Source organism: Haliotis cracherodii, unplaced genomic scaffold (assembly GCF_022045235.1).
Source record: "Haliotis cracherodii isolate W230 unplaced genomic scaffold, xgHalCrac1.p SCAF_22, whole genome shotgun sequence".
NCBI classification, from domain to species: Eukaryota; Metazoa; Mollusca; class Gastropoda; order Lepetellida; family Haliotidae; genus Haliotis; species Haliotis cracherodii.
The window spans coordinates 13,209,549-13,497,906 of NW_027266278.1; the positions used below are offsets into that span (position 1 = coordinate 13,209,549).

The 288,358-nt window shown below is 41.9% G+C and overlaps 7 protein-coding genes across 9 annotated transcripts; 5 read left to right on the plus strand and 2 right to left on the minus strand.

The window, feature by feature from the left end:
• The first annotated feature begins 21,838 nt into the window (after positions 1–21,838).
• Positions 21,839–43,934, plus strand: LOC139471382 (sialin-like). The gene is made up of 11 exons (XM_071253727.1): positions 21,839–21,890; positions 23,915–24,162; positions 24,748–24,981; positions 26,685–26,772; positions 32,304–32,399; positions 33,781–33,914; positions 35,928–36,071; positions 36,476–36,608; positions 40,820–40,970; positions 42,600–42,690; positions 43,494–43,934. Exons 1-11 carry the CDS (start codon positions 21,839–21,841, stop codon positions 43,932–43,934), a joined length of 1,812 nt encoding a protein of 603 aa, XP_071109828.1.
• A 1,532-nt stretch (positions 43,935–45,466) lies between these two features.
• Positions 45,467–65,420, plus strand: LOC139471258 (protein DDI1 homolog 2-like). Its single transcript, XM_071253555.1, has 8 exons — positions 45,467–45,811; positions 48,158–48,364; positions 49,507–49,633; positions 51,318–51,445; positions 54,213–54,341; positions 56,009–56,112; positions 58,234–58,411; positions 59,552–65,420. The coding sequence occupies exons 1-8, from the start codon at positions 45,532–45,534 to the stop codon at positions 59,779–59,781; spliced, it is 1,383 nt and encodes a 460-aa protein (XP_071109656.1). The 5' UTR covers positions 45,467–45,531; the 3' UTR covers positions 59,782–65,420.
• A 9,172-nt stretch (positions 65,421–74,592) lies between these two features.
• On the minus strand, positions 74,593–80,627 carry LOC139471211 (transmembrane protein 107-like). The gene is made up of 4 exons (XM_071253497.1): positions 80,139–80,627; positions 79,342–79,409; positions 76,942–77,042; positions 74,593–76,009 (listed from the first exon to the last, which is right to left on the minus strand). Exons 1-4 carry the CDS (start codon positions 80,220–80,222, stop codon positions 75,846–75,848), a joined length of 417 nt encoding a protein of 138 aa, XP_071109598.1. The 5' UTR covers positions 80,223–80,627; the 3' UTR covers positions 74,593–75,845.
• A 48-nt stretch (positions 80,628–80,675) lies between these two features.
• On the plus strand, positions 80,676–112,094 carry LOC139471165 (coatomer subunit beta'-like). 2 transcript variants are annotated; one of them, XM_071253441.1, is made up of 22 exons: positions 80,676–80,750; positions 82,259–82,396; positions 82,927–83,013; positions 84,231–84,357; positions 85,344–85,492; positions 87,623–87,769; positions 88,006–88,105; positions 88,392–88,534; positions 89,347–89,546; positions 96,649–96,848; positions 97,516–97,622; positions 98,642–98,785; positions 98,988–99,118; positions 100,128–100,335; positions 101,426–101,536; positions 102,006–102,220; positions 103,785–103,877; positions 104,521–104,701; positions 105,457–105,600; positions 106,264–106,407; positions 107,206–107,256; positions 111,064–112,094. In XM_071253441.1, exons 1-22 carry the CDS (start codon positions 80,748–80,750, stop codon positions 111,103–111,105), a joined length of 2,865 nt encoding a protein of 954 aa, XP_071109542.1. In that variant the 5' UTR covers positions 80,676–80,747; the 3' UTR covers positions 111,106–112,094. The 2 variants fall into 2 exon arrangements, with proteins under 2 accessions (XP_071109542.1, XP_071109543.1); XM_071253442.1 differs by lacking the exon at positions 107,206–107,256.
• Positions 112,095–117,659: 5,565 nt separating this feature from the next.
• Positions 117,660–181,442, plus strand: LOC139471273 (melatonin receptor type 1B-A-like). Of its 2 annotated transcripts, none has more exons than XM_071253571.1 (3): positions 117,660–117,731; positions 173,399–173,884; positions 179,139–181,442. In XM_071253571.1, exons 2-3 carry the CDS (start codon positions 173,449–173,451, stop codon positions 179,891–179,893), a joined length of 1,191 nt encoding a protein of 396 aa, XP_071109672.1. In that variant the 5' UTR covers positions 117,660–117,731; positions 173,399–173,448; the 3' UTR covers positions 179,894–181,442. The 2 variants fall into 2 exon arrangements, with proteins under 2 accessions (XP_071109672.1, XP_071109673.1); XM_071253572.1 differs by lacking the exon at positions 117,660–117,731 and adding an exon at positions 166,648–166,694.
• On the plus strand, positions 125,014–126,342 carry LOC139471374 (solute carrier family 22 member 18-like). Its single transcript, XM_071253705.1, has one exon. It carries the CDS (start codon positions 125,014–125,016, stop codon positions 126,340–126,342), a length of 1,329 nt encoding a protein of 442 aa, XP_071109806.1.
• A 10,371-nt stretch (positions 181,443–191,813) lies between the features above and the next one.
• On the minus strand, positions 191,814–231,475 carry LOC139471332 (chordin-like). Its single transcript, XM_071253651.1, has 19 exons — positions 231,043–231,475; positions 229,912–230,012; positions 213,882–214,014; positions 210,953–211,048; positions 210,366–210,486; positions 209,586–209,679; positions 208,543–208,684; positions 206,595–206,723; positions 203,428–203,507; positions 202,607–202,748; positions 201,563–201,804; positions 200,405–200,791; positions 198,801–198,908; positions 198,010–198,195; positions 196,992–197,219; positions 195,994–196,099; positions 194,936–195,190; positions 193,805–194,038; positions 191,814–193,030 (listed from the first exon to the last, which is right to left on the minus strand). The coding sequence occupies exons 1-19, from the start codon at positions 231,182–231,184 to the stop codon at positions 192,972–192,974; spliced, it is 2,985 nt and encodes a 994-aa protein (XP_071109752.1). The 5' UTR covers positions 231,185–231,475; the 3' UTR covers positions 191,814–192,971.
• Positions 231,476–288,358: the final 56,883 nt, after the last annotated feature.

The following is a 288,358-nucleotide window of genomic DNA, read 5'->3' on the forward strand; positions in this document are numbered from 1 at the left end:
CTTGATGTTTAGATAGATTTATATACGGCTAAAAGCGGCCTTACACCCTCAGATGTATATTTTTCTGTGCAGTGCCTCCACCTCAACTTGGTGATTGTATATCACCCTGTTAGTACAAACCTGATTGACAGCAATGTTTAAGAAAACACGACTGTTTAAATATGTGTATACGTTGTCTTTTTTCGTACTTATTGGAGATTTTTAATAACATTTTAAAATGTACTTTATTGTGTTATGTTGTCAACGTAACAAGGAAAATTGAGAATACTGGTGGTTTGAGGCACCGCAATTGGCTGATGCATCCATTAGCCGTGTCAGGATGTGATCGTGGGTTCGAATCCCAGATTCCAAACGATCTATGGTTTGTCGACACCATTCTATTATATCACTGTAAGGATATAATGCGATACAATGATCGACACTAGTCATGTTAACACGGTCCTTAGCCATATTTACAACAATCAATCAAGCAAGTAAATCATTACATAGGCCCTTTCTCCAAATGATGTCAAAAGTTCTCAACCTAGAAGCAAAATATTTGTTTATTCTTTCATTCTAAAAGGTTCAACGAGAGTAAAGTAAAACCAGAATACCTCGGGTACAGATTACCTTTAGTCTGTGGTAAAGAGATTGAGCTGTGAAAGTCTGCTGAACCAGCTACATGTATACAACACATACTACTCCACTTGGAGACATTGAGGCTTTGCTATAAATAGAGTTCTCAGAAGAAATAACGTAGTGCTGAATGTATTGTGGCCTACCGAAGGTGCAATGGACATGTTTCTTAGTTAAGGTTAGCTCTGCTTTAATCAAGGTTGCAGGTTTACGACAGCATCTTTGCTTAATTTGAACAATGACAGGTACGAGGCATTTAAGGCTCAGGCACCGATTGTGCTCAACTACTGGTTGATCTGATTCTTTATGCACACGACTCAGGATTTCTGCTCTGATAAGCAAAAGCAAAACCATAGAAAGAGGTTTAATTTAAGCACAGTTATATCGAAGGTATATAAATTACCCACCTGAGCTAGAAATAAAAGATACAAGTGAAATCGCCTCATCTGATTCATTTATAGATCAATGCATAAGCAGTGTAACAATACAATATCCACAAGGCTGAATAGCAAGAAGGATTCCTTCATGTCAAGGATTCCGCGCTGCAAAAAAGAAAAGAAAAGACAATCACCTGGAAACAAACACTGCACAATAGACAATAATCCCTCTTCATAACAAGGACCGCCTCTGTGGTCTAGTGGTAGAGCGTCCGCCCGGAGAGCGGAAGGTCCGGTGTTTGATCCCCGACCGCGTCATACCAAAAGACGTTAAAATATGGTACTTGTTGTTACCCTGTCTGGCGCTCGGCTAAAACAAGGAGTTAGTATACTGTGTCTGAGTGGGGTATTCATCGTATCTCAGTGGCCTAGCACTATAAATCGGCATCAGTCCGGACCAATACAAGCAGCGACACACACGTCGTCAGGGTATGATGATACAGTTCAGCCAGGTTATACGTTTGAATTGATCCTCCGTGGTTCTTATTTCTAGGTTGTGGTATATGTTTTCTTTTTAGGTTTTCATTTTCAAAATATTCCAAAATGAACAATATCATATATATCTATTCTGATCTATTTGTAGATCTAATCTAGTCCAAAAATAATGAACTTTCAAGGCAAGTCTTTTATTCGTATGGAGGCCACTGGCCCATATACAGATAAAGTGCAATGGTATATTACAATGGTATATGAAATCATAGGAAACTAACATCAGAGTATTCTAGTGTATGCAAAACTTTGTATCATTTCATAACTTGGACATATATGTTTACATACGTTTCTCAATAACCTAACTCCGTTCGAAGATAGAAGCGTTCTAAATTTATACATATTATGGCAGTGCATTTTAGGCAGAAAGAGGTGTCTCATGTTCTTATAGTATCTAGCATCTAGTATCTAAGAATTGACTTTCACTTTGTGTGAGTTCATTGAAGTATTAACCTTCATAGAGTGAGGGCCAAACTGTATGAACGTCGGAGCTTACTCAAATGAACTCACACAAAGTGAAAGTCAATTCTTATATTTATTTATTTGACTATTTTTTACCTCGAAGGACATAGGCCAAAGGCCTAGATCTATAAACATGTTTTACACTCTTTGGCACGTGTGACTTCATGTTTACACTGACAGCCATACAGCAACGATCTGTGTCGCGGAATAAAATAGTTCCTAAAAAAGAGAGGTGACGTGAGAGTATGTCTGTTAAGAACGACCACAGTAAGTCACAATGACAGCGCGTAGTAATACATGTACATCAAGTACAAGATGTACAAATGGCCGACACGATAAACGTGACGGGAGAGATTTCCGATCATTGAAAGGTGATTATAAAGATGTGTGAAATAGACACTAAGGTGAATGCATAAATTGCTGTAGACTGTAACTGTCATTCTAGACACGGATGGGTCGCTCGGATGGGTCGTAGCCGATCATGCAGTCAAACGTTCTGACGTTTCTTAATGTATGCTACAACGCAGAGTTCAAGATAAAAGTGTCTAAATGATCAGAAAGAACGTTTGTGTGTGTATTTGTGCTTGGGAATTACCAGGATGTTCCTCAGGAATGTGGAAGTAGTCTGCCAGTGTTTACGTCATTTCAAGAATACAGTCTCGTGGAAACTTTTTACATCAAATTATGTCGTTCATTCACCTATGAAGGTCAAATACACGGTCAGGTGACCTACCTCTCGTCCAATGAAAAAGCCCTATATCGTATAATTACAAATTACAAAATTATATTAACGTAAAGAGATATTCATCTTCTATCTCTAGATTACAGAGAGGACATAAACGTACACTACAATCAGTCCCCATCCATCTCCCTTCATTAACTTTCATCCTTAACGACCCCGTTCTCAGTCTCATAAACACGTTGGGTTTTGTATCTGTTAAAAGGGTGAGGTTCTCTCAGGTTCGATTAGACTTTTAAACTCTTTATAAATGTTATATCTTGAACTATGTTCAATAATACTATTGATGACACATATAAATTGCAACCTTTTTATTCAGATTCATTTTATTCAGTTTATTCAGAATTCCATGCCATGTGACCCATAGTACATTACATACATCTAACATTAACAGGTGCATCATTACAAATCCTTTGATACAAAGAACTTTGTACAACAAAATTCACAAGTTAAGCATTTTCTGTGAATTTAAAGACCTACATAAGTTTTCTTCAGCCAATTTGTAGATATAGACTTATCTGTGTATTCTTGCAAGTACAAATTATGTTCTACTGCATAACATGGTTAATAAAAGTATACATGACTTTCATCTTCTATTACAAACCAGGTTTTACATAAGACTTCAGGATGATTTATCTTCCAAAACTGGCTCCCACAGGAGATATCGCTTAGGTTAGATCATTGTAGATATCGCTGCAATGAAATTGCATCACAATGCTTTGCAGAACATTGGGACATCATTGGTTACCATAACGTCACAATCAAATTACATCACTAATGGCTCTGCTACTGAAGCTGTTAGCAGTACTTTTTACACTTAAGACACTGCTTATTACTGTCTACAAAGTGAAAAAATTGGAAGAATGTCTGAAGGCACTCGATTTATTGAAAGTAGTTTCTAATTCTAAGTGGGGAGGGCATCAAACAACCCTCTTACACTTGAACAGTTCGCGCATTCGTTCAAAACTCGATTACGTCTTCATCATTTATGGTGGAGCCTGCAACAATAATTACCAAAAACTAGATACTATCCATCATCAGGGCCTGAGGCTTTGCCTTGGAGCCTTTAGAATTTCTCCCATTCAAAGTCTGTATGTATAAGCGGATGAGCCTTCTCTTAAACAACGCCGTCTGAAATTATCTTTACAATACACCACTAAACTATCTTCCAATCAGTCAAACCCAGCTTTTAATTGCGTCTTTAATCCTCTTTACCAAGATATTTACAACAAAAGATCATCTCTTGTTCCACCACTCGGAATCACTCGTCTGCCATGTCTGCATCTTATATTAAACACCAAGTGAGCTCCCTCTAAACTATTTTCATTGCCTCCTTTGCAAATGGTCAAGCCAGAGGTAGACCTTACATTAGCAAAACTAAAGAAATCAGATCCAATTAATTTACCAACTAGAATTCATTTAATTTAGAAACACCTATGACACTTATAAATCTATATTTACAGATGGATCCAAGGATGGTGGCGCAGTAGCTAGTGCCACTGTCATTGGATCCAGAACAATATCTTCACGTTTGCCAGATAACAGTTCAATATTCACAGCAGAAGCAAACGCTATTTTAACAGCACTAAACTATATCAGTAACCGATCTAAACATAAACGATTCATTTTTTTTCAGATTCTCTTTCATGCCCTCGGGCGATTAAAATATGTCATTTAAACATTCATTCTTCATCCAAATTCTTGAATTATTTTAATGATCTTGCTACTGGCCAATACGACATTGTTTTTTGTTGGTTACCAAGCCATGTTGGTATCACTGGTTACACAATGGCCGATGCTGCTGCAAAAGCAGCCCTCAACAAATCTGTGATACCACTTCTTATCCCATACAGTGATTATTAACCTGTTATTAGATGTTACATCCGAGATCTAATGCAAAAAAGGGGGACACCCAAGTAGGTATAAATAAATTACATGAAATTAAACCAAATTACATCTACTTCGGCTGTCAGGCCAGATGTGAAGAGGTCATTGTGCGACGATGTCGTATTGGCCACAGCAGATATACACACGAGTATTTGTTGAAAGGGGAAGATCCTCCGTTTTGCATCCCTTGTGATGAAGGAATCCCAGTGAAGCATGTCCTGCTTGACTGTATTGATTTTGCCATCACCAGGGATAACTATTTCCAAGTTCCATGTTGTTATATGGCGGTGCAATATATTTTTAGACAATGTTGTAATTACATTTCATTGTTTCTGTTAAGATTAAGTGGAACTTCATAACATTGTGTTTTAACAATAATTAGTTGTCAGGGATGTAGTGCTAGCTAATGTAAGCAGTTGTGTGGAAGTTTGTTTGTTTTGTTTTTTTAATATTTTTTTATTTATTTCAGTATATGACATTACAGAGTTATAGATGGAGTAGCACGTCTTGTAGCATACTTGTTAGGTATAGGTTACCTATACAGCAGACAGTAGGTCAGCAAGTTTAAGTTCGCTATCAGTTCAAAGTTCAAAGTTTACAAATGGTGAAAACGGGCAAATATTTGCCATATTTATTAACTAAGTGTGAAGCTAAAACCTTACAAATTGGTTGTGTAATTTTTTTGATTTTTTTTAAAAATAAAAAAAAAAATAGAAAAAAAATAGATAAAAACATTTTTTTTAACAAATAGAGACATATTAACTAGACAGTTCATTTGCCAAATCTTTCCATTTTCTGTCAAACTGTCTTATTGTATTGTTTTTGTGTGCAATTGATTTCTCTATCCGAAATATATCACTTAAAGTCTTCAGAAACGTTTCAAGTGACAATTTGTTTTTCTTAATACTTGATACATGTATATATTTTTGGCATACCAGTATAATGTGATTTAACAGAATGTTAGAGTTGTACCCAAGTAAAACAGAGTTTTGTGGAAGTTACTATATTTAGATGCTTTTATACATTCGTCACCACTCGTCCCTTTCCGTAACCTGCAAGAAGACGCTATTTGGCCTGTCCCGGAATAACACGAGTTGGTCACGAATGGCTTTTGGAGTCGAGTGTAACCTGGAATCTTCTATAGACGAATCCAGCATAGTATGGAACTTTCTAGAAGGGATTCAGATGGTGGGCAAGGGCTCGCCTCTCCCATCTATCATTACATCAAGACCAACGTTTGTGTGAAGATAATCTTTTCACCCTGGATATCCAGCCAGGCCTACTTCGGTTGGTTTGTTTGGTTGGTTTGTTGTTTAACGCCGCACTCAGCAATATTCCAGCTATATGACAGCGGTCTATAAATAATCGAGTCTGGACCAGACAATCCAGTGATTAATATCATGAGCATCGATCCACGCAAATGGGATCGATGACATGCATCATCAAGTCAGCAAACCTGACCACCCGATCCCGTTAGACGCCTTTTACGACAAGCGTAGTCGCCTTTTACGGCAAGCATGGGTTGCTGAAGACCTATTCTACCCCGGAATCTTCACGGTGAAGGAAACTTGACCACTGTTGCTGCTAAGTGAATATTATTATTTCTGACTTTATTCTTATTGCCGTTGTCGTAAGAGGCGACTAACGGGATTGGGTGGTCAGGCTTGCTGACTTGGCTGATGCATGTCATCGATGCTCATGATGTCAATTACTGGATTGTCTGGTCCAGACTCGATTATTTAAAGACCGTCATATAGCTGGAACATTGCTGAGTGCGGCGTCAATCAATCAATCAATCAATCAATCAGTCACCAGATGCCCGCTAAAGCAGCCGCCACTCACTCACTCACTCCAGAAATCCAGAAAGTCCGTTGATCGATTCCAGCTTTATCAGAAGCACATGCCTGCATATAAACTGTTGGAAACGTTCACAGAAATCGTGAAAGCGTTGTCATGGTATCATCGTATCGAATGAACTGTTTAATGATCAAAGAAGGGCGACCTCCATACTTGTGATACTACTTTGTGTAGTTACTTTAATATTACCTGAAGGCCTCCATACTTGTGATACTACTTTGTGTAGTTACTTTAATATTACCTGAAGGCCTCCATACTTGTGATACTACTTTGTGTAGTTACTTTAATATTACCTGAAGGCCTCCATACTTGTGATACTAATTTGTGTAGTTACTTTAATATTACCTGAAGGCATTCAGTCTGGTAACCAACACGTAACAATGGAGAGGAAAACAATGTGGTGTCGTTCTGAGTCAATTTTATTCAAGACAAAGTCGAAATAAATTCAAAATGACACATGAAATCCAATATAAACGGAAATGAACACAAAAATGCCGGGAATAACCTCCGCACAAGAAACGCCGCTCGCAATACAATGCTGACCTGTGGATTCTTATATATATATGAATTGTTCATGTGTGGGTTTCAACGATCCGTCCCTAATAAAGCGACAAAACCCTTTCCATATCCTAAAGAATTATCTGCCCAAAACAGTCAATCGTACGATTCCGACTATATCAGGTGATGTGAAATGGGGTTTAACGTCGCGTCCAAGATTATTGCACTTATATAGCGACGTACATGCACGTGTGTGTGTGTGTGTGTGTGTGTGTGCGTGTCTGCTTGTACTAGTCCGGACTGATGCTGATTTAAAGTGCTAGGCCACTGTGATACCATGCCGCAGTTGAACATGAATACCCCACTCGGACACAGCATACTGACTCCGAGTCGATCAGTCCTTGTTTTAGCCCCTTAACGCCGAGCGCCAGACAGGGTAACAACAAGTACCATCTTTTAACGTCTTTTGGTATAACGCGGCCGGTGATCGACACCCGGACCTTCCGCTCTCCGGGCGGACGCTCTACCACTAGACCACGGAGGCGGTCCCATTACAAGTAAAAACTAATAACACATGTGCAAATCGGTTGATATGAGACTGTATGGACTCCTATATAGAGGCCATGGGGGCGGTCCCGGCTATATCATGAGTGAGTTTATCTATCAAATAGTAAAGATACCAGGTGTTCGCGTAATTGGTGCAAGACGAACTAGACGATTGCATCATACATCCTTTGTGTCACTGATGCGACAATTTTGGAAATGTCCTCCACATGTCTCCCATAAAGCATTTTGAAACGTTCAGAGAGGTCTTAAAGGTATCACCATTGTATCATCGTTTCGGAGGAAATTAGGACCGCCACCGTGGTCTAGTTGTAGAGCGTCCGCCCGGAGAGCGGAAGGTCCAGGGTTCGATCCCGGGCCGCGTCATACAAAAAGACGTTAAAAGATTGTACTTGTTGTTACCCTGTCTGGCGCTCGGCATTAAGGGGCTAAAACAAGGACTGGTCGGCTCGGAGTCAGTATACTGAGTCTGAGTGGGGTATTCATGTTAAACTGCGGCATGGTATCTCAGTGGGCTAGCACTATAAATCGGCATCAGTCCGGACTAGTACAAGCAGCCACACACACACATACACGTGCATGCACGTCGCTATATAAGTGCAATAATCTTGGACGCGACGTTAAACCCAATTTCACCTCACCTCACCTCGGAGGAAATTAAAGAAGGAAAGATCTAAGAAAGGTGATCTTCCGTACCTGTGATACTATTTTGTGTAGTTACTTTAATATTACCTTAAGCATTCTGTCTGGTAAACAACATGTAACAATCAAAAAGAAAACATTATATCGTTCAAGGTAGACTTCAAAGAAGACACAGTCGAAATAAATTCAAAATCACAAATGAAATTTAATATAACTGAGAAAACCCTGGAAATACCTTCCACCCAACAGACGCTGCTCCCAGTAAAGTATAACAGTACTGAACTCTGGATTCTTATATATACATGATTTAATCATGTTAGGCGCTTCAATGATCCATCCCTATCTTAACGAATCCAGTGTGCAAAGAAAGACCCCTTGACCTTCACCTTATCAATAATAATACTTTTTACCTGTTTTTCAAAGGAGTGCACAGAAATCCATTCCGTTGAGTAGTACAAAATGAACATGGTTTTATTCCAGACTCGGCATTCAAATCCTGTTGCACCTAGTTTAAAAAAAGTAAAAATATTCGAATATCCTGTTTTGTTGATATAGTGAATGTCGAAGGGTGTACGTTTCCAGATAAACATTCCAGATTCACCAAGGCATGTGCCATCTGTTGGATTAGTATATCGTCCTGGGCCAAACATTTTTTTGGTGTTTGTCATCACAAAGTCATCATAAACAGCCGAATGTATGTTATATAATCTCGAACGCTTTTCAATCCAATAAAAGACCTTAGTTTTTGTATCGAACTGCAGACCACCTCGCTCGGCTTTGATCATGTTCCTATATATGATATTTGTTTGACCTGTTGCTAACTCACATTTTCGTACCAGGCATAAACTTTTAAATATACAAGTAATCGCAAACATATTTTGTAATGTCCCATCAAATGTGAAATCATATACTTTGTCTTTTAAGTTAAAAGTACCTCCAATTCGACCATTAAAGTACTTTCGAATGACCAGTTCAACTTTTGGACAGAAGATAGAACAATGTGATAGGAAGATCTTGCACAGATGAAGTGAACCAGACATATTTAACCCAGTGTAAGTTTGTGTTGGTTTACTGTTGTCACTTTCCATTACATAAACATTGTAGGGATCGGTTTTCTTGCTTCCTGGTTCTTTTCTGAAGAGCATAATGTTCTGCTTACTTGTGACAGTCATCTTGTTCGGAAAGTGACATTCAGACAGTTTGGTAGGAGGGACAGAAGGAAGAGAAGTTTCTCTTGGAGAAGAAGTTCCTCTTGGAGAAGACGCGTCACTCTGCGTTGAAGTCATGAAGTCCAATATCTCTGCAACTGTAGAAGGTGACCTACTCGTGGCTGTGTGTCTCATCAACTGGCAGGAATAACTAACATTATTGAAAGTCATAACAACATTCATCTTGATGCCTTTACCTTGATGAAGAGAACTCAGTCTTCGGACGTTCCAATTCCTTGAGAAGTATGCACAACGTGTATCAGCAAGTTCCATCCTATCCCCTTTATTGAATGCTGTCTCTTTCCGGCTCCGATAGGCTTGTAAATCGGTATGTCCTTGTTTCACGGTAAACGATGAACATTCAAAACTTCGTGAACAGAGGAGGGCACACCTTAGCTGGGGGTATGCCTTGTCTTGAGGTGGGAGCTGGGAAAGCATCTTTTTGTGAGGAGATACATTTTCCACTTCAAAGTTAAGGTCTATATTTTGAACACTCTGATCTACCCCTGAAGATGCAATGGTGCTACTTCCTTTCCACAAAAGGAAGGACAGCAACAACAGGACCATCTTCTGTACTTTCCTCATCAGCAACCTTGACTGGTGAAAGCAAACAGAGAGATGTTGAAGATGAAGATAACACAATAGACGTCACGTCCCTGCTCCCCAGTGCTCATATGACTGTGTGTGTCCTGAAATATAACACTTTCATTTTATTGGCTTCTTTTGATTGGATGACGCCTGTCTACGTCGTGGATATACATATATTATCTTTAAAATCAATATTAGCATATACATGTAGCCTAGGTCGGGTAACTTGATGGATATGCCTGCATCCACTTGTGTAGTCACGTTTCAGATTGACTCCTGTCTACATACTTGTAATTACAATATCGTGGCTCGTATAACCTGCATCTGAATGGCACTCGGCAATATTCCAGCTATATGACGGCAGTCTGTAAATAATCGAGTCTGGACCAGACAATCCAGTGATTAATATCATGAGCATCGATCCACGCAATTGGCATCGATGACATGCATCAACCAAGTCAGCGAGCCTGACGACCCGATCCCGTTAGTCGCCTCTTACGACAAGCATAGTCGCCTTTTACGGCAAGCATGGGTTGCTGAAGACCTATTCTACCCCAGAATCTTCACGGGCCGTATGCATGGATAAATCAGCAGCTATTTCTGCACTTGTATCCAGAAGAGTTTAGTCTTGTCTATTCGCTTAGCCTACAACTCCTCATAAAACGTATGACATGAATATTCGTAGTATGAGACTTCGTCATATCCGTAGTTACTTGTGTACACACAAAGCCACCAGTACGCCAAGGAGATGTCATGAGACACGGGGTATTTCAGGTGGAGTCGGCTCAGCGTCTAAAATGATTGCTCCGATGGATGGATATGCAGAAACCCAATGAGCTCATGCAGTGACATCAATGTACATGTTTTTGGCGCACGGGTGGCATCCCTCGGTCACACCAGGATCCTTTGGTCGAGTTCAAATCCTGGATTTGCCACGATAATGACCTTTTGATTGACAGCAACCCAATAACCCTGGGTTTAATCTGCCGTGACTAACTCTGCAGTAAGCAAACTGCAATGTTTTCTGTATAAAATAAAAACACCAAAAACATTTCCATAGCCTTAAACTTGCTGAGTGTAAGATTCCGACAATATCATGAAAATGTGATACCCGACACAAACACATGCACAGGCCAGTCAAGTGTTCCCACGGTACACTTAGGCATTCATTCTATGCCTGACTTGCTGTCATCAGACTGTCTGGGGTATATGGATAGTACGTGGCTTCCACAGATACTGTGAGACAGTTATGGATCGCTAGAATGAGTTAGTGAGTTGGGTTTATCGCCGCTTTTAACAGTATTACAGTTATATGCGTCTCCAAATTAATACGACTGCTGACCCCTTGCCTAAAATGCGACTTGAGATCAATGCGACTTGAGATCAACCACTTCGGTGAAACCCACGAGCACGGGTATGGTGATGACAAACCTAGAAACATAATCGAGGTGAACCTTGACCTTGAGTAAACCTGACCTCACTGTGGTTATACAGTAAAACCCCAAGACTGTTAGGCTTAAGGTGTGTGTCTGAGCTAAACAGGTATGGGTTAATGGGGTTCCACTATGTTATAGCATGCTAACGGTTAGTTAGGTCATTGCTTTATACACTGAACCACAAAAGAAACGTCATTCCGTTGCAAGAATTTGGAGTCTATATTTCAAAAGATGAGGAACACAAACTGACGAGTAGGAATTTGAAACGTTACAGATCACCCCATGTCAAAGAAGGACGTCAAACGTTCTCAATAACAGAATCACCACAACAGATGAGTGAGTGAGTGAGTTGGGTTTTAACGCCGCTTTTAACAGTATTCCAGTTTTATCACGGCGTGTCAGCTTAATGTGGGAGGAAGGCCCGAAGTGATGCAGATCTCAGACGTTTACAACTTCGGTGAACGGGTATGGTGCTGACAAACCTGGACAAACCTGGACAAACCTGGAAACATAATCCCGGGCGAACCGGGATTCGAATCCATCATAGGTTTCTGGTGTGCCCAAGGGACGCAACTCTGCACAGCGAATCGCGGCGCCACCCGTGTCCCCAAGAACAGATGAGAACATGAGTGGTCAAAGTTAATGTGCGACCACTGCGGGCGTTAATTTCAGCCATGCATCTTCTGTACATGGAGTGAATTTGTCAGTTGATGAAGGCCGTTGACGCTGGGGCCCATACTCTGAGAAACACCGCGGTTGTCTTCTTTGAACCTCGTCCCAGATGTGGTCTATGGGGTGTGAGTGTGGGCTGAATACAGGCCGCTACATAGACGGGGTGTCATGTAAGGGTGAAACGATACACCGATATTCCGATGCATCGCGATACCTGACCCATACGATATGATACGATATACGATAAACGTGGGCCCATTTATCGACGCATATCTCAAGTACATGTACAGCGTTCCCTCGCTCTTGTGCCTTTCAATAAACCGCTAAGTTGGTTATAGCGCGCGGTAACGCATGGCTCACAAAAACGTACTTACATTTTTAATAAGCTCAGGTTTTACACTGACAGGTGTTTTTCCCCATCTCAATAAACATTATCAGCTGATCACCGCAAGCACATAACACCGGAAATACCAGTCAGCAAAACCGAACTGAAGTACGCAATTCAATACCATCATTATACTATCTTGTTATTAAAACGTGTTCATTGTATATCTGGACATGTGTTTCTAATATATTTTATTAATTTTATTCAAAATTTCATTTAATATTGTTTTCATTAAGTAAGGTGAAATCGTGCGTGAAGAGATACAGCAACCACGGTCAGATTACCGCTTTTGGCGCATTGAAACAACTTTAGTTGCTAAAGAATGAATATATATATTAAAATGCCATACTTTGACGCGTTAAAAGTCATATTTGTGGCAATTTGGCTATTATATGTCAACATTACATTGTAATAAAGAAGTTGCTCATCCATAACAATTTTGTTTAGTTACCATTCCAACTTCTAAATGCCACTCAAAGAGCCCAATTGTAATAAAGAAGTTGCTCATCCATAACAATTTTGTTAAGTTAACTTACTTGGTGAGAATTTGATGTGGATTAAAATATGTTGTTTGATAGGCATTTCTTAGAAGGTGACGGTAGTCCATTTATGGATAACAACTTCTTTATTTTACGAGGTGGAGGATTAACAGTAACAACTATTGCATACATGAGAGAGATTAAAATGACTCGGTTAAGTAATAACAACATGATGGACAGGGACAACATGATGAGAAAGCCAATTAAACAGGATACATACATACATACATACATACATACATACATACATACATACATACATACATACACACACACTTCATTGAACCCATCCAAACTGAGGTTCAATTCTTATATTTTCATACTTTGTAGTTTACTGGTCTCGCTGAATAATATCGTGACAATGTTTGCTTAAATTTGAAGTCCTCTGTTTTCGCCAAAGAACATTGCAACGTTTTGGATTTGGATTTGGACGTTGTTGGAGAGGGTTGGAGAGGATTTGGACGTTGTTGGAGAGGGTTGGAGGGGATTTAGACGTTGTTGGAGAGGTTTGGAGAGTATTTGGACGTTGTTGGAGAGGGTTGGAGAGTATTTGGACGTGGTTGGAGAGGGTTGGAGAGGATTTGGACGTTGTTGGAGAGGGTTGGAGAGGATTTGGACGTTGTTGGAGAGGGTTGGAGGGGATTTAGACGTTGTTGGAGAGGGTTGGGGAGGATTTGGACGTTGTTGGAAAAGGTTGGAGAGGATTTGGACGTTGTTGGAGAGGGTTGGATGGGATTTGGACGTTGTTGGAGAGGGTTGGAGAGGATTTGGACGTTGTTGGAGAGGATTTAGACGTTGTTGGAGAGGATTGGAGGGGATTTGGACGTTGTTGGAGAGGGTTGGAGAGGATTTGGACGTTGTTGGAGAGGATTTGGATGTTGTTGGAGAGGGTTGGAGAGGATTTGGACGTTGTTGGAGAGGGTTGGACAGGATTTGGACGTTGTTGGAGGGGATTTGGATGTTGTTGGAGAGGGTTAGAGGGTATTTGGACGTTGTTGGAGAGGGTTGGAGAGGATTTGGACGTTGCTGAAGAGGGTTGGAGAGGATTTGGACGTTGTTGGAGGGGATTGGAGAGGGTTAGAGGGTTGGAGAGGATTGGAGAGGATTTGGACGTTGTTGGAGAGGGTTGGAGAGGATTTGGACCTTGTTGGAGAGGGTTTGAGAGGATTTGGACTTTGTTGGAGGGGATTTGGACGTTTTCCCAGTTGATGTGATTTGGGCAGTTGCTGATAGGGTCCGAGATGGCAGATTACTGTCTGGCTTGATGGTTGAAGTTTTGTGCTCTTTGATTCTGGTGTTAATGGGCGGGATGTTGCACATGTACCGAAACGTGGCAATTACAGTAGAAAAAAAAGAAGCTGTCATCGGAAAAGTGTGTCTGCTTTGATTAAAATATATTTTCGTTTTTGATCACAAGAAACCAAACTAATCTAACAGAAATATCGATATTGAAACCGTATTCAAGTGTTATTGTTTTGTTTGTTTGTTGTTAAACGTCGCACTCGGCAATATGTTCCAGCTATATGATGGCGGTCTGTAAATAATCAAGTCTGAACCAGACAATCCAGTGGTAGACACCATAAGCATCGATCCACGCTGCTTCCTCTGTGGTCTACACTACGACGACCTTCTAACACACGCCCTGTGTCATTGCAATACGATAAGCATGTATCGAGACATACTGTGGTGTGACATCATAAACATTGGTCCTGTGGAACTCAGTGTCCATCTCCAAGATAGACCCGACACTGATCTTGTCTGCAGTCTCCTGTCCTGTCAGCCTCCTGTTTCCCTGTCGAATGAGGATCAAGAACTGTTCCAAATATCTGTGATAACAAGACTATATGATATGTGCAACTTCTAAAGTGACTCTTAATCCATGTAAAATCTCTCCTTTTCCCTGTTAACTTATAACATGTTTTTTACTCTCCTATGGGGGAATAAAAGCATATATATATAGTGAAATTGAAGGCCCTATCTAGCATGTAATTTAGTCCTTAGATTCCCGCATTCACGTGATTGTGTAAGTGTAATATGACTCACCATTATTATCGGACCACCTCCGTGGTCTTAAGGTAGAGCATCCGCCCGGAGAGCGGAAGGTCCGGGATTCGATCCCCAGCCGCGTCATACCAAAAGACGTTAAAAGATGGTACTTGTTGTTACCCTGTCTGGCGCTCGGCATTAAGGGGCTAAAACAAGGACTGGTCGGCTCGGAGTCAGTATACTGTGTCTGAGTGGGGTATTCATGTTAAACTGCGGCATGGTATCTCAGTGAGCTAGCACTATAAATCGGCAACAGTCCGGACTAGTACAAGCAGCCACACACACACATACACACGTGTATGCACGTCGCTATATAAGTGCAATAATCTTAGAGGCGACGTTAAACCCCATTTCACCTCAATGAGTGAGTGAGTATGGTTTTACGCCGCTTTTAGCAATATTCCAGCAATATCAAGGCGGAGGACACCAGAAATGGGCTTCACACATTGTACCCATGTCGGGAATCGAACCCGGGTCTTCGGCGTGACGAGCTAACGCTTTAACCACAAGGCTACCCGACCGCTCCGCACCATGATTAATGGACGTTTAGCCTTATAGTATAATGAAAAGTAGTAGCAGATTTTTATTACACAATTACATAGCCAGTATGATGTACAATACACTACAGAGACCGAGAAAAAAGTGTGAAAACTTAAACATAGCGCTGTTATTTTGAGGCCTGTGTTTGTAACAACCCCAACCAATCTTAAAAGCGCTAATGAGGAGGCATGGTTTAATTAGTACGACCGTCTAGGTTTGCAATCTTATTGGGTATTACCACCAGTCGGGTACAGAATATACGCGATCGTTACATTAGTTGACAGGAGAACTATGTTGATTATATAGTGCCATGGATTCCGTGAATGTCAAGACGGTGTCTGAAATACACATAATGACGGGAAGCGCACGTAAAATCTCAAAATACTTACAGACTTTTTGTGTGTGAAGGGTATGGCAAGCGGGAACGTGTAAAGTAAAGTCACACACACGCACGCACGCACGCACGCACGCACGCACGCAAGGCACGCACACACACACACACACACACACACACCTCAATCCGTGTCGTTATAAAGATGGACTTCGATTGATCTTTGTGGCCAATATAAGTGATGATAAACTAGAACGTTATTTGTCTCACCTACTGTCACATGAAATAATGAAGTGATCCACAAAAATGTGACCCATCAAGTGAGTCATTTGAAACTTTGGAAGGCTGTTGATCTTTATGCTAAATAAAGTGACAGATAGAATACTGCCCTGTGGGATACCCTGATCCTGATTATAATCAGTCAGACTGGGTTGGACCCACGCGAACTTGAAACTGTCGGATACAAACTGAGGCAAACGATCTAAACAAATGTCTTAATGTGTCTCAAGACATACATATATATGACTGAGGTAATTGCTTTAGGAGATAATAGTGTATATTGGCATCTACTGTCGCAGTATCATGAGCTTGGCCAAGGGCAGTATGTAGCTCATGGAATTGAAACACTTCATTATAATCTTCACAATTATCTGAAGTAAAATTAATATTTTTCTTATTCTCTTGTTTCTGATATTTCTGAAACTTTCGAGCATAATTTGTTGATGAAGAATGTTGAGCAAGTGTTTCGCCCAACTTATTTGCGATATCAGTTTTATTTGTTAGTTTACGATCACAATCATTGAGATGGTGAACGCTAGATTTGGGACCTTTTCCTTTAATCTTCTGTTGAATCTTTATGTTCTACATCTTGGACATAGGTGTTCAGGAATTGATCCTTGGGACATAATTCATCCATGACACACGTTTATTCCGTTTAAAGTACGTCGTGTTTTAGCATTTGTAATTTTAACAGTATTCAAATTATGAACAGTAAGGTTTCGGCGGAAATATTTTTCAGCCTTTTCCCTATTCCTTCTAGCTTGTTTGCATGTATTATCGAACCATAGTTTTGCAATGTGTGGGTTTGTAGATGACTTTGGTATCGTTTCGTCAGCAGTTTCATTCCGTTGCTCCGAAAACAACTTAATAGGGTCAGGAGCATTCCGGAAAATATCACGTTTTAACTTGTCAGTATAGAGGGTTGGAAATAAGCACCAGTTGACTTTATTATGATTCCACTTTAATGAGGGCGGAACGTCACATGGATTATTCATTCTCAGAATGGTAGGGAAATGGTCGCCTCCACACAAATCATCATGGACCGACCATGTAAATTCATTTAACAAGTTAGAATGTGATAGCGACAGACCTAACGCAGAACATGTTCCAGTAGCAGGAATACATATGTTATTATCAGATATAAAATCCCCAAATAGCTTCCCTTCAGATTGACACTTCCCCATAAGGGATTTGGACCATTCAGATCACCCATTATGATACAGGGTTTAGAAGGCTGATCCTGTAGAGATTATAGTTCAGAACGTTTAAGATTAGAGGAGGGAGGAATATATAGAGAGCATAGAGTAAATGCAATGTGCAAAGTGAGTCTTACTGCAATAGCTTGGAGATTGGTATTAAGGGACACAGGACTGTGAATCACATCCAATCGCACCAGGATGGAAGATCCTCCAGTGGTACAGTTCATATCTTTCATTTTCTCCTCTGTGACTTCTGTGAGTACAGTTCATATCTTTCATTTTCTCCTCTGTGTGTTAAACACAGAGGAGAAAATGAAAGATATGAACTGTACTGATAGAAGTCAAATGTATGTGTTTGCTTGAGATATGCCTCTTGAAGACAAATTGCTGATGGCTTAAAATCCTGTACCATTAATTGAATTTAATTAAAATTCGTCTTTAGTCCTCTGCAATTCCACTGAATGAGGGAATTATTTTGAATCAAGTTATAGGAGGCGGAAGTACTGGGGATCTACTTTTTCCAGCCCGGGGCGAGTGGCTTCTGTTCTGTTGCACGCGACATCCATGTCTTCATGTATCTTCATGTATTGAAGAGTTTCACAGGGTCACGCAAACCCTTGGGTATTCGATCAGATTGTTTGTAGTAGCCTATTTTCTGAAAAGCATTTTTCACAATAGGAGTTGGTGCTCTTAGTGAATCGATCTGAGATCCTGATGAGGCAAGGTTCTGGTCAACAGTTGAAGATGGTGTTATGATAGTATATGTGTCTGTTTTTGTCCAGGTGATATCAGTTTGACATGCAACAGACTGAACAGATTTAGTAAGAGGGCGAGAAACTACTGCAGAGAAGGACATGCCTGCTGTTTGAGGGGAAGTTGGATTTAGTAAAAGTTTTGCATCATGGTATGGAATATTTTTTCTGAACTTTGATTTTGACTATCTCATACTCAGGCTTCCAGCTTGGACATGATTTTGATGAAGATATATGGTTTCCATAGCAACTGATACATTTAGGGTGTTTAGGCTGTGAAAACGAAAGTAAGTATGTGTGTTTGTACAGTTTCAACATTTCTCTTGACAGTCGTTACAGACCTTGTAATTCTGCTTCAATTCCTGTCTCACTCATATCAGAGAGCCAACGGCCCCTGTCTCTAGTGATGCCTTTACTTCTGTTCAGAGACTCGTACGGTGAAACGGAAACTTCAGTATTCACGAGATGTTTGGTGGTTAGAAGAGCAGCAGATTGTTTCGCCGTTTTACACTCAATCAGAAGAAAGCCAGATCGAATCTTTTTAACAGCTTGCACGTCACCATCTATGCCATAAATTGATTTTGATGTTGCAAATGGAATTTATTTGTGAGGTTCCCCATCAGTAGAAGATAAACCAAAATATTCTCCAGTTATCAGGTCTGTTTGAGGTACTATCCTCATCAGAGGACAAACACTCATCCAATGCTCGTTTGTGTTTTTTGGGTTGAGCCATGGTTAATGATAGAGGTTTCACCATCCGAGCAGCCAACCCACCATGGAGTATCATAAAGACAATGCTATATACCAGTGGGTCTCCAGCTGGCACCACCAAGGATACTGAGATGGTTTACTCAAGTAGACTAATTACAAAATTAATCAATCCACTAGATTGGCCCATGAGCCACCGCCTTCTGGGCATAAGACTCTGGGCAATGTAAATAATACGCATCGTTCAAAATCAAATGGTGTTTATACAAAGTTGGCCAAATCCTGAAGTGAAAAGACAATTAAGAAATACAATTTGTGCAAATACAATTCATGCACAGGGCTTGGCATGACCAGCCAATTGATAGGACCGGGCCCATCCTACCACCCGTTTGGGTGAAGTAAGCATCGAAGTGGTGTGTTGGGCAAAAGGAACACCAGTTCCTGGCTCCAGTGCCCTCAACCACCAGAAACCCGTCCTCCACCGACACAGGGGCGCAACACGGCAAGCAGGCTGCTCACTTCGGCCGCCTTTTACGACCAGCAATGTGTGAGTGAGTGAGTGAATATGGTTTTACGCCGCTTGTAGCAATATTCCAGCAATATCAGTGCGGGGGAACTCAGAAATGGGCTTCACACATTGTACCCATGTTGGGAATCGAACCTGGGTCTTCGGCGTGACGAGCGAACGCTTTAACCACTAGGCTACCCGACCGCCCCCCGACGACCAGCAATGGGGTACTGAGGACACATTCTTGTCTACCCCGGGTCCCCGACATAGTTGTGGTCAGGATACCCAAAAAGTTGGTTGGTTTGTTGTGTAACGCCGAACTCAGCAATATTCCAGATATATGACGGCGGTCTGTAAATAATCGAGTCTGGACCAGACAATAAAGTGATTGACTTCATGAGCATCGATCTACGCAATTGGGATCGATGACGTGCATCAACCAAGTCAGCGAGCCTGACCACCCGATCCCGTTAGTCGCCTCTTACGACAAGCATAGTCGCCTTATACCGCAAGCATTGGTTGCTGAAGACCTATTCTACCCCGGATCTTCACGGGCCTCATACCCAAAAAGGAACGAGTAACTACGATTGATGATTCTTCATGTTATAAACAGATAAGCGAATATTTTAAACACAGAAAATTCTTACAACAGAATAAATGAAAATACCGAAACACGAAGAAATAGTATGTTTTGCACATTGATTTCTCACCGAATAGTGAAGACAATTTGTGATGTAAATGGCCTTTGTCACATTTCCGTTGTTGAAAGAAAGAGGAGTACATTTTAATCATTTAATCCCTCTCATACGATTGTGAGGGAGGATGTCTAAGGGTTAAAGGGGCGGTCGGGTAGCCTGGTGGTCAAAGCGTTCGCTCGTCATGCCGAAGACCTGGGTTCGATTCCCGACATGGGTACAATGTGTAAAGCCCATTTCTGGTGTCCCCCGCCGTGATATTACTGTAATATTGCTAAAAGCGGCGTAAAACCATACTCACTCACTCTAAGGGTTAAAAGGGTGAAGAATAGATTTGCTTTCCTGAGAACGTGTCAACATAAATTTACGTTTCATCATTTAAAGGTAGGAAATATAGCACATGACACATTTGACTATTTCTTTTGTAAACAAGGTTCAAACAGACATTACACGACACGATATTTGTTATGCGGTAAGAAAACAGCGTTCAAGCCAAAATTATTATCAAAAGTATGTTGTGGCCTATGATATCATATTGGCCAGAAATACATATCTAACGCGATTTATTGCATGAAAAGTATTTACATCATAACCAAATTCCACATCATGTTTAAACTGTAAGCTGCAAGATAGAATGAATGTGGGTACTTATTCACACGACATTAACATCAAAGAATAACAAATATGGACAAGAATGGTGACGTATGCCATTACGACACTAAAACACATTTAAGACATTTTTAGATCTATACACCCTTCAACATGATTAGAATATAAACACGTTTAAACATGTTCAGAATTTAAACACGTGTATTCTACAAATCAAGAGGATGCACGCTCGAATCTCGACGAGGTTGAATTTTATTACACAAACTCCATGGTTTTGCGCTTACTGATTGAAACTCTGACAATGTCTGTTAAATTTATCAAATCATTGTAATGTATCTATTCTTAATTCCTTTATATTTGCAATGATACTTTTCCAATGCATATTCTAAATAATGTGAGCCAAAGTATGGCACGAAAAGAAGAAAGAATATGTCCAAAAAATAGAGTGAGTGAGTAGTGTTGTACGCCGCTTTTAGAAATAGAAATTCTCTCATCGGGGTCAGATAACAGTCAGATTATTTGTTCTTTCGAATTTGTGATGACTCTTGTTTAATGTGAAGTTCACACGATAAAGGGTTTTTCCATAGGAAAGGCCGGTCACATGACCGCAAAACAGCAAATTGTAGTGCCTTGACGTTCAATCGATTTTCACGAGACAGGATTCTTGAAATGATGTAACCACTGACATAACCCTCAACATTCCTGGGGAAACCCATGGGAATTCCGTGTAAACGTCGTTAAAACGGTGGGTTAAATGGGTTTGACGTCGTTTTGAATAGTATCACAGTCATATCACGAAGTTAACTCAGTGGGGGACGAAAACCAGAATTGACACAGTCCCACACATTCCTAACTTTAGTGAAACCCGGGAGGAAGGGCGTGGTCCTGACAAACCAAGATTCACAATCATGATGACTCGGGGCCTTGAACTCGATTCAGGCACGCATAAGGGACACGGCGAATTGAGTCGCCTGGGACGACAGGCGTCCCGTGTGTGTCCCCTAGTTAGAACAGAGAGGGTTAACATGAATGCATACATCAAAGGAACTTCACGTTGGTGTTCGTCATGCACAGACATGTGAAGATCATCCCCTAGCATGCCAGAGGACCACAACGTGTGGTGAGCACCGACTGAGCACACTTCCCGGAAAGCATGGAGCCGGACATGCAGATACTGGACACCGGTCACTCACGACCGTCTAACGGTAAAGGGGAATACAGTCTCATATCAACCGATTTGCACATGTGTTATTAGTTTTTACTTGTAATGGGACCGCCTCCGTGGTCTAGTGGTAGAGCGTCCGCCCGGAAAGCGGAAGGTCCGGGTGTCGATCCCCGACCTCGTCATACCAAAAAAACGTTTAAAGATGGTACTTGTTGTTACCCTGTCTGGCGCTCGGCATTAAGGGGCTAAAACAAGGACTGGTCGGCTCGGAGTCAGTATACTGTGTCTGAGTGGGGTATTCATGTTAAACTGCGGCATGGTATCTCAGTGGGCTAGCACTATAAATCGGCATCAGTCCAAACTAGTACAAGCAGTCACACACGTGCATGCACGTCGCTATAAGTGCAATAATCTTGGACGCGACGTTGAACCCCATTTCACCTCACCTCATTACACTTGTAATGAGTGAGTGAGTGAGCATCGCTTTCAGCAATATTCCAGCAATATCACGGGAAGGGTACTATCTAACATGAAAAGGACAATCTAAGTTTAGATGCATATAGAGTGAGTGAGTGTTATCATCATGAGGGAGGAATGGGACCTTAAGAAGTTGAAAATGAGACAAGTGAATGCATGAATGTTTAATGTCTCTCTTCCTATTGCATCGAAGTTATCAAGTTAGAATCTACATTCCAACATGGCTACAAATGTAATTAAGACGTTGATGATCCACGGCACCTTTGAAACATCTTTGTCCTGAATGCAGTTAAAATGTTTCAGAAAGATTTAAAACGCATCGATAATTATTCGCTGTGTGTAGACATTTTTCATTATTTAGACAGCTTATCTTAATTTCTAAACGTATTTTACCTTCACTAAATCTGTAGGTCATGATACAGACATGACAGAGCGAAAACTGAAACACTCATCTGAATGCTGATTTGTAATTAAACGCCGTGGTTGAGGGTGCGTCACGCTACTATCTGGTGTAGCCCTGCTGCATGTCAAAACTTATGTGTCTGTCACTTCTCACTATTTTCGCTTGTCACATTCTGAACCAGCAGGGGCGGTCGGGTAGCCTAGTGGTTAAAGCGTTCGCTCCTCACGACCCGGGTTCGATTCCCGACATGGGTACAATGTGTGAAGCCCATTTCTGGTGTCCCCCGCCGTGATATTGCTGGACTATTGCTAAAAGCGGCGTAAAGCCAAACTCACTCACTCACTCACTCTGAACGAGCAATGTGGCTGTGTGGAGCCCTGCTCTATAAGATTCATACAATTTACTTTATTTTTTAAATTTCAAATTAATATAATGTATACAATTTACATAAATATGTCTGCATTATAACGGTACTTTTAATTAAATATAATACGCTGGAGAATAACCAGCGGTTAAAATATATTGTAAATGAATATCACTGAAAATCGATGATGACACCAGATGCTCGAGAAAAGGGTAAGCATAACCTGCCCTGCCGGTATCATTTGCCACTCACACAAATTGCTTTGTTGCCTGACGCCGCAGAACAGTATTCCTGCCATGAGACAGTACATTTATTATTTATTTATTTAATAACGTCCTTTCGGGACCAGCTATTGGATATTTGATATTCAAAAATATATCTTGCAACAATGTATATTTCGTGGCGGACAATTTTCTTTGTTCTCATCTCTGAGAAGCACACACACACAGACACGCATACGCACGCACGCACGCACACACAGAGACAGAGACACACACTGACGCACAGAGAGAGAGACACACACACACGCATACAGAGACACACCACACACGCACGCACACACACAGACAGAGACACACACTCACGCACACAGAGAGAGAGACACACACACGCATACAGACACACGCACGCACGCACACACACAGATACACACGCACACACACACAGACGCACGCACGCACGCACTCACACTAATAGATGCATTGTTAAGCATTATTAACTCATTATTTTTTTGTTATTGAATTTTTTGTGTTGGGATAAGAGGGGGGCTTTTAATCATGGTTGGTATCGTCGTGGTATTTATCATCGAGTTTGATTTCAGACAAAGTTAACAATGACGACAACATATCCAAGATGGCCGCCAAGCCACTGCGTGAAGGATGCCTGTCCAAGTTTACTTCCTGTCGATGGCAGACTGGTTACCTGACGTTATTCTGCTCATTGCTGCTGTTTGCGTTCAGGCACTCGTTCAGCTTTGCTGTAGTGTGCATGGAAACAGGCAACGTTGGCGGCAGCAACATCACAGGGACATACAATACAACTGATAGCAGTGCCGGTGCCAGTGTCAACGTTGGTTAACACTATATGCGATTTATTCCATTTGAACTTTATACCAATTGTTTCTAATTGCAACGTTATTTGCAGAGACTGGACGCCTGTATTAGTTGATTTGTTTCACCCAAATTGAAATTTCAATACTTGATGCCTCTATGCTTAGATTTTACTAATAAACATTAAGCTGTAATGATATTATATATGAAAATATAAAACGTGTTTTGGCGTGTATTCAAACTCATTATTTTTTACAAATACGTAATGGGATTGATAAGTTTTTTATGATGAATAAAATCGATTCAATAAATAAGTTCATTTGGGTTGAACGCAGCTGTGAACAGTATTTCAACGATATTGGTGAATATTATACGAATGGATCACTGATGGCACCAGGTCTTCGCGAAAAATAACGTGAATATTTATGTCTTCATTTAAAGTAAAATAGTGTCTTCTGTTTAATCCTTACTGCTCCCAAAACAAAGATCACATATGTGTCATCCCTATCAGCATGTGCTCTTAAAGGATTAAATCTGTTCTCTGACAATGTCACGATCAGACAATGACTATTATTACGTAGATTTTCATTCTTCCCCCTTCCAGATTGTCAACCCGTATATCCCGGCTGACCTCCGAGGTTTGGTGCTTTCCTGCTACTTCTACGGGTATCTATGGACGCCTCTGATTGGTGGATATCTCGCTGCTAGATTTGGGCCGAAGCTTATGATTGGTCTATCGATGGCGGTGTCTGTGGTTGTCATGGTGCTCCTGCCAATCAGCATCCGGACTAATGTGTACATTACCGTAGCCCTGCGTGTTGCCATGGGGTTTGCCTCGGTAGGGAACTCATGAGAGAGAGAGAGAGAGAGAGAGAGAGAGAGAGAGAGAGAGAGAGAGAGAGAGAGAGAGAGAGAGAGAGAGAGAGAGAGAGAGAGAGAGAGAGTATATATGTATGTATGTGTGTGTGTGTATGTAATGGAGAACACGTTAAATCATGTGTTGTTTGGAAAGGTATTAACTAACCTCGTGTAGTTCACAAGAGCCGATTATTGCGATTTGTTACAGTATGTGATTGTTTGTTTGTTGTTTAACGCCGCACTCAGCAATATTTCATCTATATGACAGCCGTCTGTAGATAATCGAGTCTGGACCAGACAATCCAGTGATTGACATCATGAGCATCGATTCACGCAATTGGGATAGGATGACATGCATCAACCAAGTCAGCGAGCCTGACCACCCGATCCCGTTAGTCGCCTCTTACGACAAGCATATATAGTCGCCTTTTACGACAAGCATGGGTTGCTGAAGACCTATTCTACCCCGGATCAGGAGATGCATGTCATCGCATCCCAAATGTAACAGAATGTGACCTGGGCTCAGTTCTGCAAAGCAGCCACGAGAGTGATAGAATAACCGAAAGTCGTTCTTAAAGTAATGGAGTAACGATCGTTTTCATGCTGAGATCGCTTCGTGGAACGGGGCCAAGGCTGACATTGTGTCATCGGTCCCGACGGCGTCAGTCTTTGTTCATGCTGTCAACCACAGGATGGCGTTGATCAGACGTGATTAATTACACAGCCAGGGGGCAGGAGGAGCAGTTGCCCCCCAAAAAACAACAACAACAACAACAAAACGAACAACAACAAAACAAAAAACAAAAACAAAAAACCCACACACAACCCCCCAAAAAACAAAAAAAAAAAACAAAAAAAAAAACAAACAACAACCCAGTTTTATTTGAATCATGAAAATACAAGTTGGGGACAAGTGGTACTTGTACAAATATCATTTGCCCCCACCTCCCCCCTGTCAAAAAGAGTTAACTACGGCCTTGAGAATGTTGCTGGATTGTTGCTGTATTGCTGCTGGATCGTTGCTGGAATGTTGCTGACTATAGCCTAAAACAACATTCACTCACACAGCTGTGTGCATAAAACGTGATCTAACTTTCCGAAAAGCATTTCTGATTGTCCAATGTGAATGAGAATCATGAAGTCCTCTAGTACCCAACCTTTTCTTCCCTTGGGGGTTCCGGGTTAGAATAGGCCCCCTGCAATCTATGATTGTACAAGGCGACTACATAGACCCGTGAAGATTCCGGGGTAGAATAGGTCTTCAGCAACCAATGCTTGCCGTAAAAGGCGACTATGCTTGTCGTAAAAGGCGACTAACGGGATCGGGTGGTCAGGCTCGCTGTCTTGGTTGATGCATGTCATCGTATCCCAATTGCGTGGATCGATGCTCATGATATCAATCACTGGATTGTCTGGTCAAGACTCGATTATTTACAGACCGCCGTCATATAGCTGGAATATTGCTGAGTGCGGCGTTAAACAACCCCCCCCCCCCCCCCCCCCCCAACCAACTAACCAACCAACCAACATGGATCGGTTGGTCAGACTTAGCGGCCGACAGCATGTCACCATACTCCGGCGGCTTGAGTCGTTGCTAATTCTTCTCAAGCCGCAGTTTTATATTCAAGTATGCAGGTAAACTGCAAACGAAAACAAATTTGTACTTACAATTATTTATTTCAGGGAGTTATACTGCCATCACAGCAAGTATTATGGTCAAACTGGGCCCCCATTTCGGAAAAGGCTCAACTTGCTGCGACATCAAATTCAGGTAATGATATCATACCATTCGTGACCAACCCGTGTTATTCCGGGACAAGCCGCCACTCCGTCGCAGTGGTGACTCAGCATACCACCACTGCCACAGGCTAATTTGCATATCACGTGACCGGACTTTTCTCTTGTTTGTAAACAAACGCACTTTTTCAGAAATCAGTATAGAACGGACTAATGCAAGCAGTTGGGGGCGCTTTACATATTGTATTGCATAACTATATAGATATGCTACTACAACTGCGACAGTGAGTTGCATGACAATATATATTTATGCATCAAAGTGACCGTGTCGCTAGCTCTCCGTTGGGCTTCGGTGACAGCACGTGGAGCCGTACAACCAATGTAAACAAAGGATAACTACGCAAAAACAAGTAGATTTTTACGTATTTGCATACTTTCTGAATGAAAGTTAACCATTCTTTGACATTTGTTTATGAAAATGTGTAGACTTGTCAAACATGAAACGGATGAAAAGCATATGCAATATCTTGAATGGACTGTGAAAGATGTGACGAATCGTCACATGGTGCTGGCCTGTGGCAGAGGTACTATGCTAGCTGGCTGCCGGCCGCATGGAACTCTGGGTAGGAGAGTGCCCCTATAGCGACTCGTGCCCCTCTCGTGGCCATTTTTACAACCGGGTTCCGTCTTTGCGCAAACGGGCATACGTAAAACAATTGTCAACTCGTTGTGTAATGGTTCACATATATTTCCCCGTATATTATATATTTCAGATACGATTTAAAGCAGATCAGTACATGCGGACATATACAGTATGTTTCATCACATTGAACTGTGTCTTGGGTATATTTTTAGATGCAAGACACATGTAAAATCAAATATTATTTCTGAGGGATTCTTTGACAAAGAACTTGAAATCATACGCGCATTCTGATTGGTTTGTCGTATTTTCGCACATAACATTCATCGATAGGGGGACGAGTCTTCTTGCAGGTTACGGAAAGAGGCGAGTGGTGACGAATGGATATCATACGTGAAGCTCCTTAAATGGGGCCGTGTGCAGCAGCTGTGGCGTGCATGAAGACAGGGCTGTATGGAATCTCAGAAGGGACATAGTCGCGTTGTCTCTTTGTCGTTCTTGGTAAAATTGAAAAATATTATTCAAAGCGCGACAATGCGATAAATTAGACCAAATGTTTCGTCGTATTGTCGGGCTTGGTTAATTTTGACACTTATTTGCTTTGTTGTTGCAAGGGCGACAGCGCGACAATGTCCCTTCTAGGATGCCATAGGAATGACTTCTCGAATCCCGCTCGTCACCACTCGCCCCTTTCCGTAACCTGCAAGAAGACTCGCTTGTCCCGAATAGCGAGTACACACGAATGCTAGAATTCTCCTCCTTCATTCTCCCTGTGGGGGGTTTCGGTGCCGGTGTTGGTGTCTGTATCAGGCCAGGTCCATGGACTTTAAGAACGACTCATGAAATCATAAGGGACTCTGACTACAGCGCAATCTCATTAAAATCAGATCTTAGTTTAGCGGTAGCGAGAACTAAGATCTGATTTTAATGAGATTGGACTACAGCGTAGATATTAACCTTTTTCACACTTCGCTACTTCCGGTTTGAAAGCGAGGCTTGGAGAGCAGAAGGTGAAGGCTGGATAGCACATGAAACACATGAAGATGTCAACAAGGCACGCAATCGGGACAAACTGTGACAATTTAACCACCCCGGTACATTTATCGTAAGTATTGAACATTATTCTTATTCTTATCATTGACAAACTATTCAACTGTTATCTGGTCTACTTACCAATATAAATTTGAGTCTGGCCGTTCTGTTGTGATTTCAATTTAAAATATCCACGACCACCTGGTAACTCCCAGTGCAGTTTATGGTAGCTGAACAGACTTAATACAAATGCTACTGAGATCTTGTAAAGAATAATTCATTGTTTACACACCATCAAGCCAAACTATTTATTGTGAGTTTGAATAACTTTGCGGGTTGTATTTGAAGTCGAAATATTGACCTTTTGACCATATCTAGATATATGTCAGAAACTAACTAAATTGATATGTTGATATAATGTATCAAATTGTAACCTTCTGAGAATTTACGATCGGTTGCGTATTTGATGTAAATTGTAATGGACTCAAATGCATTCCAATAAAATATTAGACCTCTAGATCTACTCGTGCTGTCCATATTGTGAAAGTTGTTATTTTGATTCTCAATGCTGACAGATTAGATACCATGAGGTGTAATATTTCAACTGAATTGTTACATAAAAGGTGTTTAAATATACAGTTTGATCTGCAATTTTGTAAACAATATTTCTACCAAAATGATATTTACTTTAATGTACTAAATTAATTATGTCATGAAATGAACAAAAACCCAACTAATTAATGGCCAGTAAATGTTCAATCTACATGTGATCTTTATATAATTTACACAAACAGATAACTCTTTAACAGTTTGTATTCAAATATTTCAAATGCATAAATTGATATTGACATTACTATAAACTTAAAGTATAAACAGAATTATTTTTAATTCCAATGCGTATTGCAATCATAACTCATTTATTCTCTTTGTTTAATTGTGAAACCCATCTGGCTGTATGTCCCCAAACATGTTTTGAAACTTTAAAAACAAAATGATTTCTTTTGTGTAAGCAATTGCCATGTATTATTGATTATTAATCATATCAATTTATATGTAAGAATATAGTTGTGCTTACTGTCATTTTGCAATAATTATATTGTTATGATGTAATATTTTACTATTGTTAACAATCTTTAGAACTTTAGTTTATTTCAATCAAGTCAAGTGGTGTGATAATTTTGATAATTTTTATAATTCAATCAAAACGAGAAATATAAAAAAATATAAATACATGGAAGAAATTTGTTTTCCTTGTCAAATAACGATGATAGCATGAATTTATCTCATCTTGTGATGTGACAAAGTTAATATTTTCAAGTCAAGATATCAACTTTAGTAAACAACAAGAAGAGATAAACATTATATTTGACAAAATAAATTATATTTTCTTTGTGATCTTCATGACCTTACCATCGTGTCAATGAGGCAGACTGACTGTAGGGATGACAAAACGTGATATTTCACCTGATTTTAATAAAAATCTGATTTATTTCACTCTAGCGAAAGTATGTTTTGAGCATGGTCAGACTAAACAAAGTATGTCATGATTAAATACATACCGGTAATACAAATATCAAAACGTGTTTTATTAAAACAAGAGTTAATTTCTGTGTGACATTGATATAAAGAGCTGTAGTACACTGTCATTAAATTGATGCATCTGTTGAGTTTACTGTTTACACAGAATATACTGTTTGAGTTTAGACATATCAGATGAATTGCTACCTTCAAGATTGTTCTAAAGTTGCATTTAAGGTTACACACTGTGATTAATTTTCCTTAAATTTCTCTATTTGAGATGAATGTTGTTTTCTAAAGCACTATTTTGAGAGAAGGTGAATATGCATTGTTTATAAAAATTTTTTTATTGAAGTAGAAATATTGTTACAATATTATTGAATTATTCATTTCAGGCCAGCGAGTCAACACAATGAAGTACTAGTATCCGGTGATGGATGTCTGGTGGAGCTTTCTGCTGACAGTAACACTGGTTACAATGTGCGTCCTGTCAAAGGACGAGGAAGTAAAAAGCCATATTCATTCAATCAACAAATGTGTTTCCTGTCACATTTCACTTAAATAGGACGAGGAAGTGAAAAACCTTATTCACTCACAAAACAACATGGCCAATATTTATCAGACACTAAAAAAGCACATTGTACCATTTGTTTACAAGCAAGAAAATTATTTTCTCCTGGAATTTAATTAGGTGCTTTTGACTGACAAAGACATCCGGTCCATGTTAAGTTTTGAAAACTTATATTGTGAGAAATAAAGACATGACAATTTCGGTTTGTTTTTCTTTGTTAAATATAAGAAATCCAGATTGTTCCATCAACATAATTGTACCGATACATATATTTTATCTTGGCTTGATTACCAATTGAAGTTGATTCTTTTTTATCTTTTGTTATTCTAACTGTACTCATATCTGATCAAGACATTTTCAAACTATTCAGGATAAATGTATTCGTAGCTTCCTTTTGATATACAATTACCTATCATCATACAGGATTAGGTGAGGGTGTTCAAGAAGTTGGTGGTTGTATCAATTCTTATATTTTTTCAATTTCATGCATTTTTTACATTTATCAATTTTTAGTTTCCTTTTAACTTATTTTAAACAGTTTACACATTATTACTTTTGTCGTGCACGGTGCAATCTCAATCGGCAATAATCAGTTAAGTAAGTGATGTTTGAAGAACAAATAAAGTGTCATATGTCATTGTACACACTGAATAGAGTTATCGCCCCTTCTGAATATTTATTTTGACACACGAATTATTTTGTGAACTAATTTCATTTACATCGTAATATGTTAAGGTGAAACTCATAGCAGAAAAAGTGTCTTTTGTTAACTGGACTCAAGGCAAAACGGCAGTGTGTTGTGCAGCAAACACCACTATGAAACGTGAAATAAACATGATCGACGATCTCCAGTTCGCCAAGCCACACACTGACTGAGCAAATTTGCAAAAGTACACTGACGTGTTTCATGTTATGCGGTTCATTTGCAATACAAAACTTCTGTCATTGAATGTACTGTCACATTGTACCTATATGCCGACAAGGTTATGATAAAACAATCTATTTCTGAAATACGTGTCTCGAAATGCACCTTTCGATTCACATCCGGGATCCTGACAGCAAAATGCTAATTCCAGTGTATTACAGGCATATTTTAGTTGGACCTCATGATTAAATGTGAAATATTTTCTGTACTAAATACAGAGGATACCATTTTTTGTTTTTTTGAAATGTCCATCAGTGAAATGCACAACATGCTGTCTGTTCCCTATCAGCTGATGAGACTCACATTGCATGGAGCTATGCTCTCCAAGCCTCGTTTTCGATCCAAGATGGCGAAAGTGTGAAAAGGGTCAATGGGACGATCTTTGAAACCCTCCTTCGCAGCACGGGTGGCCCAGTCGTCTAAGGCGCCGCGATTCGCTGTGCAGAGTTGCGTCCCTTGGACACACCAGAAACCTATGATTGTGGGTTCGAATCCCGGTTCGCCCCGATTATGTTTCTAGGTTTGTCAGCACCATACCCGTGCTGGTGGGTTTCACCGAAGTGGTAAACGTCTGAGACCTGCATCACTTCGGGCTTTCCTCCCACATTAAGCTGACACGCCGCGATATGACTGGAATACTGTTAAAACCGGCTTTAAACCCAACTCACTCACTCGCTGAAACCCTCTTTCGTTAAAGCGCGCCCCTGAAAGTGACATCAGCGTTTTAAACATTGACATAGTTCGGGGTGTTTACTTTTGCGATGCCTGTGTTCTCTGTATATGGTTATAGTCATTGGTCTTTGTTATATTTGCGTTTCTACAACAACCTCTGTCGCTTCATTTTTGTATTTACCCAAGAAAAGCTGTGATATACTGCAGGTGTGAACCTTGGCAGCATCGTGGCGACTGCCATCTCCGGGTTCATTTGTCAGATACCAGTGGATGAAGGATGGCCTCTCACTTTCTACACATATGGTAAGTTAAATACAGGGGCGAAACTACCATTGTAGCAGAAAAACAATTGCTTACGCCTAAAAAAAACACTTTATTTTTTTACCCATAAATCAACACAATTTCTTTATAAATAAACCTCAATTTACCATCTATGCAGTATATTATTAATTCAAAATCTACACGGTTGACCCTGATATTTATTCTCAACTTGAAAACGGAATCTTTACGCACTTTAGAATTTTAGTGGTAGATGGTTTGTGACGTAAACAAACCGCGCTCTCACAATTATTTTTATCATAATACTACAAATACTACACATACTACAAATGAACATGTAAAAACACATAAAAATACTGTTATCGATTAGTTTTAATGTTTAAATTTCATTTGTTAGCATAGATGTTTCTTGAATGAAAGTCGTAAATGTGATGGTGAAACACACACATATATATATACTACTTATACAAAATTATAATAAATAAATTATTAATACTTGTTACAAATAAAATCTAATATAAACGGTCCCAAAATGCAGTAGATAGCGTTTAAGATGCCCCCCAAAACCCGCCATTTCGCTAGAATTGTTAGGATTCTGTATTTGATGTCATTTTCTTTTCACAATTACCATATTTCTTTATGACATTTTTAAACATTTTGTGACGAATAAAAGTAATTCAATGAACGAGTGAGTTTGGTATAACGCCGTTGTGGACATTAGTTCACTCACTTCACGGCGTGCCAGCTTGGTGTGGTAGATGATCCACCTCATAGACGTTTACCACCGTGCTGTTCCCTGAAGACCCGGTTTAGAATTGGCCTTGAGAAACTTATTCACGTCGCAAGATGTGACTAACGGGATTGGGTGGTCAGGTTCGCTGACTTGGTTGATGTATGTCATCGTATCCCAGTTGCGTAGATCGAAGCTCATGACGTCGATCACTGGATTGTCTGGTCCAGATTCGATTATTTACATACCGCCATCTTATATCTTGAATATTGCTAAATGCGGCGTAAAACAACAAACAAAAAACAATTTGTTTTGCTAAAAACACGGGCCTGACACATCTCTGGCACAGACACACCAAAAGTTATAAGCAGGACGAGCTAGTGGACCCTGGGACGGAAACCAATTAAATCAGAATAATTAAGTTAATGAAATTTAACAATAATAAATATAAAAGTAATAAATAATAATAAAAATAAATTGTCAATTTAAGAGAATAACCAGTCTAGGTTATCTGCTGTAACAGATTCCATTTGGCGTAAAGGGCAAAATAGCTGTCAAAATTATATGAATGGACCACCGAAAATCAATGATGAACCCCGGTGTTCGTGAAAAGGGTAAGCATGTCCTGCCGCACCGGTAGACATCCCACACGCAGGATTTTCCTTTTTGTGTCAGCTGGAGCGGGTGTGATGTGGCTGGTATTGTGGCTGCTGTTCGTGCACGATGCTCCAGAGCGTCATCCCAGATGCTCCGAGGACGAAAAGCAGCGCATCTACTATGGCAAGACCTCAATCAAGTCCTCATCTAAGGTCAATATACATGTAGACTTTACATAAATGATTTGAACAACAGAAAAAGTTCATACTCGTACACTGAATCTCTCACTCAATGGAGACAGCCTCCGTGGTCTAGTGGTGGAGCGTCCGCCCGGAGAGCAGAAGGTCCGGGGTTCGATCCCCGGCCGCGTCATATCAAAAGACGTTAAAAGATGGTACTTGTTGTTACCCTGTCTGGCTTTCGGCATTAAGGGGCTAAAACAAGGACTGGTCGTCTCGGAGTCAGTATACTGTGTCTGAGTGGGGTATTCATGTTAAACTGCGACATGGTATCTCAATGGGCTAGCACTATAAATCGGCATCAGTCCGAACTAGTACAAGCGGCCCCATACACACACGTGCATGTACGTCGCTATATAAGTGCAATAATCTTGGACGCGACGTTAAACCCCATTTCACTTCACCTCACTCAGTGTAATCCCAGAACAACGCCACTTTGCCATCTTACGACAATGCGGTCGTAGCCCCTACACTTAACACACTCGAACGCAGAGAAAGCCGATGCGTTCAAGCCACAGCGTGACAGTGTATGCACGTATTTCGGAGGCTCTACGCGTACAGTTGACATTCAAAGATCTCGGTATGAAGTTAACATTTCAAACAAGGCTTGATTATTACAGTTTGTGTTAGTCAGTATTTTCTCATTTATCATACGCCCTTGTTCTAGCTTTCTCGTCAATATTGAAATGCTCTAGCAACATAATTAATGTTCAATGCTCTTGGTCTTAGCTATCTATTGAATATGCAGGGATCAGGCTATCAAGTCAAAGGTTTCGCACTAGGTAATAAATACTGAAAGCTCTAGTTATCCGGTCAGCGTTCAATGTTCTAGCTATCTAGTCAGTGTTCAAGATTCTGGCGATCTAGTTAGTGTTCAAAATTCTAGCTATCTAGTCAGTGTTCAAGGCTCCAACTATCTAGTCAGTGTTCAAGGCTCCAGCTATCTAGTGAATATTCTACGCTCTAGCAATCTAGTCAATATTCACGGCTCAAGTTATCTAGTATTCAATGCTCTATGTACCTACTCAATATCCAAGGCTCTTTGTATCTAGTCAATATTCAAGGATCTAACTATCTTGTCAACATTTAAGGCTCACGTTTTCTAGTATTCAAGGCTCTATGTACCTAGTCAATATCCAAGGCTCTGTGTATCTAGTCAATGGTCAAGGCTCTAGGTATCTAGGCAATATTCAAGGATCTAACTATCTTTTGTAGTGATTTTTTAAGGGTCTAGCTATCTAGTAATTAATTAAGGCTCTAGCTATTTCGTCAATATCCAAGGCTCTGGGTGTCTAGTCAATATTCAGGCTCTAACTATCTCTCACTATTCAAGGCTCTAGCGATCTTGCCACATTCAAGGGTCTAACTATCTGATCAATATTCAAGGATCTAGCTATCTAGTCAATATCCAAGGCTCTGGCTTTCTAGTCAATATTCAAGGCTCTAACTATCTAGTCAAAATTCAAGGCTCTAACTATCTGGTCAATATTCAAGGGTCTAGCTAAGTATCTAGTTAGTCAATATCCAAGGCTCTAACTATCTAGTCAATACCCAAGGCTCTAGCAATCTGTATATTTTTCAAGGGTGTAGCTATCTTGTCAATATTCAATGATCAATTTATCTAGTATTCAAGGATCCAGCTATCTAGTCAATATTCAAGGTTCTGGCTATCAAGTCAAAATTTAAGACTATAGATGTCTAGTCAATACTCAAGAATCAAGGTAATGATTAAATATTCAACGCGGCCGACCATTTCATATTATGTTTGAGGCCTGGGATTCTTTAAATTGGAAAAAAAGGAAGTTTTTAAGCGCCGACTGAAAGAATGTATTGCCTCAAACTAAAGTCCCAACTTGTCTTTCCGGTGCATGGCTTATACCCTGGGCTTACATCCCCCATTCGCCTGATACATCTTGATTTAACCAATAATTAATACCGATTCGAGCGGAGTTGAACCAAACTGACTCACTCACCCTGTCCCGACAGCCTCTGCCGTGGAGGAAGACGTTCCGCTCCTTGCCGTTCTGGGCCCTGGTCGTCAACCACGTGTCGCACTCCTGGATCATGTCTTCAATACAGACCTTCCTGCCCATGTACATGAACGATGTCCTAAAGTTCGAAATAAGCGCGGTAAATAACACACAAAAGACTGTGTCAAACTGTTATTTCAGAATACTTGTCTATCTCGAGTTCCTAGATTTTTTAATTATCTATTTATTAATTAATTTATTTATTTATTTCATATGTATTTTTCTTTTTTTTTGTAATTTATTATTTCATCTTTATTTTATCATTATTGTCGTCAAGCTGCGAATAGCTGCCAGATTGCCTATGCGGCGTTCAGCAATCTTCACTCACCCACTCATTATTGTCGTAATTATTATTGTTTTAAAAAAATGTCTTATAGGTCATTATTATTATTGTTATTATTAATATTGGTATTGTTTTTGGTAATGTTATCTGATTTTTATTTTATCATTCTAAAATTATACTTGGATTCCTGGTACGTGATGCAACGATTTCTGACCCAACAGAACGGCATCCTGTCATCACTCCCGTACATTGGTCGTTTCTTCGGTGGCCTCTGTTTTGCGTACCTCGCCGACCTCGTGCTACAGAAGACGGCCCTCAGCGTCACAGTCAACAGGAAGATATTCCAGACACTAGGTATACTACTACTGCTACTACTACTACTACTACTACTACTACTACTACTACTACTACTACTACTAATAATAATGGAGGCTCTTCCTGGTAGAATTGTACTGTGCACTTTTGCACACATTTATTTGTCTGATGATCCTCTTGTGAAGCATGTCAAGACTCATGATGAAAACAAGGCATTCCAAAGTTTTCTTTAACGAGCCAAGGATGTGAGACATAATCTCAATGTCAATGTTGATTTTGTTGATGGTTCTGTACTGCTGGACGGTACAAAAATGAGTGTCAACCAAGCGAAGTGCCATATCAAATCGGCCCAGAAAGTGTTTCAAGGAGAGGCTATATGAACGACCACTGCATCGAGTTTATGTTCAGCGTGTTGAGAAGAGCCAGCAACCCTGCCGAGTCCTTCGCTTGTATGAAGCCAGCTGTCCCGAAAAGTGAAACAGAAGGCTTCCTGTTTGCTGCTCAGGATCAGTCACTTCCCACTCGAAACCGTCAAAATGTAAATATCAAATGCAGATTATGCAATGAATTTAATGAGACTGTCCAACACATTGCACTGAATGAGTCGAGTCAGTGTTCTGTTGGTTACGAACAAAAAGGGTGCACCTCTTGAGTAATTTCGAGGTAGGCATTGATTCGAGACACCACAGTTCGAGAAGAAGAGGTGGGTCGTGTGCGTTTTCAGCATGTCCCTGTGTAATTATTATAAATAATGAATTAAATTAAAAAATTTAAAAATGCAGCAAAGGGCCGGGGGGTTGGGTGATCCTGGGGGTGTCAGGCTGGTTAGGCTCATCATCAGCTCACGGTCTTTGCCCCTCTACAAGCAGCCCAGACAGCGAATGGGACCTCTCCCAGGAAGCGCTGCCTTGTCAAACCCACCCAGAACTTTACCGAGAATGTGAAGGCTCCCCAACACTGCAGCATTGTGCATTACCCTGATTGTTAGAAGGGCTGTATTCCTGGCAACACAATCCGAATGTCAGTCAACAGATTGGAAGGTACCAAACCTAAGGCACCGAGAACAATTGGGAGTTGGACAACTTGGTACTTGAGATGTAGACCCGTGAAGATCGGGGGTAGAATAGGTCTTCCACAACCCATGATTGTCGTAAAAGGCGACTGTGCTAACGGGATCTGGTGGTGAGGCTCGCTAACTTGGTTGATGCATGTCATCGGATCCCAATTGCGTGGATCGAAGCACATGATATCAATCACTGGATTGTCATGGTCTAGACTTGATTATTTACAGACCGCCGTCATATAGCTGGAATATTGCTTAGTGCGACGTTAAACAACAAATAAACAAACAAACAAGCAAATCAAAACCTTCTGACATCTGATCCAAAACCCACCAGGAATAACATGTCTCTTGAGAATCTAGCTCTGTTTGAAGCTGATCCAGAACGATTTGTAACTATGGATGAAACCAGGGTTCACAGCTTGAGTCCAGACAACAATCAAACAAGTGGAAGCTTTTGACATGACCACCACGAAAGAAGGCACAGACTGTCCCATCAGCTGGAAAGGTCATGACCTTCGTGTCGTGGGATGCCGAGGGTCTCGTTATGTTCCATCATCGTCATATTACGCTGCATTTTGGGGTCACATACGGGATCAAGTTAAGACTGGGGCGGTCGGGTAGCCTAGTGGTTAAAGCGTTCGCTCGTCACGCCGAAGACCCGGGTTAGATTCCCGACATGGGTACAATGTGTGAAGCCCATTTCTGGTGTCCCCCGCCGTGATATTGCTGGAATATTGCTAAAAGCGGCGTAAAATCAAACTCACTCACTCACTCAAATTAAGACGAATTAAGAGACAGGGGAAGGTGAGAAAAGATGTGCTCATGCATCAGGACCATGCACCAGCGTACAAATCAGGCCATGGTTACAGTCCACAAGAGCGGTTCTGAACTCATTCAGCACCCACCTTATTCTCCTGATCTGGATCCGTCAGACTTCCATCTATTCCCAAACATGAAGAAAGCTATAGGCGGAACCCATTTCGACTCGAATGATGACGTCATACCAGCTGTTGAGAACTTTTTGAATTGCCAAGAGAAGGACTTCTACGACACTGGGGTAGAATCCCTCCCATTTCGTTGAAAAAGTGTGTCAATGTGGAAGGGGATTATGTTGAAAAATAAATAATTTTAATGTCTTTCGGTCAAGTCTTTCTATTTGAGGCTTACAATTTATCAATCAACCCTTGAAGGTATGCTGACAATGTGTTGTACAATGTATGTATACATTGACAATGTGTTGTACAATGTATGTATACATTGACAATGTGCTACACAAGAGGTATGCGAAGGCAGGTCAAAAACTTATAAGCCTAACAAACAAAACCAACAATTTAAAAAGTGTTTTTAATTTTGTTTTTCAACATAATCTCCCTGCTTTTCAAAACAATTCTCATATCGATAGTGAAGCTTTTCAATTCCAGTCAGGAAAACGTTTTCTGAAACCATCCTGAAAAATCCATTCACGGCGCCTTGAGATCATCGTTGTCGTCATAGCCCTTTCCATGAAGGTGTTCTTTCAGTTAAGGAAACAGATGGAAATCACTTAGTACCAGGTCTGGCGAGTATGGAGAGTGAGGAAGCACTTCGAATCCACATTGTCGCACGGCAGCCTTTGCAGGTCGAGAGGTGTGTGAAAAGGCATTGTCATGAAGTAGTAGGACTCCAGCAGTCAGCATTCATCGCCGTTTTTCTTTGATATGATCTCTCAGGCGATAACGCAAATCAGCATAGCAGACACCAGTTATCGTCTTTGGACTTTCCAAGTAATCAATAAGGAATCAACCCTTTGCATCCCAGAATACAGTGGCCATAACTTTCTTCACTGATCTTGAAGACCTGAATTTCTGTAGTGCTGGAGGAGATGAATGGTGCCATTCCATGGATTGACGTTTTGACTCATACTGGTAGACCAATGTTTCATCACCCTTTACTAATTTCTTTTTGAATATGACGAAATCCAGCTCAATTAGCTCTAAATTTTCTCTGGCAATGTCAGTTATGTTTTTCCTTAAGATCAGAATTTAGAAATTATGGCACCCAACAAGCAGATATATTATTCATCTGTAAATGTTCGTGAACATAGCAGACCAACGTCTAACAGTGGAATAGCTAGGGCACTTATCCCTATACACTTGTCACATGTGGTCATGAAGTTCTTTGAAGTAAAAAACTTGATGACTACTCGGTACTCGTTCTATTCCATTTCTGTGTCCAAATGGGCCCCTATCACGTTCAACTGACTGTCACTAATATAATATAATATGCAAACGGCCTCAACAGACCAAATACACTTGCACTGAACTACTCACACAATGTGCTACATTGACTCGTTCACTTTGTTATGTCCCATAGTGAAAAGTTAGTCAGGATTAGAACTTTTTTTACCAGCTCTCGTATACGGACATTGTGCCACACTATATTAATATAACAATGTCACACTACATGTATATTGACAATGTGTCGCCCAATAGGAATATCGATTTAATTTTTGACAAGGATAAATCAGGTCTGAGTCCTAGTAAGAGTTAAAAAGTTTAAAAGACGCAAGCTCCGAGATTTTCTTCCGAGGATAAGCGTTTTAAACCGAGTGTTTTATCGAAAACGAAAAAACACACTTTTTCGCTTTAATATATAGAATACCTATGCACATATTTTTATAAACGTAAACGGTAGCCGAGAATAATTAGCGATGTCATGGGTTCGATTGCTAGCAGCGGGAATTCTTTTAAGTATAGTTAACGAGGAGATAAAGTTCTCACGGCGTTATATATACTCAATCATTATTTCAGGGACACATCTATAGGTATGTTGGGTGTAAAACATGTACATAGGAAGAGAAGTGTCACTAGGTCTGGGTATGTTGACAATGTGATAACAAGTGGAAGTACATGTTGTTTAGGCCTATGTCACACTCATTGGGTTTTGGTTTTATGAAACTGGAAAAATGTCCGACTGTTAAAAGCAATGAAAAGTGCAAGGTTGAAGGTGATGGAAAGAGCTGCCCCAAACCCAGGGCTGAAAACAACCATGGCGTCTTTAGCCCATGCACGTGCAATATTTGTCAAGTCACATTCAATGTGGGTATACAATGGTTCATTCCAGAAGCTATAGAACTCTTGGAAGTTAATATTGACGTCACAGGAAGTTTATAAAGACGTTACAGCTTATAAGTTTATGAAATGTACAGGTACATTTGTGCCGGGAGGGTTACTGATTGGCCTCAGCTTCCTGACCTCTGACCAGAGAATATTGGCAGTAGGGCTGATGGTGATCACCATGACAACACAGGCCTTCACCATGGCTTCCTTCAGGGTCAACCACCTCGATATAGCGCCGAGGTGAGCTAAACAAGCACACATAAGAACATTGACATACTGGTATGTTTCAGGTATGATGGTGAGGTATGTTTCAGGTATATGGTGTGGTATGTTTCAGGTATAATGGTGTGGTATGTTTCAGGTATAATGGAGTGGTATGTTTCTGGTATATGGTGTGATATGTTTCAGGTATATGGTGTGGTATGTTTCAGGTATATGGTGTGGTATGTTTCAGGTATAATGGTGTGGTATGTTTCAGGTATAGGGTGTGGTATGTTTCAGGTATAATGGTGTGGTATGTTTCTGGTATATGGTGTGGTATGTTTCAGGTATAATAGTGTGGTATGTTTCAGGTATATGGTGTGGTATGCTTCAGGATGGTGTGGTATGTTTCAGGTATAATAGTGTGGTATGTTTCGTGTATAATGGTGTGGTATGTATCAGGTATATGGTGAGGTATGTTTCAGGTATATGGTGTGGTATGTTTCAGGTATAATTTTGAGGCATGTTTCAGGTGTATGTTTCAGGTATAATGGTGTGGTATGTCTCAGGTATATGGTGAGGTATGTTTCAGGTATATTGGTATGATATGTTTCAGGTATAATGGTGTGGTATGTTTCAGGTATAATGGTGTGGTATGTTTCAGGTACAATGGTGTGATATGTTTCAGGTATAATGGTGTGGTATGTTTCAGGTATAATGGTGTGATATGTTTCAGGTATAATGGTGTGATATGTTTCAGGTATAATGGTGTGGTATGTTTCAGGTATAATGGTGTGGTATGTTTCAGGTATAATGGTGTGATATGTTTCAGGTATAATGGTGTGATATGTTTCAGGTATAATGGTGTGGTATGTTTCAGGTATAATGGTGTGATATGTTTCAGGTATAATGGTGTGGTATGTTTCAGGTATAATGGTGTGATATGTTTCAGGTATAATGGTGTGGTATGTTTCAGGTATAATGGTGTGGTATGTTTCAGGTATAATGGTGTGATATGTTTTAGGTATAATGGTGTGGTATGTTTCAGGTATTTGGTGTGGTAAGTTTCAGGTATAATGGTGTGATATGTTTCAGGTATAATGGTGTGATATGTTTTAGGTATAATGGTGTGGTATGTTTCAGGTATTTGGTGTGGTATGTTTCAGGTATAATGGTGTGATATGTTTCAGGTATAATGGTGTGGTATGTTTCAGGTACAATGGTGTGGTATGTTTCAGGTATTTGGTGTGGTATGTTTCAGGTACAATGGTGTGATATGTTTCAGGTATTTGGTGTGATATGTTTCAGGTATAATGGTGTGGTATGTTTCAGGTATAATGGTGTGGTATGTTTCAGGTATAATGGTGTGATATGTTTCAGGTATAATGGTGTGGTATGTTTCAGGTATAATGGTGTGATATGTTTCAGGTATAATGGTGTGGTATGTTTCAGGTATAATGGTGTGGTATGTTTCAGGTATAATGGTGTGATATGTTTCAGGTATAATGGTGTGGTATGTTTCAGGTATAATGGTGTGATATGTTTCAGGTATAATGGTGTGGTATGTTTCAGGTATAATGGTGTGGTATGTTTCAGGTATAATGTTGTGCTTTGTTTCAGGTATAATGGTGTGGTAGGTTTCAGGTATAATGGTGTGGTATGTTTCAGGTATGCCGGCCAGGTGATGGGCTTCACCCTGACGTGTGGGTGCTGTGCCGCCATCATATCCCCCCTCGTCATCTCCGCCATGACAATAGATGTAAGAGGCCCGTAGAAATTAATATTCTGTAAACATAAATCTGGATTCTGAAAAATCAAGTTTGTAAAACAATTCACATGATAAACAAGCACTTTCTCGTTTAATCAGGAGCATACGAAACGCTTCAATGTTCATAGTCAATGTAAAGCGTTTAACAAAGGACACTTTGTTGATCTTACAGTACCCATGCATTCAAAACAATAACAGATAATTACATATACACCTATTTTTAGATCGGGGAGTACATGGATGGCCATGTGGCCTTGGGAGGTGCTACTCGCTGTTCAGAGTTGCGTCCCTTGGACATACTAGGATCTAGTGATAGTGGGTTCGAATTCTAGCTTTGCCCCGCTTATGACACTGGTGTGCCATCACCATAAGGTACTGGTGGGTATCACCAGAGGGGAACGCGATCGAGCGGCATCACTTCGGGCTTTCCTACCACATCAAACTAACTCGCCACGAGGATCTCGTGGTTATCACGTGATCTGTCTGATCGGCATTGTGCCCCGACGGCGTGGGTGGTTGCTCTTCCGGTTTGCTGGCCTAGGCTCGACTATGTGAGTGAGTATGGTTTTCCGCCGCTTTAAGCAATATTACAGCCATATCAAGGCGGCTGACACCAGAAATGGGCTCCCACATAGTACCCATGTGCGGAACGATCCCAGACCTTCGGCGTGATTAGCGAACGCTTTAACCACTAGGCTACCCTACCGCTCCTCGAGAAGTTGAAGGTCACCGTCATATAGCTTGAATATTGCTGACGCCACGTAAAACAACGTTGATTTATTCAAATGTTCCAGAGAACACGGGAACAGTGGCAGCGGGTGTTCTTCCTGACAGCGGGTATCGTCATGGCCGCTGACGTTGTCTTCCTCGTCTTTGGCAGCGGAAAGGAACAGGACTGGGCCAAGGAAGTCCGTACCGACGTCATCCCCTCCGTCACTTCCGGTTTCGACGTCTCATCGACTAGTACCACAGGTGCCCAGAACAGGAACAAAGGAACTGAAACACCAGAAGACGACACTGCACGCCGTCAACGTTCATTTGAAACGTCGGATCCGAACACGTCGATAAATGGAGTAATCAACGCCGGGTTTGACCTCTCGGGTGATTTGGGCGACAAAACAAGCCACAGCGCGGAGGCCATTGTTTCCGATTCACGTGAATCAAGGAGTGAGTCATGCGATGACGGAGCGGTCAGTAACCATGGTAACAACTCTGAACAAGTAACTCGGCTTTAATTCCCGAGATTCAATAGATTTGATATGCAGTGCGGATGAGTGATGATATCTCCTCGTGGTTACCGTACCGCCGTTATTGGTGCCATAATTCCTCTGTGTAGAACCTTGATTAAATGTTACAAATAAAGATAAAACTGTCTCATTTTGTTTGGTTTTCTTTCCTTTACGCTCCTAACATTTGGAAAGGTTACCTGGTTGATATAAAATGGTATTCCTTTATTGATTTGCTGTTTGAATTGTATGGGTTCAAACCATTCATCTGACGTCACATCGAAAAGAGGGACGGTCGGGTAGCCTAGTGGTTAAAGCGTTCGCTCGTCACGCCGAAGACCCAGGTTCGATTCCCGACATGGGTACAATGTGTGAAGCCAATTTCTGGTGTCCCCCGCTATGATATTGCTGGAATATTGCTAAAAGCGGCGTAAAACCATACTCACTCACTCACTCACACCGAAAAGACAAGGTCAACGGTCGCGTGATTCTTGCCGGAAAGACCAAATGTACAGCTGTCTCCTCTAGTGTTTCGTCATATTCGATGCTCACACTATCGACCACTGGTTTTGATGCTCAACGAGTTCTTAAATCTTACAGGAAACTGGATGAGAAGATACGTGGTTCGCTACAACATGAGGGACCAACTTGACTTCTTTAAATCACAAATAGTTTGTAACAGTGTCTGAAAAGTGGACCCAAACATCTGAAAAAATCCGTAATTTAATGAAATGTGTGTCCCAGCTAAGTATCCCGTCTTCAAGACAAACAGCAACGACACACATGCTGAAGTACTTTGCAGCCACAAAATTAACCCTAAAATACCCCGGATAATTAAAATTTGAGGCGCACCTAAAATCTCTTAATGCGACCTCGTATATTACAATGAAAAACAATTTGAAATAACAACACCCACGACACAAATATTTTTACTATGCTTTTTGACCGATGTATTTGTTTTTAAACTGCAAGAATCTGAAAAATGGAAAATCGGAAACAACAATTGAGCATTTTACCACACAATGAAACACAGCACATTGTTACATCTGCTCTTCTGTGCCAGGGGCCTTTTTTCAGTTCTATATCATTTTAGACATTGGATTTTGATCCTGTTTAGTATCATACATATGGTTAGTTTTTTGGGGGGAACAGCATGGGCGGATACAGACCCCCCTTTTTTATTTCGTAAAAAAACTTTATTACTGTATAAATTACCACCAAAGACAATAAATAGATCTTAATTGTGCACACCCCCCCCCCCCCCCCCCCCCCACACACACACACACACACACACCCACACCCACACACCCACACACACCACACACACACACACACACACCCCACCCACACCCCACACACCTTTTTAAAAAAAAGCTGTATCCGCCCATGAACAGATAGCCGTTTGTCCCAGCTGCAAACACAATCTACAACCCTAAAATAAACATCTGGTAAAACCCAATCAGGGCCTTTTTAGTTACCCGGCATGCTCAGGCTGAGGTGGACATGCGCGAAACAGAAAGTAAACACCGGAAGTGCATTGTGATCACAGGCACGGTGTCGTTAACGTTGGTGGGGATTTCAGTGTATTTCTGGTTCTTCACAAACAATGCAACTGACAATAACCACATTATCTGACGACATTTTCACCCTCGATGTCAGTGAGGATTTGGAACTCGAAAACTTCAAAGCTTTGTGTGAATTCGAGACCGGCATATCATCGAACGAAATTGCTGTTCTTTGGAATGGACGTCCGCTTCAAGATGAAAAACAAACGTTAAAACAATACGGAATTAAGAATGGAGATGTCCTGTTGTTACAGCAGATGCGCAGCGGACAGAGAGCTGCCGGTCAGGCCGCGTCTGGTCAGTCGTCGGCAGGGGCTGGAGGTACTCACTGTTTTTCATTGAATCATTTCCAAGACCCATAACCATTTGTCAAGTCGATCAAAAGTTTCCAAATGGCAACAGTAGCAGACGATAGTTTGGTGAGGAGAGTAATATTTATGATATCAGTTAACATAGTCTTCTGCACAGTGAAGCAATTCATATTATTAATTTGCTAACTTATGTCATGTTTATTTATAGATACGGGTATTTCCATCGTGATGTGGCCTTCCAGCACATTCTGAAACAAGTCTATTTCCGACATAGTTATCTGCATATGATACAAAAAGATTTATATGTTAATAGGGTTTACACCCCAGAATCCAATGATCATGGATTTGAACACCAGATTTGTCTTATGTTTCTTGGCTTATCAGCACCATACCCATGCTGGGTATTTCCATCGTGATGTGGCCTTCAAGCACATCCTGAAACAAGTCTATTTCTGACATAGTTATCTGCATATGATACAAAAAGATTTATATGTTAATAGGGTTTACACCCCAGAATCCAATGATCCTGGATTTGAATACCAGAATTGCCTTATGTTTCTTGGCTTATCAACCATATACCCATGCTGGGTGTGATAAACGTCTAAGAACAGCATCACTTTTGGCTTTCCTCCCACATCAAGCATACATGGCGTGATATAACAGAAATACCAGTGTTGTAATTCATGCGGCCAGACAGCTATTTGAATCTACGGAACATAGGGTCTTCAATTTGTAACATTAGGGTAGGGCTGGGACGAGTAACTCGGGTACTCGGGAAGGGTGGGTAATGAGTAGTACTCGGGTACCCATAGGACTACCCGGACCCGTGGTTAGTCACATAATATATCGTTTAAAGACAAAAAATTATCTAGAACTCTATGGTTACACTATAAGTCACTAATGTTCGCAGTTCTTTCTTACAACTTCGCCCATTCCTTCTGACTTTTGTATGTTTGAATAAAAATAAAACTTCAGTAAACTTCAGTGTATACACCAGGGTGCCGTTGTACAAAACAACCTTAGCGCTACAACTGTCGTAAGTCTGTGTTAAGGTATGCATGGTATGGGAGTTACGATCACCTAAGCGCTAAGGTCGCTTTGTACAACGGCCCCCAGATTGTTTTATACGTGTATCTAAACACATTTCACCAGGACTACGGTCAAACTTTTCTCAATCGGACAGTTTAGACCTATGAGACAATGAGACCTATAGCGGGTATCCGGGTAGGGTCGGTAATAGGTGGTTGGGTACCCAGGTAGTAAATTTGCACTCGTCCCAGCCCTACATTAGGGTTATGAAACTGTTACAAGCAGTGACATGTATGATCATGATGAGGGAACTACGACAGGGACATTTCCAAATTTACTACCCATGTACCCAACCTGGCTGTCAACTCTACAATGATATTGGTCTCGAGAGTTGTGTACAAAATGTCTGATTGGGAATTGTAATTTTTCAAAACAATGAAATGTGCTGTATCTAATGTATTGTACTAGGTTAATGAAATTATTGCACATTCACTTTCGCAGGCAAAACCTAGAACATCGCATAAATATCCATGGCCATCAACTTTGCTTCAATAACTAAAGTATTTGTTGCAGTGTGAAATAGGTAACACATTTTTTCAGGGGGCCTAAGGTGACACAACAGTATGTGCAGCGTTGGAAATTATTTTATCAATATACAAGTCAGATTGTTGAGATTTGATTGGTCCACGTGATCTTGATAAAATACTGTGCAACCCACCTTCGAGGGGAATATATTTCTCAGAGGGGGAACAAATCGCTTATACCCTGCCACAAGCACTACAGGCTGCACATGTGCTTCTGAGAGGCAGAATGAATCCTTTATACCCTGCTCAAAGCAAAAAGCCACACGCTTTTCCCGAGCCAATGGATGTCACGTGACATCTAGCTAGCCTCAGCCCAATCGAGCAGCTGTTTTCTATCAGTTTGAACTTATTTGAATTATTTTACAATGTCATTATAAAACATGTCCGTAAGATAAATTCGTTGTAGCAGGATCACTCGGGGTACATGGGGTTGTATGCTTCCCTTGTTAGGTTTTAGAGTACTCACCTCCAACTCGTGGTGTAAAACCTAACGCAGGACGCATAATACGCCATGTACCCTGCGTGATCATGGTGATCCTGCTAGAGTTTATTTTGTATTTTCGCTAGTCCACAAAAACAAATGGCAAATTTACAGTCCATAAAGAAATGCCACTAGTCCTGCCTGAATTTTACTTGTCTTGATCCAGCGGACTTATGGTAATTTTGAAATCCGACATATGTGCCTGAATGCTCTTCAAAGTGACACTGTTATTATCCCATCTCACTCACTTTTGTCCTCCCAGCTCTGCCACAGATTGATTTTGGCAGTATTCACATCCCTGGTGCTGGACCGGCTGCAGCACCAAGGCCCGCCCAGCAACAGCCAACAGCTGCCATGATGGAGGACCCCGACTTTATCCGCCAGATGCTGCTTTCAAATCCTCACCAGGTGGCGCTGCTCAAAGAGCGGAATCCTCCACTTGCTGATGCTCTTGCAAGTGGAAAACCAGGTATGTTGAATTACTTGAATAAAAGTTTGAGTTATTGGCACATATTTGTTTTGGCCAGACTAGAGGGCACACCCTATGATATGCGTGGGATATTTGTCAATACATGAGGTACCGTATTCGACGTAATAAGCACCCACAGTGACATTTGCTGATATATTGGCTAGTGAACAATCCCAATTAGCACCCCTTCCGATTGATCAATGCACACAAGACTTATTTATTCGGGTATAATACACACTCGTGTGTTATATGCACCCATAAGTATAGGCAATTAAATTCTGGAAAAATATATCTGTCGTACATAAACATTTTAGGCTGTCAGCATAACCATGAAATTTATCTTTCAACTCTGTTTTTTTTCCACCAAAATAATATTCTAATAAGAGACCCCTATTTTTAATTTTGAGAGCGCCCTGGGCACTTATTATGTTGAATACGGTATATGGTGTTTGTCCTTCCTGTTGGCATCCTGTGACAAATCAAGGTTATGTAAGGGTAGGTCACTAGTACCCCCATGTGGTGGATTTCAGGCTAGAAATTGTTCTACGGTATCCTATGCTTGTCTTACAGGGTACTTTGTGGATCAGGTGGTGACATGGTTGATAGCATGTCACCACAGCCCAACAACAAGAAGCTTTGCTCATGATATCAGTCCAGATCACTGGAATATTGCTGAATGCGACGTTAAACAACAAACCAATAGAATACAAAAGAATTGACAAAATTGGATTAGGGAAGTCAGAAGCTGTGACTTTGCTGATTACATGTCAGTATCCTGATGTTGTTGAATTTTTAGTTTTGGTGGTTTGTTGATAGTCTTTTATAAAGGCATTTGGGAAGATTGATCATGTTGATGAACTGTTTCCCTCACTAAGAGCTAAGTGATTTTATCTGCTTATTTTCATTTTCAACATCTCCACTACAAGGCATATGGAGGTGAGGCTCTGTAGGAATAACCCAGCTATGGTGTTGCTTAACCCGCTCCCAGAATCCTGATCTGTCTTTAAACATGGCAACTCAGGCAGACACATCGAAAATGTCAACTTTGAGAACAGATTGTATCATGTATCTTGGTGTATACATCTATATGGATATCCGTTATTCTATTCTAAATGACGTAAGATGATTTGTTTTTATTATAGAGAAATTTCGTGAAGTATTTGTAAAGCAACAACAGGAACGCCAAGAGAAGGAGAAGGAACGCATACGCCTTGCCACTGCGGACCCCTTTGATGCAGATGCACAGAGACAGATTGCAGAGGAAATAAGGTCAGTTATTGACCAGCCTCATGTCACTTATTGATCAGCCTCATGTCACTTATCGACCAGCCTCATGTCAGTTATCATGCTTATTGACCAGCCTCATGTCACGTATTGACCAGCCTCATGTCACTTATTGACCAGCCTCATGTCACTTATTGACCAGCCTCATGTCAGTTATTGACCAGCCTCAAGTCACTTATTGACCAGCCTCATGTCACTTATCGACCAGCCTCATGTCAGTTATCGACCAGCCTCATGTCAGTTATCGACCAGCCTCATGTCAGTTATTGACCAGCCTCATGTCACTTATTGACCAGCCTCATGTCACTTATCATGCTTGTTGACCAGCCTCATGTCACTTATCATGCTTATTGACCAGCCTCATGTCAGTTATCAACCAGCCTCATGTCAGTTATCAACCAGCCTCATGTCAGTTATTGACCAGCCTCATGTCACCTATTGACCAGCCTCATTTCACTTATCGACCAGCCTCATGTCACTTATCATGCTTATTGACCAGCCTCATGTCACGTATTGACCAGCCTCATGTCACTTATCGACCAGCTTCATGTCATTCATTGACCAGCCTCATGTCACATATTGACAAGCCTCATGTCACTTATCATGCTTATTGACCAGCCTCATGTCACTTATTGACCAGCCTCAGTATATTATGATACAGGTATCTGTGTTGCAATACACATTGGGATCTCCTATTTTGAGATTTATCCAGATCCTATTTTCTCCATACCGTAAGTAAATATTATGATGTCACAGTCAACATGGTCAGTCACAGTTATTTTGTTGTCGTGGGGAGAAAACAAAGTGAGAGAAAAATTTATGCTTCAGAGAATTGGAAATGATTTTTGTCTGCCACAAAAATGTCTTTGTTGCAAGTTTTTTTTTTCCCAGGCTCATGAGTTTAATAAAAAAATATCTGGTTTTGCATTGCAGTAGTTGTCGCTGCAAAAACACCCCACAAAACCATCCCCACCACCCCACCAATGAATATCAGTTTGTCGGTCCCTAAGTAGGAGGAAACACAGGATCTCTCAACCTTTCAAAGTGTTCCATTTAGTGACAGCAGGTGATAAGCGAGGCATTACCTACATAACTACTTTGAACCCGAGAAAATCCGGGGTAGAATAAATCTTCAGCAACCCATGCATGCCGTAAAAGGTGACTATGCTTATCGTAAGAGGCGACAAACGGGATCGGGTGGTCAGGCTTGCTGACTTGGTTGATGCATGTCATCGATCCCAATTGCATGGATTGATGCTCATGATGTCAATCACTTTATTGTCTTGTCCAGACTCGATTATTTACAGACCGCCGTCATATAGCTGAAATATTGCTGAGTGCTGCGTTAAACAAACGTGACTGTCAAGTAAAATGATGTATGTTAGAATGCTTGTTGGGGGCATGGGTGGCCCAGTCGTCTAAGGCGCCGCGATTCGCTGTGTAGAGTTGCATCCCTTGGCATGCCAGAAACCTATTTGCGGGTTCAAATCCCGGTTGCCCATTTATGTTTCTGTGTTTGTCAGCACCATACCCGTGCTCGTGCATCCCTTCGGGCTTTCCTCCCACGTTAAGCTGACACGCCGTGATATAACTGAAATAATGTTAAGATCGGCGTTAAACCCAACTCACTCACTCACTCACTCACTAGAATGCTTGGTTTATTTTTCAGATTAAAGAATGTTGAATCCAACATGGAAACTGCCATGGAGTTTGCCCCTGAGAGCTTCGGCCAGGTGGTCATGTTGTATGTGGACTGCATGGTGAACGGACACGCTGTCAAGGCATTCGTAGACTCAGGTAGTAACTAGGGCTCTAACAATACACTGCAACGTTAGAAATTGGCACTAGTCCTGTAGTCCTTACCAAACTGCCCAATAGTAAAGGTATCCTAAGGACTAGTAGAAATTGGCCCATTTCAAGGGTTTTGCTATATGTTATCATTATAAGGACTAGTGGACAAAAGCTGTTAGTTTCTAACCCTGTACACACTATTGTGATTGACACGTCTTGAGAGTAAGGTTGTGATACAATACATGAAAGCTCTATAATTGATGTGTTGAGAAATATTTTCATTATGAAACTTATTTAGCAGATCTGGATCAGTCATTGGCTTAAGATCTTGTGAATACAAGTGGGGAAATAGCATTTTGTAATGTATGTTCATACCGTATTATGTCACTCTTATGTATACTTGTATCGTTGGTATTGATACGTGATCTGCTGATAAGGTACTTGTAGTGTGGTGCAAACTGTCACAGTGCATCAAGTGTTGGGCAGTCGTAATAACTCCATGCCAATTGCTGTATGCACAAAAGGTTAGTTTAAAGTGGCTGCACAAGACCTCTTGTGCCATTGTCTACAGGGTCGTCAGTGTCACTCTGTTTTTGTCCCCCGCCGCGTGAAAGGGTTAAACGGGGGATATAGTATTCACGACCGTCCGTCCGTCCGTACGCCCACCTGTTTGTTGCCGCGGTATCTCAAGAACTAAACACTGGATTGTCTTCATATTTGGAACTATGGTGTATATACAGACTCCGCAGACACCAGCCGGTTTTGGTGACCTTGACCCCATTTTCAAGGTCACAGCAGGCAAATCTGCTTTTGGAGTTGGAAAACGGTGTTGCCGAATATATCTCAAGAACTAAACACTGGAATGTCTTCATATTTGGAACTATGGTGTATATACAGACTCCGCAGACACCAGTCGGTTTTGGTGACCTTGACCCCATTTTCAAGGTCACAGCAGGCAAATCTGCTTTTGGAGTTGGAAAACGGTGTTGCCGCGATATCTCAAGAACTAATCGCAGGATTGTCTTCATATTTGGAACTATATACAGGCGGGGGACATTTCGTAACTTTGTGACAAATACTTGTCATTTGTGATTTCTCTTGAAGTCAATGTGCATGTCTAAATATTTTATTGTGTGTATTAAGCTCTCCTAGTGAGTGAGCTGGGTTTAACAGTATTCCAGTTATATCACGGCATGTCAGCTTAATGTGGGAGGAAAGCCCGAAGTGATGCAGGTCTCAGATGTTTACCACTTCGGTGAAACCCACGAGCACGAGTATGGTGCTGATAAAGCAAGAAACATAATCGTGGCGAACCAGGATTCGAACCCACAATCATAGGTTTCTGGCGTGTCCAAGGGACGCAACTCTGCACAGCGAATCGCAGCGCCTTACACATTTGGGTCACCCGTGAACCCCCATTCCTCGAGTTTTACCACATAAAAAAATGAGAATGGACGTAATAATTTAATTTGCAAGTTGGGGTAGGGGAGATAGCAGTAAAATTCTTGGAAGTCAGGTTAATGATGTGACATGCTGTCGCCTGGTACCCAATAAATTATCACCATGGTTACTGAGTGTTGTCTGAGGCCCACTTGTCTATGGTGCCGCAGTTCAATGTGCAGAGTTGCGTCCCTTGGGCATTCCAAAAACCAATGATCATGAGTTTGAATCTCGATTGCCCCAGTTATGTTCCTAGGTTTGTCATCACCATACCCGCGCAAGCAAGGCTGTGCTTGGATATGTCCACTGGTATTTCCTGTGTTACCAGCTTGCGGTGTTCAACTGGTAATGTTTTATTGAGATGGGGAAAAACATTGTGTCGGTGTAAAACATGAGCTTATTAAAATGTAAGTAAGTTTTGGGAGCCATGCATTACCACGTGTTATAACCGATTTAGGGGTTTATTGAAGGGGGCAATAGCAAGGGAACTTTGTACTTAAGATTTGCGTTCCATATCGTGGCGTATCAATAAATAGACACACTTGTATCGTGTATCTTGGGTCAAGTATCGTGTTAGTAAGCTGCCACACCATGATATAACAGGAAAAGTGTTTAATCAAACAAGGCCAATAATACAAAACATCGATTTACAACCCCTGTATCGCGATACGTACAATACATTACATTAAGTTATGTTGGTGTAGAAAATGTTAAAAATAACAGAAACTGTTCAACAACCAGCTTACGCAGATTCTCTAGTTTTTCCCATTTGGCTATCAATAGCTAACATTCACAGTGTCCTCTAACCTATGTGTTTCTGCCCAACGATATCACATCTTCAGTCTCTGAATTTTAGAAACAAATGATTCAGGGTTGTGATTCGCCCGCAAAAAGAAAGAATATCAGCTTGTGATTTAAAAGTACTGTATCAGGATACGGAGGCATAGGTGGCCCAGTCGTCTAAGGCGCCGTGATTCGCTGTGCAGAGTTGCGTCCCTTGGGCACGTCAGAAACCTATGATTGTGGGTTCATATCTCGGTTCGCCCAATTATGTTTCTAGGTTTGTCAGCACAATACCCGTGCTCGTTGGTTTCACCGAAGTGGTAAACATCTGAGACCTGCATCACTTCGGGCTTTCCTCCCACGTTAAGCTGACACACCGTGATATAACTGGAATACTGTTAAAAGCGGCGTTAAACCCAACTCACTCACTCACTGAGGATACAATTGTATCACACCCATAGTATAGGGATATGTACCATATCACAACCCCATCGTATCGATCCTGCCCGTATCTCCCGCAGAGTAAATTGACATTTCATGTTGACGCCAGGTGCCCAGATGACCATCATGAGCCAAGCCTGTGCGGAAAGGTGTAACATCATGAGACTGGTGGACAAGAGGTGGGCAGGCATCGCCAAGGGTGTTGGGACACAGAGAATCATTGGACGAGTTCATTTATGTGAGTTGTGGGTGTTGGCTTTCTGCAGTTTTCAATCACTGTCCAAAGACCTGAGTCAAATTAAGCTTTTGGTTTAATCATGTTAATAGGCTTTTGGTTAGTAAATAAAGTGTTTGGCACAGATCGTATACCTCATCAGTGGAGTGTTCAGAGTCTGTTTCATATTTTAGTAATCTTCATTTAAGATTATGTATTATCAGCATATTGATATGCCAATCTCATTAAAATCAGATCTTAGTTTTCGCTACCGCTAACCAAAGATATGAGAACATACCTTTACGGGTCACGTCAGAACGACTTTTCGCGAACATTGACCTACCAATGAAATGACTGACAATAAATCGACATTAGCCAATCAAAAGGCACCTTTCTCAAGCTTTTTGGCACTAGTTTCAAACTGGCAACTACGCTTTGAAACATATTTTGACGTATTCTCGATTGCAAAAGTTAAAACTGACCAAAACAACATTCTGGAATGGCTTATAGATGGCCTAGATTGTATGGATATAATCATAAAACCCGCAACTGTCGTTCGGAATACCCCATGTTAAATATTTCGTGGTTGCATGATTAGAAAACACATTCCGACTGTCTCTTTCAGGATCTGGTAAGTGACGGTCTGATTGGTTGGATGAAAGGTCATTCTGACGTGACCTGTAATGGGATGTCCTCAGATCTTTGTTTAGCGGTAGCGAGAACTAAGATCTGAATTTAATGAGATTGATTGATATGCTTGTGCTAAAACCAGTTAACATGGTTAAGATTATGTTTTTCTAAGATAAGCCATTATGAAACATGTGAGGCAGTGTTGGAGCATAAGTCTATCTCATTAAAATCAGATCTCTCTGTGTGAAGAGCTGAGGACACACCTCCATGAGAGGTCATGTTTGCTGACATCTGATTGGCTCAAGAAGCAACGTAGCCTTCGTTTTGATTGGGTGGTCAAACTTTTCTCATGGTTCATCTGGTGTTCTCAGATCTGGAGGCCGACAGGTATCATATTGGAGTAGAATATCCGAGTATAATCATTTATTTGTTTGTTATTGAATGCCGCACTCAGCAATATTCTAGCTATATGACAGCGGTCTGTAAATAATCAAGTTTGGACCAGACAATCCAGTGATTCATAACATGAGAATCAATCCAGGCATTTGGGATGCGAAGACATGCATCTGCTGAGTATAATGAAATTGGAGCTTTCCTGATGCGGGGTAGAATAGGTCTTCAGCAACCCATTCATGCCATAAAAGGCGACTATGCTTATCTTAAGAGGGATGGGATCGGGTGGTCAGACTCGCTGACTTGGTTGATGCATGTCATCGTATCCCAATGGCGTAAATCGATGCTCATGATGTCAATCACTGGATTGTCTGGTCCAGACTTGATTATTTACAGACCGCCGTCATATAGCTGGAATAATGCTGAATGCGGCGTTAAACATCAAACAAACAAACACCTGGACATTGTCGTCGTGTGTGTATGTTATGTTATTGGGATTTTTATTTAGAGTTATGACTAGAATGAGTTCATGTGTGTTGGATGAGGGGGCCTGGACCAACACTAGCCAAAGAGTCAGAAAATAAGTTGTTGTTAGTGTATAGATAAGTTTTGCACTAGACCAGAACCAATTCTTGTGGAGGAATATAATAGATACACCTCTATTTCAGGTCAGATACAGATCGGACCAGACTACCATCAGTCATCGTTTTCCATATTGGAGGACCAGCCTATGGATATGCTGCTGGGCCTTGACATGCTCAAACGCCATCAAGTGAGTCGACCAGCGATTGCAACGCTTTTATCTTAGACTAAGGCCAGTAAGGGTAGGCTGGAGTGTCATTTAGTTCACTACGTAGCTGCAGTGTGATTGCCATTCATGCTGGACCCTGCTGTAAGAATTCTGAATACCATATTCGACGTAATAAGCGCCCAGGGCGCTCTCAAAACTAGAAATAGGGGGCTCTTATTAGATTATTATTTTGGTGAAAAAAACAGTCAAGTTGAAAGATAAATTTCGTGGTTTATGCTGACAGCCTGAAATGTTTATGTACGACAGATATATTTTTCCAGAACTTAATTGCAAATAATAAAGGGTGCATATAACACACGAGTGCGTATTATGTGCGAATAGGGGTCGGAAGGGGTGCTCATTGGGATTGTTCACTAGCCAATATAATAGAAAAAATCGCCGTGGGCACTTATTACTTTGAATACGGTATTACTAATAAGGGTAAAGTGGTCGTGCGTAATAACTTTCCGATACTTGCACATGTACTAATAGTGATTCGCAATGCTGATTGGTCAGTTGAAGACATACTGTCACAGTGCTTCATGTAGAGGAGTGGGGAGGTCAGGTAGCCTAGTGGTTAAAGTGTTTTTCTCGTCACGCTGAAGACCTGGGTTCGATTCCCAACATGGGTACAATGTGTGAAGCCCATTTCTGGTATTCCCCACCGTTATATTGCTGGAATATTGCTAAAAGGGGCGTAAAATCAAACTCACTCACTCACTCATGTTGAGAAGTAATTGATATGACGTCATCCATTGTTTATGATGTCAAACATTACTTACATTATGTCATCTGAGCCATAGGCAGTATTCAGTGTAGTTCCTTTGTGGGGTTGACATTTCAGGGTTGACCCCAGGTGGTGGGGATTCAAAATTGTACAAATGGTGGGGCTGTCCCCCCCAAGGGGCTGAGGGGCGGGGCCAAGTAAAGGTGATTTGCATATATTGCTTTAAACAACTTCTTCTCTGGAACCAAGAGATATATATCAACCATATATGGTTGGAAGCATCCCTAGGTGGTGGGGATTCAAAATTGTACAAATGGCGGGGCTGATCCCCCCAGAGGCTCTGGGGCGGGGCCAAATAGGAGTAATTTGAGTATATTGCTTTAAACAACTTCTTCTCTGGAACCAAGAGATAGATATCAACCATATTTGGTTGGAAGCATTCTTCGGTGGTGAGAATTCAAAGTTGTACAAATTGAGGGTCTGACACCCCAAGGGGCTGAGGGGCAGGGCCAAACAGGGGTAATTTGGCGTTTTGCTTTAGAGATAATCATCAACCATATTTGGTTGGAAGCATTCTCCAATGGTGGGGATTCCAACTGGAGAAATGGAGGTGCTGAACCCTGCTCCCACCACTGGGGACTAAGGGGCAGGGCGGGGCTAAAAAGAGTTTTTGACTTGGACACTGTTAAGATCCCCACTGTATAACCACATGTTGGTTGGTTGGTTTGTTGTTGAAGGCCGCACTCAGCAATATTCCAACTGTATGACGGCAGTCTTACGACAAGCATAGTTGCCTTTTAAGGCAAGCATGGGTTGCTGAAGACCTATTCTATTCCGGATCTTCACAGGTCTATAACCATATGCACATTTGAGAGTATAATCAGCTAATAATAAGAGGAATGCACATATGCTACCAGGACTGGCTCTTCTGTTCTTCTGTCCGGCACTCCCAAAGGAGTTAGAACCTAGAACATGCAAACCGATATTATCCCCACCCTATAACAAACAGATACATTGTATACATTTGTCTGTTATGAAGAGAGTAATACCTTTGATATGATTTATCCTGGATCATAACATGGAAACGGTTCAGATCTTTATGCTGGACAAATACATATTCTTGCTGTCAGATTTGCTATCCACCCATTTTAAATGCTGACAGAGTCAAAATTACGAAATATTTGCAGTATTATATACATGTACAATGCAAATGTATATTTTGTCATGATTACGTAAATATCCAGGTGAGCGATACAGGCCCTATGGGCCTCTTGTTGTGTTCTAGTGATTCTTTTGACGTTCTTACTCTCTCACCAACTATGGAAACCTGGTCATGAAATGAGTATTACATTGCATGATTATTGTGTATCTTTCAGTGCTGTATTGACTTAAAGAAGAACAGATTGATCATTGGCACTACAGGCACCGAAACTCAGTTCCTGGCTGAGGGGGACCTACCCGAACACGCCCGTCTCAACCTCAGTAATCAGCCCAGCGGAGAGAAGGAGGATGAACAGTTAGCTCAGGCACTGGCCAAGTCAGCCGCCGAAGCAGGTGAGTTCTCTCCCCTTAATTGTCTGCGACGCCTCAAGAGTGGAAATACATTTACCGTGCAGGGATGCAACTGAACCACAAAGGACACACTATAAAAATTATGCCCACGGGATATTGAAAACATTATCATTATTGTCTCTGGCCAATTGATACAAAAATAACAACTGGGTAGAATACATCGGGTAGAATAGGTCTTCAGCAACCTGTGTTTGCCGTAAAAGGCGGCAAATGGGATCGTGTTGTCAAGCTCGCTGACTTGGTTGATACATGTCATCGATCCCAACTGCATGAGTCAATGCTCATGATGTCAATCACTGGATTGTCTGGTCCAGACTCGATTAGTTACAGACCGCTGTCATATAGCTTGATTATAGCTGAGTGCAAAGTTAAACATACAAAACAAAAACAAAACAAAAATAACTGCTCTGGACATCTGTGTACATTAACTGTCACTGGATGTGGTTCCCATGAAGCATGGAAGCTTGATGAATTACATCAAGTAACGGTTAAGAAGGAAGGTAACACAGCGATTTTCTTCATCTGAAGGCACTTAAGGGGCAAGTACAAGCAGCCACACACACGTGCATGCACATAGCTATATAAGTGCAATTATCTTGGACGCAATGTTAAACCCAATTTCACCTCACCTCACCTCACCTCACTTAAGGGGCAAGAAAGATGTTACGGTGTGTTCCTAATATGGGGTGAGGGTGGGTTGGCTGTGATCCTTCATATCTCTTGTGGCATTTTGATCTAAAGACCTCCTAGATCTTTTGGGGGCACCCAGTAGCCCACTCGTCTAAAGATGAGCAATTTGCTGTTCAGGGTTGTGTCCCTTGGTCATGCCAGAATCCTATAATGGTCAGTTTGAATTCGCTGATTATATTTCTAGATTTGTCTGGGCCATACCCTTGTGGGTTTCAGCAATGTGGTAAATGTCTGCAACCTACATCATTTTTGTACATTAATTCAGGTTTTCCTTCCACATTACGCTGACACGCCATGATAACAGGAATACCGATCAAAGCGGAATTAAACCAAACACACTCACTCACTCACTCCTAGATCTTTTATTGAATATTAAGTGTGGCGGGTGTGGATGAAAATCTAATTCTATAACTGTCATTGCTTTTCTTTCAGCATCAGGCAGCAAACCCACACCATCAACTAGTGGTATGAAGGACAGCAAGGCTGGTAGCTCCAGTGCTGCGCCCGCTCAGTCACAGCCATCATTCCCAGAGGAGGCTGTCCAACGCCTAATGTCACGGGGCTTCTCTCGTCATGCTGTGTTAGAAGAACTTCGACTGGCTGGGGGGCATCAGGAGACAGCACTAGCTGCTCTTATTGCAAAGTCATTTTCATTGCCTTAAAAGTCTGTTGCCATTAAGATCTGAAGAAATATCTGTATAAAACCAAACGCACTCTCTCACATGTATAAGTCTGCAGTTTGTGATATGATTTGAAAGATGGGTTTTGACAAAATGCTTTTTTATTTTCTTGCAAGAAAGTTTTGGAGTTTATACTTCTTTTTCATCCGGCCACACAGAGACTCGTGTGTATTTATATCCTGTTGTCATGGTTATGGAACTGTCTACAGTAGAATGAAGGAGTTTGGTCACCATGCCAGCCTGATGTGAGTTTGCCTAGCAGCATAATTTCATTTCACTGAAATATTAACAGCTGCCAAAAGTTGTATCAGTTTCATGGATGAATTTTATCATTATTGATGTAAGAACGGATCATCCCATGTCTCCATCAGTGCATTAATTCATTCTGTTACCATGGTTACTTATGTTGGTATTTCAAATCTTTCCTTATGTTTGGCATGGTAGCTCAGTCATCTAGTGCCAGATGTTTTGGCCAGAGTTACGACCTTTAGTCGTATCAGGATCTGCTGAGAGGGGTTTTGAATTATAAGTTTGTCCTGAGGGTTTCAGTAATGTGGTTATCGTCTAAGACCTTCATGGCTTATGTCTTTCCTGCCTCATTAGGCTACCAGATCAGACCATCCTGTGATTGACATCATCGATCCACACAATTGGGATACGATGACATGCATCAACCAAGTCAGCGAGCCTGACCACATAATCCTGTTAGTCGCCTTTTACGACCAGCAGAGTTGCCATTTACAGCAAGCATGGGTTGCCGAAGACCTATTCTACCCCTGGGTCTCCAAGCGTCATTGGGGCTGTGGGGTAGCCTTGTGGTTAAATGTTCGCTTATCACACCAAAGGCCAGGTTAGATTCTCCACAAGCGGGAAGAACAGCTCTGATGTCTCCAGCTGTATTATTAAAAGCAGCATAAACATGATAAAGCAGTACTCACCCAAGCTCGAGATGCGTGAAACCCAAGTCGACCACTTTCATATCTATCAGGTGTAGGAGTGATCTCCAAAAATCTCCAAGCACAAATACATGAACTATGTTGAGATTTTAAGCACACTCCCTACATCCCGTGTAGAGGAGATTCACTGATACCTGTCAGCAAACAGGCTTATAAGAACCAGCTGTTGCTAGTTTCTCTTTTTAAGGTTTAATTGTACTGTAGTGCTGTGAGTAATTTTTGTGTGTCAGTTTAATGAGCCAGATATGAAAATGACCTGTTTTATGCCCCAAAGTGCCTGAGAAGGAGGATTTGTTCAGAGCTCCAGATAAGCTTTTGGTGTTGTGGGTATTTTACCCATGCATTTTAAAATCATTGGGTATCAGTAATTCTATCTGGGTATTCAAATTTCAGTTACCCACTAGTTTTTACACATGTGGGTATTTAAGTTAAATATCTAAAAACACTATTCATCTAGTCCCTGCAAACTGGTTTCGTGTGGGTTCGAGAGCTTTATAGGACTCAAAAATACCAGTATACTTCCACAAGAAAGTGTGATGGCAAATGATCATGATATAACTGTCATCGTGGAGTTTGGCAAGGTTGACGGAATGCCCGTTTATAATTTCAAAATAAGTTGCTGATTTGCTAATCGAATATGCAGGGTTACTTCACAATATTTTGATGATACGCCCAAGTTTTATTTTTGTAGCGTAGCTGTAATGTTCGTTGCATATTTGATTCGCCTGGATTTTATTTTACTGCATATTTTTGCATTTCTGATGCGTATTTTACGCAGATACGCAGCTTATCTGGAGCTCTGTTTTTTTTAATGCAGGGGTAGACATGTCTAAATCCCACTCTTCCACAGCTCACTTCGCACCTGTGACCATGTTGGAGGTGTTATATCTCCATTCTATTCTGATAAGTACCCTTGACCATTAACTGCAATATCTTCGTTTGAGTCTGATTCTAATAGCACAATGCTATAAATAGTAACTCAGATAAATTTCTCGTATGTCCAAGGGAAATTTGTGTCTAATCATGCTTTGTGTGATGCCAGTACAATAAAATATCTTGGAGTAAATCTTTGTTATAATTGTTCAAATATTCTTCAGCGATACGCTGTGACAAGAAATATCCTTTACAGGTTTCAAAGACACAGCATTCCAGCGGTAGACGTTTTTAGTCCACTAGTCCTTATAATGATAGCATATAGCAAAAGCTGTAAAAAATGGCTCACCCTTATACTATTGATACCTTAACTATTGGGCACTTTGGCAAGGACTACAGGACTAGTGCCACTTTCTAACAAGTTCATTTTGCATAACCAAAGTGATTAACATGTATGACCTGTCAGTATGGTCTGTCCTTCCGCTTTATGCTACACCATGTTATAACTGAAATACTTGCTGTCTTGAGCCAATCTCATTAAAACCAGACCTTAGTTCTCGCTACTGCTGAACAAAGATCTGAAGACATCCCACAAGGGGTCACGTCAGAACGACCTTTCATCCGAACAATCAGAGCGTCGCTTACCAGATTATGAAAGTGCCAGTGGGAATGTGATTTCTACCTCCAAAACTTTAACACGGGGTATTGCGAACGATAGTTACGGGTTTAACGACTGAATCCATACAATCTAGATCATCTATTAGCCATTTCAGAATGTTCTTTTGTTCATGTTTCAAATTAATTTGTAATCGAGAACTGTTCAAAATATGTTTCGAAGCGTAGTCGCAAATTTGAAATTAGTGCCGTAAAGCACGAGAAAGCTCCCTTCTGAATGGTCAATGTATTGTTCGGTCAAAGTTTGTGCAAGGTCAGTCTGACGTGACCCGTAATGGGATGTCCTAAGATCATTGTTTAGTGATAGCGAGAACTAAGATCTGATTTTAATGAGATTGGTCTTGAGCAAGTTTTCCACCACTGGTTTGGGGAGTCTTGACCATGTTAAGCAACACTTGTTTTGTTTAATGATTGACAGACTTTTCTTAACCAATAAGATTGTGTCAGTTCTATTTCAAGTTCAAAATAGGTTTTTGTAACACAATAGTTTTGTATTTTATTTGGCAACTTGTGCCGGTTGGTCGATAAAGTGGGGAAAATACATACTAATACTGTTTAATGTGCAGAATGTTTGATATATTTTGGATGCAAATAATTTGGAAATAATAGAAACTGTCTTTTTCTGGGAGGGTCATCCAAATTTATGACAAGCATTAGGCAACATTTTTTTGTTTTTTTTGTTTATGGATTTCCAACTCATTTCAAAAAGTGAGGTAGGCAAATTAAAAAAATCAACATTAAACTCTCAAATTTTTTACTTGACTTTTGTCCTTAAAAACTAGATAGGTATAAAAAAATATATTCTGGAGTAACAAAGTAAAACAACTGAATTTTTTAGGAACATTTTATTATATCCCTGGCTTACAGCTTGTGCACAAATGGCAATATAACAATATTCATGTCACGGTGAAATGCATTTGTGGTGACAAGCTTTGATGGTACTTGAGAAGGATCTCGGAAATATCAGAGTGGCGTCCCTTTACTTTACACTCAATGAGGAATCAGAATCTTTTTTTGTTTGAACTATTTGTGTATTTTCTGATGTAAATATCAGCGGTAATAAAAAAAATAAATATTTTTTTCAACATTTGAACTTTGAAAGAGTGTCGCATCTGTAACCAGGAAATAAAATAAATGTTGCCTCGGGGAGGGGTAATTATTTTCAGAAAATTAGTGCATAAATGTTTTTGGACCACTCCTGTTGTCATTATTGACTGGTCCCTAAACCTGGGGCTATGATTGTGTCTCCATCATACCCCTGTCATCTTTGCTGTTTATGCATATCCCCTTTTCAAAACAGTATTTGGCAAAAATGCAAAAGCATTTATTACTAAATGTCCATTTTTTGATGACCCTTCCCAAATATGTGATTTTTACTTCATCACCCTCCCCGGGAGACCATTTGTTTTGGTCACCTTCCCCCCCGATTCAATCTTTCAATCTGACCCACCGCACCCAATAACAAATGACTGGAGCCTTAAGGAAGACTCGTTGACACAATAGTATTGTGACTTTTACTTGTGTACTTAATGGTGTAAGTGGGCGGTCGGGTAGCCTAATGGTTAAAGCGTTCGCTCGTCACTCTGAAGACCAGGGTTTGATTCCTGACTTGGGTACAATGTGTGAAGCCCATTTCTGGTGTTTTTTGTCATGATATTGCTGGAATATTGCTACAATGGGCGAAAAACACACATACTCATACAGGCTAACTGAAGGAAATGTGCTGACAAAGTTTTACTTTTAAACAGTGGCCAGAAATGTATTTCTATTGACATATCAATTAAGGTGTTTGCGAATGAAATTTGACTGTTTTTAAACAACATTTAAGATACTGGTTGTCCTGATAAATAATCAGGAATGAACTGCAATATTAATCTCTGTTCCACGACACATGATCATGATGATTTGATTCATTGTTTTTCAATTTGTGTCCTTTTTCAGATTGTTTGAATATCAGCTAAAAATTCATGTTTATAGACCGATAATGATTTGCTCATATGTAGTCTATTGTTATTTTGATCTATTTTGTGTTTCTGTTTACTAGATATAAGATGAATCAAGGCGTCCATAAGTTATTTTGGACAAGAAATCAGCTTTCCTTTTTCTATGATATGCCAAAATAAGAATTCTGTTTATTGCAATGCACATCATATCATAACTTTGGTGTATTTTCTCGAACCATGTAACCAAGACCTTGAATGAAGCTGTTTGTCATGTCATTATACATATCCTTGTAGAAATGCAGTGCTGGGTCCCGTTCCTCAAAGCGATCTTAGCACTACGATGACCTATGTTAAAGTATGGGACTTACGATCACCTTAGTGCTAAGATCGCTTTGAGGAACGGGGCACTGGATCTCTTATTGCAAGCACCAGAATAATGGAGGGTAGAACAATTTGTAATATTATATATAAATATTTGATGTTGAAGTGTGACATTGAAGTGACTTCTTTCTATACCCAGTCTCAACTATCATGGGGCACGGATGGCCCAGTCGTCTAAGGCGCCGCGATTCGCTGTGCAGAGTTGCGTCCCTTGGGCACGCCAGAAACCTATGATTGTGTATTCGAATCCCGGTTCGCCCCGATTATGTTTTTAGGTTTGTCAGCACCATACCCGTGCTCGTGGGTTTTACCAAAGTGGTAAACGTCTAAGACCTGCATCACTTCGGGCTTTCCTCCCACATTAAGCTGACATGCGGTGATATGACTAGACTAATGTTAAAATCACTCACTCACTCTCAATTATCCACTGTATTAAACTCCATTCTATTGTGAGAAATACCCAGAAACTATTCTCCACTTTTGTATTCAGTCTGGTTTGAATGACAACATGCTAAACAAAGACTTCTTTTATGATGGAAACGAGCAGCAATATCACCCATACTTCACTTGACATTGTTTGTTTTCTCAAATGCAAGCAGTGACATGGGTGCCGAGTCATGTAAGGCGCCACAATTCGCTGTGCGAAGTTGAGTCCTGTGGGTTCGAATCCCGGTTTGCCCAGATTTCAGGTCTGTCAGCACTATGCCCGTTTTCGTGCATTTCACCGAAGTGGTCAACGTCGTAGACCGTCATCACTATTGGATCACTCACTCACTCACTCACTCACCCACCCACCCACCCACCCACTCACTCACTCACTCACTCACTCACCCACCCACCCACCCACCCACTCACTCACTCACTCACTCACTCACCCACCCACCCACCCACCCACCCACCCACCCACCCACTCACTCACTCACTCACTCACTCACTTCTGTTTTCTATTTCATTTCTCAGGATATCCTATTTTCCAACTAAAACTTCATAACAACCATCTGATTCGAATCTCAGGCATCAAAGTGGCACTGGGACAGGACCACAGTTTTGAGTGGGGATCTAAGTTCAACTTGCGTTCAGAAGAGGAATTTTGATTGGTTGTTGATTTCACCTGAGTGAGTTAAAATTTAACGTTGCATCAGCATAATTTCAGCCATATAGCAACTCAAGATCCCCTGAGATTCTGTGATAAGTTCATGATAAATAATAGAATGGAGATACATTGGATAATTGAGAATGCCCCCTACCATCAGTGTATTGATAGGATGTCCCCTACCATCAGTCTATTGATAGGATGTCCCCTACCATCAGTCTATTGATAGGATGTCCCCTACCATCAGTCTATTGATAGGATGTCCCCTACCATCAGTGTATTGATAGGATGTCCCCTACCATCAGTGTATTGATAGGATGCCCCCTACCATCAGTGTATTGATAGGATGTCCCCTACCATCAGTGTATTGATAGGATGTCCCCTACCATCAGTGTATTGATAGGATGTCCCCTACCATCAGTGTATTGATAGGATGTCCCCTACCATCAGTGTATTGATAGGATGTCCCCTACCATCAGTCTATTGATAGGATGTCCCCTACCATCAGTGTATTGATAGGATGTCCCCTACCATCAGTCTATTGATAGGATGTCCCCTACCATCAGTCTATTGATAGGATGTCCCCTACCATCAGTGTATTGATAGGATGTCCCCTACCATCAGTGTATTGATAGGATGTCCCCTACCATCAGTGTATTGATAGGATGTCCCCTACCATCAGTGTATTGATAGGATGTCCCCTACCATCAGTGTATTGATAGGATGTCCCCTACCATCAGTCTATTGATAGGATGTCCCCTACCATCAGTGTATTGATAGGATGTCCCCTACCATCAGTGTATTGATAGGATGTCCCCTACCATCAGTGTATTGATAGGATGTCCCCTACCATCAGTGTATTGATAGGATGTCCCCTACCATCAGTCTATTGATAGGATGTCCCCTACCATCAGTGTATTGATAGGATGTCCCCTACCATCAGTCTATTGATAGGATGTCCCCTACCATCAGTCTATTGATAGGATGTCCCCTACCATCAGTGTATTGATAGGATGTCCCCTACCATCAGTGTATTGATAGGATGTCCCCTACCATCAGTGTATTGATAGGATGTCCCCTACCATCAGTCTATTGATAGGATGTCCCCTACCATCAGTGTATTGATAGGATGCCCCCTACCATCAGTGTATTGATAGGATGTCCCCTACCATCAGTGTATTGATAGGATGTCCCCTACCATCAGTGTATTGATAGGATGTCCCCTACCATCAGTCTATTGATAGGATGCCCCCTACCATCAGTGTATTGATAGGATGTCCCCTACCATCAGTGTATTGATAGGATGTCCCCTACCATCAGTCTATTGATAGGATGTCCCCTACCATCAGTCTATTGATAGGATGTCCCCTACCATCAGTCTATTGATAGGATGTCCCCTACCATCAGTCTATTGATAGGATGTCCCCTACCATCAGTCTATTGATAGGATGTCCCCTACCATCAGTCTATTGATAGGATGTCCCCTACCATCAGTCTATTGATAGGATGTCCCCTACCATCAGTCTATTGATAGGATGTCCCCTACCATCAGTGTATTGATAGGATGTCCCCTACCATCAGTCTATTGATAGGATGTCCCCTACCATCAGTGTTTTGATAGGATGCCCCCTACCATCAGTGTATTGATAGGATGTCCCCTACCATCAGTCTATTGATAGGATGTCCCCTACAATCAGTCTATTGATAGGATGTCCCCTACCATCAGTCTATTGACAGGATGTCCCCTACAATCAGTCTATTGATAGGATGTCCCCTACCATCAGTCTATTGACAGGATGTCCCCTACCATCAGTGTATTGATAGGATGTCCCCTACCATCAGTCTATTGATAGGATGTCCCCTACCATCAGTCTATTGATAGGATGTCCCCTACCATCAGTCTATTGACAGGATGTCCCCTACCATCAGTGTATTGATAGGATGTCCCCTACCATCAGTCTATTGACAGGATGTCCCCTACCATCAGTGTATTGATAGGATGTCCCCTACCATCAGTCTATTGATAGGATGTCCCCTACCATCAGTCTATTGACAGGATGTCCCCTACCATCAGTCTATTGATAGGATGTCCCCTACCATCAGTCTATTGACAGGATGTCCCCTACCATCAGTTTATTGATAGGATGTCCCCTACCATCAGTCTATTGATAGAATGTCCCCTACCATCAGTCTATTGATAGGATGTCCCCTACCATCAGTGTATTGATAGAATGCCCCCTACCATCAGTTTATTGATAGGATGTCCCCTACCATCAGTCTATTGATAGGATGTCCCCTACCATCAGTCTATTGATAGGATGTCCCCTACCATCAGTGTATTGATAGGATGTCCCCTACCATCAGTGTATTGATAGGATGTCCCCTACCATCAGTGTATTGATAGGATGTCCCCTACCATCAGTGTATTGATATCTTGTGTTATGTTCCTCTAGCATCTGCATAGTACCTCATTGTATATACACCGTATTCGACGTAATAAGAGCCCAGGGAACTCTCAAAATTTGGAATAGGGGGCTCTTAATAGAATATAATTTTGGTGAAAAAACAGAGTTGAAAGATAAATTTCATGGTTTATGCTGACAGGCTGAAATGTTTATGTATGACAGATTTATTTTTCCAGAATGTAATTGCCCATAATTAAGGGTGCATATAACACACGAGTGTGTATTATACGCGAATAAATAATCTTGTGTACGTTGATCAATCGGAAGGCATGCCAATTGGGATTGTTCACTAGCCAATATATAAACAAATGTCGCTGTGGGCGCTTATTACGTCGAATATGGTAAGTTTCGTAAGTCTGTGTTAAACTGTGGGAGTTACAAAAATTGTTGTGCTATGATCATTTTGTGAAATGGGGCCCTCACCTTTCAGAGAGCAATTTTTACTAAGGAAATAACTACTTTATGGATAACAACTTCTGGGTGTATCTTTTCTTATTTTCTCACCAACTTCTAGAATGTCAAGCAAACAATATTTTTCACTCTTAAAATACGAGTTCTCTGCTTTAACCATTGGTCTTTTTTAACTGAGCCTTTTTAGCCATACGGCTTGACAGTTTAGGATGAAAAAATTACGCTTTTGCAGTGGTGAACTTTACATAAACTTGCTTAGATAATATATTTTTCGGTTGGATAAACTAGTTATGGTGGAGGCCCATCTTGATCTGTATAATTTGAGAAGTGAGAAGAGTTTTAAATTTGAGATTTCAAGTGGGACAAGAAGTGTTATTATAATGCGTCCCTTGTCATAAACTGACTGAACGTGTGTATCATACATTTTTACGTAAAGATTCATCAACTGTTTTTACAGTTTGCACGAAATGGTTTGCCAGTCATTAATACGAACATTCCTTTTATGTTAAAACCTACATAAATTCTTGACTGGAGTGTTTGGTATTGGTATTCACAACAGAAATTTTCAGAATGTTGCCTCTTTGCATAGTTTGTTACACCAGTATGTAGTCCTACTGAATAGTTAGATAATTGAACGTACATGTTTTGATATATGTTTGTGTTCATCGTCAACACGTCACAGTTCCTCCATCACCATGAATAAGTTTTCACAAAACACGGGCTATTCGTGACTCAAGCATTGACATGAAGCTGTGCAGGTCATTGAAGTCTAATCAGCCCTCTCTGCATGAATTTTGTGGAAAAAAAACTGGGGGTGTCGTATCATGACGCGCAGAGTTACCTCCCTTGGGCATGCCAGAATCTGTTTCGAATCGCCCCGATTATGTTTCTAGGTTTGTCAGCACCATACTCATGCTTGTGGGCTACACCACAGTGGAAAACGTCTGAGATCTGCATCTCTTCAGACTTTCCTCCCACTTTCCTCCCACATTAATCTGACATGCTGGGATATAACTGGAATAATGTTCAAAGTGGCAGTAAACCCAACTCACTCACTCATGTTGAAGCAATGTGTATATGGCAACAATGTTGGAGCATATGTTCCATGAAAAATAGCACTGTTTGTGCGATGTTATCCGATTGCTCATTTGTCAAGGAGCTCACTGGTTTACCTCTTGCTGGATTTTGTTTGTTTTGTTCGTTGTTCAACGCCACACTCAGCAATATTCCAGCTATATGATGGCGGTCTGTTAAATAATTGAGTCTAGACCAGACAATCCAGTGATTGACATCATGGGATGCGATGACATGCATCAATCATGTCGGCGAGCCTGATCACCCAATCCCGTTAGTCTTCTCTTTCGACAAACAGTCGCTTTTTTACTACAAGCATGGGTTGCTGAACACCTATTCTACCCCGGGTCCCTCAAAGACCGTGGTTTCATGTGGTGGTTGATTAAAGCTACTACACTGCACGTATCCATGGTGATGGAGGAATGTGGTGGATACAAACCCATGAAGTGTTGGCGATGGATTGTGTTCAGCACAAATGTTTCTATGAACCCACATCAGGAATGACAATGCGTGGAACTCATGGCAACATTTCAAATTGCTTCCAACCATGCAGATAATCAACAGAAAATTGTCATCCCTTCAATCATGTATTCCTAGTCCCATGAAGACAGCTGTGGCATTATTTGTACAGTTATGAACTAGATATAATTATGATCACCTGTGGAAGAACCATGGACCCTTCTCCAGCCTGTTGTGTTTGACTGGTAGTTGTTGTACTGTCCCATTTAATGACACTGACTCCTCAGCAGTCATGCGTCCATGATAAAAGCAATAGTTTTGTTGGTGTATACAAACTTTTTGTAACCTTAATTTTTCCATCACATGTCAGCCATTTTTTTTTCCAGTTTGAAATGTTTGTGAAATGACTTGCTTTGTATCAGCATGAAGACTTGCATTGGATGCTTGTGGTTAGTTGAACACAGATCCTATGTGATCACTTGCACAGGTGCTATGTGATAACTTGCACAGGATCTATGTGATAACTTCCGCGTAACCTGTGTGATAACTTTCATAGAAGCTGTGGGATAACTCGCACATACCCCGTGCCACCTTCCCGAGGCAAGAGCGTCCACTAGCCATTTTATCAAAGTCTTGTTCCACTATGCCACATCAAGCCCACTCTCCTGTGCCTAATATGATTGGACTATAGAACATATGGATAGTCCAATCAGAGAACGTCTCTCAAAATCTACATCCACGACTGGTACACCTTCGTCTGAATGCTATTTTACCGCTGCGCCTGTCTTTGTTGACACAAATATGTCTTTTTCATCTTTTTACGCACACCCGCACATGCTCACACACACACACAACCTCTTTGATACAGGCTAGTGGACACGTTTGCCTTGGGAAGATGACCCTGTGCAATTACTTCACAAGACCTGCATGATTGGCTGAAAGACTTGTGTCCGTAGTCATGTTAAAAGTGTTTTAGAAACTTACTGTATTTGAGAGCCTGAAAATAACAATCAAATTTCCTAAAGTGCTTGCTAATCATGTAGTCGGACACTTGAATCATGTAACTGTTTTGGTAAAATGAAATATTGGGATATTTAAGAGGCTGTGATCCTTTATATCTTGGTAGGCATTTTGATCTTCGGAGCTCCTAATCTTGGGGGCACAGGTGGCCCAGTAGTCTAAGGCACCGCAATCCGCTGTGCAGAGTTGCGTCCCTAGAGCATGCCAGGAACCTTTTATCGTGGGTTTGAATCCTGGTTCACCTCAATTCTTTTTCATCAGCACCATACTCGTGCGTGTGGGTTTCACCACAGTGGTAAACGCCTAAGACCTGCCTCACTTTGGGCTTTCCTTCTACATGAAGCTGACACACGTGATAAAGCTGTAATACTGTTCAAAGTGGCATTAAACCCAACTCACTCACTGTTGAATTGAGGCTAATATTCTAGAACTACCTCTTGAAGTAGAAGGTATTAGAAAAATAGAAAGAAATCTTTGTGTGAAACACACTCTCTCTCAAACAAGGTATTTTAATTGTTTTGGTTTTACTACTGCAAAAAAACACCCGCTAGAGCATAAAACAAGAAAGTACCTAAATGTGTCTTCAGATAAATCTGGATTGTTGACACAAAATATTGAGATGATGAAAATATTATTAATGAATGTCCATTCATGTGGCGCCAACTCCACATCGATTATATGCTCATGGTGCATGATGGTAACAAAATTAATCAAGCCGAATAAAGAATTGAAGCATTTTCAATACCAGAGCGATTTCTGCTCCAAATGAATGTGAAAATGTTTTGTATACTGACTTAAGTGGTGACCGTATCACTCCATGTTCATCAACTTTATTTCATACAGAAAACAATGAGTATATATTTTTACATCTTTTGTTTCTGTAGAGGATTCTGTTGAATAAAATGATGAATTTCATGTCAACTTTGTGTTGTTGTGGACCCCAGACTGGAGGAGTTGGCACTTGGTCTGATTAACTTGGGAGTCAGCTGTCATTTGAAACGTCTATATGCTGGGATATTGTAACAAGTTGTGAGACCTAATTTGATTATTATATTTATCTTCCAAAACTGGTTCCCAAAGGAGATATCGCTTTTATAAATCACCGTTTTTCTTTTCTCACATATTTCAATTTAAGAATGATATTGGATGATAAATAAAATCTCACCCTTGTGTCTTTTGATATTGGGGGAGATTCTCTATATATGCAGGTTTTTTTCGTATGCAAATATTAAAAAAATATAAAAAATAACATCCACTACAAGTCCCATTGGATGCAAGAGAGTATTGATTTTGGCTTATATTTCTGTTCTGATAAGAATCCTTGTTCGAACAGTCCATGTAAGATTTTGATCACCTGGTCACAAAGCTCCAATCAAATAAGGACATCCATCTATCGTGAGCATAATGCATCAGACATATCATATTCGCCATGTTAAGCACCCTGCTCTAGCGCACACTGACCAACCTGTAAGCCATTTTTAAAAACACCCTCTACTATTGTCTTTTAAAACTGAAAATTTACAATAGTCCATATTTTCTTGTGTATTTGATTATTTTTAAGGGCAATATAGTTGCCAAATAACTTTTAGGCTTTGAATTTTATTTCTTGTTCCTACAGTGGTCACAAATGGAACTTTTACCTCACATACAGCTAATGTCATGTCCTAAAATCTGCCTGTCCCAAAACACATACTGTCTTCAACGTAATAAGCGCCCACGGCGATATTTGTTAATATATTGGCTAGTGAACAATCCCAATTAGCACCCCTTCCGATTGATCAATGTACAAAAGACTTATTTATTTGTGTATAATATGCACGCGTGTGTTATATGTCTCTTAATTAAGGCCAATTAAATCCTTGAAAAATATATCTGTCGTATATAAACATTTCAGGCTGTGAGCATAAACCACGAAATTCACAGTCTTTCAACTCTGTTTTTCTCCCCATCAAAAAGATATTCTAATAAGAGCCCCCTATTTCTAATTTTGAGAGTGCCCTGGGCACTATTTACGCCAAATACAGTATACATATATATATTTTCATAAATGACCAGTCCCTAAATATTTTTCAAATTTATATGATTTTTAATTGAAAAAAAACCCAGAACTGTTTTCAGAGAATGCCCTAAATCATGCTGGTCATGGCCTATAGCCTGTCTGAAGAATTTGCTGGAACTTATTTCAGCCTCTTACACTCACAAGTCCCAGCATTGTAAATCTCTGCACAAATGATCCCAGCAATGGCGTCTATATCACCTGATCATAGCATTCCACGTTGAATTTGGGCACAACAATCACAGAATCTGTGAAAAATGATACCAGAAAATGAATCAAAATTCATAAAAAAATGTTTATTTTGCTTCTAGAGCATACATATTTGCGTACAAGTTTCTGTCGTGACACAAATAGACATGCCATCAAAATATCATAGCAAAATGAATAATGATCAACATTATAAGGACGGGCATGTAAGTACACTTGTAACAAGTACACAAGGCAGGTTAATAAATAACTTACAAACTCTGCAATATTAGCATCATAGACAAATACAAGCCTAAATTATTGAAAGGCACAAAATAGTCCAGTATCACAACTTGCTGCAAACCTCTTGCTTCATATCTCAATCAAACATAAGATTATGCAGAGGTACAAGAGAAATTATGCAATCAAACCTAATGTGGCACTAAACTCCCATACGACATGTTTGTTTGGGAAAAAAATTTAAAATCCTGTTAATATAGCATTTTCTTCCTCATTAAACAACATGTTCATGTATGTGAATATCAAAATGTTCAATAAGAAACATTTAAAGCCAGACATTCCTTAACAAATATACCATACAGTTGAAGCCTTAATGAACTCTAGGCCTCAGAGGGCTAATATACAAGAAAATTCGAAACCTTATCTAAAACACAAAGTATATGTAGCCTAGCATGAGATATGAACCTATAGCCTATATGTAATACATACACATCGTCGTCAATACTTCACAGGTTCCTATACACTACGTTCCTACATCACTTGCAGTGTAATCGCTAATAACCAATAACTCAAGCCATGTTAATCTGACTGGATAAAACAAGAGGGAAACCAAGTGCTCAGGCTTATGTGCTTTCAGATCCCACAAACCAGGGTTCAAAATTTAGGGACGCTAAGAGTCTTAATTTATGATTTTGCGTCTATGATTCAATATAAAGATGACATTTTTTGCGTCTTGCTTTTTTCCGTTTCAAAATCGGTTGAGATATACCTAAATTCACTGTGATAACTTTCGATTTCGCGAAGATTTTCCTTGATTTGTTTACCTCTAGTTTAGAGTTACCTCCCCATTCCCCAATATTTCTTTTCCAACATGTGCCATAGACTGGTTCCGGATCTTCTGGTTTGTGCTGCTTCTCTCCCTTCCAATGGAGCCAGTTTGTATATAACATATAAACAGCCATCTACTGCTTCAATATCAGGAGACGGGGGGGGTTTGCACAGAGCTCCTGCACGGGGTAGGGATCATTTGAACTCCATGAGTTATACACAGTCTCATCCATCTTCCCGAGGCAAGGACGTTAACTGACCATAAAAGTCCAGTTTCCACCCTTGCCGAACTAGGCTGGAATTCCGGAGTTACGTTTTGGCTGGACAAACGAGTCTATGCAAAGTCTAATCAAATTCCTGTAACGAACTAGACATCTGGTTTATAAACGGATTTCAACATGCAGATTTCAGCTGACCTCAGGATTTGCAAAGCATGTGTACTGTCAACAGATATTTTGGAAATCTTTTCATTAGATTATTTACAGGCCGCTGTCATATAGCTGGAATATTGCTGAGTGCGACATTAAAGAACATACAAACATCATATCTTTAATCAAGGGGCTCAAGTGATATGACGCACTTCGCAAGGTAAGACCGATTTTATTACATTATAGATCTTGTTTATCAATCAGACAGTCTTGACTGGGTGCTGCATTTTGTTTGAAGAAAGTGCAACTGAAGTAGGTTGAATCTGATTGGTCAATAGGAGGGACATAGAAGGGACTTAACTCGTAATAGCCACTGGTGGAGCTACAAGTGGAAATTCCAGCCTAGTTTTTTAAGGGTGGAAACTGGACTATTATAATCAGTTAACGCCCTTGCCTCAGGAAGATGGGTCTCATTTCATTCGCGACAAAGCACGTATCCGTGACAGTTAAACCACATATCAGTGAGTGAGTGAGTTTGGTTTAACACCGCTTTTAACAGTATTCCAGTTATATCGCGGCGTGTCAGCTTAATGTGGAAGGAAAGCCCGAAGTGATGCAGGTCTCAGACGTTTACCACTTCGGTGAAATACACGAGCACAGGTATGGTGCTGACAAACCTAGAAACATAATCGGGGCGAACCGGGATTCGAACCCGCAATCATAGGTTTCTGGCATGCCCAAGGGACGCAACTCTGCAAAGCGAATCGCGGCGCCGTAGACGACTGGGCCACCTGTGCCCCCACACTACAGATCAGCTGTCCATAGTCACAAGTAGGAACGTAGTGTGTGCAACCCATGAAGTATTGATAACGATCCCGCTGTTGAAAAGACGATCCAAAACAAAGCAGTTGGAGACGATGCCTTATCACAGACAAACATTAAACCGCCCTGTCAATATATAACCCTAATGATCTGACAGCACTCGTGGGACTTCCCGTGATGGTGTTTGTGCTAGTGCTCAGTATCCTTTTTTAAACGCTAACACACCGATGATGGTCATGATTTCAGTCAATCCCGGGAATGCGCTGCAGAATCCAAAGATGTACCAGTACCAGTCGCAAGGCCAGGCGTCAAACAGGAAGTAGGACAATGCCACAGCAGCTCCGCAGTGAGCACACGTTGCTGAGACTCCGTCAAGGAATCATAAAACGCCAATGGTAATTTGCAAAAATAGACACAAACAATAACATCAGCATCATAGACAAAAAAAAGCCTAAAATATTGAAAGGTACAAAAATGACCAGTATCACAACTTGCTTCAAACGTCTTGCTTCAAAAATCAAGCAAATATAAGATTATGCAGAGGTACAAGAGAAATTATGCAAGCAAACCTAATGTGGCACTAAACGTCAATATTGTGACGTGTTTGTTGGGGAAAAATAAAAAATCCTGTTAATTTAGAATTTTCTTCCTCACTTGTTCACATGTTCATGTATGTGAATATCAAAATGTTCAATAAGACGCATTTAAAGCCAGACATTCTTTAAGAAATACATCATACAAATGATGTCTAGTATCTAGTCTTACACTGTATAAGATTATTTTTTTTACTTACTTTCCTAAGCCCAGCTAGATAGAACATTAAAAGAATTTATTTACTGATGAAAAATTGTCAATGTTAGTCAAGTTAGTGTTGATGTAAAGGTGAAAATGTTGGTCCATTACCTGAGGTGAGGTGAGGTGAAATTGGGTTTAACGTCACGTCCAAGATTATTGCACTTATATAGCGACGTGCATGCATGTGTGTGTGTGCGAGTGTGTTTGTGTGGCTGCTTGTACTAGTCCAGACTGATGCCGATTTATAGTGCTAGCTCACTGAGATACCATGCCGCAGTTTAACATGAATACCCCACTCAGACACAGTATACTGACTCCAAGCCGACCAGTCCTTGTTTTATCCCCTTAATGCCGAGTGCCAGACAGGGTAACAACAAGTACCATCGTCAAGTTTAACGTCTTTTGGTATGACGCGTCTCCATTACCTGAAGGTTACACAGCCAGCAAGGTAACTGGGGCGGCAGACGTGACAACAACTACACCAACACAAAGGATACACAGTAAACTCTGGAACGGCATGAACATCGTGATTCCTCCAATAAAACCAACCAGTTCCACGAAGAACAACCCGAGAGTGACAGACAAGCCAATGATCAACCTGTCAAACACAACAGTAAACATGAACAAGAATATATAAAAAACAACAATGTATTAAAATGATCAATACTCTGCAAACAGGGCTCGATTTTTGCTATAAAAAACATTCACCAGTGCAACCTATTATAGAAAAGTGCAACATAATATTTATGTCTAAAATTCAAATTATGTCTGAGTAAACCTTACTTTCCAAATAATGATCTTTGAACACACAAACAACCTTTCAGCTTTATGTACTGTAGTGTTGCTTCTTAATAATGACGAACAGACTTGGGATGGTCCAGATAATGTTTAATGTATTAAACATGGATGGTCAATCGTCATATTACATGCCCAAGATGCATAGCAGTAGGGAGTGGTTATTGACATCCGTTCTAGGGAGCATACATTATTATGGAAAAAACGGAGGCAGATAAATGAATAAGACATGTACCATACAACATCACTAATCTTACATCTTAATACGTGTAATTTGTCATGTTTCCTTGGGCTTGACATCATCAAACTGTGGGTACTTCAAGATTATGTACACGTCCCTATTATGTTTTACAGCAATCTGTCATTAATGTAAGTAATGTTATGTTTACAAACAAGTGATGACTGTCATGATGCCAAATACTTCTCCCCCAGCTTAATTATTTTCTTTGTTTGTCTGACTTACTGTTATATTTTAAGTATAATGTATTTTGTATGGTAAGAATGTAAGAGGAAATTTGGGTGCTTTTCTGTTAGTTTGCAATTTTGAACCAATCTGACTAAACAAACAAATGAAAATTCATCTTGGAAATAGTACATCAGACGTAAATCTTTTCAATAATATGGCTTTCCAAACATACTCAATGATATACACAAAAATATAAATATCACAACTTTTGGGGTCAGTGGGGAAATGTCAAGATTCGCTGAATTGGTTGATGCATGTCATCGTATCCCAATTGCGCTTCCGTCTAGTGGTAGAGTGTCTGCCCAGAGAGCAGAAGGTCTGGGGTTCAATCACCAGCAGCGTCATACCAAAAGACATTAAAAGATGGTACTCCTTGTTACCCTGCCTGGCCTTCGATATTAAGGGGCTAAAACAAGGACTGGGCAGCTCAGAGGGGTATTCATGTTAAACTGGCATGGCATCTTAGTGTGCTAGCACTATAAAATCGGCATTACTCCAGACTAGTACGAGCAGCCACACACGCATGCCTGCATGTTGCTATATAAGTGCAATAATCCTGAACGCTATGTTAAACTCCATTTCACCTCACCCAATTAGGTACATCGATTCTCATGTCAATCACTGGATAATCTGGTCCAGACACGACTATTTACAGACCGCCGTCACATAGCTGGAATATTGCTGAGTGTGGTGTTAACACAACAAAAATACAAATTCATTTCAATGTAATTTTTGTTCAATATGCGTATCCATAAAACGAGTAAGCAAACAAAACCTTCAATCTCATTAAAATCAGATCTTAGTTCTCGCTACTGCTAAACAAAGATCTGAGGACATCCCATTGCGGGTCATGTCAGAACAACCTTCATCTGACCAATCAGAGCATCGGTTATCAGATTGTGAAAGTGACAGTTGGAATGTCATTTTTGATCTTGCAACCTCAAAAAAAACACACACAGGGTATTCCGAACGACAGCTATGGTCTTTATGTCTGTATTTATACAATCTAAACCATCTATTCCCCATTCAAGAATGTTCTTTTGTTCAGTTTTTTATTTTTTAATCGAGCATATGTCAAAACATGTTTCGAAGCGTAGTCGCCAGTTTGAAACTCATGCCGTAAAGTTTGATTTAGCTGCCTGCTGATTGACTATTGTAGACTTCTTGTGAGTCTTTCTATTGCTTGGTCAAAGTTCGCGAAAGGTCTGTCTGATGTGAGTGAGTGAGTTGGGTTTAAAGCCGCTTTTCACATTAATCCAGTTATATCACGGTGTGTCAGCATAATGTGAGAGGAAAGCCCAAAGTGATGCAGGTCTCAGACGTTTACCACTTCGGTGAAACCCACTAGCACGGGTATGGTGCTGACAAACCTAGAAACATAATCGGGGCGAACTGGGATTTGAACCCACAATTATAGGTTTCTGACGTGCCCAAGAGACGCAACTCTGCACAGCGAATTGCGACGTCTTAGACGACTGGGCCTACCGTGACCCGTAATGGGATGTCCTCAGATCTTTGTTTAGTGGTAGCAAGAACTAAGATCTGATGTCATTGAGATTGACAAAACCTTGGGAGATCAGTTGGGTACACTAATTTCTAAAACAACTGGGAGAAGTTACTGAGGTAATATACTCACTGTGTGTCCTTGAGATCATATTGTGCTTGTGTGTAGGATTCAGGTAGACACATTTTGATATTTTCATCCTGTATAAAACATTCATGAAAACAATAGATCAAACATGCTCAAAAATGATTATATGGTACTTTGTAGTTAAAAATGTTAATCCAAACATTCTGTCCCATGTAAAACTGTCTGCATGAACAGAATGTCTGGACTATCTCACTGGGAATTGTTCACATTAGCGTGATTTGAGTTAAATGCTTGCCAGTTCATAAATATAACTCACAATAAGTTGCCTTGCCATGAGATCACATGCTTTGTTGAGTTTATGCTGAATAACATGTTATTTTGCAATTCTTGTCAAAGATCTTGTATTAAACTGTTTAACTGTATCATACTTGGGAACACTGCAGTTAATGGGTGCATCCATATAGCACTATGCTTCACTGTTCTTGCTGCCACTGCCCAACCCTACCCTTGACACTTCACTCATGCACTCTGTGACCATTAGCATGAGTAGCATGATACAGTCATCAAAATTCTGAATGACGACAGAATATTCCGGCAGGAGTAAGTACATACTTCACATGAAGTAAATGTTGACAGGCCGAATGGGTGCACTCTGAAGTTGGCAACTTTGATGACATCACACCTGTTGTTCAATGTTGTTATAACGCAACAAATCTTTGTCAGTGCTGTTCAAAAATGGTGCCCTCGACGATAGGTGACAGAACCGTAAGATTGGGACTAATTTACAAGATTACACATAACTAATTAAAATCAGAAAAAGTGCAACAATCCATCATACTTACTCTTGACCAAAATATGACAATGACAATGATCAGATGAGCAACAAGCGTTAGGAAACGTGCAGGAACCAGACCAGACACCCTCATGATGGAAATTGTAGTAGGATTTCAAAGCATAGAGTTTTATGTGTTCAGCATGAATAAAACAGTATGTCGGACACAAGCAGGAATGCTGATGAAATATAAAGGGTTCAGCTGTAACAAATTGCTGAGTAGATATCCAACAGTCTTAGTTCGGCATCAAAGTGAAATCTTCCCTGATATCATCCAACTGAAAGCTTCCCTGGCAACACGTTCAATATTGGACGAAATGCCAACACAAACTTCTATAAAAACGTTTCTTTGAAATAAATCATATATATCTGTACAAAAAAAACGTAAAAATGTAAAAGTGTTGATCAGATTTCGCATTCAGCCATCAGCATTTTGAAGTGTACAAACAAGTAAAGGTGTCTGAGCATGCACGCAAAAATTGGCGGCCATTACTGTTGTCTTCTCGTTTAACGAGAGTCTACGAGAAGCACTTGCGTTTCCGTTTGCTCATGCGCAGATCGACAGCCACGTATTCTGATCCAACTCTGCAAGTTACAAGTAGATTATTTTGACAGAAGCATGGTAAGATAAGATTATACAGTTGTATAAAACCCTAGTTGACTGATTGATTAGTATTTTTACTAACTGAAGTAACGCGATGGTAAGTACTGTTGATGACTGTCTACTAAATCAGCTGTTAATGAAGCGCCGGTAGTTTGTGTACAGTCAAGGAAATAACAGTAACGTGGTAATTTTGCCTAGCTCTAAGGCATTAAGATGTGTCATTCAGATCGTGTACATCAACAATTTGCACAAAATAGTTCATTGCTATGTCCCACATGATTTTTATTCCAGGGTACATGGTGTATAGGGTAAAATATAGCATTCATCATACATTTACCAGGTAAACACATGGTAAATGAATCATGTATGGTGGAACTTGATCGTTTGTGTACATTTTAATACTCCCTACCAAAGGTGACATAGTTATCCCAAACTGTGTGACACACTGTCGTAATACATCACGATAATGTTATATGCATGTATCATATGTGTGTTGTAGTGACAAATCCCAACCAGTCATGCCCATTGCTCTCATCACATCTGTCAATCCACATGATGAGATAAATTTCAGTTCAATAATGAGCTATGAAAAGTTATGGCGTGCAATATTGTATCTCGAGTTCCTGTAAATAAATACACTATGTACATATTAAGAGCCCAATCTTGAAATAGAAGATGCAAGGCTAGATGTGGAGCACATTGTGGAGTTCGCAGCAAGATTGTGAGGCTTGTTGGTTATTGATATTATTATGTGCAGTAAATTAGGAACAATGTAGTTAGAAATTCAGTCAGTGCCAAGTTCTTACATTAGTCTGGCCACAGCTCTCATCATGCTCGTAGCAGAGTAGTTAATTTTGTCATAGTGCCCTTTCTACCAGGATAGCTATCAGTTTCAGCTGCAACTGACTATGATGGTACCACAGGATAATTTCAGGATATTCACTAGTGGCTTCCAATGGAAAATTTCCCCTGATCAATAGCATGAATAATAGACCCAAAAGAAATTTATACCACCAAGGTACTAACCCCTATTTTATTTATTGCATTCGAAATCTGAGGCTGTTCAGTTAAGTTTGCAGGTATGTGTCCGTCCTTCTGACGCAATGATATGATGTTGGAGATTTAACAAGCGCTTCTGGGCCTGCTATTTTGCACTTCCTTAGGCAGGGGAGTTAGCTGATAATTTAAAGTCCAGTTTCCCCCTTTGCCGAAATAGGCTGGAATTTCCAGATTCGATCATAGCATCACCAGTGACTATCCCTTCCCATGGGTCCTATGTCCCTCCTATTTACAAGTCAGAAACAAGATGGCGACTCCCAGTCAAGTCTATCTTATCAATAATCAAGATCTATATTGTAATAAAACAGGTCTTACCCCTCAAAGTGCATCAGTGAGTTAGTTAAAGTCCTTGCCTCGGGAAGATGGTATGTGTTGCAAGGAACATCATTTTGTGCTTCTTCTTTATGGATAGCCAGAACAATGTTGAACGTTAACAGATCATGCATCCTTACCCCATTACATTTCAGCCTTTACGACTTGACATCAAGCGGAAGTTGTCTGCCCGATCTGACCGGGTGAAATGTGTGGACCTTCACCCCTCAGAGCAGTGGATGTTAGCTAGCTTATACAATGGAAACGTTCATGTGTGGAACTATGAATCACAGGTATGTGTTACTTTCATACAGAAAAATAAGTGCTGTCCATACAGCCAGGACATAGTAATGAGGTGTAATAGTTAAATAATAGCAGAATATTATCTAGACCTATTCAGAAGCCAAAATCTTCAGCAAATGTCTGTAAATTATCCCATTTATAACTTTCCAAATACATGTTTACATTATGTATTCATCATGTATATAGAGAAACGCATGTGGCCCAGCTGTCTCAGGAGTCACAATTTGCAGAAACAAATGATTGTCAGTTTGAATCCTGGTTCACCCCGATTATGTTTCTAGGTTTGTAAGTACAGTACCTGTACTTTCTCCAAAGTGGTCAACGTCTAGACCTTACATCTCTTTGGGCTTTCCTCCCACATCAAGCTGTCATGCTGCGATAAAACTAGAATACTGTTCGAAGTGGCGTTAAAACCATCTCACTCACTCATGTATACAGTTATCTGAAATGAGAAAATTTGGCCCTGTGGATACCGATGGATATTTGGCACTCTGACTAATGAGAAAACTGTTTCTTTCAGCAACTTATCAAATCATTTGAAGTATGTGATCTGCCGGTCAGGACAGCCAGGTTTGTGGCCAGGAAAAACTGGGTGATCACAGGTTCAGTAAGTATCAATACCATCATGACTGTCACTCAGTTGATAATATAGCATTGGTTCAGCATGACCATTACTTGTAAATACTATAGGGATACCATGTATAAACTATCAGGGATGTGAAATCTCAGTGGAAACGTGGAAAATCACGTTTTTTAAAACAGTAGTCCTCGCAAAAAATCATCTTCCTTGTAAAAATATAATCAAAGATTTTTTTTTAAAAAAACACTCCGAAAAATATGACCGGACAACCGTCGTGGATTGACTTTTCCTCTTTTTCGGGAAAACCTGGTCACATCCCAGAACTATTATACATGTTGAAGATACACTGCTCAAACTAAATTAGAGTTGGCTTATTCAGTGGTTGAAATTAACATGTTTAGTCCACTAGTCCTTGTAATGATTACACAACAAAACCCTTAAAAATATCAAATTTCTACTGAACTATTGGGCAGTTTGGACTACAGGACTAGTGCCATTTCTAATGCTGCTCTTTGGGACATAAATCATATTGCAATACATCACCATACTGGGAGCTGTATTGCGATACTTATAGCAATATATATTGGGGCCCAAATTATATATCTTTGTACTGTTCAACTGGTACTTCTTCATTCAATTGGGCGGTCGGGTAGCCTAGTGGTTAAAGCTTTCGCTTGTCACGCCGAAGACCCGGGTTCGATTCCCGACATGGATACAATATGTGAAGCCCATTTCTGGTGTCCCCCACCGTGATATTGCTGGAATATTGCTAAAAGCGGCGTAAAACCATACTCACTCACCTCATTCTATACTCCAGAATTAGATTGCGAGATGGGTAGTATGGATAAACCAGACTACCTACAATGTCATCAATGGTTTAGATAGGAACCCTGTCCATCCAAAGGCCTCAAGATTGCAGATATAATGTATACAATTATATATTAATTGTTCTGTCACTGTATTGGAAAATATTAATATACAGGAGTTGTATTACTAAACATGTATTGCTGTTGGTCATATTGAAATATACAGGTATACCAGTACAATTTAAAGGGAGATAACTGAATACCTGTGATCAATGAATTCTGAAATTCCTTTGGTCCTGAAAGTTTGCGGAGATTCCAGCCAGGATAACATGGTTTTACTGTACACTTTAATCAATGGAACTAGAATTTGTCCAAAGTTTACAGGAATGCCATCGAGCATGCATTGGTTCATCTTCAAATGTATGTTATTTCCTCTAGGATGACATGCACATCCGTGTATTCAACTACAACACGCTGGAGAGAGTGCACCAGTTTGAAGCCCACTCCGACTACCTCCGTGCTATAGCAGTCCATCCCACACAGCCCTACATCCTCACCAGCAGTGGTCAGTATGCATGTGTATCTCGGGCATTAATTCCCGTAACCATTGTTAGCTGATATATGATGATAAGTTATTATATCCCGCTCCAAGTGGAAGGGAGATATAGGAATGGATGCTGTTCTTTGGTCACGTTTCATTTCCGGTGCAGAACTCAAAAGCCATCTTAACCAAACTTGGCATATCGATAGGTCAAGTGGTGAACTGGTGCCTTTTGATAGTTTGTGATTTTTGAAAACTTTTTTTTTTTTGAGTTCCTATGGCAAAATGGCGGTAGTATTGATGGGGGATATGAGTATTTCATGCTTGTTGTTCATATGTGTTGCACCTCACAGGGAAAATAAACAAAAAATTATCAAATTGACCAGCAATAGTATATCATCTTCCCAAGGCAAGGGAGTTAACTGACAATAAACCCGTTCCAACTAGGCTATAATTATTATTCTGAGCAAGAGCAAGGGATTTACAGCATTCAATCAATGCTTGCGTAACTGACATCAATGCTTGTCGTAAGAGTCGACTTGTGTGATTGGGTGGTCAGGCTCGCTATTTTGGTTGATGTATGTATCCCATGATGTCTCTCACCAGATTGTCTCTGGTCCAGACACGATTATATACAGACCACCTTCATATACATGATATAGCTGGATAGTGCTGAGATTGGCGTTAAACATTTTATGTGGAGAATGGTTTGACACAGGCCTAGTGGTAGTTTATCTTATCCAGAGACAGGGCAGTCGGGTAGCCTAGTGGTTAAAGCATCTGCTCGTCACGCAAAATACCCAGGTTCGATTCCCGACATGGGTACAATGTGTTAAGCCCATTTCTGGTGTCCTCCGCCGTGATATTGCTGGAATATTGCTAAAAGCGGCGTAAAACCATACTCACTCAGTCACTTATCCAGAGACTTGTTGACATAGTTAATGACAACTGTGTACATCACTACTACTGATTCCCTGACATGTATTTGAGTGACCATGCTCTGGCTTCAGATGACATGTTGATCAAGCTGTGGGACTGGGACAAGAAGTGGGTGTGTACTCAGGTGTTCGAGGGACACACCCATTACGTCATGCAGATTGTCATCAACCCTAAAGACAACAACCAGTTTGCCAGTGCCTCCCTCGACAGAACAGTCAAGGTGGGTAGGAAGATAAATTCAAACTAACACACAGCTTCTTGTATTTCATTAGATTTACCTGTGTTTGGCAATATATATCCTGCTAATTCTATATCAATATTAGGATGATTGCGAGATTGCTTGATTTTAACCTTGACCAGCTTAGGGATGTATCTTGACCAGCTGAGAGGCTGTTTTTTTCTGCAACAATCATGTCCAATGTCAGTAAAAAACCTAAATGGTAATTAAGAATTTTCCAGTTCATGTTATTTACTAATTTGATATCTTGGTAGAGGTGACTTGTGTTTCACTGATGGCAGGACTTATTTAGGGACAGAGGCTTTACTGCCTTCTGTTTACATTATCATATAGAACATGTAGAATGCAATGTCATAATACCTAAAAAATTAGTTATTTTTTACCCCAGTTTGTATGACAAAGGCATAATTTGTAATTGACCATTAAAGATCCGGGGTAGAATAGGTCTTCAGCAACCCTTGCTTGCCGTAAAAAGCGACTGTGCTTGTCCCGAGAGGCGACTAACAGGATCGGGTGGTCAGGCTCACTGACTTGGTTGATGCATGTCATTGTATCCCAATTTCATGGATCGATGCTCATGATGTCAATCACTGGATTGTCTGGTTCAGACTTGATTATTTGCAGACCAAGTCATATAGCTGGAGTGAGGCGTTAAACAAGAAACGAAAAAACAAACAATTTATTTTGTAATCGTAGATCAATCCCTGCTGTTTCATCACTTAGTAGTAAATCCAAGACCTTTGTGTCAGGCTGGGGTGGGTGTGTCCCAGATGAAAACCTTGACACAGCAGGTTCACGGTAGTGACCTGGTCAGTGAGTGCCTAGTCCTAGTGACCAAGTAAATGTTTAGTGCCCATGTAGTGGAGGTGTGTCAGCTGACTGCTGTGTTTAATGATGATCTAGTCCTAGTGACAAGTAAATGTTTAGTGCAGATATATGGAGCTGTGTCAGCTGACTCCTATTTAAATGATGATCTAGTCCTATTGACCAAGTAAATGTTTAGTGACCAAGTAAATGTATAGTGTCGATGTAGTGGAGGTGTGTCAGCTGACTCCTGTGTTTATGGTGATCTAGTCCAAGTGACCAAGTAAATGTTTAGTGCAGATGTAGTGGAGGTGTGTCAGCTGACTCCTGTGTTTATGGTGATCTAGTCCAAGTGACCAAGTTAATGTTTAGTGTCGATGTAGTGGAGGTGTGTCAGCTGACTCCTGTGTTTAAGATGATCTAGTCCTAGTGACAAGTAAATGTTTAGTGCAGATGTAGTGGAGGTGTGTCAGCTGACTCCTGTGTTTATGGTGATCTAGTCCTAGTGACCAAGTAAATGTATAGTGCAGATGTAGTGGAGGTGTGTCAGCTGACTCCTGTGTTTAAGATGATCTAGTCCTAGTGACAAGTAAATGTTTAGTGCAGATGTAGTGGAGGTGTGTCAGCTGACTCCTGTGTTTATGATGATCTAGTCCTAGTGACCAAGTAAATGTATAGTGCAGATGTAGTGGAGGTGTGTCAGCTGACTCCTGTGTTTAATACTGTTTATGGTGATCTAGTCGTAGTGACCAAGTAAATGTTTAGTGCAGATGTAGTGGAGGTGTGTCAGCTGACTCCTGTGTTTATGATTACCTAGTCCTAGTGACCAAGTAAATGTTTAGTGCTGATGTAGTGGAGCCGTGTCAGCTGACTCCTGTGTTTATGATGATCTAGTCCTAGTGACCAAGTAAATGTTTAGTGACCAAGTAAATGTTTAGTGCAGATGTAGTGGAGGTGTGTCAGCTGACTCCTGTGTTTATGATGATCTAGTCCTAGTGACCAAGTAAATGTTTAGTGCTGATGTAGTGGAGGTGTGTCAGCTGACTCCTGTGTTTATGGTGATCTAGTCCTAGTGACGAAGTAAATGTATAGTGCAGATGTAGTGGAGGTGTGTCAGCTGACTCCTGTGTTTATGGTGATCTAGTCCTAGTGACCAAGTAAATGTTTAATGCAGATGTAGTGGAGGTGTGTCAGCTGACTCCTGTGTTTATGATGATCTAGTCCTAGTGACAAGTAAATGTTTAGTGCCGTTGTAGTGGAGCCGTGTCAGCTGACTCCTGTGTTTATGATGATCTGTATCTGTTTCAGGTGTGGCAGCTCGGTTCCTCCACCCCCAACTTTACCCTGGAGGGCCACGAGAAGGGGGTCAACTGTCTTGACTACTACACAGGGGGAGATAAGCCATACCTTATCTCTGGAGCTGACGACAGACTTGTGAAGATCTGGGACTACCAGGTACTTACCTTCACTCTTGGACATAAGCCATTAGTCCAAAATTAAGTCTAGTCAAATGGTGCGAAATGAATTTCTGAGCATCAAATACTCAATAACACCCACAGGTATGAGTTTGTTGAATTTCAGACTTAAATTTTTATTTTTATGATTATTATGATTATGGATGACCCTACAGGTTTTGAGACTTATATAATAAACATCAGGTCATATTTAAATCTATTCCTCCTCATCTTCAGAACAAGACATGTGTGCAGACATTAGAAGGCCACGCACAGAACATCTCCGCTGTGTCCTTCCACCCCGAGCTGCCCATCATACTGACTGGCTCAGAAGATGGTGAGTTACCTCCCTTGACCACTACTACCTCAACTCTGTGTTCTATAACTTCTCCAATAAATGTGTATTAATTTAAATGAATAGCAGTGTCCAAAGCTCACTCTTACTTGTACATATTTTTAACATTGTGTGTTCCTTATCCTTTGTATGATTTATACTACTCAAAAGAAGTTAAAGGACATGACAGATAAACTATAGTCATATGAAGGAATCGGCTGTTCTTTGACTCCTTTAGGTGATATACATAAGTCATGATATCAATGGTTTGTGTGAATGCATATTTCAGGTACTGTGAGAATCTGGCATGCCAACACTTACCGCCTGGAGAGCACCCTCAACTACGGACTTGAGAGGGTGTGGACAATCAGTTGTCAAAAGGGTTCCAACAACGTTGCCCTGGGATACGATGAAGGAAGCATCATCATTAAGGTGAGAATGGGTATTATTTCTGAAGTTTTTCACAGCCTCCATGTTCTAGAGATTCTGCCTAGAGACCCGGTCAGTGGTTTCAGCCCTCTCATGTCCTACCTAAAGACGTGAAAAGATGTTACTTGATGTTACCCTGTCTAGTGTTCAGCATTAAGGGGCTAAAACAAGGACTCGTCAGTTTGAAGTCAGTTTACTTTGTCTGAGTTGGATATTCATTTTAAACTGTGGCATGGTATCACTGTGGGCAAGCACTATTGAACTGGCAATTAGTCCAGACTAGTGTAAACAGCTACACATGCACACCCATGTGCATCAATGTGACTATATACTTGCAATGATCTGGAAACCAGCATTTAGACCCATTTTACCTTACCTCTGAAATGTTTGTGGAGGAAGGTCGCAGTCTAGTGTTACAGTCAGCCCCACCATGCTCATAGGACATTCACAATGATAAGGGAACACAGCTGGCCATTCCGCCCAGAGTGTGGGGTGGGGGTGTGAGTGTGGGGTCGGGGTTTTGGTGTGAGTATGGGAAGGGGTTGTGAGTGTGGGGTCATGTTGGTTGTAAGTGTTTGAAAGGGATGGGGGTGGGTGAGTTTGGGGTGGGGGTGGGGGTGTGAGTGTGGCTGAGGCTGTGAGTGTCAGATGAGTGTGGAATGGGGGTAGGAGTGTGGGGTGAGGGTGTGATTGTCGGGTGAGGCTGTGAGTGTCAGATGGGGGTGTGAGTGTGGGATGGTGGTATGGGTTTGGTGTGGGGGTACTACCTGCTCATGTGTATGTCCTTAATCTAACAGCTTGATGTTGTGTTGTAGCTGGGACGTGAAGAGCCAGCGATGTCCATGGATGCTAGCGGGAAGATCATCTGGGCCAAGCACGCAGAGGTCCAACAAGCCAACATCAAGGCCATGTCTGACCAGGACATCCATGACGGAGAGCGGCTCCCCCTGGCGGTGAAGGACATGGGTAGCTGTGAAATCTACCCCCAGACCATCCAACACAACCCTAATGGAAGGTGAGAGGGAAGGGGGATCTTGTTGGAGGACGTTGACCATGAGGTGTCATCCATAACAAAACATAGAAAATCCCATCATTTGATATCAAATATATCAACGCATGTTGACATTTTGTTGGTTTGTTGTTTAACGCCGCACTCAGGTATATTCCAACTATAATCGAGTCAGGACTGGACAATCCAGTGATTGACATCATGAGCATCGATCCATGCAATTTTGAGCCTGACCACCCGATCCCTAGCTTCTCGTACAACGAGCCTAATCTGCACCGGACCTATTCTAACCCAGAATCCCACAGGGATGATTGCGTGTGATTCAATCACTGCTTTGTCTTGTCCACACACGATTATATTTACACGGCCCTCATCTTACGGCAGGAATATTGCTAAATGGAACATTTAGTGGCAAATAAGCAATCGAAACCATTGCAATTCCATAGTCAGAATTGTGGTTTTGAATAAATTGAAAAATGATTGAAATGACAAAAATGACTGGCATTGTATGTTTGGTTCTTGTCCATCCTCTATATCTCCAAGAGGCTCACGTTTCGGGAATCCTATTCTAACCCGTTTCCATTCCTATGGTCCTCGCGATCTCAAATTTCCCCCTCCCCCTGTTACAGACCCATCAAATGTTGAGATAAGGAAATAGGTAGGTGAGGACTTGCCACCGCCAGTTTTAGTAGCGTGTCAGGTTTTCAATCTTGACTTTCTCGCAAACTCTTGGGACTCAATGGGACTGATATCACCAACCCAACATTGCAGCTGGTTAGTAACATGCGTTCTGATTGGTCCATTAGGCTGAGTAGTGTAGCCAGTGAGATTGGCTGATGAACATCAAGGGCAGGTAGTTTGAGATCGTGAGAACCACGGGAATGGATCCTGGGTTTGTCGTAGGATTAACGAAATGCCAGCTCTGGCGATATAGAGGATGGTTCTTATCCATCAGCGAGATGATTTTTTTCAGCGATTCCAGTGTTGCTTGTAGTTTTATTTCTTCACTCAGTGAGCGCACAAATCATTTCTTGATTTCAGGCCATCTTGCATGCTGTAATTTCTATTAATATAATTAATCTTTCAGTGAAGCTATTGATGGCGCTACTCCAGAGGATGAACCTGGTTCTGGATAGGCCCCTGACACATATTGTTACCATGGTTACCTTATCAACATGATGGGACGTTACTACATGTGCATGTACTGACCTATGCTAAACACGTGTAAAATCGTAGTGTTGATCTGTGGAGATGACCGCACTATATGTTTGTTTTCAGTCTATGAGAGGCTTCAGTTTTCACATATGAGTTAATCAGACTCGCGATCTCTTTGTATGACCGATCTTCACAAATCAGTATTTATTTTATAAATTTCATCATCGTGATCATCAAATTGTAAATAAAGTGCAAGTGATTGGCTATCCATGTTTATGTTTTCAATAGCCCACAAACATGACAAACAGACGACTGTTTCCTGATTGGCTGATAATACAATGGGCTTGTCATGTTTTGCACTAAATGAAAGATGTCAGTGATTTTGTGTTACTTTCTACAGTTTTTAGTATTAAAGATTAAATAAGTAGTCTGTGTAGTTACTATTTTTGGTATATTTATATATGAGACTTCAATATTTTTCTGTGTAACCATGGAAACATTTACAATGTGCACACCATTTTTTACGTGTTTTACCTCCATAAACGCCAAAAATATTTAAGCATCGGAACACTAATTGCTTAGAATTTGACACTTATTATGATTATCAGCGGGATATTTTTTACAATTAAACTGAATTGATAAACATGGGATTACTCTGTCCTGTGCATTATATTGAGACAGTGTGACAATGAGAGCAGTGTATTATGCCCTCTGTAGAAATCTGAAACACATGTGTAAGGTGTGTATCTCACCTGAAATTCTGTAATGAGTTGCTTCCCTTTGCAGCACCCGTATCTGCTGATTGTTGATGATAGAAGTATCCTGTATAATACTCTTAGTTCTTATTAACATGTGTACCGGTTCAGTGTGGATCATCGTCACGCAGAAGACCCGGGTTCGATTCTCGACATGGGTACAATGTGTGAAGCCCATTTCTGGTGTCCCCCGCCGTGATATTGCTGGAATATTGCTAAAAGCGGCGTAAAACCATACTCACTCAGTGTGGACCATGTTGAATCACTAAAGGTTACACAGGAAGGCCTATTCATGAATTTATTCTCCAAGTTATCTCTAGTCAATAAATTGTTTTCTGTCATGTGTTTTGTTCAATTTGAAAGGAATCTGTTCATGAGATGTTTGCAAGATATATTTCATTGTTGGCTGCACACACTTAGGTAATCTAGACTCCATGATGGAGAATAGGTCGTCAGTAGCCAATCCCTGGCATAAGCAACCCTTGAAGATCCGGGTCAGAATTGGCCTTCAGCATCCATGGTTATCGTAAGAGGTGACTAACAGGAGCGGATGGTCAGACTGGCTGACTAGGTTGATCATTTGTTGATGCATGTCATCGCATCCCAATTGCTAGGATATCGATGCTCATGATGTCAATCACTGGATTGTGTCGTCCATACTCAATTATTTACAGACCACTGCCATATAGCAGAAATAAACAAACTAATGTGAACATAAGTGAACAATACCAGACCACAAAGTTATCCAATCTGGTCCCCTAGTTGAGAGGGTGCCGAAGTGTTCATGCCTAGGGTTTGTGGATCACTGCTCATACTATTTGCCACTGGTTGTATATAAGCTGCTGTGATAGTCACCTTCTGTTCAATAGCAGAATGCATATGTTTGTTTGTTGTTTAAAACCCGATCAACACTTTTCCAGATCAGTAAATACTCAAACATAAATAAATAAACACAAGCATCGATCCATGCAATTGGGTTTCGAAGACATGTAATCATCCAAGTCAGCAAGTCTGACCACCCAATCTGTTAAGTAGCCGTGGCACAGGAGGCCAAGTCGTCTAAGGCCAGCGCCGCGATTCGTTGTGCAGAGTTGCGTCCCCTGGGCACGCCAGAAACCTATGGTTGTGGGTTCAAATCCCCGTTCGGCCCGATTATGTTTCTAGGTTTGTCAGCACCATACCCGTGCTCGTGGGTTTCACCGAAGTGGTAAACGTCTGAAACCAGCATCATTTCGGGCTTTCCTCCCACTTTAAGCTGGCACGCCATAAATGATGATATAGCTGGAATACTGTTAAAAGCGGCGTTTAACCTAACTCACCCACTCCCATTTAGTGACCTCTTTAAGCATTGGTTGCTATGGACCTATGCCCCTACCCGTAGTCTCTATGTGTTGGCAATATGAAACACCAAAGTATAAGAAGTAACTATAGTCGGGCATGTCGTATGTTGTGATAATACATGTACTCCAATCTCATTAAAATTAGATCTTTGTTCTTCTGCAGACATTCTATTAAAGGTCATGTCAGAACGACCTTCTTTTCAACCAATCAGGTTGATCATTTCTTGATGCATGTCATCGCATCCCAATTGCTAGGATATCGATGCTCATGATGTCAATCACTGGATTGTCTCGTCCATACTCAATTATTTACAGACCTCTATGTGTACATGTACTCCAATCTCATTAAAATTAGATCTTTGTTCTTCTGCAGACATTCTATTAAAGGTCATGTCAGAACGGACCTTCTTTTCAACCAATCAGAGCATCACTTACCAGATAGTAAAACTGACAAGTCAGAATGTGTTTTCGTATCATGCAAGCTTGATATGGTTTATACCGCATATTCTGATTGACAGTTACAGGGTGTACAACACATCTTGCCTCAATGGTAACAACATTTCAAAAGGAAGAGAATTTGCATTGCCTGTGGACAGTACTGCCCTACAATCTTTGCCATCTGCTTGACATTCCAGAATTGTCTGTTCAGTTTTAAAAACTTCAGAAGGGAAGTACATGTATAGAATGGAGGTTTGCCAGTTTGAAACTAGTGCCGTATTACTCAAGAAAGCTTCCTTCTGATTGGCCAATGTCGACTTCAAAGTTCGCGATCTGTAATGGGATGTCCTCCGATCTTCGTTTAGCAGTAGCGAGAACTAAGATCTGATTTTAATGAGATTGATAATACCTGGACCCATTCGTCGGCATAGTTTCGTTTTGGCATTGGAATCGAAATCCTTAATGCTATAAATAGTCATTCACATCAAATTATTATTCATGAGATATTTTCAAGATGATGATGCAGAGTATAACGGATCTTGATCCATAGTTGTTGTTGGTTTGTTTTTTAACGCCACACTCAGCAATATTCCAGCTATATGACGGCGGTCTGTAAATAATCGAGTCTGGACCAGACAATCCAGTGATTAATATCATGAGCATCGATCCACGCAATTGGGATCGATGACATGCATCAACAAAGTCAGTAAGTCTGACCACCCGATCCCGTTAGTCGTCTTTTACGACAAGCAGAGTCACCTTTTACGGCAAGCATGGGTTGCTGAAGACCTATTCTACCCCGGATCTTCACTTGTCTGTGATTATAGAGGATCTCTGACAATAATCTCAGTTAAAGAATGACAAACATTTTCGCAAGAAATTTATGAACAGCAGACGCAGATCTTCAGAGAGACTAGTAGTCGAGTAAATTATTGTTGATATCACTATGGACCCGTGAAGATCTGGGGTGGAATAGGTCTTCGGCATCCCATGCTTGCTTTAAGGCGAACATGCTTGACTTAAAAGGGGACTATGCTTGTCGTAAGAGACGACTAACAGGATCAGGTGGTCAGGCTCGGAGACTTGGTTGATGTATGTCATCGTATCGCAATTGCTAGGATCGTTGCTCATAATATCCATCACTGTCGATTATTTACATACTGCTGCCATAAAGCAGTAATATTGACGAGTGCGGCATTAAACAACAAACAGACAATGTAAATACAAGGGGCAGTACGGTAGCCTAGTGGTTAAAATGTTTGGTCATCATGCCAGAGCCTTGGGTTTGATTCTCCACTTGGGTATACAGTGTGATGCCATTTCATGATGTCTGGTATCCTCTCTGTGTTGTTGTACCGATGTGACTTTAAACTTTAACTCACTCACTCACTCAGTGTTGTTGCTGGAATATAAGAGGCCTACAACCATTCACAATCAACAATTCCAAATAGGGCTGACAGGAGATCTACATTTCATTGATGAATCATTGTTTGTAAAGTATCCGTAAAAACAAATTGCAACTTAATCCCTTCAATCCTCAGTTTAGTTGTGATTTGGTAGTGAATATTTATGTCAGTGGTTCTACCTTGGGAATATAAGGGAAACGACCCAATCTACCGCTATTCTATTCTGTGGGGACACAGGTGGCTAGTCTCACATGGTGGCCCATCAGTCTGCCAGAAACTTATGGTCATGGTTAAAATTCTATATTTGCCCAAATTATATTTTCCATGATTATGCAATCGTCGCTCCAATAAATTTTAGTTAGTTTATTCCTGAAAAAAACTGGAAAATGTCTCAGGTCTTTACCCCCACAACAAATTGTACATTAGACACGAGACCAAATCTGGTCCTGCAATGGTGTGTTTATGCAATTCAACCTGTACATCTACACACAAACTGTGTCAAATCACTCTATATGTTTACGTTTGTGGTCATGATCTTTATTCTACATTTGGGGGCACGGGTGGCCCAGTCGTCTAAGGCGCCGCGATTCGCTGTGCAGAGTTGCGTCCCTTGGGCACGCCAGAAACCTATGATTGTGGGTTCGAATCCCGGTTCGCCCCGATTTTGTTTCTAGGTTTGTCAGCATCATACCCGTGCTCGTGGGTTTCACCGAAGTGGTAAACGTCCGAGACCTGCATCACTTCGGGCTTTCCTCCCACATTAAGCTGACACGCCGCGATATAACTGGAATACTGTTAAAAGCGGCGTAAAACCCAACTCACTCACTCACTCATTTTTCTACATTTCAGGTACCGTATTCAACGTAATAAGTGCCCACAGTGCTCTCAAAATTAGAAATAGGGGGCTCTTATTAGAATATTATTTTGGTGAATAAAAAACAGAGTTAAAAGATAAATTGGTTTATGCTGACAGCCTGAAATGTTTATATACGCCAAATATATTTTTCCAGAATTTAATTGCCCATAATGAAGGGTGCATATTACACATGAGTGCGTATTATACACGATTAAATAAGTATTGTGTGCATTGATCAATCGGAAAGGGAGCTAATTGGGAATGTTCACGAGCCAATATATTAGCAAATATCGCTGTGGGCGCTTATTAGAGCGGGGCGCTTATTACGTCGAATACAGTATATGATTGACTCAAGGTTTTCTCTACATCTTTGCTCTATGATTGACTCTTATTTGTCACTACAGCTTTAGCTTCATGATTGACAAACCGCCTCCGTGGTCTAGTGGTAGAGTGTCCGCCCGAAGAGCGGAAGGTCCGGGGTTTGATCCCCGTCCGCGTCATACCAAAAGACATTAAAAGGTGGTGCTTGTTGTTACCCTGTCTGGCGCTCGGCATTAAGGGGCTAAAACAAGGACTGATCGGCTCAGAGTCAGTATACTGTGTCTGAGTGAGGTATTCATGTTAAACTGCGGCATGGTATCCCAGTGTACTAGCACTATAAATCAGCATCACATCTTTCTCTACATTTTAGATGTAGGATTGACTCACATTTTTCTCTGCATTTTAGATGTAGGATTGACTCACATCTTTCTCTACATTTCAGATGTAGGGTTGACTCACAACTTTCTCTCCAATTTAGCTATGTGATTGACTCACATCTTTCTCTACATTTTAGCTATGTGATTGACTCACATCTTCCTCTACATTTTAGCTATGTGATTGACTCACATCTTTCTCTACATTTTAGCTATGTGATCGACTCACATCTTTCTCTACATTTTAGCTATGTGATTGACTCACATCTTTCTCTTCATTTCAGATGTAGGATTGACTCACATCTTTCTCTACATTTCAGATGTAGGATTGACTCACATCTTTCTCTACATTTCAGATGTAGGATTGACTCACATCTTTCTCAACATTTTAGACGTAGGATTGACTCACATCTTTCTCTACATTTTTATTGTATGATTGACTCACATCCTCCCTACATTTCAGGTTTGTTGTTGTGTGTGGTGACGGAGAGTACATCATTTACACAGCTATGGCTCTGAGGAACAAGAGCTTCGGCTCGGCACAGGAGTTTGTGTGGAGCAACGACTCCTCCGTGTACGCCATCCGAGACGGCGGGACCAGTGTCAAGATCTTCAAGAACTTTAAGGAACAGAAATCCTTCAAGCCAGACTTCGGTGCAGAAGGTATGCATATCCAAGCCCTCATTTATTCACCTGCCTTCCTGGGGGCACAGGTGGCCCAGTCATATAAGGCACCGCGATTCGCTGTGCAGAGTTGCATCCCTAGGGCACACTAGAAACACATGATAGTGGGTTCGAATCCCGGTTTGCCCTGATTATGTTTCTAGGTTTGTCAGCACCATACCCGTGCTCGTGGGTTTCACCGAAGTGGTAAACGTCTGAGGCCTGCATCACTTTGGGCTTTCCTCCCACATTAAGCTGACACACCGCGCTATAACTGGAATACTGTTAAAAGCGGCGTTAAACCAAACTCACTCACTCGACGGCCTCCCCTCCACTGCAGGATGTCTTCTACGTCACCTCACACCTCTTGTTGTTTGCAATGGGCACAATTGTATTCTAATTCTCTTATTACATTTGAAAAATATTTTTGGGCAGGAAATCGGTCAATATCCCAGAAACACTTTAGTTTCAAAAGTCAGTGATTGGAGTCGGCCGTACCTTGATATGAAGAGATTGTAGAATAATATTCTGATGCGCCAGATCTGGCATCATTCTCCATATGTCTAACACAAAACATTTTGAAAACTTTATACGAAGGCCTTGAATGTTGTTCCACTGATCAAACAAGTTTTGAGCAAGAGTCATACGACGACCTTTATATTGGCAGGTATATTCGGTGGGTGCATGCTGGGAGTGCGGTCTGTCAGTGGCCTGGCCTTCTACGAGTGGGACAGCACCGAGCTCATCCGGAGGATCGAGATCACCCCCAGACATGTGAGTCAACTGCCATACCCTACTTGTTCAATTGGTGTGTGCATTGTATTTTGGACACATTGGAATTTGTGTTGGTTTTTGGTTTTAGACAGAAATCTGACGTAGCACAAAAACAGTTGATTTTATAAAAAAAAAGCAGCAAGTGTTTAAGAAATGAGACAGGCTATATATTTTTCAGTCTCCAGTCTATTTATCATATTCAGATAAATAGCAATTCTTCTCACTCATCACCATATTGAAAACCACTTTTGGGGGCACGGGTGGTCCAGTCGTCTAAGGCGCTGTGATTCGCTGAAACCTGTGATTGTGGGTTCGAATCCCAGTTAGCCCCGATTATGTTTCTAGGTTTGTCAGCACCATACCCGTGTTCGTGGGTTTCACAGAAGTGGTAAATGTCTGAGACCTGCATCACTTCGGGCTTTCTTCCCACATTAAGCTGACACGCCGAGATATAACTGGAATACTATTAAAAGCGGCGTTAAACCCAACTCACTGAAAACCACTTTTGGCTGGAAACCTCTCAATGTCCCAGCATTGCTGAAACGTTCTGAAACCCTGCACTCTTGTTTGATGAGGTTAAGACATGGGTTTGTTATTTGTAATGAGGTGGTTACTGTAATTTGAAACCTCTGACTGTCTTTGTAGAAATAGAAACTTAAGGCGTTTTTGTAATGTTTTGGGGGTATTGGATGAACAAAATGTCTGCTGAGGATATATAGTAATTGGACTGGTGACCACCTGATAAAAACCAATGCTGTAGTAACACAATCTATAACATGAAACTGCTTACTTTCTTAAGCCCCTTCGTTGCTGCTTGCATCTGTAAAACATGGGTAACCACAGTAACGTGTACTCAACGTGCTAAATTCCGGGGTAGAATAGGTTTTCAGCAACCCATGCTTGCCGTAAAAGGTGACTTTGCTTGTCGTAAAAGGCGACTAACATCACCGTCATACAGCTGGAAAATTGCTGAGTGCGGCGTTAAACAAGATGAACTAACTTGGCCTTTTGTGTTGCAGATATTCTGGAGTGAGAATGGAGAGTTGGTGTGTATTGCTACGGATGAGTCATTCTTCATCCTCAAGTTCAGCCAAGAGGCGGTGGAGCGAGCAAGGGACACGAAGGAAGGCATCAACGAGGATGGCATCGAGGAGGCCTTCGAGGTATGTTGTGTTATAACATGTGTCTTGGTAGAGTTGTGTCCCTTTTCGTTTATACTTGAGTAACTTTGATGTCTAGTTTACTATTTATTCACTATTAATAAGTATTAATATTTCTTTATTAAGTAATTCACCAACATATTTTATTCAATTTTGAGAAAATATTTATCCTGTAACCATGGTAACACAATGTTCGTATTGCCAGGTTATGGGTGAGATTGAGGAGACGGTGAAGACGGGTTTGTGGGTCGGCGATTGCTTCATCTACACCAATGGCGTCAACAGACTCAACTACTACGTCGGCGGAGAAATAGTCACTATCGCCCACTTAGACAGGTCGGTTCATGTCAGCAGTGGGGGGTGTTTGTGTCATTTCCTACATCATGCATGCAGCAGGAAGGGCCGACCTTGGGGCACTGTGCAGTAGTCGTGGTATATGGTTCATGTTGTAGTTATCTTGAATTGTAGCCTAGTGGTTGAAGTGTTAGCTCATCATGCTGAAGACATGCTGGGTACACTGTGTGAAGCCCATTTCTTATGTCCCCTGCTTGAATATTGCTAAAAGCGGCGTAAAACAATATTCACTCACTCACTTGATCACTCACTCACTCACTCACTCACCCATCCACTCACTCACTTGATCACTCACCCATCCACTCACCCATCCACTCACCCATCCACTCACCCATCCACTCACTCACTCACTCACTCACTCACTCACTCACTCACTCACTCTCTCACTCTCTCACTCTGTGTTTCCGTGTTCCAGGGTAATGTACCTCCTGGGCTACATCCCCAATGTAGAGTGAGGTTGCCTGTAGATTTAACCGGCTGCTCGTTTGGTTCCAAATTCAATTTTGCTAGGTGACATAGCTCTAAATCGAAAACACATGATATTTATCGCCTCACTCACTCACTCACTCACTCACTTACCCACACACCCACCCACCCACTCACTCACTCACTCACTCACTCACTCACTCACTCACTCATACACACACTCATACACACACCCACTCACTCACTCACTCATACACACACCCACTCACCCACTCACTCACTCACCCACCCACTCACTCTCACTCACTCACTCACCCATCCACTCACCCATCCACTCACCCATCCACCCACTCACTCACTCATACACACACCCACTCACTCACTCACTCACTCACTCACTCACTCACTCACTCACTCTCACTCACTCACTCACTCACTCACTCACTCACTCACTCACTCACTCACTCACTCACTCACTCTCACTCACTCACCCACCTACCCAGCCACCCACTCACTCACTCACTCACTCACTCACTCACTCACTCACTCTGTGTTTCTATTCCAGGGTGATGTACCTCCTGGGCTACATCCCCAAAGACAACCGTCTGTACCTGGGAGACAAGGAGCTGAACATCGTCAGTTTCTCCCTGCTTGTGTCTGTGCTGGAGTACCAGACGGCGGTGATGCGGCGCGACTTCGAGACGGCAGACAAGGTCCTGCCCACCGTGCCGCGGGAACAGAGAACCAGGGTCTCTCACTTCCTCGAAAAACAGGTGGGTTGTCTTCTTGTGTGACTAATAAATGTCCCTTTTTTATACCTCCATGAAGAATCTTGCAATTCCATTGGATAATCTGTATCAAGTGACGAAACAATGCATTTGAATGTTGACCCCGAATTCGTGTGACTGATACTGACCTTGAATATTGACTCATCACATGATCAGTATTGACCTATCATGTGATGAATATTGACTCGTCTGCTAGAAAATAAGATTGCGTCTGGTACAACATTTCATGGTTCTCAGAATGAAACAGAAAATGGTTTAAAGACTTTATAAACTTTAAAGTGTATTTCGGTACAACAAAAAGAATGATTACTCCTGACAAACAAACAAACATCATTTACTCTAATGCTAGAAAAAATCTTAACCATGTCAACCCAGGGTATATTTTTATCTAATGGAGAAATCATGAGAATCTCAGAGAATCAAAATGATTTCTCTGACTTAACCATGTGGATGTTGATGTGTAATTTCTCTATTGATTTGTGCAATGACCTATAGTTGTGTCAGTTTAAAATGCACGTTCAGAATGGCCAGTGAATTCCTGTCTCAGAATCAACTGTAAGAACAATAGCATGACATCGTCTTAATGGTTTACCATAAGACCTTGGATACATGTTGATACGATTGTCCATTTTCCCCGTGTTCATCAACGAGTAAATGAGCATCTTCAGGCTTGTCTGTTACCATAGTAACCTGTTTGAGTTAACACTACCAGTGACCTGCAATTGCTTTGAGTGAGTGAGTGAGTTGGGTTTAACGCTGCTTTTAACAGTATTCTAGTTATATCGCGGCGTGTCAGCTTAAGTGGGAGGAAAGCCCGAAGTGGTGCAGGTCTCAGATGTTTACCACTTCGGTGAAACCCACGAGCACGGGTATGGTGCTGACAAACCTAGAAACATAATCGGGGTGAACCAGGATTCGTACCCACAATCATAGGTTTCTGGCCAGCCCAAGGGACGCAACTCTGCATGCGGCACCTAAGACGACTGGACCACCCGTGCCCCCGCTTTGAAGGAAGAGATGTAATGATCAATCACCGTGATCACTACGTGTCATGCAAGCTTCTATACTATTTCAGGGCTTCAAATCACAAGCTCTGGCTGTGACCTGTGACCCCGAACACAAGTTTGAGTTGGCCGTGGGTCTGGGAGACTTGAAGACGGCGTACACCCTTGCCAAGGAGATGGAGGTTAGAGAGAGTGCTTTTCATTGTCATATCATTGTATACCTGCCTTAAAACCTACGATTTCTCATGTCTGTCAGTGTATCATGGATGTAGTGTTAGTTTTAATATTGACACTTTTTAAGAAGTTTGAGGGGATTTTCTACTGGAACATTATTTTTGGTAGCCCTAATAATGTTCATGATAAGTGCATCTTTGGAACAAATAATAAAAGCTCTGGAATTTTGAAGATGAAGCTTCTATGATGGTCCTCACCCTTGTCAAACCTTATCTCTTGTAGTTGTAACCGTTGATGAATTCAGTCCTCTCTCATGTAACCATGGTAACCCTTGATTCAAAAGAGGTCTCCTGTATCCCTGGATTCAAACCTTTGCTTGTGACAGTGATAACTCTTGATTTAAACTGTGCCTCTTGAAATCAAGGATTCAAACCTCGTCTCCTGTAACCCTGGTGACCGTGTGTTCTTGTACTGCAGTCTGAGCAGAAGTGGAAGCAGCTGTCGGAGCTGGCCATCAGGAAGTGTGAGTTCGGGCTGGCCCAGGAGTGTCTCCACCAGGCCCAGGACTTCGGGGGACTGCTGCTTCTTGCCAGCTCCGCGGGCAACTCTGAGATGGTTGCTCGACTCGGGGAGACGGCAGCCAAGTCGGGACAGAACAATGTAGCTTTCTTGTCCTACTTTTCTTTAGGAAGGTGAGGAATTGGGGCAAGACAATAACTTTGGTCTTCATTGTATCGTATTTGAATCTGGGGGCCCCAGACATTTATTCTGTTTAAATAGGGCTACAACAAGGACTCCGTGACTTTCATGGATATTTTCGAACACTGAAGCATGTCCTTTCCTTCAATGACATACCATATTTTCTTGAGTATAGTGCGCACTTTTTTTAAAAAAAACACAGCTGTGTAGAAGGGGGTGCGCATTATACACGAATTATGAGTTTGGATGTTTTTTTCCCCCATGGAAAGACATTACCGTGAGCACGAAACACCGGAAATAACATGTCAACAAATCCATACTGAAGTACGCAAAACAATTATGTAATTACACTGTCTGTCTATAAAAAGTGTTCTTTGTATTTCTGGACTTATGTTTGTAACTTACTTCATTAATTTTATTCAAAATTCCTTATAATATTGTTTTTATTAATTTCGGTGAAATCGTGTGTGAAGCGATCGGAAGATCGCACAACTCACCGTTATTAACAGCAAGAATACCGCTATTGACGCCTTGAAACAAACTTTAGTTGACAGAGAATGGATACATATATCAATAAATGACATACTTTGACTCGTTAAAAGTCATATTTGTTTTTGTTTGACGATTCTATGTCAACATGAAATTCTCGCGATCACGTGATCACGTGCGCGTGAGCCTTGACAGTGACTGGTCAGACATGTTCCATGTAAAAAATAATACCCGGGAATAGCGATCAGCTGCTTCGGGTTATTATTATTTTAAATATGTTTAGTAAAGGCTGCATATAATTAAGAAAATAATGGAATATATTATTCCTGATAAATAAAATAGTTTCAGATACAATTGTTGCCGATCCTTGCATTAAAAATCCTATAAAGTTATATCATTGGGTGTGTCTTGACCGAATCACAGGTCGATTCCAAGAAAACGTGTGTACAGCTGATTGCTGTTTCAGGCTTAGTTTACGAGAAAATACACAAGGTAATCTTAATCCCTAGATATAAAACAATGCCTAGCAGAACAATAAATACTATTTAAACGGTAAATAAACATGTCTGGTGATTTTTTATCTCAAATTTCGAATTTGTACTGACAAAGTTTCTCAGCACCCGTTCGTTTGCCGGACTTCGCTGAAAGGGTACGGTGTAAATTTTTTCTGCGCATAATATTCAAATTTCTTTTTTTTCCAAAATATTGAACCCGCTAGAGGGGGATGCGCATTATACATGGGTGCGCACTATACTCAAGAAAATACGGTACTTAAATTAGTGTAAGATCTTAGTTCTCACTATCAATAAACAAAGATCTGAGGACATCTCATTACGGGACACATCAGAATGACCTTTTATCCAACCAATCAAAGTGTCGCTTACCAGATCATGAAAGTGACAGTGGGAATGTGTCCTGAGATCTTTGTTTAGCGGCAGCGATAACTTAGATCTGACTTTAATGAGTTTGAGCGTAAGCTTCCCTGTAACCATGGTAACTGAATAGACTGTAGACCACCTTGTTTGTTGGAAGTGTTTTTCACTGGTTGCCCCAATGTTTTCTCCACAGACTTGAAGACTGCCTCGAGGTTCTGGTCTCCACTGGCAGGTTACCCGAGGCGGCGTTCTTTGCCCGAACATATCTCCCCAGTCAAGTGTCCAGGTCAGTATACTTCTATAATCTTTCGGGGCGGTCAGGTAGCCTAGTGGTCGAAGCGTTCCCTCGTCACGCCAAAGACCCGTGTTCGATTCCCAACATGGGTACAATGTGTGAAGCCCATTTCTGGTGTCCCCCGTTGTGATATTGCTGGAATATTGCTAAAAGCAGCGTAAAACCATACTCACTCACTCACTCTATAATCTCTGGCTGTAATGGGTCCAGTGTAAACATAGCATTGATCAAATCATGGCGTAACCTGGTTGTTAAAACCAGATTGGGTTCCTAACTTGGGTGCAATGTATTTAGTATTACTAAAATATCGTTTAGAGTGGCACAAAACCAAACTCAAATGCACGAACAAACGAATGAATAAATAAAAATCTGGATGCGATTTATCAAATGGTGGGGTAACCTGGTTGTTAAAACCAGACTGGATTCCAAACATGGGTACAATGTATTTAGTCCATTTCTAGTGCCCCCCAGCATGATATAGCTAGAATATTGCTTAGAGTGGCGAAGACCCAAACACAAATGAACAAACAAATGAATGAATGAAAATCTAGACGACTTGCATATTTTTTCCCAAGCATGATCAAGACTTGGTCTTTGTGTAGCCCTCAGCATTGTGCGTGTTTCCTGGTTACAGAGTTGTGGCGTTGTGGCGACAGAGCCTGGGTACTGTCAGCAAGAAGGCTGCGGATTCACTGGCTGACCCGACAGAGTACGAGAACCTGTTCCCCGGACTCAAGGAAGCCTTCAGGGCTGAACAGTTCATGCAGAGTCAGCGGAAACGTCTCCCCCCAGCTTCTGCATTATCTAGCATTCCAGTAAGTTACCTTACCTTGCATACCAGTAAGTCGACCTCTCCTTGCATACTCGTAAGTCAACCTTACCTTGCATACCAGTAGGTTACCTTACCTTGCATACTTGTAAGTCAACCTTACCTTGCATACCAGTAGGTCGACCTTACCTTGAATACCAGTAGGTTACCTTACGTTTCATACCAGTAGGTTACCTTACCTTGCATACCAGAAAATTACCTTACCTTGCATACCAGTAAGACGACCTTACCTTGCATACCAGTAAGTCCACCTTACCTTGCATACCAGAAAGTCGACCTTTCCTTGCATACTTGTAAGTCAACCTTACCTTGCATACCAGTAAGTCGACCTTACCTTGCATACCAGTAAGTCGACCTTACCTTGCATACCAGTAGGTCAACCTTACCTTGCATACCAATAAGTCGACCTTACCTTGCATACCAGTAAGTCGACCTTACCTTGCATACCAGTAAGTCGACCTTTGCATAGCAGTAAGTCTACCTTACTTGCATACCAGTAAGTTATCTTATCTTCATACCAATATGTCACCCTTAGCATACCTTGCAAGTCAACCTTACAATGCATACTAAAAATAGCAAAATGTTTCCCCTAACATCTGAACTAAAGGACTGAACATTTAATTATGTTTGGTATTCCCAGCCTATCAGAAACATTTCCTGGTATACCAGTAGCTAAGCCTTCCCTGGCATCCAAGTACTTGAAAGTGTCTTGCCTGAGAAACTTTTACGGTTTTTGTTCAGCCCAACACAGAGAGGAACCCCCTGGAGGAGATGAGACGGGCAGAGGAGTCCGGGGACTTCGTGTACGCAGCGCCGATAGACGGGGAGGACACCTTCGAGGACTCCGAGGACCAGCCCCAGCACATAGAACAAACACGGAAGTCTGTGAGTGTAAATGTGTTGCCTTTCACAATTAATGTTCACAGATCATGAGATGTATACTGTCATTTCTTGCACAAACACCTGCTCTTTGAGAGCATACCTGTTCCTTGCACAAACACCTCCTCTTTGAGAGCATACCTGTCGTTCCTTGCTCAAACACATGCTCTTTGAGAGCATACCTGTTCCTTGCACAAACACCTGCTCTTTGAGAGCATACCTGTTTTTCCTTGCACAAACACCTCCTCTTTGAGAGCATACCTGTCGTTCTTTGCACAAACACCTGCTCGTCGAGAGCTTTTCTGTTTTTCCTTGCACAAACACCTGCTCGTCAAGAGTGTCCCTGTCGTTCCTTGCACAAACACCTGCTCTTTGAGAGCATACCTGTCGTCAAGAGCTTTCCTGTAAAACCGTGCACAGACCCTGGGCAGCATACCCCAACATACCCCAACATTTATTTTTTTTTATCATGTTAACAACCACTAATCCACATTCTTGATTACTGACTGCAGCATAAAACAACATTCACTCACTTCTTCTCCTCTGTTATTATAAAAAAGTAAAATGTTACAGAAAATCATTCATGCTTTCCATTAGAATGCTGATATGATAATGCTTCCTCTATGTATGAATGTATTTGCGAGTGCGTGACGTGTTTGTCTCTTGCAGGCCTCCTCACCCCCTCCTGTCAGCAAACCCCCGCCCGAGGCTGCCACCCCATCCAAGCCCATCTCACAGACTGTAGCTGACCTGGAGAAGGAGCTGGAGCTTGACCTGGAGAATATCAAAATAGATGATAACATTGATACTTCTGTAAGTCCCTGTCCATTCTGACAGTATTATATCAACACAATTACTGGTCCTTCATGTTACTGCACTTGCTCAGTCAGCTAAAGCACTGCAGACCTCTGTGCAGAGTTGCTTCCCTTTGTCGTGGAAGGATCTGCTGAACAGAGATTTTAATCATGTGTACTTATTCTTGGGTTGGCAGACCATGGGTTTCATAATGCCATGGTTAACAGCCTGCATCACAATGCTCTTTCATCCCCTCACCTGAACTAAGTTCATGGTTGGGCCATTGTTTTATCTTGTTGCACAGACTCGGACTTGTATATATATACTGAACCAAAAAAGGTATGGATCATGAATGTTTTGGGGGGATTTTTTTTTAATTGAAAACTGAGCTCACAATTTCATAAAAATATCTCCCCAAAACATTCATGACCCCTTATATTTGTTGTTCAGTATATACAGCTCAGATCAATACCAGGAACAGAGGAAGAGTGAGTGAGTTAGTTTGGTTTAACGCCGCTTTTAACAGTATTCCAGTTATATCGCGGCATATCAGCTTAAAGCCCGAAGGGATGCAGGTCTCAGACGTTTACCACTTCGGTGAAACCCACGAGCACGGGTATGGGACTGACAAACCTAGAAACATAATCGGGGCGAACTGGGATTCAAACCCAGAACAGAGGAAGAAGACCCAGCATTATCCACACAGCTTGGATTTTATAAATTTAGTTACCATGGTTACCTTACTGATTTAGTGTGTTTTTTCTAAAAATCTTTTTCTTTTCACGAAGGCTAAACTACATGTTGATTGTGTTATAGGATGTTTTGAATGATGATGATGATGTTGATGATGACGAAGCTGAGGTGCCGGTAAGATTTACAAAACGCCATCAGTACTTGCCCATTCCTTCACAGTGAAAGACTCATTGAAACTTAAAATTTGGCGGATTTATGAATGAAGCATCTTTCTTTTATTGTTCAAAAATATTCAATATATTCAGGTCAAGTGATCTATTTGAAATAGCAGTTTTAGTTTCAATTTTCCAAATGTATGTGTTTGGGAGTAATCAAGTAACAACTCGACAAATTGCAAATTGCAAATTTTTAGAAAGAAATGCAGGTCTGAAACCAGTTAGTGGGACTAAGCTAGCACCATTGAGAGCAGTATCTCACAGGACATGTTCCACAAAGCGATCTTAGCGCTAAGTTGTTCGTAACTCCCATACTTTATCATAGGCTTACGATCAACGTAGCACTAAGATCGCTTTGTGGAACAGGGCCCTGGTGTTCCCGCCTTGATATTGCTGAAATATTGCTAAATGTGCGAAGCCTATCCAGGGCCCTGTTCCACATAGCGATCTTAGTGCTAAGTTGGTCGTAACTCCCATACTTTATCATAGGCTTACGATCAACGTAGCACTAAGATCGCTTTGTGGAACAGGGCCTTGGACATGTTCTATGATTAAGGCTTATGGTGGAAGTGTTCATGTATCAGTTTTTGATTATAAGGTTTGTGAAAGATGAAGAGTTTTTGTGTTCAATGAGTTTTTCCCCCCACTCTCTAACATGGAATGGTCCGGCATCTGATTGTTGCAGTAGAGTAGACATTAACATGGTAGCTCTGTAGCTTCTAACAAGGGAGGAGATATCGGCACAGGTTTTCAATCTTCTTTGTGTCTTTTCAGTGTTTTCTCAGTGTTGGGATGGTGAATTTATCAGTGTTTTGTGTGGGTGTTGGATTTATTTCCAATTTCTCAAATTAGCTTACTAGGCATATATATGTGCTTTAGGGTGTTTTGGGGATGAATTTTCCTCTTAAAGGTTTGTCTATTATTTGTACATGAGAATTACAGCTTTTCTGGAGGCTTTTCAGTTGAACATGCAGGGATTTTGAGATGAGATGAATGGACATAACACATTTTCACTATTTTACCAACTTTTCACAGAGTATTCTTCTATAACATGACCAAATTTTGGGAAATTCTTTTGGAGATTTTGGATGACAGTCAGTGTCCTAGAAAATGAACCGATCTGAACATGTTGACAGTATGACGTCACACTACTATATCATGAACGGAATGAAATGACTGCATCCTTTATTCAAAATGTGTCAAATTAATAATTTGAGCCATCAATAGATTGTTGTTAGTGACTGTTTTTGTTTTTTTCTTTGTGGTGTAGGATTACATAACATACATTTTCTTTCTAAAGATGACAATGGGAGGGGAGAAGCTCAGTTGGCTCAGTCATCTTATTCTAAACCTCCACAATTCCCTAGGCAGAGTTGTGTCCCTTTGATGTGACAGAAACTTGTGACTGGATTCAAATTCGCAGATTTATCATAATTATAACTATACCCTTCTTCTGGGTTTCACCACAGTGTCAACAGTATAAGACTCGCATCACTTCAGGCTTTTCTCTAACTTATAACTGAAATATTGTTTAAAGGGGCGTTACGACATCTCACCGACAATGGGTAAAATATATGGAATTATCTCCTCAGAATAATGAACAAACAATCTGTATTCCTTAAATAAAAAAAGTTTCTGTTTCTGACAGTTGATATGAAAATTTGATTATGTGATACTGTGTTTCGAGGAGTGTTGGATAACGACCAGTATATGTTCAATGTTTTGGGTCAAGGTGAAATAGGCCCAGTTTTGAAACAATATAGTGGACACAACTGAAGTGAGTTTGAGGACAGGTGACAAGACAGTATATCCCACCTTGGTTACCAGTCTGTTGGCTTGACCATGTCTGTTTGGCCAGTCATATTTTTCTGTCTCTAAGAATGTAGTACATGGTGATAGGGGCAGTGGGGTAGGGTAGGGTAGTGTAGTGGTTAAAGTGTTGGTCATCGCAGCAAAGGACGAGGTTTAGTTCTGCACATGGTACAATGTGTGCTGTTTCTGAAGTCCCATACCATGATGTTGCTGAAATATTGCTGAATGCCGCATGAAGCGTCATAAAATCTCTTCACCCCCCCCACCCCCCCAACCATTGTCATTGTCACACGCCCAAGAGATGCATGGATAGTTTGTCAGTTTGCTAGATGAGGGAACTGAGATGGGATGTGCATGATGAGATATATTAGAGCAAACAGACTCTAGATGTCAGTTGATACCCACTGATGTTTGGGGCTGGTCCAGGAAGATTTCTCCAACTGGCTTGACACTCACACTCACAAAAAGTCACATACTGCGCTGGGTAATAAAGCTTAGTGAGGCCTTGAAGCTACTTACTAATCACCTGTAGGTTATAAACGTAAACCTTCTAGCTAATTGTAGAAAGTCTTCAACAGAAGGAAACTATTTATATTTATTTGTGTGAAATGTTGTCAATGGGTGTTCTGAAATAGCATTACATGTGCGACACACATGGGGAGTATGTGACACCTTTCTACTGACACTAGCATGGGCCTGATTAACAAAGTAGTGTGTAGCAGAATTGTGCTGAGGGTCATGCACAGGGCAACATTTACAGTTGGGGTCAGTTCCACAAAGCGATCTTAACGCTAAGATGGTCTAATTCTCATACTTTAACAGGGTAGCCTAGTGGTTAAACCGTTCACCCGTCACGCTGAAGACCCGGGTTCGACTCCCAACATGGTTACAATGTGTGAAGCCCATTTCTGGTGTCCCCCACTGTGATATTGCTGGAATATTGCTAAAAGCGGCGTAAAATCAAACTCACTCACTCACTGATACTTTAACATAGGCATACAATAGTCGTGGCGCTAAGATCACTTTGTGGAACGGGAAACTGGACTAATGTCTTTGGTATATTTTTTAATTGAGCATGATGAGTGTTCCCTTTATTTATTTTTTAAATAAAACAAACAAAAACAATGTTTGATTACATGTATGCGTGTGAACATGGTAAAGATTTATTAATTTGATCAAAAGTGTTAATTCCAAATTTGTTTTGAAAATAATTATGACAATAAAACAAGTACACGTTTTCAAGTCATATCCTGAACTGATTTCTGTAAAGGAGGTTTCACCTCTAACATTCATGTATTTCATGTAATTTGCCCCTGGAATTCATGACGAAGGAGAAAAACTTCATAACTCAGACATTAACACGATCACTTCCCGGTCTGAAGATAGGCCCACCTCGCATGTGTCATGTGATTTGCTGCATTTTTACACTTTAGTTGCTCATTATGGAGGGTGGGAAAGAATTAAAGATTTTAGATTTATAGAGTTGTGTCCCTTGGTTGTGCAAGGATCTGCTGGTTCTGATCCTTGGTTTGTAAGCACCACACCTGCGCTGCTGGGTATCATCAATGTGGTTAAAGTTAAAGTCTATGATAACTGATTTCCTGTTTCCAGTTATTTAATATTGTAAGTTCCAAGCATTGGGTGGATATAACACTATGTTAAATTGTCACTGGTAACTCTTTGGCTATTTGGAGGAAACATGTATATCGGTTACTGATCTGGTAACAATTGTTAGAGTAACACTAGAAGCTACTGGTAGAGACCATGAGATCTGTATCATGACCTCAATGATCAGGAATGAGGTCCACATTCTTGCAGGATGAGAGTGGAACTTGTGACGGTAACAGGATCATGCAATGTGCTGGAGGTATCCCGGTCTACAGCAGTGGAGGTGTTCCCTCACATTTCACGTACAGCTGAGTGGGTGGACTTACATCTGTTTTGTTTGTTGCAGGATGTGAATCTAGACGAAGATCTCGATCTTGAGGACGACTGATTCCGTGGGCAGTATCGGATGCCATCATCATCACTCGGAGATGTACATAGACACTGACATATTTGTACATTACACAGTTCATCTGTTGGGAAATATTGCTATTTATGAACTATCGCTTGTTATCCAAAGTACATGCCGTGATACGTGCTTTGATTACATCATAGGTGTCAAAGAACATAAACTCGAAATATTTACACCTTGTAAGATACACGTGATAAGAGGAAACTTATAACTGAAAACTCCACACACAGATCAGTGCGTATGGAGCTTACAACCGAATCTTCCTGTTCAGCTAGGTCTACATTCCCATTTCCATCTGATCCTACCCGGTACCCATTCACTGCTGGGTAAACTGTCGTTTTGATGATATGATTATCTTATAAAGTGGTTTGGTGTGCAAGATTGTATGATGGGTAGGAAGCTTCTGTTGCACTAAATGATAATGGCAAGTATTAAGTACTTTGAATAGTACTGCAGCCAGTACTCCAAGCAAGGTGGGAATAATACCATGTTCATGTTCAGTCTGGTTTTCAGACATTAAGTAAATCCTTGATTCGTCGAAGTATTAGTACCGATTCATCCAAAATGTCCATTTCTTTTTCTCAAATCTGAATTTGACTTTACTTTTTTGTAAAGAAGCATTTGTCGTATCTATCATATAGGTTCCGTAGCATCGTTCACAATATTCACAGTTATATAAGACTGTTCAAATTTGTCAACATTTGATCATTTTTTGTGTGTATATCTCACAGTGAAAGAAGTGAATTGTTGAAGGTTTTTTCAGGGTGAAAGTAACTGGAGTAGTCTAAAGCTGCTGTATAACTGACTTTGTTTACCGGTACCACTGTACAGCCTGTCTGTTGCAATCACTTGGGTCCACTCTCGTTGTACATAGGGTATTATATGTTTGTTTGACACCAGAATATATGTATGAAATATGTGTCAAATACTTCCTTTTCACGTACTAGTGAATAAAATCTAATGTGAAATTTGGTTTTTTGTAATCATTTTGGTGAACTTCATAGATGCAGTGACAGATTTCTCATTTTTATCTGTTTTGCATAGCTAATATTTCACAGACATTTATAGGTTACTGACGTGCCCAAGGGACGCAACTCTGCACATCGATTGCAATGCCTTAGATGATGGGGCCACCAGGCACCTTCTAACAAGACGGAGATGCCTGTGGTCTGTGGTGCAATCTGATTTTGACATGACGTGTGGCACGTAATCCTCACTCACTCACTTGTAACAATGTGAGACTGGTTGTTGCCAGTGTGTGTAACATGTGTTGGGACCTGATCCACGGGGCGTTTGTGGGTTATGACCGGCCTCAGTAACCTTTTGTGCATCCTTCTCAGCACTCCGATGAGTGTTGACCCCTTGCTCGTGGCTGGGGCGCTTTTGTGAATCGGTTCCCTGGTTCAGCGCTCTCTGTACATGTGAACTGACTAATCCAATGTACCTTGTATAATGGGCAGGTGGCCCCTTTACTGAATAAACTCATTCACCATCACTCACTCACCAACCCACCCACTCACTCACCCACCCACTCACTCACTCACTCACTCACTCTCCCACCCACTCACTCACTCTCCGACCAACCCACTCACTCACTCTCCCACCCACCCATCCACCCGCTCACTCTAACCCACTCACCCACCCACCCATCCACCCACTCACTCACTCACTCACCCACCCTCTCACTCACTCTCCCACCCACCCACTCATTCACTCTCCCACCCACCCACCCACTAACTGACTCTCCCAACCACCCATCCACTCACTCACTGTCCCACCCACCCACCCACTAACTCTCCCACCCACCCACAAACTCACTCACTTTCCCACCCACCCACTCACTCTCCCACCCACCTACTCTCTCCCACCAACCCACCCACCCACTCACTCACTCTCCCACCCACCCACTCACTCAATCAGATATGTATTTGTTTTGGTAAATGTGAGATCCTACACATTGACAGTTTAGAGGAGGTAGTTTACAAGGTATCACAAGGATATCCTGAACAATTCACAATGGAATATACATACAGGATGTCCATCAACTCCGATGTGATTTATTTAATACTCCCAAAGAGTAAAATAGGTGTTGCTTGCGATCATCCTTACTTGCAGTACTTATTTACGCATATATTTTGTCACATTTTCTTTTTTTTCAACATCTTCCTTTCGAATTATATCTCTTAATCTTGAATTCTTGCTAGATATCTCTATTTATGATAACAGCTTTACAATAAATATCCTAAACTGATCAGTTGTACTTGACAATAACATGAGGAAAATCGATCTGTGCCGTATGTCCTAAAATATACATACAGTAAAGTACGGTTATAACGAACTCAAAGGGACTACTTATTTTAGTTCGTTATAACCGTAGTTCGTTATAAGCATATATACAGCATAACTACAGCAAATAGTCGGGACCAAAAAAGTAAGTTCGTTATATCCGTCAGTTCGTTATAACCGTGTTCGTTATAACCGTAGTTTACTGTATATATTAAAATGCATACATGAATTTCAGTATAGGGAATTCCCTGATTAATCGATGACGTCGTTGGGACGCCCCCCAACTTATTTTACGTAACTTAAGATTTGTGTCGTAAGTAAGATAAAGTTGCGATATTTTTAAGAGTAACTAGTAAGTTGCTAAGAATTGTCTTATCTAAGGCAGCTTCGTGAATATATCGGGAGAGGTATTAATATAAGCATTGTCTTGTTAACATATCCCAATTCTCAGCCGAAATAAAAATATGTTTAAACCATTAACATTTTTACGTACGTACGTACATACAAACATACATACATACATCCGGGTTATAGCGAAAACGTCAGTCTGTTTCTAGGTAGCCTACATGGAGGATGTTTGTAAGGAAAATTATGCCACTCCCCTCTCTACCAGCAGCCGACATCACGACGATGTTCAAATACAAATAGTTCAAGTACAAATACCCACAATAAAAATAAACTATATTGAACAATAAAAATGTTTTTATTATACATGAAGAACTCTATATATGAACATATGTATACTTGTCTGTGAAAACAGGAAATACCATGTAAATACATCACATACATCAAATGACATGTAAACACATCAAGTACGATGTAAATAAACCATATATATTACTACAAAAATCGTTCTTGTCATTATTAAAGATAGAGGTGCCGTTTTCGCCCGACACATAGTAGCCGTTTTCGCCAGAGAAATCGGTGACGTTTTGCTGAGGTGCCGTTTTAGCCTGCACCCCATACATACGTACATAAGGTAATGAATTTGGTGAGCAATACCGCTTTGTTCCCTTTGTATTTGCGCCAAATCGCCTGTCAATAAACCGAGTCTGAGCTTTTTCCTGGTCCCTGTGACGCAAAGACGAGTTTTCCTCCTAACTATTAAATCTGGCGCTGCCGGGCCGACACCCAAACAACATCCGTAACCGTTTTAGTGTAATGATATTAATTTAGGTGTATGTCCGTCACACCGAGTAGGACTATTGAGAAGAACATTCGTGCATAAGTTTGTTTATTTGACGCTGTAGACGTCTGTAGACGATATTTTCAAAATCTTTTCATGTTTTTAATCAAGGTGCTCACGTGATTTGATGCACTTCGCGATGTAAGACTCGTTTTATCACATATAGATCTTGATTATCGAACAGATCGTCTTGACTGGCGCCACCGTTTTGTTTGAAGCAAATGCAAGTGATACGAGAGGTTGAATCTGATTGGTCAATAGGAGAGGCATAGAAAGGACATAACTCGTAATAGCCACTGGTGGCGCTACGATCGAGCCCAGGAATTCCAGCCTAGTTCGGCAAGGGTGGTAACTGGACTTTTAAAGTCAGTTAGCCCTCTTGCCTCGGGAAGATGGATGACCCCAGATGCATGACCTGCCTATCGGCAGCACCCGCCACTCAAACACTCTGCATGAAAACGTTAGTGTGTGTTGCCTGAGGCCGCACAGAGTACTCCTACCATACGACGTCGGCCTGTAAACAAACTAGACAATCAAGTGATGGACCAGAAGATTCAGCGACACGATAGCGCATTTACTTTGTTGAAAGTTGATCCGGGGTAGAATGGGTCTTCAGCAACCCATGCTTGCCGTAAAAGGCGACTATGCTTCTCGTAATATAAGAGGCGACTAACGGGATCGGGTGGTCAGGCTCGCTGACTTGGTTGATGCATGTAACCGTATTCAAATTGCGTGGATCGATGCTCATGATGTCAATCACTGGTTCAGACTCGATTATTTACAGACCGCCGTGATATAGCATAGTCGCCTTTTACGGAAAGCATGGGTTGCTGAAGACCTATTCTACCCCGCATCTTCACGGGTCTTAACTTCTTTGAGTAGTATATATTGAAAAAAACGTAAAGCCTATAACGCATCATAGCGAAGTTCACATGGTCTCAATTAAGCCTACGTATCATCCAAACCAGATAACGAATCATGTACCACGTCGTCCAAGGCGCCGCAATTCGTTGTTCAGAGTTGCGTCCCTTAGGCGTGACAGAACCCTATGACCATGGGTTCAAATCCCAGTTCGCCCAAATAATGTTTCTAGTTTTGTCAACATCCGTGATCGCTCGGCTATCCTCGGTTATCAATCTGGCACGCCGTGCTATAATTACAAAAAAACGTTCAAAGCGGCTTAAACCCAACTCACATATTCGAGTTTAATTTACAAAGGTCATGTTCAAATATGTTTACACTAGGAATATTTTCTATCAGATACGTGTTGTTTGTTTTGACTAATGTTGGCTAACGAAAGGCACCATTATCCGCAAAACAGGGTAAAAGAGTTGTGGTCGTTTGTTCATATGTGCAACAGGCGCCACGTCACACGACATCTCTTGGTGCCATTTTATCAAGTTGGTGTAAACGTGGATCGAATCCTGGATCGCCCTGATTCTGTTTGCCCCGTTTGTCAGTACCATACCCGCGGTCCTTGGTTTCACCGAAGTGGCAAACGACTAGGATCTGAATTACTTCGAGTTTCCTCCCACATTAGGCTCGGATGTAACTGAAATAATGTTCCAAGCGGCATTAAACCTCACCCACTCACTCACTCACTCACTCACTCTATTTCAAGTGTACTTGCCAGTACACGGTTTTGACTAACTTCGTGTTCAGAGTCTGCACTGTAAATATATGTTTGTGAGGACTCTGCATGCTGTCCTTGGGGCACTGTGCAGTAGTCATGGTTGTATGGTTCATGTTGTAATCTTAAATTGTAGCCTTGTGGTTGAAGTGTTAGCTCGTCATGCCGAAGACCTGGGTTCGATTCCCCACATGGGTACAGTGTGTGAAGCCCATTTCTGGTGTCCCCTGCTGGAATATTGCTAAAAGCGGCGTAAAACAATACTCACTCACTCACTCACTAAAAACAAAGGACGGGGAACTAAGTGCTCGTGGGATTCACGTCTGTTTATTACCTTTGACCTTACTCCCACACTAAACTCACAAACTGTGATATACCTGAAATAATGTTCAAAGCGGCATAAAACACAACTCACTCACCCTCTCCACAATCCTCGACAATGCAGGGAATGACTGCACGCGGTGTAGACGCAAAACAACACACACACAGCTGGTGTAACTGAACCAGCGAGACGTTTACTTTCTTCATAACAAAGTTATGGTTGGGAATATGATAATTATTAAAACGTGCCAACTCTGTAACATATTTTCAACCCTTTATTTCCCAAATGATGGGGGAATCTCCCGTCCCCATGCGATGGGGTAGACTAGCGGTTAAAGGTTAAAGGATATCCTACCCACAGCGAAGACCGGCAATAAACAACAAATAAACAAGTTAGATTTACTGGAATATCGCTTCAAGCTGCGTTAACCCACACTCACTCGATGGGTGACATGTACAAGTCTGTGGCAATGACGGGCGCGAAACTACCATTGTAGCGGAATAGCAATTGCTTGCACCTAAAAAAAGCACAATTTTTGTTTACACCTAAAAAAGTACATTTTTTTATAAGTAAACCTCAAACTCTACACGGTCGAAAGTGATATTATTGTCTAACTTGAAATCGGAATCTTTACGCACTTAAGGATTTTAGTGGTAGATGGTTTGTGACGTAAGCAAACGAAATATGAAAAAAAACACACACAAAAAACATCACATACTACGAAGAAACGTGTAAAAACACAAAAAAGTAATATTCGTTATTATGTTCGAATTTCATTTGACATCATATGTGTTTCTTTAATGAAAGTCCAATATATTACTAATACAAAAATATTATTATAAAATTACCAATATTTATTGCAAATAAAAACCTAACACAAACGGTCCAAAAATGCAGGAAATAGCGTTTAAGAGCATTTTTTTTTAATTTCGACAAGCGGTCCTCGTAAAATTAGATTTACTTACGCTGAAAATTAGCCTATATACGCCACAGACTGAAAGGGTTAAAAACAAACGCCTCTCTGTTTGGATCGTCATCATGCACCAGGAAGTAGAGGTCCGCCAGGACAAAACGTTGTTGGAAACCCGAAACGTACCAATCACTACTCCCTGCACTTGTGATAAGAGCCGACGTCCCTTATGCTCATGCTGAAGACGATATTCCATGAAACACAGCCAAAGGTAACATTTGTCTTTTTCAAAGTCAATATTTACTTATGTATCATATATGAGACAGAGTGTGTAAAATAACCAATATATGTAATACATAGGAATGTGTACACTGATTAAAGTATCTTCGTTCTATTAACTTCACGTCATTCCGTAATGTGTCTATTATTAATTCTAAACCTGAACCCTTTTTAATTATTCTAGGATATTATACAAGTATACAGCCGGACTAGTATCTGAGCGTGGCGTTAAACAAACAAACAAACAAACAAACCTGCCTCAGCGTCGTAAATCATATTTGGGCCATCCATATTATAGTAACGTTTCTCATCTCCTCAGTTCCCGAAGGGGAACAGCTGACAGTATGATTGTAATTAATCTGTCATTGTGAGAAAGCCTTTTGAGCCCAAATGTCTCTTATTTCGTTTCGTTGTTTACTTCCACTTCTGTTATACTTGATTTCGTTTCCTTTACCATTTTCCAATTTACAAATGTTCCAAAATGGCTGCCTCCAGCCAGGAGTGTTGACCTCGTGCTTGACCAACAGAAGTACAGTCTTTTGTGTCTAAAACAGCTTTGGCGTCCTATACCCCCCACGAACCTCCCATCCCTCACCCCTGCCCCTAAGCACCGAGTTTTCAGTCATGACAGATTAGTTATATAGTTGTATGAAAATTCGAGTGTTCTTTAACTACTTTTGAGCAGTATATATCCAGGAATCCTAAATTGTTCGGTTAGTCAGAGACCATAGGGTCTCTGAGTTAGTCAAAGGTTACATTTCCAAGAAACGGTAATTATTATTCGCCTAACCTCTAAAATAGGTCCGGCTTCTATTTTCGGACAGAGCGTATGAGCTGGCGTAGCTGAGCTTCTTAAAATTGTTGTGTTTGTTGTAGCAGAAAGTGTTTAAGAGGTCTCCTCCTGCCTAAACAATTTCGGCTGACCTGTCCCTCTTTGGGACTCCTGTGTGTGAGTAGGGTACACCTATCTATTGTGAGTTTGGTTTTCATATAATTTCTGTTTTTGTATTGATATGATTTCTATTTTCTTATATTGATATGATAAATTTTTTGAGTGTATACTTCCCCTTATATACTACTAACCTCCTTCTGAGCAGGATATTTTAAATTATTCTCTAGTATTAGTGAGTGAGTTGGCTTTTACGCCGCTTTTAACAGTATTCCAGTTATATCACGGCATGTCAGCTTAATGTGGGAGAAAAGCCCGAAGTGATGCAGGTCTCAGACGTTTACCACTTCGGTGAAACCCACGAGCACGGGTATGGTGCTGACAAACCTGGAAACATAATCGGGGCGAACCGGGATTCGAACCCACAATCATAGGTTTCTGGCGTGCCCAAGGGACGCATCACTGCACAGCGAATCGCGGCACCTTAGACGACTGGGGCACCCGTGCCCCCTTCTCTGGTATTAAGGAGTTTACGCCTGTCCATTGTCAAGTTTGGGTTGGGATTAACTGAGTGTAGTGGAACCACCCCACCTTACCACAATTGCTGTCGTCGAACTGACTGTAAACTAGCCGAAAGAAGGCTCCACACAATCAAGATGCCGGCGTGTATGGAGCTCCAGCTTGTAATAGAAGAATTACGGTAATAGGATACATGTATTTATTATTCCTCAAAGTGAGATTGACCAATCAGACCCCGTATACCGTCAGTAAAAATCCAAGATGGTTGATACTGACCTAATATGAGACCGTATACCGTCAGAAACAGCCATCTTGGATATTCCAACACCCACCTCACATATTTCACATGGACATTCTGGTACCGAAATTCGTTTTTTGGCACTGTTTTGTGTTTTACTATCACTGTTGAAACATATTATTTATATAGACTATTCATAGCGATGTTTTATATTATGATTTATCACACTGAAATTGCAACCGTGGTGACAACTGGTTAAAACTGGTTACAATCGGTTATCAATTCTAACCCATCCACGTGCAGCTCGGGACCATGAGGCGCAGGTTTCACTTATTTTGCCCATTTTATGATATCATTAATTTACTGATATCACACATTTAGATATTAATAAAACATGTATTTTGTAGATATCGATACCTCGAAACTAGTGATGTTACAGAACAAATTATTGCTATCACAAATTCGATATTTTGATATCATATCGCGCACTGCATGACGGGTACTGAGACCCCTCCGTATGATATCTAGAAATAAATCTACATCCATAAACATTTTAGATCATATTTTCGAATTTAAGATATCAACAATTCATGTTGCGATAACACTATATGAATTACGGATGTTATAAAATAGGGGATAAAAAGTTTATGGCGCCTCATACAGGTTTTTTTACAAAACGTTATCGCTATTGAAAGTCCTGTGATAATTGACTTTATCTATGTAATAGTTTGTGCGTTACACGAGGAAAGTAGAAAATGATATTGCATGATAACAATGGCTTGGATATTTTATCGGAAAAATGTTGTCCCAGAACATGCTTTGAATCGGCTGCCTCAAAAATACATGTTGCAAAACATTATTTAGTATCAAAGTTCTAAGTTTAAGTTTGTAACTGTAGATGAAAAATTAATTTATTCTCAAAACGAGGAAAGTAGAAAATGATATTGCATAATAACAATGGCTTGGATATTTTATCGGAAAAATGTTGTCCCAGAACATGCTTTGAATCGGCTGCCTCAAAAATACATGTTGCAAAACATTATTTAGTATCAAAGTCCTAAGTTTAAGTTTGTAACTGTAGATGAAAAATGAATTTATTCTCAAAACGAAACTCGCCTGCAGATGAGTGAGTGAGTTGGGTTTAACGTCGTCTTTAACAGTATTCCAGTTATATCGCAGCGTGTCAGCTTAATGTGGGAGGAAAGCCCGAAGTGATGCAGGTCTCAGACGTTTACCACTTCGGTGAAACCCACGAGCACTGGTATGGTGGTGTCTAATCCTAGAAACATAATCGGGGCGAACCGGGATTCGAACCAACAATCATAGGTTTCTGGCGTGTCCAAGGGACGCAACTCTGCACAGCGAATCGCGGCGCCTCAGACGACTGGGCCACCCGTGCCCCCCTGCAGATGAGTGAGTGAGTGAGTTAAAATTTAAACTCACATCGGCAGTATTTTAGCCATATCGTGACTATGCAGCAGATGAAGTCAGTAGTGGCATTGTAACGGTCTGCCGTTGCACAAAACAGTCTAAGCGTTAACTCCCATACCTGACAGAGATTTACGACAGTCGTAGCACTAAGGTCGATAGTAATCATCTGGCGAGTCAGTATTCGAGATCTGTGTCAGTCAGGTGATTTGACCAAACTTTGTCGTGTCAGTTTTCTATTGTTAGGACCACACTGAAATGTTTTTGTTTCGTCAAGCGATATGGGTTAGCCAATGGAATTCAAAGATGCTCAATAGAGGAATGGCAAAAATACGTATGGATAAATAGAGAATACTACACTCATTCTCGTTAGATACCATTTTTACGAAACGAGTGGACTTTCTATAGTATCTGACCGAGCGAAACTCTCTCTCTCTCTAGTTTGCCTCTGGCGGCCGGTAGAATCTGTTTACACTAGCAAAAATAGTTTGGTTATATTTAAAACATGCCCATGTAAAGTTATAACGCAAAGGCGAATGTGGTACATATTTTTCCAATGCCCGACATTGACCAATCTCATTAAGATCAGATCTTAGTTTTCGCTATCGCTAAACAAAGATCTGAGGACATCCCATTACGGGTCACGTCAGAACGACCTTTCATCCGACTAATCAAAGCGTCGCTTACCAGATCATGAAAATAACAGTCGAATGTGTTTTCTAATCATGCAACCTCGAAAACGTTGGCTCGGGGTATTCCGAGCGACAGTTACGGTCCGTACGACTAATTACGTCAAAATTATCGTCTTTCCTTCGCTTCCGTGGGATAAACATTTGAACGGAGGAGGCGTTCCACAGTATGTTGGAAGCACTGCCTTTTTCGCGAACACCTGGTGTCATCACTGATTTTCGTCACTAGTTTGCTTCTTGCGGCCGGTGGAATGTTTACACCAGCAAAAATAGTTAATGAAGTTTACTTACTCACTTCATGAATTTCACTGTCCACTCAGACACTACCTTGTTCAGAAATTTTACTAACCAGTTGGTAAATATTTGCTAATTAGACTAGTATATGTGGCTTATCATAGACAATTTACTAATCGGTTAGTAAAGATTACTATCCACCTTTCAAAGATCTTCTCCTAATTTACTATCTGTAACAGTACATTTACTAAGCTTGTAGTAAGTTTACACTTTGATACAGGCTCGTTTATCGTTCTTTCTGCGATCCCGGTTGGCAGATGCTGAATACAATAAAAAAACACAAGTAGATTACATAAGCACGAGAAAGATAACATAAAATGATTTTAGCGGCATTTTAAGTGTATTTACACATTACTACGAAAACATAATTTACAGGTAAATAGAATAACCAAATATTGTTTTACACTGGTCAACTTAACAAACCTCCCTTCTTCATTGAGTACATGTGATAAAGTTCTAAATTTGTCAGTCGTGAAAAAATTACACGAACATTGTTACGAGGCCAATAAAACCAAACACGGAAGGCGGAAGGGAGGAATGTCACGTGGTCTTGACTCCGAAACTGAGTTAGAACAAATCTGTAACGCCATTCTCTGCATTCCTTAAAAATCATGTAGCCGTGGCACCGGGTGACGAGGATAATCCCCTACTTAAATCGCACCCCTACTTCTACACTTTTACACGAAAGTCTTGTGGAAAATATTATTTTGCCTTGGAATCTAATCGAGGAGACACGCATGAAAGACTGGGAACTTATTTTGACCTGATATCCAGAGATTTATTTTACCCCGAAACCGTGAGAGAGACAAACATGAGATACAGGGGTTTTATTTTGCCCCGGAGACCACAGGGAGATAAACATGTGGTACTGGGAACCTATCTGCCCCGGAGACCACAGGGAGACAAACATGTGGTAGTGGGAACCTATCTGCCCCGGAGACGACAGGGAGACAAACACGATGTACTGGGAACCTATTTGCCCCGGAGACCACAGTGAGACAAACATGATGTACTGAGAACCTATTTGCCCCCGAGACCACAGGGAGACAAACATGATGTACTGGGAACCTATCTGCCCCGGAGACCACAGGGAGACAAACATGAGGTACTGGGAACCTATCTTCCCCGGATACCACAGGGAGACAAACATGATGTACTGGGAACCTATCTGCCCCGGAGACCACAGGGAGACAAAAATGAGGTACTGGGAACCTATTTGCCCCGGAGTCCACAGGAGGACAAACATGATGTACTGGGAACCTATCTGCCCCGGAGACCACAGGGACACAAACACTATGTACTGGGAACCTATTTGCCCCGGAGACCACAGGGATACAAACATGTGGTACTGGGAACCTATTTGCCCCGGAGACCACCGGGAGACAAACATGATGTACTGGGAACCTATTTGCCCCCGAGACCACAGGGAGACAAACATGATGTACTGGGAACCTATCTGCCCTGGAGACCACAGGGAGACAAACATGAGGTACTGGGAACCTATTTGCCCCGAAGACCACAGGGAGACAAATACTATGTACTGGGAACCTATTTGCCCCGGAGACCACAGGGAGACAAACATGTGGTACTGGGAACCTATTTGCCCCGAAGACCACAGGGAGACAAACATGATGTACTGGGAACCTATTTGCCCCGGAGACCACAGGGAGACAAACATGATGTACTGGGAACCTTTTTGCCACGGAGACCACAGGGAGATAAACATGTGGTACTGGGAACCTATTTGCCCCGGAGACCACAGGGAGACAAACATGAGATACCGAGGACTTATTCTGCCCCGAAATCTGCCATGGAGACAATCGTGAGATACTGAGGACTAATACTGCCCCGAAAACCCACCGGTCAAGCTGAAGGCTATATTCCAGCCATCAATTAAACCACAACAAAAGCATTCACGACAGTACACTCAGGGACATTTAGCCTGCAAACATCGCTTGATGAAATCACCCTCCCACACACACACACATTAATGGTGTCTCGCACAGTTAGTCAGTCAGAATCATACATTGTCTACGATGCCAAACAATTATACATGTATAGCTCATGGATTGATTCCAACAAGGCGAACTCTTGTATGCGCGGAAGTCCATTGATTCTTATACGATGATTGAGCGATTACAGGACCTGGCGTTGAATACAGGTCCAACTATTAATATCCATGGGGAATGTGGCTTCGTACTTAGCTGTGCATGGACAACCAGAGCAGTGTTAGCTAATTACAAGTATCTCCATATTACATAAAGTTCCATGTTGGGGGTACGGGTAGCACGTGTGGTCAAGTCGTCTCAGGTGCCGCGATTCGCTGTGCAGATTTGCGTCCCTTGGGCACACCAGAACTTATGATTGTTGGTTTGAATCCCAGTTCGCCCCGATTATGTTTCTAGGTTTGTCAGCACCATACCCGTGCTCGTGGGTTTCACCGAAGTGGTAAACGTCTGAGACCTGCATCACTTTGGGCTTTCCTCCCACATTAAGCCGACACGCCGCGATATAACTGTAATACTGTTAAAAGCGGCGTTAAAACCAACTCACTCACTCACTCAATTAACAGATCTATTTCCCCGCATGAATGTATTCAGTTTGTTTAATCAGTTCGAGATTGGACCCACATCCCCCCTTACATTCTCACTATACCAATTGCATGGTAGCTGAAAATAAATAGAAAATAAACTTGACAATCAAACTAATTTAGCAGGAGTTAAAGTATTTGGCGTCAGAACAGTCATCACTTGTTTGTAAACATAACAGTCGGTCGGGTGCGAGTTCAACTCCGTGCATGGTTGGGCCGCCTAGCACTGTAGGGAGCTGTGCCTGATGGCTGTGACGGTATAGAGAGCTCCGTGAACTGAGTATCGCTGTGAGGAGCTTGTCTAAACGTAAACTAGGTGACCTCAGTCTATTCTAAGCAGGTTCTGGCGAGAGGTGTCCTGGGTCAGAATGATAAAACACACGCACGAATGCACCTTGACACATTTCTGCATGTGGCTATTGACAAAACCTGGTTATAAAACCGACAAGAGGACTTTGGATTATAATCACATGATATTTTTTATCAGTGTCACAGAAATCGTTTCGAGGCTATCGGTTTATAACGTGTACCGGAAAGTCCTTAGTCATTGCTAGTCTGCACATTATGGTGGCTGCCATGATCTAAGTTTGCTTCACCTGACTGATAATCCAATAACCGACAGCTACAATGAAGAGAAACGGTGCCTACGCAGAATCTAACCGACACGATTTTACGGATATAAATTTTCGAGGAAAAAATGCCGGAGAAACCATGACAGAAGTTGAGGAGCTAAAAACAGAAATGGACGAAAGCCAGGTTATCAGGATAAGGGGTTGGAGGATCAATATAGTGATTGCTGTTACTCATCTGAATATATTTCTGTACTCCACATGCTTATTTATCCAGAATGGAACCCTGCCCTATCTGTCAAAGAAACTTGGAGTTGATCCTGTAATGTTTGGATACCTTCAGACAACTTTCGCAATCGTCCAGTTAGCAGGAGGACCGTTGTTTGGTAGGTTTGGCGATTTGTTTGGTGGCCGAGCTGCAATGACCCTGGCTTTCCTTTCAGCAGCCCTTTCATATTTCATACTTGGTATGTCAACAAGCGTTCCTATTTTGTTTTTATCAAGACTTCCATCCCTCTTCATGCATGCGATGCAAGGTGGTCAGATGATTGTGACAGATATCGGAGATGCAAGTCAGAGAGCCGACGCCCTCGGGAAGTTGGGCATGTCTTTTGGCCTTGGAATGGTCGTTGGCCCGGTTTTTGGAGGAATCCTGACAAAAACTCTGGGAGAGCAGTTCACAGCATTTATTGCTAGTGCCGGATCTATGCTAAGTGTTGCACTTGTTCTAATGTTTATACCCAGACACACCAAGAAGGCAGAGATACAGACAGACACTTCTGGAAATAGCATCTTCAATGTTGAGAAATTCTTGCAGTTAATTATGCGCCCAGGAGCCATGTTTTTACTTCTAGTGCGTCTAGCATCAGGTGTTCCTATGGGAGTGTTTCAAAGTATGTTTCAAGTTGTTGCTCTGAATACATTCAAACTGGCGCCTGACCAAAACGGCTTTCTTGTGTCCTACATTGGGATCACCGCCATGGTCGTACAAGGGATTGGACTCGGAGTTATAACCAAGAAATTCAGTGAAAATAACATTCTGAAGTGGTCAACCTTCATCCTAGCATGGGCCAACCTACTACTCTCCTTTGTGACAAATGTAAGTGAGTTTTGTCTGGTTTGTGTCCCCTTGATTGTAGGACTAATGGCACAAAACGTCATCATTAGCAGCTCTCTAACAAGAACTGTCGCGGACGCGGACACTGGTGCTATGTTAGGACTCAACATGGCTGTTAACTCTCTAGTGCGGAGTGTGTCACCAACGATTGGAGGTTATATGATGGAAAATGTTGGCTTTACTTCCTTAGGGTATTTCGGCTTTCTGACCAATGCTGTCGTCACTCTCATCCTCTTCTGGAAGTTCAGATCTCAAAGTCCTAGTATGTAACTATAAGCAGTTTGACAGTGATAGTATGTGTGTAAATATAATATACTGTGCATGTGTGTAATACCATGTCAAAAGCATAGATGCCAAACGAGCAAACTTGATGCGATAGTTTAACAGTGACAACACCAATATAGGAGTCTTGGTGCATAATCGCCATTACTAGCTACTGTAGTCAAGGCTGCGTTAGCAGATTTCGTATGCAGAAGAACATGTTTCAAATGGATGGACAGCGTCATTGAAATTGGTTGCTTATTATTTTCCCCGAAGTCCAAACACTTCTGCCAACAATGTGCAGTACCAGGATCCTTATGGGGGAGAGGGTTACCCTGGTGATTTGAAAAGTCGTCCACGGCAGAAATGACTCCATCACCATTCGAGAGGTGTCAGTTCAAGGTCTTGGATCATCTTCGAGGTTCTGTCTTCCCCTCTTGAACTCCACTGTCCAACACTGACAAAGGAAAGAGCATCATCCCCTCAAGTTGACACCATGTCCGCACGGATGACCATTGGCGCCCTTTCAGTTGGATATACGTGTTAACAGTGTGGTAGCAAAGCTGGTGCACCTACATCAACAGAGAATACTTTCATTTAGATGCCTGCAGGAATGTGCCGCCTGGTTGTGTCTTTGGTTCAAGTGCAGCATGTAAACATGGACAGGATTGTACTTAAATACATGCAAGCTGTTAAGGGTTTACTATACATCCTTCCTAGTCAGGCTCGGGGCGGTCGGGTAGCCTAGTGGTTAAAGCGTTCGCTCGTCACGCCGAAGACCGGGGTTCGATTCCCGACATGGGTACAATGTGTGAAGCCCATTTCTGGTGTCCCCCGCTGTGATATTGCTGGAATATTGCTAAAAGCGGCGTAAAACCATACTCACTCACTCCTAATTAGGCTCACTACTTTTCAGACGCCCATCGTATGCAGGAGTTTCATGTAATTTATTTTGGGGGTCTTCAAATGAATTGGGCACCGCCTGTTATAACGTGTTTTAACATGGGGAAAAGTGGTTGATTCATAGGTAATAATTTCAAATGATTATTTTTAAATTATAAGTTATAATTATAAAGTTTGTTTTAATCATTAAGGACTTTTAGGCATCATGTTCTTACTAACTTAAAATATCCTGGTTGATTGACATAATGATGATTATTGACATCATCATTTTTTCAAAGAATCACCAAAAAGAGACTCAGTATACATACATGGCGATTGTTAAAACTGTTTCTCTTGCCTTGTACGGTACTTGCATATATAGAAGTTAGATAAATCCGACTGTGTCCATGGTGCTATCACAGTTGGTCAGGCTCGCTGACTGGGTTGATGCATGTCATCGATCCCAATTGCGTGGATCGATGCTCATGTTGTTAGTCACTGGATTGTCTGGTCCAGACTCGATTATTTACAGACCGCCGTCATATAGCTGGAATATTGCTGAGTGCGGCGTTAAACAACAAACTAACATCTTAGGTAAAGCACACATACAGAGAGACATCCTAATCAGGGTGACCACACAGTGTGTAACTATAGGAATGGCATTACTCTGCATTAGACACATACACTTCTATTCCATGTCATTTGACTATGGACCTGTCAGAGTGTATCATATGCTAAGTGTCATTATGATATAACAAGAGAAGTTGTACATTCAATCTCTTTTTACACCGACTGGACAGTGTCTTACAGTCAGACAGGGGGCCAATACAAAAGTGTATTAGTTTGTAATTGCGTATACCAATTGTCCTCAGTTCATCCAAGTAGTTTCATACACCTTCACAAACCCTTCTCACTCTGTTTCCTCGCGTATGCCACAGGGCTTGTCGTAAGAGGCGACTAACGGGATCGGGTGGTCAGGCTCGCTGACTTGGTTGAAGCATGTCATCGTATCCCAATTGCGTGAATCGATGCTCATTATATCAATCACTGGATTGTCTGGTCCAGACTCGATTATTCACAGGCCGCCGTCATATAGCTGGAATATTGTTCTGAGTGCGGCCAACCAACCAAGCAAGCTTATGCCTATCCACAATTCTATAGCTGATCACTGAGCTACCTTTATTCTCTTATTTTCGTTTGCAAAACTACATCTTGCAAGATTGTCTTTATTTGATTGTGTCCAGGGTCAGTTAGTTCGTTCAAATGACTAGACGAGCCAGAAACACAAATAAACACTAGACTTGCTTCTGTCTTCACAAGTCTGGAAAGGGTTGAACTGAATCCTAAACAATGCGAATCCAAGTTTAAACAGGACAAGTAAATAGTCATAGTGATATCCGGGTCAAGCGGTGAAATATGAACCATGCTTTAGATGTGAAGCCCCGCCCTGCACACTGCAGACTGATATAGAGGTGAGGTGATTATTGCACTTGTATACCGACGTGCATGCATGCGTGTTCGTGTGTATGTGTGTGTGTGTGTGTGTGTGTGTGTGTGTGTGTGTGTGTGTGTGTGTGTGTGTGTGTTTGTGTGGCTGCTTGTACTAGTCCGGACTGATGCCGATTTATAGTTCTAGCACACTGAGATACCATGCTGCAGTTTAACATGGATACCCCACTCAGACACAGTATACTGACTCCAAGCCGACAAGTCCTTGTTTTAACCCCTTAATGCCGAGCGCCAGACAGGGTAACAACAAGTACCGTCTTTTAACGTCTTTTTGGTATGACGCGGACCTTCCGCTCTCCGGGCGGACGCTCTACCACTAGACCACGGAGGCGGTCAGACTGATATAGAAGTTAAGTCATATATAGCGTACTGGGTCATTCCCATCTCATGACATATTTTCATGTATTATCTATTTAGCTGTATACAAGTATCAGACAAATGATCGTTGTGTTTATCTCTTGATATGAAACAGCACATCCGCGTAATGTTGTCGAGAACATGTGAGGCTAGAGGCTAGCCTCTCATTTAATGCATTGACTTGTCACGCTAAGATTCGGTTTGTTTTGTTTCATTGTTGTTGCTGAACACCGCACTCAGCAATATTCCAGCTATACGGTGGTTTGTAAATAATCGAGTCTGGACCAGACAATCCACTGATTGACACCATGAAAATCGATCCACGCAATTGGAATACAGTGACATGCATCAACCAAGTCAGCGAGCCTGACCACCGGATCCCGTGAGTCGCCTCTTACGACAAGCATGGGTTGCTGAAGACCTATTCTACCCCGGATCTTCACGGGTCGAAGTTAGGCGAGGTGAAATGGGGTTAAACGTCGCGTCCAAGATTATTGCACTTATATAGCGACGTGCATGCACGTATTCCAGCAATACGGCGGGGGACACCAGAAATGGGTTTCACACATTGTACCCATGTTGGGAATCAAACCCGGGTCTGAGCGAACACTTGCAAAGAGGTTGGCGACGTGTTCATGCACGACTCCAGGGACGGCGAGAGGCTAATGATGTTCACCACCGACAGGAACGTTGAGCTGCTGTACTGTACTCATTCTGCACGTCTCCTCGTCTATTGGATCAGATTTATACCGTCCAAGGCGATCACCAAGGTCAAATATGTCCTCTATCTACTGTCTTCAACAGAACCAACAAGGGACATACGTCCATGTGTTTGAATATATCAAATCAGCTCCTCAAAACCTAGGATTTTACTTCGACCCTGCTGTTTTCATTTGGACTTCGAACTTGCAGTCGATAATTAAGAGGGTGAAGTGTTCCCAAACACCAACGCTCCTGAAGAGTGTTACTTCCGCTGCACAGTCCTGCTGCCCAGAAAGACATCCTACTATCTAGGAGGGAGTACACGAGGGCTTTCCGAGACGGAAGTGAAGTGCTCGTGTATACGGAGGAGGACAATGAACAGTTCCTTCTTGGACACGCAGATACGTCACCATAGCTACCAGATTCCGTGTTCTGAAGGAGGAGCTTATGACACATCTCACGTCGGCAGGGGCGGCGGGATAGCCTAGTGGTTAAAGTGTTCAATTCCCCTATTGGGTACAATGTGTGAAGCCAATTTCTGGTGTCCGCCGTCGTGGAATATTGCTAAAAGCGGCGTAAAACCATACTCACTCACTCTCAGGTTGGCAGCTGAGTTCACCGAGTTGATACATCTGGAGTAAATGTACGGAAACAATCCGTGCTGCTATGGGTAAAATGAGATCAAAATGAGATCAAAGTGAGATCACACGTCTTTTTATATGTATCGTATTTGACATAATAAGCGCCCATGGCGCTCTCACAATTAGAAATAGGGGGCTCTTATTAGAATATTATTTTGGTGAAAAACAACAGAGTTGAAAGATCGTAAATTTCGTGGTTTATGCTGACAGCCTGAAATGTTTATAAACGACAGATATATTTTTCCAGAATATAATTTCTATAATTAAGGATGCATATAACACACGTATTATACATGAATAAATAAGTTTTGTGTACATTGAACAGTCGGAAGGGGTGCTCATTGGGATTGTTCACTAGCCAAATATTAGTAAATCTCGCCGTGGGCGCTTATTACGTCGAATACGGTATATTTATATGTAGTTCAATAACGTGCGTTTGATTTGTTTTTAAAAATAGAGCGACACAGAGATAATAGCCGATAGCATTTGTTGATATCATATGTTGATATTTATATACCATGTACATATTCATGTACATTCATGCTGACTGCAATAGTCGGTGTCTTCGTTGTAGAAGTTTTGTCTTCTTGTTTTTACGATACACCGGTAGTCTGGACATCGACTTTTCAGATTCACTCAAACACAGCAGGTACCTCGGGATCGAACGAATCTGCAGTGGTACATATATTCGATTCCCCGGTCCACAACCCACCTTAAATGCAACCCTTTGTGGGGAACCTTCTCACACACATATATCAAAGAAAAGAAATCGAATCAAGAAACTAGTTTTTCAACAAGAACTTTATGTTGTGATAGTTATCACTGTACTTTATTGTTGGATATACAATTTGAATCATGCTCAATTCCTTAATTCCGGTCAGGTAGCCTAGTGGTTAAAGCGTTCGCTCGTCACCCCGAAGACCCGGGTTCGATTCCCGACATGGGTACAATGTGTGAAGCCCATTTCTGGTGTGCCCCGCCGTGATATTGCTGGAATATTGCTAAAAGCGGCGTAAAACCTCCTTCACTCACTCACTCACTCAATTCCTTAAGCTAAACTAGACTTCTCTGTAACAAAACTTGTTTTGTTGTTCAGGAACAAAGATTTATTTCTGTAAGTACAAAATGGTTCTACTCCTGGCTCTGGATCTCGGAACCTTTTCGCTGGGTTGCTGGTGATGTTAGTCTGTCTCGGTCTGCCGTCTGTCTGCCGTCTCTGTAAACACCTCCATACGGGGTGTCTGGGTTGACGTGGTGGAGTTTGCATCGTGGCGTACGTCAGCAGTTCTTATTCCTGCTGCGTAAGGGATATTTAAATCCAGTCTATCTGCCATGCAATGAACACATGTTCACACCACGTGCTCTTGCTTGGTCAGCGAAACATCATAGGGTATCTTATCTTCCTTAACCGAGTGGTCATATGGCAACTCTGTGTATTTCAGAGTTGGCCAGTAATTAGCCTGTCTAGCACAAGATAGCCACTAATTGTCATGGCATACATCCCTGCTTTGACAAAGAAAGTAATTAGGATATTTACTGAGTCTAGCAATCTTATTAGGTGTATGTCACCGATGTCGATGTACACTGACCCTAGTGCTGGACAGCTATGTTACACTCGCCACCTACCAATTAGAAATATCCCTTGGAGATTTCTACGAGCCATTTTAACACATTCAAACCAACGAGCCAATTTAACACATTCAAACCAATTTAACAATTTGAGCCAATTAATTGCTAATAGTTATAATCCTCTTAATAAACATATAATTCATGCAAATGGACATGGTTTGATATATTTACACAAGTCAAACAGTTAACAATAATCATTATTACCTGTACAATCGTGTATCTGTGTTGACTACCCAGAGCCACAATTCCACTGGGAGAATACTCTCCACGATTCTAGTGTAAGGCTATTCTAACTGTTCTGTTCGCATGGGGAACTACACTTTTTCCACCATTATTTGGTGTATAAAGTCTCTTGTAATTGTTCTGTACACACAGGAAAACTCTGTCCACCATCATTTGGATGATAATTGTTCTGTACACATGGGGAACTATTTCCACCATCATTTTGAGTATAACAGTTCTGTACACACAGGAAAACCACATCGCACACATTTTATACTGATGTGGCTTCCAAAGTCTTGGTATGTTTGGACGTCTGTCACTGCATCATTCACTTGAACAACACACCCTGGGCACTCCGTCGATCTCCCACCAACACCTTGTTACCCGTCACTGTAAGGCGGGATATAGACGTCGTACTGCATCAGATGCTGCCGCCGTTGACGTCTCCTCTTCCCTCAATGGCGCAGAAGATATCCCTCTTCTGTGGGCAATACCCATGCCCCCTGGCTCAGCCGTCGCCACCTGGTGTCCTGGTTTGACAATGAGTCCCGAGTTGTCTCCCTTACGTGTTGGCGCAGAACAAACGTCTTGTTTGCGGGTAGAAACTTCTCCCTCCGAATTCATCAGCGCCATCTCGTAACTGGGTGTGACCCTGGCAACCCTCTTACCTCTCCATCTCTGGGTTAACCATTTTCTGAACCTTTTATAACTTAATACCGTTACTATCATGCTTATTATAATTGCTACTCCCAACAGTACTTAAGGCCATTTTGATTTCCTATTCTGTTTGACTTGATTCTGCATACCCCTCAGTTCATTTAGTAACTGATCCATAGGTATCGTGTTCAGATCTTTCAGTTGATCTGGTAATTTAGTTAGATTTGTCTTACTGAGGGTGGAATGAACAAGTTCCCACCATTTAAGATAAGTCACATTGAATACTTTGACCGCTTCAAAGAAGTCTTCTTCAATGTGAAACTGATTTTCCTTTCGATAAAATGGGGGTAGGATTATGTAATCATTAGAAGCATGAGAGCAATATCATCTTCATCAGAAGAATCATCTCTTTCTTTCCTGTACCTCTTAGCTGTCTTATCAAGGGTTGTCTCTCTGTCATCTTCACTGTCTCTTTCGCTGGTTTCTGGATGTACAACTAAGGTCGCCTTTCGACGGGCTCTATAGTTCCCTGATTGGGTATCTCCCATTCATCGATTTTAGCTAGCCTAAAATTCCCTGCATGTGCTTGGCTAGTTGTGCCGTCTAACTGACTTGTTATTACAAAAGTAAGAGGGGACTTTTCTTACACGACCTGATAGTAAGGGACCCACTTACTTTGGAGCTTGCTTTGACGCTGATGACGCTGGTAGTGAACAGTATCTCCTACCTTTATTTCACCATTCTTTGCACCTTCGTGCATGTTTCTGCCTTCGCTTCAATTTCTTTAAATGCCTATGCACTAATGTGAGAGCCTTGTGTTGTTGATGCAATGCTATCCTATGCTGGGCTTCATCCACATACTTTCCTCTAGGATGTAATAGGTTATCTAATGGCAACACAACAGCCCTATTGTATAACAAGAAGTAGAGGGAGAATTTGAAGACTCACTTATATTGAATCGAACTGCAGCTAATTCTTGATTCAAATATAGATCTCAGGTAGTGAGATCATCTCTTAACTTCTTTGACAGAACATCATGAAGGGTTCTATGAAATGTTTCTACCCTAGCATTTCCTTGTGGTCGGTAGTAAGATGTAGTGATATGATCTATGTTTAGTGTCTCTAATGTCTCTCTCATTACTCTGTTTACATTCTCTGTGCCATTGTCTGTGACAATTTGTAAGGGACATCCAAATCTTGGGAAGATCTCATCAATCAAAAGATGTGCTACATTTTCTGAATAAATGCCTCTGGCCATCTACAGTGATGGTCTACAAAGCTGATTATATATTTGTTCCCTGACAGAGATCTAGGACAGGGCCCTGACAGATCTAATCCTATTTTTACAAATGGATATGGGGGAATGTCTGTTTCTTGGATAGGTGTTTTCTCATTACTCTCTCTTGTCAAGGGACACACTGGTTGATGTGCTTGTACATCTTAGGCCAGTAATATTTCTGATAGAATCATGTCTTATCTATGCCCATGTCTCCATTGTCGTCATGGTACTGTTTAACGACTAAGCTCTGAAGTTGCTTTGGTACCCACAGGCGTGTTATGGGATCATCATTAGGGTCAGATATGAAGTACACAATATCCTCAATGATAACCATCCCGTTTTGCGCTACTTTGTCTGCCTGTCCTGTTTGGATGGCTCTCTTTGCTTCCATCATTTTGACATCATTTGCTTGTTCAGTCACCATGTCGTATCCAGACATGCCTACTCTGGCTTTTTCAGTGGATTCCCCCTCTGTAACTTCACAACTATCAAAAATTCAAAGCATTAATCTGCAAAGTATTCTCACTGATGTCAACTCCGTCTTCCTGAATTAGATCAATGTCAGTAACTGTCAGTCAGTAGGTCAGCACAAGTATTCTCAGTATCTGTGATATACACTATCTTACAATTGTAACCACTAATGCCTATTGCCCACATTTGAATCTTTCTGTTCTGCATTGGTGATTCTAACAAGTACTTAAGGGGCTTATGGTCGGTTTCAATCACAAAGTCTGCATCGTGTAAGTAGTGATCTAATTTCTGTAATGCATAGTGGATAGCGTAAGGTTCTTTCTCAATCGTAGACCACCTAACCCAAGAACCACTCAATTTACTGGATAGGAAACAGATGGGTTTTTCACTACAAATACCTGAGAGAAATTCTGTACCATCTTCACATGCCTGAGTTAGATATGCACCTACACATGTGTCACTAGCGTCCGTATACAACACATATGGTTTGTTGGTGTCTGGATATGCTAAGAGTGGAACAACAGTTAGACTGCTCTTCAGAAAGTCAAATGCTTCCTGGCATTCTGTGGACCATTTGGACTTAGCATACTTCTTTGTCAAGGTCATTATGGGTTCAGTTACGTTTGAGAAATTTGGTATGAACCTTCTGTAGTAGCTACACATTCCCATAAAACTTCTGACCTCCCCAGCTGATGAAGGAGGGGACACTGACCTTATGGCTTCTACCTTTCCCATATCTGGTTTCAACCCGTCCTTGTTGACAAAAAAACCCAATTAATTTGTTTCTTCTTTTAGAAAGCTGCATTTACTCAATTTCAACTTAAGACTGTGTTCTCTCAATTTGTCTTTGTATTCCAATGTGTTTCATGTGCTCTTCTTTGTTTTGAGAATGTCATCAAGATATGCAATAGCAAAAGCTTCACAGTCTTGAAGTACAATATACATGAGCTCCATGAATATAGAAGGTGCATAAATCAAACCAAATGGCATAACTGAGAATTCTAACAGCCCTCGATGACATGAGAATGCTGTTTTTTCACTATCATTTTCATCCATAAGGACTTGCCAGTATCCTGATTTTAAATCAAGGGAGCTGAAGTATGATGCATTACCTAATGGCGGTAAAATATCATCAATTACTGGCAGAGGATGTGACATTTGTTTTGTTACTTTGTTTAATTGTCCAAAACCAACACAGGAGCGTTTTAATCCATCCTTTTTGTCAACACCTACTATAGGAAAACTCCATGGTGATCTAGATCTCTTGATAATCCCTGCAGCCAACATGTCCTCTACTGCTTAGTCAACAATCTTCCTCTTGTTCAAGGGTGTCCCATAAGGTTGCATCCTTTCCTGAGTCGGAATGTTTTATTTGTATTATTGACTAACATGACTGGTATTTCACCTTTCTTGTTCAACCTGGCCAGTGAGTTTTCTACCATCAATCCTGGTTCCAATTATTGTAACTTCCCTCTTCACCCTGTATCTCATACAATGTTGTGTCAAAATACGACTTTTTCTTTGTCTCAACCTTTATCACATTAACTGTTTGGGGTTTAATGATTGACCTGTTAGTTAGTCTGATGATTGATGCTATTTGAATGTTTTCTTCTAAGGGAACATAAGCATCGCCTACGTTCAATCTTCCTAGATCAAAGTAGTCTCACTCCATTGTCCGTCAACCAGTCTTGTCCAAGAATTATATTTCTGTTGATGCCACTGACAGTATAGAACTTATGCTTCACGAGTTGTTTCCCTGCCTTAAATGGTATTGTTGCACATCCTTCGACAGCCAGTGGATTTTCATTGACTGATTGTAAAGAAATGTTTTCTGAAGTTGACTTTGAAACACCTCTTAAAGTTTCATATACTCTTGGGTGAATTAGAGATTCTTGTGCTCCTGAATCAACCAATGCCCTATACCTACGTCTTCCTACTGATACAACACATGAGTTTGGGTTTCCCGCCAAACTGATTGTAAATAATTCCCTTTTTTTGATTCGCCTCCGCCTTTATTCCCCCAGGAAGAGACCTACCTAGTTTAAAGGATAGCGGTGATCTCCTCGTTCCTATGTTGATTAAACTCCGGGCATTGGTATTTATGATGACCTGGCCTGTTGCAATACCAGCATAAACCTTTATCTTGCCGTCTATTTTCTGTGCTCACTGCATTGACTGTTTGTCTACCACGTCTACAATCTCTGGCTTTATGTCCACCCATGCCGCATTTGTAGCACTTTCGAGGTGATCGATAATGGTCAACCTCCGTCGGCTCATGGGCAGCCCTGTTTATTCCATCAACCCGTTTATTGGTTCCTAACCTTAAGTCAAACATTTTTCTCAGATTTTGTTCTTTTATGGCTATTGTAACTGCCTCGGCAAAACTGTTGGGATTATCTCTCATTATCTTCATCTTTAAATAGTTATGTTTTAATCCTTCTACAAAGAATTCCACTAACTGGCACTCTATTGCCCCGTTCGAATTTTGATCATGCCCCACATATGCTTCCTCCGCCAAGGCTAAAAGTCTTTCCGCAAATATTTGTACGCTCTCTTCATTATTTTGCCTTAATTTCTGTAGCAGTGCGAATGCGTAGTGTGGGTCAGTGACCTCAGCAAATCGAGAAATTGGCACTTTTTTCACTACAGAATAAGTATGGCTTGGGTTGTCATGTAGGTATCGTTGTAGAAAATCACTCACAGGGCCACGGCTACTTTGAAAAGCTACTAGTTGATTTTTTTCTTTGGGAATTCCTGATAAACTAACATACTTGTCCGGAGACTTAATCCATTCTTTAAATCGTTTCGGGTCTCCCTCAAACGGTCTCCCATGTTGTGGCAGACTTTGAGACGTAATGGCCTGTGATAGTTGGCCTATTTGGTTTTCTACTGTCACTGAAAGTGGCCTGATACCAGCCATTATCGTTTCGTGCAAATTCCCTAACTGCATGGCCAGATGGCTGAACAAGGCTTCCATACTTTCTGCCATGTTATATGTTAAAAATAAGTAATCTTATCTACCTAACAATTCCTATTCAATCCCTTTAAATCCTACTGCTAACACTTATTAACTGCTAATAGCAATCACAACGCATAACCTAACAACAGGGTTCAGAAATGGTCCCAGAGAGAGAAGGTAATGGAGAGAAAACCAAAAAGTCACTTACCCTGAACTTGATGTTTTTGCTTTCCTGAATCCGGGTCACGGCACCAAAAGAAGTCCCTTTCGTGTAAAAAAAACACTTTTCGTTGTTCAGGGACGAAGATTTATTTCTGTAAGTACAAAATGGTTCTACTCCTTGCTCTGGCTCTCGGGACCTTTTGACTGTGTTGCTGGTGATGTTTGCCTGTCTCGGTCTGCCGTCTGTCTGCCGTCTGTCTGCCGTCTCTGTAAAACACCTCCATTAGGGGTGTCTGGGTTGACGTGGTGGCCCAGAGTTTGCATCGTGGCGTACGTCAGCAGTTCTTATTCTGGCTGCGTAAGGGATATTTAAATCCAGTCTATCTGCCATGCAATGACCACATGTTTACACTACGTGCTCTTGCTTGGTCAGCGAAACATCATAGGGTATCTTATCTTCCTCACAGAGCGGTCATATGACAACTCTGTGTATTTCAGAGTTGGCCAGTAATTAGCTTGTCCGGCACAAGATAACCACTAATTGTCATGGTATACATCCCTGCTTTGACAAAGAAAGTAATTAGGATATTTGCTGAGTCTAGCAATCTTATCAGGTGTATGTCACCGAAGTCGATGTAGACTGACTCTTGTGCTGGACAGCTATGTTAAATCTCACATATCCTGAACATTTTCGTAAAATACATTAAAACTGCATTTTTGTTGTTTGAGCCGAAAATCCGATTTTTATTGACACTAGATAATATATATGTTCGTTTGGCTGTGTTCGTTTTAATATTTTGCGATTCGTTTTTAGTATAACCCGAGTTTGATGCAATCCCTAAAAACTTGAGTAAATATTTTGCTACGAATGTAATTTTTAATGCATTGCCTCTTTTTGTTTGAAATCGGAAACAGTTTAGAAAAACAACAGGCTTTTGATGAGATTTTTAATAATTTTTAATAATTTCCATATTCCCATTAAGACGTTGTATAATGTCCAGTTAAACTGAATGTCCTGTTGCTGTTAGGACATATATAATTTCTTTGTTTGTTTGTTGTTTAACGCCGCACTCAGCAATATTCCAGCTATATGACGGCGGTCTGTAAATATCGAGTCTGGACCAGACAACCCAGTGATTTACATCATGAGCATCGATCCAGGCAATTGGGATCGATGACATGCATCAACCAAGTCAGCAAGCCTGACCACCCGATCCCGTTAGTCTCCTCTTACGACAAGCATAGTCGCCTTTTACGGCAAGCATGGGTTGCTGAAGACCTATTCTACCCCTGACTGAGTCACACATTCAGGATATTTACTGCCGTCTTTGATAGGACAATTCCCGATTAAAATTTGTCAAAGGTCTGATCAAGATCCTGTGATTCGTGGCGGGAAATTCACAAACAATCGGATAATGTTCAGGAAGCATCCCGATTCAGGCGTTTCCAGGCGATTCGTCCCGATTCTCTCGTTCTCAATCCGAATCTGATCCGATTTGTATCTTCCGCATGGTAAAAAAAGACCGAATCTGTCCCGACAGCGTCGCAATTCTCCAGAGATCAGACACTGACCGGACAGTGAACCGACACAGACGGTTCGCATTCGGCAAGATCTGGACGCAATCTGGATTCAATCGACAAGAAACGGCAATGAACAATTCATGCCCGTTCATCACGACAGCGTCCCGATCCACAGGACACCGTCCAGACAACACAGGACATTGTTACGATCTTGATCGGATATAGCAGAATCTGTCACGACAGAGTCCCGACAAAATCAGCTGAGTTTCCCGAATGTTACGGGACGCACCATTCTGTCGGGAGTGCTTGACCGATCTCTTTGGACTTTTATCGATTCATAGGACTACGTTTGTTACAATTTAATTTCTTTATTCAGTATACAGGCCACAGGCCCATGTACAAAAACATATTGACATATAGAATATATATATTGGTGCAACATTAAACAAGTATTACAAATGGGATGAAGGTAATACAATAGCCTCTTTAATATATTTACAGCATTGAAGTAAATCAGTTAGCTTGCCTGAGCTTATATGCTTAAATAACTGAGATTTACAATATATAGTTGGAATGTGTTTCTGTCTGATATCATCATACAATGGACATGATAGCATAAAATGTCAATCAGTTTCAATGATGTTCTTACAAAAAGGACAAAATCTGAAATTAAAATCAATATTACTTTTTCTTCCAATATTCACCATGATATTTAATTCTCCAATTCTTAATAATGATAACATTCTTCTTAGTTCTTTACAAGTAATTTTTAAAATATACGGTTCAATAACAAATGCTGTTTTGAGTAACGAATAAAATTCTAGATGTTTATACTCATTAACTTGTGAATGCCATGTTTGTATATAACAATTTTTAACTCTTTGTGAAAACTCACATATAAATAAATCAGTGTGACCAACAGATTGATTTACCCATACAAAACCAAAACCATATAAATACAAAATATTCTTAATGTTAGTAGCCCATGTCACCCTTCCTACTTGATCTAATCTATATATCATATTATAACATTGTCTAGGATATCTTTCATTTGACATAGTGGTTAGTTTACACCAATATTTCAAACAATGTACATAAGTCTCACAATACAATTTATAGCGTCCACATTCACCCAAAATAGCAACATTTGTACAAGATTTCCCGAAACCAAGTAAATATTTACAAAATGTAGTTTGTATGGCTTCTAAAACATTCCAATTATGGGTTCCCCAGATTTCTGAACAGTAAAATAATATTGGTTTTACTTGCGTATCAAACACATGAAACAATATTGGTAAAGGAAGGGAGCTAAGTTTAATGTGTAATTGCTTAATGGGAATAAGAGCTTTATTAGCTTTCTGGACTAAAGTTTGCACAAATTTTGACCATGATAATCGGTTTGAAAATACGACACCTAAATAACTATAATATGTTCCTATCTTTATATGTACATCATCATAAAACCATTTTTCAACATTTTTAAGTTTTCCACCATTTCGGAGAACTAATATTTCAGTTTTATCAAACTTTTAACTTTCAAACCCCATTTTTTTACAAAAAGAAGATAAAACATTAATTTTTCTTTGCAAACCAATAACTGAGTGATCGAATATACATAGATCAGCACTGATGCGTCAAATTTGGAAATGTCCTCTAAATGTCATTTTTTTTATAGCTTTACTGGGGCCTTGAATGTTGTAGCCTTGATCAAACAACTTCTGAGCAAGAGTCGTATGAGTCAATCTCCATTAAGTGCTAATTCATTTTAATTTCACCATTGCCTTCCATAAAATTATTTATACATTATTATTGTGCTGAACCTAATTTCTCACGTCCGTGGTTGCTTTCAAACATGATATTTTGGTGTAACCAGCCAGTGTTTTATAAAATCCGTTACTGTTTGGGACCCGTGAAGATCCGGTGTAGAATAGGTCTTCAGCAACCCATGCTTGCCGTAAAAGACGACTACGCTTGTCGTAAGAGGCGACTAACGGGATCGGGTGTTTGACTTGGTTGATGCATGTCATCGTATCCCGAATTGCGTTGGTCGAGGCTCATGATGTCAATCACTGGATTGTCTGGCTCACACTCGATTATTTACAGACCGTCTTCATATAGCTGGAATATTGCTGAGTGCGGCGTAAAACAACAAACAAACAAAATTTGATATTCTGGGGTTGGGGTTGGGATTGGTCGGGGACTTTGTATCGAGATAAGATCTTTTGTCAGTTACGGCTACAAAACCAGGTATGTTTTTATTTAAAACTCTTAGCCTGAATTTTATTTTAAGAAAAACACCTTGCAACAATATAATTTTTGTGGCAGCCACTTTCAACAGTCTCAAGCCTAATAATTTTTTTCAAGAAATTTCGGGGACAATTTGGTTTTTTTCGATAAAATCGATTCCCTCGATACCTCTTTGCATTTCTGTAATCATCTGTTATTTCCAAATACCCTCTACTTGTTTTGAGAGTATACCTTACTTACCCTCATAAACGTCATGCTGGGCATCGATTAAACGTCGGGTAGTTTTCATGCACGCAATCGAGAAAATACGATAGTAGCTAGATGGGTCGATATGTACAATAGTCTGCTATGTACCTGTAATTCTCCCTCGCTCCCTGTGGATTAATTTGTATCTTCCTTGGATAGTATCTCTGCTACTGTGTTATTGTGTGTAGCTGGATTTCTGGGAGCGCGAAGTGTGAGTATTGCTATTGTACATTCTCGTCAAGTATCTCATCTGCTGAAGTATTGGCTCCAAGCTACATATCTTTGCACTTAATTGGAATTCTGATATCCGTGGGTTGCATACAGATAAACAAATGATGAACGTTCCTTGGTATTTTTATTGTGTTTGTTTTGTGACAATCAAAAGCGTCTCTGGAGCTACCCTTTATTATCAGACAACTCTGTTGAATAGGAGGTGAGGTGAGGTGAAATGGGGTTTAACGTCGCGTCCAAGATTATTGCACTTATATAGCGACGTGCATGTACGTGTGTGTGTTTGTGTGGCTGCTTGTACTAGTCCGGACTTATGCCGATTTAGCTCACTGAGATACCATGCCGCAGTTTAACATGAATACCCCAATCAGACACAGTATACTGACTCCGAGCCGACCAGTCCTTGTTTAAGCCCCATAATGCCGAGCACCAGACAGGGTAACAACAAATACCATCTTTTAACGTATTTTGGTATGACGCGGCCGGGGATCGAACCCCGGACCTTCCGCTCTCCGGGCAGACGCTCTACCACTAGACCACGGAGGCGGTCCTGTTGAACAGGAACTGTCAAAACGTAACATGCACCACGTGTGGTGTCTCCTTACACAAGTGACTGTTCGAATTATGCCTCTGTTCACCCAGCAGTGAATGGGTACCCGGTAGGATGAAATGGTGACTGTAACCCTTCTATCAAATCCGTACTTAGCAGTTATATCGGCGTGTCAGCTTAATGTGGGAGGAAAGCCCGAAGTGATACAGGTCTCAGACGTTTACCACTTCGGTGAAACCCACGAGCACGGGTATGGTGCTGTCAAACCTAGAAACATAATCGGGGCGAACAGGGATTCGAACCCAAAATCATAGGTTTCTGGCGAGCCCAGGGGACGCAACTCTGCACAACAGATCGCGGAGCCTTAGACGACAAAGATATTTATCAATTCTAACTGTATGTTTGAATGGAAACATGTAACAATGAATATGTAGAACTTTCATTTGCATAATATACATTCATGATAATCAAAATAATTGTAATTTCTAAATCGGATGAGCGCCTAGTTGGGGTGAAATAATGATCACTGACTAAATATCTATTTGGACAATGCAAACAACGGAACGGTGGCTGATAACATTTAGACCACTGGTGAACATCCCATACACCCCGGTAAGTAGATGTAAGTAAACCAGCTCCATAGCTCTTCACAGACAGAGATCACACAGGGCGGATCCATTTTTAAAAAGGGGGGTGTCCATATTATCAAATCTTCTCTCAGTCAGTTTTACTGCCTTCAACATATTAGCTTTTCAAAAGAGGGGGGAGGGTATGTGGGTGTCCGGGCCCCCTTCCCTGCCTCCCCACCCACCCCCTCGGGGACGCCTATGGGGATGTTCATACGCGGATTTCACACCTTGAAAATCTCCACCACCATCAAAGAAAAGAAGCCCACATGAAATTACTCACTGAATATGAGAGATTCTCGTCTATACCAAAATGAGAATAGTATTTGCCGACAGGAACTGAATAATAGCACCATAATACTGGTGATGGTAACCCTAGCAGCACCAGTGTGTGCTGCCATTCAACTGACCCCCAATTTGTAACCTATAACAGTTACAGATGTGCAGCTAGAGGTGGTACCGACCCAGTCTGTTTGATTACTTGACGAACACAATGCATAATACATGATTACTTGACGAACACAATGCATAATACATATGTACCATGACACAAGCAGCGACTAATCGTTCTTCTTATGGTTGTTCGAGCGACAATGTCTTGGATAGATCCCAATCAATAGTTTCCCCTTGACATTTCTATTGTCTGCGGCAATTAATCTTATGTTAGCGTACATATCTGAGGTTCTTGTGGTTAATTAATTACAAGTAATATGCATGGCGATGCTGCACGGGAGAATTGAAAACAGCTTTAAACCACAGACTGCAATGATGCTTTGTCAACAATGAGTGAGTGAGTGAGTGAGTTTGGTTTAACGCCGCTTTTAACAGTATTCCAGTTACATCGCGGCGTGTCAGCTTAATGCGGGAGGAAAGCCCGAAGTGGTGCAGGTCTCAGACGTTTACCACTTTGGTGAAACCCACGAGCACGGGTATGGGTCTGACAAACCTAGAAACATAATCGGGGCGAACCGGGATTCGAACCCACAATCATAGGTTTCTGGCGTGCCCAAGTGACGCAACTCTGCACAGCGAATCGTGGCGCCTTAGACGACTGATACAAATTTCTGTCTGTCTGCAAAGCGTTTACTTTTATAGGATAGTACTTTATCTAAGTACATTTTGTTGTGTGTAAGTATTCAACAAATGATGTACTATTTGACGTTACAGTGTGTTTAATGTCAACATTTCTGCCACATTGGGCATTTAATAGAATGGGTAAAGAGAGAAAGGTGAGGTGAAATGGGGTTTAACGTCGCGTCCAAGATTAGTGCATTATAAAGCGACGTGCATGCACGTGTGTGTGCGGCAGCTTGTACTAGTCCGGACTGATGCCGATTTCATAGAGCTAGCCCACTGAGATACCATATGCCGCAGTCAACATGAATAACCCGCTCAGACACAGTATGCTGTCCACTCAGACCAGTCCATGTTTTGGTCCCTTAATGAACAACGCCAGGCAGGGTAACAACAAGTACCATCTTTTAACGTCTTGTGGATCGAACCCCGGACCTTCCGCTCTCCGGGCGGACGCTCTTCCACTAGACCACGGAGGCGGTCTCACTCAAAAGAAAATATTTTGGTTTTTTTAATTAGCCTCCACGAATGCATAATGTATTAATGAACCAGGAGGCTATTAACTACCACTGAAAGCTCGGGACAGCTAATTAAGGGCTAATTGGTTACGCAACACCTACTTGATTGCAAGTACACAAGGGGCAAATTAAGTAAGCTGAGTACAGGTGTACTTGGGATTAATTCCATCCTTGTTAACGAACATAATCAGACGCTGTGGGAAGGATCCTTTGAAGGTAAGCTAAAATCAAATTAGCGTATTGTGAGACTATGCTTGAACCGAGAAACCAAACAATAAAGGTATCAACTCAATTTTGGGTGCAGGAAGATGCTTTTCTTGCAAAAACATGTAGATCTGTCTATGTCGAGGTACGAAAACCTAAGTGGTATTTCAGATGTAAGTACATGTGCTATTTGAGTAACAGTTCTACGATTGATCTAAGGTTCAACATTGAAATATGGTATTAACATGTGTTAACCAGTAGTACGTTATGAATGATTCTCGACTGGAACCATGCATTGTAATTATGCGTTTGTTCTATGCGTAGAAGTGCGTTTGTTCTATGATTTAAACAGTATTTTATTTCCATTAATGTCCAGATTTTACATTACATAACGTTACAAAATGGAAAAAGGATTAGTAAACAGGCCCATTGTAATAATGCGTTTGTTCTATCAGTACAAGTGCGTTTGTTCTATCAGTACAAGTGAATTTATTTGGTAAATACGTTCTCAACCCATATCGGTAAATTCGTAATTTTTGTTCCCTTCGGAGATTATAATTTGCGATTTTAAAAGAAAACCCTGAGGTGATGTATCCGACAGACAAGGCTTTACATGTGATGTTATAATAAATATTGCTAAAAACATAATTGAGAAAGTTAAAAACACATGTTTAAAATTCACATTACGATACATATGAATATGATGCTGCGCATGCGTTTTCTGAATCAGCATTAAAAAAGGAAGGTTTTACCCGATTTTTAACATAAAGGTGAGTCCTGAAATATTTTTTTCATTTTTTTACCAAATCAAAACACGTTTGACTAAAGATCAAAGCTTATGACACCATATAAACATGCCAAAACCTAAACACACTTTACCTGTTATTTTAAGAGACAGTTTAAGTTGCAATTTATTCAACAAAATAGCTACATAACATAAACTACAACGAGATCAAACAAGGTGTACAAGCTTACATTATTCTCGTGAATGGGGAAGTGAAAGGCATTTACTTACTTAATTTGGGATTATTAATATAGTAATACTAATAACTGCTGGTTGGGTAAAGAGGGTTGCGGTTGTTGTAACACAGGAAGTGGAATTGCATGTACGAGTAAATGCATTGTACTAACAGTGTCACAATTAGAAGCCAACAACTGCTATGCTTCGCCCCGTCTACGCAACCTGCTAGTATCTAATTATTTGGAATAATCCTTTCCCGCGTTTCTTTCAAATAAAAACGACTAATTTCATACGATCTAAAAACACAATTATTAATATGTTTTCATAGACACAGACACACGTGGTGTGGTCAGTAGATGACCACCTGCTGATAACAAATGTCAATTTACCGGGTCAGTGAGCTGACCATTACAATGATCGAACGATGTGTGACGTCTACTATTCATCTAACAGTTGTAGCATTTATGCATCAAAGCATTCGTTTTCTCCCAAGAATTTAAGATTGGGAGACCTCGAAACGTGTAAGTTCTTATTTTACAAAACGAGAGGATTTCGATCAAAAGGTCACAGTTAAAATGACAAATAGAACGTTAAATCACATTTAAATCTATAAGGTTGTGGTGGATTATGGCCAAGCGGAACAACCATGTATGTGTTTTAAATGCTTTTAGAGTGTCTCATAGGCCCTAGAGGCTGGATATTGTACTTTTAATGTCAACTTGCTTTTGTTTAAAATATGTTTTATGTACAATATGTGACACTTAAATAAACATTTCTTCTTCTTCTTGTTCTTCTTCTTCTTCTTCTTCTTGTATGACAGAGAGTACTGTAAGGGTGGGTGTGGAAAGTATGTGGAAAACGGCTTCATTTTGTGCATCGCGTTTTCTTTAAATACCGAGATCTGAGACACTATAACGTAGTATATAGGTAGATATAATACCAGTCTAAAGATGTAAACACATTGATTTTGACAGCCATGGCCTATCGTGGCAAACACATGTGACAGATGTTCTTGAGAAAGTCAAAGCGCTTGACTTTAACGGACCTGTTTTCCTTGAATTCGATGTACTGTGGCATTATAAAGTGGTATATAGGTAGATATGATTCCAGTCTATATATTGATTTTGACAGCCCGGGCCTATCGGACCCAACACAAGCCAGACACTTCTGATAGAGACATGTTGAGAATGTTGAGGAAATTGGGCTTTACTTTTGAGCAAAGTGTTTTCTTTAAATAACAAATTCAATCTGAGACATTATAAAGTGGTATATAGGTAGATATAATACTCGTCTATAGATGTAAAAATAATGAACTACTTGATTTTGACAGCCCGGGCCAAGTCGGACCCAACACTTGTGACAGAGATATTGTTGAGAAAATACGGTAAAAGTGCTTGACTTTAAAGGACCAGTTTTCTTTAAATTCGATATATTGTGACGTCATAAAGTGATATACAGGCATAAAATAAGGTCTTTATATGTAGTTTAGTATTATATCTACATGCATATCACTTTATGATGTCATATATGTAGTTACATCTCTGAGTTTAAAGTTGATTTTGGGACACTGATGGCCTGAAGTGCACTTAGCGAGTCTGATAGGACGACTGCCTTTGCTTCCGGGAGTTCCGGTATGAGTTTGAGCACCGAGGAGTGCTTTATCTCACTTATAAACCGTCTAAATGCACGAATTAGCGGAAAAAAAATCGATATGTCTTAACAAAACAGTGAGACGCGTTATAAAACGAATATAAATGAATGCGACCAAAGCGTGCGAGATTAGAAACACGTGCAAAACTAAGTCATGACATCTAAAATGGAACGTTCTTTCACCACCTGCGCCGCTGGCTCAGTCGGAAAACAGTGGGTTAGTGTACGATATACAACGACCACGAGTCGCTTTTCTTTATATGAGATACCAACATTATATACAGCCTCTTTAAGGACGTTGATGAAATGTGTAGGGTTTAAAACAACCCGAAGGAGCTATAGCGTCACATATGATATACAATAGTGCCGGGTTAATAGCATGTCGCCCCAGACCGTAGTGTACGTCCGTGTACAGTCATGAGATATAGGTAGACATGGATCTTTCTGTACACGTACGTAAAGCCTCGTACACCCATTCACTCACTCACTCGACCCGTGAAGATTCCGGGGTAGAATAGGTCTTCAGCAAACCCGTACTTGCCGTAAAAGGCGACTCTGCTTGTCGTAAAAGGCGACTAACGGGATCGGGTGGTCAGGCTCGCTGACTTGTTTGATACATGTCATCGATCCCAATTGCGTGGATCGATGCTCATGATGTTAATCACTGGTTGTCTGGTCCAGACTCGATTAATTTACATATAGCTGGAATATTGCTGAGTGCGGCGTTAAACAACAAACAAACAAACATACACTCACGACAGACAGAACGTAGGAATAAATCACAACTTCATGAACATTGTAAGACCACCTAGGAGACAGTTTCGCCTAACGAAGCTTATATCTCTACAAGACCTGTCGATGTCGTATTGAACGTGAGGATAAAGCCAGTAACGATGCTAGTCCCGGGGACCAGACTAGTAGATCAGGCCTTGTTTCCCCCACCGGACAGCGAACCTTTGATACTGTATTAATTACATTTATTTATTGATGATAATGTACAGCCACCAAGACAGGAACACTAGCACACGTAGAAAGTAAGAAAAAGTGGGAACATATTATTTTCAAATATAAGATAGCTACGCGATAGAACAATGAAGAACGTTCGGTTCTAAATTCAATTTAGCGGGGTTAAATCTACAGGTAACCTAGCTCTACATTGAAAACACAGTATGTTTATCTCCATTCTACCAAGACTAAATAAAACGCGAACTCTTTGGTGTTAGCAAATATACTGAGTGAAGCGGCATGGGTTGAGTTCAGTGTTTTGAGTGGGTTATCGATCTGAATTATGGTGCTGTATATACTCAAGCAGTTTGTTTACACCGTAATACTTCACTCGAACATATGACAGGCATTTAAAGCATATAAGCACGGCAACTTGGTAAGCTAACATGAGGTGGGTATCCCTAAAGAAAACAAAGCAAGCTTTGCAAGGCTTTCGCTCTACATCGCGTGTCACCTTTATGACGTCATATCGCTCATTGTGACGCAAAAGATATGACGTCACAGTCGTATATAGAAAAGCGCCAAAATTCCAAGCTCTCTGTTGTCTCCAAAACGTAAATACATTCCCTTTGTTGATTTCTGTCGTGTTTTTCTGCACGAAATGTATTGCCACACATCCTTTGAATATTGTAGTAACCCAATCTGTGCATTTTGTAACCTGTTATTGTAGATATAATTATTTAAATATGCCTACCGACAATGACTGAAAATAGTATCAGAAATTCCAAATTCATGGTAGAATTCACAATAAAACATTGTTCTACCGCGACGTCAGTTTTGGAGATTCGAACATGCGCTCGCAATTTGATGACGTCATATATTGGACGACGTTATTTTTAACCCTCTGGATGTCGAGTTTTTTCTGACGCACATTTTCCTAAGATCGGTAAAGTGAAGATTGTGTGAGAATTGTGCTCACGCGGCACTGGATCTACCTCTGGCTATATAAACTTACGCAGAGGTGGAGAATATTAAATTTCCCATTTGATGGTGTAAATTTAACTGCAAATATTAAACGGGTTTTAAAAAAATACACTTCTACGTGTTGTCCGAGAATTTATTCTGCGTTGAAAAACAGTAAATTTCTCCGCTTTTCATCGCACACCGATAAAAGTGCTGTGCGAGGATTATCGACAATACTTCATAAAAAAAAGAGGTAATAGAGAAATGAATGTCCCTATCTAACCTATAACTTAGTCCTTAGATTCCAACATTCTCCTGGATGTGTAGATGTAATTTGACTGATGTTGCACCATTATTAATGGAGCATTGGCCTTATCATCAAATGTAATGAAATACAAAAAATAACACCCTTATATTTGACGTCATGGCTGGTTTTATGTCTTTGATAACGTCGGAGAAAGACGACACTGGTATTTTGGTTAATATATATCCCCTAATTTTCGTTCAGGGTAAATCACGATGTGTAAAACGAAATTTGACGCTTTTTCGACACAACATAAAATGACTGCTTTCACCAAGTAAATAATGTCTTGAACATATAAACAATTAGATAGTTTATCGTGTATCTTAACTGGATAAGACACGCACCTGTTTGGCATCAATTTACGTAATGAAATACCCAAAAGAATATTTCAAAACAACCAAAATTAATTTTAATATTGGACATATATTTGTTCATTATTATGTTATTTTTTTCTCTTCATCTCGTCTCAGAATTACACAATACAAGATGCGAAGAAAGCTCTATTGGTATAGAATTATCAGGATAATCGTATAAGGTTGAACCAACGGGGTACATGGCATGGGTTTTATTTTTGTCATAGTTCTAAAATACATCATATTTTCTTCTATTTTTTATAAATAATTTTGACTTTATTAAATAAGACTAAACATCATGTTTTGTGTATGTTACTTAATAATTTGTGTACTAAAATTTATTATCAGTCGGTTTTGATATACGCAGGCATTCATTCACAAGGTTGGGTTGATAAGCATTATGTTTTAAGCGTTAAGACTACATGTCCAGCGAGAGAAGTAAACATTATTCCATGATAACGCGCTCTCCAAGAAAACTTATGTAATTTTAGTCATTTCTGCATAGTCATGTCCTTCAAAACTGCGAGGTAATCTCTGAAATTCAGATAGTCAGCACGTTAAATTAGCAACATTGTGTAGGTATTGTTTAAGTAAGTGATAATTGAAAATGCGACCGTATCATGACTTAAGATCATCGGTGGTATAAATAACGGCCTGTATTCCGGGTACCTCACTGATGAGACACACGGAATATAGACTGGCCTCTAATAGATGCTTCTCTTGGTTGTTTTAAGGTAAGATATGTTCATTTCATAATATATTGTATGTTCTTAAACTATATTCCTATTTTTCCTGTTTTCTATTGCATTCTATATTCTCAGTTGCTTTGAATATAATCAACATTTTAAATTAGGCATAAGAGATTAAGGTAACCAGTAAAGTTAGTATTATAGTTAGGTTAGATCAGGTAGCACGAGAAACAATCTAACAATATAGTGTATATTAAAATAGTATAAAATATAATATGATAACGTTTTTAGACATTGGTTCAGCACATTTATATTCCGCATAACCGGACTCACGGAAGCAAAGTAATTCCCGTGCATCTGTTGTCAATTGTATATTTTATTGAATGTTTGCAACTGAAGTGTACATGTATGTAAATGAATGCATCTTTAAATAATTACTGCGTGTGTTCCATTCAAATGATTTAAACTACCCTTGATGTAATTAATGTTAAAACAATGTACTTATTGAGTGAGTGAGTGAGTGAGTGAGTGAGCTGGGTTTTACGCCGCTTTGAACAGTATTCCAGTTATATCACGGCGTGTCAGCTTAATGTGGGAGGAAAGCCCGAAGTGATGCAGGTCTCAGACGTTTACCACTTCGGTGAAACCCACGAGCACGGGTATGGTGCTGACAAACCTAGAAACATAATCGGGGCGAACCGAGATTCGAACCCACAATCATAGGTTTCTGGCGTGCCCAAGGGACGCAACTCTGCACAGCGAATCGCGGCGCCTTAGACGACTGCGCCACCTGTGCCCCCTGTACTTATTGAGCGCGGCAACTATACTGTACACGCAAAACCCGTGAGCGCACATAACACTTGTTTAATTCAGTTGCTCATGTATTGCTATATTTTCAGTATTATTAAGCTCTATTTATTTCTACGTTGTACACATTCAATGACATGCCATCGGGCATATGACTTTTTGTTATCAACGGTAGTTTAGATATAAAACATGTGGCCATATTATTTAATTAGCAGATTGAAATCTTATTAATATTTGTATATTCTTATTATTCGGTTTAAGTTGTATTCTGTAAGGTTGTATCAAAGCAAAGCTCATCTTTACGTTTCGCATAAACATTAAAAGATCATGTAAGATTATTTTAGTAATGGGTTAGATATTTATTAATATTTGAATATTCTTATTATTTGGTTTAAGATGTATTCTGTAAGGTTGTTTTGAAGTAAAGCTCATCTTTACGTTTCGCATAAACATTAAAAGATCATGTAAGATTATTTTAGTAATTGGTGAGATATTTATTAATATTTGAATATTATTATTTGGTTTAAGTTGTATTCTGTAAAGTTGTATTGAACTAAAGCTTATCATTACGTTCTTCATAAACATCTAAAGATCATGTAAGACTATTCTATTAATAGGTAATATATTTATTAATGTATGTGTATTCTTATTATTCGTTTAGGTTATCTTCTGCTAGGTATATCAAAGTAACGCTTATCATTACGTTCTTCATAACTAGCAAAGATCATGTAAGATTATTTTAGTTATTGGTAACACATGTAGTACGTGTCTTACCGAAGAGTTATCCTATTTATCTAAAATACAGTGTCCTTAATTGCGCGATATCACTTGTATTATATTTTCAACCAATTGTAAAGTGTCTTCGTTTCATTGTTAAATGCATTTGTTTATTGTATGATATATTGTAAGATTTATACTGTAACTGTTAATTCATAATTTTCGGAATACTTCAATTGTCTTAGGTTGTACTTTGATTATGTTTTATTGTGATATGTAAATGACTGATGAGACACACGGAATAAAGACTGGCCACTAATAGATGCTTCTCTTGGTTGTTTTAAGGTGTGCGGTCCCTTGCTAATTCCCCGACAGCTAATTCTAGGAATTGTATTGTTTTAAACATATTTTATTGATATATATGGTCAACGGGATTATCCAACTTAGGTGGCCCTTTCCCTACTCTATATGTACAGACATTGATTATATATATATATATACACATATATACATACATACATACATATACATACGTATACAGAAATACAAACATATACACATAATCATATAAACGCACAATCATACATACTCATACATACATACACATACTCAAATACATATGCACATATTACATTTATAGTAACAAAGAGAAATATATTTACACAAGAACATAAACATAATGTTTGCAAGAATAACATAGACATGCATAAGAATTGCCTATAGACACAGTTTACTTGTATATACACATTAATCCAAAATACATGCAAGACTACATATATAATTACACAATCATACATACACTTATGTACATGTACACATATGCTTACATACACACACTACGTGTACATACATACACATATACCCTTGAATATGCATGCATTCATATATATACATACACATACACATATTTACACACATACACCAGGATATATATACCCGTAAACATTATGTTTACCGAAGGAGGTAGAGATACACATGTATTCATATACATGCATGCAGCTTATTCACTGATGGCGTAATTAATAATAAATGGTCGCAGAGCGATATTCTGTATTAATGATAAAGGGTTACTCGAATCTATTAGTCGACAGTATATATTTTTGAACGCTGTTGAAGATGAGGTTATCGTGACTTTCAGATAGGGATGCATCACCGTAGAGAATATTTTGTATTGTACATGTAGTTCCAGCTTTTATAATGTTAGCGAACATGATATTTCTGGGAATAGTGTAATTGGGACATTCAAGAAAAAAATGTATGTTGTTTTCACATGGGTTTCCACAGGAGCAGGACAAAGTATCAGATAAATTTACTTTAAAGAGGTCTGCATTTAGGGAACTGCAAGAATGCCTTAGGCGTGCATGTAAAATATTAGCTCTACGGTTGCCGATTGAGAAGTATGGAGGTGGAGCTGTAATGGTTGTTTTAATCATATGTTTAAAATTTGATAATGATCTTGCACTTCTGTATTCAGGGGGTAACTCATTCCATAATTTGATTGAAGAAGGTATAAATGATTGTTGGTATGTAACTGTTCGTGCTTGCGGCAAATTCAGGTTATTCTGATTTCCTAACTCATATCTACTAAAAGTTGATAGTTTGGGTGGTAACATGTCATGTAAATATGATGGGCATAGGTTATTAACAATACTGTAGATTGTACAAAGTTTTTTATTTGACCTTCCATAAGATAGTGATTCCCATCCTGTCTCAAAATATAAACTCGATCTTGAGGAGAATTTAGGGAGACCTGTTACTATGCGAGCGGCTTCGAGTTGAATCATTTCAAGTTTTTCGGAATTTTCATGACTGCAGTTGTCCCATACCTCTGAAGCATATTCTAATATAGGCCTTATGAAAACAAGATAGACTTTGGACAGGGTTTGTCTATCAAGTAAATATTTAACGGTTCTTAACGAACAAATCATTTTGGAAGCTGAGCGGCAAATGTTATCAACGTAAGTTGTCCACTTCATATCATGGGAGAGAGTAACGCCCAGATGTTTGTGCGAGATAGATGCGCTAAGTGCGGTATTGTTATAAATAGTATCTGCAGTGCGGTTTTTACAATGAGTGAACAGAATAAATGTTGTTTTGTCCGGGTTAAACTTAACTAGCCATCTATCGGCCCAGGTATTGAGAAGCTCTAGATCACTGTTTAATCTGTGTTCTATCATTTGTAAGTGAAGAGATGATGTACCAATGGAAGTATCGTCTGCAAAAAGGCGAGTGGAATTCACTAGATTATCAGCGAGATCGTTAATGTAGACCAGAAACAAAAAGGGACCTAATACCGAGCCCTGGGGGACACCGTCTCTGGTGAATTTCAAAGATGAAAAGCTGCCATTTACAAAAACCTTTTGTCTCCTCTGACTAATATAGTCTTCTAACCATAGTCATAGCTTGCCCGTTACACCGTATTTTTGTAATTTATGAAGTAAACCTTTATGCCAAACTCTGTCAAATGCTTTCGATATATCACAGAATACCATACAATAGTATTCGTGCTTGTCAACAGATGAGACAATATCATTATAAATTTCTATTAATTGTGAGGTAGTAGAATGTCCTGGTACAAAGCCGGATTGATATTTGTACAGGAGACTATTCATATTGAAATAGTTGTATAAGCGTTTAAAAACTAATCTCTCCTGTAGTTTTCCAAGAATAGATAATAAGCTAATTGGTCTGTAGTTTGAGGGTAATGCTTTGTCACCTTTCTTGTATAATGGCATGACGTGAGCAAGTTTCCAGTTTTCTGGAAAGATTGCTTCTTTTAAAGATCGATTGAAAATTATACATAATGGGATGGCAATACTGTCAGCCAAGGGTTTTAAGAGTCTAGGGTTTATATTATCTGGTCCGCTTGATTTATTGCATGGTAGTGACTTTATGAGATCGCTTATTTCTAATTCAGTAACTGTGATATCCGAGAGAGAGGTTTCACAACGTTGACTGAAATCCGGAAGCGGTTGATTTCCATCATCAACATCACAAATAGAAACAAAATAATTATTGAGTACATCAGCCTTTTCGACATCGGTAAATGCTGTGGGTTTATTAAGGTCGGTACACAGAGGGGGGATACATGCTGGTGAATTAGCATTTTTGATAATGAATCTCAATAATTTCCAGTAGTTGTTACTGTTTGAGTTCAGATGTGTTTCCAACAAGCCGTTAATGTTGCTATAGTATTTTTCTTTAGCTATCTTTTTCATATTATTAAATTTGTTTCTTTGCTTTTTGTAGTTGACAAAATCGCTAAGTTTACCAGTTCGTAATGCCCTTTTTCGATAGCGGTCTCTGGAGCGACGCTCCCTTCTGAGGTCATTATCGAACCATGGTTTGTCCGTTGGGCGAATAGTTACACACTTAGAGGGTATATAGTCGTGCTTGTAATTTTTTAGTTGGGAGTGGAATTTGTCACACATTTCATTATCGTCCAGACATTCTTTAAAAAACTCGTTCCAATTTTTATTCTTAATTTGTATATTCATTTTTTGCAAAGTTAGCTTGTTTGGAGAGCCATACGTTTCTTCTATATGACTTTTTTATATTAAGATATACATTAATAGACAAGAAAACTCCCCTGTGATCCGATACATCGGAACTAAAATCTAGTACACCGAATAAGGAACAATTACAATCATTACTTACTAAAATAGGGTCAATAAGTTTAGCCGAATGTGTTGTAATTCGTGTTGCTTCGTTTATAATACTGCGTAAGTTCTTGCGTGTTATTATGTCACGTAAATGGTGGATATTCGTATTGAAAAGATCTTCATTTAGGTCACCAACAAGGACGATATCACGGGAAACATCAAGTGCAGTTTCTATCATGTGCTCAAGAACAGTCCAATATGCGGTAGGGGTGTTGGGTGCGCGATAGGTGACACAAAGTAGAACACTGTGCTGTGGTGAATAAACTTGAAACCACATAGATTCAGAAATAATCACTTCCAAGTCTGTTCTATGCTTGACACTAAGTGAATTAGAAAAATATACAATTATACCACCTCCGAAACAATCCCTGTCCCTCCTGTGAGGTTCATGGAAGAGATCAAGGAGCAGGTCGGCTGACTGAATGTTGGCGTCCAGGTGAGATTCAGTGAAGCATAACACATCGAAATCGCAGATATCATCGTAGATTTTAGTCAGTTTATGCCGAATACTTCTAATATTCAAGTGGAATATGCCTGTATCATTGGTTGTGTTATATTCTTTTAGCCCGGGATTTGGATGAATATCACCAGAAATGAACAATAGAAGGAGGGAGATTAATTTCATATTTACGCACAAGCCATACGTCATGACAAAACAAAGATGCAGTATGTACATCGTGGAATACATTTTGAAATGGATATATACTTCTTTGGTAAAAGCGTGACGCCTGAGGTAAGTTGGCATACATTTATTATAAAATATTCCAATCGTCGCCCTGTACGACATGATGTCAATCATTGCCTAATTTAGAGAGAATAATGAACCAGGTTAGGGCGATGATGAACGTGTTCTCAAAGTGTTTGATAATTGGTTTGGTGAATATGACTAATCGTATGTTAAGCGCGCTGTAGAGGCATAATGAATATATCAGTTCTTCTTGATTGTGCAGTACAAAATGTTCAAAAGTGTTGAACTGTAGTCTCTTTGTGGACAAAGGACAAACACATGAAGTATGTACAAGTAATATAGAAAAGATCCAGAAAAGCTGGGTCCTGTGTAGTGGTGTAACGATACGGCGATACAGTATTGTATCCCGATGCACAGCCCACGATACGATGCATCGATTTGGAAAGCATGTATCGCGATACATACGATATTTTCATAACACAATTTTACCTACCGTATTTTCTTGAGTATAGTGCGCACTTTTTTCCAAAAAACACAGCTGTGTAGGAAGGGTTGCGCATTATACACGCCATAATGAGTGTTGATGTTTTTACCCCATGGAAAGACATTACTGTGAGCACATAACACCGGAAATACCATGTCAACAAATCCATACTGAAGTTAACAAATTATTCATGTAATTACACTGTCTGGCTATAAAAAAAGTTTTCTTTGTATATCTGGACTCATGTTTGTAACTTATTTCATTAATTTTATTCAAAATTCCTTTTAATATTGTTTTAATTTTTCGCGATCACGCGATCACGTGCACGGGAGCCTTGACGGTGACTGGTCAGACTGGTTCCATGTAAAAAAAAATACCCGGCAATAACGATCAGCACAATTAAGATCTATTTATTGTCTTTGGTGGTAATTTATACAGAAATAAAGATTTTTTTCGAAATAAAAAGGGGTGGGGGTGTGGGGTGTGGGGTGTGTGTGTGCGCCCATGAAATACGTTTAACAGTATTGCTGACAATTTGCTATAACAGTAAATAAACACCTTATATCTTCTTCAACTGTACTTGTCACATTTTTTAGAGAGCAGAAAGACATCAACTTGGCTTAGCTTGTACCAGTAAACACTGTATCGCGATACGTATCGTATCGCGACCCTCCCGTATCGTTACACCTCTAGTCCTGTGCAAAATCAATAGAGGGAATAGGATACAAAAGCGGACAGTGTGAAACATAATGATGGCGACAAGTAGGGTGTGTTGCCACAAATTGATTTTGTTGGCTTGGATGGGACTGTGCAAGTACAGCAATAGCTGTGACCAAGATGCATCTGATTAATGATATCTGCAGAAAGAAGTAGGTAGCTCTGAAATGATATGATGGTCACTTTCAGAATATAGATGACATTGGCATGATACCTAAACAGGTACAGGCCTAGAGGTCACAATACATTTATGAGTTTATCAAATCGTCAATGTCTGCAAGACAGTTGATCCAAAAACGCTTTCCGCTTTGTTTGCATGCAGATATCCTACCATCAAAGGTCCAGAATAAGAACATAGAGGTCGCTTTCTTGAGTTCTAGGAGCCTTTTAATTAGTGAATGGCGATGTTTGGTCATGTCTTCAGTGATGAAGATTTTGTCAGGGTTAGGCCTAAGTTTGCGTTTTGACATGTACACAGCATTTTTCGTGTTGTGGGATACAAATTTGACAAGTACTTGGGCTCTGCCGTTGATGACCCTACCCACAGTATGCGAACGATCTAAGTCATTCTTATTTAGTTTTATACCTAAGTATTTATGACAGATATCAATGACTTTATCATCGGTTGGGTCTTTGACATCATCGATGGGCACATTCATAAAACGTAACGAATTGCGTCGTGGTATTGTTCTAGTTCCTCGATGTGAGCTTGAGCCTTAGTCAGATTATCCTCAACCCTGTGAACTTTGTTTTGAAGTTGCTGGATCAGGTCTGATTGTGCTTTAATAACTGAATTTTGATTTTCGACACAATCTACTAGGGTACTTGTTGCCGATTTAACAGCCTGCTCGACGACTTGTTCAAGGTGTTGGGGGAAGAATGTTTAATTAAGTGTCGCGTGCATATTATATGATAAAATGCAAAATGTACATTCATAGAAAGATAAAAAGCACCCGGCCATATGGCCTATGAGACACTATAATCTAAAATATCACAGAACAACAATAAGTTAAGAAAGTACAATTGACAAACAGTCCCTACATTCAATATATAATTAAAACATGAATTATACCCAAACCTGTATGAGAACAATCATACAGGTCTATCAACAACATAGATTCTCGCACAAACATGCATTCAGCCGAACGCATACACACACATACATACATACACGCATACACACACATACATACACATATACACACACGTACATACACGCATACATACATACACACACATACACACACACACTCACACACACACATAACTACATAAATCATAAAAGAGCATTCCTTCTTCTGACCATGAGATGAATCTTAGAAGCAAGTAAGAGTTGGAAATTAGGATTTTGCATTAAAAACACATATTTTTCTGTTGGGTTTTTATGCGAAAATTCATTGTCTACATTCAGGGCATACTTGAAGACAACGTAATTATATCTGAGTACAGTGGGCAGGTGATGGTGAAATGGGCTTCATCCTCGATCTCTAGGGGGCAGAGAGGACAGATTCTGTCATGAAGTGGAATAGGCGGCTTAGTATATCTGCCTGTCTCTACACACAGAGGCAGACTGCAGGCTCTCAGTCGTATGAAGGACTTGCGGTGGTGTTTAGACATTGTATTAGTTACATAAGCTTCTGGGTACAGGTCTTTCTTAAACATGCGATAAGTCTTAAGTTTACTTCCGTTTGTTAATTTTCCTTTATCGTCCCATAAGTCAGTAAACCACTTCTGTTCATCCTGAATGGCATTAGGCATTATGTATTAAGCGTTAAGACTACATGCATGTTCCGTCCAAAGTTATTATCAGTCCGTGTTGATATACGCCTGCCTTCATTCCCAAGATTTAGTCTATAAGCGTTATGAGCTAATCGTTAAGACTACATGTCCAGCGAGAGAAGTAAACATTATTCTATGAGATAACGCGCTCTCCAAGAAAACTTATGTAATTTTAGTCATTTCTGCATACTCATGTCCTTCAAAACAGAGAGGTAATCTCTGAAATTCAGATAGTCAGCACGTTAGATTAGCAACATTGTGTAGGTATTGTTTAAGTAAGTGATAATTGAAAATGCGACCGTATCATGACTTAAGAGCATCGGTGGTATAAATAACGGCCTTTATTCCGGGTACCTCACTGATGAGACACACGGAATAAAGACTGGCCACTAATAGATGCTTCTCTTGGTTGTTTTAAGGTGTGCGGTCCCTTGCTAGATCCCCGACAGCTACTTCTAGGAATTATAATTAGCTTGACCAAACATTAACCTTTAAAGGTTATTATAAGTCATAAGGTTTATCATATTTTTATACTTTTTACTATTCCTGGAGAAATAAAGTAAACAGTTTAAGATTCCGTGTGACAATATGGAAAAAAAAGAATTAACCCATTGATTATATAATGCAAAATTCATAAATTGTTTGTGACTAACGCGCACGTGGCAAATCGCACTGTTCTGTGTATCAAACGACATAAAAAAAACAATTCAAGACCAAGACAATTCTTTCATAAATATATGCATATATGTTAACGAAAAATATATATCCATGTTGTTAAAGTAATATATCTAGTTTTGGTTATAAAATAAAATGAAACGGCTATTCATGGACATTGGTTATATGAACTAGTCTTATAATATTGACGATTACACATACACAGAGGTTAGGCTCGCAAACTACAATGTTTATTCCTAATACAGGATATTTATCATCCCCACACACACAAGCGTGATAACCTCTTTATCATATACTGAACCGCAAAAGAAACGTCACCATGGATAGATATACATTACAGAAACGTTATTTGTCCAAACACAGTAAACATACTTTGAGACATATTGAAAAGATGAAACTTGGCAAAACATCATCAAGGTTGAAATTAACGTGTCAAATGTTCTTAAAGTGAAACGCAACACTAGTCTCTGAAAAAATGGCATCACAAATCAGTACCTCGTGTGTCCGCCATGTGCATTGATGACTGCCGTGCAACGTCGATACATGGAATGGATGAGGCGGTTGATGAAGGCCATAGGCACTCTGAGGAACGCCTGACGCAGTTCAGCTGCAGTCGGTCTTGGTCGGACGTCATTCAGCCGTCTTTGAATCTCGTCCCACAGGTGCTCAATGGGATTTAAATCGGGACAGAGGGAAGGCCACTGCATGGTTCAGATGCCATTCTGCTGGAGGAAGTCTCTTGTTGCTCTCGCAATGTGGGCACGGGAGTTATCATGCTGAAACTCGTGGTTGCGGCGACGTGCCAAATGAGGTATGGCGTGTGGTCTCAAGACTTGCTGTGACACCATTGCCTCTCCCTGGACCGATGTTCTAGAAGACTACAGGGCCGACCCTCTGTGCAAGACCAATTCCACCCCACACCATGATGCTCGGACCACCCTTCGAGTCACTCTCAACAACACAAGCAAAGCATTCGAATAACGTTCCCCACGGCGTCGCCAGACTCTCTCAGTATATTATCAGTTACATTATCCGTTGTTATGTCAACGATATCGTTTTTCAGAGTGTAAACCCCCTCCCTCACTTCGAAGTGGAATAAAATTCAATACACATCACGCAAACTAATACACTTCACAGCTTTGAATTCCCCTTCTGTTTATCATTTACTGTCATTTTAGGCAAATCAAATATACTGAAAGTGACTTTAACGGCGTTATATACTGTGTGTTTAGAAATCTAGAAAGACTATCGGATATTTACTCGAATAATTAAAGTAGAAAAATAGCACATTAGTGATCACGGGTATCAAATCACTAATGATAACTCTGCAACGTCGCTGATAAGCCTAGAATCGTTTAGAATGTTTTGGAAAAAAGCATCAAGAACGCCGAAATGTACGTTCCGCCATGTTTGATTGTGTTTACAAAATGCCGGTCATGAGACGCCTATTCGATCAGGTATATTTCTAACTCAGCTGCTATAGATCTACATGCATACCGTGACTGAAATAGTTTATAATGTAATCTTTGTTTAAAAAGTATAATGAAGGCTGCTTGGTTTCCAACATCTGGCCAATACAAGCAAATCCCAAACCAAACTTGAACAGAATAATTATTTTTTTATGAAGCCCATTCAGCCCGCGAATAACACACAGTAGTTCAAACATTAGATCTTAATCATATAAATGTTTTCGATATATCCTAGGCAACCATAGCCTGTATACCACAGACTATCCTACTGTGAACATCCGGGTTAGAAACGGTCATCAGCAACCTCTGCTAGTCGTAAGAGGCGACTAACGGGGTCGGGTTTGGTGACTTGGTTGACGCATGTCATCGTATACCAATTGCGTAGATCGATACTCATGATGTCAATCACTTAAATGTCTGATCCAGACTCAATTATTTACGGACCTCAGCCATACAGCTAGAATATTGCTGAGTGCGGCGTTAAACAACAAACAAAACTGAACGTCATTTTAGAGATCATTATGAAACGTCATTCCTTTCAGAGGCGATCGGGTAGCCTAGTGGTTAAAGCGTTCGCTCGTCACGCCGAAGACCCGGGTTCGACCCGGGTACAATGTGTGAAGCCTATTTCTGGTGTCCCTCGCCGTGATATTGCTGGAATATTGCTAAAAGCGGCGTAAAACCATACTCACTCACTCACTCATTCCTTTCACCGTGTACATGGATTGTTTGTTGATTTGATTGAAAAGTCCACGAAGAACAGGATCGGTCGTGGTGCCCGCGTTGTTCACCAGACCCTAACGATCGTAACGCCCATATTGTGATCTGAATGTTTCCTCTAGTCTCGCTTTCAATACAGAGTGGTGAACTGTCTAAGCAACAGTACATCTCATATTTCAACATTGAACACTTGTAACAGGCTCATGCAGTCAGATTGTTAAGATAAATAATAAGTAACGTAATTCAAAAGTCACGTAAAATATACTCATGTCTGTGATTGCGTGTCATCGTACCCCGACGGCGTGGATCGTTGCTCATAATAGCAATCACTGGATTGTCTGGTTAAGTGTGCGTGTACTAGTCCGGACCAATGTTGGTTTTATAGTGCCAGTTCAGGCCGCAGTTAAACATGGGTACTCCACTCAGACACAGCGTACTGATTCCAAGCTGACCAGTCCGTGTTTTAGCCCCTTAATGACGAGCGTCAGGCAGGGTAACAACAAGTTCCATCTTTTAACGTCTTTTGGTCTGACGCGGCCGGGACTGGAACCACCGAACTTCCACTCTGTAAAGTGAGTGAGTGAGTATGGTTTTACGCCGTTTTTATCAATATTCCAGCAATATCACGACGGGGGACACCAGAAATGGGCTTCACACATTGTGCCCATGTCGGGAATCGAACCCGGGTCTTCGGTGTGACGAGCGAATGCTTTCACCACTAGGCTACCCGACCGCCCCCACTCTGTAAAGTAATCAGAGTGACGCAGATCTGAAAATATATCAAAGTGACGGTAACATTTCTTTCCCAATAACGACGAACAAGTGTTTTGTAAATGGTAATGGTGATATACTTAGAAAACAATATCTCTTAACTTATAGAGCATAGGATGGGGCCCGGGTGGCCCGGTCGTCTAAGGCGTCGCATATCGCTTTGCAGAGAAACCTATGATTGTGGGTTCGAATCCCGGTTCGCCCCGATTATGTTTCTAGGGTTGACAGTACATGACAGTTTCACCGAAGTGGTAAACGTCTGAGACCTGCATCACTTCGGGCTTTCCTCCCACATTTAGCTGACACGCCGCGAAATAACTGGAATACTGTTCAAAGTCACGTGGAACCCAAATCACTCACTCACTCACTACAAAACAGAGGCGGATGACTTGTTTTCGCTATGCCCGTTTGCGCGAAGACGGAACCAAGTTAATAAAATGGCGACGAGAAGGGCAAAAGTCGACATTAGCCTCGTCACAGAAATGACACATTAACCCAATAATCAAGAATGTGTATTTTTCTGTAAAGAATAAAACGAAGGTAATTGCGATCACGAGCATGTGGATTGTTCTGTTGACAGCCGGAGAGGATCAATTATTTGTGGCCTATCGACGTCAACAAACATGGCGGGTGATGTAGTACTCTTCATCGTCTGTCAGTGATGGATCATCTCGTTCCGCGTTTCCGTGTCGCAAGCGTGCGCCGACAGTGTAGAAAACTATAAAATAAGACATAAAAGACGACACAACCTCTGGTATTGACATCGCCCATGACGACTGGTGAATAACACAGTATTACATTGTTTATATTGTTGATTATATATTATATTAATCCTCTCTTTATTCCTTCAACAGTTTAAAATCTCCCTCCATATATACTTATTATGAATTTTTTTAACTCATGTATTATATTTTACACTTGCATATCTATGTCCTATTCTTTCATCCGTTTGTTTGTTCTTTTCTTCGTTCATTTCTTTAATATCCCATGTATTTATTCGTTCCCAATACAGTAAACTACGGTTATAACGAACACGCTTATAACGAACTGACGGATATAACGAACCCCCTACTTTTGGTCCTGACTATTTGCTGTTGTTATACTGTATATATGCTTATACCGAACTACGGTTAAAACGAACTAAAATTTGTAGTCCCTTTGAGTTCGTTATAACCGTACTCTACTGTATATGCATACCATAGAATAAGGGGCGGTAGCGTAGCCATGTGGTAAAGGTGTTCGCTAGTAATGCTTAAGTTCCGGGTTCGAATCCACATGGATACAATGTGTTAAGCCAGTCATGATGTAACTTGCCATGATATAGCTGGGATATTGCTAATACACTGACGCGCAAAAGAAAGTATACACCAATGTTTGATGGTGGCTAAAAATGAAACAAACATGAAATGGTTATTCGACCGTGATGTATTTGATACGGGTATTTTAGTTGTGTTTTGTATCATGAAGCTACACTCACCTTTGCCCCGTGACAAAACGTAATTGTACATGAAGGTTTATAAAATTGAAAAGCAATCCATTTTCCGATAAAGCCTTCTGCAGATACACTTACTGACTTAACGTGGTGCGTCTTCCCTCGTCACTGTCGAAACACATAATGTCAGCTGTTTTGGGGGGTGTTTTTTGTTGTTTGTTTTTTTATCACTGTTGCACTGAAACACAAGAGTCGCTGAAATCCCCAAATCCACTTGGCTTGGAGATCAAACTTTTGTATTGTGCGTGAACGAAATCCGTATTTTCATATTTGGATGTATTTTTTTCAGTTTCATGTTGTTTAACGCCGCACTCAGCAATATTCCAGCTCTATGACGGCAGTGCGTAAATAATCGAGTCTGGACAAGATAATCCAGTGATTGAAATCATCAGCATCGATCCGCGCAATTGGGATATCATGACGTGCATCAACCAAGTCAGCGAGCCTGACCACCCGATCCCGCTAGTCGCCTCTTCGTCTCAAGCATAGTCACCTTTTACGGCAAGCATAGTCACCTTTTACGGCAAGCATAGTCACCTTTTACGACATGCTTAGTCACCTCTTACGGCAAGCATAGTCACCTTTAACGGCAAGCATAGTCACCTTTTACGACAAGCTTAGTCACCTTTTACGGCAAGCATAGTCACCTTTTACGACAAGCTTAGTCACCTTTTACGGCAAGCATAGTCACCTTTTACGGCAAGCATGGGTTGCTGAAGACCTATTCTACTCCAGATCTTCACGGATCCTCTACCTGTATCTTATAAATGCGAACAACTTAATTGTAGACACAATTAGTTTGTCAAACAGACAAAATGAAACCTTGCCAAATATTGTAAGATGTAAACATAAATTGTAACGGCAGTTGGTCACATAGATTAAAACATCCATCATCACAAACCTCTGGAAGTACGCGCACCTTAATATAACAGTTTCTGTAAGTGAAACCGATGACCAAAATAACTGTAAATTGATCAGCATAGACACGACAACACCATATTGGTTCATGAATTAGTTAAATTGTCAAATGTCAACTTCCTTAACACGTTCGTATTATATTAAGGCTTGTGAAACAGAGTACAAAATGAAATGTCAAGTATCATAAAACGTACTCGGTAATTTCAGATGCTGTATAATTTGACAAATAGATTGCAAAAGTAAATGTCAAATATATTAACACAGAGAATAGCTAACTTCATATATTATAATGTCAAATGTGAACTTCTTTCAGCCTGCAAATTAATTTTAAAGGCGAATCTGTTTTCAAAACAGATTACAAACGTAGATAACAATTATAGAACGTACAATGTGACTGTGGAGGCAACGTTATTTATCATATAAATTAGACAAGTACAGTCCTTAATCTCAACCCGTACAGCTGTGAACAACATATTCTCACGATCCGATAGAAATAAAAATAATATCTACAGACACTACGATCACAACAAAGGAGAGTCACTAACAGGATTAATAAATCAAGCAAACGACTAACTGAAGCGTATCTGTCTGGTAAATGGCTGTAAAAGGCTCACATCACCTAACTATTATAATGATCAAGATATCTACCTACAGCGCCCAAAGTCTGACGATATGTGTCACGCTAGTAGGTCACGCATCACCTACAACTTGTCACTGTCTGGATGGTCGTGCAGGTATTGGAGGTATGTAACGTGATGGATGGTAGCCTAACCCGACCTAACAACCCTACCGTGACAAGCCCGCCCTCAATATCGTCGACGCTGTGGCCAATGACAGCAGTGTACGTCGTGCACGGTGTTGCCGCGACCCCCTCAATCTGATCACTGTATTGACTAGCTGTGTCGCTACTGTGAGTATCTTGATTTTGTTTCTCAAACATGCCCGAGGAAACGTGTTTCGTTGATAGTTTGGGGCGTTTCTTTACGGCGTGTTGAAACTGTGTGATTGCTCATCGATCTGTGAATTTTTTAAAAGGAATTTGCTCTGTATTGTAAATTGAGAATATTTGTTGAAATAAGATGTGGTTGTCTTGATATGTTTTACTTTTAACCACGTGGCCTGTTTCACATTGAATCTGTGATATTTCCCTTATTGTTGACTGAGTTGTATATGATTTTAAGGGTTGTATGCTTAATTCTCGGCTATGTGGAGATAGTGACGTTTGTTTTCACGCTTCGTTCGGTGGATATTCTATACATGGTACAGTTGTGTTTGTACCGTGACGTTTTTCCCTTGTGTTCTAGCAGATATTACTTTATTGACGTGTGAGTCAACATCTACTTCGATCTATTTGAAAATACATGTAATATATAAGTATAGTTTTGTGTTTTGTATTGGAGTGAATGATGGCGTCTCCCCTCTTCATGACGTGTTATCAGTTGGTTTATCATTTGTACGGATTCAGTTATATGTTGATGTCGACACCAAGTGATGTTTGGAACTTAAGTCGCATTTCGTTTCATTCTGAGGGGCACGACTGGTCGCAATTCACCTTAGTTGTGCCAGAAACATATCACCGTGGGTTCGAATCCCTGTTTGCCCCGATCATGTTTCTAGGTTTGTCAGCACCGTACCTAGACTAACATCTAGTCTCTGAAATGAACATATCGTACAGAAAAAACAGTTGTTCAGTTATCTTGATAAAAATATAATAACAGGGAGCCCAGTGACTCTCTTCATTTTCAGATACAGCAGTAATATCTAGACTTGCCAAACATTATAGACTTGCATGGGTTGTATTTGATATATATTTGTATCTGGGTCTGTAAGACAGACTACACTGTACCGCACTCGTGGGTTTTTATTAAAGTGGTAAACGTCTTAGACCTGCATCACTTCGGGCGTTCCTCCCATATTAAACTGACACTCGGTCATATAACTGGAATACTATTAAAAGCGGTTTTAAACCCAACTCACTCACTCAGTTTTACCATCAGTATTCACACCAGAATTGAAATCAGTATTTTTATAAATATTCATGCCAATACCGACATAGGTATTCACAACAGACTTGACATCAGTATTTTGATACGTACTCACGTCAATATTGACATCAGTATTGACCCCAGTAGTGACCAGTTTTAATATCGGTACCCTGTTCATATGATGTTGATATTATTGATGAAACATGAGCGGCTACTCTCCTTGGTTGATCCTGAATGACTTGCTGTATCGACATACACCTTGATGGTGACGCACTGACCCGTAACGCACCCACTGCTCATGCTTAGCTTGAAGTGCTCGTTAATGCGTTAAATGAACACCAACAGTGGCACAGAATAGATAGCCGATTGCACTGTAGCTCACCCTGTGCAAAATACAGTAAACTACGGTTATAACGAACTCAAAGGGACCGCTAATTTTAATTCGTTATAGCCGCAGTTCGATATATGCACCTACACAGCAAATATACAGCAAATGGTCGGGACCGAAACATAAGTTCGTTATATCTGTCAGTTCGTTATAAGTGTGTTCGTTATAAACGTAATTTACTGTAGATGTGTTGTGTTTGGGGTTTTCATTTTCATTTGTTGGTATTGGCTTAAGGTTGTTTTTTATTACATTCTTTGTTATATTTCTTTTTTTTATACATATATAATTGGATAAAGCGTTCGTCGTCATGAAGAGGGATTGATTCCCGATATGAAACCCATTCTTGATGTAGATCTTTACCAACCGGGGTAGAATAGATGTTCAGCAACCCATGCTTGCCGTAAAAGGCGACTGTACTTGTCGTAAGAGGCGACTAAAGGGATCGGGTGGTCACGCTAACTGAACTGGTTGATTCATGTCATCGTATCCCAATTGCGTGGATCGATGCTCATGATATCAATCACTGGATTGTCTGGTCCAGACTTGATTATTTACAGACATCCGTCATATGGCTGATATTGCTGAGTGCGGCCTTAAACAACACACAAACAAACAAACAAACAAAACAGACACTTTGGTAAAACGGACAAGTCCGAGTTTGGGGCTGACAATCAGGGATGGAGCGATGTATTATGAGACTACTTTCCTCAAAACATTGTAAACTGACCGATGGTGAACATCACCTGACACCTTGTTCTGTATAGCGTTGCCTCCATTTTCCCTGCACGTGACTGCCGAACAAACAAATGGGCATGTCTAACTATGAAATCTGCATTAGCAAAAATATTAGATATGAATTTCGTGATAACAGATTTTTGAGAGTAAAGGGTACTCTGTGTCTGCAAGGTCGTGTGCAATGATTCAAGCTACGTAATTACAATCTATATAATTGTATAATTGTCGAACCCATAATTTCGACCAAACATGGCAACCCAAGTCGATGAGCAACTACATCGATCAGCATGTATACAAATAGAATCTTTTACACCGGTTGAACTCTCACTAAACACGATGTAGCCTACTTTAGAAAGCAGTTTGTTTCATTGGCTATATCAGCTAATCTTAGACAGCCCCGCTGCAGGCGTTAAGTATTTAAACTTAGCACACAGTTTTAAATGAGTGTGGTGATCGAATGTGTTGTGTGTTGTAATTAAAACACCTTCGATTGAACACTTGTTTTACAAAGATAATGCTCCGAAAGAACGTACATGTTGATAACGCTCTGCCGCGCACAACCGGAAATGAGAGGAATTGTGGGAACCCGTCGCTCCCACCTGTCTCTGAATGGGGCATGAAATATGTATGTCTGATGGGTGCTCACACGCATTTCTCTTCCCAAACTATCTGCTCCCCTAGACACATTGAAGCAGTATTGCTGTAGAGATTGATTTATCAAAGGCGCCCGATACAGAAGGTACTATTGGTCGGGGAACAAACGAAACCGAGTTTGAGCAGATATCAGTGCCTGGATACCTGCGGTATAATGATAATAATAATGTGCTCTCAGTAGTATATTAACCGTGAATGTGTTCTTAGTGGAATATTGAACGTTAATATGTTTCCAGTAGTATATTCACCGTGAATGTGTTCTCAGTGGTATATTCACTGTGAATGTGTTCTCAGTGGTATATTCACTGTGAATGTGTTCTCAGTGGTATATTAACCGTGAATGTGTTCTTAGTGGAATATTGAACGTTAATGTGTTTCCAGTGGTATATTCACCGTGAATGTGTTCTCAGTGGTATATTCAGTGTTGATGTATTCTCAGTGGTATATTCGCCGTGAATGTATTCTCAGTGGTATATTCACCGTGAATGTATTCTCAGTGGTATATTCACCGTGAATGTATTCTCAGTGGTATATTCACCGTGAATGTGTTCTCAGTGGTATATTCAGTATATTCAGCAGTGGCCAGTGTTGCGTGAATTCATACAATGACACAATCAGCCGTACATGATAGCTACATTTTTATTAGTTGCTACACAGCCAACCAAATGATTAAATGATGGGTCGAAATTGCACGTGAAATGGTTGAAATTAAACTGTGTTGTTGCACTGCCATGTAACAGTTAATTGCACGCTATACCTTACACGTAACTATGGCAACAACTAAATTTCCTGAACAATTCGATAGACGAACCATCCCGACTATCGTGCAAGTAATGATATCAAACACAACAATTAACGTCATTCCTAACCATTCCCTAGATTCGCATGGCTAGCATTCACAAGATGCCGACAAAACAATCGCCGGGGGAAAATCGCGAAGTGAAATAAAGGTATGCAATATCGTGTTCTGTGTAGTCTACGCTTGAATGGCGGCGAAATCACATAGTTATTCCTGTTATTATCGTCAATTACCGCCATCAAATCATGGCGACTGCTACGTTCACGCTAAGCCTTGTCACTCACACGTCGGAAGTAAGTGCACCAAAATGTATCGATCCGCGATCTTCTGATCTTACTTAAAATAGTTCCTATATAAATGTTTCCGATTGTTGTGGATTTGTGAATAAATGCTACGGATGAAGGGTTCAGCGTGGGTCTTGTTATTGTGTATCGACAGATTGTTAACAGCGAGTGTCAGTATGTTGAGTGTTTATAGCATGCCTTGAACGGAACAATGTAACATTTGGTGAGTGAGTGAGTCTGGTTTTACGCCCCTTTCGGCAATATTCAAGCACTATCACGGAAAGGAACACCAGATATGGGTTCCATACACTGTTCCCATGTGGGACTCGAACCCTGGACTTCGGCGTGACGAGCGAACGCTTTTACCAAAAGGCTCCCCGACCGCATGAAGCCCATTTCTGATAGTGGATAGTGCTAGGATATTGCTAAAAGCGGCGTAAAACAGTATTTACTCACTCATTGAAAGATGCCACTTGATTGGAAACAACATGCAGTCATTCGCTAATTATGTGCAAATGGGATCGAATAGCCGGGCTCGTTCACTTAGTTGATGTAAATTGTATTCCATTTAAGTAAATCGCTACTCATGATGTTAATCACTGGATTGTCTGGTCCAGACTCGATTATTTACAGACCGCCGCCATATAGCTGGAATATTACTTAGTGCGGCGTTAAACAACAAACAAACAAACCAAACATTGTTTGTAACATGATAATTAAAAAAACATCTCAAACGTCAAATACTCTAAAACAGGAATTTGATGCGACATCAAAATAATGCGAGCTCTTGATTTTAGACATAAATACGCATTTTAAATATGCGAGGATGGTAGAGAAACAGAAACATACATTTGACTGCATCCGGCTTTTGCAGGTGCGGGGTGGCTTAGTGGTTAAAGTGTTCGGTTTTTTTAGCAGAAGGCCCGGGTTCTATTCTCCACATTTGGTTACAATTTGGGAAGCCAATTTCTGGTGTTCCCCACCGTAGTGTTGCAGCCTCAAATCACACTCCGTTATTGACTCCCGCAGGTGCTCGTTTCACTGAAGACAATCGGATTTGTAGAACAGGATTCTAAATATGATTGGATGCCACGAAATCTCTAGCGTGACGGGGAGAGCGACAAAACTTTTGAATTAACAATGTCAATACGGGTGTAATTGGAGTATTCCATGCTTGGAAATTTTCCGAATGAAATTTTCGGGTCTGCAAATTTCAGGTTATAACGCAGGGGATTAATACAAACACAGGGGGTAAATTGCCATTGGAAGGATATAATATGTATTGAAATTACGATTACAGATGAATATTCGGTCGTCGCCGAGAATATGAATGATCAATATTCAGCATTGTCGCTAAAACATGATCAATTTTTCAGGCGCCTGGGTCTATTGTTAGAGACAGAACAGAATAATGTTTCAGTCATCTATATTATTGTTAAAGGGAGAACAGAATAATGTTTCAGTCGCATACATTATTGTTAGAGTGAGAACAGAATAATGTTTCAGTCATCTACATTATTGTTAGAGAGAGAACAGAATAATGTTTCAGTCATCTACATTATTGCTAAAGGGAGAACAGAATAATGTTTCAGTTACATACATTATTGTTAGATACGGAACAGAATAATGTTTCAGTCACCAACATTATTGTGAGAGACAGAACAGAATAATGTTTCAGTCACAAACATTATTGTCAGAGACAGAACAAAATACTGTTTCAGTCGCATACATTATTGTTAAAGGGAGAACAGAATAATGTTTCAGTTACATACATTATTGTTAGAGAAAGAACAATATAATGTTTCAGTCGCATACATTATTGTTAAAGGGAGAATAGAATAATGTTTCAGTTACATACATTATTGTTAGAGAAAGTACAGTATAATGTTTCAGTCACAAACATTGTTAGAGACAGAACAGTATAATGTTTCAGTCACAAACATTATTGTCAGAGACAGAATAGAATAATGTTTCAGTCGCATACATTATTGTTAGAGACAGAACAGAATAATGTTTCAGTCACAAACATTATTGTCAGAGACAGAACAGAATAATGTTTCAGTCGCATACATTATTGTTAGAGGGAGAACAGAATAATATTTCAGTCGCAAACATCTTTTACAGTGAAAACAGAAGCTTGACCGTCTATGTTTTTATTTTTATTATTTATTTTTCAGAACATCCAGCACGCCCATCCATCAAGATTCATTTTTATGTATAAAGTCCAAATCATTATTTTTAAGACATTTTATTGTTATATATAATATTCAAGAATATATCAAAATATTTTCAGAAAGTCAATTCCTTCGGTCCGTCGCGGAGCGAACATGGGCTTGCGAACAACCCATTGTAGAATTAAGCGTCTTCTTTGAATCTATTTTTCAAATGTCCGGAACGCTGGTATTAGGATACCAGTGAATTCTTCAGACTGATATTCCAGCGGTATGATACTGACAACGTCTCTTTCCAATTGCAGATGAATGTACTGTGACGCACCTACTTTCATTTATTTGTTTATATCAAGTGGGTTTTTCTTCGATGGGAAAGGAACAGTATATATCCATGTTAAACTCCGACATGGTATCTCAGTGTGTAAACACTATAAAACCGGCACTAGTCACACATGCAAGTCGCTATATAAGTGCAATAATCTTGAACGCGACGTTAAAAAAACCATTTCACCTCACCTCACCTCACCTCACCTGCGGAACAACACACACAGTTTACTTGAGAAGATGTCTAATTAATTTTCTATCTGTTTTATTTCAGGCCGATCTGTTCTATGAGGAAGTGCACGCGACTCTGATGATGCCCAGGCCATGACCAATGCCAGCACTTTGTTAGACACGCAGAGTGATCTCCCCTTGGTGATACCATGGGTGGAACGAGCCATAGAGGGCGGTATTCTCATCTTAATTCTGATAGTGGCCTTATTTGGCAATATTTCCCTTTGGATTGTAATCCTGAGATCACGTGACCTACGGAATGAATCGAACTATCTAGTGTTATGTTTGTCCTTCGCGGACATATTGGTTTCTGGCGTAAATATGCCAGTGACGATATTCACAATTTTCAACGGAGATTGGTACTTCTCGGCGCTGACGTGTACCGTGACCGGCTTCACCAACATGATCACCTTCGTCGGTAGCGTCATGTCCCTCGGAATCATCAGTTTCAACCGCTACATCAAGATATGTCAGTCACACCGGTACAGGACAGTCTACACACCGAGGAATATTGTCTTCATGGTCGGAGGTGGGTGTGATGGTGTCTGTGTCGTTACAGTGAGTGAGTGAGTGAGTGAGTGAGTATGTTTTTACGCCACTTTTAGCAATATTCCAGCAATATCACACTAGAAATGGGCTTCACACATTGTGTGCATGTGGGAAATCGAACCCGGGCCTTAGGGCGTGACGAGCGAACGCTTTAACCATTAGACTAATCCACCGCCCCTGTGTCGTTACAGCCCATGTTTGTAAGAGGCGACTAACGGGATCGGGTGGTCAGGCCAGCTGACTTGGTTGATGCATGTCAACGTATCCCATTTGCGTAGATCGATGCTCATGAAGCCTATCTGGTCCAGGTCCGATCATTTAAAAACCGACCTCACATAGCTGGAACATCGCTGAGTTCATACTCCAATGTATGCTCTTTGTGTGGATCGATGCTCATGATGTCAATCACTGGATTGTCTCGTCCAGACGCGATTATTTACAGACCGCCGTTATACAGCTGGAATATTTCTGAGGTGTTAAACAACAAACAAACAAACAAAATCATACTCCTATTAATTCACACAAAGTAAACGTCAATTTTTGCAATTCTTGCAATCCCTATTTTTTATCCCAAAGGATGTAGACGCAATATTATTTAGTAGGTGTGACATCGTGTTTATACCGAGCGCAACATATCAAGCAGCTGTATCGTGGAATAAAATAGTTCCTCATCACTTGATATGCGCGTATGAATACTCAAATTGTTTGACAGTTACAACAAATAGATTTAACTAATATCGTCATATCTGAGCCAGTCACAGTCACACTGCGTCGTAATACATTAACGTCAAAATGGCCGACACGATCAAAGCGACGTGGAGATTTCCGGAGTGATCACTGAACCCCTAGCGATTAGAAGTGAGTGAGTTAGTTTGGTTTTACGCCGCTTTTAGCAATATTCCAGCAATTTTTTCATGGCGGGGTCACTATAAATGGGCTTCACACATTGTACCCGTGTGGGGCATCGAACCCGTGTCTTCGGCGTGACGAGCGAACGCTTGACCACTAGGCCAACCCATTCCCCCGTGGCGATTATGAATTATTGATCAATATAAAGACGTGTCGAATAGATACTGTGAACATTCTTGGAATGTTACAGCATGTTTCGATAGATAGTTTTTGCGTGCATTCTTCATTTTGTTCACTGGGATGGGTCGTAGCGAGGGTAATAGATCATTGACAAGCAGTCAAACACTCTTTTTGCAACATGTGCAAAACGCGAAAACGCTGAGTTCAAATTTAAAGTGTCAAAGTGATCAGAAGCGACTCTTCTGTATTTACTCGTGGTGGGGAATTCCCCTTGGTTTTCCCCAGGAAGGCGAAAGTAGTCCGTGGGTGTTTACGTCACTTCAAGCATACAGTTTGATGAAAAATGTATGAACGTCAAAATGTGTCGTTAAAAAGCTGATGAATGTAAGTTTCGATGTCTCGTCCAGGTAAAAAGGTATTTAGTATAAACATCACAATAAAAAATACAAATTAGATAGCTAGATTCTGAGTAATGAGAAACGGCTGCACAGGACGACTGATAGATTCTATAAATAGTTTGGTAAGGGGTCTCAAGGGGGTGCTCCAGTGATCTGTAATTTCGCTTAAAGAGTTGCGAGCCGTGGTTGTGCCACGTTACGATTATCGTGGGTTCGAATCTTAGGTCCGCCCTAAATATATGTTTAGATTTGTCAGCACCATACTTATGCTCCTGGGTTTTACCAAAGTGCTAAACGCCTGAGACCTGCATCCCTTCGGGGTTTCCTGCTTCATCTGTGTGACGCGCAATGGTGTAAATGATGTGTTGTTGAAAGCGGAGCTAAACCAAATTTCTGTCACATTAAGCATCGCTGAAACTGGTACAGCGAGTGAGTGAGTATGGTTTTCTACTGCTTTGGGCAATATTCGCGCAATTTCTCGGAGGACACCAGATATGGGCTTCACACATTGTACGCTCGAACCCATTCCTCTGCGTGACGAGCGAACGCTTTAACCACAAGGTTACCCCACCGCCCTAACTTACAGCACCCACCAAGAAAGTCACAAAGATTAGTCTGCATAATATCGAGGACTGAAAGTAGTAACCTGCCCCATTTCCTGAAGCGTACTAGATATTCGGAAAGTTTAAAAATGATTTTAAATTTATTTTAAGGTTATTTTGAAGTAAACGTGCGACTCAATCATAGAATAATATATACTACTCAAAAAAAGTTTAAGAACACCCGATTCTTTCATATTACATATAGTTGATCTGTCAACCTAAATGTTGTCAATCTGGCATAACAGATTCACTATAGTAATTGGAAGGAATCGGGTGTTCTTTAACTTCTTTTGAGTAGTATATTTACAGCAACATTACGTGATTACTGCAAGCAAGTGACCAAACCATACTAACTGTTGTATCGACTCTTCTTAAATATTGTCGGGGCCTTGGGTGGCCCAGTCGTCTAAGGCGCCGCAATTCGCTGTGCAGAGTCGTGTCCCTTGGGCTCGCCAGAAACCTAAGACTGTAGGTTCGAATCCCGGTTTGCCCCGATTAAGTTTCTAGGTTTGTTTCTAAATATATTTCGGGCACCAGTCGTCTAAGGCGCCGCGATACGCCAGGAACCTATGACTGTGGGTTCGAATCCAGGTTTGCACCCATTATGTTTCTAGGTTTGTCAGCACCATAAGCGTGATCGTGGGTTTCACCAAAGTTGTAAACATCTGAGACCTGCATCACGTGCTTTTCTCCGACATCAAGCTGACACGCCGTGATATAACTGGAATATAAATACTGCGCAAAGCGACGTTAAACCCAACTCACTCACTCACTTAAATATTATCAAATATATATTGCATTTTATAAAACATGAAGAATAATATTGATAACGTCCTGGACAGAGCAGTCTCACCAACAAGAAGTGACGACAGTGAATCGATCCACCTCTGAAACTGACGCCAATCAATCAACGAATCAATCAATATATGAAGAAGTGTGATAGCAATTGTACAAAAATATGCACTCACGGAGCTCCATCAAGTAAAGATTGATTTATATGAATTACTACACATTAACGCGCATACTACACCGGGGACTACTTTTAATGAGCTGAAATGCTCTCATTACAATACCACAGCTTTATTTAATCTGTAATAATACACGTACATCTCTCGTTGGTCTAATGGGGACATAATCATTATAACGCGAGGGTCACGCAATCGCTTGTTGAGGACCAATTTACTTGACCATTGATGCAAGATGACCGACATGGGACGTCAAGTGACCGTTAGACAGCACTAATGGGCTTCATGATGATAAAGGGATTCGGATATTTATCCCGTTATGTGTGTGTGGAGAATTACGTATTACCCAGGGCCAGTTTCACAATGGTATCGTTGGAACCGAAGCCTCGTTCTCCTCTGCATCGATGACATATAATAGTGTTATTATATCAGATAAATTATTAAGATATGGAGATTATTATACACTCACATGTGTGTCATACTAATTATACGAGGGACCGCCTCCGTGGTCTAGTGGTAGAGCGTCCGCCCGGAGAGCGGAAGGTCCGGGGTTCGATCCCCAGCCGCGTCATACCAAAAGACGTTGAAAGCTGGTACTTGTTGTTACCCTGTCTGGCGCTCGGTATTAAGGGGCTAAAACAAGCACTGGTCGGCTCGGAGTCAGTATACTGTGTCTGAGTGGGGTATTCATGTTAAACTGCGGCATGGTATCTCAGTGAGCTACCACTATAAATCGGCATCAGTCCGAACTAGTACGCACACACATACACACACGCACACACATACACGTGCATGCACGTCGCTATTTAAGTGCAACGAGTGTCTGAATATGGGCCCACTTGTATTTCCCGAGCGAGAGCGAGGGTACTACTTGAATTCTTTCACGAGTTTCGTAAAATCAGTTTCACATGTGAGTGTAACACTTTCTTTTTAACCAATTTCTCTTAATCCTTTTGAGCTCCCCTTTAGAAACATGCGTGAAGATCCGGGGTAACATAGGTCTTCAGCAACCCATGTAAGGCGACTATGCTTGTCGTAAAAGGCGACTAACGGGATCGGGTGGTCAGGCTCGCTGACTTGGTTGATGCATGTCATCGATCCCAATTGCGTGGATCGAGGCTCATGATTTCAATCACTGGATTGTCTGGTCCAGACTCGATTATTTACAGACGGTCGTCATATAGCTGGAATATTGCTGAGTGCGTTGGTAAACAACAAACCAAAAACCATTTCACGACAAATCTCTGTTCTATCATTGGCCTTTCTGGAGATTCTAACAACGTAATAAACTTGATGACGTCATATATTGGACGACGTTATTTTCGGGAGGGAAATGTCTAGCGAGTTGTTGTATAGAGAAGTAGCTAGGCTACGTAGATAAACGCAGTGGCCGAACGGTCTCACCCAAAGGTGGAAGAGATATAACAATCGGTATTGGGAGAAAAGGTACCGATAATCGACGTGAAAATTGTGAGAATATCGGGGAAACACCCAAATTAATCCCCCTGTTCATGACATGGACCTTTCCGACAATGCCGAGGTCGGATTATATTCAGGGAGTTATCTTCATTTAAATGCGGGTAAACATGTATAAAACGTTTACATGTTATTAACATCTTAAAGACGATGTACATCATGTTGATATCTCATATAACAAATAGTCGACTCGTGGTGGTTGTTTATCGTACAATTGTGAGTGAGTTGGGTTTAACGCCGCTTTTAACAGTATTCCAGTTATATCACGGCGTGTTAGCTTAATGTGGGCGGAAAGCCCAAAGTGATGCAGGTCTCAGACGTTTACCACTTGGGTGAAACCCACGAGCACGGTATGGTGCTGACAAACCTAGAAACATAATCGGGGCGAACCGGGATTCGAAGCCACAATCATAGGTTCCTGGCGTGCCCAAGGGACGTAACTCTGCACAGCGAATGGCGGCGCCTTAGCGTATAATAAAACACTGCATGGAGAATAAAACGCCTGACGGTCATGCACCTGCTATCGCGCTCTGTTTGGTATTGTTACAACAGGAGAAAAGGCGCCCCTCATGGTATATTATCCCTGCAGTGTTAAGTGTACGATAAACAACTCTCACTCGTTGTTTATTTCTTGAATAAAAAGCTGTTGTGTACCCTCCTCTTGATGGCGAACAAACGTATAAAGCGAGTTTTAATCATACAGATCCAAATGTCACTAAAGAATGACGCTTACAACGCGTAAAACATGTGTTTCTATATTCCAGGTGTGTGGTGTTTTTCGGGTCTACTTGCTCTACCTCCGCTGATTGGCTGGGGGACATATAATTACATACCGACGCAGTCTTTCTGCTTCTGTGATTGGCCGACGTCAGTTTCATATACGTTCTTCATGGTTGGAGTATGTTTCGGGGGACCCTGTTCTGTGATGACATTCTGCTACATCAAGATCTTAAGAATCTTCCGAGCAAGCAAGTCTCGTATCAGCTCATCCTCGCAACCGCCTTCAGCGCCCAGCTCAAAACCCCCATCAATAAAAAAGCCCAAGAAAGACAAAACGTCTACCCTTCTTGACAAGCCTGCTGTTCAAAATACTATATTCCTAACAGTGCCGGAAGACGAAAGTTCGAAGGTTAGAACCAAAATAGCAACACTGCGTTCCCAGAAGGCAGCGCGCAGGCGGCAAGAGGAGTTCCGGTTAGCCATGTCCCTGCTGGTTGTCATCTTCGTTTTCGTGGCCTGTTGGCTGCCATTTTGTGTAACGATGTTTTTGTCTGTGTTCCTGCCAAGCAGCGTTAAACGCGGCTCGGACATGTTCACCATTCTTCTCGGGTACGCCAACAGCGGATGCAATCCCATCATCTACGGCTTCATGAATAACAGATTCAAGATGGCCTACAAGAAGTTGTTCTACGATGTTATCTCCCCTTGTAAGAACGTACCGCAGGAACGGAAGGAACTCGAATCAAGTCCGTATCCTTCCGGATCTGAAGTACCGGACGCAAATTCATCACAGGCATAGTTTGTGATCATCATAAAACTTCACTACGTCGTCTTCATCCCTCCACCACCCGTGAATACACACGGCTGCTGTGTCTGGCCGTGGTACCGGCCATTCGTAGCTGACCAATCGTTGTCCAATTCTACCCGCTGAAGGAATTCCTGCAAAGGCGGAATCTACTTTAGTTAATAGAATACGCCGAAATGCTAAAAACATGAATTTGTCCTCGGATTTTACGATGATACCAGAGATGGTAAACTTTGCTAACATAATTCTTATCCGAGATTAAACATGGCCACTACGGCCGCCATGTTGAAAATATCACTTTGGCCATTTCTGGGAGTATCATTATGAACCCCCCTCTGTTAGGCATGCAGTCTTCATTATAACTGTATACTGATATCTACAATCTAGATTCATAGATAATTATTCTTATCATCTGATGTTTAAAGTTTTACATTTTCAAAAACCCGTGAAGATCCGGGGTAGAATAGGTCTCCAGCAACACATGCTTGCCACAAAAGGCGACTTAGAGGCGACTAACGGGATCGGGTGGTCAGGCTCGCTGACTTGGTTGGTGCATGTCGTCGTATTCCAATTGACTGGATCGATGCTCATGATGTCAATCAGTAGATTGTCTGGTCCAGAATCGATTATTTACAGACCGCCTTCAAATATTGCTGAGTGTGGCGTTTAACAACAAGCCAACAACAACAATACATTTTCAAAACGTCTAATTCATCAAACACTTCCCTCCAACATATGGAGTTATCTTTCCTCAAAGGTTTAAGGGGCGGTACCTCAGTAAGTACATGAGTGGGCGTGTCAACCTGAAGTGGGTGGAATTCCCAGGGTTAAACCCACCAGTACAAAGAGGATAATAATGGAATCCATTCTGGGGTTCGAACCAATGCAGATCAACGTGGCGTAACTATGCAAAGACAGTTCAGTTCAACTGGACCACCGTGCCGTTTCCTTAATCGTACGGTTGAGATCGTACGGTTGATCCTGATTGGGCTGCAATATCACTCTGTTCATATCCAGCACGTACATCGCACGTAGCCCACTGTCCGTACTCCGAACGTACTTACGTACGTGACTGCCTAGTTTACATCTGTGGCGGCTGCTGATGCACTGTATTTTTTAACGTTTTCTGACTTTACCCTATGCTAACTTTACATATGCTTTATGTTCTAATACGGGTATTGGTGCAATACTTATCATCATTAGTTTAAATGTAATCAAAAGTAGCAAATATTATTATTTCAATATGTCAAATAAAAATGTGATAAATAGTTAACAGTGTAAAAAGATTTTTAATGTTAAGGTCAATATAAGTACATTTATCAAATACATATTCGTTAAGACGACTTCAAAGATGTCGTAATGGCCTTTATCATCCAAAACTTGCTCCCACAGGAGATATCGCTTGGATGAGATCAAGCGATATCTGGGGCGCGTTGCAAGCCACGAATCGCTAAGAGAAAGCAAATTAATCGCTCATCCCGGGGTCTGCAACAGTTGGAAGCGCTTGCGCACTCTTCCAAAATGGCGGCGCAACCACCGCTTGATTGCCTTGACGTTATGAAGATCATAAAAGAAGAGGCTCGATGACGAGCTGATGAAATTTATGACTACTTTGAAAATGTGGAGCAGACTGAGGATGATGGTGTGTCAGCTACCTTTGCTCATTTTCTCGTTGATCCAATCAAGAATTCCTTGTCCAGCTGTCAAAGTAAGCCGCCATTTTGGTTTGAGAACGAAGCGACCTCAGTCAGCGATTGTTTCGCTTGCAAGCGGCTGAAAGTTAGCGCACTGTTGTGAGGCGAATCGCTGTACATCGCTTACAAGCGATTGGCGCTTTGCAACGCACCCCTACAGTGTAGATATCGCTGCAATGAAATTGCATCACAATGCTTTGCAGACCATTGTGATGTCATTGAATACCATGACGTCACAATAAAATGACATCACTAATTGCCCTGTTACTGAAGATGTCTACAAACTGAAAAAGCTTGAAGAATGATGTTGAATGATAAATAAAATCTCACCCTCGTGTCTTTTGATATCAAATATATCAACACTCATTGATATATTTGATATCAAAAGACACTCGGGTGGGATTCTCTATTTAAACCACCTATCTTAATCAGTATGTAAAGTGCTGGGCAAAAGAAAGTACACATTTGAAAATTGGATTTGACTAAAACAATACACACGAGACTGAAAACAGTCGCCGAAATACAAAACACAACTATATCATATCAAATACATCACCATCAAAAAAGCTTTTCTTTTCTGTCTCATTTGAAGCGACCATCAAACATCGGTGTATACTTTCTTTGGCCGGTACTTTCCATCAAAACCATTCGTGACCAACTCGTGTTATTCCGGGACAAGCCGGTTACGGAAAGGGGCGAGTGGTGACGAATGCATCAGTACGTATATGGACGGTGTCGTCAAGTTCCGGGTTGTTGCGGTATGGTTGATATAGGCCTATCGGTTCTGTGTCTTTCCGTTATAGGGAGCACGGGTGGCCCAGTCGTCTAAGGCGCCGCGATTCGCTGTGCAGAGTTGCGTCCCTTGGGCATGCCAGAAACCTATGATTGTGGGTTCGAATCCCGGTTCGCCCCGATCATGTTTCTAGGTTTGTCAGCACCATACCCGTGCTCGTGGGTTTCACCGAAGTGGAAAACGTCTGAGACCTGTATCACTTCGGGCTTTCCTCCCACATTAAGCTGACACGCCGCGATATAACTGGAATACTGTTAAAAGCTGTGTTAAACCAAACTCACTCACTCACTCTTTCCGTTATAACACATTCACTAAGGCAAAACGAGGAAATATATCTCGGGCATCGGCGCGTCAGTAGGTCCTTCACCTAGTTCCCCTCGTCATACGACGCACACTTGTCCATACATGACAACTTACGTTGTACGTAGAGCCGAGATCAATGTGTGCCCAGTTGTGTTTGTTGATGTTCTTGTTGGGGGGTAATATAGATACCCTTTCACATCATTTTTGTTTTCAGTATCCTACCTCCAAGCCCGAGAAACATATATTTTTCTGTGTAGCCTGACACATGATGCTGGTTTAGATTACTAACTTGGAAATAAATCGAATTCACTGTGTAGCTTTGTTATGTTTTGTAAATGACTTGTATACTATGAACACGGAAGACCGCCTCCGTGGTCTAGTGGTAGAGCGTCCGCCCGGAGAGCGGAAGGTCCGGGGTTCGATCCCTGACCACGTCATACCAAAAGACGTTAAAAGATGGTACTTGTTGTTACCCTGTCTGGCGCTCGGCATTAAGGGGTTAAAACAAGGACTGGTCGGCTCGGAGTCAGTATACTGTGTTTGAGTGGGGTATTCATGTTAAACTGCGGCAGGGTATCTCAGTGAGCTAGCACTATAAATCGGTTTCAGTCCAGACTAAAACAAGCAGCCACACAAACACACACGTTGCTATATAAGTGCAATAATCTTGGACGCGACGTTAAACCCCATTTCACCTCACCTCACTATGAACACGCACGCAGGCACGCACGCACGGACGCACGCACGCACACACGCACACACACGGAAACCACTATTGTTTTGGAGGAAGTACACTACTCAGCGCTAGTAAGTGAAGTTATTTGCTGTTCGTTTTGATAACTGGGCCCGGGGTGGGGTATCAATAAAACTCCTAAATAGGGCCATAAATCAATCAATTACCTTTAGCGCAGAAATGTGTGGATTGTTATAAAATCACCAACGGCTGTACAGTTAAATTATGTCAAAGTGGATAGTGAAAATATTTCAACACTCCATCCACATGTATAATTTGAAATGTGACTGGAATAATCTGAGCTCTCTTTTATGATTAAAACAAACCTCAGCCTCCGCCCACTGAGGACAGGTTTAACAATCCTTTAATGTTGTTTAACGTATATACTTTTTATCATATAGAAACCCATAATACATGCGACCCCTACCGTGTCCAAGAGGGAATATTGCGAGAAAGCGAAAGAGCGATGTCCCCTCTCGGCAATATATATGACCCCTATGGTATCAGTTAGTGAGTGAGTATGGTTTTACGCCGCTTTTAGCAATATTCCAGCAAGATCACGGCGGGGGACACCAGAAATGGGCTTCACATATTGTAGCCATGTCGGGAATCGAACCCGGGTCTTCGGCGTGACGAGCGAACGCTTTAACCACGAGGCTACCCGACCGCCCTTGGTATCAGTGATAAGAGCTGCTCGTTTAGTGTGTCTGTTGAGTGTGCTTTTTGTTGAAGACTCAATCGGCAATATCCCAGCCTTATGACTGATATCTGTAGAAAATCAAGTCTAGACATACAATTCAGTGATTGATATCATGAACTACGCTAAGTAAACAGTCACTTCGTCTCCTGCATTTAAACCATTGTGATAACGCACTTGATTCTGAGCCAGGAGTACACGGGTCATTCTGAACGTGCATTTTAAAGAAGTAAAACTGACGGAACTACAAGTCATCATGCACAATTTTGATACTCCGAGAACTGATACATCGGAGGACGATTCACTTTAATCTGTTGCTTCCGGAAGTAGAATCAACACGACCCTTCGTGGGGTCGAGGCTCAGTGCTTTCCCTTCCGGAGTCAACATATTGTCATGATTTCTCGATTACATACCCTGATAATCAGCACCGTCGACTATTGCTGAGTGCAGCGTTAAACGAAAATAGGTATGGCCGATGCAGAACCATGCCTCGAGCACGCCTACCGGGAAACCTCTTCCGGAAGAAACCCCGGAGTATTTGGTTGCCATGGACGACGTGATTAGTTCGTGTTCATCTTTTTTCTTGGTCGATGCGAAGGCGCGACATGTAGATGGCTTGGTGCAAATTCATATTTAGCTGCCATTCAAACATTTCTTTGGGATATTTGTTTTACTTTCCTTGTCAAGTAACATGCCTATATCATCCTGTGACTGAAAATTGTTTTTTGTTTTTTTATTAGTTACCCGATTATTGTCACTCGGAACATTGCTTACTGCAGAAAAGCAAGATTCACTCAGTCGAATTATTCAACCCTGAGTGGACAAAGAGCTCTTAAGTTAAATAAAGATGGAGAGAGTCGAAAGAGAAACTTTTTTTTTTTGATGGAAGGAAAGTTGTTGTTTATTCATTTAGCGTTAGTCTGGAAATATAAATACAATGACGATCAAAAGAAACTGTACCAAACTTTATGTGAGGCTTGACAAAACAAGACACGAAGAAATAAATATAATAGATAATTCATAACATTATCAAATGGACAGGAATTACACAGAAGCGGAAGCGAAGGTGCAGGACGGACCCCCATAAACAATTTTTTTTTTTGCAAGGAGGGGCGTTCGGGTAGCCTAGTGGTTAAAGCGTTCGCTCGTCACGCCAAAGACCCGGGTTCAATTCCCGACATGGGTACAATGTGTTAAGCCCATTTCTGGTTTTCCCCGCCGTGATATTGCTGGCCTATTGCTAAAAGCGGCGTAAAACCATACTCACTCACAAACAAGGGGTATACTGTCACTTTGAAGTCACTGTAAATACAATCTGGATGAGGTAAACGTCACTACATATGGGACCCGTGAAGATCCGGATAAGAATGGGCATTCAACAACCCATGCTTGCCGTAAAAGGCGATTATGCTTGTCGTAAGAGGCGAATGACGGGATAGGGTAGTCAGGATTGCTGACTTGGTTGATATATGTCATTGTATCCCCATTGCGTGGATCATTGTTCGTGATGTCAATCACTGGATTGTCTGGTCCAGACACCAAGGAATAATGTTTTCATGGTCGCAGGTGGGTAAGATGGTGTCTGTGTCGTTACACTGAGTGAGTGAGTGAGTGAGTGAGTGAGTATGTCTTAACGCCGCTTTTAGCAATATTCCAGCAATATGTCACTAGAAATGGGCTTCATACATTGTACCGATGTGGGGAATCGAACCCGGGCCTTAGGGCGTGACGAGCGGACGCTTTAACCACCGCCCCTTTGTCGTTAAAGTCCATGATTGTCGTAAGAGACGATTAACGGGATCGGGTGGTCAGGCTCGCTGACTTGGTTGATGCATGTCATCGTATCCCAATTGCGTAGATCGATGGTCATGATGTCAATCACTGGATTGTCTGGTCCAGACCCAATTACTTACAGACCGCCGTCATATAGCTGGACTATCGTTGAGTGCGGCGTTAAACAACAATCAAACAAACAAACAAACAAACAAACACTATGTGTAGATGGAATACAATCCCACCATGCAATTGATATATTTAGTCAACATCGCGTGAGTGCAGCCTGTGATATCTCAGTGAGCTAGCACTATAAATCGGCATCAGTCCGGACTAGTACAAGTAGCCACACAAACACACACACGTACATGCACGTCGTTATATAAGTGCAATAATCTTTGGCGCTACGTTAATACCCCATTTCAGCTCACCACCACCTCGTGGTATATTATGATTACTGTTGATTTCTGGACTCCTTATATACACTGGCGAATATTGCGCTGTTTTTATACTCATATGTATCTTGTGATCATTTCCAATTTTAGCGAATCACTTGACACGGAATTAAAGCAAAGTTTTCAGACTGCTGTTTGTCCATTTTGGTTGTATTTGAGAACATTAGTTGGAATAATATACGAGGGCACGGGTGGCCCAGTCGTCTAAGGCGCCGCGATTTACTGTGCAGAGTTGCGTCCCTTAGGCACGCCAGAAATCTATGATTATAGGTTCGAATCCCGGTTCGACCCGATTATGTCTCTAGATTTGTCAGCACCATATCCATTTCACCAAAGTGGTAAACGTCTGAGACCTGCATCACTTCGGGCTTTCCTCCCACATTAAGCTGACACGCCGCGATATAACTGTAATACTGTTAAAAGCGGCGTTAAAACCAAATCACTCACTCACTCGAGTAATATACGTTATTTTAGCAGTTTCATTTGCTCTTCATTGTATTGATCTTGTGACCCTTATTATACTTACACGATGGCTGATTGAAAGGAAGTTTCCTTGTGTGCATGGCTGATTTAGAAATAGGATCATGGCACATTTCAAAATAGAACGTTCAAAGCTGTCAGTGGGACAACCAAAGACAGAATAGATACAAAATATTTCCCTAAATTCATTATCAACAACAAATACGGTCACTACGGTCAAATACGTTGAACTATCAGCAATTTCCGTCCTAGCGTGCAGAGATCTGAATATATCATTTACTTTCAAGGCAGTCTACAGAAAATGGCCGAATGCTACTTCCGGTATTGCTCTCATTACATCTCGGCTGTTTCCGGCAATTCTTTGCCTCTGTTATGCTACGTTGTAGGAATTGTAGTGTCATACGTGATGGTCACGCTAAGCCTCCAGCCTACAGGAGCACTTATCTGGCAAAGCAGCGTTCTTGTGTCAGTTGTCAATAGATCATTTCTCTTTGAAGTTTGTCTCGGTCTTGTGCAATTTCCACAAAACTTTAGATGTTGGTCGATAGAAATATAATTTAATATTTTAAAGAATTATCGATTGTTTTTTTTAGCCATTCGAAGCGTCAACGGATAGGTGGTTTCAAAACGTTTGTAGGGGCACGGGTGGCCCAGTCGTCTAAGGCCCCGCGATGCGCTGAGCAGAGTTGCGTCCCTTGGGCACGCCAGAAACCTATGATTGTTGGTTCGAATCCCGGTTCGCCCCGATTATGTTTCTAGGTTTGTCAGCACAATACCCGTGCTCGTGGGTTTCACCGAAGTGGTAAACGTCTGAGACCTGCATCACTTCGGCTTTCCTCCCACATTAAGCTGACAGGCCGCGATGTAAGTGGAATACTGTTAAAAGTGGCGTTAAACCCAACTCACTCACTCACTCACTCAAAACGTTTGTTGTAAACAGACTGATGTTTCACACCTTTATCAGCAATATTCCAACCAAATTGCGACCCAGCAGACCATTAGTTCAAACATGTAAATGTAAGACGTGCTCTGGCCGAGTTCATTGAGGAATGCGGGGGTGGCTGGGTTAAATTTGCTCACGTGACCGCTTGTCCTTCACGGACGTATGTCATTCGTGACCAACTCGTGTTATTCCGGGACAAGCCGAATAGCGACTCGTGCCCCTCTCATGGCCAGTTTTGCGACCGGGTTCCGTCTTTGCGCAAACGGGCATACCTAAAACAATTGTCAACTCGTTGCGTAATGCTTCACATACATTTCCCCATATATTATATATATATCAAATGCAATTTAAAGCACATCGGGACGTGCGGAATTATACAGAATGATTGAACACATTTAACTGTGTCTTGGGTATATTTTTAGATGCAAGACATATGCAAAATCAAAAATTATTCCTGAGGTATTCTTTGACGAAGAACGTGAAGTCATACGCGCGTTCTGATTGGTTTGTCGTATTTTCGCACATAACATTCATCGATAGGGGGACGAGTCTTCTTGCAAGTTACGGAAAGGGGCGAGTGGTGACGAATGTGACGTATGTATTCATTTGTAATTGTTGTGACTGAGATAGTTCACTGGGCGTATTCATCTATAACCATAGATCATAATGTTTTGTGAAAATTTAAAAAACAGAGCAATGACTACTGAAAGCGCGACAACGCGACATTTTGAAGAAATGTCGCATTGTCAAAATATTAAAATATGCAGTAATTATTTCAAGCGCGACAATGCGACAACGCGACATTTTGATGAAATGTCGCATAGTCGCGCTTTTCCAACACGAAACAAGCGCTCTTTTGTATCGAATGTATGATTTAATTTGATTGGCTGAATGTGAAGTGGCTCTTAATCCTATGAATACAAACTGAATTGGGCCAAATTTGGTCTTTGTTATATTTGATATGTAAGTGTATTCCGTAGTATTTGCAAAAGGATGCGTAGTAATTAGGTCAACTGTCATTTGATTGGCTGTATTTGAAATGGTTTTAAACCCTGAAATAGACTATATTAAATTGACCTTAGGGTTTTTAAGTTTTATATGTGTATGTGTACCGGATAATTTTTATGTTTGCTGTGTTTCTGTGTTCAATCCCTTGCAATCATTTCCCAAAGCTCCTCTTTCTTCTGACGACCGATAATACAATTTATATTTCACGATCCCCTACTTGTTTTGAAGAGTATATATCTTATACAGAGATAATGCAAATAGTAAATGCCAACGCCAGAGAATAACCAGTTTCGATTATCCATTCGAAACATATTCCATTCGAAACTTATGGGAATGGATAACTGAAAATCAGTGATCTCGTGCACCAGGTGTTCACAAAAAGTGTAATTATTTCCTGCCTGTAAAATATTTAGTTTTGAAGATGAATATAATTCACATTTTTGATACCGTCTTGTCACCAAGCCACACTTGTACCATTTAGTTTTCTTTTTCCATCGTCTAAATTACATATTCTTTTAGTTTGTTTCAGTATTTTTTCTTTCATCTTATTTGATTGATTGCTTGTTTGTTGTTCAACGCCGGACCCAGCAATATTCCAGATATAGGGCGGCGGTCTGTAAATAATCGAGTCTGGATCTGACAATCCAGTGATTGACATAATGCGCATCGATCCACGTAATTGGGATGCGATGACATGCATCAAACCAAGTCAGCGAGCCTGACCACCCGATCCCGTTAGGCGCCTCTTACGGCAAGCATGGGTTGCCGAAGACACATTCTATCCGGATATCACGGGTTTTCGATCTTCCAGACTCGATTAGGTGTTAATGTGTCCCTTTTTTCTAAATGACTGTTTACCCTTTAGAAACCACAGGTTGTAATAACTTAGTCTATCTAGTTATTTTCCATTATTGGAAAATAGAACTTAAGTATTAAATTGAGAGTGGTAGTACAATATTCAATGTCAGTAGAAAATTCCAAAATTGAATTTATTTCTATTTCCGACAGAACTTTAAAGGCGAGTTGTGTCACAGATCTGATCGCGAGGAAATTGCAGACAAGACAACAAGATTTGTCTCCCTTACATTCAGAAGCAAACGAAGCGCCATAAAAATAACTGACCATCAGTTCAAACTGTTGAAACATATTTTCTTTGTGGGCGTTTTTTACAATCTAAGATTGGGTTATAATAATATTTACGTTGCAGCGCAGCAAGAGAGGAATATTCAGGTGAGTTGCCAAAAAACATCTAGCAAAGGATTAACCGAAAACACGTTGATTTTGTTAAAAAGTGTATTTGTCAAAAATAAGTGTTTACTAAAGCAGACGGGATACACCCGTACATGGGCGTGAAGTGCCGATGTAAAAACAACATATTTTGCTCAAAGGATTAACCGATAATATGTTGATTGATTGCTTATTGTTATCTAACTCAGGGAATATTTTAAAGAACCGTGGACATCATTAAAATAGTTGTCACGTGTGCTGTCTCAGCTGAGGTGAGGTGAAATTGGGTTTAACGTCGCGTCCAAGATTATTGCACTAATATAGCGACGTGCATGCACGTGTGTGTGTGTGTGTGTGGCTGCTTGTACTAGTCCGGACTGATGCCGATTTATAGTGCTAGCTCACTGAGATACCATGCCGCAGTTTAACATGAAAACCCCACTCAGACACAGAATACTGACTCCGAGCCGACCAGTCCTTGTTTTATCCCCTTAATGCCGAGCGCCAGACAAGGTAACAACAAGTACCATCTTTTAACGTCTTTTGGTATGACGCGGCCGGGGATCGAACCCCGGACCTTCCGCTCTCCGGGTGGACGCTCTACCACTAGACCACGGAGGCGGCGTCTCAGCTGAGCAATGCGACATGAATCCAGTTGTCATAGCGACTGATTTACGACACCCATTGTCTGAAGAACATTTGATTGCAAAGGCTCATTACCCTGGAGCCATGACATCTATATGCCTTGAAACACTTAATTGCTGTTATTCATTAGATGCTAATCCTATTTGTTAATCCCCATTTTTGTGTACATCGACCGTCTGCCATCCTGATCAGGATGTGCAAGTATGTCACTGATGATTTACTGTTTACATTTATATTTATTACTTACTAAATGTCAGGTGACCTTGGCTATATAAGCCTTGGTCCAGAGAGATTGAGAAGGAGAAAAAAAGGTCTTACCCTTAGCCTAGCTAGGGTTAGGCTGGGTGCTCCGTGGCACCAAGACACCAACCACTACCACCATGTGCTGACCTGGCACATAGTGTCTTCTGTATGTATATATCTACATGTATAAAGTAAAACTGTATATACCGCAAGTTTTCACTTCCTACAGTCGGCCCCTTGCATATACGAGTGTGCAAATTGTTCATTAATCAACGTCGGACTGACACGCGTTGTTACTATGTAAAACACCTGAAACACACTTACGTTATCAGTTGAGAAACGAATTAAAATATCCCGAAAAGACATATAGATATTGTAATAAAAGATTGTTACAAAGACACGTGACGTCCACGTTTCTTTGTACAGCTGCAGATATATAGGATATCGTTCCTTTATGTGGATATTGACGGATACATTCTTCGAACAAGGTGTAACTGCCTAATATTATACATATAACTTTTGTCGGTTGTAATTGAGACATTTTTATTTGGTTTTTTCTTCATTAAAACTCGATATTGGAATATATTATTTCTGATAAAGTTGGTTGGTTGGTTTGTTGTTTAACGCCGCACTAAGCAATATTCCAGCTATATGACGGCGGTCTGTAAATAATCGAGTCTGGACCAGACATTCCAGTGATTAATATCATAAGCATCAATCCATGCAATTGGGATCGATGACATGCTTCAACCAAGTCAGCGAGCCTGACAACCCAATCCCGTTAGTCGCCTTTTACGACAAGCGTAGTCGCCTTTTACGGCAAGCATGGGTTGCTGAAGACCTATTCTACCCCGGAATCTTCACGGGGTCCCATGTGTATGAAAAAAACAACAACACTTAATTCGATTTCGATGTCTTTATGTAACACGGAATTCAAATACAGCACCTTCGGTCTTAGGGATTATTTACAACAATGGTAATAGCTAACTGTGTGTGAAAGCCGTGAAATGACCAGAACGAATGATATATTTACAGCTGCGTATAGTTTAGAGGTATATGAGCTTCTATGTATAAACATACAGATAGCCTAGTCCTAACGCTTAAAACACTTAGAATCGTGTGCTTATTTAACTGCATTGCACAATAAAGATGTATGCCAATATTAAATAATTAAATAACAATGAAATACACTACTAATCTAGATGACAATACACAGAACATTTATGACAATATACAGAACATTTATGACAATATACAGAACATTTATGACAAAACACAGAACACGAAGACGATACACAAAGTGACAAATGCATACAACATCACGTTTTTTGAAAATGTTTAGGTATAAACTTAAAACTAGTTTCACTGTAAATGCAGAAACATCTAAATATTGAAAGTGAAAATTTTGAATGGGGTCTTTAAAATAAAGTTCAATATGAAATCGAATATAACTGTCGTGATGTGAACATAAACATATACTAAAAGTTTCTGAACTAAAAATACCACTTGATGTATCACGTGACGAGCAACAGTCTTTGGTTGCTGGAAGCACTTGGGGTATGACGTCACAATCACGTGCGGCGCATGGCCTGCCGTGAAAAAGTCTGTTAAGTTCGATGACGTCGGTTCACACGTGATGTGGTATAGTTTATAAGTCACTCTCTTAAAATGTAACACAAACACCTTAAAACAATAGCACTAATAAGGTGATGCGTTAATTCATGTGAATATAGCACTAATCACATCTCTCGTCCCAACACGAAAATAAGGCCTTTGTAAAGAAAGACCATGAAACAAGTTCTCGTAACGTGAATGGTAACCAATATCAAAACGTCCCATTTTCGTTCACCAAATGACGGGAAACACAGCCAAGTTGTCAGTGTCTACATGATGGCCCATCATCAGCCCAGGTCTTGGAAGTCCCTGAACAAGACGGAATAACAGTGTTCGCCATTTTGAACGTATCACATGGTTTAGGTACTTCTTTCACTCAAACATGTTTTCATCCTGAAGAAACATTCGCCCACACACAACACTCGGACCTTGGGATCACATTCACAACCGCAGAGTTCGTCAATCAGTTTTCTTTACTTGAGGATTTTTCACGACTGTTCCCTTTTCTCCGATTTTTTCGTGCTGAAAATATAAATATAATGTTATTTAGACCATGTCTTCATGTAAAACTGTCCGTAAAGATCAGGGTTAGAATGGGTCTTCAGCAACCCATGCTTGTCTTAAGAGGCATCTAAGGGGATCGGGTGCAGCGTTAAACAACAAACATTTTCATGTAAATCTACTTAAACCATCATTGTTTAAACATCTGTCAGAATATGACAGTAAAACATGTAGGACCACATGGACACACAGATAGACATACGCCCAAACATGTGCACAGCCACACGGACATGGGCATATTTGAACACACAGTGTCGGGTACATTTACATTGGCACTCAAACAGATGGACACATGATTTGGTTGGTTGGTTGTTTAACGCCGCACTCAGCAATATTCCAGCTATATGATGGCGGTCTGTAAATAATCGAGTCTGAACCAGACAATCTAGTGATTAATATCATGAGCATCGATCCACACAATTGGGATCGATGACATGCATCAACCAAGTCAGCGAGTCCGACCACCCGATCCCGTAAGTCGCCTTTTACGACAAGCATAGTCACCTTTTACGACAAGCATAGTCTCCTTTTACGGCAAGCATGGGTTGCTGAAGACCTATTCTACCCCGGAATCTTCAGGGGTCAGATGAACACATGAACATGGCTACAGGCATGGATATATCTGGTTACATGGACACTCAAACAACAGATGGGCAGACACACGGACACATTGATATATGGATATATTTGGACACAGATTGGCACGTGTACACGGACACGAACCCATGTACATACCTTGACACTCTCGACAGCACGGGTCTCGCAAGAAGGGATCATTTGCGCATCGCTTCTTTGAACAGCGAATCCTACACTTCGATGTGCTGTTCTTACATTTACACACGGCGCAGCGCACGGTGCCGTTGGGAGCCGTCTTTGGACGCCACTTTTCTCCGTTCCTGTAAGTCCTGCCACCGAACTTACACATCCCTTCATCCTTGGGTTGTTGCTCATCATCAGCAGGCTGGTTCGCTACAAGACAAAGGGTGCAGTTGTATAACAGATGAGGAGCCTTAAAAGAGCTGCCGCTCGTCAGATATTTGTTGGTGAGCGAGTTTGGTCATTCGTGACCAACTCGTGTTATTCCGGGACAAGCCGAATAGCGACTCGTGCCCCTCTCATGGCCAGTTTTGCGACCGGATTCCGTCTTAGCGCAAATGGGCATACTTAAAACAATTGTCAGCTCGTTGCGTAATGGTTCACATATATTTCCCCATATATAATATATATTTTAGATGCAATTTAAAGCACATCGGGACATGCGGAGTTATACAGTATGATTGACCACATTTAACTGGTCTTGGGTATATTTTTAGATGTAAGACATATTTTAAATCAAAAATTGTTTCTGAGGGATTCTTTGACGAAGAACTTGAAATCATACGCGCATTCTGATTGGTTTGTCGTATTTTCGCACATAACATCGATAGGGGGGGCGAGTCTTCTTGCAGGTTACGGAAAGGGGCGACTTGGGTTTAACACTGGTTTCAACAGTATTACAGTTATATCGAGGCGTGTCAGCTTAATGTGGAAGGAAAGCCCGTTTATCACTCTGGTGAAACACACGAGCAGGGTATGGCCTGAAACATGGAAACAATCGAGGCGGAACGGAATACGAACCCACGACCATAGAATTCTGGCGCCATCAAGGGACGCAACTCTCACGGCATTCATTGATATCCCAATCCCCGGTACCGATACTGTTTGAAGTGGGATCGCCGGAATGACACATACCGGATTACATTAATGAGAACGGAGTTATGCCCCTTTGTACATGTGAGAACGGAGTTATGCCCCTTTGTACATGTGAGAACGTTATGGCGGACAAGGTTGGCGGGCAAGGTTTCCAGACTCTATAGAGATACTTACGGTCACAGCTGTAACAACAGGAGTTGGACTTCCTGATCTTTCTCTTACAGTCGAGCCTGGGACATTTCTGTCGTCCGCAGTTGTACACACCCGTCTTACACCTGCACACCACACACTTCATGTAGCCGAACGGGGCGATCTTCGGGTGCCATCGGGAACCATCGGCAAACACCTCGTCCATGAACGTGCATGCGCCTACCATGTCGATGTCCTTGAGAGGTTTCACTTCCGGTGTCACGACTCGTTCCTTCTTAGCTGCAAAAAGGAGAAGCATACAAGTGTAAGCAAACAAGTATTTTTTCGAAAAATAAATAAAAAATTGCTGGGACCGTCAGTTATCCCGAGCCTCGTCACATTTTACAATAGTGAGTTCGTTGTTACTGTTTATTTGTTTTGTCACTCAGCAATATTCCAACTATATGACGGCGGTCTGTAAATAATCGAGTCTGGACCAGGCAATCCACGGATGGACAACATGAGCATCGATTGGGATACGATGGCATGCATCAACCAGGTCAGCGAGCCTGACCACCCGATCCCATTAGTTGCCTCTCACGACAAGTATAGTCGTCAGTTAGGGCAAGCATGGGTTGCTCAAGACCTATTCTCCACCCGGATCTCCACGGGTCGGTATTCAGTTCAGTAGGTCCTTACAGACGCAGGGTGGACTCCAAAGTAGCCCAGAGTGCAAGTAACAAGGAGTGAGTGAGTGAGTGAGTTGGGTTTAACGCCGCTTTTAACATTATTCCAGTTATATCGCGGCGTGTCAGCTTAATGTGGGAGGAAAGCCCGAAGTGATGCAGGTTTCAGACGTTTACCACTTCGGTGAAACCCACGAGCACGGGTATAGTGCTGACAAACCTAAAAACATAATCGGGTCGAACCGGGATTCGAACCCACAATCATAAGTTTCAAGCGTGTCCAAGGGACGCAACTCTGCACAGCGAATCGCGGCGCTTTAGACGACTGGGCCACCCGTGCTCCCTTAAGTAACAAGGAACCACCTCCTTTAAGACGTTCAAACAGCTGTAGATTCCTGTCATGCATGATATACGTACGTCCACAGACTTGGCAGCAGTCGCCGGGATTTGTTCGCACCCGCTCGTCTGCAGGACAATCCAGTTTAGGGCAGGGGAGTCGGTCACACTTGGGTACACCTCCCGGCTAGTGAGAAGAAATCACATATAACGGTGAATATCACGATCACAGCGTGAGTGAGTATGCATTTACGCGGCTTTCAGCCATATTCCAACAATACCACCTAGCAGGGACACTTGGTGAGGTGAGGTGAAATGGGGTTTAACGTCGCGTCCAAGATTATTGCACTTATATAGCGACGTGCATGTACGTGTGTGTTTGTGTGGCTGCTTGTACTAGTTCGGGCTGATGCCGATTTATAGTGCTAGCTCACGGAGATACCATGCCGCAGTTAAACATGAATACCCCTGCCGAGTGCCAGACAGGGTAACAACAAGTACCATCGTTTAACATCTTTTGGTATGACGCGGTCGGGGATCGAACCCCGGACCTTCCGCTCTCCGGGCGGACGCTCTACCACTAGACCACGGAGGCGGTCCAGGGACACCTTGGATGGGTTGCACATCAGTGCGGATATAGGATTAAAATCGTCATCTGCGGATCCTTGCACGAATGAGGGACGCAAATCAATGGTGGTGCGTTAGAGCAGAGGGCAATCTTCAGAAAGCAAGTTCAGGATAAAGGAGGGTTGTTTATTTTATGCAAGAGTGAGTGAGTGAGTTGGGTTTAACGCCGCTTTTAACAGTATTCCAGTTATATCACGGCGTGTCAGCTTAATGTGGGAGGAAAGCCCGAAGTGATGCAGGTCTCAGACGTTTACCACTTCGGTGAAACCAACGAGCACGGGTATGGTGCTGACAAACCTAGAAAAATAATCGGGGCGAACCGGGATTCGAACCACAATCATAGGTTTCTGGCCTGCCCAAGGGACGCATCTCTGCACAGCGAATGGCGGCGCCTTAGACGACTGGGCCACCCGTGCCCCCATTTTATGCAAGAAGACAACCGACAAACTTACCAGGCATTTGCACAGCACACATTTGGTGTAGCCGGAGAGAGGAAGGAAGGGGTGCCACGTGTCTCCGATGTTATGATGTCTGTGGTCTCCTTCAAGCTGGCAAGTGGTATTCTCCACTCGGGTCTCTTGTTCGGTCGCATCCGGGCACCTAGGGCAGCACTCTCCCTGCACGGGGTTGGCGCACGTGACGGCTGGGCATAGCACGTGGTGGCAAGTGACTATGCGTTTCTGTGAACGACATAGAAACAGTGATTTTCAGTTCAATATATGTAATTGGGGTTGGAGAGCTTTGAACAGTATTTCAGTTATATCACGGCGTGTCAGCTTGATGTGGGATGAAAGCCCGAAGTGATGCAGGTCTCAGACGTTTACCACTTTGGTAAAACCCACGAGCACGGATATGGTGCATTTCAAACCTAGAAACATAATCCGTGCGAATCTGGGATTCGAACCCATTTTAAACTTTGAATACACCAGAGGCACAACTCTAAGGAATTGGCCACCCGTGCCGCCACATATACATATACATAAATCACTAGATGATAAAGGTAACGGTCAGTCGGTTAATGGTTCCATTCGAGATTTAAAGCGCCCAACAGGGTGCTGTCACTGTAGCGAATGGGCCGTCGCTGCGAGGAGTTTAGGTCTAGGCCACTAGATACCACTTACATTGTCGCTGTGAGGAGCTTGGTGCCAGAGTGAGTGAGTGAGTGAGTGAGTTGGGTTTAACGCCACTTTTAACATTATTCCAGTTATATCCCGGCGTGTCAGCTTAATGTGGGAGGAAAGCCCGAAGTGATGCAGGTCTCAGACGTTTACCACTTCGGTGAAACCCACGAGCACGGGTATGGTGCTGACAAACCTAGAAACATAATTGGGGCGAACCGGGATTCGAACCCACAATCATAGGTTTCTGGCGTGCCCAAGGGACGCAACTCTGCAGAGCGAATCACGGCGCCCGAGACAACTGGGCCACCCGTGCCCCCCGCTTGGTGCCAGAACACTAGATACTACTTACGTTACAACTGCACCTGTTGCACGTGGCATTCACAACAGGCTTCCAGCTGTCGCCGTTTTCAAAGTATTTCCCTTCGTAGTAGCAACGGAATTTGAGTTCTTCGTTTTCGTCCTCGCGTTGTTCGTCGACCAAGATGTCGGTGTCGATGTCGCCGGCGTACTGCCAGCACGTGTTGGGAAGAGTCACCTAGTGGCAATAGTGAAGGATTCGTGTAGCGAAATGACAATAATTAATATACACTTATTTCTACATGATACTGATCTCGTCTATTTGTATTTATTTTTTGGATGGAGTCAAATCATGTTAACATCCGTTTTCTGTCCTCTACCTAAACTGTTACTATGTATACAACTCAAAAAAATAAAAGAACACACGATTAATAGTTAATCTGTGTTCAGGTAATCTTTATCTTCTTTTGGGTAGTACAAAGCAATGCACCAGCTTATTACAAGGGTCTGACCAGTTCTTATTCTAGGTTGGATTTCATTGGCAAATATTAATCGGTGCCCGAAAGTGCAGCAAAACCCTTTATACTCACATTCTACACACACAAAATCGGACACTGGACATGTTGAAATATGGTGTATTGTGGGTCAAAAGACCGTTGTCTCCTTTCAAGGAATATAACGGTTTCGAACAAGGGCCCAACATTCCCTACCCCTGCGAATATCAAATGGTTGTTCCCCTATCTTAATAACAATTTGACAGGTGGTACAGATTACATTTAAACCTGAACTTGAAATTGGCAACTGCCGCGTACTGAGAGATCGCAGATGTCACGAGGTACTCACATTTCCAGACAGGATGATGTCACTTCCGGAATTGACCTGCAAGAAAGCGTTCCCCTCGTCTAGGTCTCGGAACAGGCCCTCGGGAACACTGTTGACGCTGCCACTCATCTACAGTAACAAAGGATAGATACGTGAGTGAGTGAGTATGCTTTTACGCCGCTTTTAGCAATATTCCAGCAATATCACGGCGGGGGACACCAGAAATGGGCTTCACACATTGTACCCATGTCGGGAATCGAACCCGGGTCTTCGGCGTGACGAGTGAACGCTTTAACCACTAGGCTACCCTACCGCCCCTGATAGATTCGTGACGTGTCACTTTGGATACAGCTGATGTTCATGTCCATCAACCTAGTCACGTCAAAGTATCTCGAGAATCACGTCGTTGCCAGTTCTTCCAAAGGTCATCAATCTGATCTCGTTATCTCTGGCGTGACCCGTGAAGATCCGGGGTAGAATAGGTCTTCAGCAACCCATGCTTGCCGTAAAAGATGACTAACTGTCTGTCTCCGTCAAATATATATGTGTGTGAGTATATATACTTGTATAATGGGCCGGTGGCCTCATTACGGAATAAAGAACATCACTAACGGGATCGGTGGTCGGACTCGCTGACTTTGTTGATGCATGTCATCGTTTCCCAATTGCGTGGATCGATGCTCGTGATGTCAATCTCTGGATTGTCTGGTCCAGACTCGATTATTTACAGACCGCCGACATATAGCTGGAATATTGCTGAGTGCGGCGTTTAACAAAAAACAAACTTCCTTTCGACCAATTGTTAGAGTAGGTCCCGAATACCTCATGTTTAACGGTATTCGAGTCATACCACAGCTGCCAGCTTGATGTCAGGAAATCCCAAAGTGATGGAGGCCTTGGGCCTTTGCCACTTTAGTCAAACACTTTGTTTCACATAAGCACAAGGGACGCAACTCTGCACAGAGAATAAAATTCTAAACTTCCTTCCACAACCAAATATTTTTGGCAATAAAATCACCCAAAGGCGTTTGTAATCCAATGTGAGGTGAGGTGAGGTGAGGTGAGGTGAGGTGAGGTGAGGTGAGGTGAAACGGGGTTTAACGTGTTTACGATTATTGCACTTATTTAGCGACGTGCATGATGGGACATCCGTGTAAAAAGTACGCGCTATTGTCGATTTGATAGTACCAGCCTAGTGAGTGAGTGAGTTGGGTTTAACGCCGCTTTTAACAGTATTCCAGTTATATCACGGTGTGTCAGCTTAATGTGGGACGAAAGCCTGAAGTGATGCAGATCTCAGACGTTTACTACTTCGGTGAAACCCACGAGCACGGGTATGGTGCTGACAAACCTAGAAACAAAATCGGGGCGAACCGAGATTCGAACCCACAATCATAGGCTTCTGGCGTGCCCAAGGGGCGCAACTCTGCACAGCGAATCGCGGCGCCTTTGACGACTGGGCCACCCGTGCCCCCACCAGCCCACTGAGACACCATGTCCCAGTTTTAACATGGAAACCCCACTCAGACACAATATACAGACTGCGAGCCTACCTGTCCTTGATTTATTCCCTGAAAGCAGAGCGCCCAGCAGTGTAAGGAATCACCAGGAAGCAAAGTATTTACCATTTTTGTCTCGAAGAGAGTCCAGGGTTCTTGTTTCTCTGATGTCCCAAGGACGGCTGTGCTCATCAGACTGTTGCCATAGGTACCCAGCATAAGACTGAACGTCTCATCGGTTGCCTGGGAGACAATGACGTCATAATGGAGACTGCAGCCGATATCCATGGACAGCCAGGCATGTGCTGCCGCACCCTCGCTCTCGGCGGTGACGGGGACGAGCGTGACAGGGTAGACGCCGACGTCTTGAAAGTGGGTGTGGTAGGGGATGCTGGTGACGCGGCCTCTGAGGTTGCTGGACTTCTTACCAGAGGTGACGACGTTGATGAACAATTTGTTGTTGAGAAGCAAATCAATGTCGTCTGCTTTCAGTTTCTTGTACGTTCCATTGGCCTACAAGAAGAAGAGTGAGTGAATGAGTGAGTGAGTGGGTGAGTTGTGTTTAACGCCGCTTTTAACAGTATTACAGTTATATCACGGCGTGTCAGCTTAATGTGGGGGAAAGCTGGAAGTGATGCAGGTCTCAGACGTTTACCAATTCGGTGAAACCCACGAGCAAGGGTATGGTGCTGACAAACCTAGAAACATAATTGGGGCGAACCGGGATTCGAACCCACAATCATAGGTTTCTGGCGTGGCCAAGGGACGAGGTATTTTATGTATAAACATTTACAAGATGTTATTGAAATTGTTATGAAACTAGAATGAACATTCAAACACATGCATTGTTTGTTTGTGTGTTGTTTAAAGCTGCACTCAGCAATATATGACGGCGGTCTGTAAATAATCAATGGGTGGTCAGGCTCGCCGACTTGGTTGACGCATGTCATCGTATCCAAATTGCGTGGATCGATGCTCACGATGTCAATCACTGGATTGTCTGGTCCAGACTCGATTATTTACAGAGCTGCCATCATATAGCTGGAATAATGCTGAGTGCGGCGTTAAACAACAACAACAACAACAAAATCTAACTCCCACAATCAGCGGATCCTGACATTATAAGAACTCCATACTGCAACTCCGACAACGTGGTCATCCCGGCCATAATGAATTTGTTTAATGCCAACAAACATACTCTTTGAGAAAAGGATATTTATTTTAAACTAAGATACCGATCTGAATCACGGTTCGGATACAATACGTTCGACCAGTGGTACTCACCCATCCACTGAAAGAGTCAATGTCCTCTTTGAAGGTGTTCTGAAGATTGGCCACGACCTTCCGCTTTCCCTTCTTGTTGGGAGGGCCCACTAGCCGGATGCGCGCCACCTTGCTGTCAAGGCCGACAACTCTGATGTTGTAGGAAATGTAGCCTTGCTCGCGGACATCCAAGATGGCGGTTCCGGCTGCGGGTGATGGGGCATGTTTCACTGACTGGAACCCCGACATCAACGACTGGTAGACTGCAAAGATGCATGATAAGAACCATGTTACATGTCTGACTACATCAAGTACTAGCCATCAAGTTATGTAAGTCATCGATTCAGTGTCAGCCGCGTAAGAACACGTGTTAAAATTGTTCTTCAACAACCCATGCTAGTTGTTAAGAGGTCTCTTCCAGATTATCTTTGTTTGTTTAACGCCGCACCAATATTACAACTGTTTGGTGGCGGACTGTAAATAATCGAGTGTGAACCAGACAATCAACGCACCAGTATTACAACTGTTTGATGGCGGACTGAAAATAATCGAGTCTAAACCAGACAATCAATGCACCAATATTACAACTGTTTGATGGCAGACTGTAAATAATCGAGTGTGAACCAGACAATCAACGCACCAATATTACAACTGTTTGATGGCGGACTGTAAATAATCGAGTGTGAACCAGACAATCAAGTGACTGACATCATGAACATCGATCCACGCAAATTGGATACGATGACATGGATCAAGTCAGCTAGCCTGACCACCCGATCCTGGTAGTCGCCTCTGACGACAGTCCCGTAGCCAGCCTAGATTTTTTTATATAGAATATAGTTTTATTTGAATCAAGTTGGGGACAAGTGATACTTGTACAAATATTTGCCCCCGTGCAAATTTTTTTTAGTTTTTTAACTACGACCCTGGACGACAAGCATGGATTGCTAAAGATTGATCTAGACATGCCAAAATTGTGTGAAGTAGACGAGTTCGACCCACGATAGTATGGTCACGGAAGAGTTTATGGTAATGGTTGATGGTATTTAGTAGATCTATACATACCTTCACACGTCAGCCTGGGTTGGATATTTCCACTGACGGTATTTCCTCCTCGTGACGTCACACGGAGCACGAGACGGCCACGTGCCAGCTGTTTCGATTCCCGCTTTTTGGTCATCTTCCATGTTCCTGTCAACGTATTACTCTGAGGGAACAGACAACGAGAGATGTGAACAATATGGTGGGATATAGGAACAGCGATATGTTGGTGATCAAGTTGTTACAGAAATGGCAGACTGTTGTACGCCGGTTAAAGTGAGGGAATGAGTGAGTTTGATTTCACGCCGATTTAGCAATATTCCAGCAATATCACGGCGGGGGACACCAGAAATGGGTGTCACACATTGTACCCATGTCGGGAATCGAACCCGGGCCTTCGGCGTGACGAGCGAAGGCTTTAACCACTAGGCTACCCGACCGCCCCTCCAGTTTAAGTGAGGGAATGAGTATGGTCTTACGCCACTTTTAGCAATATTTCAGCAATATGGGGCTATCAGAAATGAGCTTCACACATTGTACACATGTGGGGAATCGAACACGGGTCTTCGGCATGACGAGCGAACGTCCACTGAGCTACCCGTCCGCCCCTTTAAGCATTAAAACAGCTATTGGGATGATTTAAAAAAAAAAATATTTTGTGAAGTGGCGGATTTTGTAACGAGAGGATCCGCAGCAACCATCTTGAAACAACTGATATTAAGGATGAACACAGAGATGAGAGTATACGGTAACCCCAGCTGGGTGTGACTTTCTGATAATCGATATAATGTGCCATTTGTATATATCATCATGATTATTATGCTTGTAAAAAACATGTTGCTTACCTTTCTCCCGACTCTGCCCATGGACTGATGAATGATTTTGTTGTTTTTCTCCACAGTAACATAGTACTCGCCGTTGAAATCTGGAAAAGTCAGCAGTAGTTTACGGCTATTATTATATTGTATATAGGAGTGGGTAGGCTGGGTTTACCGGAATTTTAGTTGTATCACAGTGTGTCCGCTCAACAAGTGAGTGAGTCAGTGTGGTTTTACGCCGCCTTTAGCAATATTCCAGCAATATCACGGACACCAGAAATGGGCTCCACACATTGTACCCATGAGGGGAATCGAACCCGAGTGTTCGGCGTGACGAGCGAACGCTTTTACCACTAAGCTACCCGACCGCCCCAGATAATGAAGAAGGTAGCCACCTGATGACATAGCTTATAGCCGTTTACCACTATGGTGAACTTTTCGCCCTGATTATGATTCTAGGTTTGTCAGCACCACAACCATGCTCGTAGTTCCATCAAGGTGGTAAACGTGTGACACCTCCATCACTTTGGGCTTTCCTCCCAACTCACCCATTCACTGTAGTGCGAGTGTGAATGAGTGAGTTTGATTTAAGGCCGCTTTTAGCAATATTCCAGCAATATCACAACGGGAGACACTTGAGTGAGTGAGTTCATATGGTTTTACGCCGCTTTTAGCAATATTCCAGCAATATCACGGCGGGGGACACCTGAAATGGGCTTTACACATTATACCTATGTCGGGTATCGAACCCGGGTCTTCGGTGTGACGAGCGAACGCTTCAACCACTAGGCTACCTGACCGCACCTCATTCACTATAGTGAAACGCACGAACACGAGTATGGTGCTGACAAACCTCGAAATATAATCAGCGATAGGCAGGGATTCGAACCGATGAGATGAGGTGAAATGGGGTTTAACGTCGCATCCAAGATAATTGCACTTATACAGCGACGTGCATGTACGTGTGTGGCTGCTTGTACTAGTCCGGACTGATGCCGATTTATAGTGCTAGCTCACTGAGATACCATGTCGCAGTTTAACATGAATACCCCACTCAGACACAGTATACTGACTCCGAGCCGACCAGTCCTTGTTTTAGCCCCTTAATGCCTAGCACCAGACAGGTTTACAACAAGTTCCATCTTTTAACGTCTTTTGGTATGACGCGGCCGGGGATCGAACCCCGGACCTTCCGCGGTCGAACCGATGATCACGGGTATTTGGGACACCTTAACACGGTGCAACACATGGCCGAGGTGTGGAAAAGGCGTTGTGTAGTCATTGTGTTCCCTCATGGGGCCCATGCCGGGCAAATTTACACTGATCAGGGAGTACACAAAGTATGTGATCTAGACTACCAGTTGTCGGACTTCAATTTGTGGAAGCTTCGGTGGCTGAGTAGGTTAGGCCTATGACTAAATGTTGGAGAGCAGGTGCCTTACTGAAAGAGTGGGTTCGAATCCCGGATGGGGCTCCACCCAGAAAAGTACTAGAATTTGTACATTGCTAAGAAAGCGTTATCCCAATTATCATACAACAATGTCAGAATGATGAGATCTGATTGGTCCACGTGATCTTGATAAAGAACTGTGTAACCCGCTTTGTAGGGGAATATATTTCTCTGCGGGAGAATACATCTCTTATACCCCGCCACGAGCATGTCAGGCTGCACGTGGATTTCTGAGAGACAGAATAAATCCCTTCTGCCCCGCTTCCAAGCAAAAAGCCGCACGCTTTTTTCCGAGTCAATGGAATACACGTGACACAGCGCAAGATAACCTCAGATCAATCGAACAGCTGTTTTCTATCAATTTTGAATTTGTTTGAATTATTTTACAATGTCATATTAAAACATGTCGGTAAGATAATTTCGTTGAAGCAGGATTACTCGGGGAACATGTGTTGTATGCGTCCCTCGTTAGGTTTTATACCACTCGCCTTCGGGCTCCGACCCTGGTATGAAACCTAACACGGGCCGCATAGAACCCCATGTACCACGAGTGGTTCTGCTTATAGTATCTTACATTTGACCACTTTTAAAAAAGACAGTCTATTCAAGTCAGTGAGGGACTTCGAAGGCTCGAGTGGTGTCGTGAATTGTAGTTAACGCTGCTTAAAACGGGTTAGCAGTTAAATCACATGTTGTTGAATGGTGGAAAACATTTAACAGTGACGCTGGTCACTTTTACCATTTGGGTTTTGGTGCGGACAGACTATGGAGGTGAGGTGAGGTGAAATTGGGTTTAACGTCGCGTCCAAGATTATTGCACTTATATAGCGACTGCATGCACGTGTGCCTGCGTGTACTAGTCCGGACTGATGCCGATTTATAGTGCTAGCACACTGAGATACCATGCCGCATTTTAACATGAATACCCCACTCAGACACAGTATACTGACTCCGAGACGACCAGTCTTTGTTTTAGCCCCTTAATGCCGAGCGTCAGACAGGGTAATAACAAGTACCATCTTTTAACGTCTTTTGGTATGACGCTTCTTGGGTCGAACCCCGGACCTTCCGCTCTCCTGGCGGACGCTCTACCACTAGACCACGGAGGCGGTCGACAGACTATGGAACATAGTTTGGTTAGGAACCCACGATACCCAGACGCTTGTAGTGTGTTTTTTGTATGTTTGTTAGGAACAACTCAAAAGAAGTTAAAGAACGCCTGGTTCTTTCATATAAATACAGTTAATCATACCATGTAATATGTTTTGTTTGTTTCTTGTTTAACGCTGTACTCCAATATTCCAGCTATATGACGGCGGTCTGAAAATAATCAAGTCTGGACCAGACAATACAATCATTGACATCATGAACATCGATCAACGCAATTGGGATACGATGGCATGCATCAACAAGTCAGCGAGCCTGAACACCCGATCCCGTTTGTCGCCTCTTACGACAAGCATAGACGCCTTTTACGGCAAGCATGTTTCCTGAAGACCTATTCTATCCCGGATCTTCACGGGTCGCTGGTACTATAAATGGACACAGCGCTGCACGGAGTTTGTCCACTTTATCCCCCGTCAGAGCAGCGTTGGTGTTGCATAAGAGCTTGAGATATTCACGTTTGTTGACAGCAGGCGTGCAAGTGTATGCCTTGTCTTATAAAGAAAGGTATTTGTGTTGGATTAATGTCATACACAGGTGTGACATTCAATAGGAGGGCTGCAAGGTAACGGCTACTGACCTTTCTCTTCAAAGATGCCGTCAAACGAGATGACGTATTTCACTTGCTGCTGGGGATGGTCGTATTCAAGGGAGGCAACTCCTCCAATACCCTCCGCCTTGGGTGACCCCATAACGACAGCGAAAGTCTCTGGAATTTAAATATTCGTATAAATTTGCAAGGTTTCTTAAACTGGAATAGAAACAAGAGGTAAATTTAGACTTCGGTGTTTGTTAACGTGTTGGAGGTACCACGGACACTGCTTGAAAGCACCGCCATCTTAGATACGTTCTCATAGAAACGTATTTACCCTGTAAATCCTAAACGATTTATCGTGCGTGTGCGAGGAGACCCGCATTAGCACATGGTTGTAGCGGCCTTTGTGTTACGTCGTGACGTCGCAACGGTTTGACGTCTGCCTCTCGTCTCGCAGCTAGATGAAGAATTTCGGCCTCGGCACGCTCATAAACGTTCACGGAATATTAAACTCAATTACTTAGTCCAGACAGCCTCTTAACGTTTCTCAGTTTCGAACCAGTAAAATGTGTCTCTGCTTTATTCTACTCAAGCATTGGCCTTTTAAACCCCGCCGCTGACAACCCTCGCACAATGTTTCGCGAGCTCTTCCCAACATCGGAAGTCAGTCGCTGTACACTTGGCAAGGAGTTGCGGACCCTCCCTCCATTGACGCAAGGTGGCGCTCTATTCAAGCGTCACGCGTGACTGAATGCCCGGATATGAGGAAGGAGGCGCGACAAGGAGTCTGTACATAGCGAGACTGGGGCTAATTACAACAGTAAACATCAGTGGTGTGGAGAGCTTCGACAGTGTCAACACAGAAAAATAGTATTTTCATAAATGACAATTATAACGAATAGGGTCTATTCATCTGGGGTAATTCCGGGGGCAGTGAGGGGTGAGGGGTGCAGAAGGAGGGGACGGGGTCATAGTCTAGTGAGGCCTGTGACAGATTACATCCCCAGATGTAGCACAGAGAAGATGAGTTTCTTATTAAGGGGCTTAAGGATCGGACGACCGGTCTCCCGTTTATTTAGTATTGACACAGTATAGCTGGACCCGAAGAAAGCTCACACAGACAGGCACTTAACTGTGTTTGGGGTGTTTTTATACCGCTTACAATCCAAGGACAATTTGCACGAAACAAATTATAATAGGGGTAGGGGTATGACATGTCCCATCGTGTTTGCTTTCGGTATTAGGAAGATTTGCTAGTGGCCCTGGAAGACAAACTGCAAATGTTTTCAATGAAACGGTTTCACATGGAAACCAGATAGAGAATCTGGATTAAGGGAACACTTCCCCACTGACAGAAGTGAGTGAGTATGGCTTTGCGTCGCTTTTAGCAATATTCCAGCAATATCACGGCGGAGGACACCTGAAATAGGCTTTACACATTGTACCCATGTGGGGATTCGAACCTTGGTCTTCCGCGTGACGAGCGAACGCTTAAACAACTAGGCTGCCCGACCGGTAGGGTATATACACTATGGCATGTGTTTGTTTGTATTTAACGCGGTCTGTAAATAATCAAGTGATTGACATCATGAGCATCGATCCACGCAAGTAGGATACGATGACATGCATTAACCAAGTCAGCGAGCCTGACCACCCGATCCCAATAGATGCCTCTTACGACAAGCATTGTCGCCTTTCAGGGCAAGTATGGGTTACTGAAGACCTATTCTACCCCGGATGTTCGCGGGTTTTTAGCAAGATAAACTGTTGCTAAAGGTCATTATGCAAAATTATTGAGAAATGATACAGTAACCATAACATGGTTCAACTCTGAGAAATCACTCGAATCTGCTGATTTCGGAGTTTAGAACGAAGAACCTGGAAGGTCAGTGATTCCATTACCTGAATGAACAGATTCTAGCGTTTTCTCCATTACAGAAAATATGGACGATCTATGATCAATAGATGTTTTAGCATGAACATTCTGACGTACCTTCCGCAGCTTGTTCGTGAGGGACAACTCGGCCGGCGATCAGTCCCTTGGTGTGTTTGGCTGCCGTGATGACAGCAAACAGCCGCTTCTCTCTGAAGTACTGCAGGTAGACGGTTGGGATCTTCTGCCACACGCCGCACAGCTTTCAGTAATAAAGCATACCTGGTCAGGTACGTCGCCATGATGATGAGGCAAAGGGTACTAGTTTTACATGTGAGGTGAGGTGAAATGGGGTTTAACGTAGCGTCCAAGATTATTGCACTTATATGACGACGTTCATGTAGGTGTGTGTGGCTGCTTGTACTAGTCCGGACTGATACCGATTTGTAGTGCTAGCTGAGATACCGTGCCGCAGTTTAACATGAATACCCCACTCAGACACAGTATACTGACTCCAAGCCGACCAGTCCTTGTTTTAGCAGCCCCTTAATGCCGAGCGCCAGACAGGGTAACAACAAGTACCATCTTTTAAGGTCTTTCGGTATGACGCGTTCGGGGATCGAACCCCGGACCTTCCGCTCTCCGGGCGGACGCTCTACCACTAGACCACGGAGGTGGTCGAGTGTTGTAAGAGTGAATATGATTGTAGGCTTTCTACTCCTGAAAAATTATTGTAAAGTGGGAGGAAATCCCAAAGTGATGCAGGTCTTTGACGTTTACCACTTTGGTTTAACCCACGAACATGGACATGGTGCTGACAAACCTAGAAACATGACACGGGCCAACCGGGATTTGAACCCATGATCTTAGGCTCCTGGCAGACCCAAGGTACGCAACTGCAGAACGATTAACGGCTGGAATCTATACTACTCAAAAGAAGTTAAGGATCACCCGATTCTTTCATATTGGTAATGTTAATCTGTCATGGCATGAGAGATTAACTATTGTAATATGAAAGATCCAGGTGATCCTTAACTTCTTTTGAGTAGTATTTATTCGTGTGATAACTTGACAAGTGTGTGGCATTCTTTTACACACAAGAACAAGTGTTACTTTTAAGCCTTGCGATATAACAATCGTTCCGATTGCGACGAAGGTTGTACCTTTCTCTCCCCTTTTTTGCTCTTCACGAGGGGGGTCTCAACAAGAACGTTTCCATTGGCGTCCGTTATCTGAAGGAACTTCGGCCGGTCGAGTCTGAAAAAAACACACATACACTTCACTGGATAATAAACTAGCGAAGAAGGGACAGGGTTTGATAAGACGAATTAGCTGGCATTATAACACGCAACCAATATCGATTTGAAAACTTAATTCTAAATATTTAAGTTATACTGTCGAAACTTCGACAAGAGTTTGTGAATGGTAAACGTCGCTAGACATTCAGTTTGCTCTTATTCGGGGCGGGGGGGGGGGGGGATAAAACGTGCATAAGAGGTTGAAACACATACACGAGCCAAACACTAAACATAAATCACGTCTTCAAAAACAAATACTGAACATTCAAAGGGAATTTAATATAACTAGTAACGTCGACCAGAGATCGACCAGAAAGTGATATAGTGAGTTTTATCGGGGAGGGACCCGTGAAGATCCGCGGTAGAATAGGTCCTCAGCAACCCATGCTTGCCGTAAAAGGTGACTATGCTTGTCGTACGAGGCGACTACCGGGATCGGGTGGTCAGGCTGGCTGACTTGGTTGAAGCATGTCATAGTGTCCCAATTGCGTGGATCGATGCTCATGATGTCAATCACTGGATTGTCTTGTCCGGACTCAATTATTTACAGACCGCCGTCATATAGCTGGAATATTGGCGAGTGCGGCGTTAAACAACAAACAAAGTATTGGGGAGGAGTGTTTAAACTTTTAATTCTTCACCCACCTGTTGTATCGTACAGCATACCGGAGTTCGCCATTGGTCGCCGTGATGCGGACAACAGCCACGGCTTTCGTCTTCACGGGCGTGCCACGGACGTTGCGCCCAACCAACAGTGCGATAAATTCTGAAATATTAGAAAACAATAAATGCTTCTTCTTTGTCAAGTATTAAATATCACGTGATACTTCGCCGTGTGAACACCGAAAATATACTACTCAATGTTTGGTAAGGAAACCGTGATGATCATACTTCATCTACATATACTAAACAAAAAAGTTAAGGACCGATTATTTTTTATATTTTATTGAAATCGTGTGCTAAGTCTTCACTACAGTGAGATGGATTTAACTCCGCTTTTAGTAGAAACGACTTAAGGGGTGGAATCAAGAAAATATCGAAAAATGTTCCTTTAAAAACAGAATAATTAAAAAATTGAGTAATTTAAAAATTTGCTATTTATAATTCTAGACAAGAGAGGAACCTGGTTGGCGACAAAGCCTAAACATTCTAAGCAATATATGGCTTTAAACGATTTCGAGTTAAAGAGATTTCACTGTATTTAAATATTTGATAAATGTTTCAATTATCACCTCCTTTGAGTTGTTTTTCATGTTCGTCTCCACTGATGGCAACCTCCTTGCCTTTGGTTTTACCGCTGATGCTGTACTGGTCTTCAAAACTACTGTCTGGAAAACACAAATAAACTGTCTGCAATATCACAACTATTTTCAAACAATACAGTAAAAATGCTTTCAAAGGAATTCCAACACTGATCGGTACGGCTGTTATTCTTTAAGAAGGATGCTATTTTAGTTACGTTAGAATCCCGACAACAAGAACCGTTTCCAGATACTATCAGTCACACAACTACCTACAATTGATGACACCGCTGTGTAGCTAACGCGCTCTGCTGAAATTATCTTGGATGGTTGGAATATGTAAGTGCGAAGCGAAGCGCATTGATGTTGGGAGAGCATTGATAACATGGCGCCACCCCCTACATAGATTCCCGCGCATGCATCGCAGCAGAAAAAAATGTAATGGATGAGTACTGAAACAATTCTCAGAATAAACATCCACTTTCAACCGCCATAGGAATACGTTGTATATCGTACATGTATGATAAAACTATCTTCTACATTGAATAGGATAAATCCACTTAACGTTCAGGATAGGACGTAGATAAAAGGCCTATTACAAATTACCATCCGTCTCCGGGCGAGTTAAGACGTCATAAAATACGATTAGTTGTCAGGGTACTATCACCCGTGTCATGGATACAAATTACGTATAATTTGATATTCATGGGTGTTCCGTGACTTTTAAAACACATTATCTCGCACGACTTGGGTACGGAGATGATGTAATTAAAGTGTTGGCTCCCTGTATCAATACAACAATACTGTTAGTCGTTCTGGGGAACATTAAAACTACATTTACATATAAATGAATGCCTAAATCCTTCATCCACCCTGAAGGGACCATCGTTCAACTGTAAATCCATCATCCCCCAAAATGCATGTCTCCAACATAATAGTTAACGAGTGTTTAACAAAGGGCGAGCTAATAGCCAGGGGGAGTAACTCTCATTGTAAGAGCTACTCAGCAGCAAATCCACGCTATTGTCACGTGGGTGGTCCAACTGAGGTATGTTTGGCGAACGGATGTGAAAAGCTCTTCAGAGATCCTGTATTTCCATATCAACTTATCCAATCATTGTTCCGCGGTGACAGAAATTGTTAAGTATGCTTTAGATTGGTCCCTGAGACAATGACACTGCAACTTTTCTAACTTAGAAATGCCGGTTGTCAAAGAGATCGGTACAGGTGTCGGTGAAGGAGATCGGGTTCGGCCTTGTTACATGGTCGAGAGCGAAACTTGAAGCAGCTTCTCTAAGGCGTGAGAATTACTGATGTTATGTAAAATACGAGTGGTGCTTGATGCATGGATTAAAACAGAGTCTCGATAACAAGTACAGCTGACGGTTCAAGGAAGTCTTATGGGTGGGTTGCAGATCGACTTTCTTATGAAGGGAGTCAAGTTTCTCTTTCGTCAAACGTCCCCGGGTTAAAGATAAAACTACATTGGACTTGATTGAGGTTAATGATTGGTCTACGGATGTTGATATTTGGTCGTGTTTGATATCTGTACTCAGAAATATTCTGGAGAAATGTAAATAATCTTAAGAATTGTGAATAATCGAGCCTCGACCAGTCAAATCCAGTAATTGACATTAGTTTGTTTGTTGTTTAACGCTGCACTCAGCAATATTCCAGCTATATGATGGCGGTCTGTAAAGAATCGAGTCTGGACCAGACAATCCAGTGATTCACATGATCATCGTTCCACGCAATTGGGATACGATGACATGCATCAACCAAGTCAGCGAGTCTGTTAGTCGCCTCTTACGGCAAGCATGGGTTGCTGAAGACCTATTCTACCCCAGATCTTCACAGGTTGACATCATTAGAATCGATCTACGCGACGCAATGACATGAAGTCATCCAAGGGTTCGAACCTGACCACCCAATCCGTTTAGTTGCCTCTTACAACAAGTATAACTTGGCGGACCTATATTCTTAACCAGAATCCTCAGGGTTATTATATCTTGAAATGTGATTTCTTCGAGAATTTCGCTTATACACATGCAGTGGCTTGTTAATAATGGGTCTGGACCAGACAGCCAAGTGATTGATAATATGAGCATCGATCCACGCAGTCGGGGTACGATGACACGCTATCAGCCAATGTTGACCATCCTATCCGTTTAGTCGCCTCATACTACCAGCACCGGTTGCTAGGATACCATGTTGACCTGGGAAACCCCCGGGGGTTAACGGGACTTATTGTTGGTCAATGTTTTGAAGATAAGGTCGAACAAAGCCCAAGGACGTTAATAGAAAAATAAAAGTGTCACCAAGAACTCGATATGAACGGACTCCAACTAAATCAGTGAGTGAATATAGTTTAACGGCACTTCGAGCAACGTTCCTGCACTGTTACAGCGGGATACACCCAAAATGGGTTTCACACATTGTTTCCATGTAGGGAATTGAACCCGGACCTTCGTCGTGACGAGCGAGGGCTTTGACCACTAGGCTACCCAACTACACAGCCTAGATGAGGATCGGTTACAATGTATGACCTGGCTGATTCGGTAACTCTGTTGCTTGCTTTATAGGGAACTATGTCGGCATGGACAGTTGCTAATGATATCAACCACTTGCCTGCCTTCCAAGACTCGTTCACTTATAGCTTCTCACCCGGAGAATGTATAGAAAGTCGTATTCCAGGAAGGAGACAAATATTAAGGGTGCACCACATTTTCAAAGCCCTAAAATAATACCAACCATTCCTACACAATACCCAACCTGCAAATGATTGAAACATAGCATTTGTCTCACTGGGGGCTATTTGATACAGTCTAGCAGTGAACAGTGAAGACTTGCAAGCATACAGCTTTAGCCTCAGTAAGGGCCCTTTGGTACAGAACAGCAGCCCCAAACAGGGATAACGTACCTTGGCCTGGACATGTTTTGCAGCATCGTTCTGGCAGGAGGACCGGGGTGTCACACATAGGCTTGGGGCATTCATCCTTGATGTTCCTGCATACGATCTGCCCTTGGTGCTGGAGAATACCTTTCCTCTCAACCTGCAAGATAGAGTGAGTGAGTGAGTTTGGTTTTACGCCGCTTTTAGCAATATTCCAGCAATATCACGGCGGATGACACCAGAAATGGGCTTCACACATTGTACCCATGTCGGGAATCGAAACCGGGTCTCCGGCGTGACGAGCGAACGCTTTTACCACTAGGCTACCCGACCGCCCCTTGCAAGATAGACACGATGGGTGAGTGAGTGAGTGGTGTCATACGCCGACTTTAGCAGCCGTATTGCGTTTGTTTGTTTGTTGTTTAACGCCGCACTCAGCAATATTCCAGCTATATGACGACGGTCTGTGAATAATCGAGCCTGGACCAGACAATCCAGTGATTGACATCATGCACGTTTGTGTGTGGCTGCTTGTTCAAGTCCCGACAGATGCCGATGTTATTGTGCTGACCCACTGAGATACCATGCCGCAGTTGAACACGAATACTAAGACACATTATACTGACTCCGAGCAGTCCTTGTTTCAGCCCCTTAAAGCCGAGCGTTTGGCAAGGTGACAACAAGTACCATCTTTTAACGTCTTTTGGTATGATTTGTTTGTTTATGTGTTGTTTAACGCCGCACTCAGCAATATTCCAGCTGTATAACGACGGTCTGTGAATAATCGAGTCTGGACCAGACAATCCAGTGATTGGCATCATGAGCAACGATGTACACACTTGGCATACAATGACGTGCATCGACAAAGTCAGCGAGCCCGACCACCCGATCGCCTTTTACGGCAAGCATGGGTTACTGGAGACCTACGGTCCAGCCGTATTGTGTAAGGGACTGGTCATTCATTATAGTGGGAGCGGTGAGATTAAAGAGTACATGTGTGTGTGTGTGTGTGGGGGGGGGGGGGGGGGGGGGGGGGAAGAGTGCATGAAAAAAATGTTTCATAAAATGAGGGTTTAGGCAATATATGATAGTTTTAAGACCAGTCCCACTCACGCCCCTATCCATCCCCATTCCCCCCAGGATACACGACCAGTTCCTAACGGTAAACAAAGAATGGGCTTCAAACATATCCATTTTGATAACCGAAATCGGATATTCGGCGTAAGGAAGTAAATCATTAATCTTCCACATCTGGTATCAAATGTAAATAAAGAAAAATGCTTCATGTTTTCAATAGGAAATGAGGTGATAGATAACATGGAGCCTTATCAGGGCAGAGTCGTTACTTTCGCACATAAGTATACAATGAAAATAACAGCTGACTGCATGTTCGTGTCGTATGTGCGAGTGCGTGCCTGGCCCTTGAGAACGTGCGTGTACCAAGACCACATCCGGAAAAAGAAATTTGGAGTCCATTATAAATTAAAAAGTGGTGATATCTATTCATCCTATCGACAAATGGGGCAAAAAAAAACAATAAGTACCTATTACACATGAGTGAGTGAATGTGGTTTTACACAGTGCACAGTCAGCAGTATTTCTGATATAACAGTACTTATCACGGAGTGATGACATCTTGGCAGGTGCGCAGTGGTGTGGTGAGGTGGGGTGAGGTGTGGTGTGGTGAGGTGGGGGGGTGAAATGTGGTTTAACGTCGCGTTCAAGATTATTGCACTTGAATGGTGACTTGCACGCACGTGTGTGTGTGTGGGTGTGTGTGTGTGTGTGGGGGGGGGGGGGGGGGGGGTGGCTGCTTGTACTAGTCCGGACTGATGCCGATTTATAGTGCTAGCTCACTGAGATACCATGCCGCAGTTTAACATGAATACCCCACCTTAGACACAATATACTGACTCCGAGCCGACCAGTCCTTGTTTTATCCCTTTAATGCCGAGCGCCAGACAGGGTAACAACAAATACCATCTTTGAGTAATGTGACAAGATTCCAGAATCCAAACGGGGTTATGCAACGTATGGTGATGGTGCATGTGTCGTCACTGTCATAACTAATGCAATGTTATAACTAAATAGTGGACTACGTGTGAATAAATTGATCTCCTAATATTAACATGGGCAGTGCTTGGGTCATAATTTTGGTTGACCAGACCCAAACCGAGTGAGTGTGAATTGACCTTTAAGCCGTTGAGAACAGTATGTAACAGTGTCAGCTTGATGTGGGAGGAAAACCGGAAGTGATGCGGGTCTCAGATGTCGGTTTTTTTTCACTTTCGTGAGTGAGTGAGTATGGTTTTATGCCGCTTTTAGCAATATTCCAGCAATATCACGGCGGGGGACACCAGAAATGGGCTTCACACATTGTACCCATGTCGGGAATCGAACCCGGGTCTTCGACGTGACGAGCGAACGCTTTAACCACTAGGCTACCCGACCGCCCCTTCACTTTGGTGAAACCCACGAGCATGGATATGGTGCTGACATACCAAGAAACATGATCTGGGCGAACCGGGATTCGAACCCACGGTCATAAGTTTCTGGCGTTTCCAAGGGACACAACTCTGGACAGCGAACAGCCGCACCTAAGACGACTGGGCACCGTACCCCCCAGACCCAAATCGAACCTTCGTGATAGACATATCTAGGTTTCCTTACGTTCATAGTGACACCACGTGTGTGCACCTATAACAAACTTGTACAACATTTTGGGACTCCGCCTGTTGGCAGGGGAACCAGTTTAAGATGAAGATGAAGATATTCCTGTGAAACCATAGGCTAGGGCGTGCCTGTATCTGATGAAAGCAAGGGGATGTGGCCACCCCATTTGTCAAAGCCACCCTTTCAAGAAAAGTCACTCTTGTCATATCCCGAGGCTTAATGATCCCATTTGGATATTAATCATATTGCCGCGTGACCCATTACTCGATCGCCGTTTTGAATCTACCGTTATGAGATCAGATTATTGCAAATGTGGTGTTCACTCGCGCAGTGTTGGTAGCTATTGTAATTCCCCCGTGAATTCAAAGAAAGTAGGTCGAATATATTCACATTTGAGTATCAATTATATCCCCAGCTTCTGATACGAGTGACGGCTTCCCGTTCCTTCAATGTAGACATTGGACTATCAGACATAGGTATGTTGGGCTTGTGTATAAACCGTTGCCACGTGCTAGCTCTGGCAGGTATCGCGTTCACGTCTCGCGCCCTACTGCCTCTCCATCAGAGCCCCGCTAATTGGTGATAGCAGTAGCCGATCGGCTCCCCAGGGGGTAGTTGGGGAGGATGGGGTGGGTGGTGGAAGCAACTGTTTCAGGGGTAAAGCCGGGGAAGGGAGGGTGGTAGAAGTGAATGATGGCTCCCCAAGGGTAGGGGAACTCAAGGTGGATGGTGTTTCACGCTCCTAGACCAAGAATGGTGAGTGAGTGAATGAGTAAGGTTGTTACGCCGCTTTTAGCAATAATTCAGCAATATCACGACGGAGGACGCCCGAAATGGGCTTCACACATTGTACCAAGGTGGGGAATCGAACCTGGGTCTTCGACCTGATGAGCAAACGATTTAACCATCAGGCTACACCACCGCCCCTAGACCAAGAATAGGGGTGGTTTTGTGTGGGTTAAATGACGACGGGTCGTAAGTTAAGGGATCTCTGCCTGGCAAACAAAGGGTTAATAGTCAGAGCACTATGCGACTATGTGAATGCGACAATCAGTCAGGTTACACAATGTAACTGGTCAGCAGCCATTGCGCTTCACAACCATTAATACCAGGATTGCGTGACACAATCGGGTGACGTGAGGAACAATGGCGGGTGACGAGAGGGACAATGTCGGGTGACGGGAGGAACAATGTCGGGTGACGGAAGGAACAATGTCGGGTGACGGAAGGGACAATGTCGGGTGACGGGAGGAACAATGTCGGGTAACGGGAGGAACAATGTCGGGTGACGGGAGGAACAATGTCGGGTGACGGGAGGAACAATGTCGGGTGACGGGAGGAACTATGTCGGGTAACGGGAGGAACAATGTCGGGTGACGGGAGGAACAATGTCGGGTGACGGGAGGAACTATGTCGGGTAACGGGAGGAACAATGTCGGGTGACAGGAGGAACAATGTCGGGTGACGGGAGGAACAATGTCGGGTGACGGGAGGAACAATGTCGGGTGACGGGAGGAACTATGTCGGGTGACGGGAGGAACAATGTCGGGTGACGGGAGGAACAATGTCGGGTGACGGGAGGAACAATGTCGGGTGACGGGAGGAACTATGTCGGGTAACGGGAGGAACAATGTCGGGTGACGGGAGGAACAATGTCGGGTGACGGGAGGAACTATGTCGGGTAACGGGAGGAACAATGTCGGGTGACGGGAGGAACAATGTCGGGTGACGGGAGGAACTATGTCGGGTAACGGGAGGAACAATGTCGGGTGACGAGAGGGACAATGTCGGGTGACGGGAGGAACAATGTCGGGTGACGGGAGGAACTATGTCGGGTAACGGGAGGAACAATGTCGGGTGACGGGAGGAACAATGTCGGGTGACGGGAGGAACTATGTCGAGTGAAGGGAGGAACTATGTCGAGTGACGAGAGGGACAATGTCGGGTGACGAGAGGGACAATGTCGGGTGACGAGAGGAACAATGTCGGGTGACGAGAGGAACAATGTCGGGTGACAGGAGGATGACAATATTAGGTGAAGAGAGGAACACTATTTTTGGGAGGCAGGTGGTGTTGAAAGAGGAATCAGGTTCGCGTCCTCGAGGCAGGCGTTTGCCTTAAGATAAGGAAGTGGCAGCTAAAGTATGGTCTGTTCGGCTCGGCGACGATGCTTATTCTTTAAGTGCATTCCGTTAACAAGCAGGTTTTAGATCGCGGAGTATCAATAGCGAGTAAGTCGAGCTTGGTTTAACGTCACAAGGAACAGACTTTCATGTAGATCGCGTGGTTAAGGTTAAAAAACAGACACGTCGTCGGAGTGCGATGACACACAAGGCCAGCCAGCTAACAGGCTCGATCGCGCACCGAACACCAGATACTCATTTTACGATTATTCTGACGGCAATAAGCACAGGAACATTATAAACACAAATGGTCGATGGAATGGATTTTTCAAAAGAAGAAAATTATTTTCTACAGCTACTCCAATATGTAAGTTTCAAAAAGAACAACAAAACACAACAAGGATATAATTAAAATGCGAGCACATTTATCATCCTGCCAATTAAAAAGCGGAAGTTCGATGTGGCAGGTCGCAGGGGCCCAAGGGGCTTCGTGGGTTCCTATAAAGTTTAACATGGTTGTTTATTATTACTCGGCAGTGAGACTGCACATGGAGCTATTGCATGTATTTCTGGAATGTAGGAGGCCCGTGTGCGGCGTGGTCACCGTATCCCATGTAGGTGGATTGAGTTTAGTTTTACGAGGGAGAGAACACAGCCCGTTGGCACGGGTCACGGAGGACAGAACATGGGAGTGAACATCGTCACCTAGTGTGCTGTACCGTGCGTACTTCGGTCAATCTGGGTGGGGGATCTCGTCACGGGTGTAATACGGTGTGGGTAGGGGTCTACCACGGGTGTTATACTGTGTGGGTGGGGGGTCTACCACGGGTGTTATACTGTGTGGGTGGGGGGTCTATCACGGGTGTTACACTGTGTGGGTGGGGGGTCTACCACGGTGTTATACTGTGTGGGTGGGGGGTCTACCACGGGTGTCATACGGTGTGGGTGTGTGTGTGTGGGGGGGGTCTATCACAGGTGTAATACTGTGTGGGTGGGTGGGGTCTATCACGGATGTAATACTGTGTGGGTGTGTGTGTGTGGGGGGGGGTCTATCACGGATGTAATACTGTGTGGGTGGGGAATCTTTTCAAGATTGTAAAACTCTCGGTGGGGGACCCATCACGGGTGTAATATTGTGTGGGGGGTGGGGGATCTAGTCACGGGTGTAATACTGTATTGGGTTTGGGGATCTACCGATTCTGTTTTTTAGGATAACATGCTGGGAATGGTGTCGGGTTTAATTAAAGTTGATAGAACAGCGTATCCTTATTGTCAAGGGGGGCGCAACTCTACGCAACGAATTACGGCACTCCAGATAACCGCGGAGACACACACCGCTGGGCCATCCGTGCCCACACACTGCTCAAGGGAAGACAATCAGGGTGAAACTATGACACCCCACCCCCACCCCTCTCCCCCCTCCGAGGCCACCCCAAGTCCATCCCCTACTTGTACCCGTGTTTGACACGCCACCCGGAGAGCACTTGTTCTCAAAACAACGGTTATCCGCATGGTCGGCCGGTAAATCACTGAGGGTACTGGCACTTAATACCGTTGTAAGATGATATCAGATTAAACCTAAAACAGCGGATTGGGGCAAAAATCAGTCGAGAAGAAAAGATATTTGATAAAAGCACGCACTATGGGGAAAATTGCGTGATTGACGCTGTTAAACAAACTGGCTTTGATTGCCGAACTGTCAGTTACCCTTAATCCCAAACTTAACAACGCGGTGGGGTCGTGTGACCCGAGTTGAATTAGATATCGTCTTCAAAAGATCAAATTAGGGTACAAATTGGTGATATCGATGGCACTAAGGGCCCAGTCCGTCTGAGTTATGGGCTAATAAAATTCGACCTACTATACGTGCCAAACTCAATCAAAGATACCAAACTGACGCGGAACAGAGTCGAATATTCCAATATAAGCAACGAGTGTAGCTTTATCGTACAGATACATCAACATTCGAGATATTTAAAAAAAAGTTATTTTATCAGTAAAAAGAATAAGTGTTTTCTGTTGCTATTTCAGTGGGTTTTTAATCATGGCGTGTCATCGTTGTGATGGAGGATGCCCCGAAGTTACGTAAGTCGTAGACAGTTACCATATATAGCGATAATAATATTCATGAAAAAATAAATTTAAACAATCACAAACATTAAAATGCTGCTCTCGAATGACGTGGTGCACACCATGAACATCCGGGTTAGAATAGGTCTTCAGCAACCCATGGTTGCCGTAAAAGGCAACTATGCTTGTCGTAAGAGGCGACTAACGGGATCGGGTGTTCAGGCTTGCTGACCTGGTTGATGCATGTCATTGTATCCCAAAAGCATGGATCGATGCTCATGATGTCAGTCACTGGATTGTCTTGTCCAGACTCAATTATGTACAGACCGCCATCATATAGCTGGAATATTGCTGGATGCTGCGTTAAACAACAAACAAACAAACAAACATGTGGTACAACATGAAATATAGTCGATAAACTGTCTTCAATCATGTTTACTGAAAGTGTTTTATGTGGCGGACTTTCGAAAGAGCCTGAAAGTCAATGGGAAACTGTTTACCCCAGTTAACGAAACAAATTGATAAGTAAACTTTAATCAAGTAAACGCGGAGGCGAAATACCACCCCCGAGGTGAGGAGAGGTGAAATCGGTTTTTTGTCATGTTCAGGATTATTGCACGTGTTTTTAACGTGGCGTGGCGTGGCGTGGCTTGGCGTGGCGTGGCGTGGCGTGGCGTCATATGACGGTTGTATAGTACTAACCCACTGAGAAACCATACGGCGGTTCAACATGGTATACTGATTCCGAGCAATACTTGTTTAATCCCATTAAAACCGAGCGCCAGGCAGGGCAACAACAAGTACCATCTTGTAACATCTGTATGACGAGGCTGGGGCATCGAGCCTTCCGCTTTCCCAGGTATCAACTTCACCACCAGAAATCACTCACAAGTGGGTTAGTGAAAGATTTGGTTTTAACGCCGCTTTGAACAATATTCCAGTTATATCTTGATGTGGTTTAGGTTTGGTGTTTTACGCCGCACTCAGCACTATTCCAGCTATATGACGGCGGTCTGTAAATAATCGAGTCTGGACCAGACAATCCAGTGATTTACATCATGAACATCGCTCCACGCAATTGGGATCGATTACATGCATCAACCAAGTCAGTGAGCTCGACCAATATCTTGATGTGGGAGGAAAGCCCGATGCGATGCATGTCTCAAACGTTTAACGAGCACGGGTATGGTGCTGAGAAACCTAGAAACATAATCGGGGCGAACCGAGACTCGAACCCACGATCACAGGTTTCTGGTGTGTCCAAGGGACGCAACTCAGCACAGCGATTTGCGGCGCCTCAGACGACTGGGACACTTGTGCCCCGAAATCAGACACTAAGCCACTGGACTAGTTATAATACATATTGCCTTTCAGACAAATCTGACCCAAACACTTCAAGCTCCAACTTTGCATTGGACAAACTAAGCCACCATGAGTGAGTGAGCATTGGTTTTACGCCGCTTTTAGCAATATTCCAGCAATATCACGGCGGGGGACACCAGAAATGGGCTTCACACACTGTACCCATGTCGAAAATCGAACCCGGGTCTGCGGCGTGACGAGCGAACGCTTTAACCACTAGGCTACCCGACCACCCCTAAGCCACCTTGAGAAGGTCACAGCTACGTCCGGAGTTGGGTCTTATTGTCAATGATGAAACTAGTTCGGAGTTTTCTGTAAATGTAATGACGGCCCTCTTGTCCGAGCATCAAGATATGAGCTCTTTACAGCGTTCTGACGATCTCAGATCAATGGGTTTGGATTAATAAGCGGTCAGAGGTTGTCAGGACATAAGAGTAGCGTCAATGAGAGTGCTTGTCCTCGGTATCTTCCCATTGTGGGTCGGGAGTGCGGCTGTCAACATGGTCAATATACATATGCATACACGGGAGTGGCAGAAGTGTGTGTACCCGTCTTATGGAAATCTATTAATGGTGGAAGTATTAATGAAAAGGAAGGTCATTTTATTCTTACGTGGGGTTAATTCTCTGCTGAATGCCCTGAGGTTGAAATTAACATGAAAACATTTTACAAAAATACGGTGTTAAATTGTATTAATGAAATATAATAAAAACCGGCCAAGAGACTCATTATTTCCTGAAAGTGCGGTAACCTAGACTTGCCAACTATTATAGACTTGCATTGGTTGTATTTGATATGTGTATGGGTCTGGATGACAGACTACCCATTAATGCCAGTCACTTGATATAAGTATACCTATACATATAGCTGTGTAATCGAGTTCCACCCTGAAATGACCCATCTGAAAAATCGCCCCGTTTTCAACATACTCAATATTTGACATACAAATTGTTGTATATTTATTATGATGTCTTTTGTTATAATTCCTTCGATTCAATGTGTGGAACACTAGCTAAGACATCGTAACCAATATTACGAATATATTAAGTTTTGAAAATAATACAACTTTGTCAAACCACACCCTACCCACGTAACTAAGTTTAAAAAAAAAAATACGTATGTCGTGAAAACGAAACGTCGTGAAAAAAGGGTTCTACTGCTTTCACAGACGTGTGTGTTTTGATATAGAAACAACCCCATATAAGGGCTACAGTAAACAGGTAAATATAAAAATTCATGACGAAACGTATTTTTTAACCATGTCACATAACTTATTAAAAAGAGAAAATACATCATCCGTTCTCATATTGCGAAGCAGGTCAGAGCGGTGAAAGTAAAAAAAAATGTAACAGTAATTGTCTCCACTTGAACATAATCCTCTCTAATCCCTTAATCCAGTTCGTCCCCTCCTAAAGATGTCCCCTGGGGTGACAATTGTGTCCGCTAATCCACTGTGCCGATTCTTTTCGCTTTCCGCGAAGTAGATAATCCCTTGTTATACTCCTTCGACATGGCAGACAATGGCATGTAATCCGAGGTATGAATATGACAACTAATGGTTGTTCCGATTGCCTCAGTCGACGTTTTATCACAGTTCAAACGATAATCTTATCCACATAACTTACACGAGCCAGTAGCGCCCAGAGCCGAGGCGTGCTGAACGCTCACACGTGAGGATTAAGCATGTACAAGTTGTTGTTCAGTAAAGCACGCATTCCCCGGTACCCGGCACAGAGCTAATAAAGACAGTATCAATCAAGGGAATATTTTCTTTCATTTACTGTGGGAAATGTCAGATATTTGACCCCTTGACAAAAGTGACCTGCGGATTGTTCAGTAACGCAAACGGTAAATTAATTATAATCGAGCGAGAATTGTTTTACGCCGCTTTCAACGCGGCTTTTAATTTGATATTACGGAAAATAAGTGCGTGGGCATCTTATACCGTTTCTAACAATAGTTAGATATTACGGCGGGGAACACCAGAAATTACACCCATTGTACCCGTGTTGGGGATCGAACTCGGGCCTTTGGTGTGACGAGCGAACGCTTTAACCGCTAGACTACCCAACCTCGTTTATTTTACGCAGATTTTAGCAATATTCCAGCAATATCACGGCGGGGGGCACCAGGAATGGGCTTCACACATTGTACCTATGTCGGGAATCGAACCCGGGTCTTCGGCGTGACGAGCGAACGCTTTAACCACTAGACTACCCCAACGCCCCGACATAGTATGGAGTAGATTGTTAATTACAATAATATTTTCTCAGTGTGTGTACAAGAGCTCTTGATTCATATTTTTTAAAATAAACACAAATAAAGTGAATAGTTTTTAGTCAACCTACTACTATTTATTTCCGTTTGTGGAAGAAATTTTTTTTTCCAGTATCGAAATTATCGTATAACGACTTTAATATCGACATTTATGGCAACAAAATGTATCGTTTCAAACAGGTTTTGGGGAGGTGCACCAGTGACAGAGCATAAGCATTTATCCACGGCGACTCTCGGCTAGGGAATAAATTGTAAAAGGGAGTTTGGTTCATCGTCGCTTTGAACAGTTTCAATCATATCGCGTTCGTGTGGGAAGAGTGAGTGAGTGAGTTTGGTTTTACGCCGCTTTTAGCAATATTCCAGCAATATCACGGCGGGGGACACCAGAAATGGGCTTCACACATTGTACCCGTGTCGGGAATCGAACCCGGGTCTTCGGCGTGACAAGCGAACGCTTTAACCACAAGGCTACCCGACCGCCCCTCGTGAGGGAGGAACACCGGAAGCAGGTGTCAAACATTTACCACTTTGGTGAAAACCCTCGAGCACGGTTATAGTGCTGACAAACCTAGAAACATTATCAGGAGGAATTTGGGATTCGAACTCACGATAATAGATTCCTGGTACTCCTAAGGCCAGAATTTGCACAGGGAATTGCCGCGCCTCAGATGACTGGGTCATCCGTATCCTTGAGCTTAGTTTGTTTGTTGTTTAACGCCGCACTCAGCAGTATTCAAGCTATATAACGGCTGTCTGTAAAGAATCGAGTCTGGACCAGACAATCCAGTGATTGACATCATGAGCATCAATCCACGCAATTGGGATCGATGACATGCATCAAAGAAGTCAGACGATCCCGTTTGTCGCCTTTTACGACAAGTATAGTCGCCTTTTACGGCAAGCATGGGTTGCTGGTATGGCGTTGGACGCTTTACTCCTGTTTTAGCGAATTTCAGGACGTATGACGGCCTGGGGCGAAGAGAAAGGGGTACCAATGTGGGGAATGATGTCGGTCTTTTCTGTTACAGATTACTGAATTCTGGGATAAGAACCCACAACAAGCGGATGATGAGAGCTGTTGAACACAATACGACTTTAGCCCACATGAGCGCCCGTACCCGCCATTATATAATTCTCTATAATTATCATAAATATAACTCACGTGTCTAATAGGATATACTGAGACTAACATCTAGTCTCTGGAATGAACAACTCTTACTAAAAACATCTTAATAAAATATAATAAAAAGGAGCCCAGATACCCTCTTCATTTTCCTGATACAGCAGTAATCTAGACTTGCCAAACATTATAGACTTGCTTTGGCTTTTTTGGATATATTTGTATCTGGGTCTGTATGACAAGACTTGGACATACTATTCAACGCCCGATTCTTTGATATTACTGGTATGACAGATTAACTGTAGTTATATGAGTGAGAGTGAATATGGTTTTACGCCGCTTTTAGCAATAGTCCAGCAATATCACGGCGGGGGACACCAGAAATGGGCTTCACACATTGTACCCATGTCGGGAATCGAACCCGGGTCTTCGGCGTGACGAGCGAACGCTTTAACCACTAGGCTACCCGACCGCCCCTGTAGTTATATGAAAGTACCGGGTGTTCCTTAACTTCTTTTGAGTGGTTTCTACCCACCCGATATCGCACGGCTCTACCAGGCTATCAAAAGGGCTGTCGAGCAGTCCAGTGGCTGAACTGTTTGATCGTCACGCCGAAGACCTGGGTTCGATTCCCAAATGGGTACGATATGAGAACCCACTGAAAGTGCTCCGGTCGTATAACTGCTTGAGATTGTTAAAAGTGTCAATTATCTTCAACCAAAAATGGCACTACATTCACGAAACAACATTTCGTGGGAAAATATCCTTTTCCTATACATAATACAGTACTTAATATGCATGATTTAATCAAATCGAAAATCGTTTCAGTAAATAATATTTTGCACCACCCCTAATGGTATATATCAAAGACTGTCGAGGGGGTTTCGTCTCAAGACGACAGTCCCTTCAGAAGACTCCACTTCATTCCGAGCACGGAGAGTGCAAGAATGTCAAACAGTCGGGTGATGGAGCTAAATACCACGCTATTCGTCCCCCACTCACACGGCGTGAAACGTACACACTCCCGACTCGCCAGCCTCGTCACCCGACTGTTGCAGTCTCAAAAGTAAGGATTGAGTAGAAAACGAAACACGACATTGAATAACGCATTGTGACGACAGTGTTCTGTAGTTAGATACATGGCGTGGAAATATTCATCGACTTGAACACATCCATATATTTGTACCAGTTTCAAAGTTGGTCAAAAAGACAATTATTTTACATCCTGGGGTGTTTTTTTCCGGTTATGCGATGCGAAGTTAAATATATAACCTGGGCCCACTTGCACAAAGCGATCTTAGCGATAAGACCATCGTAACACTATGTTAAAGTATGGGAGTTACGACCATCTTAGCGCTAAGATCGCTTTGTGCAAGTGGGCCCTGATTCAATCAAACGGTCCCCCAAAGTCCGCGAGATGGTTACAACACATTTACAGTAAACTACGTTTATAACGAACACGCTTATAACGAACTGACCGATATAACGAACTTATTTTTCAGTCCCGGCCATTTGCTGTATATATGCTGTATGTATGTTTATATCGAACTACGTCTATTACGAACTAAAATTAGTGGTTCCCTTGAGTTCGTTATAACCGTAGTTTACTGTATTCACACATTACGGGCTGGGTGTTGAACAAAGCGATCTTGGCGTTAAGGTTGTGTTGTACAACGGCATCGTGATCTTGGTCGATGTAAATGTTGTGAACACACATAAATTATATTAATGTAGGTTTGTCAATAAGTGAGTGAGTGAGTTTGGTTTTACGCCGCTTTTAGCAATATTCTAGCAATATCACGGCGGGGGACACCAGAAATGGGCTTCACACATTGTACCCATGTCGGGATTCGAACCCGGGTCTTCGGCGTGACGAGCAAACGCTTTAACCACTAGGCTACCCGACCGCCCCGTTTGTCAATAAGCGTAGACATATTTAAGGGTACGGAATGCCTATGTCCAATAACAGTTCACAGGTAATTCAGACCACCTTTTCACAGATCACAGGTAATTTTTCCACCCATTTCACAATCACGGATCATCATCGTGTAAATTAGTTCATATTTCATAAAGATTCATGTTTGCTTATCAATCTGATAGTGATTTTAACCATTTCATTGTCAAGTTAATGCTTTTGCATGTATAGACTAGGACGGCATCTCATGTTTTTGAAACATGAACTTGGTGACAAGTTGTCAGACGGACCATTTCGGGCGTTGCTTGATATTGTCATGTAACTGTCCCCAAAATTCACTTCTTAGTTTTCACGGTTTCGATATAAAACAAACGGGGTAACGAATAATAACGATTCACGAGAAAAAAAACATTTCACAGAAAACGTGTAATTTATTTGCAAATTCACTATAACAGGACTCTTGCGAAATGACGTTTGTTGTTGAACGCCGCACTCAGCAATAGTCCAGCTATATCACGGCGGTCTGTAAATAATCGAGTCTGGACCAGATAATCCAGTGATTGACAACATGAGCATCGTTCACGCAATTGGGATCGATGACATGCATCAAACCAAGTCGGTGAGCCTGACCACCCGATCCCGATGGTCGCCTTTTACGACAAGCATAGTCGCCTTTTACGGCAAGCATAGGTTGCTGAAGACCTATTCTACCCCGGATCTTCACGGGCCGCTAACTCCTAACGTGAAATATCGAATCACGGCAAATTAAAAAGAACCAACAACGTATAACGAAATAGGCATTCCCTATCCGCATTGTGTTTCCCAGGCGGCATCTCTATCATATGTCATTATTTTTTAGCACAAAAAATGACCCTATTGTTTAGCTGTTCGCGTTCAAAATTATTGCACTCAAATAGAGACGTAGGTGCATGTATGTGGCTGCGTGTACTAGTCCGGACTAATGTCGGTTTTATAGTGCTAGCCCACTGAGATACCATGCCGCAGTTTAACCCCATTCAGACACAGTACACCGACTCCGAGCCGAGCAGTCCTTGTTTCATCCCCTTGATCATAAGCTCTAGGCAGGGTAACAACAAGTACCATCTTTTAACTTCTTTTGGTATGACGCGAGCGGGGATCAAACCGCCGCCTGATAAAACCACCGACCTTCCGCTCTCCGGGCAGACGCTTTATCCACTAGACCACGGAGGCGGTCGTACAGTCAAAGAAGCACGCATAAACAAAGCTTTGACCTCAGTATCCGACACAGTCAGTGCAACAGAAATGACATAATTCATAGTTCATCGGGGCCTTAGCAACAGGGAATGATGGATAACGAACATATTATAATGCGTTACAAACCATCCATATTATACACTGAATGATTGCGGTCGTAAAACACAGCCTTGTCGTAACCCCGTCAAAACTGTCAACATCGCGCTTTGGGAGGACATTGAGCGATTAGACTTTAAAGCCGACGTGCTACAGCTGTTGATGTGCATACCCGTGTATTATACAGCCACCTCATGGAGAAATGTTTAGCATGCTATTTCACCACTAAGCTATAGACAAGTAATCGCTACAGGTCTCCCTAATATCAAGCCTTTATGGTGTAATGACAGAGGAATAGTTATTGTCGAAACCGTCTCTACTTAAAACTCGCTAGTTTAATACACTTTTGAATCCGCTCCGTCGCGCGTAGGATGTGAGACGTTAAGTGTGAGTTATTCTACAGAAAGGATCCCTTTATTCCTCCTTCCCAAGCCTATAGCGAACGTGAGTTAATGTATTATTATATACTTCTAGACCAAGTCAGGGCCTCATAAAATGGGGACCCCGTGTAGTTCTTAGTCTTGGAGAAAATGACTCAAAAGAATCCTAATGCGATCCACCGGTTTCTGTTGGGTACGTCAAGATCCCGGGTATGCATCAGAATGTAACGCGTGGCTGGGTTTAAAATCACATCATCATCGCTAAACCTTAGAAGTATTTTTAAAAACTTGTTTACCTTCATGAACAGTTTTACCTGTGGTGTGTTTCTCATACGTGCTTATCTTAATGTGTGGTTCGTGTGCTCGCTACCCGGGGTATTAAACCACCTACAGTGTCTTTGATGTTGTAATAATAATAATTATGATGATGGTTATGAGGAAAGAGTTCCGCCCGTAACCCCCATCCCCCACCCCTTCCCCCTTCCCAAAGTTACATATGTATGCTTTGCGGCTCAATCCTTTTTATTACATATATTTTTTAAAGAGGCGAGCGGAAGTCTTACCGATAATGATAAGAAAGATGGTGGTGATAATTATGATGGGAATTGTGATAACAACGATGACGATGACGATGACGACGACGACGACGATCGGGTTTAAAAACCCGTCGCATCGGCATTGTTTCGGACATGTTCCTTGTGACGTCACCAAGTCATGGAATTTAATGATATATTAAATTTAAAAAAACATGGGCTATGATGATGTTAATAATAATCACAATAATCATAATAATAATAGAACTTACTGGCAAACATTCGCACTTGACACACACCATCGTTCCATGGGGAAGTAACGCTGGGCTCCATCGCTGTTCCAAGTGGTAAAATGTCCCCCCAAGCCAACAGCCTACATTAAGAAAAGCTTTTATGAGACAAGAATAGGCATATTCAGCAGATCAGATTCTCGCTCCGAGACGCGCATAAACAGCACGTAGCAAAGGTACTCCAGTCAAACACTCGACGACATGTCAGTACTACAATAGCTAGCTATTCACAAAATGTAAAACACGAAATCAAATTATTTCCTATAAAACACATTAGTATAAGGAATGCGCCGATACCGTCCCATCTGTATCCCTGTATTCATCTAACACATTAAAAAAGTTTATTAACAAACCTAAATATAGGGTAAGGGTACGCTGGAACATAGACGGGGTCAGTTTGTGTAAAGCGCGAGTTAAATCTAAACGCGGGCGAGGCCAGGCTTGGAATTCACATGTTCAATATGGCTGTCGATTTGTTCGATGAATGAATGGAAAGTTCAGTAATAGGGTAGAGATTTAACATTTGAAAGCAGGTCCGTATGGAGCGGTGATACGAAGAATCAGGACTATAGAAAAACTTGTATGAGCTAGACATATTATGACTGCAGCCATTGACGGCTCCACTATCACAAATATCAACAGACGCTCTGCTATTTCACAGTCGAGGCGTTTAGAATGTCGACTGTATATCGCAACTGTAATAACGCTACCCAAATCTGCTCAGAGTCGCAGCACGGAGATAAGACTTAAAACCTGAACAGATACTTTGTGATTCTCTATCTACGTTCAACTGTTGCTCGTTCACCGCGACAATTATCTGTGGTAGCGGTTGAAAAAATATTTTCATAGAAGCATTGGCAGTTGTAGGTAAACAAGCTTAATGAAACAGATAGCAAGAAAGCCGGGAGTTGAAATTGACATCCTTACACAACACAACCCTGATAACCGCGGACGGTGCATCCACATTACTTATAAATCTTTTAAACAAACAATATCTCAAATTACGTGTTTACCCAATTTGATATTTATGGCAACACAAGTTAATATTTAGGACGTCATGCCGTCCGATTTGGACAAAATGACTCCGTGCGATATGTAATAGAAAATTCTTACCCGGCGTACGGCTTTGCTTGTGTTCCACCTTATCCTCAATTAAAGGGAACTTTTTCGGTTTTCGACAATCAAATCCAGGTATGGTCACAAATAATAAAACTATAAACATCCCGAATTGGGAACCTAGCCTTCGAGTATCCATTTCTCCCGTGAATGAAGCGAATCCTCTTGTATATCCGAGTGTGGTCGATGCTCTGTGTAAGACTAACAGGCGAGTCGCTAGGAACCTCTTACCGCCGACATTCGGCTTGGATTGGAATTGTGACAATCACCGGACGATCTTAAACACAGACCAAATAAGCTTAAAATCACAATTACAAAAAATCTCATTAAGCTTATGCCATGTGCTCGGGGTCGGAGCACACACATGCCTGTGCCGCATGAGCTAGCGTAGGTCCCATGCTCGCGGTGCGCGTACTGAATGACGGCGAGGCGCTACCTGGCTCGGTGTACGCTCGCTGAGCGAAGTCTATCGCCCGCCCGAGTCTCACACTCACAGCCGGGAGAAGTTAGACTGGTGTGCATGTTAACAGCTAATAAACAATATTAATTGGAGTTTAATTACTGAATGGGTTCATATCCGAAATGATAGTTTGGTGGGTTTGACCAGATGTGCTTGACATGCAACTAACATGGGATATTGATAAATGTCAACTTCACGTGTTTTGAGCCTCAGCCTTTGTGATGGGGTGAATGTGGGGAAATTGAAAACTGACTAAGTGGAAATCACGGAAGTTCGTCAACGGTCACTCGTACTTTCGTTTCGGAAATTGTCCGGAGGTAATTGGGGTTTTAACAAATGCAAGATCTTGAAAACTCAGTAAAATTGACGGTGTTACGAGATACCCAGTTCTCGTGTATCTATTTCAACAGCTGACACATCTGTCCCTTGTTCCGTGGCGGGGTGGGTTAGGCTGGTTACAAGATCGTGATGCGTGCGTTTGTACAAAGATACTGGACCAGATTCGAGAGGAAATTCTTGAGATTAATCAAATATTTGAAGACAGATGAACAATCGCTACATCGGTGGAATTCTGTCAGTTTTAATTTCTTAAATATTCTACAAGTATAGTTCCCTACACATTGTGCATGTTATAGAAAGCATGTTTATCTTCCATTAAAACACAACTGGGTCGTATGTCGCCTTATGATATTTACTAAATTCATGTCACAGTCAAAATTTAATACTGTTAATATTCTTGCTTGCGCTGTAAATATTTTTTTTGAAGGCATCAGTAGTTTGTATACATCGAATTGTTTTATCCTTATATTCGATACATATGAAAGTTTTATTCTATTTTTAGCATGTCTATACATGCCTGTCCACATGATGAATTTTATCGTCACTGTCTCATAAGTCTATAAAGGCTGGGTGATAGGACACGTTCTGTGGAAATAGTTTATCATCATCATCATCATCATCATCATCATTGACCCGTGACGATCCGGGGGTAGAATAGGTCTTCAGCAACCCGTGCTTGCCGTAAAAGCCAGCTATGCTTGTTGTAAGAGGCGACTAACAGGATCGGGTGGTCAGTCTCCCTGACTTGGTTGATACATGTCAGCGATCCCAATTGCGTGGGTCGATCCTCATGATGTCAATCACTGGACTGTCTGGTCCAGACTCGATTCTTTACAGACCGCCGCCATATAGCTGGAATATTGCTGAGTGCGGCGTAAAACAACAAAGTAACAAACAAACAAAAATCATCATCATTTGTATTAGTATTATATTTTATTGTTATTTTTTTTAATTATTATTAAGATTTCCCGCACTGTGGAATTCGTTAACCCCTCGACCAGACTCGTTTGTTCATTTTACCCCCATAGAAACCAAAATACGACCCGTGTGTAAATTATCCGAGTGAGTTATGCTTTCACCGAGTAGTTCATATCAGGTATTTGATAGTGTTTGTAAACACACACCTCCCACGTTTAAATATAGCGGTAGGTAAGATGCCTTTCCACATTGTGCGTCTTATTATGGAGGAGAGCTGTTATTACTGATGGAGCGTTTGGGCACGGCTCATTGTGTCGAGGCGTCAAACGACGCCGTCAGCAGCCATTACGCTTATTTGAAACTCCCGTGGGAGAACATTTCTGGCTCGGAGCTTAATAGTTTTAATTATATCATGCAAACTGTATGTACACCAAACGCAAATGATTTTGTTATTATGATATTAAGTTATTAAACGGGGAAGTTGGCTGGGACGTCTCCGTGCACGTATGCAGTGCGTGATTCGAGGTGTCTGACTTGTCTTACCAAGTTGTGAGAAGGTGCAGGTCATTGCTTTTGACCCTACGTTTACAGATCTCAAGGACGTCTGTAAATCATTGAAGGTTCGATTTGATCTTGTGAACATGTCCAGATCTTGGCTATTTTCCATTTTAATATTTTATCCATTAAATAAAATTAAATTGTTTTGAAATTGTTACTTAAGACATGTCATATTGTTATCGACATATTGACATCAGAGCATAATCTTACGTTTGTTTGTTTGTTTGTTTGTTTGTTTGTTTGTTTGTTTGTTTGTTTGTTTGTTATAGAATTAAAACGTTAAGTATTCACTTTCTTCGATGGAAGGAATTCTGATTTTTACAATCAAACCAGATCCTCTCATTTCCACCCGGGTGTGAAAATTTAATCCAAGGTGTTGTAAGTTAATTTCTTCTATTGAACAATGCATTTAAGTACGTGTATATAAGCTTGTTGATTGTACAATTACTGCTGTGCTAATTAAACAACCCGGTTGATGACTTGTTGACACTAATCTATCAGCTGATCACCGCGAGTGACGTAATGCCAGCTATTGAGGAATCACTAACAGGTTGCGTTTCGGCGCTTTGATCTTAAGTGTGTTTTGTGTCGGGACTGAAATGTGTGTTTAACAATTTGCGAGGCGGAAAATTCCGCACCGTTGAAGTCAGTGATACGCCAGCGAGCTTTCTTTTCTTTGTCAATACCGTTGATGTTTGTAAGATGTTGACTCAGCAATTCCGTTGCATTGAGTTTGTATTTGGTAGCAACGATCCCGAAATGTAAATAAACCTCGTGGTTGTCATGGTTACGTATTATTGTTATTGTTTAGGTGTGTGAGGACCTGGGTTCATGGTACCATATGTCTTATGAAATTTGTGATTGCAGGATGTTTGTGGAACAGTTCCCCGAGGGGTAGTTTTGTTGATTCCTTTGGAACAAGGTGACGCCTGCAGCGGTATCTCAAGTAGGGACCCCTCCCCAGCATGGTCCCTTGCGTTAAGCCATCATCATCCCCCTCCCCCACCCCACCCCTCTCAGAAATAGGGACTAGGTATCTAACTCACAGCTACCCGCGTCTCATTCACTACTTCAATGACCATGCTACAACCACACCAACCAACCCTGGTGATTACCTAACCACCGCAATCACCCAATCTCCACCCCACCCCGAATACCCTACAATCACCCTGACACCTCAACCTCGAATACCCTACAATCACCCTGACACCTCACCTCGAATACCCTACAATCACCCTGACACCTCACCTCGAATACCCTACAATCACCCTGACACCTCACCTCGAATACCCTACAATCACCCTGACACCTCACCTCGAATACCCTACAATCAGCCTATCCCCCCCCACACACCGAATACCCCACAATCACCTTGACGCACCAGCCCCGAATACCCTACAATCAGCCGGACACCCCAACCCCGAATACACTACAATCAGCCTATCCCCCCCCCCCCCCCCCACACACACACCGAATACCCCACAATCACCCTGACACCCCAACCTCGAATACCCTACAATCAGCCTATCCCCCCCCCCCCACACACACACACCGAATACCCCACAATCACCCTGACACCCCAACCTCGAATACCCTACAATCAGCCTATCCCCCCCCCCACACACACACCGAATACCCTACAATCAGCCTATCCCCCCCCCCCCCCCCCCCCCCCACACACACACACACCGAATACACTACAATCACCCTGACACCTCAACCCCGAATACCCTACAATCACTCTGACGCACCAACTCCGAATACCCTACAATCACCCTGACACCTCAACCCCGAATACCCTACAATCACTCTGACGCACCAACCCTGAATACCCTACAATCACCCTATCCCCCCCCCCCCCCATCCCGAATACCCCACAATCACCCCGACACCCAACCCCGAATACCCTACAATCACCCTGACACCCCAACCCCGAATACCCAACAATCACTCTGACGCACCAACCCTGAATACCCTACAATCACCCTGACACCTCAACCCCGAATGCCCTACAATCACCCTATCCCACCCCCCCCCCCCCCCCCCACACACACACACACCGAATACCCCACAATCACCCTATCTCCCCCAAACACACATCCCGAATACCCTACAATCACCCTATCCACACACCCCCCCATCCCGAATACCCCACAATCACCCCGACACCCCACCCCGAATACCCTACAATCACCCTGACACACCAACCCCGAATACCCTACAATCACCCTGACACCTCAACCCCGAATACCTTACAACCTACAACCAATATACCAATTTATTGTCAGTCGGGATGTAACTGCGGCATCACACAACATTCACTTACTCAACCCACCCGTGAAGATTCGGGTTAGAATAGGTCTTCAGCAACCCATGCTTGCCGTAAAAGGCGACTATGCTTGTCGTAAGAGGTGATCGGGTGGACAGGCTCACTGACTTGGTTGATGCATGTCATCGTGTCCCAATTGCGAGGATCGATGCTCACGATGTCAATCACTGGATTGTCTGGTCCAGACTCGATTATTTACAGACCACCGTCATATAGCTGGCATATTGCTAAGTGCGGCGTTAAACAAACAAACAAACAATATATACATCTAAATACACTGTACATCAAAATATATTAACCACGTCCACGTATTTGTATAGTCTGTATCATACTCAACTTTTAAATATATCACCACAAATAACAACCTCCCTACCCAGACAGGCAGCTCTAGGAAGCACAGAACATTATGTAATCCCCCAGCCATAGCAGACGAATTACATTTCATCTTTCGTTGCCAAGCTCTCAAAGAATACAGAAAACTATGCATCCCAAATAAATATTTAATTTGGTCTAATAGGATGTGTTTTCAACGCCATTTCAATTCTCTAAACTAAGAAATTAGATATACAAATACACGTACATATTTGAACACACAAATGCACACAAACGCGCTGACGCACACACAATCCTAACTCCCCCGCTCTCTCTGATGAGTGACACAAGCCAATTCCACTGCTCCGGTAATTGTGCGTGTTGTCACGCGTGTTGATGCCGACGTGCGAGAGTTGTCACCGTGAGGCATGGAGCGGCAGTGGGATATTTCCCCCGATATATCAGCCGCGGTGTTATTAGTTTATCCGTTAATCTGAAACATAACGAACCCTGTGGCCCGGACAAAGACTATGGGGAGCGTGAGGTATTATTTCCGGTCGTTACCTTTGTTTGTGAACTGATGCCGTGTTTGTGGATGTGAAGATTTTGTGAGCTCTTATACCGACTAGTTTGCTTATAGCGGGTCATGTCGAGATGGACTGTTTTAAAATTGCATATGTAAAAGACGCGAGACTATGCTTAAAATTTCTATCTGTCTGTCGATCTGGATTCTTTTTAGAAGGTCATTAGAGCGCCGTGATACTGTTTATGCAGATTTATTCGGCCGATGAGACACTGATATGACTGTACGTTTGTTTGTTTGTTTGTTTGTTTGTTTGTTTGTTTGGGGTACTTTGGTACGTCATCAACATGAATTTCATAGTACAATGAACACTGAACATGGTAAACCTTTCGTCTTTAACTCTATTAAAACATAAGTATACACATCTTTCAGTGGAAAAGAAGGATGACACTTTTTGCCCGCTTCTATTTCAAATTTTAAAGAGCCAAATCTTAAAGATAGACACAATTTTTATGGATAACAACTTCTTTAATACTGTAAAAAGGCGACGTTTCGGTATAGATCCTTATACCGTTGTCAAGTGAGACTTTATTTGCTTGACAACGGTATAAGGATCTATACCGAAACGTCGCCTTTTTACAGTATTAAAGAAGTTGTTATCCATAAAAATTGTGTCTATCTTGTCATCCGTCAACTTCTAAGTAATGCCTATCAAACAAGCCAAATCTTAAAGATGAGACTTCAAGATGCTAGTTTGTTTTAAATTTGGGAGCATATGGGGATATTCTGTGAAGATCCGGGGTAGAATAGGTCCTTAGCAACCCATGCTTGCCATAAAAGGCGACTACACCGATTGTTACAGCGACAAATGCCTACAGTGTTAAGGCAACACAAGAAAGAGAATTTATGGATGTCAACTTCTTTATTATGAGGAATACAACGTTTCGGAGCATATACTTACTTCTTCATCAGGCGAATGAAAGTATTATTATATTATCATTCACCTGATGAAGGAGTAAGTATATACTCCGAAACGTTGTATTCCTCATAATAAAGAAGTTGATATCCATAAATTCTCTTTCTTACGTGTATCACTTCTAAATGCATTTCCAAGACTTAAGGCAACATGTTTATGCACCAGTGACTACATCGGGGAACCTTCAATATGAAGTGAGTGAGTATGGTTTTACACCGCTTTTAGCAAATTCCAGCTATATGACGGCGGGGGAACATCAGGAATTGGCTTCACACATTGTACCCATGTGGGGAATCGAACCCGGGTCTTCGACGTGACAAGCGGACGCTTTAACCACTAGGCTGCTCCACCGTTCCCAAGATGAGGGGAACCATCCCATCGAAGGACTATTGACCAATGACTGCAGACAATACATACTTAAATAGTTACATTTACCTCACACCTTCCAGTCCCCCATCATTATTTACATTCCGAACTTTCGGATTCCGTTCCGAAATATATACTCGTGATAATTGATCTCATTTTCATAAATATCTAACATACCATCTATACCACTCGTGTAGATCCGGGTTAGAAATTAGAATAGATTTTCAGCAACCCATGCTTGCCGTAAAAGGCAACTGTGCTTGTCGTAAGATGTAAATTCTGGAGGAAATAAAGACATTAATTCATACACTAACGGGATCGGGTGGACAGGCTAGCGGACTTGGTGAGATGCATGTCATCGTATCCCAATTGAGTAGATCGATGCTCATGATGTCAATCACAGGATTGTCTGGTCCAGACTCGGTTATCAACAGACCGCCGTCATATAGCTGGAATATTGCTGAGTGCGGCGTTAAACAACAAACAAACAAACAAACAAACACAACATCCATCTATACCAGCTGAAATGTACTGGGTCGACCGCGTACTGAAATACGTGTTGATTAAAACCCAGTGATGACGTTCGTTTAAAGGGTAAGCATGCCTTTCCTGGCAAACATGTTACAGTACAATACGTTTATAACGAACACGCTTGTAACGAACTGGCGGATATAACGAACTGGGTTTTTTTTGGTCCCGGCTATTTGCTGTGTATATGCTGTATATATGCTTATAACGAACTACGGATATAACGAACTAAAATTTGTGGTCCTTTCGAGTTCGTTATAACCGTAGTTTACTGTATTTTGTTTTTCTGTATTTCAAGTGTGTCAGAAATTAATACGACATAATATTTTTTAAATGTGTACATTTTATGGAACTACAGAGCAGGCTGTATTTAACCATTTTCCAGGCTTATATCTCCCATTCAAGATAACTCCAATGTTGTATTTGAATATAGGGTTATTTTCTTCATTTTGCGTGCAGGTTTTCGGGGAGTCTCATTCTATTTTTAGATTCAGGCGGTGGGTTTCCTTCTTACGTGAGTATAATTGTGTGCGCATGCGCGGTCTCCCATATCATGTTATTTATGTGACTGAGCGTTGCACCTATAAAAATTATCTACTTTCAACACGCGTCACGGTAAACACACCTTGTTTGTTTGAATCTGCCGTCAAGCTGACAAGAAATAAGCTCGTATATGTCTTTGTTGACATCAACAGACACCATTAATAACCCCGTGCCATACATTATATTCATCAATCCGCTCAGTAGGACGATCATATAAATGACACTGTTGCTACGGGTAACAATGTTGAAAACACGGTTAGTTGTTAGGATCGTAGGGATTCCGATGGAGTGACATTTAGTCCCAGAGAAAAGTTAGCTTATTTCAAAACATATATCTACAAAAATATAATCCGAATGGAGCTGAATCAATCTAGACTTGAGTTGGACTCCTTTTACATTATATTCTGGGATACCGAGAAGGATTTGGGTTAGAATAGGCGCCTTGCAGTCCATGATGGTCGTAAGAGGCGACTTAATGAATAGGGTTGTCAGACTTGGTTACTTGGATGAAGGCGTGCTGTCGAACCCCGCCGGCGTGGATCGTTGCTCCTAATATCCATCACTGGTTGTCTGTCCCAAACACGATTATTTACAAGCCGTTGTTATGTATCTGAAATATTGCCGAGCGCGGGTTAAACAATAAACAAACAAAACATACACATGTTGAGGATGTATAACTGAGTCTCGTTTATCCATCTTCCCGAGGCAAGAGTGTTAACTGACTATAAAAGTCCAGTTTCCACCCTTGCCGAACAAGGCTGGTATTATGGAGTAACATTTTGGCTGGACTAACGAGTCTATGCATAGTCCAATCAAAATCGCGCACCGAAATCGAAATCCGGTTCGTAAACTTTCATGCAGATTGCGGTCGATTGCAGGATTTGCAAAGCATGTGCACCGCCAACTCGTTGTCAGCAGATATTTTCGAAATCTTTTCATGGTTTTAATAAAGGTGATTTGATGCATTTCGCGATGTAAAACCCGTTTTATCACAATATAGATCTTGATTATCGATCAGATCGTATTGACCGGGCGCCACCATTTTGTGTGAAGCAAACGCATGTGATACGAGAGGTGATACGAGAGGCTTAGAAGAGACACAACTGGTAATAGCCACTGGTGACGCTACGATCGAGCCCAGTAATTCCAGCCTAGTTATAGTCAGTTAACTCTCTTGCCTCGGGAAGATGCGTTTATCAGGCCAAGGCAAACTTACACAAAGCGACCATGCCGCTACGACTGTCGTAAGTCTATGTTAAAGTAAGGGAACTACGATCGGCGTAGTGCTGAGATCGCTTTGTGCATATGGGCCGGATAAACGCCCCTAACATTTGATCAAGAGCTTCCGGATTTAGGTTTTGTTTTTTTGTTTGTTGTTTAACGTCGCACTCAGCAATATTCCATCTATATGAAGGCGGTCTGTATATAATCAAGTCTCTACCAGACAATCCGGTAATGGCATCATAAGCATCGATCCACACAATTGGGATACGATGACATGCATCAACCAAGTCAGCTAGCCTGACCACCCGATCCCGTTTGTCGCCTCTTACGATAAGCACAGTCGCCTTTTACGGCAAGCATGGGTTGCTGAAGAGCTATTCTACCCCGGATCTTTACGGGGTTTCCGGATTTAGGAGTTGCGCCTAACCAGATAGATGTATTGTTCAGTGGTTGCTGGTCGTAACGTTATAAGATGTAGCAGTACCACGAGTGGTGCATGTGGATTTATGCGTCCCGCGTTAGGTATAACTGCTAAGGAGGGACTGATAAAACTACATGTATTCCGAGTGATACTACTCCTTCATCAGGCGAATGAAATTATTATTATTATATTATCATTCACCTGATGAAGGAGTAAGCATATACTCCGAAACGTTGTTTTTCTCATAATAAAGAAGTTGACATCCATAAATTCTCTTTCTTATGTGTATCACTTCTGAATGCCTTTCCAAGACTTAAGGCAACATGTTTGTGCACCAGTGACTATATCGGGGAACCTTCAATATGAAGTGAGTGAGTATGGTTTTACGCCGTTTTTAGCAATATTCCAGCAATATCACGGGCTTCACACATTGTCCCCATGTCGGGAATCGAACCCGGGTCTTCGGCGTGACGAGCGAACGCTTTAACCACCAGGCTACCCATCCGCCCCTTGCTATAACGAAATTATCTTACCGAAATGTTTAATTTGCCATTATTAAGAAGTAAAACAAATTCAAATTGAGAGAAAACAGCTGTTCGATTGAGCTGAGGTTAACGTGTGCTCTGTCACGTGACTTTCATTGATTCGGAAAAAAGTGTGCGGCTCTTTGCTTCGAAGCGGGATATATGCGAGTAATTCTCCCACTCAGAAATACACATGAAGCCTGTCTTCTTCGTGGCGCGGTATAAGGGATTTATTCTCCTGCTCAGAAATTTATTTCTATCCCAAGCGGGATACATAGTATTTTATCAAGATCACGCGAACCAATCAGATTTCAGCATTGTGATATGGAGGTATGATAAAATATTTTATCAAGATCACGTGAACCAATCAGATCTCGTCATTCTGACATGAAGGTATTATAATGTTTTTATAACCAGAAACCTTTTCAAAATGTTGGTTCCTGTGAGAGAAAATAGTTTTCGCCGAATTCAGCAATATTCACGCGATACCTGAAATACAAGTTTATTCTGTGAGAAAATCTTCGAATACCTTTAAATGAACACACGCGTATTTGCCGACAATCACGAATAGCTGTGAAGAAAAACAGCAGCCAAACTTTGAGCAATACGACACAATGACACACCTGGTTTTCTTCCATTAAGCGTAATTTCCCTAAATTCTTCTCTACAACCTGTGTGGTATTGTCATGGGAGGTGTGTTTCCCTGGAGCGACGTGAATGGCTTGGCTTCGTCTTTTACGACGTGAACACCGGGCACGGTCGTGAAATTAGTGAAGAACCAACCACGTGTTGTTTTGGTAAAGAAAGACTCCGCGATCTGGCCAAGTTGCTACATCTAGACGCTGAATTAGTGCGGTATGGTTAATGCGCTTATTTAGTGCGCGTTGATCTATGTACTGAATTGGTGCGGTACAGTCAATACACTGAATGATTGCAGTATAGTCAATACGCTGAATTAGCGCAGTATAGTCAATACGCTGAATTAGCGCAGTATAGTCAATTGCTGAATGAGTGCAGTATAGGCAATACGCTGAATGAGTGCAGTATAGTCAATACGCTGAATTAGCGCAGTATAGTCAATACGCTGAATTAGTACGGTATAGTCAATACGCTGAATTAGTGCGGTATAGTCAATACGCTGAATGAGTGCGGTATAGTCAATACGCTGAATTAGCGCAGTATAGTCAATACGCTGAATGATTCCAGTATAGTCAATATACTGAATGAGTGCAGTATAGTCAATACGCTGAATTAGCGCAGTATAGTCAATATGCTGAATGAGTGCGGTATAGTCAATACGCTGAATTAGTGCGGTATATTCAATACGCTGAATGAGTGCGGTATAGTCAATACGCTGAATGATTGCAGTATAGTCAATACGCTGAATGATTTCAGTATAGTCAATATACTGAATGAGTGCGGTATAGTCAATACCCTGAATCAGCGCAGTATAGTCAATACGCTGAATGATTTCAGTATAGTCAATATACTGAATGAGTGCGGTATAGTCAATACCCTGAATCAGCGCAGTATAGTCAATACGCTGAATTAGTGCGGTATAGTCAATACGCTGAATGGCAAAACATGAAACAAACAAGAAATGGTTATTCGACGGTGCTGTATGATACGGGTATCATAGGCGATATTACTTGCATCGTATCAATGAGTCTCTCACATATGACGTCACATGACGTCTCAAGGAACGTTGGAGTAGCAATTTCACCGCACATGACCAGAGTGAAGCAGGCATGGTCAAGTGTATGCTTTCTTTGGCCCGGCAGTTTACATCTCCAGTAAACTACGTTTATAACGAACACGCTTATAACGAACTGACGGATATAACGAACTTACTCTTTTGGTTCCGACTATTTGCTGTAGTTATGCTGTATATATGCTTATAACGAACTACGGTTATAACGAACTAATATAAGTAGTCCCTTTGAGTTCGTTATAACCGTAGTTAACTGTATTTTGTTTTCAAACCATTCTTTTATCACAGTCCCCAATTGGGTGAATCGATGCTCATGATATCAATCACTGGATTGTCTGGTCCAGACTCGATTATTTACAGACCGTCGTCATATAGCTGGAATATTGCTGAGTGCGGCGTTAAACATCAAACCAACCAACCAACCAACTTTTATGACAGTCCAAATCGGCGTTACACAGTGATACTCGGAAATATGTACAAGCGTGACACCAGGTATTTTGAACATAGCGTTCTCATTGCGACCACTCGAGGGAGGCAGACACCCCCGGATTGGCCAGCGTGTGAAATTACTGTGAGCCTGACATAAGCACAGGTTTATATCAAACGCTGATCGCCGTGGCTCTGCCTTATCTCGGAGGATGGGATTACTGTATCGAGTTGTTAAGACGGTAGACGACAGGTAAATATTGCCCCCTGTCGCTCCTACTTAGCATGAGGGTCGGGGAGGGGAGGGGCGGGGGGTGGATGACAGAGGATGGATTACAGTCCCGATCTCAATATACACAATTATGTTAGTATTTGTTTTCTTTATATCTTAGAATATTGACCGTTATGTAAACTGTTTTCTTAACTCTGATAAAAAAATAAACGGTTTTGCGATGTATGTCAGAGTATCATGAATCTGTAAGTGAGGGTAGCCAAGTGGTTAAAGCGTTCGCTCGTCACGCCGAAGACCCGGGTTCGATTCCCGACATGGGTACAATGTGTGAAGCCCATTTCTGGTGTCCCCACCCCCTGTGATATTGCTGGAATATTGCTAAAAGCGGCGTAAGACCATATTCACTCACCCATTCACTCACTCACACACACATGAGTCCCAAAGTGGGACAGGTCAGCCGAAATTGCTAAGATAGAAGGCGACCTCCAAAACACTTAAAGCAACAACAACAACGACAATAACACCGACAACAACTTTGGAGAAAAGTGAAAGTGCCCCGAGGTATGTCAGCCTCATCAGTAGGAAGAACTATCAGACACGAGACATATAAATGTCATGTGGCATGTCACGTCCGTCTGTGGCATGACCTACCGTATTCGACGTAATAACCGCCCCGCTCTAATAAGCGCCCACGGCATTATTTGCTAATATATTGGCTAGTGAACAATCCCAGTTAGCACCCCTTCCGATTGATCAATGTACACAAGACTTATTTATTCGCGTATAATACGCACTCGTGTCTTATATGCATTCTTAATTATGGGCAATTAAATTCTGGAAAAACATATCTGTCGCATATAAACATTTCAGTCTGTCTGCATAAACCACGAAATATATCTTTCAACTCTGTTTTTTTCCACCAAAATAATATTCTAATAAGATCCCCCTATTTCTAATTTTGAGAGCGCCCTGAGCGCTTATTACGTCGAATAAGGTATGATATTGTTATGTAGTTTGTATGTTTGGCGCAATGATTGCATCATGTTCCAGTGTTATGTTATGACGAGTGTTTCGACAACCACACTTCTCTAGCAATGGATTGGATGACGTTCGTGACATATATAATTTTACATTGTATTCTTCAATGTCGGAATAAAATTGTCTGGAGACATTTAGGGGAACTTTTTCGTTTTATGATTAATGTCGTTCATGATTGATGTCAAACTTCCGCTGGGGTTATGGGGTATTGAACTTTGATAAGAGCTACTCGCAGTGACGGATTTTTTCCACTGGGTGAACTTATGGTGTCATTACAAGTTTAGCGTGAGCGAGTGAGAGAGTGTATTTTTACGCCGTTGCCTTTTAAGGGACGTAAGGCTTAAACACATTGGCAGTCCCATCAAATTTGATTCAAGTAGTTCAAAACACTTTGTGTCATTGCCCCACTCAATTCTTGTTAAGTCCATGAATAAAACCGCCAACGACTGCCCCGATTACATAAAGACAATACGAAACACTAATTACGTCTAGTCTTATACTGAAAATAAGCCCCATTTCATTCACGGGATACAGGTAGTTCTTAGCGTCGAGTTGTATTAATGTTGTTACCCAAGATAAAGTTTGCGTGTCATCGTACCCCGATAGCATGTGTCGTTCCTCATAATATCAATCACTGGTTTGTCTGATCCAGATTTATTTTTATTAGGGGTTATAGTATAGGTGGAAGAGAGAGAGAGAGAGAGAGAGAGAGAGAGAGAGAGAGAGAGAGAGAGAGAGAATTCCAGAATTTTTTTCCAGAAATTTTGGAGAATCAAACCCGGGCCTTTCGGCGTGACGAACGTACGCTTTGCCCACTAAGCCAGCCACTCAAACAGATAACATCACTCTTTGTGTCATCAGATAATTTATATTCTCTGCTAATGTGCTTGGGCCACCCAAACTTTTTGTGTCGCTTACAATAAAGACGGCATGGACCCGTGTCTCTAACTGGACATTGTGATTAATACATTCATTTGCTTGAAATCGATTTGTACATACCCCGCATTCCGTCTCCATGAATACTTCAGCACGTTTTCATGATGACAAGAGTTTATCAGCTGGACTTGATACTGAAGCTATTTCCTCCGTTGGTAATTTTATCAGAATGTATCCGACACATGTCACGTCCTGCACGACGTATTTAAAGAGACACTCTGCTCCAGGGGTGAATGGGGCGGTTGATAGCCTAGTGGTTACGTTGTTTGCTAAGAGTCCGGGTTCGATTCCCTACATTGGTGTGGAGTCCATTTTATTGTCTCCCCTTGTGTTATTTTGCTGGAATATTGTTAAAGCGGTGTAAAAAACTCACTCACTCACTCACTCCGCGGTCTAATGACTATTTTCAGCCTAGGTCTAGACGTTGTAATCAGTGCTTGTTTAGTTTGAAACTGAAACGTTGCTTGTCTGTAATGTGGGCAATCATTAAATGTTAGATTAATATACATTAGAGAATTTTAATTACCAGGCCGTTGTACAAAACAACCTTAGCTCTGTGACTGTCAGGGGGCACGGGTGGCCAAGTCGTCTAAGGCGCCGCGAGTCGCTGTGCAGAGATGCGTCCCTTGGCCACGCCAGAAACCTATGATTGTGGGTTCGAATCCCGGTTCTCCCCGATTATGTTTCTAGGTTTGTCAGCACCATACCCGTGCTCGTGGGTTTCACCGAAGTGGTAAACGTCTGAGACCTGCATCATTTCGGGCCTTCCTCCCACATTAAGCTGACACGCCGTGATATAACTGGAATAATGTTAAAAGCGGCGTTAAACCCAACTCACTCATTCTGCTACTGTCGTAAGTCTGTCTTAAGGTATGGGAGTTACGATCATCTTAGCGCTAGGATCGCTTTGTACAACGGCACCCTGGCTGACTTGAACCAAACATGCTTGGACTGCCAATTTGCCCGAGACAAGTGCCCCTTTAACTTCACGGACCTTGCAATAGCCACTCATCCCAAGTTTGCATCACTCCCGATACAGTATCGTTTAATTTATCTGAAGGCCGTTGTCACACACACAGTCATTCTCAAAAGTGTCATGTCAGACAATATAAATTCAAGGAAATTAAATATTAGGGGAAATTTAATTAAAGTTTCAATTATATTTCACATATCCTTAGTTGTAACTAAAACCCGTTAACTGGGAGCCCCTTTGGCCATTGAACGTTTACTACGCCAGAACTCCTTTCAGTGGCATTTAGAAGTTGGTGTGATGAAGTAAGACGAGTTCTATGGATGAACAACTTCTTTATTACAATTAGTGCGACGTTTCGGTGTAGATCCGAACACCTTTATCAAGCAAGTGATTATCCATAGAACTCGTCTTACTACACCAAAGAAGTCGACATAAAAATATGGATAACAACTTTTTTGTTATACTGTAGAGGCGACGTTTCGGTATAGATCCTAATGCCGTTGTCAAGTTGACGTTATAAGGATCTATACCGAAACGTATGTACATAAGTTTAGATTTAATAACATCTTTTTATTTTTTTACAGAATGTATCGCTATGTTAGGGATTAATGCCGTTTCTGAAGGCTGTGAACTGAATGGTTGAAGCAGATTGAACACCGATTCAATGAGAATGGAATCGAAGTCAACCAAACTGTTCTTCTTGTCCAAGATTTACTGTTACTCGAGAGGGTTAAGTCTGATGTTCTTGGAAGGGGATGGTCTTGAGTGTTGACATCCTCAGATCTCCAGGTTTTGGGTGTGGTTACGTTTTGAAAACTCCGACAATACGGACAATAAATCCAGAAATCGAATAAAAATATTTTCAAAATAAATCCAGTTTGAGAAAAATTTAAACAAATCACTTTGCTCTTCTTTTCGTAAAAAAGATGTTTCGGGGTAAATGAGAAGATCGACAACATTATGTTCTAATTCTTGATGTCCTTGAGGAAATATATGAAATTGTTTTGATAGTTGAAGGTAGAAGTGTGAATTTTGTATAAAGTAAACGCGTTCCAGGGGTACGAAGCAGCTGGATAGATCAGTGGTTAGTGCGACAAAACGACAATCCGGGTTTGATTCCCCTATAGAGGCACTGTGTGGATCAATTTCTTTGTGTCTTCTGTCGTTATATGCCGAAATATTGCCAAAAATGGCGTAAAACGCAACTCACTCACTCACTCGCGACGCTTGAATATCAGAGTTGTTTGTTTGTTTGTTGTTTTACGCCACACTCAGCAGCAGAATCTGGACCAGACAACCTAGTGATTGACATCATGAGCATCGATCTACGCCATTTGGATACGAAGACATGCATCAACCAAGTCAGCGAGCCCGACCACCCGATCCCGTCAGTCGCCTTTTGCGGCAAGCATAGTCGCCTTTTACAACAAGCATGGGTAGCTGAAGATCTATTCTACCCCGGATCTTCACGGGTGGGTTGAGTTAGTGACTGCTGTGTGATGCCGCAGTTACACCCAGACTGGTCTGGTCCAAGCAAACTAGTGGTTGATGGCATGAGTAACGGTCGACTGCCTCGGTGGCCACCCACTGCACACACCCGACCTCGCCAGCTGGTTCTTGCGATAAGCAGAGACACTAGTGACCTCTCTGCCCCAATCAACAAATATCCAGACACGATATTCCAATTGAGTGAGTGAGTGAGTTAGATTTAACGCCGCATTTAGCAGTATTCCAGTTCCGTGTCAGCTTAATGTGGGAGGAAAGCCCGAAGGGATGCAGGTCTTAGACGTTTACCACGAGCACGGGTATTATTCCAATTGAAAAAAACCTTACATCGTTACATAAATTCTGCATTTAGCAATCTTGACGAAAACATACCCAGAGTGAGTGAGTGAGTTGGGTTTAACGCCGCTTTTAACATTATTCCAGTTATATCACGGCGTGTCAGCTTAATGTGGGGGGAAAGCCCGAAGTGATGCAAGTCTCAGACGTTTACCACTTCGGTGAAACCCACGAGCACGGGTATGGTGCTGACAAACCTAGAAACATAATCGGGGCGAACCGGGATTCGAACCCACAATCATAGGTTTCTGGCGTGGCCAAGGGACGCAACTCTGCACAGCGAATCGCGGCGCCTTAGGCGACTGGGACCCCCGTGCCCCCTAAAACATACCCAGAACAGTAATATCCCCGATATATAACCCCTTCTTTGAATAAACCACATTTATTATCCCGGCTTACAGAGAAATCCCAGCCAGCTTAAATAAATTCGTCAGTTAAGTGTGACTTGTAGAGCCTATCACACAGGTAGGTGAGGGGCGGGAGATTAGTTGTAATCTCGGGGTTAATGCCGCATTTTAACGCCGGGGGGACTCAGGGGTTCTCTTTAATGTCCCCCGAGGAAGCGAGGGTGTATTTGTATTGCATGGAGGGGTCTGTACCACAGTGCCCTGGGTGGCTTATGATGGATTGATGTTAGTGTTGATGTAAGGGGATTATTTACAAACGGTAACATCAAGGCTATCAAGTTATAGTCAATACACCACAGTGTGTGATGGGAAACGTCGGGTAGGGCTGGATACACCACAGTGTCTGATGGGAAACGTCGGGTAGGGCTGGATACACCACAGTGTGTGATGGGAAACGTAGGGTAGGGCTGGGTACACCACAGTGTGTGATGGGAAACATCGGGTAGGGCTGGGTACACCACAGTGTGTGATGGGAATAGTCGGGTAGGGCGGCATGGCTGGGTACACCACAGTGTGTGATGGGAAACGCCGGGTAGGGCTGGGTACACCACAGTGTGTGATGGGAAACGTAGGGTAGGGCTGGGTACACCACAGTGTGTGATGGGAAACGTCGGGTAGGGCTGGGTACACCACAGTGTGTGATGGGAATAGTCGGGTAGGGCGGCATGGCTGGGTACACCACAGTGTGTGATGGGAAACGCCGGGTAGGGCTGGGTACACCACAGTGTGTGATGGGAAACGTAGGGTAGGGCTGGGTACACCACAGTGTGTGATGGGAAACGTAGGGTAGGGCTGGGTACACCACAGTGTGTGATGGGAAACGTCGGGTAGGGCGGCAGGGTCTGGTACACCACAGTGTGAGATGGGAATAGTCGGGTATGGCAGTAGGGACTGGTACACCACAGTGTGAGATGGGAATAGTCGGGTAGGGCTGGGTACACCACAGTGTGTGATGGGAATAGTCGGGTAGGGCGGCAGGGATAGGTACACCACAGTGTGTGATAGGAATAGTCGGGTAGGGCGGCAGGGCCGGGTACACCACAGTGTGTGATGGGAATAGTCGGGTAGGGCGGCAGGTCCGGGTACACCACAGTGTGTGATGGGAATAGTCGGGTAGGACGGCAGGGCCGGGTACACCACGGTGTGTGATGGGAATAGTCGTGAAGGGCGGCAGGGATGGGTACACCACGGTGTGTGATGGGAATAGTCGTGTAGGGCTGGGTACACCACAGTGTGTGATGGGAATAGTCGGGTAGGGCGGCAGGACTGGGTTCACCATAATGTGTGATGGGAATAGTCGGGTAGGGCGGCAGGTCCGGGTACACCACAGTGTGTGATGGGAATAGTCGGGTGGGGCGGCAGGTCCGGGTACACCACAGTGTGTGATAGGAATAGTCTGATGCATGGGAGACGGTAGGGGCTGGGTGGAGGCTACCTGATCCTATTGTCCATGTTGTCACGATTGTTATTCTACTGCGAAGGAGTTACATGATGTCAAATACGAACCCACAAGTGAAATCACCGGTATGAAAACATGAAAGTTGTAACGCTCATGTTGAGTACAACTCCGTGGAAACTAAAGTACCCGAGATGCAATCGGATATAAAACATACACATTGTATTTTGTATCATAACATTGACGCCCTTGTCGAGAAAGATGATACGCATATCAAGATGACATGTATTTGTTTCTGTTGTTGTTTTTTAGAATAACCATAAATACATAGTCTTTCGATACTTACCACTGTTGTTAGACCTGTACGTATGCATTGCACTGCTGTCACAATAGGCTTACATTTGGTCTCTGAAATCTTATATTACACAATATCCTTCTTGACTCTAAAAATATTTAAAAGCTGGCTAGACTTGCTTTTGTATGCGTTTCTAGATTATTATTTTTCATAAAATAAATATATTCCACGGCCATGGTGCAGGACTACTGTCACCACAACTAAATCAAGTACTGCTTCTCCTGTAGCCATATGGCGGAAATAATGCCGATGCGACGTTGACATCAACTCACTACTTCTTCTTCCTCCTCGTCAACTACAACATCTACCCTATGAGCTCCTCAACATGCTACTACTACTACTACTACTACTACTACTACTACTACTACTACTACTACAGCTGCTGCTGCTGTTGCTACTACTACTACAACTACTACTAGTACTACTGCTACTACTACTACTGCTGCTGTTACTGTTACTGCAACTACTACAGCTGCTGCTGCTGCTACTACTACTACAACTACAACTACTACTGCTGCTACCACTGCTACTACTACTACTACTACTACTACCACTGCTACTACTACTACTACTACTACTACTACTACCACTACTACTTCCACCGCTACTACCACTGCTACTACCACTACTACTACTAACACTGCTACTACTACCACTACTGCTACCACTACTACTACTGCTATCACTACTGCTACTATCACTACTGATACTACCACTACTACTACTACTACTATTACTACTACTACTACTACTACTACTACTACTACTACTACTACCACGACTAACACTACCACTACTACCACTACTGATTCTGGGGTAGAATAGGTCTTCAGCAACCTATGCTTGCCGTAAAAGGTGACTATGCTTGTCATAAAAGGCGAGTATTTGGATCGGGTGGTCAAGCTCGCTGACTTGGTTGATGCATGTCATCGTATCCCAATTGCGTGGATCGATGCTCATGATATCAATCACTGGATTGTCTGGTCCAGACTCGATTATTTACATACCGCCGTCATATAGCTGGAATATTGCTGAGTGCGGCGTTAAACAACAAACCAACCGACCAACCAACCAACTACCACTACTACCACTACTACCACTACTACTACTACTACTACTACTACTACTACTACTACTACCACTACCACTACCACTACTACTACTACTACTACAACTACTGCTACTACTCCAATAACTACTACTTCCTCTACAACACTAGCATGTACTACCCGATTACCCGACACTTACTGTTACTACGATGGCACAAATAATACCGAAGCTGATCTTACATCCAATACTTTCATCAGAGTTGTGTCCCTTTGTTGCCAGGATTTGCTAGCAGTGGGTTCGAATCCGAGGTTCATCCCTATTATGTAAGCTGTGAAACAGAAAGCAGAAGACGTCTCAATTTAGACTTGATTAGTCGTGAAGTAACTGTACTTCTCAAAATCGGGCTAAACGCTACATTTGGTACTGAACGTAATCAATCCCCATAATCGGGAACTTTTGACACTGTGGAAACTATATATACAACTCAAAAGAAGTTAAGGACCACCCGAAACTTGGCATGACAGATACACTATAGAAATATGAAGGAATCGTGTGGTCCTTAACTTCTTTTGAGTAGTATACATAGTTTCCACAGTGTCAAAAGTTCCTGATTCGGAGGATTGATTACGTTTTGTTTGTTGTTTAACGCCACACTCAGCGACATGCCTTGTGTATGGCGGCGGTTTGCAAGTACAGTAAAGTACGGTTATAACGAACTCAAGGGGACTACTAATTTTAGTTCGTAATAACCGTAGTTCGTTATAAGCATATATACAGCATAACTACAGCAGGGCCCTGGGTGCTGTTACACAAAGCGATCTTAGCGCTAAGGTAATCGTAAACTCCCATAGCTCAACATAGACCTACGCGCGAAGCTTGTCTTTTACAATCGGGCCCCAACATGTTGGTCAATGGCTGACTTCGTTTCACGACCACCCCCCCCCCCCCCCCCCCCCCCCCCCCCCCCCCGACCTGTTTTATCCTTATCAATTACTAAATCTATATCCAATAATTCTATATTTCTCTTCGTAATATTGTCAAGCCAGATGCATCGCTAACCTAATTTCCCAGCTGATATCTCAGTCTCACGCTCAAGGGTATCGTGTAAAACAGTTGTCCGTCGTTTAAAACACCCGCGATAAGAAAATGACCCCCAGGCCTTATGTGCGTGTATAATTCCGGAACCAACGCAGTTAAAGTCGGGACCAAAAAAAGTAAGTTCGTTATATCAGTCAGTTCGTTATAAGCGTGTTCGTTATAACCGTAGTTTACTGAAATCGAATCTGGTCCAGACAAGCCAGTGATTGATATTGTGAGCATCGACCTATGCCTTTGGGGCACAACTACACGCAATCAATCAAATCACCGAGCCTGACCATCCGATTCCAATAAGTCGACTCTATACAAATAGGGATTGCTGGGGATCATTCAATTCCTGAATCCCCACGTCGTAAGGCCTTTTGAAACGCCCCCAGTTGGTTTGATGCGTGGAATGTTTATGTATTAAACGCACGCAACGTTTCATCATTTATAACGGATTTGACTGAATATTCAAGACTTTGACAATGATGCTACTAAAATGTTATGGAAACGGATCTGTTTAATGGCGAGTTATTGAAGGCACAGGGTACAAGTAATTATGACAAGCTCATTTACTCGGGGGCTAACATCGATTTAATATCAACCCGGTAAAATGCCATCCGTCAATAAGCCTTACAAATGTCAGCTGGAACGTCTGGGCAGTAACATAAACAATCACGAGCTTGTTTTACACACTATAGCCCCCCGATAGTAACAATCCCATAAACTCTGTCACTCCGCTGAACACCTTTGTCTTTTGTTACGAGTAATCCGATTGGCTAAAAAGCCTCGTCAAATGTCATTGGATCACACGACGTAAACAGCAGCCAATCGCTAGAATCGCAATAGCACTGAAATACCTTTCAAGGTGGTTTCGCGTTCATTAGGTTATAAATACTGGTGTGTGTTTATGAAGTCTGTGTCGTAATTAGGCAAATAGTGAAGACAGTGGCGTAATTAGTGCAGATTAGGTCACGTGATTGAAACCAGGTGTCGTGGAGATATCTGCGTCCCTTCAGCACATGAAAGTAATACGTCCACACACCTGCATGTATACCTGTGCTGCGATTTTAGTAGCCATTGTTTTCGTCATACCGGTTACACCTAGTGTAACTTGATGTTTACGATTCTGGGGACGTGCTTCTTTCCCATTAGTTATTTCACCATTTGCATCACTAGAAAACCAAAGCGAGACGGGGGGCCTTTTTCAGCAGCTGTTTGTATATAAGTTTTCACGAACACCCTGCACAGCACAAGCCAGGTGTAGCGTCATTTTACACGGTAATTAAACCACTTTCACTTTGTCATTGCAGTCACTGTTACTACCCTCAATTTGGATTCGAACACCATAGTATCTGTCAAACACCTTGTCAATAACACGTGTTCCTCCAAACCGTCGGATGTCTCTGTGCCCCAAACATGTATAGCTATCATTTGTTAGTGAAAAACATCTTTCTCTTGTCATACGTAAGTCTGTTCACAAAACTGGATGCTAGTGTTTCAGTTTTATCATTTTGAATTCAGTAATGGTCTGACTATTTAATGAAATGAAGCTTCTTGGATTGTACCCTGGATTTGACAGGCGAAGTGCTTTCACTACATCGTACAAATAAATAAAATAAACATTTTGTACAAATACGCGCAATATTAAAGTTCCAAGATCGGATTTTCACTTGAGATGATTCTTTTTCTATGTGTTTCTATTAAATCCACCCACAGACCCGATTTCATTTACTTGCGGCCCGATGTGTCGTTTCGTATTTTGAATGTAGTGAATGCAATACAACAATCTGGAGACTGTTTACCGGTTGCCTTTCCGCAGCGGAACTTTTCTAATGTGAAAAGTCGGATTCTTTTTCGATATTTTTTTAAGTCGAATTCCTTGATGATATTTTTGTCAAAACATATCTTGTAAACACAATTATATCTTAAGTTCTGGATTTTATTTTCAAATAAATAACTCTGCTAAACATGTGTTTCAAATACTGAAAATATAAATTTTAAATTTAATTAACTACAAAATGTTAAAATGAAGAATTCAAATTTTATATTCTTTGACAAATGATTTTGATACTCAGACAGGGTTTGAACTGCTAAGTGCGGCCTGTCACGGCTCTCTTTACTTGCTAAGATTAGAGGAGAACATGAGCCAATCGATATCATGCACCCTGACGATAATGTATCCGGGCTTTATTTTTTATCGACATCCCGTGCAGAGAATTTACTAAATCGGAGGAAATATAGGCTATTAATTTCATAACTGCGTTGGTTCCGGAAGCATACACGCACATAAGGCCTGGGGGTCGTTTTCTTATCGCGGGTGTTTTAAACGACGGACAACTGTGTTTCATGATACTCTTGAGAGGGAGAATTAGGAAAACACGATGGACTGAGATATCAGCTGGGAAATTAGGTTAGCGATGCATCTGGCTTGACAATATTATGAAGAGAAATATAGAATTATTGGATATAGATTTAGTAATTGATAAGGATAAAACAGGTCGGGGGGTCGTAAAACGAAGCCAGCCATTGACCAACATGTTGGGGCCCGATTGTACAAAACAAGTTTCGCGCGTAGGTCTATGTTAAACTATGAGAGTTACGATTACCTTAGCGCTAAGATGGCTTTGTGTAACGGCACCCAGGGCCCTGTTCAAATAGTTATCGTAAGGTGATCTAGTGAGTCAGTGAGTTAGGTTTAACGCCGCTTTAAACAGTATTACAGTTACATCACGGCGTGTCAGCTTAATGTGGGAGGAAAGCCCGAAGTGATGCAGGTCTTAGACGTTAACCACTTCGGTGAAAACCACGAGCACAGGTATGGTGCTGACAAACCTAGAAATATAATCGGCGCGAACCGGAATTCGCACCCACAATCATACGTTTCTGGCGTGGCCAAGGGACGCAACTCTTCACAACGAATCGCGGCGGCTTAGACGTTTTGAAAACGGGCGTGACATTTACGAGACATTTACCATGAACACGTGTATGGTGCTGACAAACCAGAAACATAAACCGAACGAATCTGGGAATCGAGCCTACGGACATAGGTTTCTGGAACGTGTAGGGAATAGCGATACTTTAGATGGCATTCGTGACCAACTCGTGTTATTCCGGGACAAGCCGAATAGCGACCGGGTTCCGTCTAAGCACAAACGGGCATAGCTGAAACAATTGTCAACTCGTAGCGTAATGATTCACGTATATTTTCCCCTATATATATCAGACGCAATTTAAAGCAATTATACAGTATGATTGAACAAATTTTACCGTATCTTAGGTACTTTGGTGTAGCTTGAGATGCAAGACAGGTAAAATCAAAAATCATTCCTGAGGGATTCTTTGACCGAAAAACTTGAAGTCATACGCGCATTCTGATTGGTTTGTCGTATTTTCGCACATAACATTCATTGATAGGGTACGAGTCTGCTTGCAGGTTACGGAAAGGGCCGAGTGGTGACGAATGCTTAGATGACTGGGCCACTCATTCTTTTGTCCAGTGAAACTGTACAGTGTTTCTTTGTATGCGTACTGGTCAGCATAGGGGAGTAAAGGTCAACTGAGGTGAGTGGTCAGTGTTTGCGCAGGATGAACCTGGACGTCTTGGTATGTAGAGATTAACAGTATCGCCAGTGTGTGTCTACATGCTCGGTGTGGTGGGGAGGTGACATGGGGTTTAACGTCTCGTCCAAGATTATTGCACTTATATACCGACGTGCATGCACGTGTGTGTGTGTGTGTGTGTGTGTGTGTGTGTGTGTCTGTCTGATGCCGATTTATAGTGCTAGCCCACTGAGACACCATGCCGCAGTTAACATGAATACCCCACTCAGACACAGTATACTGACTCCGAGCCGACTAGTCCTTGTTTTAGCCCCGTTTAAACATCTTTTACCATCTTTTAACGTCTTTTGGTATGACGCAGCCGGGGATCGAACCCGGACCTTCCGCTTCCCGGTCGGACGCTCTACCACTAGACCTCGCAGGCGGTCCCTACATGTTTGGGAAGGATGGGTTTGAGTGGAGGGGGCATTTGAAGCCCCGTCACTATATATAGCCGCGTCTTTTGATCCTGTTTACCCTGCGGCTGCTGACTGCGGCTTAAAACAACCTTCACTCGCCCTCTTTACATTTGAAAATGATCCACGAGACCGTTTATCTCCCCTTGTTTTGAGTCTCTCCTATTTATTAGGCTCATTCTGAGGACACCTTGTTGGGAGTCCCAGTAAGGAGGTCCCACTCCCTCCCTCCCTCACTCACTCACCCACCCACTCACTCACTCACTCACTCACTCACTCACTCACCTCTCCACTCACTCACTCACTCACTCACTCACTCACTCACTCACTCACTCCACTCACTCACTCACACACTCACTCACCGCTGACTGGGCATCGAGACTTAACTGTGATGGCGGCTGTGCAGTTAAGAGTGCGACGAAGCTGCTGTTTTAGGGGTTTGAGTGGGGGCCCAGGCAAGGCCGTGAGTGGGAGGGAAATGTTGACTGCAGGAGTTAAAGTATTGACGGGGATTTGGGGGAGGGGAAGAACGCGAGGTGAGAAAAGAGACATTCTTCTTCGAGTTGACTTGTCCTTTTAAATAGCAACCACGAACCTGTATAACCACTGCTGAGGCAATGGAAGCCTCCATTGATGGATGATGAAATATACGCCGCAGCCATTGTCACCGTCCCTACGCAAACCGCGTGGTTTTGAATCATGTGGGGTTAAACCACGTGGGATTAAATCACGTGGAGTTAATCTGCGTGGGGTTAGATCATGTTGGGTGAAATCATGGTGGTTAAGCCTCGTGGGGGTAAAAAATGAGTAAAATCAATCGGAGTTAAACTATGTCTAGTATAAAACGACAAGGTGGGTATAGGGGAAACGCCTCTTCTAGGATCAGCTGACTTGGTGAGTGATTTGACTGCAACACCGATATTATTTCACACGGCTTTACAACGTTGGGGGAAGGCCCAGCGTGTTGCAGGTCATTGACGTAAACCACGATGTTGAGTCGTTGACAAACCAAGGAATATAATGGCATCGAATCCGATTCGAACCTACGACTTGTGGATCCTAACACGGCAAAGGGAGGCAACTCCACAAAGCGAATTGCGTCGCCTAGACTGCCGAAGCACTCCCGAAGCTCTCCGATTAGCCTCTCATACATACCGTGAAACAAATATACCCAATACAGCCCATTGAAGTCTATAATAAGTCTAGATTAATGCAGCTTCTGAAAATGAAAACAGTCTCTTGGCCTATTTTTTATTATATTTTATTGAGACAATTTTACATTTTTTCTGAAAAACATTTTCTCTTCATCTTCTTTCATCTTCTCTTCAGAGACTCGATATTAAACTTTTTTAGTCTACATTTCTATGAACGACGAGGCTTTTAGTACCGACGGTGATGACGATGCGGGCCACGTTGCTGCGAAGTCTCAATCTAACTCCATCTTCCCTTGTTATGTATATTTTACAGAGTGTCGACTGATAACGCGTGTTTAGTATATATGTTATGTATCTCGTGATTGACATCGTGTTGGATTTCAGTGATAAAATACCAACTTGAATCCACATGGACGCCAGGTTTTGAGAGAAAAAAACACTCTCATTCATCGCCGGAATAATTAGGAAAGTGATACGTGTCCTGCATACCTTTTTATTTCAATAAATGAATTGTCTTTTACACGCTGGAATTACAATTTTTATGTTAAAGATATATAGACAATATTATATACTTGATTCTTTCAGAGTTTGGATTTAGGTGAGTATATATTACATGCAATTAGTCAGCGTGAGTGAGTTGGGTTTTACGACGCTTATTTTGCAATTTTCCAGCAATATAATGGCGGAGGCACCAAAAATGGGCTTGACGCATTGTACCCATGTGGGGAAACGAACCAGTGACATCACCGTGAGGAGTCAACGTTGTACCTACAAGGCTACCCCATTAACGTCATTCCAATTTGGTCGAGCTTTTTTAACACATACACTTTAACAAAGTGAGTGAGTGAGTTGGGTTTAATGCCGCTTTTAACAGTATTCAAGTTATATCACGGCGTGTCAGCTTAATGTGGGAGGAAAGCCCGAAGTGATTCAGGTCTCAGACGTTTACCACTTAGGTGAAACCCACATGCAGGGTATGGTGCTGACAAACCTAGAAATATAATCGGGGTAAACCTGGACTCGAACCCACAATCATAGGTTTCTGGCGTACCCAAGGGACGCAACTCTGCACAGCGATTCGTGGCGCCTTAGACGACCGGGCCACCCGTGCCCCACTTTAACAAAGACACGTAAAGATATTTACTGCGGAGTTTATGTATTGTGTAATGAAAGTTTAAAACGGGTTCGAATCCCAGATTCGCCGGATTATATTTCAAGGTTTGTCAGTACCATACCTAGCATCTCGTGGGTTTAACCAAAGTGGTAAACGTCTAAAACCCGGGTCACATCGAGCTTTTCTCCAAAATAAAGTTAACATAACTGAGGGGGTACGGGTGACCCAGCCTTAGAAGACGCAGATTTGGTTGTAATGAAATGCGTCCCTTGGGAACGCCAGAAACCTATGATCGCGGGTTCGAATCCCGGTTCGCCCGGATTCCATTTCGAGGTTTGTCAGCACCATACCCGTGCTCGTGGGTTTCACCAAAATGGTAAACCACTTTGGGGTTTCCTCCCAGATTAAGCTGACACGCCGCGGTATAACTGATATACTTTCAAAGCGGCGTTGGACCCAGATGAAATGGGCGTTAAACTATCTCACTCAAAAAGTGCATGCAGTTTGGCAAGGGGAGATAACCGCCGTCTGTCTCGATGGCATGACAGTGTATAATCAGTCCCCATCCTCCCTCAAACAATATACATGCATTGTGACACCCCGTGCTGATGAAAGTAAGCACCTTTATTTGGACATCAGTTAGCATGTTTGATATGTCCACGACGGGCCGCAAAGATCAACCATGGACGTGTTAAAGCCAGATAGTCGAAATATTAAAGAGGTTAAACTCGGCCTTTTGTTTTCACCCAGCCTTTAAGTAATTGTTAAGATTTCCAAGTTTCCACTTCACGCGTGTTCGCCATTTCGCGGGACTTCCTGTCTATGGAGAGGTCACGACCCACCAACAGACCGATAGGGTCTCGTCATTTCAAACTCTCGCGTGAATCGGCGCGATATTTGGGCACGCGTTGAATCCGCTACAAAAGAGGTGAAAAGGTATTCAGAATGTGACGGTATTGAATGACAGAATGTCGACTGTTTTCGTTCAGTCGCCTCACAGTCTATCCTTGCCGAGAGTTGCTTCTTTTTTGCCGCTAAAACATTCGTCTCTGTTATGCGGGTTATTTTGTCAGTAGAAGCGAGCAATTTGCGTTTTGCAATAACGAGAAAGTGACCTCTTTGACAGTGACCTCAAGTAATCACAAGCTCGTGTGAGACGAGAAATGTAGCAAGCACAACGGGATCTAGTGACGTTACCCTTTACACTGAAAGCCCAGATGGCCATCACGTACTACATGGGCGGTGAGGTAGCCTAGTGGTTAAAGCGTTCGCCCGTCACGCCTAAAGCCCGGTTTCGATTCCCCACATGGGTACAATGTGTGAATCCTATTTATGGAGTCCATCGCCGTGATGTTGCTGAAATATTGCTAAAGGCGTTAACCCATATTCACTCACTAACTCATATTAGAACGATAGTCGTAGTGATCCGAGATTGGATAAAATATATTACTTTTTCTTCTCATTCAAGGCAGGACAGGGCGGTCGGGTAGCCTTGTGGTTAAAGCGTTCGCTCGTCACGCCGAAGACCCGGGTTCGAATCCTGACATGGGTACAATGTGAGAAGCCCATTTCTGGTGTCCCCCCGCCTTGATATTGCTGGAATATTGCTAAAAGCGGCGTAAAACCAAACTCACTCACTCACTATGCAGGACAACAAATATGTCTTTCATGTTCTATGTTACGGGAACTTAAGTAATATGTCTTTCATGGTCTATGCTAAGGGAACGTTAGTAATATGTCTTTCATGGTCTATGTTACGGGAACGTTAGTAATATGTCTTTCATGGTCTATGTTACGGGAACATAAGTAATATATCTTTCATGTTCTATGTAACAGGAACATAAGTAATATATCTTTCATGGTGTATGTAACGGGAACATAAGTAATATATCTTTCATGGTGTATGTAACAGGAACATAAGTAATATATCTTTCATGGTCTATGTAACGGGAACATAAGTAATATATCTTTCATGGTCTATGTAACGGGAACATTAGTAATATATCTTTCATGGTCTATGTAACGGGAACATAAGTAATATTTCTTTCATGGTCTATGTTACGGGAACATAAGTAATATATCTTTCATGGTCTATGTAACGGGAACGTAAGTAATATATCTTTCATGGTCTATGTTACGGGAACATAAGTAATATTTCTTTCATGGTCTATGTTACGGGAACATAAGTAATATATCTTTCATGTTCTATGTTACGGGAACGTGAGTAATATTAATTGCATGTTCTTTCCATCTATAATACGGGAACGGGAGAGTTTTTCCATGGTGATGTATCTCATACGGGTATCAGAGTTTTAACCTTAAGTTTGAAGTGTTTCGGCGACTGTGAACCTTGTCACGTTTTGATAACCTTGATAACTTCTTTGTAAAATCCAACTTTCAAGTGTACACTTTCTTTTACCCGGCAGTGTGCTATCACAACCTCGTCTACCACGACTTCAGTTGTTGTCGCCAATTCAGCTGCCTTTGTTTGTGACCCACGCCCATGCGAGGCGATCACCAAGTCAGCAAGTCGCGTTATTCTGTTAGTTACAAGGATGAGTTGACAGACTGTCAAGGATGGCTGCAGCTTTGTCGCTGTTAATCTGGATAATCTGCAGCGAGGCACCCCCCTGACAACATGTCTGGAAGGATGACAGACAGGAATGTTTCCTAATATATGTCACTCTTGTGATGAGTGAAGGTGTTTAAAAATAAAAGACAGTCTTAATAACATGTAAACCTTAAGATCAGATCCGTCAATCAAAGCATTATTTGCAAAGTCCTTGCGATTTGGAATTGGGTAGGGTATTATCTATGAAGAGCGATGGCTGAAGAAATAAACCTTTTGACGATATACAGTTTTGTTTTAGTCATAAAAGTTAGCAAACATCATGAACAGGTTTTCCCTATTTCTCCAAGACCCCATTACACAAAGCGATCTCAGCGCTAAGATGATCGTAACTCCCATACTTTAACATAGGCTTACAATAGTCTTAGCGCTAAGATCGTTTTGTGCAAGTGGGCCCAAGTGGTGTAGGGTGATGGGGTAGCCTAGAGATACATACTGAAGACCCGGGTTCGACTCCCCCTGCTGTGATAATGGTTGAATATTGCTAAATGTAGCGTAAAACCTCACTCACTCACTCACTCACTCACTCACTCACTCACTCAAAATTGTGATGACGTAGCTTAGTGGTAAATGTGGCGGATCTGGTTTGATTCCGAAAATGGCCAAAATGTATCTCGTTTTGTAAAGCATAATTTCTATACGACCTCCAAGGTAATATCGAAAGACAGAAAATAGTTTACACTGTAAAATAATGTGTTTAGAATGTATAAACATGCAAGACATGTTAAGGAATGTGTTCGAATCCTGAACGGAATAGATTGTGGCTAGCCATTGTCTCAGTCTGTATATGTCTACCTTGCGCGTGAGATGATGGGAGTAATCGGCTCATTGGCAGTTATGTACTCACTGATTGGTCAGTGTGTTGGAGGCGGCACGGGTGTCCCGGTCCTCTGAGGCGCCGTAATTCGCTGTGCAGAGTTGCGTCCCTTGGCCACGCCAGAAACCTATGATTGTGGGTTCGAATCCCGGTTCACACCGAACATGTTTCTAGGTTTGTCAGAACCATACCCGTGCTCGTTGGTTTCACCGAAGTGGTAAACGTCTGAGACCTGCATCACTTCGGGCTTTCCTCCAACATTAAGCTGACACGCCGCGATATAACTAGAATACTGTTGAAATCGGCGTTAAACCCAACTCACTCACTTACTCAATGCGTTGGAGTTGGTCGTGGCACTCTTAAGGCCCGTGTTCACAAAGTGGTACTAGCTCTACGACTATTTTAAGTTTATGTTTAATTGGAGAGTGACAACTCCGGGCAGCTTCACGTCGTGAAATGGGTCAAATGGCGCGTGTTCGCAAAGCGACCGTAACGCTACGAGTATCGTTGGTCTATGACAAGTACGACATCGCCCTACGATAATTTCGTGAAACCGGTCCATGAAACCCATTAATCTTAGATATATGTGATGTCTCTACTCTCTAGATGAACAGACTTACAGTCCTAGGGCTGAGATCGCTTTTTGAACCAGTGTCATTTCAAATGAGCTGGAGTTGTCTCTCCCTCCCGCTAGGGGGCGTAGGCCGCGACGGGAGTCTAACTCGCTTTAAGTGGTCCCTTCGATTTTATCGACATAGTGGGTCCTTTTATAAGGAGAAAATTATCGGCTTCACGTGAGTGCATCAAGAATATCGCCAGTGTACGTATAAACAGCGGGGAATGTGCTAATGGCCCTCAACGATGTAATTTATATAGCTAATAAAGCCAATAAAATTGGCAGTTTTTATAAAGATGTATCTTGAGAACTGCCTATGAGTAATGGGAGTTCACCCTCATTACTCAATCATCAATAAAGATGACGTTCAAACAAAGTGCCCTGAGTCGGAAACAGAGTTTCTGAAGACCCAAAGGTCGGTAAGTATAACATTGGGAATTTTTGTCGTTTGAAAAAAAGGCACAAATTTGCGTAAAAAAACTTTCAAAATAGTTATCATTGTCATTTCTTTAAAAATAGATTTCAAGCACTATTTTATAGCTCTTAGGGGAACATTTGAATGTATTACTGTTCGTTGGGTCTTTTTATGAACTGTTCAACTTAAAGAAAAATGTGTTTAAAGTTTTTTCCACCTGACTTAACTTCAGTTAAAATGCAAAATTCAGATTTTCTCAGAGACCTTTGCCACTTATGTCAATGCAGTATTACTGTAAAAACTGTTTAATGTTGTGTCATTGACAAAAAAAAAGTCCAATGTCACCCTGAGCCCGTGGAGAGGTTGGGTGTGGTGGGGTAGCCTAGTTGTTAAAGCGTTCGATTCCCTATAGGTACAATGTGCGAAGCCTATCCAGGGCCCTGTTCCACAAAGCGATTTTAGTGCTAAGTTGGTCGTAACTCCCCTACTTTATCATAGGCTTACGATCAACGTAGCACTAAGATCGCTTTGTGGAACAGGGCCCTGGTGTTCCCGCCTTGATATTGCTGAAATATTGCTAAATGCGGAGTAAAACAAAACTTATTCGCTGTTAAGAGAGTGTGCTGATTTTGTACATATCTCTGATTTTTAACTATATTGTGGAGACCCGTGAAGATTCCGGGGTTGAATAGGTCTTCAGCAACCCATGCTTGTCGTAAAAGGTGACTATGCTTGTTGCAAAAGGCGACTAACGGGATCGGGTGGTCAGGATCGCTGACTTGGTTGATGCATGTCATCGATCCCAATTGCGTGGATCGATGCTCATGATATTAATCACTGGGTTATCTGGTCCAGACTCGATTATTTACAGACCGCCATCATATAGCTGGAATATTGCCGAGTGCGGCGTTAAACAAGAAACTAACCAACTTATATTGTGGACTTGTGTAATTTTGTGTTTTGCTGCTCCTCAATAGAAATTATCATAAAAGCACACATGCTCAATATACATGCCCAAGTCAATAGATCAGTTGTGTCGCCTGTCAACACTTCACGTAACCGAGCTCATAATGTTTTTCAGTGAAGCTCTGAAAACCAGAAACTGAAACCAACGATGTATAGTCAACACTGTGTGCTAACTTGCATTCTGTGTCCTAGACACTCACGTACAATGAACATGATGGAATAAAAAAAAAATAACAATATCGAAGACAGTGATTTCCTGGCTCTGAAGTAAAATCGCGTTAGTCAAACGCTATTCCCTTGGTTTACCTCCTCTCGGGAGCTGCGTCGGTGTCAGCGTTAAACCCAATCTCACTCACTCCTTCACTCACTCACTCACTCACTCACTCAATCAATCAATCACTCTGACATGAATGTCTAACTATACGAATGACTCACTCACTCACTCACTCTGGCGAGAGTGCTGGGGACTGGAAGGTGTAACGATTCACTGAATTAGCAGCGCATCCTGATACTTCGACCGACGATGTCGTAACGTGACGTCATGTACAAATCCAATTGAAAGAGTACTGTCTTACGCCGCATTTAGCCATCTTCCAGCAATATAACAGCGGGGAACGCCATACATTGCTCATAATATCAATCACTGGTTTGTCTGATCTACCCCGTGAAGATGCGGGTTAGAACTGGTCTTCAGCAAATCTTTCTCGTCGTAAGAGCTGATAAACGGTTCTTCAGGCTCGCTGACTTGGTTGATGCATGGCATCGTATCCCAATTGCGTGGAATGATACACAAGAAGTTAATCACCCGATTGTCTGGTCCAGACTCGATTATTTAACGGATCGCCGTCATAAAACAGGAGTAAAAAAACGATTATTCAGTGGCACCATCATATAACTGTGGCATGACGGTAGCACTTTGACACAAAGACGGCCCCGTTCTACGAAGCGATCTTAGCGCTAAGGCGATCGTAACTCCCACACTTCAACATAGCCTTTCGACAGCTAAGATTGCTTTGTGGAACGAGGCCCAGCACTCCATGCCTAGTCTGTCTCAGTCCCTGAATAACGTTATTTTCCCTTCCGCACATCCCTTACCCTGATGCTGTAGCCCTAAATGAAGCAAGTCTAGATTTTCCAGTCTGAATTTCCTATCTCAAGGGGCTCCTTTTCAGTTTTAATGTAGTTTGTTTCTATCAAAATTATATATCTTCAGTGACTCAGCGTTAGTCTTCTCCAAGCCTTGAGTTCCCCCCGTGAGTAGTCAGTGTTAATCTCTACACGTCACCCTGCTGGAACTGCGGAACCTAACGGACACTTGAAGTGGATCAGGTAAACCCTCTGGCGACACCAAGCCAGTGCTAAAATCCCAGTGATCAATGGTGAAAATATTTTAAGCTGTATATTGGTAGCATGGCCATTTGTACTACACATTATATCTCTATTGCCCAAATACGCTCACCGCAAAGTATATTGAACAATATGTCGGATAGAAACAAGCTCTGCTTAAGTCCTGCCATGGGCCTCCACGAGAGTGACACTTTCATTCGGAACTAGAAACCCAGGTCGAAGTTGGTATTTTTGTATGGTCTATTAGCATCTGTTCTGTCATTCATGTTCGTGATGAAGTCTAACAGATTGTGTTGGTGGCCTATGTTTTTAGATTGTGTTGGTGTAGTCTGTATAATTAGGCCAGGGTTGTGTTGGTGGGTTGTACCTGTATGCGAGTTGGAGGGATTGTGTTGTAAACTTAAGTGGATACGGCAATAGTTGTGTTGGTTTAAGGTCGGGGTTGTGTTGAAAAGGTCTAGGTTTTTAGAGGAGTGTTCTGTTAGTTAAGTCTAGGTGATTAGCCGCGAATTGTGTTGCATAAGTCTAGGTGATTAGCCGCGATTTGTGTTGCATAAGTCTAGGCGTCAAGGCGAGTTTTGTGTAGAATAAGTCTAGGTGTTAAGGCGAGTTTTGTGTTACATGGTGATAAGACGAGTGTTGTGTTGGTTAAGTCTAGGTGATAAGGCGAGTGTTGTGTTGCATAAATCTAGGTAATAAGGCGAGTGTTCTGTTGGTTAAGTCTAGGTGATAAGGCGAGTGTTGTGTTGCATAAGTCTAGGTGATTAGACGAGTGTTCTGTTGGTTAAGTCTAGGTGATAAGGCGAGTGTTGTGTTGGTTAAGTCTAGGTGATAAGCCGAGATTTGTGTAGAATATGTCTAGGTGATTAGGCGAGTTTTGTGTTGCATAAATCTAGGTGATAAGGCGAGTGTTGTGTTGCATAAGTCTAGGTGATTAGGCGAGTTTTGTGTAGAATAAATCTAGGTGTTAAGGCGAGTTTTGTGTAGAAAAGGCGAGTGTTGTGTTTCATAAGTCTAGGTGATTAGACGAGAGTTCTGTTGGTTAAGTCTAGGCGATAAGGGGAGTTTTGTGTAGAATAAGTCTAGGTGATTAGGCGAGTGTTGTGTTGCATAAATCTAGGTGATAAGGCGAGTGTTGTGTTGCATAAGTCTAGGTGATTAGCCGAGATTTGTGTAGAATATGTCTAGGTGATTAGGCGAGGTTTGTGCAGAACAAGTCTAGGTGTTAAGGCGAGTTTTGTGTAGAATAGGCGAGTGTTGTGTTGCATAAGTCTAGGTGATTAGACGAGAGTTCTGTTGGTTAAGTCTAGGTGATTTGGTGTGTTTTGTGTAGAATAAGTCTAGGTGATTAGGCGAGTTTTGTGGTGAATAAGTCTAGGTGATTAGGTGAGTGGTCCGTTTCGTCACAGAAGTGTGTTGAAAGATCTGAGCATAACAACGAGGGATGTGTATTACACCCACCGTTAACAGTTTGCATGCAATAAGTGCAATGTAGCCCATGGGTTTTCAAGTGACGAAAGTCGGCAACCACACGAACACAGGGTACATGTACGATTTAACTTATTCAGTCAAACGTGGCCCAAACTGCACAGATTTAATTATAGGACTCACAGACAAGTGTGACGGGTGGAAGGTGGGTTTAAGCAAGCTGCTTTGATGTTCACCTGTGATGTGGGTCTGCACACAACGTGAGACGTAACGGCTGGGCGACTCCGGGACGGTAGGTGTCTCGCGTCTTGGTGAGATTCAACCAATGTTTCAGTGATTTCATTAAGATTTGTCACCTCCGTCTGACTGTCTGAGGCGTCATGGGCAAGACGGGTTCGCTGAGAACGGCGATTCACTTTGTCGTGTCATCATCTCTAATGGGCGCTTGTATCACTCCAATCTCAAGGGCTTCACAGGGAAGGATTTGGCGTCTTACAAACGGTCCTATGATACCGATCTACCGTCACCGTCTGCCTCTGTTTTTGGCGTCAAACCCCACCAACAGAAGTCCAATAGGATCAGCTTCTAACAGTCTCATCAACAACAAAAAACATCGGACAAATATACCCACCCAGTCAGGTAATGCGTTTACATAACGAGGGCCGTCCTTTCCAGAAGAAAAAAGGGGCGGTCGGGTAGCCTAGTGGTTAAAGCGTTCGCTCGTCACCCCGAAGACCCGGGTTCGATTCCCGACATGGGTACTATGTGTGAAGCCCATTTCTGGTGTCCCCCGCCGTGATATTGCTGGAATATTGCTAAAAGCGGCGTAAAACCATACTCACTAACTCACTCACTCCAGAAGGAAAAAGGCAATGCCGCCACACTTCATGGGAGTGCTGTTCATTGGCAAAGTTTTACAAAACGGAAATATAAGTGAGTCGATGTGGTTTTAAGGTATCGTGGTGGCATGCGTGGCTCATTCGTCTCAGCGGCTGAAATTTGGTGTGCAGAGTTACGTCCCTTGGACGTGCCGGAACCCTGTGGACGTGGTTTCGAATCCCGGATCGATCTGTCAAGACAATATGCATTACGTCATCCACATATTTGCCTTTAATCTCAAATGTTGACGACCTGATTGACTTGATATAAATGTAACATGCAAACACGTATTGTGACGTCAAAACTACCGGTTTCATCCTCAGTGATTCCCATTGGCTGAAATTGTCGTCTGCCTGAACGAGACTTTAATGGAATTCGTGTAGTTGACAAGAGAGACCCACTGCTGGTAAAATGTTTATCTCATTGGCAAGACAAATTTATTTTTTGTTTGTTTGTTTGTTGTTTAACGCCGCAATCAGCAGTATTCCAGCTATATGACGGCGGTCTGTATATAATTGAGTTTGGACCAGACAATCCAGTGATTGACATCATGAGCATCGATCCACGCTATTGGGATCGATGATATGCATCAACCAAGTCAGCGAGCCTGACAACCCGATCCCGTTAGTCGCCTCTTACGACAAGCATAGTCGCCTTTAACGGCAAGCATGGGTTGCTGAAGACCTATTCTACCCCGGAATCTTCGCGTGCCGGCAAGATATGTAATTGATTTGCACGAAAGGACACACACTCATGGGGAGAATGTCAAAAACAGTATAGACATTAAAGTTTTGGTTTTGAAGAGATTTTGATCGATTTTTAAGAAGGGCGTACGGGTACGCCTAATCAACTCCGCTGTTGTAATCTTGATTGTATTCTTTGTTGTTTAACGACGCGCCGAGAAATACTCTTAACGTAATTCTCGTCTGTAAACAGTCGAGTCTAGACCAGACAATCCTGTGGTCGATATTGTAAGCAATAATCCACGCGGACGAGCTATCTACTATCACCGAGCTTGACATTCCACTGATCAATGAGGATCCGGTTAAGAATAGGTCTTCAGCAACCGATGCTCGTCGTAAGAGGTGACTAATGGGTTCGGGTGGTCAGGCTCGCTGACTTGGTTGATGCATGTCATATCATCCCAATTGCGTGGATCGATGCTCATGATGTCAATCACTGGATTGTCTGGTCCAGACTCGATTATTTACAAACCGCCGTCATATAGCTGGAATATTGCGGAGTACGGCGTTAAACCACAAACCAACAACAACCTTTCTTTGTAAGTGCGTTAAAAACATACAAACAAACAAACAAACAAACAAACAAACAAACCATATGGTCACCTCTTACGACCAGCTGCAGGCTCCTGGCACATCGCCCCTATTATGCAACGACACAGGGTCCTGTGGGGCCAGTTCAAACCCGGTACCCCACGGTGTATATAATCGACTAGACTGAAACCAAACGTGGCCAAAGCCTCTTCCTGCCGGGGAGACCTGTGAAGATCCGGGGATAGAATAGGTCTTCATCAATCCATGCTTGCCGTAAAAGGTGACTATGCTTGTCGTAAAAGGCGACTAACGGGATCGGGTGGTCAGGCCTGCTGACTTGGTTGATGCATGTCATCGATCCCAATTGCGTGGATCGATGCTCATGATATCAATCACTGTTTCAGACTCGATTATTTACAGGCCGCCGTCATATAGCTGGAATATTGCTGAGTGCGGCGTTAAACAACAAACCAACCAAAATCCTGTAGGGGAAGGTAACCAAGAATGGGCTTCCTGTATTGGACTTGTGGCTGAAAGAGCGGGAATTATCTTCATCGCCTTCACAGATAGTGAGTGAGTGAGTGAGTTGAGTTTAACGCCGCTTTTAACGTTATTCCAGTTATATCACGGCATGGCATATGTTATATCACAGCATGGCACTATAGTCATGGGAAAAAATCGGGTGTTGTTTAACTGCTTTTGAGTGGTATGCAAAGGGAGATTAGTCGGCTTCATTATTCCGTTAATCCTTGACAGTGAGTGAGTGAGTGAGTGAGTTGAGTTTAACGCCGCTTTTAACGTTATTCCAGTTATATCACGGCGTGTCAGCTTAATGTGGGAGGAAAGCCAGAAGTGATGCAGGTCTCAGACGTTTACCACTTCGGTGAAACCGACGAGCACGGGTATGGTGCTGACAAACTTAGAAACATAATCGGGGCGAATCGGGATTCGAACCCACAATCATAGGTTTCTGGCGTGCCCAAGGGACGCAACTCTGCTCAGCGAATCGCGGCGTCTTAGGCGACTGGGCCACCCGTGCCCCCCACAAATAATGCATGCACCTGGCTGATAGTTCTACTTTGCACGCGTTTACCGTGCGTTACTCTGCGTGGCCACCCGATGAAATGTGGTCTGGTCTGTATCCCCAGTTACACCCGGGGGGCACAAACACGACGTGCCCTGTCTTCATCAGCACTGGAATAAATCGCCATGTTTATCATCGTTTGTGTGACAGGTGGTCACCAGGATTGTGCACGTTTTTCTTTGGGAAAGTAGCAGATTTGTCAACGACAATTTATTTCGTCAAAACTTGACCGTCAAACATTGCATCGGGGTTTCTCAAACATGAATTATATCAGGCAGTTATTATTAACAAGCTCAGTAACGATGTGTGTGTGTCGGTCTTTTCTGTTTGTATTCTTATGTGTCTGTTTCTAGACATGTCTGTTTCCCTGTCTGTTATGTGTGTGATTCTGGACATGTCAGTTTCCCTGTCTGTTATGTGTGTGTTTCTAGACATGTCTCTTTCCCTGTCTGTTATTTGTCTGTTTCTAGACATGTCTGTTTCCCCGTCTGTTATTTGTCTGTTTCTGGACATGTCTCTTTCCCTGTCTGTTATTTGTCTGTTTCTGGACATGTCTCTTTCCCTGTCTGTTATGTGTCTGTTTCTGGACATGTCTGTTTCCCTCTCTGTTTCCCTCTCTGTTTCTAGACGTGTCTGTTTCCCTGTCTGTTTTGTGTCTGTTTCCCTGTCTGTTATGTGTCTGTTTCTAGACGTGTCTGTTTCCCTGTCTGTTTTGTGTCTGTTTCCCTGTCTGTTATGTGTCTGTTTCTAGACATGTCTGTTTCCCTGTCTGTTATGTGTCTGTTTCTAGACATGTCTCTTTCCCTGTCTGTTATTTGTCTGTTTCTAGACATGTCTGTTTCCCCGTCTGTTATGTGTCTGTTCCCCTGTCTGTTATGTGTCTGTTTCTAGACATGTCTGTTTCCCCGTCTATTATGTGTCTGTTTCTAGACATGTCTGTTTCCCCGTCTGTTATGTGTCTGTTCCCCTGTCTGTTATGTGTCTGTTTCCCCGTCTGTTATGTGTCTGTTTCTAGACATGTCTGTTTCCCTGTCTGTTATGTGTCTATTTCGAGACATGTCTGTTTCCCTGTGTGTTATGTGTCTGTTCCCCTGTCTGTTATGTGTCTGTTTCCCCGTCTGTTATGTGTCTATTTCTAGACATGTCTGTTTCCCCGTCTGTTATCTGTCTGTTTCTAGACATGTCTGTTTCCCTGTCTGTTTCTAGACATGTCTGTTTCCCTGTCTGTTTCTAGGCATGTCTGTTTCCCCGTCTGTTATGTGTCTGTTTCTAGACATGTCTGTTTCCCTGTCTGTTATGTGTCTGTTTCCCTGTCTGTTATGTGTCTGTTTCTAGGCATGTCTGTTTCCCTGTCTGTTATGTGTCTGTTTCTAGACATGTCTCTTTCCCTGTCTGTTATGTGTCTGTTTCCCTGTCTGTTTCCCTGTCTGTTATGTGTCTGTTTCCCTGTCTGTTTCCCTGTCTGTTATGTGTCTGTTTCTAGACATGTCTGTTTCCCTGTATGTTTCTAGACATGTCTGTTTCCCTGTCTGTTATGTGTCTGTTTCTAGACATGTCTGTTTCCCCGTCTGTTATGTGCCTGTTTCTAGACATGTCTCTTTCCCTGTCTGTTATGTGTCTGTTTCCCTGTCTGTTATGTCTGTTTCGAGACATGTCTGTTTCCCTGTCTGTTATGTGTCTGTTTCCCTGTTTGTTATGTGTATGTTTCCCTGTCTGTTATGCGTCTGTTTCCCTGTCTGTTTCCCCGTCTGTTATGTGTCTGTTTCGAGACATGTCTGTTTCCCTGTCTGTTATGTGTCTGTTTCCCTGTCTGTTATGTGTTTGTTTCTAAACATGTCTGTTTCCCCGTCTGTTATGTGTCACATCGAAGCGTCGTAAAACCACATTCACTCACACTCACTGTGAATTTACTTGCGGCAAACCCGTAAAGATAGAACAGGTCTTCAGCAACCCACGCTTGCCGTAAAAGACGACTATGCTTGTCGTAAGAGGCGACTAACGGGATCGGGTGGTCAGATTCGCTGACTTGGTTGATGCATGTCATCGTATCCCAATTGCATGCATGGATCGATGTTCATGATGTCAATCACTGGATTGTTTGCTCCAGACTCGATTATTTACAGACCGCCGTCATACGGCTGAAAAATTGCTGAGTGCGGAAGCAATACACAAACGTCCCAGTAAGTTCTTTCCAGATAGAATGAGCAACGATCGGGGTAACATTCCACACTGGATGGACCGGGCCACATTACAGACACCCGATCCCAATTTGTTGTTCCGTGCAAGGTGCACCGAGTGAGTGAGTGAGTTGGGTTTAATTACGCTTTTAACAGTATTCCAGTTATATCGCGGCGTGTCAGCTAAATGTGGGAGGAAAGCCCGAAGTGATGCAGGTCTCAGACGTTTACAACTTCGGTGAAACCCACGAGCACAGGTATGGTGCTGACAAACCTAGAAACAATCGGGGCGAATCGGGATTCGAACCCACAATAATAGGTTTCTGGTGTACCCATGGGACGCAACTCTGCACAGCGAATCGCGGCGCCTTAGACGACTGGGCCCTCCGTGCCCCCCGCAAGGTGCACCGAGAACCTATACTATTATAGAATGTCCACGCTTTTAACGTTATTCCAGTTATATCACGGCGTGTCAGCTTAATGTGGGAGGAAAGCCCGAAGTGATGCAGGTCTCAGACGTTTACCACTTCGGTAAAACCGACGAGCACGGGTATGGTGCTGACAAACCTAGAGACATAATCGGGGTGAAACGGGATTTGAACCCACAATCATAGGTTTCTGGCGTGCCCAAGGGACGCAACTCTGCTCAGCGAATCGCGGCGTCTTAGGCGACTGGGCCACCCGTGCCCCCCACAAATAATGCATGCACCTGGCTGATAGTTCTACTTTGCACGCGTTTACCGTGCGTTACTCTGCGTGGCCACCCGATGAAATGTGGTCTGGTCTGTATCCCCAGTTACACCCGGGGGGCACAAACACGACGTGCCCTGTCTTCATCAGCACTGGAATAAATCGCCATGTTTATCATCGTTTGTGTGACAGGTGGTCACCAGGATTGTGCACGTTTTTCTTTGGGAAAGTAGCAGATTTGTCAACGACAATTTATTTCGTCAAAACTTGACCGTCAAACATTGCATCGGGGTTTCTCAAACATGAATTATATCAGGCAGTTATTATTAACAAGCTCAGTAACGATGTGTGTGTGTCGGTCTTTTCTGTTTGTATTCTTATGTCTGTTTCTAGACATGTCTGTTTCCCTGTCTGTTATGTGTGTGATTCTGGACATGTCAGTTTCCCTGTCTGTTATGTGTGTGTTTCTAGACATGTCTCTTTCCCTGTCTGTTATTTGTCTGTTTCTAGACATGTCTGTTTCCCCGTCTGTTATTTGTCTGTTTCTGGACATGTCTCTTTCCCTGTCTGTTATTTGTCTGTTTCTGGACATGTCTCTTTCCCTGTCTGTTATGTGTCTGTTTCTGGACATGTCTGTTTCCCTCTCTGTTTCCCTCTCTGTTTCTAGACGTGTCTGTTTCCCTGTCTGTTTTGTGTCTGTTTCCCTGTCTGTTATGTGTCTGTTTCTAGACGTGTCTGTTTCCCTGTCTGTTTTGTGTCTGTTTCCCTGTCTGTTATGTGTCTGTTTCTAGACATGTCTGTTTCCCTGTCTGTTATGTGTCTGTTTCTAGACATGTCTCTTTCCCTGTCTGTTATTTGTCTGTTTCTAGACATGTCTGTTTCCCCGTCTGTTATGTGTCTGTTCCCCTGTCAGCCCGAAGTGATGCAGGTCTCAGACGTTTACAACTTCGGTGAAACCCACGAGCACGGGTATGGTGCTGACAAACCTAGAAACAATCGGGGCGATTCGGGATTCGAACCCACAATTATAGGTTTCTGGTGTACCCACGGGACGCAACTCTGCACAGCGAATCGCGGCGCCTTAGACGACTGGGCCCTCCGTGCCCCCCGCAAGGTGCACTGAGAACCTATACTATTATAGAATGTCCACGGATCACCGGGAAGGCCAGGCGAATTTGATGTATGCTCACGCCATTCGCCACTAGCTTGTCCAGGCTCGAAAGCAGGTGGTGGTGAAATAGATGTTCTGGCTCTGACCGCAGCCTTAACAAACATCCATCCATTGACTCGCAACGATACTTTCTACGCCCGTGAAGATGAATTATTAAACCATCGAGTCTAAATTTGCTATCGTAAAAAAATATTAATGTTTATCCTATGGTAATCAGGTGTTTTCATCACACGTCCATTAAAACGGCGTCCATTAATGACAGGCAAATGGACCTACCAGAGCAACAAATTAATGTTGTTTAAACCTGATGCGATCGGGACCCAAGAGGCTGACGTGGTAGTTCGTCACGCAAGGGTTTGATTCCAAACTTAGCACAATGTTTTCAGAGCATAAAAGGCGCCAATCCCTAATACAAAGCGGTGGGAAAAAATGTCACGAAATGTTTGAGGACAAGATCACAGGCGCCGACAGTATATTATTTAGCGATAATCAACACCTTTTGCACAGTAACAGCTGACCTTACGTCACAATGGAGTGAACGAGTCTAATGTCGTCGCTGCGACTTCCCACCGTGTCATTTAGTTCGTGTGTTTGTTTGTTTGTTTATTTGTTGTTTAACGCCGCACTCAGCAATATTCCAGCTATATGACGGCGCTCTGTAAATAATCGAGTCTGGACCAGACAATCCAGTGATTGACACCATGAGCATCGATCCACGCAATTGGGATCGATGACATGCATCAACCAAGTCAGCGGGCCTGACCACCCGATCCCGTTAGTCGCCTTTTACGACAAGCATAGTCGCCTTTTACGGCAAGCATGGATTGCTGAAGACCTATTCTACCCCGGAATCTTCACGGGCCTACACAGAAAGACAAAGAGACACAGCAGGCACTTAGTGAGACCGACACGTAGGGACACAGTGATGCATGCAGACGCACGGGGAAACATATACTGACATAGGTCCTGGGTTGAAAACATCCCGAATGGTCATGCTTTCAGTCAATGGTATTCCCGGTCCGGATTTGAATAAATAAGTTGGGTTTAAGGCCCCCGAAATGATACCGATCCTAAGACAGCTCGGGTATGGCAATGACCAGTATCTGCGCAAATCTGGCTACATACATATGAGTATCTCTTGGAGACAGCGCATAAATATACTTGTTAAGTATTTGAAAAAACATATATTCCTCCTTATTATTATATAACATAACACGCAGGGAGTCACAAAACTTTATTTACCGATACGCTCACACGTTCTTCCATATGTAGGGTAATATAGTTTTGTTCTTAAAACAAAAGGTCTCAGAAACGTTCTGGGTGGCTGCGTGTAGTGGGGGCAAGGGCCCTGAGCTGATGATGAGTCTAACCAGTCTGACTGTGCAAGGATCACCCAAGCCCTCGAGGAAATGCGATCTTCCTGAAACGCTTCCATATTATTTTTAACCCAGTCAGTGGATGGGTGGACACTCGATGTTTTATTCTCGGCTCCCAAGGGAGAATACAGTCGCATTACCTCATCCTACCGGGTACCCATTCATTGCCGGGTGATCAGAGACATGTTTGGAACGAAGTCACGGGTCCAAGGAACACCACATCGTGGATAGCCTAGTGGTTACAGCATCGTCTCGTTTGGTCGGGTTCGAACCTCAAATGGGCACAACAGGACTTCTTAATGTTTCCTCAGACACCCAACAGTGAATGATTGGAACATTACCAACAGAGGCGTAGAACCATCCTCATTCATTTATCCCTGCGTGTACAGAACTATCCGATGAGAGAGCCGGGTGCCGGTTGAAACCGTTCCGCGACAACCGTCTACCCCGATATCATTCTTATCGTCAAATGCTGGTGTGTTGGAGATCTTCATGTATACAAACACAGACCAACTAAAGATTTACAGCCACTCCATGTGTCTCAAGTCGCCTTTCTGCTGTGAAAATCTGTTTGTTTTCATCAAGTACCCCCTCACGCCTTTGTTTCACACATTTCCAGATACCAAGGCGAGACATACATCGCAGCGCATGCGCAAAGCGGATTTCACAGCATATCGCTACGTTTGTTTTGGCACGCATACGTGTTGAAATCAAGTGAATATGCTGTTATTATTTCCTGTTATAAATTTTATAGGATACAGCGAGACTTCGTTAATCTGAACCTCTTTAATCCGGAATCTTCACCTCTGAACTACCGTTGTTTCAAGTGATTCCCCCTGTGACTATAGTTAATATGTCATGGTCAAGACGACACGACGTTGTCATTTGAGTATAGTTAATATGTCATGGTCTAGAAGACACGACGTTGTCATTTGATTATAGTTAATTTGTCATGGTCTAGAAGACACGACGTTGTCATTTGACTATAGTTAATATGTTATGGTCTAGAAGACACGACGTTGTCATTTGACTATTGTTAATATGTCATCGCATTACGGATTAACTATGGTCTTATGAAAAATAGCGTTTGTATTTTTCATATGACTTTTTCATCGATTTTTTAAATGACTAATCTGACAAAGCATGGCACTATAGTCATGGGAAAAAATCGGGTGTTGTTTAACTGCTTTTGAGTGGTATGCAAAGGGAGATTAGTCGGCTTCATTATTCCGTTAATCCTTGACAGTGAGTGAGTGAGTGAGTGAGTTGGGTTTAACGCCGCTTTTAACAGTATTCCAGTTATATCGCTGCGTGTCAGCTTAATGTGGGAGGAAAGCCCGAAGTGATGCAGGTATCAGACGTTTACCACTTCGGTGAAACCCACGAGCACGGGTATGGTGCTGACAAACCTAGAAACATAATCGGCGCGAACCGGGATTCGAACCCACAATCATAGGTTTCTGGCGTGTCCAGGGGACGCAACTCTGCACAGCGAATCGCGGCACCTTAGACGACTGGGCCACCCGTGACACCTAATCCTTGATAGAAGGGGGAAGAATGGGGGCCTGTGTGTCCCACAGGAACTGCCATATTGTAAAGGCGAGGAAAGATTAGAAATAGCGGGATGTGAACTTAACATTCACGATAGCTGGCAGCTAGCCATTTGTCTGTCTTTCACTTGCAAGACACATGACGAAATACATGCGCATGTCTAAACTGAGAGGAAACGTCTGATTTTCGAACCTCAAATGGAAATCTAAGAATGAGCCCATCAGTTAATGTGATGACATTTTACCAGATATATGTACTGTTTGTATTTAGTTCTATGGAAATCAGTTTGTGTGACACAAAAAAACTTTTTAATCAACCGTGTTCACATATTTTAGACTTACCTGTACATTAAATGCTGTCCCGAAATGGAAGTGTTGAAATGAACACAGATTCCCCAATCACGTGAACACATCTGATTACAGTACATGATAAAGCACCCGTGAAGATCCGGGGTAGAATCATCTTCCCGAAGCAAGTGAGTTAACTGACTATAAAAGTCTTTTAAAGTCGGTTAACTCTCTTGCCTCGGGAAGATGGGAAAGAATACGTCTTCAGCAACCCATGCTTGCCGTAGAATGCGACTGCGCTTGTCGTAAGAGGCGACTAACGGGATCCAGTGGTCAGGCTCGCTGACTTGGTTTATGCATGTCATCGTATCCCATTAGCGTATATCCCGTTAGTTGACTCTTACGACATGCAGCGGTTACTTTTTGCACAAACAGTTCATTTTATTTTTCTAAAAAAACACCGTCGGTGGTACAAGAGTGTGTGTGTGTATATATAATATTCAATGCAGCTGAAGATGGTAACAAGCATTGATAAATAATTTAGACACTTTAACGTAAATATGTGGTCAAATGTACAATGAATGTGGACAGACGTTTCAAAGTGGTTATATTTCTAGTTGATAACGTTTTACGCAGTTTACACATATTTGGACAGATATAACAATTCTTTGGGATGTAAAGAAGTCGTTGTTGGAGAAGAGCTATAGAAAGATAGTGAAACTCACCTCCAACAGCAGATGAGTTGCATGGTGTACAGACACGGTCTTCTCTCAGTAAACCTCTCCATCGGCCGGTTTCAATGGGCAAATGATGATTCGATGTGCGAAATTGTAAAATTGGCAAGTAGATAGTTTTAGGAAGTAACAGAAGATTTTCGAAGTTAGGTAATTATTTTAAATGTTGTAGTATAAACCTTTTCAACTTGATAAGATACATTCTCGCCACTGTTGAATAAATTGGTCTTTAAGAGTTCTCTCGACCTTTGAAACCAGTCATTATGGTATTTTTTTTGGCATTATATCCTTATATCAAATAATTATTTAAAATATTAGATAACTTTGCGGGTCCGTTAAAATTCGTTAATTTATGCCAGAAGGAGATCATCCGTTTAAAGACTATAATTTTGAGGGGTTCCCTGCCATAAAATTGGGTGTTGAATTCCTCAGACCAGTTACTATTTTTAAAATTTTCGATTGCATTTTTCTCTATTATTTCTAAATTTTCAAAACCCCATATTTCGGCGCAGTAGAGAAGGATTGGTACTACCATCACATCAAACGCCTTCAATAGACAATCTAATGGTAGGAAGAACATTGCTTTTGTCGCGTTATCTCTTAGCGATTTTATACAAAACACAATCTTTCTATTTCTGTGAAGATTTATACCTAAATATGTATAATTATCAACAATCTCCAGTATCTTTCTCCCAAAATAAAATATTGATTTGGTTGATTTGGCTGGCCCTAATCCAAAGATAATTATTTTCTGCTTTTGAGATAATTACATTTAGCTTCCATTTAAACCAATATTGATTAAAGGAATCTAATGATTTTTGTAATCCAGATTGGGTATAGCTAAATATGACTGTATCGTCTGCATGGAGTAATACTAAAATATGTAACCAAACTGTGATGTCATTTCCTGATATACAATCACATGAGATCCCTTAGCATCCTTGTTTTGTAAGATAAGGTTCAAGATCATTTAAAATATTGAAAACAGTAGTGGTGGTAGATTTTCGCCCTGTCTAACACCTGATTGACAAGGGAAATACTCCGATTCTGCATTATTTGATTGTACCAATGATTTAATATTACGGTACATATTATTAACTAAAGTTAGAAATCGGCCCTCAATTCCAATGTTTTGCATTTTAGACCACAGTCCTACTCTCCAGACAATATCAAATGCCTTTGTAAAATCACAATTTGGATCAAATGGATCGCCTTTATTTTTGAAGATAGGTTTCATAATTCCTGACAGCCACGTTTCAAGGATTACAAAACATGACAGGACAAGATTGAAAAAAATCAGAAAATACTGGGGCGAGTACTCCAATGCTGTCTATTATATGATCATTCTTGACATACTCTAGCCTGGAAGCCTTATTTCTTTTAAGTTTCTATGCAGGTTTTATAATTTCTTCAGTCGTTCCATCATCGTTTAAGATTTTACAGTCATATATCAATGTTGTAATTGCACATTCTGCTTATTCAGAATCATCGATTTGGTTTTTATTTAAGTTTTTATAAAAATTAAAGAAGGAATTAATATCAGGAGATTTCGGATTTGTTTCTTTCTTACATTTTGTTAGGATCTGCCGAAATTCTTTAGGCGAGTGGTGAAGGTTTTGGCGAAAAGTCTTATTTAAATTGTCTTTGTATTTAGGTATAGTTTGATCTATACATATCTTGTAAGCCTTTGTTTCTTGGTGATATGCCAATTTATTTTCTGTTTTCGATTTTTTAAGACGCCGTTTTGCTTTATTAAATTTCTTACGGGATCGTCTGCATTCTATTCCGAACCAAGGTTTATCTTTTCCGCGTTGTCTGTATTTAACACTGGTTTCTCTGACTCCGAATGTTTCTCGTGCAGCGTTAACAAGCACGTGCGCGATTTCATTCGCGAGTCTGTTTACACTCGACGGGTCGCCGTGACCTGCCCGTGCTTCGTGCACAGTCTTCATCAGTTTAATATTTATCTGTTCAACATCTATATTCTGTATAGGAGAATGTCCGAAATCTCGCGATTATTTTCGCACGTGAAGCTTGTTCGAGGCCGTTAGGCCGAGAAGAAGTTTCCCGTGCGAAAATAATCGCGAGATTGAGGACTTTCTCCTACTTAAAACAAAGTTCGATCAAGTTAGTGTCCCAAACTAATCTTCAAGTGATATTCACTATACTGTGCTATACTATGGGAGGGTAACCGCTCTTGTTTAACTACGGGAGGGGAACCTTTCAAGGAAGACTATGGGACGATTTAGTACCCATATTCAAACTATTGGAGTGTTAGCTAAATATTTGCGTCTATCTAACTGTCCTTAAAGTTCACGTACCTTTGTTTTAATTACGTTTAAAACAAAGTCACACGAATGTTAGTGTGAACTGGGTCATACACTTTCATGCTGTAATCCACCAGTAGTCGGTGTATTGCAGATAAACTCTCCAATAGTTAACACCTAATGTTCACCCTACAATAGTTAACACCTAATGTTCACCCTCCAATAGTTAACACCTAATGTTCACCTTCCAATAGTTAACACCTAATGTTCACCTTCCAATAGTTAACACCTAATGTTCACCCTCCAATAGTTAACACCTAATGTTCTCCCTCCAATAGTTAACACCTAGTGTTCACCCTCCAATAGTTTTAAACTCCATTACCCGATCATGTCAGTCGAACCCTGTGTGTGATCTTTGAAAAACAAAACGTAGAAACGCACCCGCTCAATCAGTTAAGGAACTACGCTCACCATTGGTTTGCATGTACCACTCGACGTACGCACGTTACCCTGCAACGCATAACCACAGTGGTTTTGCAGGCTTTTCTTCTGCAATGAACATTCCACCGTGATATAACTGAAAATTCTATTTTTTAAAAAGGGGGCTAACTCCAAATACACGAACCGTCCTGTTTTTGTGTTAACACTATAAAACTATGCCATGTTTTCTGAACTCTGAGGTAAATGAAACGGAGACACATCAGAGTGAGTGAGTTAGTGAGTATGGTTTTACGCCGCTTTTAGCAATATTCCAGCAATATCACGGCGGGGGACACCAGAAATGGGCTTCACACATTGTACCCATGTCGGGAATCGAACCCGGGTCTTCGGCGTGTCAAGCGAACGCCTTAACCACTAGGCTACCCGACCGCCCAGAGACACATTAGAAATAAATTTATTTCAGAAAGACGACGACAAAGTTGCCCCATCCGGTTATACGGCTGTCATGGGTTTCTTGTGCTGCACTCTCGGCTGTAGTTGTTTCTGTTTTTGCGCGAGTTGACGTTTCATCCAGAACCGCCGTAGGTGTCAACATTGCCTCAGCCGATGTAGCATCAGCAGAGGCGGTAGATGTCAACGTTTTCGAAGTTGAGCTAGCAGAACCAGAGGCGGCAGACCCCAAAAGGGCTCTTAACCCCAAATACACGAACCGTCCTGTATTTGTGTTAACACAAAAAAAAAACTACCATGATTTCTGTCTTTTTTCAATGCCAATACCCTGCTTAGCTAATGACTTCATGCGAGCATCCAAGACGTTTCTCATTCCCTTGAAATAAGGAGACTCGTAAACGTTAATCTCGATATCATGTCTTCGGAGATAGTATTGCAGTGAAGCAATCAGTTCATATAACGTATTTCCCCGATATTCTTCACCCTTTTGGTTTCGTACTTCAACCAAGAAACGCATGAGGGTTTTATTAAGATCTGTTTCACGATGCGAAAGAGCAATACTGTAGGGTTTAACAGGACGTCATCACGTAACCCACGTGATTGTATGTCCTTGACCCGCGCTTGGAAGACGTTGAGGGCCCACCTACTCTTGTTTTCTGTGTTCTGATAAAGAAGCCGAATTGCAAAGACTTTGAAGATCATGCACTGACACAGGATTGCTGAAACGGTTAGGAATTCCACCTCCGTGGTCTAGTGAATAGAGCGTCCGCCCGGAGAGCGGAAGGTCCGGGGTTCGATCCCCGGCCGGGTCATACCAAAAAACGTAAAAAGATGGTACTTGTTGTTACCCTGTCTGGCGCTCGGCATTAAGGGGCTAAAACAAGGACTGGTCGGCTCGGGAGTCAGTATACTGTATCCGAGTGGGGTATTCATGTTAAACTGCTGCATGGTATCTCAGTGAGCTAGCACTATAAATCGTGTTATATTGCACGTCCTATATAAGTGCAATAATCTTAACGCGACGTTAAACCCCATTTCACCTTACCTCACCTGAAATGGTTAGGAATTGGACCTGCGTTATTTCCGGAAATACTGTCTGCGTCATCAATGGTATGGCCTGGGGAATACTTGCTTCTACTTATTGAGAGAGTTCCACCAAATCTGATTCCAAGATACCACTTTTACCCACATCAAAATATGGTTCAGCCACGTCAAGTGTTTCGGCGTATTCAAAATCTTAGCTAATTTTCGCCTGGTGCGAGCTCGTAAAATGACATGTATATCGGAATCGGGATCGGGATCTCCAAAGTCCAACATGTAGAAAGACTGTAAGCTAAATGAGAAATCGCACGTGCTTTTCCGCGCCCTTATTAGACGATGCCGCCAATAGTTTTGCTCGAATTTTAGCACGTTCATGCGCGCAGTTGCTATCTATTCAGCATAAACAAGAACGACTTCCATTATATATGCACGTGCATATCACGCGAGTGTGTTTAGGGATGGTAAATTCCCTGCATTAGGAATAAACATTGTATTTAGCGAGCCTTGGCTTCCAGTATATTTGCTTGGTAATTTATCTTAAAGGCTTCCTTGGAGTTATGGGTAAGTTGTTTGTGATCTGTGGTACATTGTAAGCATGATTTGTGTTATCTTTTGAGTTTACTATTTCATGTACATCAGAGTGAGTGAGTGAGTTTGATTTTACGCCGCTTTTAGCAATATTCCATCAATATCACGGCGGGGGACACCAGAAATGGGCTTCACACATTGTACGCATGTCGGGATTCGAACCCGGGTCTTCGGCGTGACGAGCGAACGCTTTAACCACTAGGCTGTGGTTGTGTTGTAGAGCCATAGACAGTTTATCATGCTCATTGGATTACTGATTCCAATGGATCCGGACTGCCACAGGGACTCGATCGCTTCATCACCAATCGGGTCGGCTCTCCTTGGTAAGTTGCAACGCCCTTCTTTCTTTAGTTCAATTTTTAAAAAGTTATCAAACAGTTTCAAATCGTGCAAAGTTTTCTTGGCTGTGTTTTTGTTTTGATTGTCTAGGATCACACCATCGATCATGCCGTCCTCAACAGCCACAAATCTACCTTGGGCATCTTTCGGCTTTGTGTTCGTCGTCTACTTCGCCGTGTTCGACGATGGCTTAAAGATGATGAAACGTTGGCCACAGGGAAGTCTCGAGCGGTGACATGAGTACCTCCCGCCTATAAGGGGCGGTCGGGTAGCCCAGTGGTTAAAGCGTTCGCTCGTCACGCCGTAGACCCGGGTTCGATTCCCGACATGGGTACAATGTGTGAAGCCCATTTATGGTGTCCCCCGCCGTGATATTGTTGGAATATTGCTAAAAGCGGCGTAAAACCATACTCACCTCCCGCCTATAGGAGTTTACCTCCTCCAGGAACTGTTCCTGAATACAGTAGGGTTTATCTCTCAAATTCCCCCCTGCTCTTGTCACTGCGTCTCTCTCCGATGTATACATGAATTTGGCTATCATGGCGCGTGGTTGGGGACAGTCTCCTTGGTTAGCTGATGTGCGTGGTCGGCCAATGCGATGAACACGTTTGAATTCAATTGCTGTGCTGTTCATTTTTAATTCTGTCGATATAAAATTCCCGAGGAGCTTTCACATTCTTCGAAATTTGATTGGGTTTCTGACTCTGGTATGTTGTTGAAGACCAGGTTGTCTCGCACAGAACGACATTTCAAGTCGATGAGAGCTTCCTTGAGGTGTGTGCTGCAGTTTCCCTATATGTAGGGTGTGTGCCGAAACTCAATCTTTTAATGACTTGGTGTCTTTTTCCATGTGAACTTTACATTCTCTCCATTCATCAAAACTGGAGCTCAAATAGCTTAAGCCTTCTTCTTGGATGGCCGCGATTTAACTGGAATACTGTTCAAAGCCGCGTTAAACCCAACTCACTCACTCACTCTTCTTGGATGGCCATGATATAACTGGAATGCTGTTAAAAGCAGCGTTAAACCCAACTCACTCACTCACTCTTCTTAGCTGGCCGCGATATAACTGGAATCCTGTTAAAAGCAGCGTTAAACCCAACTCACTCACTCACTCACTCTTCTCGGATGGCCTTGATATAACTGGAATACTGTTAAAAGCGGCGTTAAACCCAACTCACTCACTCACTCACTCACTCACTCTTCTCGGATGGCCTTGATATAACTGGAATACTGTTAAAAGCGGCGTTAAACCCAACTCACTCACTCACTCACTCACTCACTCTTCTCGGATGGCCTTGATATGACTGGAATACTGTTAAAAGCGGCGTTAAACCCAACTCAATCACTCACTCACTCACTCACTCACTCACTCACTCTTCTTGGCTGTTTGCTTGTCTTTCAGTTGTTCAATTTCTTGTACTTTTAGTTCCAGATGGAGGAGTTTTGTACTCATGTTTGCAATTGAAACTTCAATGGAGTCCAGTTTTGAGAGCTTGCTGTTCATTGTGTTTAGCGTTGCCAGGATCTGAGAATTAAAGTAAGTTGGGGTTACTTGATTATCTTTAGTTCGTGCTGGTTGGGGTAGGCAATATTCAAGTGAAGTCATTCAGTGTGTCTAGTGACTGCATTACAATGCTACTTGTCGTCATCGTATCCCAATTGCGTGGATCAATCCTCATGATGGCAATCACTGGATTGATTGTCTGGTCAAGACTCGATTATTTACAGACCGCCGTCATATGGCTGGAGTATTGCTGAGTGCGGCGTAAAACAACAAACTAATGATGTCAATCACTGGATTGTCTGGTCCAGACTCGATTATTTACAGACCGCCGTCATATAGCTGGAATATTGTTGAGTGCGGCGTTAAACAACAACCAATCAAACAATGCTACTTGTTGTGCCAGCGCTCATAGGTACTTGTGGTACTGTGCGTTCTGGGGTTTCAAATGTACTCTTGTCTTAGACGTACAAGTCACGGCGCGTCAGCTAGTGTTGGAGGAAAGACCGAAGTGATGCAGATCTAAGACGTACAAGTCACGGCGCGTCAGCTAGTGTTGGAGGAAAGCCCGAAGTGATTCAGATCTAAGACGTACAAGTCACGGCACGTCAGCTAGTGTTGGAGGAAAGCCCAAAGTGATGTAGATCTAAGACGTACAAGTCACGGCACGTCAGCTAGTGTTGGAGGAAAGCCCAAAGTGATGTAGATCTAAGACGTACAAGTCACGGCGCGTCAGCTAATGTTGGAGGAAAGCCTGAAGTGATGCAGGTCTTAGACGTACAAGTCACGGCGCGTCAGCTAGTGTTGGAGGAAAGCCCGAAGTGATGCAGGTCTAAGACGTCTACCACTTTGGTTAAATCCCTTCCGACAGACCTTGAAACAAAGTCAGGGAGAAGCGGGATTCGAACACGCCATCAAAGGTGTCTAGCACGCCTAAGGGAGGCAATTCTGCACTGTAACGACTGAGGCCCCTCCCCCCACCCCCCACCCCCCACCCCACCCAAAAAAAACACAAAAAAACGCGAGGAGAAATACAGCGTATAACCACTATATAATATATTTTTATGACACTGTCCCATCTCTCATTGCGTGATTTTAATTCTCAAAATAAGTATAGTCTTAGCGAAAACCGTCGAAACCAAACCACTTTCACCACAACAGTCTTAACATATTTCTTGTTCTGAACTGATTACAAATACTTTTCAAACGAGCTGGATTGATATCCAATGCCATAACATTTGTAAAACAGATTACGATGTACGACAGTTGTTAGCCCGTTGGAGTACTTGTTTTGAAATCAGGACAGCCGACATTTTCGAACAGCTGATCGCCCGCGTGTAAACACTGAGCGCGTTATCGGTACAGAAGTAAGTAAGCCTATCATTAAGTTGGCAGGATATGTCTGGGAAGAAAGTCACAGGTCAGACAATTTCAAGTTATCAAGTGGTTATAATCACGCCAGACGCTTTTCCATAAGATGGTTCACTTTCACCTTGAGCCATAAAGTGACCTTGAACTTTGACTAGTAGCGATGATGAAACCATCTCCCCCGTGAGTGATGTAAGTTTATCATCACTCGGGAGTGATAGGGGTTTGATCTCTCAGATATACTTGGCTGTCTCACTGCCAATTACATAATAAAAACTTTTATCTCTCGATTACCCATCGTGTCTTTGGTAAATCTCTCCTGTCAGTAATTCTCTGCACAAGGTATCTCGCACGTATAATTGTAATTTGATTGGATGGCTAAAATGTGATTAAAGCGTCGTGGCATATCAAAAGAAACTATGACAGCGAATGGACCCGGGGTATTTATCACAAATGAAGATACGTGTAATATGATATCAGAACTTTGTAGAATTGATAAAGTCATCTTTGCACTTGTCGTCATAACACGATGGACCCGTGAAGATCCGGGGTAGAATAGGTCCTCAGCAACCAATGCTTGTCGTAAGAGGCGACTAACGGGATCGTGTGGTCAGGCTCGCTGACTTGGTTGATGCATACCAATTACGTGAATCGATGCTCATGATCTTAATCACTGGATTATCTGGTTCAGACTCGATTATTTACAGACCGCCGTTTTTAACGCCGCACTCAGCCACATTCCAGCTATATGACGGCGGTCTGTAAATAATCAAGTCTAAACCAGACAATCCAGTGATTAACATCGTGAGCATCGATCCACGTAATTGGGATACGACATGCATCAACCAAGTCAGCGAGCCTGACCACCCGATCCCGTTAGTCGCCTTTTACAACAAGCATAGTCGCCTTTTACGGCAAGTATGGGTTGCTGAAGATCCATTCTACCCCGGGTCTTCACGGGTCGGGGATATGATGCTACACAATCAGTTACTTCACAGAGCCTCATCACCCGTTCATTTTAGTCACCTCTTTCGATAATACAGCTGGAATATTACAGACTATTTATGTGGTAATGAGAGAGTTTTCAAGTCCTATCGCCAAACTGAGCAGGCATTTTGACCACCCAATCTACATGTCACGAGGGATGTTTTCTGCACAAGAATCACTTCAACGCTCACAGCCCAGAGGAGCGTCGCATAAAAAGTTTTGGATCTCGTCAGGGAAGTAAAATGTTAGTAAGGGTGGTGGGGCTGGGGGCGGGGGGCGGGGGTCTGGGGTCTGGGGGCTGGGATTTTGTCTGAAACATATTTTTTTCAGCTCTCAAAACCCGATATTTCTTTAATTAAAACTTTGAGCCTGAATTTACTTTTTAGAAAAGACACTTTGCAATAATGTATTATTTGTGGCAGTTTCTTTTTGTTTCAATAGACTAAAATTAAAATTTTTTGCAATGATTTTCTGGGACAAACTCACACGCGCCCTTCAAAACCAAGACACAAAATGCCTATACTGTTGCTGACATTCTCCCCTGCAATAATCTCACTGACGGAAGGTTCCTAATCTTCCTAATCATATGATGACCTAATCCCAAAACAATTCACGGAATCTTGTCACCGTTGTGCAGATCAATTACATGACTTGCCAATAACGTAAACATTTTTCAGCGTGTTTCTTGTGTCAACGGCAATAATTCCTTTAAAGTCTCGTCAAAAAAGAAGACGACAATTTCAGCCAATGGGAATCACTGAGGATGAAGTCAGTAGTTTTGACGTTATAATACGTAGGTGACGTTTCATGTCAATCAGGTCGTCAAAATGACGGATAAAAGGGAAATAAGCGGCTGATGAAATGTACAGTATCTTGACGCTTATTGACAGGGCATTAGATATATAAGGACAATGATAGAACTGCACAAGCTCTTTGATGTGCAAGTGTGTGACAAGGCAGGGAGACCATTATTGCAGACCCTACTGATTCTCACCCTCTCTCTCTCAACACACACACACACGCATGCACGCACGCACGCACGCACGCACGCACGCACGCACGCACACACACACACACTTCCATACATCCACACTCACTCGCCACCCAATGGGGAATTCCTGATAGAAAGAGAC

What these genes read in the sequence shown, in the direction of transcription:
- LOC139471382 (XM_071253727.1), top strand. Translation starts at nt 21,839, where the DNA reads ATGGAGCCGGACATGCAGATACTGGACACCGGTCACTCACGACCGTCT. An exon ending in TCACTCACGACCGTCTAACG is followed by an intron (nt 21,891 to 23,914) that starts GTAAAGGGGAAT and finishes GTTTGATTTCAG; the next exon opens with ACAAAGTTAACAATGACGAC. An exon ending in CACCTCGATATAGCGCCGAG is followed by an intron (nt 40,971 to 42,599) that starts GTGAGCTAAACA and finishes GGTATGTTTCAG; the next exon opens with GTATGCCGGCCAGGTGATGG.
- LOC139471258 (XM_071253555.1), top strand. Translation starts at nt 45,532, where the DNA reads ATGCAACTGACAATAACCACATTATCTGACGACATTTTCACCCTCGAT. An exon ending in CAGATTGCAGAGGAAATAAG is followed by an intron (nt 49,634 to 51,317) that starts GTCAGTTATTGA and finishes TTTATTTTTCAG; the next exon opens with ATTAAAGAATGTTGAATCCA. An exon ending in CATTGGACGAGTTCATTTAT is followed by an intron (nt 54,342 to 56,008) that starts GTGAGTTGTGGG and finishes CCTCTATTTCAG; the next exon opens with GTCAGATACAGATCGGACCA.
- LOC139471211 (XM_071253497.1), bottom strand. Translation starts at nt 80,222, where the DNA reads ATGAGGGTGTCTGGTCTGGTTCCTGCACGTTTCCTAACGCTTGTTGCT. An exon ending in TTGTCATATTTTGGTCAAGA is followed by an intron (nt 79,410 to 80,138) that starts GTAAGTATGATG and finishes TGTTTTATACAG; the next exon opens with GATGAAAATATCAAAATGTG. An exon ending in GCCGTTCCAGAGTTTACTGT is followed by an intron (nt 76,010 to 76,941) that starts GTATCCTTTGTG and finishes ACGGAGTCTCAG; the next exon opens with CAACGTGTGCTCACTGCGGA.
- LOC139471165 (XM_071253441.1), top strand. An exon ending in CCCTCGACAGAACAGTCAAG is followed by an intron (nt 85,493 to 87,622) that starts GTGGGTAGGAAG and finishes TATCTGTTTCAG; the next exon opens with GTGTGGCAGCTCGGTTCCTC. An exon ending in TCGAGATCACCCCCAGACAT is followed by an intron (nt 97,623 to 98,641) that starts GTGAGTCAACTG and finishes TTTGTGTTGCAG; the next exon opens with ATATTCTGGAGTGAGAATGG.
- LOC139471374 (XM_071253705.1), top strand. Translation starts at nt 125,014, where the DNA reads ATGAAGAGAAACGGTGCCTACGCAGAATCTAACCGACACGATTTTACG.
- LOC139471273 (XM_071253571.1), top strand. Translation starts at nt 173,449, where the DNA reads ATGACCAATGCCAGCACTTTGTTAGACACGCAGAGTGATCTCCCCTTG. An exon ending in TATTGTCTTCATGGTCGGAG is followed by an intron (nt 173,885 to 179,138) that starts GTGGGTGTGATG and finishes TCTATATTCCAG; the next exon opens with GTGTGTGGTGTTTTTCGGGT.
- LOC139471332 (XM_071253651.1), bottom strand. Translation starts at nt 231,184, where the DNA reads ATGGATACTCGAAGGCTAGGTTCCCAATTCGGGATGTTTATAGTTTTA. An exon ending in ACATCATCCTGTCTGGAAAT is followed by an intron (nt 198,196 to 198,800) that starts GTGAGTACCTCG and finishes TATTGCCACTAG; the next exon opens with GTGACTCTTCCCAACACGTG. An exon ending in GTGTGCTGTGCAAATGCCTG is followed by an intron (nt 196,100 to 196,991) that starts GTAAGTTTGTCG and finishes TCTTCTCACTAG; the next exon opens with CCGGGAGGTGTACCCAAGTG.